At 42.2% G+C, this 284,907-nt stretch overlaps 1 protein-coding gene, 3 long non-coding RNA genes and 1 pseudogene across 8 annotated transcripts; 2 read left to right on the forward strand and 3 right to left on the reverse strand.

Moving 5' to 3' along the window:
* Window positions 1-60,949: 60,949 nt before the first annotated feature.
* On the reverse strand, window positions 60,950-61,046 carry LOC120888746 (U6 spliceosomal RNA; annotated as a pseudogene).
* A 6,776-nt stretch (window positions 61,047-67,822) lies between these two features.
* On the reverse strand, window positions 67,823-80,634 carry LOC120888492 (uncharacterized). The gene is made up of 2 exons (XR_013423453.1): window positions 70,205-80,634; window positions 67,823-69,439 (listed from the first exon to the last, which is right to left on the reverse strand). It is a non-coding gene; the product is annotated as an uncharacterized LOC120888492 (long non-coding RNA).
* Window positions 80,635-80,686: 52 nt separating this feature from the next.
* LOC120888491 (uncharacterized) lies at window positions 80,687-84,306 on the forward strand. The gene is made up of 3 exons (XR_013423452.1): window positions 80,687-81,502; window positions 81,856-82,019; window positions 83,616-84,306. It is a non-coding gene; the product is annotated as an uncharacterized LOC120888491 (long non-coding RNA).
* Window positions 84,307-105,660: 21,354 nt separating this feature from the next.
* LOC120888493 (uncharacterized) lies at window positions 105,661-131,296 on the reverse strand. Its single transcript, XR_013423454.1, has 4 exons — window positions 131,142-131,296; window positions 121,704-121,871; window positions 116,246-116,341; window positions 105,661-114,616 (listed from the first exon to the last, which is right to left on the reverse strand). It is a non-coding gene; the product is annotated as an uncharacterized LOC120888493 (long non-coding RNA).
* Window positions 130,993-208,454, forward strand: Katnal1 (katanin catalytic subunit A1 like 1). 5 transcript variants are annotated; one of them, XM_078016160.1, is made up of 12 exons: window positions 131,352-131,527; window positions 143,657-143,726; window positions 147,755-147,930; window positions 149,602-149,762; window positions 163,209-163,374; window positions 171,723-171,850; window positions 172,459-172,564; window positions 184,035-184,193; window positions 185,139-185,265; window positions 187,645-187,779; window positions 201,121-201,247; window positions 202,511-208,454. In XM_078016160.1, exons 3-12 carry the CDS (start codon window positions 147,769-147,771, stop codon window positions 202,707-202,709), a joined length of 1,470 nt encoding a protein of 489 aa, XP_077872286.1. In that variant the 5' UTR covers window positions 131,352-131,527; window positions 143,657-143,726; window positions 147,755-147,768; the 3' UTR covers window positions 202,710-208,454. The 5 variants fall into 5 exon arrangements, with proteins under 5 accessions (XP_077872284.1, XP_077872286.1, XP_005317125.1 ...); XM_078016158.1 differs by lacking the exons at window positions 131,352-131,527; window positions 143,657-143,726 and adding an exon at window positions 130,993-131,145; XM_005317068.5 differs by lacking the exon at window positions 143,657-143,726 and having other exon boundaries at window positions 131,353-131,527.
* The last annotated feature ends 76,453 nt before the right edge of the window (window positions 208,455-284,907 follow it).

Below are 284,907 nucleotides of genomic sequence, written 5' to 3' on the forward strand. Positions count from 1 at the left end.
TAAAAAGTAAAAGGGCCGGGAGCAGCTCAGTGGCAGAACACCTCTGGGTTCAACTCCCGCTACTACGAAAAGTGAGGAAAGAAAAGGAGCAACAAAGTCACTGATGCCAACACAGAAATCAACCGGGACCTACAATCTTCACGAACTTTTATGCCTCCACAACCCGATAAAGTGTTTGTGGAGAGAATGGGGGAGGGGGAAAGAAGAATGAACAAATGGGTTCCAAGTCTGCTCATGTCCGAGTCTGAGCTGTTACCTTCTTCTTTCTGTTTAAAGCTGTAGACCAAGAGTAAAGCGTGCAATTAAGGGGCTGGGGATGTGGCTCAAGCGGTAGCGCGCTCGCCTGGTATGGTATGCCTGCGACCAGGGTTCGATCCTCAGCACCACATACCAACAAAGATGTTGTGTCCGCCGAGAACTGAAAAATAAATATTAAAAAAAAAAAAAAAGCGTGCAATTAATACCTGGACTTGCTCAGGAGCAAGGGATGCTGCATGAGAGTTGGGCCGGTTCTCCACTCACGCTTTGGAAGTTGTTGGACAATACTTTGGCCAAGGAAGGCAGCCAGAATAGTCATCAGGGAAACAGCCACCACCCCACCCCGACTCCTGGGGGGGTCTCCCTTATGACTCTGTGTGTGTGTGTGTGTGTGTGAGTGGTCCCACTATTCTTTTTTTGTCATTAGTCATACATGACAGTAGAATGCATTTTGACACATTGTACACATATGGTGCATGACTTCTCATTCATCTGGCTGTACATGGTGCTGGGTCACGCTAGTAATCCGACACGTATATAAGGTAATAATGACTGTCTCTTTCTACTATCCTTCCTATCCCCACAGCCCAACCCTTCCCCTCACTCCCCTCTACACAATCCAAAGTTCCTTCATTCTTCCCTACCCGCCTCCCACTATGGATCAGCATCTGCTTATCAGAGAAAACATCCAGCCTTTGTTTTTTGGGGGGATTGGCTTATTTCACTTGGCATGAAATTCTCCAGCTCCATCCATTTACCTGCAAATGCCATAATTTCATTCAAATTTAATGCTGAGTAATATTCCATTGTGTATAAGTACCACATTTTCTTTATCCATTCATCTGCTGAAGGGCATCTGGTTTGATGCTTAGCTACTGTGAACTGAACTGCTATAAACATTGATGTGGCTGTGTCGCTATAGTATTCTGATTTTAAGTCCTCAGGGTATAAACCAAGGAGTGGGATAGCTGGGTCAAATAGTGGGAGGGAATGATTTTTATAGCTTAATATTTCCTTGATTGCTGGGTCCTTCAGAACACCCTCTCAGAAATGCCACCATCCCATTGGGGGAGCACTCCAATAAAAGGATATCTGGAACCATCCCCTCTCGTGAGCACGGGGATTACGCCCAGGGCTTCTTGCATGCTAGGCAGATTCCCTGCCACTGAACTACATCCCTAACCCTTTTTATATTTTTATTTTCAGATGGGTCTTGCTAAGTTGTACAGATTGAACTTGGGATCCTCCTGCCTCAGCCTCCCAAGTAGCTAGGATTACAGGTGTGTGCTGCTGTGCCGGGCTTGGAACCATTTTTTCTAGAGATATGCAACCTGCTGCTAAGTCTACTATGTCATGATTTCACTGCACCTGACATATGGAGTAGCTTCTACTAATTTTCAGCAATACAGAGAAATTTCTAAAATTTATGATTCTACCCAAGGGCTCTGGAGTGTGGTTCTCCGTTGAATTTGACTTCCAGGAAGGAAGGCCAGGTAGGTGAATGATGAAAATTACCACATGCCAATCCTCTTCTTACCTACTCTAGATTCTTTCCCAGGACCCAGTTTTATCTCAGAACAAAATAAAACCCATCAGGCATCAGTTCAGAGGGTTAAGGGAGACAGTCTGAGGAAGATTGTTAAAGGATGAATAATCAAGACATAGTCACGAGAAAGCTGATCAAGTTAATGTAAGAAATATTTGCCCCTGGCTTGAAGAAATTCTTTAACTTAAAAGGGGTATTTTTAAAAGAATTGTATTCATCAAAATGGGGCAGTTACAAGCAAGTAGCATTGTACCGTTTGAAGTATGGTACCATTTACTGTCTATATCAGGGTTTTCACTAACTTAAAACTTTAGATGAGCTGGGCAGGTGGCACAGGCTTGTAATCCCAGTGACTCAGGAAGCTGAGGCAGGAGCATCACAAGTTCAAAACGAGCCCCGTCTACTTAGTGAGGACTTAGCGAGATCCTGCCTCCAGATAATACATTTAAAAAGGGGCTAGGGATGTAGCTCAACGGTAAAATGCTTCTGAGTTCAATCTCCAATAATAAAAAAAAAATTTTTAGACAAATTTTAAGTATGACTTCTAACATATAAAAACAGTAAAGCCAAATAATAACAACAACACAAAGGACCAGGGCAAATGCTCAGCTGACTTTGCTTGAGAGAGGGTTCCCCACGTCTAAACCAGTTTATCCTCTGAACTGTAAATTCTGCCATGAGGTCTCCCCATGTCTCTTTCCTTGCAGGGAGATTCCGTGGAGCTGCTAGATCCTTCCCTCCCACTGCTCAGGACTCAACCGGATTCACACCTTCTCTGTAGCCATATCCAGCACCAGGGGTGCCTTGTGCCACCGAGGACAGTGTGGTGGGAAACGGTCAGAGCCACCTTAGGTTCTGTGCATCCCACAGGCTTTTCCAGAGAGGCCAATGGTTGTGGAAAATTGTCTTTTTCTCTCCTCGGAATTTTTTGTCTTCTAGTTTCCAAAAATCCGCAGACAGGGGTTAGATTCCAGCGCCTTATCTCTAGGCACATGTTTCCAAGCCAAAGTCCTTGTGCAAAGATTCTCCACTTTCTATCAAAACAGTGGGAAGGGAGTCCCAATGCAGTTGGAATTGAGTAGTTCTTTCCAGTTTGTTGGGACGGTCTAGGAACATGTTTCTAAGAAGTCTGGTAGCTCCAGGAGAGTGGGAACTGCTCTGTATCACCTCAGAGGTGCTCCTAAGAACTCCACGGATGAATTCATTTTCTATTCTGTGACGAACTACAAATTCTAACATGTTGGCCCAGCACCGAACAGGATATGAGTAATTTCTAGAAACTTAGGTGAACATTCTCTTACTACCCAGTTGCTTGGAGAGATTTGGTATAATGTTACAAGAAATGGGGATATTTCACTGTAATTATTGAGGAACAAGTAATGAATTCTGAGACCTGGGGAAGGTCATAACATTAATAAGCCCAATGAATATTGTAATTATCACAGTACCTCCAGATGTGGACATCAATATCAGAAATGACTGTCACTTTTCACCAGCTTTTTCTTTTCAGTTGATTTTTTTCCTTGAGTATAGAATACTCGGATTTAAACAATATATATATATTTTTTTCCCTGCAGTGCTAGGGATGAAACCCAGGGCCTTGTGTACACTAGGCAAGGGCTCTACCCCAGCAGAACATGGGGTTTCAGAGTCCAAGTTCTACAGTTCCATTAACACATAAAGGTCATTTCATTAATGTCACTGAATCTTACTTTATAAAAGTCTGAATTTTTATGAAATACAATAGATTACACTGGATTCATCAGGGAATCAAATTTGTTGGACCGAACTAAGTCTCAAATTTCTTTTTTTTTTTAATTTCTTATTTTAAACAAATTTCAGGTGAAAATTTTCTAAATTATTGTGCATAAGGTTCTGCTATTGTAATTTTCTAGTTACCCTATAATTTTACCTTCTTTCAATGATATGAGATTGCATCAAATAGGGATAAGTCTATATATTATCAAAAGAAAGACCACTAATATTTCACAGATACTATACTATGAGTTGGAATAAATATAAACTCAGGGAGGATGACTTTCCAAATAAAATTTGGAGTGTGACCTCCAAATAAATTCCATTTCTCTTTGTAGGTAGATGACATCACCTTCTCCAAATGGAAAGTTGAGAAACTCAACTAGAGAAGTCCAATTACTCGATTGATTAATAGGCAGCCTGCTGGTACTGGACTCATTAATGTAATTATAAATGAGCCAGGTAGCCAGGCTTGGTGGCTTATGCCTAGAATCCTAGCAACTCAGAGGGCTGAGGCAGGAGGATTACAAGTTTGAAGTCAGCCTCAGCAACTTAGCAGGCATCTCAACAACTTAGACCCTATCTCAAAAAATAAGAAGAACTGGAGGTATAGCTCAGTGGGAAAGTACCCCTGGGTTCAATCCCCAGTGCCAAAAAAATAATCAGTCCATGAATAAAAAATGAGGTAGGCACTGTGCTAGGCCCTGGAGACCCAGAGGTAAATAAAACTGACCAACGATCTCCCTCAGGAAGTTCCTTTTAATGGAGAAGAAACGACAGGTAAATAAATACATTAAAAAGATCATTTTAGATGCTGCTAGGGACACCAAGACAACAGGGCAGGTGGCAGAGGGGGGCGGGTCACTGGCCCAGTCTGGAAAGCCTTTCTGAGGACTACCAGAAACTTCCTGAGCCGTTCTGATCCGCTGCTCACTCTGCTTCAGCTGGCTGGTGGTCAGTGACCTCCTGGGGCAGCCACCCTCCAGCCCTTCAAGACCAGCAGTGGCGCCTGCCACAGTCCCGAGGCCTTTCCCTGCGCCAGGATGAGGCCTCTGCCTCCCAGTTTTCCCAGTGCTCTCCCTCCCGCCGCTGGGCTTCTGTTTTCTTCTCACCCTCGAAGGAAAAGCCAGCTCTCAGGATGTGGAGGGCCGGAGCGGGAAGTGGCTGGCAGCCACCACAGGAGCCAAGGCCAGCGGGGCCTCCTCACCTCTGGACGCGGCCTGCAGGACCTCCCTGCTCCTGAGGGCAGAGTGGCTTTTCTCATGGTGCAATATGGTGACGGAGGCCGGGGACGGGGAGGAAGAAAAGGGAACGGACCCTGTTTTCCACTCATTCCCAAGCCTCAAGGAGGTCCACACCAATAAGGACCCCTTTGGTACTAAAGGGGACCCCCAGGTGAGGGGTGATGAGGCTGTGACTGACTAGGAATCAACCCTGTGTTCTCAGTGCCTGGCCAGCTCCTGGTGGCTCGCTCAGTCCTTTGACATGACCTCCTTAATGTGTCTGCTGCCAGTTCTAAGGCTCACCTGTCCTCTGGCCATGTCCTAACTGCAAACATGTAAGTGCAATCATCCCTCAGTATCCTCCAGGACACCACTGCAGATCCCCTGCCCATACCACACTCGGTGGATGTTCGAGCCCCTGATATAAAGTGACACGGAATTTGTCTAGAACCTGCTCACACCCGCCATTGACTTTAACTCATCTCTAGGCAACTGCTAACACCTGATCCGATGCAAATGTTACCTGAGTGGTTGGTGTACTGCGTTGTTTAGAAAATAGCGATGAGGAAAAAAATCGGTCCATGTTCAATGGAAGATGAAATTTGTTTCAAATATTTTCCATCTGGGAATGTGGAACCCGTGGATATGGAGGGCTGACTGTCTGACTTATAATGCACCATGGGAAAATTGTCTTTAAAGAAGGAAGGGGAGGGCTGGGGATGTGGCTCAAGCGGTAGCGCGCTCGCCTGGCATGTGTGCGGCCCGGGTTCGATCCTCAGCACCACATACCAACAAAGATGTTGTGTCCGCCGAGAACTAAAAAATAAATATTAAAAAAAAAATACTCTCCCTCTCTTTAAGGAAAAAAAAAGAAGGAAGGGTAAACAGTAGGGTGCCCTCGCTCTGTGCCACATGCAGTAGGAACAGGCCCCTGGGCCAGGCCGGCCCAGCCCCAACACACTTTCTCCAGAGTGAAGAGGGAGAGGGGACTTGCGGGACATGGAGCAGAGCAGGTTGGTGTCAGGAAGGGTGTCTGTTTGTGCTGGATATCCACATGGGTGTTTGTCACCACAGGGGACAAGAGGCCTCCCTGGCCACACTGACTCAGAGGCCACCTGAGGGACACAGGCCTGGGAAATGACCTGGTGGGTGTGGGATGGAACTGCTCTCCCCCTCCCTGGGGGGTGGCGGAGCAGGGTGTGACACCTCAGATGGAGAAAAGCTGGTCTCCCAAGGCCAGTGGGCAGAGCGGGAGCTGAAGTGGCCCGACTCCACTCTGCTGCGGGCCCTCGTCCTGGGGGAGCCTCTCAGAGCAGTTTTAGCTCCTTCCTCAGCTTTTTATGAGCAAAGGGGACAATAGACACAATTGAGAAATGACTGTGCAGCACCCTGACCCTACGCAGGAAACTGCACATGACCGTGACACTGTATTGTCTCCATCTTTCTCTCTTCTTCTTGTTTTTTTTTTTTTGTTTGTTTGTTCTGCAATTAAAAAAAAATACATTTAATGTTTCTAATTTAACTGTTAAGGATTCAGTCAGTGTCCAGGCACACAGGGTACTCCACGGGACTCCCGCAAACAAACCTAAAACCACCAGCCCGTGCAGACGGACAGGCCGACTCCGCAGACTCCAGGAAACAGTGACTCCCAGTGAGCGTCCTCGCTCTTTAACAATTAAATTTTAAACACGCTCCAGCAAATACGTGTGTTTCCCCCAGGGGGATGTTTTGCTTCAGATTTCCTTTCCGTTGCCTGTGAGCACTTTAAGTCCGCCAGAAACACCAGAGAGAGAGAGAGAGAGAGAGAGAGAGAGAGAGAGAGAGAGAGAGAGAGAGAGAGAGAGAGAGAGAGAGAGAGGGTGCTCAATGCAGAATGTTAACTCCTCCGGGCCAGGTGTACCCACAAAGCCAGGCCTACCTCTCTTCTGGGGGCATCAGAAATTGAAATTGCTTCTTCTTCGTGCTCTGTGAAGAGGCCTGGGCATCCAGAAACAAAACAAAATCAACTCAATCAATGCCTCTAAGAGATAACCAAGTCCAAAGACCTAAAGAAGCACTGAGTCATTGGTCGTAATAAATAATCCAGATGCAGGCTTTGGAGTCTCGCACCTGTCATACTGACTTGTACTTGACCACCTGCTGGTTGGGTGTCTTTTCATCCTCCTGTGCCTCAACTTGCCTATCTGCAAAATGGGCACAATGATCAGAATGACTTCCTAAGGCTTTGCTGGTATGTGTGGGAGTTTAATAAAATCATCTATGGGAAATGTTTGGCATGTTCTTGGTACATGGTAAGAATTCAGTAAAAGAATTAGCTACTTTTTTTATAACAATAGAAAATTATATAATAAATTATTAGCTTATAATAATTACTACTATATTATTAAAAGTTTCATTGTTTTTCCTTCTTCAATTTAGGCATCCACCTAAATGCAAAGGGTAGTCTAGAGGCTTCTTTACTATTTAAACTTCTTTTGTCAGGGGGTACTGAGGATTAAACTTAGGGGCATTTTACCCCTGAGCTACATCCCCAGTCTTTTATTTTATTTTTAAATTTTGAGACAAGGTTTCACGGGCTGGCCTCAAACTTGCAGTCCTCCTGCCTCAGCCTCCCAGCCTCCACCTCACCACCCTGCCTGGCAACTATTTGAACTTTATGGCAGTGGTTGCCAAACTTGTCTGAACACGGGAATCATCTGGGGAAATGAGGCTTGGGTCCCACCCAGGACTTTGATTGAATGCATCTGGAGTGAGATCTGGGCTTTGGAAGCCTCAGAGTTCTCCAGCCGATTCTAATGGACAGATATGTTTCTTTTTAGACGGGGTTCTATACTAAATTGACAATACCATAAATCAAAAGTGCGTGGAGCCCACCTAGCCCACTGAACATCTCAGCTTAGCTGTGATGCACTCTGGAGAGTTTGGGTGGCTTCGTCTCTTGATCCCGGAAGGACTGGGAACTGTGGTAGCTGCTGCTTCCCAATACAGAGAGCACCGAACCACATAGCGCTAGTCTGGGAAAAGATCCAAATTCACGATTCCAAGTATGGATCCAGATGAATGCGAATCAGTTTCATGCCGACATGAAGACAAAAAAAACAAAAAACAAAAACCCATAAGTCGAGCATCATCTGTATAGCTGAGGTTGGACTAAGCTTTGGATGTCATTCTAGCCCTAAGGACAGGACAGGTGTTCGCAGTCACAATCAAAGTCATGCACTCTGGGCCAGCCATCTCCCTCACTTTTGCTGCAGTAGCCATTTGACTCTGCCAACGAGTATTTACTTGTTTTTTATTCATTAAGTTTTGACTGATTTGATCAATTAATTCAGTAAAATATTTGATTCCCTAAAAATCGGAGGGCCACGGTCTCAAAGAAACTGCACTTGCGGAGTACCGTCTCCCATCGCACGGGTATTTTGAATCTTTTAGATGATGTTACTGCAGGAGTACACATTATTTAATTCCATTCCATAAAGTTCCTAAGAAACTGGGTGCTAAAGGAAAACTCCAACAGCTCGAAATGGGTTTGAGTCGTTCGTTTATCAGTTAAAAATTTGATTCCTCCTTGGGCGGGGTTGTGGCTCAGTGACAGAGTGCTTGCCCGGCATAGGTGAGGCACGGGGTTCAATCCTCAGCACCCCATAAAAATAAATAAACCAAATAAAGATATTGTGGCCATGTTTAACTGAAAAAATATTTTAAAAATTCTTTTTGATTCCTCACATTCAGAAAGCCAGAGCTTACATGGAGGAAGAACATGTTGGGGATCGGCTAGGATTTTAAGAATAATTCACCATCTCCATGTCTACACAGTACTTAGTCCCATGAATACACAGCCCTTGGTCCCATCCTGCACATCTGCTCGCCAAGCGGACGTGAAATCAAAAAAGCTGTTGTTGGAAGGAGACCGAGGCTGCCTTGTGCCTGGGATCTCATCTGGGGACTTTGAAAAGGCACATGGGTTGCAGTTCGTTTTGTTCAGCCCTCTCTAAGGGTTCCTGACCTCTTTAAAAAAACTAAGGAGCATGTGGTCCACTTCAGGCCACACAGAGCCATCCAGTGAATCCCAAGCGCGGTAGCCTTCTCGGCTCAGTCGGCTTCCTGCCGACGTCTTCCAGGGAAGGCTTGACATGTTAGACTAGAAAAGCTCCCTGACTCTCAGTCCCCAAGTTCTGTATCTAACCAATGACCTGGGGCGTCACAAGTTCCTTTCCCAAGCTGATGGAGCCAGTCTTTCTGCCACGTATACACAGTGGCACAAACAGAACTATACAACCACTTGTCACCAGCCACTAAGACGTCAAAGTTAACGTGTTGAAAAGCAGGCGATGGTATGTGTTTGGGCTACTTTCCCCACTGCAGAGCAAGTTGCTTCTTAGGGTATGTATTCATAAGGGTCAATACAATCAGTAGACAATGGAGAGCATAAGGAAGATATTTTTAAAAATTTCCTTCTGATAGTTTTGTGGGGGGAAAAAGGAGATTTGGTTGAAGATTGAATTTAAAAAAAAAATGAGTTCAGGATGGTCACAGAGACAAGAAGAGAATCGGGATTGAGGAACTGTCTATCAAGTCAGGCTCTTCCTATGCGTCACCTCCTTTAATCATGATAACAAACCTCTCAAGAGGGGATCCGTTACCACTCATGGATGGAATAATGAGGCTCAGAGAGATTAAGCAGCTTGCCCGAAGTGGCACAGCACTGAGTCATGAAAGTAGAACTTGAATACGAATTAGACTGACTCACACCCCAAGTTCTGTCCATTCCATCTCCAGGTGACCAACTTTCCTGGTTTCCAAGGCCGAGGGATTTCTTGGAATGTCGGACTTCCTGTTTTAAACCACGACAGGGTCAGGGAAACTGGGAGGGTGTCAGTCTGCTTGGTGATCAGAGGTTGGGATCTGGGTTAAAGGCTTAGTCTCTAACCTGTGGCCTTGGCGGTGGTGGGATTTTAAAGGGTGGGGTGTAGTAGAAGGAGTTAGGTCATCGGAGGTGTGCCCTTGGGGGAGATAGGGACACCTGGCCCCTTTCTCTCCCTATTTTTGCTTCTTAGCTTCCACAAGGAGCTTGTCTGCTTTACCACATGCTCCCTGCCATGAGGTCCTGTCTCCCACTGCCCGAAAGGTCAGGTAACCATGAACCGGAACTTGTGAAACCCTGCCACAGAATAAACCTTTCCTTCTTATAAGTTGATTAGGTCAGGTATTTTGTCACAGAGACAGAAAGCTAACGAATACAACAGATTATTGGTCCCTTAGCCAGATTTCAGGCTCTAGGTCTGCCCCAGGTAGGAAGGACAGGCAGGAAGCCTGGATCTCTCACTTATTTCAGGAAATAATATATTGAACCATACTATATTCCCACTGGAGAAAGCAAATTAATGGCACTTCTAGCCAAATTAGTGTATCCTTAGATGATGTAGGTCAAAGGTCAGCAATTTTTTCCAATCAGGAGTCATTTTCAATTTTGTGTGTCACAGGTCACAAACACTCAGCTCCGTCATTGCACTGAGATCAGCCATTGAGAACACAAAAATAAACAGGTGTTTCTGTTCCAAGACACTTCAGGTATCCAAAGGGGAGGCAGATTAGATCTGGCTCCTGGCTAGTTGGCTGAACCCTGATAGAGTAATAAAGAATAGTAATAAAGAATCCCTTGAAGAATTATTTCTGGAAGTTACTATCCTTTAGTTGAAGAGAGACCAGAAGGCACTGGGAACTTTCTTTCTTTTTTTTTTTTTGGTACCAGGGCTTGAACCCAGGGGCACTTAACCACTGAGCCACATCCCCAGCCCTTTTTTATATTTTATTTAGAGACAAAGTCTTGTTGAGTTGCTCAGGGCCTCCTTAAGTTGCTGAGGCTGGCTTTGAACTCGAAATCCTCCTGCCTCAGCCTCGTGAGCTGCTGGGATTACAAACATACACCACCACACCACCATGCCCCGCTGGGAATTTTCTTTTGAATTAACCTATTAATCAATTATTCCTATTATTATTCTCTTTTCTTTGATTGATTGATTGAATGATTGATTGAAGTGTAGACTGTCTTGCTAAACTACCCAGGTGGGCTTCGAACTTGTCATCCTTCTGCCTCAGCCTCCCGAGCAGCTGGGAACACTGGCGTGTGCCACTGTGACTGGCTCCTACTGTTTGCTATTCTTTTGAGACTATGGCGTTTGGCTGTCCTAATCCTAGCCCGAATCACACACTGTGTGTGCGTGTGAAGATGCCGCGTGTGGTTTGCCATCACAGATTTATGTCCCCTGCTTGTCTGTTGGGAGACATTAGATATATTCAGTTGCCCGTGGTTCTTGACCACTTCTTTTATTTCCAAACTCTTCAAAAAATATGTCCCATTGCACTCTACATGAACTTAATGAAGATGTATCTATTGGCTTTAATATGGCATTTTAAAAATTGCAGGCTGGAAGAAGACAACGAAAGCTCTGTGTATGGAAGAGCAAAGGCCACCTTTCCAGTAGAGCAGACTCCACTGTCCCTCTGGTCACCCCTTCATGGACACCTTCCCCATAGGCTGGGCACTCCCTGGGCAGCCCCTGATTGGCGTGCAGGGGGGCAGGGGCCACACACCATCCTGGGTCCCAAACACAAGCCCCAAAGAGGAGAAGTGCCCAAAGCCACGTGTCCTCAAATACAGAAGGAGCAGTGGGCTTGGGGACTTGCAGTAGAGGAAGTGCCTACCTTGGGGACAGCAGCAAGGGGGAGGGCTTGATCCTGGGGAACGAGCAGCCCATGGGTGAGCTCAGGAACAGAGGAGGGGGATCCACCTTTGGGGTGGTCCAGGCGTAACAAAGGGAACACTCACAGTTCCACAGCCAATTTCTCCTGCAGGAAGGTGACCGTGATAGAAATGGTACTTTACGCTCATTCCACAGCGTCCTGAGCAGCAAAGGTAGGAGGTTTGCTGAGCTGAGCCAGAGCTGGCCAGGCAGATGGACAGTAAGGGTCAGGGTCCGAGAAAATGCCACAGGAATCCGCAGGACAACAGGAGGGTCATTCATTCCAGGACCATTGGGAAGAGGTGGGAAGACGACTTTGAGCTTCTGCTTGAAAACTTCTGGCAAAGAGGTTCCTGGCCTCCTTTGACGTTCCCTTGCTTAGTGATCTCTGCCTACCCTCTTCCATGTTTGGCTGGAGAGCACCAAGTTAGAAGGACCATCCTTTCTGGCTTCCTCTGGTTACACATGCACAGCTCTGGGGCCGTATCCACCTTGGACCCTTCTTGATTGACTTTGAGTTCCCCAAATTATAGCTGTTGAGTGAACATGAAAATTGCCCGAATCAGGTGCTCTGAAGGGGCTGGCCTCTGATGAGGGTTTTCCCTCTGCAGGGCACTGCTCAGCCCTGCCTCAGTCTTGAATTACCGGGGACACCTTGGTCACTGGACTGTTGATTGCTGAACTTGGACTTGATGTATCAGAACCGACTCAAACTGCTTATGGCCCTAAAAGAGAATCCTTGAAAGAAGTGACGACAACAATTAAGAATAAACATTCACTTAGATTAATATTTAGATAATACAGGGCACTATAATGGGGGCACTCTGTTGGTTTGGTGATAAAATCAGGATCATCTATTCACCCGAAGACACTTCCTACTGTTTAGTTTATCAGTTTAACGCACTGTGATTTTCCAACCTTATACATGTAAGAGAGACATTAACATTGAAGATTCTAGTGATACCCAGTAGAGGAGACTACAGTAATAAATAATTTAGCTTCTTTATGCTTCAGTTACTTTCATAAATTACTTATGAAACAGCAACAAATACTACGGGTGCCATTAGGAAAGTTGACATTATACATTTCTTATTTAACAATAAAGTCGTTAAAAGAAAACCCTTGTCAGAGGCCAGACCCAACAGGACACCTGGTTCAGACAATTTCCATGTTTACTCAACAGCTACAATTGGGGGAATCCAGAATCAGTCTAGAAGGTCCAAGAATGCCCCGAAATTGTGCAGAATAAGGGGAGGAGCATGTTTGGTTTGACCAAAGGATATCAAAAGGGAATAACATTTGTTGTAGCCAAAGTAAACAACTTTTATTTCTGTTTTCCATAGGCAGGCGTATGAGTAAAACATGGCACATTTTATATTTGTACATTTTGGGAAAACATGTATCGTTAGAGTCATCACAATATAAAACACATCCCCGTATGCCACTGAATGCTTCCTCAGCTGGGGAGTTCTGCATGAGCAAAGAGGGCCACAACTTAGACGAATTTGGGGATGGCCCAGACCAATAGAAGCACACCTGAATCGTCTCCGTCGTAGGAACATTTATTCTATAAGCTGTTTCCAGAGCATGTGGTTCATACAGCATCATAACTTATTAAATAGAACCATCATTGCCAGAAAAGTTTTCTTCAAGCCTTTACTGAGACTCTCCCCCCACCACACTAGAGATGGAAATATCTCCCATTTTTCATAAACTCCAAGATTTCTTCCTCTGTTCAAAAGAAGGGAGTTCTTTTGTGGAGGCAGAATCCCTGCCTCTAGGTGTAAACATAATTAAATGCTCACATTTTCAGAAAGGCCTTTATCAAACATTCAGACAAAGTGAAAGCCCTTTTATGACTTATCAATCCCCTACGCTCTGGTAATAGGGATGCTTGCACTAGGTGCGGTGGCACATGCCTGGGATCCCAATGACACAGGAGACTGAGGCAGGAAGATGGCAAGGTCAAGGCCAGCCTCGTCAACTTAGCAAGGCCTGTCTCAGCATACAAATACAGTGGTCATGTGGCTCAATGGTAAAGTACCCTTGGGCTCATTCTTAGTATTGTAAAAGAAGAAAAAAGTTATATTTGCCAGATAAAATATTTGCAGTAGGCTTTGTAGACCTCCATATTTTGAGAAATCAATATCAGTTGTGGACATTAAGACTGGAATAGGAGAAATCAGTAAAAATAAGAAGTCACTGGTTATGGTAGATGGAGTCTTCAACTGTGCTTTACATAATGTGTGCTCAGTAACTATTTTGTTAGCTATTGCAATTATTTAAAAAAAAATTTTCATTTGTTGATAGACCTTTATTTATTTATATGTAGTGCTAAGAATCGAATCCAGTGCCTCACATGTGCCAGGCAAGTACACTACTCCCGAGTCCCAGCCCCGGGCCCCTGTAATTTTATTATTTGGAAATCTTCACGTTCAATGACAAGTGGAACATACACGCATGTTTATCAACGTGTACACGTTTCTGTGTATAATAGGGATGTATAAACTGAAACACGTCCAACTTTCCTAATTGCCAAAAATAATCTCTGCCTATGAATGAATTCATTGCTGTCCTGCTTTTTTGTTCTGTTCAGAGAGTTGGACGGGAAGCCCCAGCCGAGGTGAGAAGCGGCTCATTTATTTTAGTTAATTATTAACCTTGAAGCCTCCAACTCAATATTCCGATCTTAGCATTGAGGTACTTTGGCCGTCGGTGAAATACCTTGTCAATGAATTTGAATCACCAAACATAGGCACAGTGTCGCCTTTATCGCCAAAGGACAGAGGACTTCAGATACCACCTGGTACCTGCCCTCTTTTCACAGAAGAAGAAACCGGAGGCCAAGGAGGTGAGGGACTGGCCAGACAGTGGGACACACATCACATAAATATAAAGTGAAGACATTGTATCCACTTATAACTAAAAAAATATATATATATTAAAACAAAGCCTTTGATGTATTAAGGGGTATCCTTTCAGCTTTAGTGGGTAACTTGGGGTATATCCCTGTACCTCACTATTTCTTCAGAAATTCTGTACCATTCCGGAATACTAGTCTATTTCTTTTGCTCACTTGTGAGGCCAGTCCACCAGTGGCCTGTAGCACTTCACCTCTCCTGGACATAGCTGTGGCAAAAGCTACTTCCTAATGGGTTCTGTGAGATTGTGTGTTGGATGGTATTAAAAAAAAAAAAAATGAACACTTAAGTTTGCATGCTCGGCTTTTAGACCATTTCCTTCCAACGAGTGGCCTTTGCCTGCCTATTACAATCCCAGCCTGGCTTGTGACTAACTTTATCCAGCAAGTGAGGCGACATGCAGACAGGGCACACAGTTGCTGGAAGATGGCTCTCAGGCAGCCATGTGTCATGACGCTGTTTTGTGCACACGGTCCACGGCAGGCCAAGGCTTTTCAGTTCGTGTGTGTACTGTAAGGCCCACGTTCAGTACCGTAAGGATCATGCAGGGACATGAAATGCGTATATTTGAAGAAGCAACAGCTGGGAATGGACCAAAGATACATCCAAGGAACCTTCCAGAAACCTATAATTATGCCAGTAACCAAAACTTCCTGTAAGAAAGCTCAGTACGGCTCCTTTTTAGAAAGGCAAAACTGCATCACAAGACGTGTTTCTGAGATTTGAACACTGAGGAACCATTCTGTCAGCACCAGCAACGAAACATTCTGGACCACATTTTCCCGAGACGTCAGAGAAGAACTGGACTTGCCTCACAGGTTTAAAAAGGACACTGCATTTCCTTTCTTAAAATTGCCCATGGTGTTGCCCCATCTTTGGTTTCCAAGGACAGACAGATATTTGTGTGCCCGAGTCAAGAAGAACTGCATGTCCTGTGTCTTTCGCACAGCAGTTACATTTTACAAAAGAAGAAGTTTGGTGTTTTTACCTATTTTTCCTGCAGCATTTAAAAAAATTTGCACCAGACTTTTCAACATTAGTGAATTTTCTGTCCTCAAGGCAGTGTCATGAGTCGGTGGGAGGAAAAACATGAAGTGCATGTAAGTCTCCAGAGAGGTCAAGCAATGTGTCCAGAACCACAGGGTGACTCAGAATACCTGCTGGGGCAGTTTCTTAATCAGCTGGAAGGTTGGCTATTTAAACAGCAGGAGATATTTACTCACTTTGGAAGTCTCTGGGGCTGTTTCTAAATGATTGACATCTAGACAAAGGGGGATCTCGCTTAGTTTTCACTCAGGACTGAGTCCATAAAGTGAAAATGAAAATATATTCAGAAGCAGCTTGTAGAAAGTTCCCCTCCTGGTAAATGTATAACTGGTTTCTATTGAGATGGAAAAATCTATTTGGAAGCTACTGAACCTTCTGGAGTTGATTTCAGGTCTGTATCCTCCTGGCTACTCAGTTCTCTGCCCCAACCAGTGTCCCTGGGAGAAAAACTTCCCCCAGGGGCAAGACCCACGGGTAGCCCAGTTAGTATTTCTATGTATGTCTTTTTCAGCAGGTTTTTTTTTTTTCCCCCGGGGGGTGGGGGTGGGGGGGGTAAGGGGGGGTGGGAGATACCGGATATTGAACTCGGGATACTTGACCACTGAGCCACATCCCCAGCCCTATTTTGTATTTTATTTAGAGACTGGGTCTCACTGAGTTGCTTAGCACCTTGCTTTTGCTGAGGCTGGCTTTGAACTCACCATCTCCCGTCTCAGCCTCCTGAGCTGCTGGAATTACAGGCGTGCACAAATGTGCCCGGCTCTTTTTCAGTTTTTACCTAGAAGTTTGTATTGTAGAAAAATGTTAGATAATGAAGGGAGGACAGCAGGCGATTTAGAGCTAGCTCTCTTGTACCTCTGGGCATGTCTGTTGTTCATCAATTCATAGCAACTATTGGTTGGAAACTAAAAGCCTTCCCTCTCTATGTTCAGCCATGTTAAATTCATATTTTCCCTGAACCAATAAAATAATCTTAAATGTTGGCCGGAAGGTCCTGAGGTTCTTCTACTGCTGTCAGCGCACAGATTCTCTTTGGTCTCACTTTCTCCTTTGCTTGAGGAGCAGTTCTAGGTCTTCAGCTATCCCCACCTCTCTCCAGCCAGCTGGATGTCTCTACCTTGAACCTTCTGTGAGATTTCTGACGGTGTTCTTTTGGGTAGTTTAGAAATCTACCCTCTCCAGCAGTCCCCAACTCCAAAACCAAAATAGAGCAACTCATACACATTCCCTAGATGCACAGGAGGTGTGACTCTCGGGCCCCCAGTCAGCCTGTGTCATTCATGTCCTGCGAATTAGTGCCTGGAGTCCTCTCGAGCTTTCTCCTGGCACTTGGTAAGGCAAATGAAATCCCAAGACAGTGGAAAGTTTAGTAATCACAAATTGACCATTTAACTCGGAAGCACCTAATATTCTAATGAAATGACAACATATCTTCCAGGAAGACATTGGCCATGACAATGACTAGAGGAGAAAATCCCTAAAACTCTTGGCCACGTGGTGGACTTATCACTGCTCACTGAGATGTGTGGGTTTCCTCTATCCCAGATAACCACGAAAGCTACTCTCACTGGAAGTAAAAAGGAGAAGTCACGAGGAAAGAGGGGGGCTGAGATTGTGGCTCAGTGGTAGAGCGCTCGCCTAGCATGCACAAGGCACCGGGTTCGATCCTCAGCACCACATAAATGTAAAATAAAGATATTGTATCCACCTAAAATTAAGAAATAAACATTAAAAAAAGAAGAAAGAGGGTTGGGGTTGTAGCTCGGTAGTAGTCCTGTGTGTAAAGTCTACTACTGAGCTAAATCCCTAATTCCCCAACTTCTACATCTTTAGATATGAAAAGTTACAGATACTGGTTCTGGTTACTGAAAAGCATGAGCTTTGGCTTTTTTTTTTTTTTTTTTTTGTGATGCTGGGGATTGAACCCAAGGTTTTGCATATGCTAAGCACATACTGTACCACTGAGCCATATCCCTGACCCAAGCTTGGGCTTTTGATTCCTTCAAGTTCTTGTTCAAAGTAAATGTATCTAAACAATTTTTTTTTTAATTTAAAATTTTTGGTACCGGGGATTGACCCCAGGGGTCCTTTACTACCAAGCTACATCCCCAGTTCTTTCTGTTTTTTATTTTTAGACAGGATCTTGCCTAGTTGCTGAGGGCCTTGTTAAGTTGCTGAGGTTGGCCTTGAACTTGAAATCTTCCTCCCCTACTCTCCCTAATCTCTGGATGATAGACATGCACCACCATACCCAGCTAAACACAAACTTTTGCAACTCAATTTTTAAAATAATTTCATAAAAGCAGGAGAGTGGACAAATCTATACATATATTTACCATAGGAGAAATCTTAGGGGTAATCAGTAAATGAATCCCAGCTTGCTTGTTGAAGATCTTACTGGAGAGGCTTGGTTGGGGATATAAAGATAGCATTGAGGCTGGTCCCAGACCTGATAAAAGATGCAGAGGAGTCTAGCAAAAAAACTCCTTGGTGAAGCTACTTTTTCAGTATGTGAAATTTACATTTGTTTTGTTCCCTTTTACCAATGCCCTAAGAGATCCTTAAATCACCTCCCCTTCTGCTGTGTCCACCTTCAGCCTAGAATGAAGACATCCCAAGTTATGTTGGTCATTCCAGGCTTGTCCATCTCTACATGTCAATTCAGTGGAAGGAAACATCCGTTAACAAAAGCAGATTTCCCCTCAATTCTCTTCACCCAATGACTGCGGTTTGGTAGAGGCTCAGGCTCAAAATTTTCACCCTTACCCCACCTCTTCTCCACCCACCAAAGAGAAAAAGCTATGGCAAGGAATGTAACATTTCTGAGACTATATCCTATCAAGGTGGCCAGATTTCATGGTCTTAAAACTCCTACTGGTTGGGTGGATAATTCTGTCTGTTAATGATAGCATGCAGTGGCTACACATGTACAGACTCAAATTAAGTTCTGACACAGTTGTTTGAACTTGTCCTAAGCATAGTAGCTTGCCCATTGGTAGTGTGATCATCCATGGTCCAATGCATTATAATTCTATTTGTAAACTTACCTGTTGCCTGACTGAAGACTGATATTCTGTCCAGATCAGAATGCTGGCTTTGCATTGCACAGCATAAGGTGAGATCCTTGGTGCTTCAATTTTTTTTTCCCAAAGAATTCCTATTAATCCAGTTCAAGTTCTAATGGGAAGTCATGTAGGCTTGAGAAATGACACAATGCATGCCACTGTAAGCCAAAGATGATAATAGATAGGGATCAAATATTTAAATGCAAAGGAACAGACATAACACATCTTGGACCATTTTCATAGTAGAAATGAAAATTGTATCTCTTTACCTGAATTTTCAGGAATAACTCGCTTTATGGAATATTTGATGTACAAAAACTCCCTCTTTTTTTTTTTTTCATTTCTCTAGAACAAGTATTGGATCCAGAAAAATCCAAAGGGTTCAATAAGGATGCAGTAAAATTTATTTTTTAAAAAATCACATATTTAAAGATAAGATTACATTTTACTAATACATTATTCATAGTACTGCTCAAAATAAGTTATGGAATGTGAATGTAAAGCAGTCAGTTATTTTTATGTTTGGCATAATAGCTAGGGAACTTCAAAAGAAAGGCAATATTATAACAACAAAATAAACAGTAAGGCTGGGTCATGTGGCTTCAACAAACCTTCTTGGACAAGATTCAGTACGTACAGAATATACAAGTTGCCTTTTTAAAAGTTAGCTTATTATGGAAGCTCCTGGATTTTGTAAATGAATGCTTGATGTTGGTTAAGAGTCGGGGATGCTCTGATTCAAAATACAACAGAGGCCTGGGGGGTACTCAGTGGTACAGCACTCATGTTCCATGTGCCAGGCCCTGGGCCTGTCCCGCACTGTAAAAGAGGAAGGGGGAAAAAAAAAAACTCAGAACCTGAAATGCAACAGGACAAACAGCAAGCTCTCAGCTACAGATAAAATCACCATCCAAGTAAAGGCTGTGAAGACTGGAGCTAGGAAACAGGTCCATCCTGAAAGAAATGGAGAAGGAGTCATAGCAAACTAGGTTGAGGCAGATGTCAGGATACAGGTAACAACTGAACAGATAAGAATTCCAAAGAGTTTATTTGGTGGCTCTGCCTTCTCCAATCAGCAGATCCATGTGGGTGGGGATTTTAGTTTTGTCCACTGCTGTATCCATAGCTTCTGGAACAGTGTCTGGCTTCTAGAAGATGCTGCACCCTATTCAATGCGTGAACAAACAGAAGCTGAGTTTCAGAGGACGGGTGCATAACAAGGAAATTAAACTCCAGGATTATCTAAGGAGCACCTAAGCTAGGGTACTATGCAAAGCGTCCACACGAAATGCAGAAGTGACTGTTAAATTCAAAACTCCGCCATGACACAGAGGGCATACTGCTGGGCGGCAGGAGAGGGGGCCCTGGTGGAATCTTCGTGATGATGACAGGGATGGTGTCCGATGATGGGTGGTGAGAAAGGCATCTAGAACCCAAATGCCAAGCTCTGGGCTTGCAATTCCGTTTCCTGAGCTTCCTAGGTTCAGGAACCACTTCACCTTCCTGAAAGCCATTGTTCACTTCAGGGTACTTCTAGTAGGTGCTCAATAAATGTTTCTCAACTGGTGAGTAGGCATTTGGGATCCAAGGAAGGCATCAGATGGAATTGCAGGAGCAGCATGCTGGCCAGGACTGGCCAGGGAATCACCTGGGCCATCCTTCCTCATTTTCCACTTCATTCACTTGAATGACCATGGCCAGTCCAGGACCAGTGCTGAGTTTAATTCCAGAGGACACTCATCCTCCTAAGCCTCACCAGGAGGAGGGAATCAGGATGTTGTGTAGTGGTACGGATCTTCAGGAAATAGCTTCTGATCAGTTGAATCTGCCTAAATGAACTTCTAGAAGTCAAAATTTGATCAAGGATTTCAGGTAACATATGTGCATTAATTAGGTCTAGACCCTAGTGTGAATAAGTCATCTATGACTTCAATATCCTAGTAGAGAGGCTGAGCATTGGTGAAGGGCTATCTGGATCAGAACTTGAAAGCTCACAAGCCTGGGGGAGAATCTTAATAGGGTAAGGGCCAAGGGGTTAGGGGACAGCAGGGAAAGTGCAGTTGGCTGCCTCCACATCTAACACTGCTTCTGTGATCCAGCCATCGCTCCCACCCAGAGTGACCAGATCTTTTTCTATTTCAAAGGGAAAACCAAAGTCCAGCTTTCCATATGAAACATCTCAGTGTTGAAATATCCATAACTAATGCAGAAGTTTAAAGTATACCCAGAGCCCATACAGGTCTGATCGAAAATTTCAGGCCCAAGGAGCTCCAGCAAGCAACCTCTGATTCAGAATATTCAAATTCCAGAGCCTTAGTTACATAAGGAAACTGAGAAATAGTGTAGTGGAAATGGTCGCCCTCAGTCTGTCTGTGCAACCTGTTTAGATAAAGGTACCTCCCTGTCACTACCAAACATGCATTGCATCATTTTAAAGTTTTATATGGCTCATCAGATGTAGCCTGAAGGCCAATTTTTGTTGAGTTGAATTGTTTCTATTAATTTATCTTACCATTGTAGGGTTGCCTCATTCTGGTTTTGGAATCATTCCTTGGCCTTTAAGCTTATCTTGAAAGAAAATGAAGTAAACTCTCTGCGAAAGAAACTTTCATTTTTACCAGACACCCTAAGCGACGCATCTGCTTTATAATTGTATTTGGGGATTTTCTAGGTTGAACTTCTTAGTACTGAAGAGTAGGAGCTGGCGTTTCAGATCAGAAATTGTGTCTACTTGTATGCTTCTCTCTCACATGCTCAGAGATTAAACACATAACATGAGTGATTTACTACCTTCGACATATAAACATTCTAAAATAAATTTAGAATAAGCAATAGGGATTTTGTCATTGCTATTAACAATTTTATCATGTTGCTTTACGGTCGAATGGCTACTGAGCTAGTATTTTTTCTCTCTACAGTCTGAATAATACTCCACTCTTAGATATTGGCACCGCGTTAGGGGGCATTTTAACTATTTTATAGCAGGGTTAAAAAGATCTCTCTCCCTTCATGCCTCTCTCTCTATTTTTTTGCATTTATTTTATGTCATCGAGAGAGGTAGTGTTAACCGACCAAAGCAGAAATCATCATCAGACAAAAATTAAGGCGATGTTGCCAACTGACGGATGCTCCACGCAGCAGAGACGCACAAGCACTGGTGTGAACCGAGTAAAAGGCACTTACAAGGACGGCCCGCAAAGGTTCCCAGTTTCAAGACACAACAAACAAGCCTCCAGGAAGTGAAGCCGGCAGGTCCTAATCTCATTTATTTTCACGTCTAGGTTTTAAAGTCGTAGTTTTCCACTGTAAAAACCCAAGAGCCCCGGAGGGCTGCAGCACTCTGCAGAAGAGAAGCCTCCCCGCTCCCGGAAGTCGGACGGAGCCCGGTTCCCGGAGCTGCGCGGCGGCCCGCGTCGCGGGGAGGCGGCCCCGAGCCGGGCTTTCCGAGCGCCACCGCCGCCGCCGCCACCGTCACCGCCACCGCGGGGGGCGGGGTGGCCGCACCGGTTATTTATTTATTCAGCTGTTTCAGGAGAGCGCCGCGAAACCCCAGGACGCCTCCCGGCAGCAGGGCGCTCCGCTCCGCACCCGCCCGCCTCTCCAGGGCTCCAGAGTGGAGGACGCGCTGCGACGGCCACCCGCGCCACGGGCGCCGAGCCCAGCTCGCTCCACCCCTCCCCCAACGCCCCCTCCCCCACCGCTTCCCTCCCCCCTCCCGCCCCACCTCCTACCTTCCCACTCCCCTCCCCACCTCCTCCCGTCCCCCGCCTCCTCCATCCCCCTCCGCTACCTCCCGCCTCCTCCCTTCCCTCCTTCCCGCCTCCTCTTTCCCTCCTTCCCCACCCCCACTTCTCTTCCTCCCACCTCCCCCCTACTCCACTTCTTCCCTCCTCCTCCCCCCACTTCACTTCTTCCTATTTCCTACCCCACTTCACTTCTTCCCCCCTTTCCCCCCCCCTCCTTTCCACCTCCCTCCCTCTGACCACCCGGTTCCCCACCTTCCCTTCCCACCCCGCTCTCCCCGGCCTTCCCTCCCTCCTCCTGCCCTCCGGGTTGCAGGCAGCTCCCGGGTTCCTGTGTACAGAGAATTGGGGGGATTGGGGTTGCGAGGCTCTGGGTCCAGAATTCCGACCGAAAAGTTAGCCCAAGGCTCCTCCGGCGGGCACTTCCCATCCCGGCGAGGCTGCGCCCCTCCTCCCTGCGGAGGCTCCAGCTCTGGCTCCCCTTCCCGTCTGCGTGCTTCTTCCGAGGGGGACCTGAAACTCCAGCCCCGAACTCTGCCGGCAGCGCCCTTGGCTCGTCTCATTTGGAGGACTCTTCTGCTCTTGAAATTTAGCACAGATAGAAAGGGCAGCAATGCGTTTTATTTTGGATCGGAGAAAGGAGGGCGCAAAAAGGACTGAGAGGGAGAAGTGAGAGAACAGGTTCGCGCTGGTGGGCAGGTGGATGGAAGGTGGTTGGTTCAGAGCAGAAGGTCCCGTTTGGGTGCGCAGTGGTAAGTGGGTGTAAAGATCAGGTATCCTTGATAAAGGTAAAGATAAGTAGCTTGCCCAACCCAGATCCAAGGAGGACAAGTGGGTGGTATTTCTGCCTAAATCCAGCACCCCAGCCAGCTCAGTGGAGAGGGGATGTGATTATGCAGAGCGCAAAATGCTTGTTTTCCCAGGAGGCAGGCCCACAATAAATAGTAGTTTAAGTGGCAAAGAGCAACTTGTTGCATCCAGCCCTTCTAACAGTCCTGTGTTGTCTGCTTTATTCCCATTTTACACATGAGCAGATTGATGTGGGTAGACTGAGGGACTTGACCATGGCCAGCCATACTGAGATCCAAACCTCTGACTTTCTACTCATGCTATAATACAATTTAGTATTTGGGAGGCTGAAGGCAACATGGTTCAGCTTTTACACAGATTGAACTGGCAAAGGGCACATAGGTTGATGTGCATTGGTGAAGCAGACCAGGTACACCCACCTCCAAAAGACCCTTTCTATAACTGAGCTTCTCCTCTTGTCAGCCCAGCCTCTTGGGTCCTACATCAGTAGGTAGGTAGGTGCACAGAATTCTCCCAGACTTGTATTTCACGATGGACATAATCAGCACACCTTTATCCCTCAGGATGTTACAGAGGCCTTTCATTAGCAAGAGTCTTGGAATTCCTATATCCTCTCTGAAGTGGGTACTTGAGGAGTTATTATCTCTGGTTAACCCAAGTCTCTAAATCTCATTAGGGTACTTCCCTGGGCCGAAGGATAATGTCCCTCTGCAGAATTACTCTCCAACAGAATTTTTTAAATCCCCCAATTCTTATACTTCTACAAAGGAAGTTAAGCTTGGAGGTTTAGTGGGATTCTTGCAAAGCACCAAGAAATTTCTGCTGCGCTGTTAAGGACATCCTCGGAAAAACTGGGACTGTTGGTCCCTGTGACATTTTACAAAGCCTTTACTCTGGAGACAAGGGAGATGGATGACCAGGAGGTATAGCGATGGGGACATGTGGGGTCCAACATGAATATGTATTCTTTTTCTGTTTCTCCCCAGCAAATAAAAACCCCATCTGATACTACTTGGTTCCTCAGATATTTTCTTTTCAAAAGGTTTCAAGAGCATATTAAGAATGTTTTTTGCTTCGGTTGCTATTTTTACTACTACCTAACGCGGCGATACACTCATAAGTTGTCATGTCGTCCCTGCTCCCTGCTGCCAAAATGAGAAGATTTGACAACCCCAGACTGCTGAGAGTCGGGAGCGCCATCTCAAATCTAACATCTACACGCGTTCCGTGGTGTGCAGGGAGAATCGGTGTTTTAGAGGCAGTGTGGTGGAATAATACCTCAGGGTGCTGTCCTGTGGTTCATTGATTTCTAAACCTACTACAGCTGCCCCGTTGACAAATAAATCCCCCACAGATGTGCTAGGAAGTTCTCTTCATGGTTGGCCCTTTTCCATTTCTTTAGGTTAAAAGCTGAAGCTGCCAAAGAAGGGCTTACTGCCACTTGACACCCAAGTCTTGTTTTGGTAGGGCCCCAGGGTTGGCAAGGGTAGGAAGTTGTGGCTCCTTAGTTTGACAACAAAGTAAAAAGGGAAGTGGGTTCCAGGGTCACAGGGAAAGGGCTCAATGGTTCTAAAGTACGCTCCACAACAGGATTGGGCCATTTCCTACAGGGTGGCCAACTGTCCCTAGTTGTTTTGTCCCCACAGCCTAGATGATAGAAGGTTGGGCAGAGGTTGCCTCTAAGGAGTTTTCCTTTTCTTGGGGCCTAACATCGGCTTTCCTCGTGCTGGCAAGTGTCTAAGTCGGCTTTTTGTTGCTATAACAGAATACCATGGAGTAGGTAACTTATAAAGAAAAGAAGTCGATTTAGCTCATGGTTCTGGAGGATAGGATCAAGAGCTCAGCTGCGGTACCTCAAGAGAGTCTTCATGCTGTGTCATAACATGGCAGAAGGTGAAAGGACAAGAGAGCATGCGCAAGATGAAGGGAGGGTGGAGGACTTGTTTTCCTAAACACCTGCTGTCTACCTAAGGAACTCACTCCACCATTGTGATATTACTGCGTTCACAGGAACCCAGTCACTTCTCACCAGTCCCCATCTCCCAGCACCACTGCATGGGGATCATGCTTCCATTACATGAATTTGAGGGACGTGGCCAATCCATATCAGGCACAGAGCCCTGGAGCATAGTCAGAGACTCTTCCTGCTGTGCACCATAAAGATTGGAGGATCAGGTGAGGGGAAGCTCAGTACAGTGCTATCCAGTGAAGGTGCATTCACCAGGAAAGATCTGGGACAGCCCACCTCCCTAAACACACCCAGCCCTTGCAGCTTTTTGAAGCTGGTGACTACCTGTTGGTGACTACCTGCAGGCCCTGTTTACTCCCTGGGCCGGTCACCACAGTAACAAGTGCCCCAGGCCTTTCCTGGTGAATGCTCCTTCACTGGAGAGCACTCCTTGTGTCATTCCTAGGGAATCCAGAGTAAGTCCAGGCTTACTGGGACTAGGGGGGTCAATGTAGGTGTTTGCCGTTTGAACTTGAGACTCTGTGCAGCCGATGCCTGCGACCCAGATCTGCTCAGGGCAGGGGATCTTCAGGCCTGGCTGTGGCAGATCCGTGAGGGAGGTACTTGGGGTTTTCATCACCTCCTAAATCATCCCAGAAAGCTTGAGCCACTTACTCCTGCAGGCACAGGCTGCCGCTGGCTCGGTCACAAGAAGATGAACGACGAGTAATAAAATCAAGATGGAGTTCTGTGTAAATCTTTCCAGCTCACAAAGATTGTAGAAAGTTGAAGATGAAAGGGATTCTGAAGACCATCACGTTCTTCCTCCTCATTTTGCAGTTGCAAAAACTGAGGCCTGGGGGGGAGGATTGAGGAACCTGCCACTACACGGTGGCCCCAGGGCTGACTACACCCTCCATCTCTCAACCTCTGAAAACAGCTAAGGAGAAAGCAGTCCTCCAAGCGTCTTTGCCTCCCACTAGAGTTATTGTTTCCAGCTGTTAAAAATTGGCACTTTCAAAAGTAGGTTGCCGGCCACTCACTTCAGGGTCACTGCTTCAGGGAGTGCTGATGTGGATTGGGGTGGGTGGGGCGGGGGGATTGGCAGGTAATAGGAAGCAGAATGACCAGTCTCCTCCCTGGTACCTGGGGATTTCTTCATTCAGTTCTCTGGGTGTGCGTCCTCAGCAAACACACGTGGATGGCTAATGGCTAACTGCACTCAGCTGTGCATTTGCCCTCTGGAGATGGAAAGCTGAAGGAAATACCTTTTTCTAATGTAGTTGACCTTGGGTGGAAAGATGCTCTTGCTTGGTGGAAGCCTTTGGAGAGTCAATAATGTGTCTTTAGGCTCTGCCGTGTTCTCCAGGATCACTGTAAGGGAGTGGTCGTCAATAAAAACCCCACAGATGCTTCTGGCTTTTTCTTAGTTGTGACCTTTTGAAGTTGCAAGTAATCAACTTGAACTGGCTTAAGCCTTCAGGAAATATGAAGATAGAGAGCGGTAGTGTCTCATGAAGCCCCTGGGCAGCGGCTTTAGCATAGCCAGTAATCCAGGCAGAGTGCCTTTGAGACTTTCTTCCTAGCTTCAGGTCTGTCTCTGCGATCGTTTTCCTTCTTCTGGATCCTTTAATAACTACCATGCTTATGTCTCTTCTACTGAAGAGGTTAGCCAAAGGTGACAGTCCCAGTACCAAATTTTTAGGAAAGAGAATTTGGCCCAGCCTGATCTCATCCGACGTGACTGGAATGGGGTGAACCACGGATGACTCAGGGGCCATTCCCCAAAAAGAAGTGTGGACTGCAGTAGACAGACGTTAAAACTGTGCCTGTTGGAGACTTCATTCAAATGAACTATTCATACATGGCCCAAAGAAGAATCTCAAGGAACAATTTAAACACCATGAAGACTTTGCCTAATCTCTTACGCGGCAAGCTGTCTGTCACAGAGCTCTCTCTGTTAGTTACATAGAGTTTCCTTGCAATTCAACCCCAATTCTCTGGGCTTTAAGAAAGTGCCATTGGTCACACATCTGTAATTCCAGAGACTCAGGAGGCTGAGGCAGGAGGATTGCAAGTTCAATGCCAGCCTCGGTCACTAGGCCAGACTCTTGCCTAGGCCAGACTCTTGCCTTTTTATTTTTATTTTGAGATAGATAGACCCTATCTCAAAATAAAAATAAAAAGGGCTGGGAATGTAGCTCAATGGTAAGGTGTTCCTAGGTTCTGTCTCCAGTGTGGAAAAAAATTAAAAAGTCCATTGATACCAACTAAAGAGTGTCTCAATCTTTTCCATGATTATCACGTATATTTCTATGAGGCATGTTAGCTAGACAGACACTGAAAATGAAGTCAGAATGTACTTTTTAAACTTGTTCTGTGTTGATGCACAGGGGTGAGCAGGTATCCACTTATCTATAGTTTTAAACACCCATCCTGCTTCCAAAAAGCAATGGAAGCAACATCTAAAAAAAAAAACAAAAAAAAAAAAACCAGAAAAAGCAGGAGCGTGAACAATTAATACGAAAAGAGAAGTCAAAGGCCAGTTGCAAAAACAGGTGCAGCTGAACAGAGCCACAGGGACTATAATTCCCACCCTGAACTGGTGGCTAAACTTAGCTCTCAACTTTCTGATATTCAAAGCAGACAATATATATAATACTAATTGAATAGCTGTTCTTATTTAGGTAGTGGAGACTCCTGGTGTTCTGAAAACCTTTTCAGGAGCTCCATAGATCAAAACTATTTTTTTTAATAATACTAAGACATGGTTTGCCATTCTGTCATGAGTGTACAGGGGAATCTTCCGGAAGGTATGCATCGTATGACATCAGCACAGATTGAATGTAGAAACAGATGTGAGAATCTAGCTATCTTCTGCTAAGCCAGACAGTCAAGAGACTTGAAAATACAAACAGGGCCACTCTTCTCACTGATTTTTTTTTGCTTTAGGAAAAAAAATTTTCGCAAAATGTTAATTATGTTAATTACATATAATGGATTTGTTATTTTATTTTGGTTATTATTATTATTATTATTATTTGATACTGGGGATTGAACCCAGAGGTGCTTAGCCACCTAGCTATATCCCCAGCCTTTTTGTGTGTGTGGGTGTGTATGTGTGTGTGTGTGTGTGTGTGTGTGTGTGTGTGTGTGTGTATGTGAGAGAGAGAGACAGGGTCTTACTAAGTTGCTTAGGTCCTGCCTCAGTTTCCCAAGTTGTTGGGATTACAGGCCTGTACCATCATATCCAGATAGGTTTGTTATTTTAAATGAATTAGTAAATATTTAAATTTTGTTTTAATTTCTAAACAGTAATTATTGATGGATATATCCCATATAAGTACAATCTTTTGGGGATTCTCAACAATTTTTAAGAAGATAAAAGGGTCGTGAGACTAAAATGTGTGAAAACTGTGGATCAAGAATATTGCTATTATTTAAGCATCTAAGATGGTGCAATAGTTTGGATCTTCTCTGTTTTTTTCAGTAGGGGGATGGGGTTCACTATATGATCTAGGCTGGCCTGGCGCTCACAATTCTCCCACCTCAGCATCCTGAATATCCTAAACTATATGCATGAGCCACCAATCCTAGCTTATGGTTTAGATCTGGATTATGTCCCTTAGGGCTGTGTGGTGACTTCCTCCCCAGCCTGTGGTGTTATTAGGAGGTGGTGGAACCTTTAAGAAGTGGGACCTTGTGGGAGGAAGTTAGATCACTGGGGGCTTGCCCTTGGGTTTCTTTCTTTGTTTCTTGGCAGCCATGAAGTGAGCAGCTTTGACCCACAGCATGTGCCCTGCCATAATGTGTTGCCTTCATCATGGGCCCAATGCAATGGGGCCAAACAAGGATGAATTGAAGCATATAAAACTGTGAACCAAAATAAACCTTTTATCTTATTAAGTTGGTTTATCTCAGGTGTCTGTTATAGTAGTGGAAAGCTGACTAACAGAGGTGGTGCTTCCTTACCCACCCACTCAGTTCCTTTTCAGAAGTCAGTGGTCATGTCTCCATTTGATCCCCTGTAAACCCTGTCATTTTATGAATAGATGAAGTAGCATTTTTTTCACATATACATTTACTTATTCCTCATTTTATCTTTTCAAGAAATATTTACTGGGTCCCTGTTATACAGATTCCAGATATTGTGCTTAGCTCTAGGGATAGAGCTCAGGGCAAAACAAACATGGCGCCCGTCTTCATGGAGCTTGTGATCTAATTTACCAAGGAGTAACTGTGATGACTGGAAAATAACACAGAGTCATTGTAAAAATTATCCAGATGGAAACTGCCTTTGTTTGCATTTAATAAACTACTAATTTTGAAAATTTTTTTTTATTCATTTTGCTGAGTCTGAAGACTTTAGATTAAGGAATTTCCTGGGAAAAGGACATCATGTGCTAGGTATTGGATTTCTTGGTGACTTAAGTCACAGCAGCCCTAGACTATAATTATTGTGTTTATACATAGAGTACATGTTGAAAAAATTCAGTACAGGTAAATAAAAATCGGCATTAGACTATTAATTCGTATTACAAAAGATTTTTCATTTTGGAAATATTTGATTTGTGGAGGGGCGATCAATAACTTTAGTGATTAAAAGAGCAGTTCATTGTACACTTTAAATATGATTCAGATGATCACAACTGACTCACAGCTTTTCAAATATATGCAGAATGCGTTTAGGAAGATAAAAGTGTATTGCATAGTTGCAATAAAAAGAGGGAAAGCAGCTTCTAGGTGTGGCCAGTGTCTGATGTTAGGAGATCTCCCAACCAGTAGGAAAAGTCCTGCATTGACCAAAGAGCAGCACAAAGAAAAGATGAACCCTGAGGCCTAAGTGGTGATTGATTTCTTTGTTTGACAGGGTGGTTGAGCTGGAAGGTCAAGGCAGAACAAACAGAGTTCAGCAAGATATTAGAGAAAAATCTTTTCTTGTGTCCTTGTTGGTTAATGGAGAAATGTTGTATAATTAGACTGACTTGCAACTTGTTGACTAATGACTTCTTAAAAGTTTTGGTTCACTTCAAATTCAATGGAGGTCTCTATTGACTTGCCATGGCTTACTTTCAGCCTCACTCAACACAATATTGTTATAAATGTTATGCTAAAGAAATCTGTGGCCGATGCAAGGATGAAAGAAATAGACTATATGTTAAGATGCAAGAATCAGGCTCCAAAAACCCTTAAAGAGACTAGCTTAAAGTGTCAAACATAATAAGATAGAATTTAATGGGTGATATTCCATAATTAGGCCCCTTTAAAGCTGTGCAAACCAGTTCAGGACTTTTGATATTTTCTCTAATATCTTGGCATATTTAAGTGGAATCAGGACAAGGCTAATACAGTGAAGATTTTGCTATGAGAAGGCCACCACTGGAATTCTAGGATCAAGTTCTGAAGCTTCAAGGTATCGGTAGGTGTCAGGGCAGGGAACAGGAGGTAAGGGGGGAGAAGAAACTATCCACATAAGAAATGTGGCTTATGTGTATATTATGCAAAACAAAAACAAAAACCCCAGCAACACAGTAGATGAAATGCTAAAATGCTACACGAGAGGCCTCAGGTGATATTAATATAAATGTAATGTCCAGAATAAAGGAGGACATGCATGGTCTTGCTCTGCTGGGTGCAAGTCAGGCCTCACTGACTGGGCTGCTGCAGTTGACAGAGACCTGGACCAGCCTGGATGTGAAGAGGAGGCAGGCACTGCGATGGAAAGGGTCTTGCATTCATGCCATGTCCCTGCTCTTAGTCGTGCCCAGTGTGACCCTTGGTCTTCAAGTGTGCATGGCTCCTGACTACCTGGGGACCCTCCCTTCCTCTCTCTCTCCTTCATGGTCTCCACTTCAGCCTCAAACATATTCCTCAAACATCAAGCATCTATCCTGCTTGGGCCTTGGCTTTCCCAGTCCTGTGGTTCAGCCCTGAAGGCCCTCCCACCGTGGTAGAGCTGCTTGTGGAAAAAGCTTTTCCCACACGGTCAGGCTAGAGCCGAGAGCACGTACTCCCGGGAGGAGGGAGCTTTGAGGATCTCACAACATTCCCGAGGCTTGGAAAGGGTGGGCCACTTGGGTGCCTGTGTCACTGGGTGTGTATCCTCAGATGTGAGAAAACCACTTGTCAGGAACATTGTTTGAAACTGATTGACTGATTGATGGACGGTCATGCTAGGGCTGGATCCCTGCTTTTTGCACACGCTGGGCAAGGGCTCACAGAGCTGTACTCTCAGCCCTTGATTTAAATTAGATAGCACTTAAGACTTCTTCCTATTGTAGAATTTTATGAGATTGTCGTAGGTCAGGTTGGTCTTTCTTGTTAAAACGGAGTTTCTTTTTGGACTGTTGAAATTGTGTGAGTGTGTGTGTGTGTGTGTGTGTGTGTGTGTGTGTTTAATGAGAACACAACTCCAGTGTTTGAAATGTGACAATGGGATTCAATTTATTGAAACGATGCCCTTTTTCTGAAACATAGTTTGGAATATGTGAGACTTAGAGAAAGAAGACTTTGGTTTCATGGAAAATCTGTGCCATTCTCTGAGTACATCCTGAGAATGATCAGGCTGTGCCGGATTGTTCTTATTTACATATCAAGTGTGCTTGCCACCCTTGTGAATAATCATCAATGTTGCTCTCTAGGTATCCTTCTAGATAAGACACACCATCTGTCCCAAGAATTATTTTAGCACTTTACAGCTGAGAAACAAAATGAATTATCCCATTTTAAGTACTAATTTAGGTGGTCAGACAGGAATTGCCTTGGTGTGGACAGACAGACAGAAGAGTGACCCTGATAGGCTTTTTCAATGAGGCAAAAGTCTTCTTTTTTTGAAAAGAACACTGAATGTTTAGTACTAACACAGAGTTCAGAGGCCACCGAACACAGAGGCTTATGTAGCTTTATAAGTTAATATGAATAAAACAACAGTGCTTTACGGAGGACTCTTGCTCCTTCAAGAAAAAGGGACGGAAAGTCCTTGTGGAGGGAGTCAGGAAGCTTCCAGCCCACATCTCCTGCCGAGCCTCCAAGCAGGCCAAGAGCGGAGGTACCTCCCCCAAGTGTGTCCTGAGGATTTATGACTATTTCTCTGGCAGTGTGAAGAGATTTTTGCTGTCTAAAAACCCCAGAGGTTGGAATCACAGGGCTAGTGTTCTGTTAACCTAGTAAGTAAGAAAGGAAAGTCTTTCTGGGAATTCTGAATTTAGGAAATCTATTTCAAAACACAAGCAAAAAGCCCAACAGAATTTCAGCATCGAAACCAAACAACAACAGAAAAACAGAATAGGTTATATAAAGGTAGACATGGGGTGAACCTTCTTTCTTTCCTAATTTCAGCCAGATTCTAGAGCATAGTTTCAGGAGAAGGGAAAGAAAGTATATGCTCTCTAATATGCGGATGCTAACAGAGTGGGGCAGGGGTAATAAGAATAGAAGTTCATTGGGATAAAGGGAAGGGAGTGGGATGGGAATAGAAAGACAGTAGAATGAATTGGAATAGTTTTCCTTTTTTTTTTTTTTTAGGCACTGCACCAGTGATTTAGTTTTCCTATGTTCATATATGAACACACGACCAGTGAAACTCCATATCATGTAACTGTAAGAATGGGATCCTAATTAGAATAAATTATACTCCATGTATGTATAATATGTCAAAATGCACTCTACTGTCATGCATATCTAAAAAGAACAACAACAAGAAGAAAGAAAGTTTTATATGAGTTTACAGGAACTTCCTAGGAAATGAGGTTGTAGGGACCTACGTCAGCAAAGGTAGAACTGACCAAAGATTAGGAATTGGGATCCCTCTGTTACTTTGTCCCAGGGTAGAGAACAACTGCTTTTCTTCCCAGAATATTAGTTCCAGGTGGTGGCTTTTGTAGGCGACTCTCCATTTAGGCTGGACTTTGGGTCCTGCCCCAGACTCCAATGCTGCAAACCGAATCCTGTCCTGGTTCCTCTTGTACTCTACCATCAGTAGGGCCAAGACACCGGTCACAACATGGTCAGACCACATTGCAATTGATTGTTTACACGTTCATCCATTTACTGTGCCCATGAGCTGGAAGAACAGGGAAGCATTTTGTCAATTCCCAGCACCTACCATAGCCCGTCCCAAGGTCAGACCCCAACGAAGATTGTTTGAACATTACCATTAAATGAAGTGAAAACATTGAAAAGAAAAGCAAGCTTGCATTAACTTTCTTGTCACCAGAGGCAAAGGTTGCATGTTGGGGGGGCGGGGATGCTGGAGATTGACCGCAGGGGTGCTTTGCCACTGAGGACATCACTAGCCCTTTTTAAAATTTTCTGAAACAGGGTCTCCCCAAGTTGCGTAGGACCAGCTAATTGCTAAGTTGCTAAATGCTAAATTGAGCTGGCCTGGAGCTCTCTTCCTGCCTCAGCCTCCCCAGCTGCTGGAGTTACCAGCACAATCTTGGATTTTCAAGTATTGGGCACGAGAAAATCATCTCCTTTCTTGCATTTTTTTTTTTTTTCCTTTTTGGTGTGGTTGGGGTAGCAAGGGCAGGGTCTGGGTTTTTGCTTCCCCTCTGAGTCTCCCCTACAAGGTCTGGCATCCAGTAGATGATCAATAAACGTTTATTAAATAAATTGACTTCTACTAGCCTGACTTCTGCCTTGCAGGCTTGGGTCATTACTTAATAAAGGGGCCTCTTTCAAAACCCGACAAGTTAGGAAACTGAATTTCCTTAATGGGAAAAGATGACAGGCCTGCAGGCCCCTTTTCCACCACTTTCTGGGAAGGAGAGAAGGCTGAGGATGGGAAGCAGGACGGAACTTTCCAGGGTCCTGCATGGCCCAGGATCCAGCGCTTGAGAGGTGTCAGGGTCCTTCTTGCCATGAAACCCCCATTAAAAGGAGCCGCCAGGTTCAGAGGCCTGCGGGGTTTTCTTCCCCACGTGACCAGGTGTCTCCGGCCGCGCGCCGCGTCCATCGCCGCAGCCACCGCAGGTTTCAAAGGTGAGGCCGCGCGACCGCGTGGCAGGGTCGCCGAGCCCGCCGGCGCAGCTTGCGGCGGGCGGGGACAGTCCCTCCCTCCCCCAGCCTCCTCCTCCTCGCGCCTCCATTTGGTGAACTCACAATAGGTTCCGAGGCCGGGAAAGAGACACCTGCCGGTGGCACGCGGCACTGCGGCTCGCCCAGAGCCTCCTGCACACAGGCCCGGCCGCGCGACAGGCGGGGGGAGGCCAGACGCTGCACGTGGTTCTCCTTTGCAAACCAGCTTCACTCAGTCTGCAAGGGCGAAAGGCGATCTCTGTTTTGAATGTTCTTCTAAAAGATTTTCAGCAGACGCAGGTTCACGGATGGGGAGTCCACATGTCCCCCTTCTTTAGCCTTTGGTGACACCCTCAGCCAGCTTAGTCCCCTACAGGACCGTTCCCAGAGATGCTGAGCCAGGAGAACACAAGCCTGAAATCACCGGTGGCTGGAAGGGAGCAAAGCCTCTTTGATTTCTTTTAAGTACCCTTAGGCCAGCCAGATTGTCTTCCGGCAGACATTTACCCATCCTCTGCTTCAGGTGGCACCCGGACTGGTGCTCATACCAGGTGTACCTGTGCGTGTGTGTGCTTGTCCCGGCATGGGAGAGGGTGTGGACGTAGAAACAGCGATTATGTTAGAAGCCACAGCGAAAGAAGCAAGCACAATGCAGGAGAACACACCGAGGACAATCTGCAGCCGGGACTGTGGGAGCCCAGTGTGTCCAACACAGAAAGTCAATCTTGGAGTTCCAATCCCTGGGCATTCACTGCCACCAAGTACTAGAAGAGGGAACCCTTTGAAGGCTGGAGACGCAAAGTCTTCCTGGAGTTGCTGGTTTGAAGCTGGTTCCTTCAGGATGAGGCAGATTTGAGATCTTAGAAGGAAGGGGGTTGACAGGGCATTACACTGGAGAAAAGAGTGGAAGACAAGGTTTAAAGAGAGATGCTGCAAGTTAGAAGGTGTAGGGCAGGCGTGGCTGCAGGGAGCCATAGCCAGCTCTCTGCGGCTGGGGAGTGAGTGGTCTGGAATTACTGTGTGGGATGGTTAGGGTTTTCCAAGCAGCCTGGGCCTCACCTGGGAACTTTCAAAAATGCAGGGTTCCAGGCCCCCACCAGAATCACAGTCTCTGAGGGTGAACTTTCCCATCAGTCTTTTATTTTTTTGGTACCGGAGACTGAACTCAGGGGTGCTTTACCACCAAGCTACATCCCCAGACCTTTTAATTGTTATTTTGAGACCAAGTCTTGCTAAATTGCTTAGGGGGGGCCTCACTAAGTTGCTGAGGCTGGCCTTGAACTTTTGATCCCTCCCAGTGGCTGGGATTATAGGCTTGCATCTCACACCCAGCTCCCATTGTCTTTAAGGAACCCCTAGGTGATTCTGATGTTCTCTACAACTTGACAGCCTCTGAATTCGAGGATGGAATAGGGTGACAGGCTGGGTGAAAGCAGGGCTGCCCAGATCTATAAAGGAGAATAGTGTGGATCACCAACTGGTGTGGGATGTGGGGAAGGGGAACCAGTTTGTGAGGGATGCTAAATAAATGCTACCATGCTGAGTGCCAAAGGACAAAATTATAATTTAAAGATCTTAATTGGCTTTATTTTCAGCTCTGCACACATGACACATGTGACGGCAGGACTTCCACAGAGAGATTCCTCCAGGTGGCTGGAAGTCAGAGCCCGGAGCACAGGTGACATAGGAATGAGGGTCACCAGGGAGAGAGGACGGTTGAAATGCAGGGAATGCTCAGTTCACTGAGGAAGTTGGTAAGAGAAGGGCAGACCTAAGATGGGAGACCAAAACAAAAAGTCTAGAAACATACAGGAAGAGCTGGGCAGAGACAAAGAAGACTCAGTTCAGGGTCCCTGGGCAGGGAAGAGAGACCTTTCTTTCAGAAAGAACTAGTGGGAGGGAGCTGGCCTGGGGCAGGGTTTTCCAAACCAGCTGTGAACCAACATGGTGGGGAAACCAACATTTAAGAGGATAATAGAAAACGTCAAAGCACATTCACATAGCAAAGTTACAGTTTCCTGAAACTTCTGTTTAAGATATATATTTTAAGGGCTGGGGCAGACACTGGGTCACTCTCGACTTACTTATAAAACAACACCGGCAGCCAGGCACATGGAAATGGAGGAACATTTGACCAAATAGCTGATCAATACCCTTCAAAAAGGTCAAGGTCCTGGAAGTCAAGGGGGGACTGAGGAACTGTCACCAACTGCAAGAGCCCAGGAGACAGGACAGATCAATGTAGTGTAAGATGTTAATGTTGGGAAAAGTGGGTGAGAGAAATATGGAAATTCTGTGTCTTGTTGTCTCCTTTCTGTAGGTCTAAAATTTGTACTAAATAAAAAGTTTTAAAAAATAAGAAAATGCAATTTTGTGTGCACGAATAGCAAGGCGTTCGTGATGCGTGTGATGGGTTGTGGGGAAATGCTTGACATCTGCCTTCCTCGGGGGGAGGGGCACCTGCAGCCACCAGCCCAGGCCAAGCAGGGAGGGGATTCCTGGAGCTGAGGTCCCTGCAGGTTTTGTAGGTTGGATGGGGAAGGGGGGGAGGCTGCTGGGTTGTGGTCAAAGTTGGACTCAGCACAGGGCCTCAAGGTGAGTGGATGCAGGCCTCCATTCTGCTGTTTGATAGAAACTGTGGGTTCCAGAAGGGAGAGGAACTCTGACCCCAAGAAGTCTGGGAGGAGTGCTCCAGGGATGTGGAAGCTCTTAGTGCTGTCCCATTTAACCTAACACAGCCACTTTGGGAAGGTGACTGAAGACATTTTCACTTATCACACAGGGTGACAGGTGTGTGTGTGCTACTGGCATCCAGTGAGTATAAGCCAGGGATGCGTCTGAACATCCGGCCTCAAGTGTTAACAGTGCCAAGGCTGAGAAACCCCAAGTTAGAGATGAAAATCCAAGGTCTGTTTGTGGTCGAGAAAGTTGCCTGGGTGTTTTTCACAAAAGAAAGGGTATTCCATTTCATTTCTTGGCTTGATTTCAAGTGGAGGTAATTATAACCTGCTTACATGAAATTTACGCTTTAATTTTCAGTGGGTATCTTTCTTCATGCTTAAACAAGCTGAGTGGGGCTCTGCTCTTGACAGCAGGGTCTCCTGCTGGGTTGGTTACAGGTCAACAGTGGGTTAAACAGTTGGTCTGCGAAGTGATTGAAACCTTCAAGAATAAAAAGCATGAAGAAACCAGGGACATTGTCCTTATTAATTAGTAGTACTATTCCAGTGCTTATTTGTCCCCTTTCAGAATTCCCGTGGGATTCCTAGATGATTCCTGACCTTCAATCTGAGCAGACATTGCTTTGAATTAATATGTTAGCCTTTAAGAGCAGGGAACTCAAGAGCAGGGAACTCTCGTGGTGCCTGTCCCAGTCCCCGCAGCTCCAGCGTCTGGGAGAGGCCTGGCATTGGCAACGCTGAGCTTCAAAGCAAATCTCCAATCTTCTATTTGTACTTTCTGTTCCCTTATTTAGAACGGAGCGGCACATACTTGTCTGTTGCTTCAAGGCAAGAGCAAATTCTGAAGGTATTAAACAGAGTCTGATTTCAAGCGAATCAGAGTGTGGAACAAGTTAGGGACAAGGCTCTCTGTCTCCCTTCATCTAGAGTGGCAAAATTTAAAATCAGAAGCCAGACAGCAAACGCTTTGAGAAACGGAATGGTTATCATTTTAGAAGCCACACAGATCAGTTTGGGAAACCTGATTTGGCTTTAATTTTTTTAAAAAATACATTTTTAGTTGTAGATGGACACAATACCTTTATTTTATTTATTTTTATGTGGTGCTGAGGATGGAACTCAGTGCTTCACACATGCTAGGCAAGCACTCTACCACTGAGCCACAATTCCAGCCCCCCCCCCTAAATTTTTTTAATGTTATCAAGCTTAGACAGCAATGCAGCAGGCTTAAGAGGAACAGGTTCTTAAAAAAATTTTTTTTTTGGTTGGTTTGTTCATTTTTCCAAGGGTTTCTGTCTTTAGAAAGATAGTATCGATTTCATATTTAGTACCTGGAGTTTTGGCAAAGTATGACTTGGGGGATTTTGATACCTGTCGTATTTCTGTTAGACACATCTTTCTTTAAATAGGTTTAGAATGGAGACTCTCTTGGCATGATTCTTCCTTGAAAATCTATATCATTTCCTAGCACAAGTGCTGCCTTTCGTCAATGGAAAAGATGCTACTGCTTTTAGTTTGATTTTTCACAAGCTGACTCATCTACACCCTCTCACCCAGGTTCTTCAAAACATGTGTTTTGGAGGTGCTACTGGGGTGAGAGGCAGATATTTTAGCCAAGGAGAAGAATCTGCCTTGCAATGCAGACTGGGGAGCCCTAGACAGGCCCCGTACACTGGCTCCCCCTTGGAATAATAATAATAATAATTTTTTAAATAAGTATTGGCTTTTTAGAATGTGTGTCAATCTGAGTCCCAAGCTTTTCTGTGGAATAATCATTCCAACCTTGTCATAGCTTCTAGAGGTCAATGCTACCACTACCTCTATTTTTCAGCTGAGAAAACTGAGGCTCAGAGAGATTGGGTCCTTTACCCAAGGTCATGGGGCAGAAAAGAGAATTGGAATTTGAAATAGGCCATCTGTCTTTAGAGCCCTTGCTTTTACCCATATTCTAAGAAACATGACCCACAAAAATTGAATCATATTCTCATGTGATAATTATATAGTTAGTCTTTTAGGTGTTTCCCCTATTTTCAAACTAGCTACCTCTTTTGCTCAGGAGGCATGTTGGTACCTGGACTTCTGGAATGTGGTTTTCATGGAGACAGGGTTTGCAAACGGCTGAATGCAGTGCATCTGGAACCGAATCTCTCTGGGAGCAAATGTGGTGCCCCAGCCCACCATTTCATTTTATTTTCCTTCTCCCCGAGTTGAATTTAGGTGCTGGGGTGTTGTTGGGGTTTTGGGTTCAGTGCCGCTCTCCTTTTCCTACACTTTCCCTGAATATGACGCAACCCTTTTGAAGTTCAAGTACACTTCCGGCCTTGCATTGCATGAAGCCGTTTTCCTCACGGCTGTGTTTCTGGAAGCTGAGTGCGTGGCATTAATGGCATGTTTATCTTGGAGGGGAGACGTGAGAGACAGTTCCTTCCTTGAATGTGAGATATGCTGCCTCCCCACCTGGATGCTAGCCTCAGCTATGTTACGGAGCCAATGGTAAATTTCAAGAGTAGAGGGGATCGAAAAGCCATTTACCACTGATTTAGATAAAAGCTGATGGGGTAAAGTGCAAACATTCTATCATTTCGGCAGGATGTCAGTACTAGTTTGGACCCCCCAGGGGCTCCCCGCTCACGATCTTACAGTGGGGAGGAGGGATAAGAATGGTCAGCCAAACACCACTTTCAATCATGCCTATTCAGACTGAAATATGGCCTTGTGCATCCAACTGAAAACAGAATGATGTGCAGGTGCCCGGACAATTCTGTGCCTATGAGACGTGGCGACTTTTGGGCATGGCCTGGGAGGCCCTTTGAAATCAGTCCCCACCCTCCTTTCCAGTGCTAGTACCTGCCATTCTCTACCCTGCAGATACACCAGATGGCCTGTTCCCCTCTCTCCAGCTGGGATAAAAGGCAAGGCACAGCCACATTGGAATCCCAGGGATCGGTTTCTGACTTCCTCTGGGCTGTAGTTTTGAGATTTAGTCATCTTGGGATGATAACTGGCTTTTGTGGCCTGAACCTCAAGAGACACAGGAAATTCAGTGTCATTGTTCAAGGTAAAAGACCTGGGGTGCTGCTTTACGCCTCTAAACCCTTCGTCCGGGTGGTTCTCTGGTCCTGGAAAGGAATGGGGTGGTACAGGCTCTGGGTTCCATCTCAAGCACTGGGACTGTGGAGTGGGGCAGGGGCCAGGGGGGATCCATCTCATCCTGGAATGACTTATTTTACTCCGTCTCCTGAATTATATCCAGTCAGAACCCTCTGATTGCCATGCCCACTCCATGCCCAATAACACCCATGGCTTCCCTGGGTTGCAGGGTCTCCCATCCCCTGGGCATCTGGCATTGCTGTCTTTCTCACTAAACTATGTTCATTCATTCTGGCTGATGATAGTGAATCAATATGAATTTGCTGAATGAACGAATATGTCGTTTTGGCAGAGGAGCCGATGTGGGAAACAACTCAAGTCAGAAGATTACTTGGTGAATATTGAAGACCTTGGGCGAGCTGAACCATAAATGCCCCAAATTCACGTCTGAAGCCAGCTGCCCTGTCTTGTGGTCATAGCCACTAGAATAAATTTATTCCAGATTCTCCAAACTCCATTTTTCAATGCTGTGAGCACCTCTTGTCAGTTCTGGCGATATCAGGAGATCTGAGTAGCTGCAAACATCTTTGGTTTAAGTTGCCTGTGATCGCAGCAAAGAAAACACCCCAAGAAGGATCTAGACTCTTATGTGATGTTATGTCAAGATTAGGGCTAGGCTGAGTCTGTGGGGTTAGGTTCTCCCGCAGCTCCTCTGGGCCCCAACCATACTGTCTGCCTGTCTTTTGCAGAGATATAGGAATACTTTTATGAACACAGCCGTGGTGGGGATAATTTTCCCTCTGGAGGCAGCTCTGCCTGAGAGCAGCGGAGACCAGCCTCCTTCAGGTGAGATGAGCTGAGCAGAAATGCTTGTCAGCTCCACAAGGTATCCTCCGCTTCTGCACCCACAGTCCACTATCAACTCCACATGTGTCCCCTGAGGCCCTGGTAGACCTCTGATCTATTAACTTCTTCTAACATATTTACACTAATTAGTGTGTTCAAGGACAGATCCATTTTGCTCTCTGGAGTTAGACCCCTGCAGGTATGAACGAAAATCTCTGGGCAGAGATTAGAAAGTATGAATAGAAATCTCAAGACCAGAGTGTGCAAACCTCCACCTTTCTCTTGGCTGTTTTGACCTGTTCCCCTCCTAAGGGCTCTGCCAGGCCCTAGCTGTGGAGTTTTTATCCCTTAGCTTTGGGGAGAGGGTACTCGTTCCATTTGGGTCCTTATCAAGTGTAAATACCTTAAATTGCCATATAGAGGCACCAGTAGGTCTAGAGTTATCTTCACAGAGAGGTAGGCAGACCTTCCCCCTGGACCCTGCATTCAGCATCAGGGCAGCCCTTCCATCCCCTGTCCCTGTCCCTGCAAGACACACCCCCAGTGCATTTTCTTTTTATACCCCGCTTGTCATTTGTGACCACCTGCCTTGAATTAGAGTTATTTGCGTGTCTGTGCCTTGAGGATTTAAACTTCTGCAGGGACGGGAACAATCCCTTTTTAATTTTTCTCTTCCTCACGGCACTCAGTTCATCTAAGTATTTTACACTTAGGTACCCAGTGTGTGGGCAAATTGAATGGAATGCAACAACTAGGATTCATATTAGTTGAATAAAACATCACCCTACCCCGAAATAGATAGGAACATGAGTAAGTTTCATACTTAAACTGCAGTGGCCTATCAACAGAGAATCCATGATAGGGCTTTACACAACCTAGAATTTTCCAAATAGTCTTGGTTGAAATAGACTGTCTTGTTTTCTTCCTGAGTGTGTATACAAATTTTCTAGTAGGAGTTCTTACTTTAGGACTTGGGAAATAGAATTTTTGTAGCTGTTGGACATTCAGACTGTCAATAATGACCATAACGGTAATCAATAAACACTTATTATGCACCAAGCCTGAAGTTAAGTAAGTGTGCTTTGAGGTTGCATGGCAGCCAATGAGGGGGACGAGGAAAGAGGCTCAGTGGGATCTTCATTTGTGACCTACCATCCATGTTTTTCCTAATGACTTTTCAGCCTGAGACTCTTCCTTGGGAGCTCAGCATAGGTCTGACTTGGTGAAGCAGGAAGCTGGGCACAGATGTATTGGAGAGTTGCAGAAGGAGTCTCTCATGCCCGACTTGCTTTTGGGTTTATGGAAGGACCAGGGCTTTGCTCATTCATGGTGCCGACAGCTGTTACTATGGATACCAACCTGAGATCATCCTAATCACCGACTTAACTTCTTCCAAGGAGGCCTGTGGCTTTTCCAAATAAGGATTTTCCTCCTTTTCTAGCAAACGAAAGGACTCTGTTTACTTATTCAGTACATGCTGTATATAAGTGTGGAATATTTTTTTTTTGTGTGTGTGTGTGATTTCTTGTAATGTACACCGTTCTTTTGTTTATTAAGTCCTAAAGTCAAGATAGGGAATATTTGAGACTTAGTCTCTATTGTTTCTTCTCTTGTGCTTCCTGGGATCTTCATGTCCCTCCCCACCCATAGCATGTCACCTCAGCTCCTGTGTTCATATTCCTTTAGGGACTTCCCAGGACCCTCTGTAAAATCTGTCTACTAATTAAGAGGAGGAAAATTTACAAGTGCCAGCAAGAATGAAAAGTTCATCATCTCAAATCTCTACCATTTTCCCACTGGAGGCAGAGGGAACTGGTTTAGCAGTTGGAGTTTAATCTTGTATCTCCCTTCTTATATGCCACTGTTTTTCTTGCTAGCAAATCAATCAGTGGTCAAAGAGCTGGGTGAGGGTGAGGACGCACTGATGAGAGGAGAGTGCTCATCTTTCCAGGCAGTGGGCATCACAGTAAGAAAATTAAGAGAGATGACACTGAGACAGGGCCACCCTAGGGACAAAGGAAGAATGCACTTCTGGGCCTTGGCTAACGGCTGTCAGCCAACCCCAGGAGATGTGGTGTGTGCCACCCTCAGCCAGAGTCAGCTTTGCATCCTTGTGGTCATGGTGCCCTGCAGATGTTCTCTAGAACAGCCGCAGTGACTTTGGCATAGAGCAAAATGTTTGAAACCATGCGTGAGTACACCTAAAGCCAAGGAACATTCCACCCCTGCGAGTCATTGTAGCAATGAAGAGTTGTTCCCTTCTCTCAGCCAGGGAGCTATGTCTCCCTTCCTAAATGGAAGCCCCAATAAAAGCCTTGTCTGCGTGACCCCACCCCCCACTTTATTTTGTTTCCATTGTCCTCAGGTCAAAAGATCCCAGAGTCCTGAATCAGCATCACAGCCCCAGGGCCTCTCTTTACTTCAAGTCCTAGGACATCAGAAGGAATCCTGCTGTTACATGGGTCATAACTTTTAGGGCAAAGATTGTTTGAGACTACCTGAAACTCCAAAAATGTCTGATAATATTAACACTCCTTAAACATATTTTTTTTTATTGTGGTAAAATACATACACTGTAAAAGTTACCATTTTACCATTTTAAAATGGGCAGTTTAGTGGCATTACATTATTGTGCAACCAATACCTCCATGTCTAGAACTTTTTCAATTTCCCAAACTGATACTCCATATCTGTTTGGAAAAGTGGGTGCTGGGGATCAAACCCAGGTATGCTTTACCACTGAGCTTCATCCTCAACCCTTTTCATTTTTTACTGTGAGCCTGACACTTGAGATAATTCTTGCCTTAGCCTCCTGAATGGCAGAGATTACAGACATGTACCACCATGCCCGGCTCCTTATGTATTGAGACATAATTCCCTTCTGTGTTTTCCCTCCCTGAGTCCCCGGTAACCACCAGTTTGTTTTCCATTTCTTTGATTTTGACCACTCTAGAGGAAGTCATATAAGTGGCTTGTTTCACTAAACATAATGTCCTCAGGGTTTATCCATGTTATACATGGGTCAGTGTTTCCTTCCCTACAGAGGCTGGATACTATTCCATTACACATGCAAACCCCGTGCTGTTAATTCATTCGTTGGTTGATGGATGGCCTCCAGCTTTTGGCTATTGTGTGTAATGCTGCCGTGAGCATGAGTGTTCAAATATCTGCTTGTGATCAATAGAGGAAGTGTCCCCAAAGCTCCATATGTAAAGGCTTTAAGGGCTTGGTTCCCATGGTGACAGTGGGAGGTGTGAGGACCTTGGAGAGAGATACTTAGGTCACTGGGGGAATGCTCTTGGGGAGGGGGATTGTGGGACCCCACTTGTCCTCTCTGCTTTCTGGTTCATGATGTGATCACCCACTCCAACACACGTTCCTGCCATGACCTGCCACCTCCACCAGAGACCCAAACCAATGAGACTGCCTGATCTTTGACTTGAACTTCCTGAACCATGAGCGAAAATTTAGTCCCTAAGTAGCCTGTGTCAGGTGATGGGAAGCTGATTGATACACACTAGGAGTGAGACTGCTAGATCATATGGTCATTCTGTGTCTCAATTTCTGGGGCACCTCCATACTGTCTACCTTAGCTCCTGCACCATTCTGACACTCATGATGCAGGTCTTTTCAAGGTACAAATGTGGAGAAAATGTAAATTTTCTTCTTAGAATTTGCAAAGACTACAGATGCTGGGCACATCAGTGAGTTCCTGCCTTAGGTTCCCCATCTGCAGAGCAAAGATAGCAGTTACTGTCTCTCTCAGGAAACAAGAGACTATGCCAGGTGTTTTTGAGACTGACTGAAAGAAGAAATTAGTTCAAAATATACCCTTATTGTGAGTTTCTGGGCCCAAAGCCTGTGCTGGCCTTCCCTCCAGCAAAACCTTCCCTCCTTCTGATGCACTGGTCTGGTTTGGGGATAGATATGGGGCCCTATTTAGGTGGCTAACATCCGATAGCTGAACTGTTTATCAGATGTGGATATGAAAGCCCTTTTCAGAGAGGCAATGCTGCTTGGATAAAGAACCCTCCTCAGAGTCGGGCCTGGTGGCACATGCCTGTAATCCTAGCAGTTTGGGAGGCTGAGGCAGGAGGATTGTGAGTTCAAAGCCAGCCTCAGCAAAAGCCAGGTGCTACGCAACTGAGGGAGATCCTGTCTCTAAATAAAATATAAAAACAGGCTAGAGATGTGGCTCAGTGGTTAAGTGCCCCCGGATTCAGTCCCTGATACAAAGAAGAAAAAAAAAATCTTCAGAGACACATTGCACCTGCATTGCTGAAACTTGGCATCTTCCTTTTCCTGTGGTGTGATCTACGGGTCTAGTGTCTACTGAACATCTATCAACATCCAAGATTTCACTAAGAACACAGCAGCTGCCTTCTTTCCTTCCATCTTCACCTCCTTGACCCCCAGCCAACTCTTCCTCAGTGTGTCAGAAGCTCTGCCAATTTCATAACATGTTCTCATTTCCTTACTCTTTATTTTCTTCTTCTTCTTCTTTCTTTTTGTACTGGGGATTGAACCTAGGAGCACTCAACCACTGAGTCACATCCCCAGCCCTTTTTATGTTTTATGCCTATTCCAAACCTGGTCTTGCTGAGTTGCTTAGGGCCTAAGTTGCTGAAACTGACTTTGAACTCACCATCCTCCTGCCTCAGCCTCCTGAGCAGGGGTTACAGGCAAGCACCACCATGCCCGACATTTGGAGAGACTTTCTATCACTGGAGTAAACAGTAATAAACAGGGTTCAGTCTGGCTCCTTCACCCCTGTGTGCTGGGCACCTGCCACAACACCCAGCAAGTGGACACTCAGTCAGAGTTTGTAGAATGAATGAAAAAAAAAAATCCTCTGCTGTGACCTTCTTGGTCTGGGCTGAACAAGGGCTCACCTCCTATTTAGAGGACCCACACTGCGGACCCCACAGGAAAAGATACTGCTATGGAGACAGCCCTTTGCAGTTTCAGGCAGGGAAAACTTCTGACTCGCCTCAGCCTTGGGCTAGAGATAACCTGTGTTATTGTTCCTTCTTGTCTTTCTGTAATAATTGAGTCATCACCCCAAACTACCCTTAGAGGCAGAAGAAAGTAAAACACTGCAGGGCTTCATCAGCCTGGGGTGGGGAATATTAAAGTATGGATAGTAAAGGAGAAGCCCTCTTGAAGCAAATCTGCATATATTTGCATACACATGCATGCAAGCACCCTAAACTGCAAGAGATTACAGCTCTTCCACTTGAAAGAGACCGATCTTTCCACTCATTCCCTAAAGTACACTGAAAACAAACAACAACAACAAAAAAAATGAAACTATTAATGTTCTAGAAATCTAAGGGGGAAAAAAATCACAAAGTGCCATTTATATTTTTATGCTTTTAAATGTCATTTTTAGTGTAATTTTTTTTTTTAAATATAAGAAAGAGCATATTTTTGAAGACTTTCCAGGGAGGGAGAAGAAGTGGTCAAAGGTGAAATCAATGCTGAATCTCGTTGGCGAGATGGGACTGTTTTCTCCTTTCCTCTTTGTCCCAGAAGGACTAACATGGCTTGCAGAAACTGGGCCTTGTCTTTTTCCAGGATCCTCGTATATTTTCCAGGGGGAAAATGGACTCTCACTTTAGAAAGCATAAAAGTGTTTTGTTTTACATTCCTTAGAAACCCCCCCCCCACCCCCACGGCCCGCAGGAAGCCTCGCTGAGCAGGGAGTCCAGCGCCCCGGCTGCCAGCCTTGTGTAACCGCCGGGGAATCACGTTGCACCCACGACTTCCACAGGCTTTTACTGCAATAATAAGCTTGATCTTCTTATTCAAATACAAGTAACAACCACAGCCAGCTCCAAGTCACGTTGTCCCGGTCACATGGCGTCCAGACAGAGAGACAGGATGGCGATCATTAACCAATGCTTGTTCCCAGGGACAGAATGCTGGTTTAAAAGACAAGAACTCGGTTTTCATAAAACAATCAGAGCGGCAATGGGAGGTATCTGGGTGGGTGGGGTGTCTTCTTCTTGCCCAGCGCTTTCCAAGGAAAGGAAAAGAGCCAACGAGCCCTCTCTCCTTTCCTCCTTCTCCCGAGAAACTTTGCAGACTTGCTCTGCCGTCGCCGCCAGTTCCAAACCTGGAGGAGCTGCGGGCTGCAGCATCCTTAGCCCCGCCTGGGAGCCGGAGGGAGGGGCAGGGACTTGGCGCCGGGCCCGGGGCTGGGGAAATGGAGGACAGAATTCAGATCCGAATTAAGTAGAAAACAAGTTTGTTCTTCCTTAGAAGCTAAGGCTTCTGAGCCGTGGAGTTGGGGCAGCAGTGAGGGGTGGGGGTGGAGACACCAGGAGCTTGTGGGGACACTTCTGGAGCCTGCATTAAAATAAAAAAAACACACTGAATGAGGCTCCTTTAAGTCTTTCTGCGGTAGGACCAGAAGCTGCAAGGACCCTGCTACCTGAATGTTTCCTTGTTCAGCCGCTTGAATTTAGAAAGAGCTTCTTTCACTTTCTTGAACACGGCTAATGTTACTGCGAGCTTTCAGAAACTGTGAAGATCAAGTGAGTTTGTTTGGTTTTGGTGTAGAAGTGACAATAGTGGGTGTGAATGCAAGTTTGGAATCTTTGTGGGAGGAAAGGGCACAGATAAAGTATAAGTAAAAGGGTTTAGCAGAAACTGGGCAACCCCCCCCCCTTTTTTTTTAAACCTAGATGTTTTATTTCACATTACACACAAAAAGGACTTTCCCCAAAACACTACGCAATACAGTTTCAGCCTTTCCAGAAAATCCCCTGGAGTAGTCTGGAGACTTATATTCTTAATATATGTAGTTCTTTTCAGAAAACACACAGAATTTCCTATTTTTCTAGGTTCACAATATCACTGCAATGTGACTATTTCAGAAATTAGTTAGGGATTTTAGTTTTCTCCCTCCTCACTTTTCCTCCACCCTAGACTCTTCAGTGACCAGTGCCTGTGGTTCCAGCTACTTAGAAGGCTGAGGCAGGAAGATCACTGGTGTTCTGGAGGAGTTCAAGGCCAGCGGCCAGGCAACACAGTGAAGCTCTGCTTCAAAAACAAAACAAAGCAAAGCCTTAGAAAGTGCGAGTCCCAAGTGGATAGACTCAGGTTTTGTAGAGTCTGAAGCAGATATAATTTTGGGGACCTTTCCGAAGAAAGAGAACATAAAATTATGTATATAGAATTAGGTATTAAATTCTCACAAATTTCAGATAAACATAGTATTACTAATTGATAAACACATCTCTGAAGTCTTATATCCTGCATTTTTTGGGTGTGTGTATGTATATATTACACATTAAATGTATATTTGGGGTGTGTGTATATATATGATATTTATGCTTATATATATCACATATTATATATCTATTTCTCTCTATATAGTGTGTGTGATGTGTGGTGAGGCCTGATTGAACCCAGGGCTCTGTGCATGGTAGGCAAATACTCTTCCATTGAGCTACACTCCCAGCCCTAGCATATGTTCTTTCCTGAAAGGAGAGAATGACCAGTAATGCATTTGAAGTGTGCCTACAATTGGATAAGTTTGACGATTGAAAATTTTTGTTTTGGACTAGCTTGGGGCTAGGTCTGCTTCACATCTTGTTTCTCCTTCCCCGGGCCCAGGATACCTCTGAAACTGTAGGACACACTCATCTCCTGACAAGAGGCCTGGAGTCTGCGCCTGCTGAGTTGGCAGGAATAGGCCTGGAGCCTACTCCAGAGCAGCCCACAGCTTTGCTATGTGAAAATGACTCTATCAGCACATCCTCATCCAAACTAAAGGTAGCTATAGCTAGATTCCTCAGGCACGTCCCTAAAATGCTAGGGTTATTCCAAAGTCACCCCCAAAGAGGGGGAAGTGTGGCTGAAGGGAATTCAAAGTAGAAAGAGGCAATGGTCTTGAGCAATTAAGCATCTTACGGTTGCAAAGTTCCTAACAGCTGCTGATCACAGGAATGCAAAGCTGGGGTGGCACTCAGGTTCCAAGGGGGCCCAGGCTCTCACTAGAGGCCTGCATGGTACATCTGAACTCTGGACTAATAATAAGTATATTTCAAAGAGTCATTTTCAAGGACTGGGCATGTAGCTTATGGTAGAGCACTTGTTTAGCATACACAAGGCCCTGGGTTTTATCTCTGGCACACACACACCCCTCCAAAAAAAAAAAAAAAGAAAAAAAGAAAAAGAAAGAAAACACCAAAAAATTGTGGGACCTAGAGAATCCAAAAACACTTGTTTGAGGCAAACTTCTTTGGACAACTCTTGTTATTGTCAACTTAAATTAATAAAAAGCCTCTGCTGGGACTGTAGGGCTCCACCCCAGGAAGGTGCCTTCAGGCAGCGCAGCACTGGGGAGAATTTGGCGGGAGGAAAGGGAGGAGGGACAGGGCACACCAGCCGCTCTCACTCCAGATGCGCTCATTCCAGCCGGGTTTTGGGCACAGCCCTCTGTCCAAGGGCTGGATTAGGCACTCACAGCCTCTGCTTCTCAGGACGCCCCGGGAAGTGGCTCTTAATGATGACCCCCTGCTCTGCCGGACGAGGATCGGGCTCAGAGAGCGTTTCCTGCCTGCACAATGCAAGGGCGTTTCAACGCATGAACTCAAAGCAGGAGCTTCTCACTCCCTGGCTGGTGCCTCCGTGGCAGAACCCTGACCGCAACTTTTTGCAAGGCGAATGCATCGCGCGTCTCGCTTTGAGAATGGGGCCGACTTTGTAGCAGTCTCCGGTTACAGCTCCCCCTCCTTACCTCCTCGGGGGCTGCAGAGCGTGATCTCTTTGCCCGCTAAAATAATCAGGGATTCCCGGATCCGCTTTAAGTCCCACTCCTCCCCCATCCGATGGCTCTGGTCTTCCCTGGCTTTATCTGCCCATGTCCCTGGTCTTTGTAGTGCCACGCTTCACTCTCGGCAGGCTTTCCTTTTGATGGACCCTTAAGTCTGCTACTTGCCTTAGTTTTTATGTCCCAAGCAGAGCAGACTCACCTTGTGAATCTCTTGCTTAGCTTGTCGGGACAGTGTTTTGAATTTGGAAAGGCTTACAACGTGCTGTTAGTGGGGAAAAGGAGGCTGTCCGCCCAGACAGTCCTAAATGCGTTAATTGCTGGATGGAAAAAGCCCAAGTGCAGGCTGCAACACCTCCCCGCCCAGACCAGATAGGCCATCTGATCCTGCTTCCTGACTGCAATCGGGATTCTCTGGGCCCGGCCAGCCTATGGACAAGGGCTAACAAACAGTACTGATCCCTTAGCTCAGGGGTTTGCAGCTCTCTGTTCTGTGTGGACACTGAGGTGGGTGGGGGAGCTGCCTCTGCTTCTGTTCAACAGCCTCCCAGGCTGCTGCCCAGTAATCGGTGCTCCCCAGCCCCACCCTGAACTCCCTCCTGAGTTGTGAAGATTAAAAATATCTTTAGGGCTTGGGAGTACAGTAGAGTGCTTGTCCCAGCATAAACAAAAACAAACAAAAAACAACTTCAGACATTGTCAACTGGTTGAGAGACCATTGCTTGAGCCTTGCGCCTTATAACCAGACTCTGCCACCCTGGGAGTCTAGTACTGTTGATTCTTCTTTTGTATTGGGGATGGAACCAAGAGACACTCTACCACTGAGTTACATCCCTAGTCCTTTTCATTTTTTTTTATTTTGAAACAGGGTCTTGCTAAATTGCTGAGGCTGGTCTGGAACTTTGTGATCCTCCTGCCTCAACCTCCCCCATAGCTAGGATTACAGGCATGCAATACTTCTCCTGTCTAGTTCTGTTGATTCTTCAGAGGGACAGGCCAGAGGCAGAGTGACTTTTGACTCACAGGAAGGCAACCCAATGGTGGGAGTGTTCTAAGGCAGACACAGGGCTCACAGTGCCAGCTTTTTTATTTTTTTGGTTGCATATTGTGAGAGAGAGGTGGTGCCTTTCTGTGTAGAGCATGCTCAGTTCTCCACAATTAGAGTCCATCTGAGGCAGAGGCAGTTGAAAAGTTTAGCTTGGAGGTTGAGAGTTCCACATTCAGAGACCCAAGTTTGAATCCCAGCCTGGCCCCTAATTAGCTGTGTGACTTAGGATAAGTTTACTTTACTCATCAATGCCTCAGTTTATAATATGGAATAATAATATATCTATATCATATAGCTGTTCTGAAAATGAAGTGATAATACATGTATCTGACTTGTAAAACCAGTGTAACTAATTTAAAAAATTTCTGGACAATTTTTTTTTACATGATAAATAGGTTTCCAGAGGATTACAGCTTCTTGCTTTGTGGGTCTAGAAACGGTGTGCTAAATATCAACTTTAGAATTTCCTCCTTGCTTTATTTTATTATTATTTTTTTAAATTTATTTTTTAGTTTTTCGGTGGACACAACATCTTTGTTTGTATGTGGTGCTGAGGATCGAACCCGGGCTGCACGCATGCCAGGTGAGTGCGCTACCGATTGAGCCACATCCCCAGCCCCCTTGCTTTATTATTATTATTTTCTTTTGCAGTCCTGGGGATTGAACCCAGGACCTTGGCATGCTAGGCAGGCCCTATACCACTAAATTACATCTTCAGCTCTCCTCCCTGTATTTTACGAATGCCTTTTTTTTTTTCTTTAATACCAGAGATTGAACCCAGGGACGCTTACCCACTGAGCCACATCCCCAACCCTTTTTATATTTTATTTAGAGGCAGGGTCTCATTGAGTTGCTTACTGAGTTGTTGAGACTGGTTTTAAACTCTCCATCCTCCTGCCTCAGCATTCCTAGCTGATGGGATTATAGGTATGTGCCACCGCACCTGCCCAGAGGCACCAGGATTCCTAACCTTTGGCTCCTTGGCCCCAGACAAGATTGACCTGCTACTACAGAGTGCCTAGATGGTTTACACACATTTTTTACCTGCCTCATGTTCATAGAAGGGCTTACAAAGTATTCGATTATGAATAAGAGATAATTTAAAAAAAATGGAAAGCAGTGAAAAAGTAATGAACACTATTCTTCGGTATGGACTGAGTCATTCATCATTTTCAAAGTTTCTAAAGAGCGAAGGTTAACTGTGTAATATAGAAAAGCTGCCTTGCCTTGGAGTTAACTGTAAGCAGCCAGAGGTAGGGAAAGTAGGGGCTAAACCAAAAAGAAGTGCTCTGTCTTGGAAGCACAGAACAATCCACCAGCTCCATCAGGAGAATGCAGGGCAGGTGTTAGCTTGAAGACTTAGAGATTGGGAGTGATAAAAAAATGTTTGCCCCAAGCCATGGATATTTCCTCTGAATAAGGCCTCTTTGAATGTGCCTGACTTCAAAGTGCGGTTCAGTGGTGGCTATGGAAGGTACTAAGGAGATTTTTACAAGACACGCTGATGTTATCTCTCCCCATGGAATTTTCAACATAGGAAAAAAAAATTTTTGTAGGGGGAAAATATACGTGAGAGTGGGTACACCCTCCAGTGAAGAGCAGCAGCAGTGTCTGGTTTTAGAACACCCCTATTTGGTGGAAATAGATCAGAGGGCTGCAAGCTTAAACCCCTCCTAGGCAACTGGAATGACAAACAATGCACTTAGGAAGAAAGAGCCTTTCAGGATGCAACCTGCTTTTAGGTGGAGGAGGTTTTGAACATGAATAGTCTTGCTGCTGTCTGGCAGCGACGTCGTTATTTCCCCACAAATGGGACTTGCAAGCTCAGCTTTGTAAACACGGCGATCCTGTTAAGAACATCATAGTTCCAACCTAGACTACGTCATTCTGGAATGTTTGGGAGACAAGGAAAGAGTGGCCTCCTCAGTGGGAGCTAATAGCAGCTTAGCAGAGCAGCACAGGAAGGCAGGTTTGACCCTCTGGCTCTTTGCTTCCTTTTCCTCTTCCTTGTTCTGGGCCAGAAAAGTGCAAGGCCTTGGAATTCTACCCAAACCTATTGGCTGATGTGGAAAAATGAATGAGAGGAAGCAGCCAGGCAGCTGGGCCAGGCACCCGTGCAGATGGAGCTGCCAGTTAGAACTGCGCTCCTTGGGAGCAATTTACAAATCCTCGTGGCTACAGATAAACCTTAGAAGGAGCCATGACAGGTCAGCTGAGGATGCAAGATAACTTATTTTAATATCATAGACACTTTTAAAATAAAACTTTTCCTTTTGAAACATTTTTTTGACTTACTGAAAAAAAATATAAAAAGTATACACAGGGCTTTCAAATATCCTTTGTAAACTTTGCTGATGTTTCCATCTTGTATGATCAAAACCAAGGAATCAATGCTGACACAACACTGTTAACTAAACTACAGCTTTATACCCAGTTCTCCAGCTTTCCTGCTGATGTTCCTTTTCTGATTCAGGATTTGACCTGGGATCTTATGTGGCTTTGGGTCATTTCTCTATAGTCTTTTCCAATCTGTGACAGTTCCTTGATCTTTCCTTGTCATTCATGATTTTTGTTGCTGGTGAAGAACACAAGTTCATGATTTTGTGGACTGTCCCTCCATTTGGGTTTGTCTGATGATTTCTGCTGGATTTAAAGCAAGGGTGCCAATAAGGAATGCTCCCTTTCCGGTGTATCTCGTGGAGGGATTTATGAAATCAGTAGCTCTCATTACTGGTGATGTTGACCTTGGTCATGGATTAAGAGGCTGGGTTTCTCCACTGTACAGTTATTATTTTCCTCTTTCCAGTTAATAAATACCTTGAAGGAGATACAGGCAGGCTATGCAAATATTATGTTTCCTCTCAAACTGTTGCCCACTAATTATGGCATCCTCTTGGTGATCTTGCCAACAACAAGTGTTTATGAGTGTTCATCTTATCCTGGGGGTTATGATTTAATTATATTGTCATTATGAAATGATTCCAGCTTCGAACATGGGGAGTGCTTTTGGGTTGGTCCCTGTTGTCTTTTAATGCTGGGTATCCTTTTTTTGAGATCTTTCTTACTTTCCAACACTATAATGTACTCCGGCTCAGTTAGATCAACCTCTGGTTCTTTTGTAAAATTCGCTTATTTACTTATTATCATTTATGGTGCTGGGGATCCAAGCAAGGGTCTTGCTCATGCTAGACAAACGCTCACATTCCCAGCCAGCCCTGGTTCTTTTAATGGAGAATAGGAATTAGAGACCCATATCCTTGCATAAGATGTGCTTATCTATACTGGAATGTCATTGTTTCCATGTCCTTTTGCAGATAGAGCTGGGAAATATAGCAGTCCCCCTTCTCTTTGAGGGTTAATCTCTGAGAACCTGTGGATGCCTGAAACTTTGTATACGTATAGTACCAAACACTATACGTATAGTTTTTTCCTATGCACACATACCTACCTAGGGTAAAGTTTAAATTATAAATGAAGCACACTGAAAGACTTAAAATCAACAACTAATGATAAAATAGAACAATATAACAATGTCCTAGAATAAAATTTATTTGAATGGAGTCTCTTCTCTCTCAAAATATCCTATTGTGCAGGAATATTTTTGGACCTTGATTTTGGGTAACTAAAACTGTAACAGGAGCTGGGGTGGTGGCTCAGCTGTAGAGTGCTTGCCTAGCATGTACAAGGTACTGAGTTCGATCCCTAGCACAACATAAAAATAAATAAATAAAATAAAGGTATTGTGTCCAAATAAAAATTTTTAAAAAGTAAAAAAAAAAAAAAACCTTTAAAAAACAAAACAAAAAACCAACTGTGGACAGCAAAACTGGAAAAGGAGGGACTATTGTAATTCTTCAGATTGTGAGAATTAAATGAGGTAATATACATACACATGTGTATATACATATACATATGTGTGTGTGTGTGTATGAAGTACCCAGAACAGTGCTCAGCATATAGTGTCCAATAAATGACCATTTATTAATAAATAAGGATTATTAATAAGATAATAATTCTTAAAGTCATATTTCTCTAGTTTCCTACATGAGCTTGAGATTTGCTCAAATACCATAAAAAGCACCTTCTGTCTCTTAATTTATCCTGTGAAGGTTTAGATAGAAACCAAAGAACCTGAAGCTGCTCCAGGTGAAGATAGTCCCAAAGTGCGATACAAGGAGGTCCCTGGACTCTCTGCTTCTAGGTCAGTGTTTTTGTAAAGTACGAGCAGATTGTCATGTGTTTCACAAAATGTCATTTATTTTTATCTTAAATGAAATCTTGGGAAAAATGAGCATGATTCTCCTGGATCTAGTGCAAGGTAAGTGTGCATGTCTAACAGCCAGAAAGAGAAAGTTTCCTTCTTATCCAGATCATCACTATCTATAGCGCAACTCAAGTCCAGGTTAAGAGCCTGACTCCAGGGCTGTGGGTGTAGCTCAGCTGTAGAGTGCTTGCCTGGCAGATGGACAAAAAGCCCTGGGTTCTGTTCCCAGTGCCGCAAAAAATACAAAAATAAATGATCCTTTCTCCTATCCATCCTCCTAATTCCAAACACAAGTTACAGGGTCTTACTCAAAGAGGAAGTTTTCATCCCAGGCCCAGGAAGAATGCTTTGGAATTTGAAAATGATTGCAAAGCCAAGCAGGGTGGCACATATCTGTCACCACAGCTACTCCAGAGGCTGAGGAAGGAGGATCCTAAGTTGGAGATCCTGCCTCAAGATAGAAAGGGCTGGAGATATAGCTTAGTAGTAGGACACTTGCTTAGTATGCTCTAGGCCCTAGGTTTAATCAAATTCTAAACCCAGTCTTATTAAATTATCTGAGTAAAAGCACAAGTTAGTGTTTTTTTTTTTTATTCTTTGAATGTATTTTTAAAATTTATTTATTTATTCTAATTCATTACATACGGCAGCAGAATGCATTTCAATTCATAGTACACACATAGAGCACAGGTTTTCATATCTCTGGTTGTACACAAAGTAGAGTCACACCACTTGTGTCTTCATACATGTACTTAGGGTAATGATGTCCATCTCATTCCACCCTCTTTCCTACCCCCTGCCCCCTCCCTTCCCTTTGCCCTATGTAAAGTTCCTCCATTCCTCCCATGCCCACCCCCCTCCCCATTATGGATCAGCATCCTTATATTAGAGAAAACATTCAGCATTTGGTTTTTGGGATTGGCTTACTTCACTTAGCATAATATTCTCCAACTCCATCCATTACCTGTAAGTGCCATGATTTTATTCTCTTTTTGAACTAGCAACTTTGAGCTTAGACCTGAGGCAGCAGGTGGTCATCAGATAAGCGCCTGCTTCTACTATACCTCCTAACTTCAGTTTGAATTTTCTGCCTTGGCATCAACAGAAATTGGGGCTCCCAAATGCTGTAGCTGCCAGTCTGGCCCCACTCTAAGAAAGGAGCCCTGCCTGGAAATGGGCCATTTCTTTAGCTCACATAGGCATGATAGGGGTGTCTTCCTGCTCACTGGGGACTAAGAACCAGACCTAACATCTCCTTTGGGCCCACCCAACCAGGTTGATGGAAGTCACACTCAAGGGAAAGGAAGAGCTACTTGGTGATCAGGAATCTTTCTGTCATTGATGCTGTTCCTACTGCATGTCACCTGAAGGAATAAATTTCAGGCCTTTATGTCTCTAAACCCATCCCTGACACTTCTGACCCCCCTAAAGAAGACATTTCCTTCTGTCTTTTGTCTCTCCTCTCTTTGTGGGGTTTTAGATGCTCAGCTATACTTGGGGGGTAGTTTATTAGAATTGTTGACTCAAAGTAATCTGTTTATTATATGACTCACATAACCAGAATATCCTGGTAGAAATTAGGCTACATCTCAATTAACGATGTGGTTAAGTTTGGTAATGTCAATGGAAAGCATGCTTTATTTGAGGCACATGAGTTGTTCTCCCCTAATTCGTACCTTGAAGTCCTAACCTTGTATTCCTCAGAATGGGACTATATTTGGAGAGAGGGTCCTTAAAGAGGTGATTAAGTTTAAATGAGGTCCTGAGGATAGAACCAATTTGGCATATTTATATCCTTATAAGAAGAGATTTGCCTTGAGGACAGGCATTCGAAGACTCAGAGAATGTGGCCACCTGCAAGCCAAGGAGAGAGGCCTCAGAAGACCTTGACCTTGAACTTCCATCCTCTGTAACTGAGAGAAGATAAATTTGTGTTGTTTAAGCCACCTAGACTCTGGTATATTGGCAGCCCTAGCCAACTGCTAATGCATGGTTTCGTCATAGCTGCCCCCATGATTTTAATTAATTCACAAAGGCTTTAGGGCACCTATTTTTCATAATTATCATGTAAATTGAATGCATTTTTTGTTTTCTTTTTTTAAAGAACAGTTTATTAGAGAGATAATTAGCATATAATACATGGCACATACTTTAAATTTGCAATTTGATCAATTTTGACTTATGTCTACACGCATGAAACCATCGCCCCAATTAGGATAATGAACATGTCTGTCTATCATCTTCATAAGTTTTCTTGTGCTCCTATGTAATTCTTCTGTCCCTTCTTCCATTTTCCAGGCCTCCATTGCATCTATATTCTGTCACTATAAATTAACTTGCCATTTCTAGAGTTTTATGTAAATGGGATCATACAATATACACATCTCTCACCTTATGTGATTTGGAGATTCATCTATATTCCTTTATTAGCAGTTTTCCTTCTTGATAGCTCAGTAGCATTACATCACATGGAGATGCCAGTTTATTCACTTGTGAAAGGACTCCTTAAAAGTTTGTGTATGTGTTTTTGAAGTTATGAATGAATAAGTTGCTATAAAATTCACACACAATTCATTGTCTGGACATATACTTTCCTTTCTTTGGGAAAATACTTAGAAATGGGATGGTTAGATTACTTAATGTGTGTGTTTAACCTTTTAATAAACTAACTTGCACATATGAATGTGCCATAATGAAATCCATGATTCCGTATAATTAAAATGCATCACTGAAAAGAAAGAAAAGGCCAACCTATGCCATTTTGTATTACCAGAGGCAACTTTCCCGGTACATGGTATAGTTGATCATTTTTGGGGGTAGAGAGAGCAGTGAGCATTGCTGTCCATCAAACCTAGGGCCTCAAGCTTGCTGGGCAAGGGCTCTACACTGAGGTACACCTCCAGCCCCTAGTTGACTTTTGAGTTTAGATATTGAAATAGACATGTAGTGGCACATCATTGTGATGTTAATTTGCATTTCCCTAATAATGTTGAATGTCATTGCCATCCATAAGTCTTTTTAAAATGAAGTGTCTTCTCAAAGCTTTCACCTTTTTTTTTAATTAGAATACTTTCTTTCTTTCTTTTTTTTTTTTTAGACTGTCTTCTTACTGAATTTTAAGACTTCATCAGGTATTCTGGATACAAGTCCTTTATCACATACATATTTTGCAAATACTTCCCCCAGTCTGTGCTCCATATTTTCATTCTCTTAATAATGTCTTCCAAAGGGCAGAAGGCTTTAATTATGATAAAGTTCAATTTATCGATATTTTTGGCGAAACTTTATTTTATTTATTTATTTATTTACATGCAATGCTGAGAATCGAACCCAGTGCCTCACACACGATAGGCAAGCGCTCTATCACTGAGGCACAAATGCAGCCCCAATTAATTAATATTTTTTAAAACTAAATTGAATTTTTGAAATATATTCAAGAAATCTTTGCCTAACCCCAGGTCACCAAGATTTTCTCCTATGTTTTCTTTAAAAAGTGTTATAATTTAAATTAGATCTAGAATCCATTTTGAGTTAATTTTTGTTTATTCAAGGTACAAAACACAGTTTATTGTTTTTGTTTTTTGCATATGGATGTTCACTGATTGGTTGAAAAGACAATTCTTTCTCTAGAGAATTGCCTTTATATCTGTGTCATAAATCAGTTGTCCCTATAGGCATGGGTTTATTTATGGATATTTTATTCTGTTCCACCAGTTTTTCTTTTTTTGTCTGGGTGTATGTCAACAGCACACTGTCGCAATTATTGGGGATTTCTTTTTTAATTTATTTTTATTTTTATTCTAATATGCTATATATGACAGCAGAATGCATTACAGAGGTTTCTAATAAGTCTTGGAATAATCCAACTCTGTCCTTCTGAGTTGCTTGGTAGATGGCATAATCATTAACACCTTCTCTTCCACTCAGAGGTCCTTTTGACTGAGCTTAATTCACATCCTCTCTTTGTCTCCATTGTGGCTCTTAGAGATTTGTGTCCTTCTGCTCACTATTTATACAGCCCCTGCTCCTCTCACTCTTAGTTCTTGACTTTTCCCCCTTACTGGCTCCAAAGTTAAGGTCATCAACTAACAACGCCCTGTGGCTGTCACTCTGGCCCAGGTATTGCACTCTCTGCATTTGCACTCATCCTTACCTGGTCCTTCCTAACCCAGACAACAACACTGGTTAAAAAAGATGATCAATTAATTATAGTTACCAAATATCAAGTTCTTCCTGTTATGTTGGCATATGAGATATTCCCCAGAAGCTCCTATGTTAATGCAGGAATATTCAAAGGTGAAGTGATGGGATGGTGAGGACTATAACCTAATCAGTGCATCCTCCTTTGAATGGACTAACTGGGTAGTAACTGTAGGCAGGTGGGATGGGGCTGGAGGAGGTGGGTGTGCCCTGGAAGGATGAATCTTCCCTGTGGCCCCTCCTCATCCATCTGTCTGTTTCCTGGAGGCTGTGAACAGAGTTGAGATCCTCTACCACAACCTTCTACCCTGATGTTCTACCTCCTCTTGGGTCCAGAGCAACGGACTTGGCAGTCCATGGACTAAACCTCTGGAACTGTGAACCTAAGTAAACTTTCCCTCCTAGCTGTCCTTGTCAGGCAATTTGGTCACAGCAGTAAAAAGCTGTCTAATACATTTCCTATGGGCCTTCACATCATTTTTTATTTAACCTGCACAACATCTCTATTGCAGATACTATTTTTGTTCCCATTGTATAAATGAGGAAACTGAGGCAGTGATTTCACTGTTTCCCACAGTTGTTAGGCAGGTTGGAGGTGGATCTGTGATTCAAGCCCAGCTCTGTGGAATTCTGTGGCCCCTCCTGGCCAGAGATAAGGATCCTGCAATGTTCCCAATCCCACTGCTCCTAGCTCATCAAGAATCTCGCTCCATTCATTCCCTCCCCACCACTCCTGTTTCTCACTTCTCTCTGCTTGCTTCTTCCCATCAAGGTGATTATACCCACACATATCTGCAATTCCTGTTAAGAAGCCAAAATTTTCCAAGTCTTTTTCTGCAGCCAGACTTTGATTCTGCAGATTCACATACTGAATAGTATTAAACACCTAAACATCAAAACTTATCCTCTTCCCTCCAAACCTGATCTTCTTCCAGCATCCTCTGTCCCAGTGAATGGTTCCACCAATCACACAGAAACCCAAGCCAGAAACCGGTAATGGAAGGACTCAGATTGTGGTTTCAGAATCCAGTCCTGCCATTTACTAGTCAGGAGAACCTTTGAGTTTCAATTTCCCAACCTGAAAAAGGGGGGATAATGGTGCTACTTCACAGGGACGCTTTTGGGGGTAAAGGATCATAAGCTAGTTGCTAATAATTAGGTAATTATTATTATTATCACCCTTATCATCATCATCTCCTGATTGCCTCCTGTCTTTTTATAGTTCCCACACACCTCCTGCACTCTCATTTAAATTTCTTCAATTCTGTGATTACTTCTGCTAACATGTCAGAACAATCCACAAGGATGCTGAAGAAGGTATTAGAACTTCTGCTTATATTCATTTTTTTTGTTTCATCTTTAAGTTTCTATGTATGTGTGTTTTATAATGTTTAACAGAGTATATTTAATACTTAGAAATAAATACATTCATGTTCCATGACAGCATTTTGATCCGTGGTGGACTGCATGGATGATGGTAGTCACATAAAATTATAATGGAGAAGAAAAATTCTTATCGCATAGCGACCTGATCACTGCGATGACCTTGTAGCCCCATGCATTGCTTACGTGTTGCTGGCCATGTCAGTGTGAGCAAACCTACTGCACAGCCAGTCTTACAAAAAGTACAGCACGTGCAGGTGTGCACAGTACAGGGCTGAGCTGTAGCTCAGTGGTGGAGTGCTTGCCTAACATGTGTGAGGCCCTGGATTCCAGCCCCATTTCCACAAAAACCAAATGAAAGAAATCAAAACAAAACAAAACAAAAAGCCCACAAACACAATTGTGTATGGTATGTAATACTGGATAATGATAATAAATGACTGTTCCTGGTTTATATAATTTTTAGACTATGCTTTTTCTGGTTTTGTTTTGTTTTGGATTCTGGAGGTTGAAGGGTGGGCCTTGATGTTCTACCACTGAACTACACTCCTGTCTTATTATTTAATTAATTAAGTTAAAAAAAACTGGAACGCTTCACAAATTTGTGTGTGCAAGGGGCCAGGCTAATCTTCTTTGTATCCTTCTAATTTTAGTATACTGCTGCTGAAGAGGGCACTCATTACTTTAGAGTATGCTTTCATTTATTAAAAACGGATTGCTGTACCCGGTGTGCCAGGCTCCTCTGGAAGCAGTCTCGTTCCATTTCATGTTTGCTCTCTTCTTGTTGCATTCAATTGTCATGTAGACTGATTGACCTAGACCACCTAGTACACACCATGACATTTGCACAAAGACAAAGTTGACCACTAATGCATTTCTCTCTCATTTTTTCCCCCACTAATAGATTTCTCAGAATGTGTCCCCTCATTAATTGGCGTGTGACGGTATAACTAGGGAGAGTCCATGTTAATTTTAGTGGGGAGGGGTACTGGGGATTGAACCTAGGACTGCTTTACCTCTAAGTCATATCCCCAGTCCTTTTTATTTTTATATTGAGATAGGGTCTCACTAAGTTGCTTAGGGCTTCACTAAGTTACTGAGGTTGACCTTGAACTTGTGATCCTCCTACCTCAGACTCCTGAGCTGCTGGGCTTACAGTTGGGTGCGACTGTGCCAGCTATATTAAAATTTTTTGAGATGGATATATAATAAATATATATATATGGATATGGGTAAGTTGCTATTATTATTATAGTCATTCTCGACTGGGCAAGGTACCCCTGCTTTGTTCATCTCCAGCACTTCATGCTGTTTTGTCATTATTGTCTTTCCATGGACAACCTGGAGGCAGAGACTGTGATTCAATCAGGGTTAAGCTGCAGACAACTGGATTCACTCAAGTCAGTTTCTGGCAGAAACCGGTTTATTATTGGTTGTTGGCTTTCAGCCAACAAACTTTAGTGTGCATCAGAATTACCTATAAGGCTTATGAAAGATAAGGTTTTAGGCCCAACCTCCAGAGTTTCTGATTCAGCAGGTCTGGGGTGGGGCCCAAGAATTGGCAACTTTAAGAAGTTCCCAGATACTGTTGAGACGGCTGGTCTGGAGACGACCCTTGAGAGTCACTGGGTTATAGAATATGGCAAGGGCCAGAGAAGGAAGCCACGAGTTAGGGCTAGTCACACTGCAAACCCTACCTGGACACACAGCTGCTGACCTGCTGCTTCTACTCCATGCTCAGAAACCACACTGCTCTGCCTCTTCCGGAAACCTGCCAAAATCAGGAAGCTGTGTTGATGCTACTCAGTTCCATGAGGTTAGAGATCAACTATACATAGTGCCTTCGTCACCCCTGCTGGAGAAGCTCCAACACCCCTCCACCTCTGTGCCTCCAGGGGGTCAGTGTGGCAGCCACTCACGATACTCAGGCTTCATCATACTCCAGAGCATCATCTTATTAGTATAGTCAACCTGGAAAATTACCTGTGGGAACCTCAGTGCAAACAAGTTTGGAGAATGAGGTCTTTAGTGTTTACTGCACAGGAAATCTCGGCAGAAGGATTTGGAGTGGGTTTGCATGAGGAAAGGGCAGCACTGTCCAGAGACTGTATTTATTTATTTATTTATTTTTTGGATACCAGGAATTGAACTCAGGTACTTAACCACATCCCCATCCTTTTTTAATACTTGTATTTAGAGACAAGATCTCGCTAAGTTGCTTAGGGCCTTGCTAAGTTGCTGAGGCTGGCTTTGAACTTGTGATCCTCCTGTCTCAGCCTCCTGAATCCCGGGGATTACAAGCATGTGCCCGACCAGAGACTGTTTTTCATCTTGGTTCCTAGTATGGTACCTGAGCCCTAGGGCTTGACATATAGTAGGCGCTCAGTAAATAAGACCTCCTTTCTCCTTTTTCCTTTCCTGGTTTGTTTTCCTGGTTTGCTAGTCCCAGTTATTCCCCTGCAATATGCTTAAGTGTCATGGTGGAGGGTTTGCCCTGCTGGTGCAGTCTGCCTGATGTCTGACCTGGTTCTTATTGATGAGGTGCATTTTTTTTCTTTTTGTTGAATCTAGGGTCTTGTATATGCTAGGCAGGTGTTTTTCCACTGAGCTACATTTCCAGCCCTTTTTAAAATTTAATCTTGAGACAGGGTCTCTAAGTTTCCCAGGCTGGCCCACAACTTGACATCCTCCTGCCTCAGTCTCCTGCCTAAGCCTCCTGAGTAGTGAGATGTGCTCTTTGTACCAGGCCCAAATAAGCAGGGGGAGCAGATCTTTTGCAGTAACAGATCCCAAGGATTTGAGATGGTGTTTTTCATCTTAAATGCTTCCTGGAATACTGTGGGATACAAACATTACTTTTTAGGTCATGTGCTTATTTTTAAGTGAGCATCAGGCAGTGGAGATACAGAAGAGAGAGGCAGTGCCTGCCCTCAAGGATCTCACAGTCAAGGGGTAGGCTGACACGTGCACATCTAAAACATGACAACAGAATGTCCATGCTCATTGGACACATACATGGGGCTAAGAGCCCAGAAGGGGATGGCCAAAGTCCAGGCATAAAGATCTTCAAAGATGGTGAATGAATGAAGATCAGGGGTAGATTGCATGGCTGGCAAAGAGATATGCTCAATCAATTTGTAGAATGCTTGCCTCACATGCACAAGGCCCTGGGTTCGATCCCTAGCAGCACACACACACACACACACACACACACACAACACACAACACACACACACACAAAGAGGTATGCTCACTAGGATGTGGGGACCACCTGGATGGAGCCGAGAGACCAGGAAGTGTTGACCCTTACTTTTTGACTCATATGACTAGGCAAAGGATCATGTTTTCAGCCACACTTTCTTTGAACACAGCAACACAATTATGGGCTATTTTTAGTCATTCTAACATCTACTGGATTACTTTTGGCAACAGAGTTCATTTATTGGTCCTGGTCTTCTCTTTTCTTAGAAAAAAAAAATCTATTCTCTAAACAGCACAAAGTCTGAAGAACAGAATAAAGCAGAATAAAAGCAAAAGTCTTTGCCTTTCTTTCCTCCTAATAGAAGGCCATTTGTGGTCTTTTATTTACTGTCAAATAATGTCAGCCTATGAGAGAATGGAGGACCATGAGTATGAGTGCCTGGGAAAGGGCCACCATCCTGCCCCAGGAGAGTGCTCAATGCCTTCTGGCTTAGCCACATCACCAGGCACAAGCCCTTAGCTTATGAAATATTTAATAATATATTTGCATGGGAGAAGGAAATGTGTTGGAAAGGTGGTCTGAAGAGGTATTGCTTCTCTCACGGACTTCTAGACTACAAACCATTCCGGCTAATGAATTTAGGGAAAAGAAGTAGAAAACAAAAACATTGTGTTTTTCTCAGATGCTTGGAGGGAAGCTGTTTTCTTGGTTGGAGAGTTTTTCTTCCAATTAAGATGAATGCAGAGACTAATTATGAAGAACCCAGATAAACTAAGAATCTACTATAATGTCCTTTTAAAAATAAGGAAATCCATGTTGGAAGAAATAGGCTGTAGTTGGGGCTGAGGCTAGTGATCAAGTGTCTTGTGTCATTGACATTGAGATGTCAAGCTGCAGAACACATCGGCTTACTATTGGGCATTCTAGAATGTGTGTGTGTATCTTCTATCAAAGACTGATATCTCCAAGAAGCCCGGGTCAGCAGGTATAACGATTATGCTACAAACGTACCAGCATACTATGAATTGATGCTGTGTAGGTTTTTTTTTCTTCAGACCTACCCTTCTGAATAACGTTCTCATCCTGAAAGCAAACAACTTCTAATATTGGATTCTTGATTCAGGAAGCCTCTCTAAATATGAATGTATCCTTTAAAAATAATGCTCACCAACTCATTTCTGCAGCTGGTGATATTAGCCAATGCAGGATATGAGAAGCATTAGGGAATTAACTAGCCCTGAACACTGAACACTTAGAACCAAGTCTTCAAATCCACACCAAAGCCTGGCTCAGGGGGAGGGAACCTTTTAGATAGACTCCTAACTGAATGTCGGGTTAACCTGCAACCACCCTGAGCGGCCGGGGCAAAGGTGTGTCTCAATGCTTTGTGGTGTACCTGGAACTCCACAGCTGGAGGATTAGAAGTTGTTTGCTCACTCTGTACAAAACAAGAGGTGCAAAGGAAGTTCAACTGCAACTGAAAGATGACTCTTCATTTGTAACCGGCTGGTTATGCTTGAGGAGCCCGGTGTATTTATAGTTGCTCAGAGCCAAATGCAAATGTTCCTCAGCCTCCTTGATCATCCACCGCCACATTCCTGTTTATCCTGCTGTTTGTCACCACGAAATCTAAACAAAAGTAAACTTTGTCTTCCTAAGTTTTTTCCTGGTACTGAAAGAGCCACGCTTGAGCCTACCCGGGTGTTTCCCGTGGCTGGTGCCTGGGGGCTGTAATTGCAGAAGTGTAACCTGGCGGTTATACCACGTGGTGCCAGAAACTGCCAGCTTCCTGCCAGACGACCTCTGGCAGCTGGTGGCTCCGGTGCCCCATCTGCGGTCACTGGTCACCGTCTCTACAGGAGCAGTTCTCTGATATTCCCAGGGCAAAAGAGAGGTGCATGTTGACAGGGTCAAGTCAAAGCTTGGAACCCTGAGTCCTGCCATTGCCCTGTCTCGGGAGTGGCTTGATCAGGTGTTAACTGGCCAGAGTTTGCCCTTGTTTTTTGTTTTTACGAAAAGAACTATTTGAAGGAGGCGCATTTCTTACCTTTAAGTTAGCTCAGAGCACATTTCCTGCTTAAAAAAAAAAAATACAGCCACTGTCTAACCAAGGATGCAGAGTGTTTTGCCCAGGTCATGGTCTGCAAGAACTGTGGATGACATTGCAGTGGTGACCTCAGAGAAAGGCCGGGACTTATGACCTAGCTTCTTGGCTGAGAGGACTTGGGTTGTGCAAGGTCCCTGTGGTTGAGGACATAGATGTTAGAGGTGCTCAGAGTGGGGCTGGGTCCTCTCTCTAGACTCAGTTTCCTCATCTGTAAAGTGGTTTCTCATCATAAGGTGGCTGTGAGGAGCTCATGAGCTAATGGCCCTCGTTAATGATAACTATACTTTGTGCTGCCCTCACCAACCCAGGCCCCTGCCTGAGAGCGTTCCTGTAAGGGAGGTGCTACTGTGCTCCTCCCCGGCTCACAGAAGGAAAGCTGCGGCACCAAAAGACAGAAACTTGTCCAAAGCCCACACAATTCCTGAGTGGCAGACCTGGGATCTGAACCTCTGCCTGACTGTGGAGTTCTCATCCTTGCTCTGGACAAACTGCTTCCTGTAAGACAGACTCAAGGTGGAGTCACGTGGGAAGCAGTCACTAAATATCAGAAAGGGGTGCAGAGCAGTTTGCCCAGGCCGGAAGCCGTGTTCTCACCTCCACTAGCTATGCTGGAAGGCACAGGTCTCCCTTTAAGGGTCCCTTGGTATCTGTGGACTCCATGGGGGTTAGTTTCAGGATCCCCATGGCTATAACAGTGCAGAAATAAATGCTCCAGTCCTCACATAAAATGGTAGAGTACTTGTGCAGAATCTACGCACATCCTCGAGCAGGCTTCGCACATCTCTGGGTTATTCATCCGACCTGATCAAATGTAAATGCTATATAGGTAGATGTGATATTGCATTTTTTAGGGAAGAATGACAAGGAAAAAAAAAAGCCTGTATGTGTTCATTGCAGATTGTTTTCCCTGAGTATTTTAAGCCTGTGGTTGTTTGAAAACGCAGATATGGAATAGGAGAATTTGGAAGTCCTAACTACTTATCAAAGGCTCAGCCTCTTCTCTGTGGTCATAGTAGGTTAGGACAACCAGAGTCTGGGAGGGTGTCAAGCTCAAAGTCAGCATCGGGATGGTCAAGTGGCCACCAGGCTGCGGTTACACTGGGCTAAGCCAGTGTTAGGCTGTGGGGGGAGCTCTTGGAGGGAGTGTGTGAATGGGGTTGTGGTTGTGACAGGGAGGAAGTGCTAGGCCTGTGTGTGTGCGTGTGTGTGTGTGTGTGTGTGTGTGTGTGCGTGTGTGTGTGTGTGTGCAGATGTGAATGGGGGACTTTAGGTGACTCCAGGCTCTGGAATAGAGAGCTGGTATCCTGGTTGGGTCTGTCAGAGACTCAGGAACTTTTGTATTTGGAGACTGAGAAGGAGAATCAGGTCCAAATTTGAGAAGGCAATGTGGGTCCTCCCATCCCTCATGCCCTGTTTTAGAGTCTGGAGATATTTTTAATGACAGACAGAAGCCCCTGGGATGAGGAACCAGGCAGCGTTTGGGTGGTGATGGTTTCTGACATTTGCCCTTGGAAGGTTAGAGATGCCACCATGCAAATTCCCAAGCTTGATTCTTACCCTGTAGGTGCTTTGTTCTAGGACAGGCCAAGGGCTCTTCGGGGGCAGGTGATTCAAGGATGTAGAAAACTCTGCCCTCAAGGAGCTCACATTCATTAAAGAGTCAACACCTGAGCAGGCAATAAAAATCAATGAGAAACCCACTGGGGTCACAGGAACTTTTTGATAGGCATCTGACCCTGGGAGGGAAGAGGTAGAGATGGGTGGGAAGACCTGCAGAAGGCAACAGGAAGGGGACACAATGTCTAGTTTAGGAACCAGAAAGACAAGAGATGTGTCTTGATGGGGTCTAGAACTTCAGGCAGGGAGAGGTAGAAGATACATGTGGGGAGGTTGCTGGGTGTCATGCATAAAGGAGTTTGGGCTCTATTGCTCAGTCAGCAATGAGGTGCCATGTCTGAGTTGCTTTATAAATTGACCCCCTGGATAGCAGTATGGAGGATGGAATTCCTGAGAGAAGGCTGACTCATAGAGGCCTAGTACAGTGAATCTAGACACCATGCTGAGGGCTTGAGCTAGGACTGAGATCCTAGGAAGCCACAAAATTCACTTTTGTGTTGCTATAACAGAATACTGGAAACTAGGTAGTTTATAAAGAAAATAACTTTATTCCTCACTATTCTATAGGCTAAGAAATTACCAGCCTATGGTGAGGGCTTTCACACTGCATCATCCCATGGTGGAAGACAGAAGGGAACAGGAAGGTATACAAGCAAGAAGGCACCAAGGTCACTTTTAGAACAAGCCTACTCTTGTGATAATTAACCCACTCCCGTGATAATTAACCCACTCCCGTGATAATGACATCAGTCAGTTCACGAGGGTGGAGCTATTAGACCCCACCTCCCAACACTGTTGTATTGAGTACTAAGTTTCTTTTTTTTTTAATTCTTTCTTTTTAAAGAGAGAGAGAGAGAGACACAGAGAGAGAGAGAGAGAGAGAGAGAGAGAGAGAGAGAGAGAGAGAGAGAGAAAGAGAGAGAGAATTTTTTTAATATTTATTTTTTAGTTTTCAGTGAACACAACATCTTTGTTGGTATGTGGTGCTGAGGATTGAACCCGGGCCGCACGCATGCCAGGCGAGCGTGCTACTGCTTGAGCCACATCCCCAGCCCCGAGTACTAAGTTTCCAACACATGGACCTTGGGGGACACATTCCCATTAAATACAATAAATGGGACTTGAAGTGCAACTCATTACAGGTTGAGAGATTGGAGGCGAAAAATGGAAAATGCAAGAATGTCTCCCAAATTCCTGGCTCAGGTGGCCAGGTGGATGGTGGTACCATCCACTGAGTTCAAAATAGGAGTGGGGTGCAGAAGGAAAGCGGGCAGGATAACTTTGAATGCCCTTTAGCAAAGTAGGATGGCTATGGTGGACAATTAATTGTGTGTTTCAAAATAGCTAGTAAAGAAGATTTTGCATGTCCCCAACACAAAGAAATGACGCATGTCTGAACAGTTACCCTGATCTGATCACTATTTACTCAGATCACATGGTACCCAGGAATATGTACAATCACTGTGCCTCGATTAAAAATAAAAAATAAATTATGGGATGGAGAGCCGGGTAGCACCAGGAGATGACAAGGGCGGTCTGGAACATGCTGAGTTTGAGGTTGTTGCTGGATATTTAGGTGGAAGGTCCAGGAGGCAATTCCAGAGGCCTTGGCTAATACTACCGGTACCTAGTGTGTTGTTGAGACCATGGAGCAGGATGCGCTCAGTTGAGGTGACAGTGTGGGTGGAGCAGACTCCTGCCACAGGGGGACTCGAGCCTGGGGTGGCATCATCTCCTGACAGCTAGCGCTGACCAGATCCAGTGAGCAGATGCCGTAGCCTTGACCAGCTTTGCAGGATGATCGGCAGCAGGGAGCCTCTTTTCAGGCCTGGAACATTGGGTCCAGTGCTGGTTGTACTATAGGTCTGGGGAGAGAGACGGGCTCGGGGAGGAGGGAACGAGAGTCATTCTCTGCTAGCCACGGGGGTGCTTGAAAATAGAAACATGTAGTCAGACATGGTGGTGTACTCCTCTAGTCTCAGGAATCTGGAGGCTGAGGTAGGAGGATTGCAATTTTGAGGCTAGTCTGAGAAACTTGGTGAGATCCTCAGTAACTTGGTGAGATTCTGTCTCAAAATAAAAAGATAGAATGGATTGTAGATGTAGCTCAGTGGTAAAGCACCCCTGGGTTCAATGTTCAATCTTCAGTACCAAAAAAAAGAAAAAAAGAAACATTTAAAATGTTGAAACATCTTTAGAGACCCTGTTCTTGGGCGGTCCAGGCAGTCCTTCCTAAACTGATAAGGAGTGGAAATCATAGCTATCAGGCCTTTTCAAATTGTGCCTGCTCTCCTCCTCCCTAGGGCCTCCCATGTCATAGGCAGGGGAGGTCCACTTGGTGAAGCCAAAATGCTTCTGATACGCCTTCACCTGGTGGAGAACCAGTGCTAATGGCAGAGAAGGTGTGGGACCCTCCTTTGTATTTCGTTTCCCTAAATGGAGCCATTTTCCATCAGCACTTCCAAGAACCTTCTTCCAGTCTAGGAGCAGCACAATCCCACGACACGGAATTCCTACCCTGTAGTCACATTGCAGTGAAATCATTACACAATCACACTCAGTCATATGCAGATTAGGAAGGCAAGGGATGTCACCTGAAGCTATGAGGGTCTTTGGAGAACACCACGAGCTACTGAAGTATTTACTTCCATTAAATGATCTAAAAACAACTTGACATGCAAAAAGCATGTCTCTGTAACATATGTATGCAATTTTAAATTACCACCAACTGTTCATGAAAAAAAAAATCAAGTTGTCACACCGAGCCTAACTGGGTTATTTCTGTGGTTTTCGGCTAACATTCGTTAGCTACCCTCATTTATTTGTTTTATTGTATCGGTGTTTTCTGGCAGATAGCTGGAGCAGGTGCCAGAGTTTTAAGAAAATGTTTTAAGAGAAAAAACTTACCCATGGAAGCTGAGAGGCCTGGAGGATCTTCATATGAAGTTGGTAACAACGGCAGTTTTTAAATTTTTTACCATGGAGCCTCCAAGTCCAGCTTGTGAGAGCTTATGAAATAAATTCAGGAGCATAGCTTGAGAACTTCTGTCTTGAAGGATCACATTTCTCGCATCTTTCACCAGCAAACACTGGCTGTGTTGATGTGCAGCCGAGCATCACTTAATGATATGTTCCCAGAAATGCATCATTAGGCAATCCCACCACTGTGCCATCACCCCAGGGTGCACTGAACGCGAACCCAGATGGCGTGGTCTACAGCACACCTAGGTTGTATGGCGTGGACTCTTGCTCCCGGGCTACGAACAGCTCTTCACTGCAGGCAACTGGGCTACCTAATGGTAAGTGTGGAGCTAAACATGGAAAGGTACAGTGAAAGTACTGGGCAATGGGAGTTTTTCAATAAAACCTTATGGGACACTATTATATGTGACGTCAATGTCATTCTGCAGCCCATGGCTGTCTACATTCCAGATCCAAGTGGTGGGCGAGCTTTGTGGCCGAGAACGTCTCTGGTGCCTACTGTGTGCTGGAGCCCTGGAAATTTGATCCCTGGCTTCTTTTTACCCCCAAACCTTCTCCCTTCGACCCCCACATCAAGAGGCATTCCTTCTAGGCTCAGCTCGAAGGCCACACTGGTTAGAATCATCATTCCAGGTCCCAGGAGGTCTCTGGAGGCCTCCGCCCTGTGGGCACTAGCCCAGAGCCCCCGGAGAGCTCCAGTTTCTGCTTTAGGGCCAGGAACTCAAAGCCTTCCAAAGGAAAGGTTCTTAGGATACCCCTTTAGTTCTCATTCCCATCCTCTTAGACCCTCCATCTCTTCATATCTGCTGTTTCTGCTATTCGTACTCTCGCTCTTGTATTATTGTCATTTGGGCATTAAACAATATCACACAGTAGTAAGGGTCCAGGTTTCACAGGTTAGAATTCCGTTTCCGTATTTATCTTCATTATTTACCAGCTGTGTGACCATGGCAATTGACTTAACCTCTCTGAATCTCAATTATTCCCTATTTCAAATGGAAATAACATTAGAGTCTATTTAAAGGATTATTCTTATGAATGAGTCTATTTGACAATTGGAAATCTATAAATGAGATATCATTATGATGCTCTTTCCTAGATGACAGAATCTCAGAGGCAGAGGCCTCTTCTCAGGTAGCTCGGAACCCCTCCATAAGAGCTGCAAAGTAAAGCACTGTCAGAAGAATTTAATGCACACGTGACATGAAGAAGACTTTGTAGAACAAGAGGGACAGGAAGTTGGGATAACAATATATCTACAGTCATCAGGAGGCTTAAAAATGTAAAGCCACGGTTCCTGCAAAAGGAATGGGCAGAGTAGAAAACAAAACCCAGAGCAAGATGCAAAGAAGGACCGGCCATTCTGAAGAGGTGGGGACAAGTCACGCAGACTCCTGGCTGGGCTGACCCGTCACAGGCACCTGGTAGAACAGGCAGCCATCTGTCTTTCTTTCCACCCCGTGGATGGTTTGACGAGCCTGCACATTTCATCTTTTCTCCTACTCTCGTGGCCCCTCGGTAGGGGTATAATATGGCAGCAGAGCGGCAGCCTGTCCTTATCTAAGGACTGGAGCTTGCTCCTGGCTCCCACGCTGTTTCCCTGAGCAGAGCCTCTTCCTGCCCGTCCGTCCGTTCCTTCCCCGGCTGCACAGAGCTGGGGATGCTCATCCGGGAGCAGGAAATGAGGACATTCTTGTGTTTTTCTGCAATTAGTCTTCTGAAGGGAAAACACAGCAAAACAAGAAAGCAAGCTGGATGTTTAGAGAGAGCCTCAAGAGTTTAAAGACGTGCTGTTTATGGAGGCCAAAGAAGAAAGGTGGAGGCTGGGCTGGTGACGTAGCTTAGCGGGAAAGCCTCGGCCTCCCATGTGCAAGACCCAGGGTTCCATCTTCAGGACCATAAAGAAAAAAAAAAAAAACAGGGTTTGTGCTGGCAAGCTCGGATTCTGGATGGGGGATGTGTGGGAATTCATCGCAGGCTAGCTTACGTGAATTCTGCACTTCGGAATGACTTGGAAAGTTTATTGAAGATTTCAACCAGAAAAAGCCCCTTGCAAACCGCTGAGTCAACAGCAACCCGTCTTTTGGAGAGAAAACTGTTTTGGGAGAGCCTGGGCCAGCCAGCAGAGGGGACCCAGCCACTCAGGAATCACCCACCCTGGACATCACTGGTGTGCCCAGCCGTGACTGGCTCCTGTCTCCCTTCTCTGTTCTGCCCCTGGGGAAGCGGCGGGCTTGATAAACTTCAAGGTTGTTAAGTTGGAAGGATGCTGAGCTGGTCTTGGGTGACACCACAGAAATCTGCAAATACTACACATCAGGGCTCTTTCCAACTCCTGGAGAATCAGCTGTTAAACATTTACCAGCTGCCACTGTGTGTAAACAAGATCCGAGAGGAACCAGTTAACCTGCTGACTGAATGCGGAGTTCAGCGTGAAGCTGAGCAGGCACTCAGATGAGGGGAATCCTTTTAGGGACCCCTTTGCCAGTGGAAACCGACCATGACTTAGCAGGTGGGCCTCTCGACCCTTACATCCATGAAATTAATAGTTGGGATTTAATTATTTCTTGTCTCTTTTTCTCCCCACTTGGAGGCCTCCTGTTGCAAAGCTTCCAATTGCCAGGTTACATGTGTCCTGTGGGCATGGGAAATCCACAAAAGGGAATTTAGGGTGTTCTTGCAGCTGGTGGCCTCAGAGCCCTGAGGTGAGCATTCACAGAAGGTGGAAAGGTTCCAGAAGTACAAGGCTGAAGTTTGGGGATCTTTATCCCAAAGTTGAACTCCAGCACCTCTCCTTTCCAACCTCATAGCAGTTTTCTTTTGGTAACGTGTCTGTACACGAGGTGTGACTCTGGGTGGAGGAACAAGGAGTCCCTCACAGTAGGCCTTTGTGTATTTGGAGACTGCTCTTTATATATTCCCCAAATTGTAGGCCTCAAGTTCCCCTTGACCAGCTGACCTACTTTTTCAGTGGAAAGACTATGGCTTGGTTTCCTGATGTCCAGTGTCTATCGATTTTGCCCAGGTGCGACCCGGGTGCCAGTTTTGTTAATTCTAGACACGAGGTGGTATAGGGGAAAAAAGAAATGAGTTTGGAATTCAGAAGTTTAGAGTCAGAGACTCAATTTCAAGCCAAAGCTAATCTATGGCGTAGGAGTCAGAAGGTGGTTGGAAGCTTAACTAAGAATCAAAAATGAGCCCCAGGAGTGTTTCTGAGTGATGGGACTAGCTTTATCTCCTGGGGTGATAGTCAGAAGGTGTATACAGGTTGAGCATCGCTCATCTGAAAATCTGAAATCTTAAATGCTCCAAAATCTCAAGACTTTTTGAGTGCCCACAGGATGTCACAAGTGGAAAATTCCACTCCTGATCTCATAAGACAGGCCACAGTAAAATGCAGCCACGTAAAGACTATTGTATACAATGACCCTCCGGGCTGTGTCTCAGGTGCCTATCAGACTGAACACTGAAGACCTGTGCATCTTACTGAATGTAACTTACGCAACAGTTTCGTAAGCACAGGTTCAAGTTCTGGCCCTGTCTTTTCTTTAGCTGTAGGGAGTTCTTCACCTCTTGGGGCCTAGGTTTCTTTATCCATAAAATGGAAATAGCACATATACCTGAGCTGTGGGTTTGCTGTGAATACTGAATATGACCGGGTGGGTGAAAAGTGCTTTTTAAATGATAAAAAAAAAAAAACCCTGTACAAGTGGGTGATTATTATTGTGATTCTTTTTTATCCAGCTGCCTTCTGGAGCAGATTATTGAGCGGGTACAAATCTGTGGGCCCTGCCTTTCGACTTGCCTTGGAGATTAGTGTTTATCTATCTATTTTAAGGAGACTCTAGAGATATCAGAATGCTACAGAAAAGCAAATGGAATATGGATTTGCCAGAGAGAGGAGGGCCGGCTGCAAGGGAACAGCTGGGGAGAGAGCCATCAATCCAGCTCAGCAGCAGGGCCAGGCTGGTGCGGAGAGGGAGTCGCTAAATGCCTGGGAGAGAATCGTGACCAGTAAAAGCAGTGTGAGTTAAAAAAAAAATCTCATCCTGCCAAACAAACTGGGTCACATTCGTGATGGAGTTAGTCACTGAGCAGAGCCGGGAAGGCCGTTTCAGGGCAGAAAGCAAAAGGTTTGGGGAGAGAGCGGTGACTCAGCTGAAGGTAGCAAAGGCCACTTGGGCCTCCTGATCCTTAAGTAAGGACTCTTCATGTGGCTCCTGCTCAGGGTCTTGTGGTATTTGGGGTTTGAACTTGACCTTTACTCTTAAAGGTAATCACCAAGCAACCTTTGCAATGAAATCAAGAGTACAACAACGCTTTTAAAAAGGAAAATCGTAGACAGGAGCCAAGTTAAACTCAGAGAAAGCAGGAAGGCCATTCTGGAGTTCACCCTTGGAATTTGAGTGGGAGGTGGCAGCAGCCTGATCCCAGCCAAGCTCCGGAGTGAATAGGCTGCAAAGTCCTTTCAATTTAGAAGCCTTTAACGTCAGAGCAAATATCCTTTGGCAACAAGATCCTCTAAGATGATTGAATGATGTTGAAATCAAATTTTAAATTGTGAGCCACTAAAATAAAGTTAAAGGAAGGAAAGATTGCACAGGAAGACATAATCTAAAAGAGAAATCTGATGTGCGAAATTTTGGATTTTTATCCTCATTATAAAAATTTTGGTACTTTCTGCTACATGTTTCTGCCAAGAAATGTGATATGTTGGAAAAGAAGAGGAAATGTACTTTATCTAGATGCTGTGACTATAAAAAGCTGTTTTAAATGATAGAAATCAGTTGAGATTCTCTCAATGACTAAGGCTATACAATTAGGATCTTATACTATCCAATTAGGGTGAGAAAAAAAATCTTCAGCAAAAACACATCTGAATTTATCTTAATATAATTTCTTTGTCATACAATGCTTGTCTTTTCTCTGGGCACGTCAGATTTCTTAGGTTGTTAATTCCCTTCTCTAAAAGCTGACCTTGTCAGAGCTAAGCAGGGGATTGGGGAGGGGAAGAGGACGGTGAGAAGCAGGGACATCTTTCCTGCTACCTCTGTCTCTCAAAGAGGGCACCATGAGATGCCAATATCGACCCTTACAGCCATGAAATTAATAGGTGGGACCATGAGTGTGCTGATACCACCATGCTGAATGAAGTCTGCATTGGAGGAGGCTCCTCACCCAGGTCCTCTTCTCTCTTGCAATCTCCTGCCTTAAACCAAGTCTTCCATCTGTCACTCCTTTCCCCACCTCCCCACCCAGGGGTCACAATGTCTAGCTCTACCACTCTGTTAGTGAGAATATGGGGTCAGGCTGGGCCTTTTGCAGCCTGGTGCTGGCTCGAAGGGGTTTCTCACGGCCGACCCTAATCTTCATCTCTAGGTCTTCAGGAAAAGTGGAAGATGCAGCCTGTCCCCCAGTGTCTTGTGGACTGTGGGTTCTAAGGGGACCCAGCTCCCTGGTTTCAGTCTGACAGACTTGGGTTTGACCTTAGCTCCATCACCTATGAGGCGATGGGGTAATCTGACTATACAGATTTCCTGCTCTTGAAAGGTGTTCATAGTAAGCTGTCCATACACACAGGCTAGGATGATGCATATTCTTTTATATTTTTGCCAGTGACTTAACTGGAAACTCTGATGGCAAGTTAGCCAAATCAGCAGGCCACAGCAAATAGGAACTAAGAAGAGGAAACCCATGATCTCCAAGGGCTGTGTTTTTGTCCCAAATCACCTTTCCAAGTACAGAACTGTCAACATGCAATTTTTTTTTGTCCATTTGTAATTGAATTTATTTTTAACTAGTTATATAAAAATTGCACATGTTAATGGAGTCACTTGATGTGATGTTTAAATCAGGTTTAACATCTCTCTTTTCAAACACAATTTCTTTGTAGTAAAAACTTCCAAATTTTTTTCTTCTAGTGTTCCAAAATCTATAGTACACTATTGTTTTCTATAATCTGTTGTGCACACTAGAACTTCTTGCTCCTAACTATAACTATGTACCCATCAATCAACTTTTCCCTATCTCTCCTATACTCCTATACTCCCCAGCCTCTGGTGACCACCATTCTTCTCTCAATTCTATGAGATTGACTTTTTTAGATCCTACATATAAGTGAAATCATTGTCTGTTAGCACCTAGCTTATTTCACTTAACATGATGCTCTCCAGTTCCATACTTGTTGTTGCAAATGACAGGATTTTGTGGGGGTTTTTGCCTGTTTTGTTTTGACAGGGTCTTGCTTGATTGGCAAAGCTGGCCTCAAACTTCTGATTCTCCTGCCTCAGTCTTTTGGGTAGCTGGGATTACAAGTGTGTGCCACTGTTGGGATTTCATTTTTTTTTTTTAATCTTTGAATAGCATTTAGAGATAAAAAAATATGTTTATGTATTGCATTTTCTTTATTCATTCACCCATTGATGGACACTCAGTTGTTTTCGTTTCTTGGCTATTGTGAATAGCGCTGCCATGAACATGGGAGTGCAGATGTTTCTTGGACGTGTTGATTTCATTTCTTTGGATGAGTGCGTTTTTAGTCAGTAGATGGCTCACAGTTTCTGTAAATTGAGTTACAGTCCTTGAACTTGTTCAGAACACCTCTCTCTGGCCTTTATTCTCATTATTATTGGGATTAAAACATCTTTTTCGACGTGTCTGAGATGCTGCTCCTACAAACGCACTCCTCAGGATCTATCCTGAGGGGCTGGGCCCAGGTGGAGAAGGCAGCCGCTTAGAGGCTGTGGGCAGGGGTCGGCGGAGAGCAACATGCAGTTGAATGGCAGCAACTGCAAAATAGACTTAGGGATCTCGAGCCCACGGGGAACTCTATTGGAGTTGGGACAGGACAGGGTCATCTGGGTCAGTGTTCTTTGCTTGTAAGCAAATGACCCAGACTCTATATCAGAAAAGGAATTTTCTGGAAAAGGATGAAATAGTTGTTGGATGTTGAAGAACCATACTCCCTCAGGAAGAAGACCCTTGTCCTCCATTGGAATTTCTCTGTTCCACTCTTTTTCTGTTACATCATTCTCCCAAAGGCTGAAAAGTCTGGAAGCCAGAGTCTGAATGGCTGAGCTGGGTTCGAGGTGCTACCATTTCCCCATGGGAGGACACAGGGAGAAACAGGATTCCTTAGAAAAGGAAGAAGAATTCCAGGAAATCAGGGTGCTTTCACCCTGAGGCATGTTGATAGGCCAAAGCAAGAGCTCTCTGGTATGCAGGCTTTAGAAAGGAGCCGGGAAAACAGAGGAATGATTCCACCATACCCTTTCTTAGAACTGGCCAAATTCTGGGCAGCACTTCCAAGAGGGAGAGGACTACTTGAGGGGGAAGGTGTTCAAAATCAGCAATAAGATGATGAATGTCTGGAAAACATGACTCAGAAGGAACCATAGCAAGAACTGAGGTTGAACCCAAAGGAGAGAGGACCAAGTTGGCATCTAATGGCTGTCCTTAGATATGGTAAGGCCTGGTATGTAGAAGCAAGAAAATTATGTAATTTAATGGTTCTAAAAAGAAGAATTGAAATCAAGAAACAGACTTTAAAGAGAAACAGATTTCTGCCCAAGGATCTAAGAAAACTCCTTCCAAAAAATGAAATGTGTTGACTGTAAGGGAGGGAACTTCTTCCCCCTGGAGAACCTCCAGTGTTCAGTTACCTGTGGCCGTAGGAACACTCCACTCTCGGCAGTTGGGGATGCTGACCTAATGGCGACTGATGGCCAGAGAGCTCTGCCTTTGAGACACATTTGCCATCAGCATTTTTTCATATGTGGAATTCCAGATGTGGACAATGTGAGTGACAACAGAGAGGACAAGGAGGGGCTCCCTGCATACCCCCTGGACCATCATCCAGGCCCCACACAGTATAAGCATACCACGGGCGAACTCTTTGTACCAGAGCGTTGCTTTGCCCAATGGCTACTTTTGGAATGTGTCGCACTGCCCAGCCTCCTTCCTGTCCCTTCCAGTTTACCACTGAACAATGTTCAACAAAAATATGTATGTCGAGCCTCTAGGGCTATACTTATTATTAGAAGGCTAGAGAACACATATTTCAAAACATGTTGCACATAATAGATAATGATTTTTGTCAATTAGAATTTTAAAAAATTAAAAAAGATATCTGAGTTCGAAGGGACTTTTGTCATCTGTGAGTTCACAGTGCTTGATTATACCCAACGGCTTCCTGACCAGTTGGTTTGAGGCCTGCTTTTGATTCCCTTCTGACACTCACAACTTCCTAAAGTGGTCCACACCATTTTGGGGCACTTTTGGTTGCTAAAAATGTTTTTTTTTACTTAAAAGTAAAATCTACTCATTATGGCTGTATCTATCAAAATTAAGAATTCATACCCTTTGACCAGCAATTCTACCTATAACAATTTATTGGACAGAAACAGTCCCCATGGGTTCAAAGACATATGTGCAAAGACGTTCATTGCAGCCAAAGGCTGAGAATAATTTAAATGTTTAACCAGGGGACCGATAATATCTGTACTATGAAATTCCAGGTGGCTGTTAAAAAAATTAAACCATTCTCACACATTGAGAGGGAAAAACCTCAAAAGCATGCCAATTTGTGAGAAAAGAAAATAGTGGCTCAATAAGATGTACAGAATAATTCCATTTAGGTGATAGAAGGATGTACATGACCCTATGTTTAGGTTTTATCCAAAAAGCTGTACAGAACCTCTCTAATCTTTTTTTTCTCTAAAAGGATGCATTAGAGACTGTCTACGATGGGCACCTTAAACCGCCTCTTCCCCAGGTTAGACAAGCCGAGTTCCTTATTGCTTCTTCCTCCCCTGGCCATCTGGTTCCTCACCCCCTGCAGACCCAGATTGTGGGTGGTACCACAGCAGAACTGGGGGTGTTCCTGGGCAAACTGAAGCCCACACACCACAGGAGGAGCAATGTGATGTGAGGGAGAGCGATGCCCACAGAGGCAGCCCTGCACAATGAGGCCCTGTCCCACAAAGCAGTGGGAGTGTAGCATGGGAGCGGGTAGAGGGAATGGGTGGAAAGGAAGGGAGGCTGATCGTTAAGAGGCCAGCTTTGCTAAGCTGCTCCCTGCCTTTGCTGCGTGAGTGTCCCTTACGCACAGACTAGTTTCCTAGAATAGAAGAGTATCAGAATCCCTTCCATGCATGTGTCTATACTTATTAAGGCATTTTACAAACTGGGTGAAATTTGCTACTCACCATAACCCGGGAGGCAGTGAAGCACTATTTTTATTTCAGGAAGAGATGGCTGGAGAGATTACAGGTTGACTTTGGTTTTCTGAGTCCTTACTGGATGAGCCCTTTGCACTATGCAGCCTGCCACTGATTTCACATAAAGACAAGCAAAATGCAACAAAATCAAGCCCCAAAGACCATTTACTACATTTGCTGAAGTCTCATAACTTGGAAACAGGAAAATGTTTTCTGTGGCGATAGATGCAACAGATTGAATGGTTTTCCTTATCAGAAGTCTTTCCAGAGTCCCAAAGGATGTCTTCCCCTCCCCCAACCCTATATTGCCCTAACCCAGCCAGGTGTGATTCCGCTGGCCACAGCTGGGCCTGCCTCCATCAAAGGGTAAGAGACCAGCTAAACTTCCCACTTAGGAGAAACACGGTCCCCTCTAGGGCTTCATGAGAGAAGCCCAGAATATCCCTAGGGCCTGTGACTTGCACCTTGCGGGTCCCCCTCCTGCAGGGGCTGAAAATCCAGAGTGGCAGCTGAGAGGTGGGTAGGCTGAAGCAAAGAGGTCCTCTGGCAGTCGGGGTTAAAGAATTTGGATATCCAGAAGCCTTTAGCAAGCCTGGGCTCTGCATACGTATCACCCAGGCCCTTCCTGTTCCCTGTCCCCTGGCGCATCCCTGGGGCTGCTTGCCGACCTCCAGTAACTTTGTTTTCCCCTTTTATGATGCAGGCCCTGGCTATCTGGGCCTAATTTCATCATGATAAACAAGTTATGACAGCAGAAGAAGAGCACAGAGGAAAATTTCCTTGGAGTCTGGCGCACCAGCAGCCCCCTGGGAATAAGAAAAGGGCTTCTTTTCTTAGCAAAGGAAAAGACATTTGACTAGATAGAGACAGTCTGTCTGTCTGTCTCTCTCCCTCTCCCTCTCAATTGTTCTAAACCGGCAATCACTGAGCTACGGAGAAATGGAGGAGGGAGAGGGAGGTGGAGGAATTTCTGCAGGAAGTGGTTGCTCCAGCCTCTCACAGATCTGGCAGTGGGGAGCGATGTTTAAAATATTTAACAGGCGGCCTGACCAATCAGAGCTGTCACCGCTGGGCCTCGGCAGCCAGCTCCAGGAGGCCCCCTGCTGGGCCATATGTTTCCCCCTTTGGTCGCGGGCGGGTGGGGAGGTGTGGGGCCCGGGGAGGGGCCGGGGCTGTTTACCATCGGGACAGTTTCCATCAGTCTGTGGTGTGGCTGCGGCATTCACGGCAGCTGAATCAGCCCTGCTGGGGGAAAGCCAGTGGCCCGGTCCGCTTCTCAGGGTGCCTCGCACTCCCTGGGTGCGTATTCCCCATCTCGGCGCCGCCAGATTCCTGGGAGCGTCTGCAGATGGCTGTTCTGCAGCAGCCGGCCGTGCCACAATGTCCTGGCGCACAGCTGGGTGGCCTCTTTGCCTGCAGAAGCTCATGTGCAACCCTGACATCTGAAGAACGTGCAGTTTCTGCTTTATCAGGAGGAATTTCCTCTCGCTCTATCACCCTCCTGTTCCGGACGCCGGTGTCAATCTTGCTGGCTGGGCGCAGCAGGAGCGGATGCCTCTCTGCGTCAGGCATCCAGGGCTCTTCCTCTGCAAAACAGGAGGGGCCTGGGTTTCCCGAACCACGAACAGATGTCGACGTGAAGGAGGCTCCCCACCTGCCTAGCCAACGGCCGGCTTCCTTTCTCATCCTTCAGGGCTCTGAGTAACAAGACCTTTAGAAAAGCGTGGCATGCGCGCTGCGCTGCGGTTACCACTTTCTCCCAAGACCAGCTCCACGAACTCCGGAGCGTGAGAAATCAGGCGGCGGTGGCGTGTTCTAAGATAAGAGGCAGAGGTGACAGGGAACCAACGTGCACATCGCTCTGGAGGCCTGGCTTCCCGCAACCGGCTCAGAAGGACAGTGGGGACGGGCTGGGCGCCTGTCTTGATGGAGGAACCCTTAGAAATTCCTCTTGCCTTTCACAGCCTGACACCGGTTCAGTGAGGCTCGAGATGGCAGAGCTTCAGTACGTTTTTTAAAATATATTTATTCCTAATATTTTTACTTCTAATACATATGTCTGGCTTCAAATCAGATACCTTCAGCCCTCATAGAACCATTGCAACCTAGGAGCTTCCTGGCCCAATCATGCTGTGCAGAGTCAACCGCCCTCTGATTTTAGTTGTTCTGCAGAAATTAGCAGTAATCACTCTAAATAATAATTGTAGAGATAATCGGCTGACTTCTTGTTATGGAAATGAGGGGTTAGCTTTCTCCTCCTGTCTCCAGGCCTGCTTGTCTCTCTCTTTCGAGGAGAGTTCTTGTATTTCTTCCTATCTTAGCTGCGAATGTTGATGAAATTTACCATTATTTTATTAGGTGCCACAATAGAAGAAGAATGCTCCCAATTACACCATGATATGATGCTTTTTTATCATAACGACGTCAAGATGTGTTCTGATTTTCAAGACCCTACAGTGCGGAAAACATGGTTTTAAAAATATTTATTATGAGTCAGGACATCACATCTAAGGAAATCATTGGTTAGTATTTGCAAGTATTAATGTTGTTTTGGCATGTAAATATTGTTGACAGTGAACTGTGATTACATTTCTCTGTACATCTTTTGCTCTCTGGAGTTAATAATTGCTTTATCTTCTTATTTTATGTATATATATACTTTATACATATATATGCCTATATATGTATGTATGTATGTGTGTGTGTATATATATACACATTATTTATATATATAAATAATTCATCCCTGAGCTTCCCTTTGTGTGATGAACACACTGGTCATCTCTCTGTGGCCTTTCGCTCCATGTGAGGACATCTTCCTGGAACTATCATCATGCTCCAAACTCAGACAGGCTTCTCTTCAGGCCCACTGTTGTGACCCCAGAGCTTCCCTCTTGGGAATCTTCTTTCCTTGTATCTTGTGTTGGATCCTCTGTTTCTTGGAGCTTGTATCTTCTTTCTTGGCCAATTCTTCCTTTTGTTGGAGCATATCCTCCAGTGGCTTTGGGAGAAAGGGTTCATGGCAGGTAAATATTTGGAGACCTTGCAATAATGTCTCTGCTCTCCCGTTGCACCTGATGGCTTATTCAGGCATAGAACTATACTTTTTTTTTTTTTGAGAATTATTAATATTTATTTCTTAGTTCTCGGCCGATACAACATCTTTGTTGGTATGTGGTGCTGAGGATCGAACCCAGGCCACACGCATGCCAAATGAGCGCGCTACCGCCTGAGCCACATTCCCAGCCCAGAACTATACTTTGAAAAAAAAAAAATATATATATATATATATATATATATATATTTGTGTGTGTGTGTGTGTGTGTGTGTGTGTTAGAGTCTTCCTTGAAATGTCTGGTGATTGCTGCACTCAAGTAATGTGTACGTGGGTGAAGCTTGTCAACTAGGGGTCTCACTGTGGGGTGATTCTGCAGACACTTGAATGTTTCACTAAGGCATCTTGCTAGACCATTCTCTGTAGTCTTTCTGGCCAGTTTCCCCAGCAGTGAATCCTCTAATCTTCTGCCTGTGGAGTTAAAGCCTCATTGTCAGCATTTTGGGAGCAGCAGAGAAGGGGGAAGGGGACTGTGGAATCTCACAATTCAGAGCAAATACTTTTTTAAAAAAATTATTTTAATTTGTTATGTATGACAGCAGAACACATTACAATTCATATTACAAATATAGAGCACAATTTTTCATGTCTCTGGTTGTACACAAAGTAGAGTCACACCACTCGTGTTCAGAGCACAGACTTTTAGTTCTCTGTTTCCAGAGAGTATGGCAAGCAAGTTCTCAGCTGTGCCTAGTGTCCTCCAGTCCAGTCTGCCTCTGATTCAACCTTTCCTCATAGGTGCACACAGGGATGAGAAGAAACAATGTTTCTGGCACAAATGTTCAACACGTTTATTTTCAGCACATCTGTACCCAAGTTCTACAGAGGGGACCAGCTTCTGTTTTTTCTAAGGTTTTGTGGTATAGCCGGTTTGCTTCTTTGGGTTCCCCTTTTGGGAGTTTAGATTTCAGTTTTATATTCTGTGTTAAATTCATCACTTTTCATTCACCAGCTTTTTTATTTCCTTCTGTCGTCTCTGGTCCTGTTCTCTCTTTGTCTACAGTGGTGTACTGGTAAACAGTCCACAAATGACTCTTGGATAAAGTGAGGTACCTGATTTGCAGCAGTCTGACTGCCGAGGTATACGTACTTCTACTGGGACCAATTTCAAGGCATGGAAAGGACATCTCTGGATATGCAGTTGGAAAGAAATGCAAAGTAGCACCTCAGTATGTGAGATTTCTATTAACCCGTGAGCAATGCTGGTTAGTAACCTCTAGAGAAAGCATAGTTATAAAAGTATTAGAAAATTGTAAGTTTTGAGAATTTATTAGCTTTGCTTTTAATGTATGTTAAAAATTGTAAGTATATATCATTTAGTTTTTTTGTTTTGTTGTATACTGGGGATTGAACTCAGGGTCACTCGACCACTGAGCCACATCCCCAGCCCTATTTAGAATTTTATTTAGAGGGGTCTCACTGAGTTGCTTAGCACCTTGCTTTTGCTGAGGCTGGCTTTGAACTCGAGATCCTTCTGTCTCAGCCTCCTGAGAGGCTGGGATTATAGGTGGGCACCACTGAGCCTGGCCTCTTTTAGTTTTTAAAATGACTGTTTCACATCCCGCTAGAAAAATTCCTAAATTCAGCTTGCACAAGTCAATATCTGCTGGGCCTAACCTACCATTGGGTTTATGCCTTTGTAGTGATTTTATTGTCTTTTTAGTGTATTATTAATAAACTTTTTTTTCAATCCACTGCTCTACGGCATGCAATTACTTGGCCTCCTATTGTTAACTGAACAGTAATCCAGCCAAAGTTCACTTGGTCTAATTGCAGTTCTCAAACCATGACGAGGAATGGTGTCAATGATTGGGCATGAGGTCTCACAGGTCAAGGCAGTGACTGCACCAACTCCCAATGTGATCTCAGTTTTGAAAAAGAACATTTACCGTGTCTGTGTTTCTTAGCAACTCTCTGAAGTGGCGCCAAGCAGCTCCTCACTCTATACCTGACAACCAGGAAGAGTTTAACAAAGCCAAGCACCTGCATAGAGCCTTTTATTAGAGGAGCGCACAGCAGTTCACCAACGGTGCCTCACTTAGTCTCGCTGTTCCTCCCAGTGGGAGGAGGAGAGGAATCTCATCAGCCCCATTTTACAGATGGTCAAGAAGAGGCCTGACAGCAGGTCAACACCAGCTCAGGCAAGATCAACAGAGTCTTCTTGTTGCCTGAAAATCCAGCATGCTCTCTCTCCATGGCAACAGAATCTTGTGCACTAAGTTATGTTTCCTGACTCTAGGCAGGTGGACGATTCAGTTTTACTATCTGAAATATCAGGGAGTTCTTTCTTTGCTGGTAACAGGATTGAACCCGTGGGTGCTTAACCACTGAGCTAAGTCCCCAGCCCTTTGTACTTTTAATTTTGAGAGAGTCTTGATAAGTTGCTGAGGACCTCCCTAAGTTGCTGAGGCTGGCTTTGAAATTGTGATCCTCCTGCCTCAGCCTCCAGAGCTGCTAGGATTACTGGTGTGCGCTACAACGCCTGGCTTCAAGTAGTTCTTTTAAATCCTAAATTGGATGATTCTGGTTCTGACCATTGTGAACCCTCCCACACCTTCTGTTGTGATTTGTAGTATTTTATGGTATGTTACCCAGCATCGTTCTGTATGAAGAAGTAGGGGATTGTTGGCAGGTACACAAAGCCATCCTTTGGGTGCAAATTAGGGGTCCAGGTACCATAGTTTGGTTTCTCTGTTGAGCAGATAGCAAAGCATTAATAATGGCCAAAATAGAAAATAGACTTTCCAAATAGTTGCTATGTGCCAGATGTGGAATTTAGTATTTATATGCATCATTGCATTTAAATCTTTATAACAGAATTGTGGCTGGTATTAATATATCCCTATTTTGAAGATGATGAGAGTAAAGGTTAGACTGAGAACACAGCCAGGAAGTGGGTTGGAAGCAAAACACTGTCCCAGCCCAGACCCACATGCTTGTAGGAGCTATTGTCAGCCCTTCTGCTCCATCTTTTGCTAACTCAGCTGGCCTCTTGGCTAAAGGGACTAGTGTGGAGGTGAACCTGGCACCTAAGAGAGTCCTACCCCAGAACTTCCCACTGGACCTCTCAGAAGAGCCCTTTGTTCTGTGGCCACAGAGTCCTGTGACTGTGACTCAGGGAGATAGACTTCCATGTCCACGGCTGTGTGAAGGCCACTTTCTATAGGAAGAGAAGACAAAATCTACACAGAGAGAGAAAAACAGAGATAAGGATGGGGGTTGAGGGTGGAGAATTCTCATAGCATCCGAATCTTTCCTTTAAGTTCCTGCCTCCATTGTCCAGCTAGTTTGAATTCAACTTAAAAAAAATGTTCTTTTTAGTTATACATGACAGTAGAGTGTATTTTGACATATCATATAAACATGGAGTGTACTTCCCATTCTTGTGGTTGTGCATGCGGAGTCCCTCTGGTCGTGTATTCATATGTGCACACAGGAGAGCTATGTCTGATGCATCCCACCGTCTCTTCTATTCCCATTCAACCACCCTTCCCTTCATTCCCTTTTGTCTAATCCAAAGTACTCCAATTCTCCCTCCCCACTTATTGTGTGTTAGCATCCACATATCAGAAAGAACATTCAGCCTTTGTTTTTTTGGGGATTGGCTTATTTCACTTAGAAAGATAGTCTCCAGTTCCATCCATTTACTGGCAAATAGCATAATTTCATTCTTATTTATGGCTGAGTAATATTCCATTGTATAGACGTGCCACTTGAATTCAGCTTTTGTCACTTGGCCACTGGGAGAGTCCCAACCAATACAGGATTTACACACCTGCTATGCTGCTGCTGGTACCACATTTATCAGGACAGGAGAGCCACCACTGGGTCTCTTGGATTCACTCCAACCTGTCTCTCTGAACTCTGTAAGCAGGTCAACTATGCCCACACTACACCCCTTTCTTCCCCTCTAAATATATTCTGTATCTCCTCTGGAAGATTTTTCTTCCTGTCTTGTTACCCGATCCAAGCCTCCTAATGCAGATGCGGTTCGTAGTGATAAGAAGACATCTGAGTTGAGATGCATTATTAGGTCTTCTGATGCCAAGAGGCACACAATTGAACAGTAGGATGACAGTCTCGACCTCAGCTGTGGGTCCCCTTACTGTACAGTTCCATTGGCCAATTTTTGGAGGGGTCATGGGGCAGAAGTGGGGATGGGGACATCATGGCATTGCCAGTTTCATTTTAGCAAACAGGGCTAGTAGGCTTAAAGTTACCCTTACCTTGCTCTTCATGCATTTATTTAACAAGTCTAATAAATAGTCTTCAGTAAACCCTGGGGTTATAAAGCAATCTTACAGTCCAATCCTTAGAAGACTATAAAAGGTCACATTGATTCTTCCTTTCATTGTAATTGATACCTTAGATTACCTTCTAGAATGTAGGGGGCAGTGTGTGGAAGCGGGAACTACCTTGCTAGTGATACTTTTCAAAATGAATTACAAGCTGGAAAGGGCCAAGGGCGGAGAGGAGGTGGCCCTGGCAGTAGAGCTTAATATAGTGTGGCCTTGGGGCAGGTGTAGGGACCCAGAGCAGGCAAAAGGTCCAGCCTTCCCTGCAGGGGCCAGCAGGCCAGGTGCTGCAGAGGGCACGGGGCTCTGTGGAACCCAGGGCCTGGGGTTGCTGTGCTCTGATGTGCTTTGGAACTAAGTAGACAAGAGCCATTCTGAGGCTTTAAACTCCTTGGTGACACAGGCTGTGAGGGATTGCGGTTCCCTTCACCTCTCTGCTTAACTGACTAGCAAATTGCCTTTGGGAAAAGTTGTGCCTTTAGGACAATAGCCAGGGCAAGTCTGGGAGCACGTTAACCAGAATGGCTGTAACATCGCACACAGGGCTAGACACAGAGAAGGAGCCTCTTTGGTATCCACAGTACTTGCACTTAAGCAATATAAATTTATAAGAATCTCTTCTTTCTTGCTTACTTTCTCCCTTTCTTTTCTTCTCGTGGTGCTGGGGACAGAACCCAGGGGGCCTCTTGCATGCTAGGTATGTACTCTACCTCTGAGCTACACCCCAGCCCCAATTTACAAGAATCTGAAAACTGCTGGCTAGGTGGTCTGAAAAGTCTCCAGTAAGCAAAGCATAATGAATGGAAATGGAGTGTACAGGACCCGTTACCTTCAACTTACCGTGTCATCGTTGGGCTCTTCACTTGCTGTTGTTTTATTTAAATGATAACAAAAATGGTCCACCAGAGCGTTTGTGGATTCATTTGCAATCATGTTGTCCTAACTTTATATCTTTAAGATGACTTTTAGCTCCTGAGGCCCCAGGTTTCCTGCAGAGGTGATGGTGGTGGGTGTTCCAGCCAGGTGGTCAGGCCTTTGTGGTCAAAGTGGTCAGCAGCCTCCAAGCTGGTCCTGGACCCTCCATGCCTCCCAGGGAGCACCCCTTTTTGCAGTACCTGCCCTTCCGTATCAGCAGGGGTAGTTGGTGCAGCCAGTACAGCAAAACCACAGTGAAGTTCATTTGCAAGATTAAGTCTTAAAAGACACGGCAGGTATCATGTTCAGTGCTTTCTCTTGGATCTCTCATTCAGGATGCCAGCTGCCACATCACAAGGACAGGCAGACTGTGAGTGGAGAGGCCAAGAGGTAAGGAACTAAGACCTGTAGCCAGACAGTGAGGGCCTAAGCCCACCAATAACCATGCAGGTGCACTTGAGGGTGAAGTCAATCTCATGAGAGACCCCGAGTCAGGACCACCGAGCTAAATCACTCCCAGACTTCTGGCCCTCGGAAACTGTGAGACACCACGCAGGTGTGCCATGGTGATGTACTGTACTGGGGGAAATTTGTTACACAGCAACAGAAATGATTACAGAAAGGAGAGATGGTATCTCTTCCATACCAGCCTTCCTCTCTCAAGAGGAGGCCCCCGTGACTTCTCTGGGGAGAGCTGTGTATGTCCACTATTAGAGGGTTGGGGTGCCAAAGTCTGGCTGGGCACAATTCAGGAGCCACTTGTCAAAAGAAACTAACTTTATTTTTAGAACTACAAACGCCAAACAAAACAGCTCCAGGGAAAAACCCTCAGAGCCCAACTGCCACCACCGGCTTCCACAAGCCTCTCACCCACACCAACCTCACCACCTCCCACAATCCTCCTGCTCTTGAGGCTGATTGGCTGGGTCATGTGGGCGGAACCAAAGAAGTCCCCCAATGAGCAGTTCCATAGTCTGAAGGGCAGGGAAACCGCCCAATGAACATCACCGCAGAGGAGCCAATCAGCTAGATGTTGCTGGGGCCGCTGTGAGCCAATCATCAGCCGGCAGCTGGAAGTTTGCTGGCAGCTGGAAGTTTGCTGGGGCCCCTTTGGCTGTGGCTCTCAACATTGGGGCTACTCTCTTCCTTTGCTAGGCTGGAGCTACCACATTTTGAATTAAATTTAGAAAGTGATTTCCCTTATGCTCTTTGCTACACTCTGATGACCCCTCTTATTTGGAGGTGTGGATGAAGGAGCACACATGGAATTTAGAAGATGATAGTCAGCCATTCTTCTTGTCCCCATTTCATTTTGGTGGAGTAAGGGAAACATCTTTTTTTTTTTTTTTTTTTTTGGAGAGAGAGAGAGAGAGAGAGAGAATTTTAATATTTATTTTTTTAGTTTTTTCGGCAGACACAACATCTTTGTTTGTATGTGGTGCTGAGGATCGAACCCCGGGCCCCACGCATGCCAGGCGAGCGTGCTACCGCTTGAGCCACATCCCCTGCCGGAAACATCTTTTTTTTTTGCACACAAAAGTTTTAGAAACTGGTTTCAAATAAGAAAAAAAAAAACTTCAATTATTTGTTTCTTATTATAAAAACACTAATACAAGTAGAGAAAAAATTTTAAAAGCAAAACCATTAAACACCAATAATGACATCATCCAGATGTAAATACTGTTAACAATTAGAGTATGTCTTCAACCACTTGTACCTATGTATACAGTTATCCTTCGCTATCCATGGGGGATTGGGTCTAGGATCCCTGAAGATACCAAAGTCTGAGGATGCTCAAGTTTCTTATGTAAGAAGTGAAGTATTTGCATATAATAAATGCACATCCCACTGACACTTTCAATTATCTCTAGATTGCTTATGATACCTAATATAATTTAAATACTATGTAAATAGTTATGCCATATTGTTTAGGGAATCATGATTGGAAAAAGATGGTACATATTGTACAGACACAAATTTTCTATGAAAATATCTTTGATCCATGGTTGGTTTAATCTGTGGATGCAGAACTCTCAGGTATGCAAAGCTGATTATATATTTTACACAAGTAGATAACGTAAGTACTATTTTGTGACTTTGTTTTTCATTAGATATATAAACTTGTGTTTAGGTTGTTATGGCATCATGTCATTTACAGTTATATTTTTAAATGGCTGCATATTATTCTATCATATATTGTATCATATGTATTCTATCATTCAGATGTGTTATCATTTATCATACCAATTCCCTTCTGTTGGTTATAAATTTATTTCTAATTTTGCTATTTTAAGTTAAGCTGTAAAGAATATGCTTGTAGCTAAATGGCTACCTCCTTTAGAATAAGTAATAAAAAGAAAATGATTGAATTAAAGGTGCACAGTTTTTCAAGTTTTATTTTCTTTTTTAAGTGACACTTAGTAAATATACTACATACACATTTTAATGCCTTCATACATGTGGCCAAATTACCTTTCACAGAGGTACCAGTCTATACCCAGTGAAATTAATTAGGATGCGTGTTGCCTTATACCCCTGCCAGCACTGTGTAGCTATTATTACTATTAAATCTTTCTGGCCTGCTACTTAAATGGGATACACAGGATTTTTCAACAAGTCTAACTTACGTTCAGAAATTGGTAGCAGCTTGGTAAGCAAGCTCTGGTATAACCTAATACCAGCCAAGTAGGAGGGAAAGCAAGTGATTGACTCCCAGGTCATGCTAAGGAGTTGAGAGGAAGAATGTCAAAAATTATAGATAAGTATTTAGGATGCAAGAAAGAGAGACAAGCATAAAATACTCAGATGCTTTGGTCTATAATTATGCTTTTGGGAATTTGGCCTAAAGAAAAATCTCAGTGAGGGGCTGAAGGTATGGCTCAGGGGTGGAGTGCTTGCCTCATATGCACAGGGACCTGGGTTCTATCCCCAGCACCAAAAGAAAAAGAAAAATCTTAGTGAATGGAGAAAGGGTATAGACTGGAAAAAAAGTTTATATAATGCTGCAGTCTGGGCACAAATAACCGAGCCGCCATGAGGCACTTGTAGGTTCAAACAGGAACTCCTTTATTGCCCAAACTCTCACCCGCACTCTACGCGAGCATGCTTCCCAGGAACTCTCTCACCCTCCACCAGGCTCCGCGAGAACTCAACATTCAACGGGAACTCCGGAACTCCGAGAGAACTCAAAAGTAGCGGCACCCGAGGCAGCAGGAGCCGCCCTATTGCCGGACAGCAGGGGTCTATATACAACTGAATACACAGTCTGTTTCAATCCAGCATCATCCAGTCACAGCAATTATACACAGCATAACTTAATTATCATCATCTTAATGACTCGCTGGCATCACCTCTCAACCACTCCTTCTGGCAAAATGCTAGGTGCCATCCCGACTCGGCTGTGGCTCTCAACAATATAACATTAGTCATATCAGGGAAACATGATAAACAATTCAAAAGAAGAAAAATAGTTTAAGAAATGGGACTATATTAAGTTGATGAATTCTATACAGTTGTTGAATGAATAATTACAAAGTATATGTGGAAATAGAAATGTGTTCATGATATTAAGTTAAACACCCAAAGAAGGACATATAATTCTTGACATTTGAAAACGTGTGCTACAGTATTTCATCATATAATCATCACTACAACATAATTGCCGCATTCTGTTTTTTTTAGTCCAAAACTGGTTTATGACCTTTCATTGCTCACATGTGCTAGGCAGGCACTGTACCACTGAGTCACAACCCCAGCCTCTTTTCCCAACTTTTTTTTTTTTTAATATTTATTTATTTATTTATTTATTTTTAAAGAGAGAGTTGTTAGGTTGGTGGTGGCGACTTGGTGGCGACTTAGTGGCAACTTAGAACAAAGCAGCCCGCACTGGAAAAGAACATCAATCAGATGACGGCAGAAATGCCTGTCAATCATTAGGACACCCCTGGCCAATCCTGGAGTTCAGCCAACTCCCCTGACCAACTCCAAGGGGGCAAGGGACTCTAAGAACACCTTTTCCTGTCCCAAGCCCTTCCCTTCCTGCTGTAAGCCCCATAAAAGTCTAGTCCGGTTGGGCTTCCGCAGGTTTCTCCTCAGACCCTTCCCCTGTCTCCTCTGTGGGTCTGATGGAGTTCTGCCCGGGAGTGATATCTCAATAAAGCCTGTTCAGCGGCCCTTTTAAATCTGCCTCCTTTGGCCATTCCCTGCCCCGACTGATCTGACAAGAGTGAGAGAGAGAATTTTTTAATATATATATTTTAGTTTTCGGCGGACACAACATCTTTGTTTGTATGTGGTGCTGAGGTTCGAACCTGGGCCGCACGCATGCCAGGCTAGTGCTTGAGCCACATCCCCAGCCCTCCCCACATTTTTAAATTGGTGCATTATATTTGTACATAGCAATGGGATTTGTAGTTTACATATTTGAACATAAATGGCCAATATCACTCCCCAGCACTTCCCTGCTCCCTCCCAATCTCCCACCCCTTGATCCCTTTCCTTTATTGATCTCCCTTTGATTTTTATGAGACTGCCCCCATCTTTCTTTCCTCTTTCCACCCTAGCTTCTGCATATGAGAGAAAACATAATGACCTTGACCTTCTAGTCTGACTTATTTTGCTTAGTATTTTATAATTGTTGTGCTTTAGATGTGGTGTCCTCCAAAAGCTCGAGTGTGAGACAATGCAAGAAGATCTGGAGGAGAAAAGACTGGGTTATAGCCTTAAGCTATTTAGTGAATTGATCCCTGATGGGATTAATTGAGTGGTAACTGGAGGCAGGTGGGGCGTGGCTGGAGGAAGTGGTTAATTGGGGGCGTGGCTTTGAGGTATATATTTTGTATCTGGAGAGTGGAGTCTCTTTCTAGGCTTTCTGATCATCATGTGAGCTGCTTCCCTCTACCACACTCTTCCGCCATAATGTTCTGCCTCACCTAGAGCCCTGAGGAATGCGCTAGCCTTCTATTGACTAAGACCTCTGAAACTGTGAGTCCTCAAATAATCTTTTCCTCCTCTACAGTTGTTCTGGTTGGGCCCTTTAGTCACAGAAGAAGAAAAAAAAAACTAAAACAATAATCTTCTCTAGTTTTATTCATTTTCCTGCAAATAATATAATTTCCTTTTTCTTTATGGCTGAAGAAAACTCAACTGTGTACATATACCACATTTTCCTTATCCATTCATGTGTTAATGGACATATAGACTGGTTCCATAGTTTGGCTCTTGTGAATTGTGCTGTAGTAAAAGACTTTAATTCTTCAGGATAAATACTGAACAGTGATATAGCTGGGTCCTATGGTGATTCCATGCCTACTCTTTGGGGAACCTCCATACTGATTTCTATAGTGGTTCTATTAATTTACAATCACACCAACACTGTATAAATGTTCCTTTTACTCTACATCCTATCCAGCTTTTATTATTATTTGTATTCTTGATGACTGCCATTCTTATTGGTGTGAGATGAAATCTGTGTAGTTTTAATTTGCACTTCCCTAATTGCTGATGATGTTGAACATTTTTACATATATTTATTGGCCATTTGTAGTCCTTCTTTCGAGAAGTATCTTTTAATTCATTTGCCCATTTATTAAGTTATTTGTTTTTTTTTAGTGTAAAGTTTTGTGAGTTCTTTATATTGTAGATATTTATCCTCTGTTAGAAGAATAACTAGCAAAGATTTTCTCTCATTCTGTAGGCGCTCTCTGCACATTTCTAATTGTTTCTTTGATGTGCAGAAGCTTTTTAATTGATGCCATTCCATCTATTAACTCTTGGCATTATTTCCTGAGCTTTGGGGTTCCTATTGAGTAAACAGATGCCTGTGCCCATATGCTAGAATATTGGCCCTACATTTTCTTCTAGGAGTTGCATAGTTTCTGGTCTAAATTTCTAGGGTTTTGATCCATTTTGAGTTGATTTTTGTGCAGAATGAGAGATGGGTTCTAGTTTCATCCTTTTACATATGAATAACTAGTTTTCCTAGCATCATTTTCTCTATGTTTTTCGCACTTTTGTCAAGGGTCATGTGACTGTAAACATGTGGGTTTGTCTCTGTGTCTTCTATGCTGTACCATTGGTCCGTGTGTCTGTTTTTATGCCAGTACTGTGAAGTTTTTGTTGCCGTAGCTCTGTGGTATAATTTGAGATCAGATACTGTGATGCCTCCGGCATACCTTTTTTGGCTAGGAATTTGAATAGTCTAATTCTGTTTCTCAGGCCTCTTAAAAAGTAAACAGAGCAGTGATGTGTTCATCATGGCACATGCGCATTTGTCTTCTCCAACACTGTTAGGGAGAACCTGGAATGCTCAGCGCATGCACATTGTCAGTACATTTGAAAAAGCCCAGCAGCGTGTTTAGGAGTTGAGTGGCCCTGAGGATGTCTGTGTCATCAGATAACCAGATAGTGGTGCGGCAGAATCTTTAGACACAGAAGATTAAATTTTTATGTTCATACTTTGCGACCCTGTAGTAGTTTTCTCAAGATTAATATTTTGATTATACTGAACAAATCAATAACAACCAATGTGGTTATTTTTTTCACACTGAGAAAATGTTCTCTAAACTGCCACAAAGAAATAATGTGTGTGATTTGGACTATTCAATTTTAACATATATTCACAAGTATTCGACGCATCCTAATCTTGCATCAGAGACAGTTTAATAATAAATTATATTTTTTAAAAATATATGAATATTTTTAGTTGTAGATGGACATAGTACCTTTATTTATTTTTTATGTGGTGCTGAGGATCGAACTCAGTGCCTCACATGTGCAAGGCAATCGCTCTACCACTGGGCCACAACACCAACCCCAATAAATGATCTTTAATACTGGCACTTTTTTTTTTAAGTTTCAGATAATGGCACACCCCATGTTTTTGCAAAAAAAAAAAAAAATTTGGCATAAAATTCTGTAATGATTATGTGGTGAAATACAGTAAGCCCACATTAAGGAAAACTGGAAGGAAATAGAAAAACTGCCAACAGTTAAGAGAGTGAGAGACGTCCTCTTTTAGTCTGTTTTCTGTTGCTATAACAGAATACCTGATGCCGGTTAATTATAGAAAAGTAGTTTATTTAGCTTACAGTTCTGGTTGAAGGCTAGAAAGTCCAAGGACATAGTGCTGGTATCTTCTCAGCTTTTGGTGAGGATCTCATTGTTCCATGCATGGGGGCAAAGCAGATGGACAAGCAGGTCTGGCACAGAGAGAAAAAAGGATTGAACTTCTGCAATAGCTCACCTATTTGACCAGAGAGACATTAGCCCGTTCTTGAGGTTTCTGCCTCCATGATCCAAACACTTCCCACGGAGGCCCCACCTCCCAATACTGCCACAGAGGAATCAGGCCTCCAGTGAGCTGTGGTGGGGACAAGCTCTATTGAAACAATAGCACATCTTATGTTTGAAAATCCTCTGTAAGGTCATTCATCATGGTACAATTACAGTGAAGAGCAGTATTTTTTTTTTTTTAAGTGGGAAGAGGTTTATGTAGGAAGGCAAATGAATGCACTACCGGGACAGTCACGGAAAATGCTTGGCCAATGCTGGGCATGTTCTTAGCCAGGCAGCTGAACAGTGGCTAGCGCAAGGCCTGGAGGCAGAGAGCTGGGCTGGAAGCCAGGCTCCACTTCATACCAGAAGGATGAGTCCAGACAAGTGACTTAACTTCCTCCAGTTTAGTGTACACAGCTGTGGAAAGGGATGAAGAATGCCTACTTGGGCAGCTGTTGGAAGTGGGAACCAGGCATGCTCAGAGGCAGGGATGTCCTGGATGATCAATGAATACCAATGATTATAAAAAGTGATGCTTCTCTTTTTCTCTCTTCATCTTTTCATAATTATCCATGCTACAATGGAGAGAAGGAAATCCAGCTTAAAAAAAAAAATTTGCACAACGGCTTCAGATCAATGGACATGAGAGCATGAGAACAACTGTAGACCACACAATTCTGTCTGCCAGGAAAGAAAAGAGTAGACAGAAGCTCTTCTCAGCTGGGTGGTTGCATGAGCAGCTCTCTATTGCCTCTCTGTTAAGCAATTTATCTGGGTGTCTTGATTGATAATGACATAGCATAAAAAGTATCACAGAGCTGCAAATAAAATCAGCTATGAAAAGGTAATAGCTAGTAATTTTTTCTCTCTTTTTGAAATAGGAAATTTTACATAATACCTATCCCTGTGTTATTTTTAATAATCTATTATGTGGTCTATTTTTTAAAGCAAAAGCTGAAGTTTAGCTCTTGTCAATCAGTGGTTTGAAGTCAGCCCCAAGAGAGCAAACCACACTGAATTTTGCTATCTGTGACATCTATGACATTTGTCAATTACATTTGAATTTGCAGGGATTTTTTAGTGCCAGGCAAAACTTGTCTACCAGAGAGAAAATGGCTCAACTTAGTGACATTGAGCTGAGACTCTGGGTCCACCTGATGCAGAGTAACCTATGACCCGAGAAAATCTCTCTGTATCTCCTCAAGGCTAAGAAGACAATTTCCCAACTCTGCCTACCCCTTTTATAGGGAAAAAGTATTGATTTGTTTGTACCAATCCCTTTCTGACAGATGTCTTGTTATATTAGGATGCCTTTTCTTTTTCATCTTCAAAAATCTTGTTTTATTTTTGGTACTGAGGGTTTGACCCAGGAGTGCTTTACCATTGATTTATATCCCGGGTCCTTTTTATTTTTAAATTTTGGCTAAGTTTCCCAGTCTGTCCTTGCACTTAGGATCCTCCTGCCTCTGCCTCCAAAGTTGCTGGGATTACAGGTATGTTCCACGGTGCCTGGCTCCTCTTTAAAAATCTTTTAGCGATCAAAGAGACTCAAATAATTGGAGTTATTTCCATATTCAAATGAGGCTTTGCACATCTCTTATGCAGGCAGATGCAATTTCAAAGGAAAATTCTTTGGCTGGGTTTTCAGTGTTATACAGGGATTTGGGGAGTTAATCTTTACCATGTCTGTTGTCAGAGAAAAGGAAAACAGAGCTGCTTGCTCTAACCACCCTTCCCTATGCACATCTATCTCCTTTGAGTCCTGTAATGATAGAGACAGTGGAAACTGCAGCTGGGATCTATCCAGCTCCTCCTGGGAGGCTGGCCTCACCTCAAAACTTCCCAAACAGATGGCCGTAGCTCATAGTTTTAAAGATCCCAAGATACACATTCTGCAGCCTCCCTTGTTGGCCAGTATCAGTGCTCCATCTTCTGTTATCTGAATATTTTTTTCCCATTATGCCAACAATAGTGGACATTTTAAAAGGAACACCCACACATAAGCTTGCCATCCCTAATACATCCCCTGCAACTGTGTTGCTACAGTCCAAGTTTATTGCAGAGAGAGCAGGTATGTAGAAGACACAGGGTATTTTGATGTCAGAAACTCTGGGTTCAATCCCCAGCACAACCACCCCCCTGCACCAAAAGTATTTTGGAGAGATTGAATGCCGATGAGTCTTGTTTCTCTTTCTGTAAGGGTTTGCTTCCCCCAAAGTCATCCTGCCTTTAGAAACTTCCAGTAAAGAAGCAGGCCCTGTCCTGCTGTTCATGTGTGTCTCCAGTCTCCAAAGGACAAACACCCACACGCTGTTCTCACCACCCTTGACTACTCCAGGGTGGGCCTGAAGCTCTGCGGCTTGTTAGGCACTTACTAGGCAACGAGGTGTCACGGTCCCTTTCTAGCAGGTTCCTATAGTGTCAGCGAGTGGCCCTCTTGGATTAAGACTTGGTGAACTACAGCCCAGAGGCCAAACTGGTTGACTCCCTGTTTTTGTGTATAGCCCATGAGCTAAGAGTAGTTCTTAACCTTTTTTAAGTAGGTGAAAAAAAAAATCGAAAGAAAAATGCTATTTTGTGACATGTGAAAAATCACCCGAAATTCAAGCTTAAGTGCCCATAAATAAAGTCTTACTAGAACACAGCCTTGCTCACTTATTTACATCCCATTCATTACTGTCTACAGCTGCCTTCACACCACAACGACAGTATTGGGCAGTTGTGGTGGACACTGTATGGCGGGCAAATCCTAAAAAGTGTTGGCCTCTGGCCTCTCCAGAATGAGGCTGCTACCCACTGCCTCAGAGCCTCCCTGTCACTGTGGAATTTACCTCTTCTCTTCCCCTCAGCGAGGGAGGCAGTCTTCACTGCCAAGGCACAAGGCCCCAAAGGCCATCTCTCCCTCCCCAGTCTGCTCCTTGGGTTGGTGGTGGCAGGGCTAGTTTGACTAAGGTCACAGTTGGGGACAAGGAGGGAGTTGTCTACTCTGGTTCTAGTTGTTTTCAGCAGCCTTTAGAATGGGAGACGATTAGGACTTACGTTTTCAGGCTGTGCGGTGTGATTCTAACTTCTGGAGGACTGAGGCAACAGGACATGGATGAAGGAATCGAGGACAGAGCCTCCCTTTTGGCCATATTTGGAGCCGTGAGTAGGGATGAGAAAGACCAGGAAAGGAGCAGGTTTGAGCGGGGAGAGGGAAGAATTGAGATTCTGCTTTGGATGAACTGAGTTTGTGTTTTATTGAGTGGACAAAGAGAAAACTGGGCGCACGAGTCTGGGATGGAAGTCTGAATTCATGAGTTATCGGCAGATGGATAGAAAGTCTTGGTAGTGAATTAAGTTGGCCAGAGAGAGAGTAAGTACAGACGGGCACAAGAAGCAGCGGAAGGCCCAGAACAAGGCCTTCAACATTAAGAGGTTGGGTCAAGGGAGAAGAACCTGGGAAGGCAGGATTCTGAATGTCTCATTCATTGCTACCCCGCTAGCCTGCATACAGAGCCTGGCATATACGACATGCTCAGTAAATTATTCGTTAACTGTAAAGTGACCTTGAATTCCAATGAACCCGCTCCCACTCTGAACATATTCCAGAGCATTGTGGTATCACACTGACCTACCCTTTCTCCATCTTCTAGGCCTGTCTCCCCGCCCCTTTTCTTTGGCATCCTTGTCTTTTTCTCTAATATATTTTAAAATATTTTTATTAGTACAGAATAGCTACACATAATAGTGGGGTTCAATGTGACATAATCACACATGCATGGAACATAATTTGCTCCATTTCAGCATCCAGGATCGCCAATATATGTTAGACCCATCAGGGCACCCGGCACCCTGTCTTGAGCCTTGCCTGGGCAGCAACTATGGGTGACCCTGGCTGCTGGTCCAGTGAATGAGCCAATACTGACCCTTCTTTTTGTATACATAGGTTTTTTTTTTTTTTTTTTTTTTTTAAATCACATCTCATTCCTCTGAACCTTACCTTGTTAGGAACCACTTCTTCAGTCAGTTAATGCTATTTTGATTTCTATGTCTACCTTCATAGACTAATACCTTACAACTGGGAGTCATCCGTGATCTTAACCAGGAAGTTCTCAGTTACACCACTGGGGCCAAGACAGAGATGTTCCTCCTGGGTCTGCTCTGACATGAGTGACGTCAGGCAGGATGCTTCTAGGTTGAAGCTGAATCATTGATTGGCCACCTATCGGGGATATTATCTGGCTCTTAGTACTTGAACTTAAGAGAGAAAATAGTCTCACTTATTTCCTTGTATCTAGTTGATGAGAAAAAAATCACTTGAGATGGAGTCTCAGGTGATGCTCCCACCTAGAGAGATCGCTTCTCTTGCTCATTCCTCATCTATATAATTGTGTTCAATTCCTACTATGCAAAAATAATTAAATTTAAAAAATTAATTAAATTGGTCTGCCAAGATTTGATCTGCACATACCATTGGGCAAGTACCAATTACTTGCTTGTTGCTAGACTCACTTTGTTTTTTTGTTTTTTTTTTTTTTTTTGGTACCAGGGTTTGCTTAACCACTGAGCAACATCCCCAGTCCCTTTTTCATATTTTATTTAGAGACAGGGTCTCACTGAGTTACCTAAGTGCCTTGCTAAGATGCTGAGGCTGGCTTTGAACTCACGATCCTCCTGCCTCAGGCTCCTGAGCCTCTGGGATTACAGGCAGGCCCAGTGGCTCCCGGCTGTCTAGACTCACTCCTGACACTGGAGACAGTGCACTTGAGTTATGATCTGCTTGGGAGTTAAGTGGAGCAGGACAAGGGAAATCAGAGAGACCTAAGTAGGATCAAGGTTCTACTTAGCCCCAAGCATTAGCTGACACTTGGTGTAGCTTTTCTCATTTAAGGTTCATTACAGCCCAGAGATGTTGGTACGATTATTTGTTTTCCAGTTATGGAAACTGAGGCTCAGACAGTAGAGTCTCTTGTGCCAGGTCTCACAGCTGATAAATAGCACTAATCAACTAAAGAAATAGTTCTTAAAGGTGAGGTTCACTAGGAACAAGCATAATGTTTTAAAAAACAATCTAGATAAAAAGAAGGGTCTATCTTGTCTGATTCACTGGAAAAGCATCACCCAGAGTTGCTTCCAGATAGGCAAGGCTCAAGGTGGGGTGCTGGGTATGCTGATGGGTTTAACATACATGAGAGAAGAAGGCAGGAGAAATGGGAGGGAGAGGCAGGACGGGAAAGAGAGAGGGTGGGCAGTCCTTCACATTGACTGCAGCCCGTGTAAATGTGTGGTTTCCTGAAAAGTACTTGATTATGGAAAAGATGATCTTTTGACTTCTGAGGCTTCAAATATCAGTAGGGAACAAATGACTTCAAAATGCAGAACTCTATCCTCTAAAACCCGTCCCCATCTCCAACTGCCTCCTGGACATTTCCACTTGGACGTCCATCTGAGAGCTCAACTTCAACCTATAAACTCTAGTAATTGTCTTCCCTCCAAAACCCAGGGCTCCTCCTGCTCACCATCCTAGCCTTTTCAGAGATACCTCATTCTTTCAAACTTCTCAACCCTGAATTATCTTTTTAAACTCCTCACTGGGAATTCTGTCTCCAAAATATCTCTTGCCGCCATCTCCTGATTTCCATCTCCACTATCACTTGTGGTTTTGATTACTGTAACAGCAAAATGAAGCTTTCCCCAACTGGCACGGCTGAAACACTGCAGCCAGTTCCTCCAAACTGTGGTCTTCAACTGTGCATATTAGAATCACCCCTAGGGAATTTATAAAGCACTAAGAATTACCTAGCAGCTTGGGTCTTCCCTCTTTCGGTATTTTACAGGCGCCACATCAGGTGTGTTTATATTTCTGAGACCAACGATGTTATAAGGTTCTGGGGATTAGACGTAGTCACCAGGCATTAAGGAGGTGCAACTCTCACATACCCTGTATCTCTTTGGACTGGATGTAGGCAAATCGGCTAGGTTTTCAATAAAAATAACAAAGTAGGTGAAATTTAGAATCCTTGCACTTTCCACTTTCTGAGATCTCCCCTAAAAGTATCTGTTCTGTTTTCCAATGACTTACTCAGTTCAAGGCCATGTTTCAGGGCTGCCAACTTCACTGTTCATGTATTTTCTGGCCAGCTTTCTCAGACTTCATTTCCAGAAGATAGTCCAGAGGTCAGGCGAACCTGGGTCAACTATCCCAGAATGTAATGATGGTGTTTCCTAATTTATGTTTCATATAACTCTAGAACCAGAAGGTGCTCTACCAAAAAGGAGAATTCTATGACCAAGTGATTTTAGTTAATCCCTTGGAGATGTGCTTTAGATGTTAAAAGTTTGGGGAAGGTCTGCATTAAAAACTTTTGTTTAATTATATGTATGCCATTATTTCCCAAACTTATCTGACCATAGACTCCTTTTGTTTTTAAGCACCATATTCCAATAAAACCAAGATCCCTGTGCCCATCAGATGCATCATGACTTTAGAGAGGGTTAGGCCTAAGAAAAATGACCCATGATGATTGTAAGAATCACCAACTGTTGACAAACATTCTGATTTCAGAGACGTGAAAATGCAAAAGGTTGTACGTCTTAGGCTTAATTAAAGTTCGTGATGCAGAACTTCCCTTGGGACTGGGGTTTTGTGAATTCCTGGGGGGAACTGCTGGGCGAGATGGCTCTATTTTAAGGGGGATGTTCTGGGTGTGGTTGGACATGGGTGACACGGCGAGCATGGGCCCCATGGAAGAAAGGCAGGTAGACGGGACATGCCAGGAGAGGAGGGGTTTCCAGCGGCTGCACTGCCATTCCCAGGAAGACTGGTTTGGCAAGGAGGGGACGATGTCTTCACTGCCCACAGCGCATGCTCTGGCTAGCAGAAGAGCGCGAAGACCCTCGCCCTGGAGAGATGACCGTGGAAAGGGAAGACTGCCACCCTGCCTGGCTGTCAAACGCAGGGACAGGGTCTTCTGGCTGGCCCAGGAGAGGGCTCAGGGAGTCCAGAGAGGTTCATGCACTTTGTAGTTGTGTGTCAGGGGAGGGGTGGGGAAGAGGCAGTGGACAGGAAGAGGCATTGAACACCAGCTAGTTTCTCAACTTGCCTAAACTTGAGCATCTTAATACATAAGTAGAATTGCAGTGATAATTTAGGTTGAGCATCTCTAACATGAAAATACAAAATGCCCCCAAATCTGAAACTTTTTGAGTGCTGACATGATGCCACTGGTGGAAAGTTCCATACCAGGAGGTTTTGTTTCATGCACAAAATTATCGAAATATTGTATAGTATTACCTTCAGGCTATGTGTATAAGTATATGCTAGACATAAATGATGTCTAGCCTTTGGTCCCATCCCAGAGAGATCTCATTATGTATATGCAAATATTCTAAAAATATTCAAAATTCAAAATATTTCTGATGCCAAGTATTTTGGATAAGAGAAACTCAATCTTCAATTATCAGATAGTAAGTATACAATAGAAAGCTGACTCTGGTGCTTTAATCAAGCAAAGCTTTCTTTTTCTCCCACTTCCAGGCAATCCAGAGGTAGCATTCTGAAGAGTTGGGGACATCTATGTCCAAGATTGCTTCTTTCCTTCTGCCTTGTGATCCTCTTTGGGAGCTTTTCCTTCACGTCAGTGTCCTCATGGTGATAAGATGGCTGCTTTATTTCCTAACTAACTCTGTATTCCAGGAAGGGTGATAAAAGAAAAGGAAGAGAGAGGAAAGTGAAACCTCTCCCAGAACCTCTTAGCAGACTGGTAAGCATCAGGTCACACAACCTCTCCTACCCCAAGGGACATGTCTAAGCAGAGAAGTGTTAGTGTGAACTTTGCCACCACGAACAGAATTGGGATTCTGTTAGAAAATAAAGAAGGTGGAGGTGGAGACTGGGTAAGTATTCACCAACATTGACCACAACTGCTGTCCTCTCTGGGTTGTGGGAGGTATGAATGTGATAACACACATGAAGGAGCCCAGTTCTGCACCAATTTTTTTTTTTCCAAAATCAGTAGAAGACAGAAAATATTTAATATCAGCACAAAGTTAATGAAATTGAGAAAAAAAATACAAAGGATCAATGCCACACAACATTGGTTCTTTGAAAGAAAACAATATTAATGAACCCTCTAGTCATACTAACAAGAAAAAAGCCCAAATCAATTTTTTTTATAATTGTGTGATTATATTTTCATTTATGTCTCTGCTAATCTGTCTTTTCTTCTTTCTCATGGTCTATTTTTTGAACATTATAACTTTTTTCCTTTCTTCTTTATCTCTCTTTTTACTTCTTGCCCTATGTCTCTCAACTGAAAATGAACTAGAATACTGCTTGTGTGTTATTTTTATTTTACAAAAGTATGTTTATTATTTCATTATAAAGTGATTATAAACTCAATTTTCCCATTAAAGCAGAGCAAATGAAAATGAAACCAAAGCCATGTAAAGTGGTCCATGCCTATAATCACAGCAGCTTGGGAGGCTAAGGCAGGAGGATTGCAAGTTCAAAGCCAGCCTCAGCAATTGAGGCCTATAGACAACTATAAAAGCTTATGAAGTTTTCAAGGTACAATTCTTCTTAGAGAAAACAACTTCTTGGTAAAATTGGCCAGTTCCTCAGGGGAAGGTCACCTCCTAAACAGGACATGTAAAATGTATCTTGATCTCAGTAATGATAGTTTTTTTTAAACTTTTCTCTGCTTAACTAAAATAAGAATTAAGGCCATAATTATTAATAAAAAATTAATTGAAGATCACAAAAATTAAGTATGGCTTAACTTTTTTTTTTTTTTTTAGCTTTTCCAGTTCTATTATTTATTTATTTGTTACTGGATATTGAGCCCAAGGGTGCTTAACCCCGTGCCACATCACAGCCTTTTAAAAATTTTTTCTGTTGAGACCAGATACTCTTCTTTCTGCACCTGCAGCAGCTGATGGTTTGATGGCTTCCCCTTCCTTCAAGGTTGGAAAATGTGTTGTAACTTGTGGTTATTCCACAAGGTGGCATGTGACCAAGCGGGAGCCAGAATCATGACTATGAAACCTTTGGTCTAACGTGCACCGTGGAGGAGAACAGACAGGACATTTTGTAATAGGAAGCCAAGGATAGAAGCCAACTAGTGACTAGGACAACAGAGCAGTAATCAATAGGACATTCTACTCCTGCGGCAGCAAGTCAGTCCTTCCTTGACTACCCAAGTGGATTGTTCTTTGGCCCTCTGTATTCCTAGAGGAGTGAGTTATTTATACCACTTATGGCACCTCTTTAGTTGTTATTCTCAGGTGTTTAATCTGTGTCATCAACCATGCTATAAAGTCCATCAGGACAAGGCTCCCTGTTCACTTCCTTGTCGTCCCCACTCCAAATCCTACCAATAGCTCAGTGCCTTTGAGAGTCAGCCAGGTAACCCTGTGAGGTAGGTCTGGAGCTAATGGAAGGCAGCACCCAGAAATGTGCACCAACCCTGCCTAAAGGCACTCTAGCAAACAAAGGAAAACATTGAGAAATAAGGGTTTCAGAAATGATAAGCAATGGCTACTTACCTGACCAAGGAAGGACAGTAATGCATCTTCTGCCTTCTGTGAGAAGCACACAGCTATGAAGAATTTGAGTCAAAAAATCAAACCCCAATCTCAACAAGCTTCTAGATATAACTAGAAGATTTACAGGACATCAGTGAGACAGGGGAACCCGGCAAGCAATACCACAGAAAGGCAATTAGTAGGATCCAGACTGTGGGAAGCCCTACAGGACAAAATGACCCCCGCCCCCCCGCAATAAGTTGCAAAGAAAACAAGAAATGTAGAAGCCAAGCCTATAGATTAAAAAAAGACTTAAGGGATGTATCAACCAGGTCTGATGGATACCTTCTTTGGTTCCTGATCTGAACCAACTCTAAAAATAATACTTGAGACAATTAGAGAAATTTAAACACTGACCTGCTTAGGGAATTTTTTTTTTAGGTATGATAATAATATTGTACTATATTTTTGAAAGAGTCCCTAACATTGAGAGATGCATATTGAAATATATTAGAGATAAGATCATATTAAAGACTTGCTTAAAAATTATGCAGTATGTGTGGACAGGAATGGGTGGTTAATTCATCACAATGAGCTAAGCCGCCAATGATGGCTGTGGTAGCTGGATGACAGATGCAGATATCAGAGTGTTTTTTTTTTTTTTTTTTTTTTGGTGTGTGTGTAGGTACCAGGGATTGAACTCAGGGGCACTTAACCACTGAGCCACATCCCCAGACTTTTTTGAATTTTATTTAGAGACAGGGTCTCACTGAGTTGCTGAATGCCTCTCTGTTGCTGAGGCTGGCTTTGAACTCCTGATCCTCTGGCCTCAGCCTCCCGAGCTGTTGGGATTACAGGCGTGCACCACTGCACCTGGCTACTGAACATCATAGTCTTAATCTCTCCAATCTTTGGTTATGTATGAAACATTCATTAAAAAAAAAAAACAGACTAAAGTGGGAAGTATCACTGGGCCAGCCAGAGCTCGCCCATGGCAGACAGAGGTGGGTTTACCCAGAAGAGGTGGGTTTACTTCAGAACCTCTCATCAGCACAGGGCTCTCCCCAAGAGCATTTTGTATTCTTAATTCTTCTTAAAGAAGGCTCCCCAACTGCAGAAACTTCAGGCCTCCCAAACCTTGGATCTATTACTAATGGCAGACAACCAATTGACTCCTATTTCAGGTATTCAATCAATGTTTGCATCAGCATGCATTTTAAAAAACACCTTTTTTTTTTTTTAAAGAGAGAGTGAGAGAGAGAATTTTTTTTAACATTTATTTTTTTGTTCTCGGCGGACACAACATCTTTGTTGGTATGTGGTGCTGAGGATCGAACCCGGGCCGCACGCATGTCAGGCGAGCACGCTACCACTTGAGCACATCCCCAGCCCCTAAAAAACACCTTTTAAATGAAGATTTTTTACATTTATACCAAAGTAGACACATTATGCAAATGAGCCTCTTGTACCCTTCTCCCATTTGAAGTGTCAAAATTTTCTTGCCTCTTCCTTCTTTTCCTCTTTTTCTCCAGCCAATAGTTCTATGTTGCCCCATTTTCTTTCAAAACCATAAAATCATTATCAGACCTGATAAAATTAATAATAATTCTTTAATACTCTTTGATATCCACCTAGGTTCAAATACTCCTAATCTCAAAATGGTTCTTTTCTTTTTGTTTTTAGTACTGGGGATTGAACCCAGGGGTGCTCAACCACTGAGCCACACACACACCCAACCCTTTTTTTTTTTTTTTTTTTGTATTTTTATTTAGAGACAGGTCCGTTAATTTGCTGAGGCTGGCTTTGAACTTGTGGTCCTCCTGCCTCAGCCTCCCAAACTGTTGGGATTACAGGCATGCGCCACCACACTTGGCCAAATGGTTGTTTCTTAAGCAAATATCTCCAATTAATGTCCAAAAAAATGAAATAAGAGTCGTTGATGAATTGTCCCCATTTTTGCATTTGATGGTTCCAGTCACACTTTCCTCCTCCATCAGAGGAAGATCCATATAAAAATATTGACTAAGTTTGACCTTTTTGTGAAATTTGCCTGCAAAGTTAAAATAGTTGCATTTACCAATGGCCACTAAAGGTGAATAAATAAGATATAAGCAAGTTAGCTAAAAGAAGAGCTTATCTGAGATATAAAGAAGATAGTGTTTGCATTTGCTTTCTGTTCCGTTTTGCTTAGTGGAAAAGAGCTAGTATTCTGCTTTGGGCTGTGACCTTTACTTCTAGCCCTACTATTCTGTAATGACCCAATGCTTCATGTGTGCATTGCAAACTAGGCAGACTATACTTTGTAGAACAGAATGCATATTCTATGGAGTATGCTAAGAATACTACATTTTATGTTTGCTGGGCATAACAAGGTTAAGAACCTTGGTTGCCACAATAAACTGTTAAGAACTGGGTGGCTTAAAAACAACAGAAATTCATTTTCTCAAGGCTGAAAGTTCAAAATCAAGGTGCTGACAAATTTTGTTTCTGGTTACACCTCTCTTCCTGGCTTGCAGACTGTGCCTTCTTGCTGTGCCTTTATGTGGCTTTTTCTCTCTGTGTGTGCACACATATAATGAGAAAAACTGAGAGCACCCTGGTGTCACATCTTCTTCTTATAAGGACACAGGTCCTACAGGATTAGGACCCCAATCTTATGATTTCATTTAACCTTAACTCCCTCCTTAAAAGCCCTATCTCCAAATACAGGAACACCAACCATTAGAGCTTCAACCTGTGAATTCCAGGGAGACCCAATTCGGTGCATAATGTATGCATGCACATGCACACACACATACACCCTTAGGATAAAGGGCAATGAGGAGAGAGGGGAAATGCTTGTCAGATTTGAAATAAGTGGGTCTTTAGGGATCTTATTAAGCATACTGCCTATGTAGCATACACAGATTAAAATATATATTAGAAATTATCCAGTGGTGAATTGACTTTAAAGTAGGTATTTAGGAACTCGTATTTGAAGAGGAGGGGAGATATATAGCATTAATGCCCATCCTCACCTCCCCTCCTCTGGTTATGTATGTATTTTAAGGACAGTGAATGAGTTGGGGAACGTCAGATGACAGATACTAGACCTGGAAGGAATCTCGATAAACCATCTGGTTCAACGGTTGGAGAGAAGACTAAGTGTTAACTAAGAAGAGGAACACCCAATTTCAAAATAGAGAGGGAGGTGTGTCCTGGGGACTAGTGAGATGCTGGCACTCAGAGAATGGGGTTAGGGGCGGTCATGATTTCAGAGGTAGACAGCAGTGATGTGAAGATGGCAATGGGTGGAGAGCATCCATGTGACCTAGGTCATTTGCAAAAGATGGTTTCAATGAAGAAGTGAAAAAAAATTTACAAAGGGGATGATCCAAGTGCTGTGGGGGTGGGGACTAGTCTTCTTGAACCCTTTGACTTGGATAACTGTGCTAATGGATGTAGATTTATTGTCCAAATGGGGAACAGCAAGAACCTGGACTGTTCCTGGCAAGTTGGAGGTACAGGCATCCTGCCAGTAACCTTCTCTTTTCTTTCTGGAGATTTGTTTAAGGGTTTCCCAGCTGTTTGGGATGTGATGGACATTTGTCCTTTGACTTTCAGAAACTATGTGAGATGTGCCCTCCTCGGGGTTTCCTTGAGGGGAAGTTACAGCAGAGAGCCTGCTAAGCTCTAAAACTATAAAGCAGAAGAGCCTCACCCTGGGACAACACTGATTTCAACATGAAGGCTGGGTCTGATTCTCTTTGTGCTCCAGGATCCAAGAGATAAATTTTATAAAATTAGTTCCTGGAACAAAGGAAGGTTTTTTCCCAACTAGTACAAGCACAACAACTTTCCAAAAAGTGCAGCAAAGTGCTTTCCCAGAGCCCCGAGGTTTAGAAATTTAACAATGTATTCAGAAATTTTTGATTTTTTGAACTCCTATTTTATTAAAAAAAAAAACAAACTCCTGATTTTAGATTAAATCATCCTGGTTGACCAAAAAAGACTTTGGAAATGTGTAGAGAAAAAAAGTTTGCTATTATTCAAGAAATCTCTTATAATTGGCAAGAAATTTGAAGTGACTAAGATTTTATCTCAGTCAAATGAATTATCTTGCTATCGTTTGGTGGGTGCTGGGAAAACACACAAGACTTCTTTGTCAGAGAAGATAGTCTATAATTTACAGTCCGAGCAGTAGACAAATCCCCAGAATGTTTTTAAAATTTATACTGGTTTCCCAGGTATAAAGGTATTGAAAAAAAAAGGTTGAAGAGGGCCAAATTCTTCCTGAACATGAAGTGGGTTGCATTTCAGGTGAGGAATTTTGAGTTTCGGGGACCTGAATCTTTCATAAAGGGCAGTAAGCAGGAGTAGATGGTTATCTCTATCTTCCAAGGACCTAGGCAAATCCATCTTTTGCTCTAGAGGTAGATGTGGTTATTTTTCCAAGGTGTTCACCATAGAATCTTTCTTCAAAAGATAGTCTAGAACAGAGGGCAGACAGTGTGTCTTCTCAAGATGCATAGATATGCAAGAGATCCACACAGAATTGCAACTACCAGTGATAGGAACTCAAACTCTCTCTCTTTCTCTCTCTCTCTCTGGTCCTGTTTTGATCCTCCCTGGTATTGGGGATTCAGGGGGTGTTCTGCCACAGAGCTGCATTTCCAGACTTTTTCATCTTTTTATTAGAGGAAGGTCTTGCTAAATTGCCCAGGCTGGCTTTGAACTTGCAATCCTTCTGCCCTGGCCTCCTGAGTTGCTGGGATTATAGGTGTGTTCCAGCATGCTTAGCTTGAGATTAACTTCTTTAAAAAAAAAATTATTTTTTAGGTGTAGATGGACACAACACAATGCCTTTATTTTTATGCGGTGCTAAGGATCAAACCCGGGTCCCGCCCGTGCTAAGCGAGCTCTCTACTGCTGAGCCACAATCCCAGCCGGAGATTAACTTCTTAATAAGTGAAATTAGAATGTAAAGTAAAATTTTACCATACCTTATTTTTACCTTTACTCCAAACCCTTTATCTAATTCCTCCCTTTTAAAAAATGGTACTTTTTAAGTTAATTTTAAGTGTTTTCTGATGATCTTATCATTATTGATGTCCCTAAACCAAGGAAGCTTCCTCAACTCCACAGGAGCCTTCTCTCTGCTTTATTCATTTCCCTCTTGGGTAACAGGTTTCCTCTGTTGAGATGCATGTCTCTGCCACATGCATCTCCTCCAGACTATGGCCTATCAGGGTCTTTGTCTTCCTACTCTTTACCTTTTAAAGCTTTTCTGTTAATTTGGGATTCACTTAATTTGCCTTTACCTATAAGATTTGTAAAAGAACTTGAATAATTCTACTTCTGAATACCTTGACATATTTCACTGGGTAAAACACAGAAGGGACTTGAGGATACTCAGGGAAACTTGTTTTTCAGATGTGTGTGAATGATCAGATGAATATGGCAACATGAAGTTTGTTTATTTACTTATTTAGTTTTGACAGTGCTGGGGATTGAACTAGGGTCTTGAAAGTCCTAAGCAAGTACTCTGCTATCTTAGGTAAGTACTCTGCTATCCTAGGTAAGTACTCCTAGGAAAGTACTTGAGCTACATCCCCAGCCTAGGAAATATGAAGTTTAAAGAATTAAACAAAGTCTTCTTAATTTTTTACCCAGTAAAAATGAAAACATATGCCCAAAAAGACTCACATGAGAATGTTTACATAATACTTATCCATAATAGTCAAAACCTAGGAACAAGTCAAATGTCTATCAACCCAAGAAAGGATAATCAAAAGCATGGTTTTATGGTCATTCACCACATAATAATGTTTCAGCCAAGGATGGACCACATATATGAAGGTGGCCCCCTAAGGTTAGGTTGCCTAGTGATACTGTAGCTGGTTTGTGTGAGAACCCTCTGTGATGTTCACAGGATGACAAAATCATCTAATGGCATGTTTATCAGAGTATATCCTTGTCATTAAGCAATGCAAGGCTGTGTGTGTGTCATACGAATTTGTTTAGGCAGACACAGTGGAATACAGCTCAGCAATTAAAAAAAAACTGAACTCTGGATATAAACAGCAGCATTGGTGAAACTGAAAAACCTGTGAGCAAAAGAAGTCAGATACACAAAAACATGTGGAACTTACTAGTCTGAGAACTAGCAAAACCAGGCTCAAGTGAACTCAGCACTTTTCTGTGAGTGTGGAGAGGGATTGACTGGAACAGGGCTTAGAACCTTCTGTGTTGATGGAAATGTCCACTACCTTGTTTTTGGCTGGTGGTAAATTGAACATGAAACTCTCAAACTTCATTGAACTGAATACTTGAGATCTGTGCATATGTTAATTGTCCCTCAGTTATATCAATTTTAAAAGCATATTTTTTTCACTGTGAAAATTTGTAGAGAAGACTTAATAAATAGAAATGTATTGTGCATCTTTAAGAAGGAGGCAGAACATAAAGTGTTTCTTGAATATTTTCCAGGACGTAGCACCACTTGAAGGAACATCTCATGGAATAGAAACCCTTTCAGTGATGCGTGGCTCACGTGTTAACCTCAGTGCATTCTCTGTGACTATCATTTTTCTGTTGCTAATTCCTTCCTTCTGCTCATCACAGAGATGGGCTGCTCATGCCAATCCATGGGACAGAGGGATGAGTCAGTTACCCACTATGGTAAATTCTCCTGCCTTCCCATTACCAGATGGGTCTCCTTGATTGAAATCCTCCTCTCTCAGAGGTCATAGGTCCACCTTCATTGTCAAGAGACACAATTTGGTGAGGGGAGCCTACTGCATTTGCTGAACTTTGCCTTTATCAGTCACACAGTTCATTTATTCAGCCATGAATGCTTTCCTTCACTCCTTTACAACTGACACTTAGGTGAAACCCTTTACCTGTCTGTCATTGTCACTGTGCAATTATCTGGAGACCACAAACTGAGTTAAGACACAATTCTTGCCTTAAGGGAGAGAAAGTCATGGTGACACAGCTTTTAAACAAAGCAGAACTGCAGTATTGGAGCAGTGCTAAAGGTCTTGCTATTTTTTCTCTTGCAAACACATGATTCCCTTTTGCTCCTATGGGTTTGCTAAAGGCAAAAATAATAATAGCAACCATTCGACACAAAAGATTTGTTACTGTGTTAGCTTCCTGTCATTGTGACAAAAAAACTGAGGTAAAAAACTTAAAAAGAGGAAAGGTCTACTTTGGCTCATGATTGGTTGGCTCCATTTCTTTTGGACCTGGAGTGAGGCAGAACTCATTGTGGGAGCATGTGATGGAGGAAGCTGCTCACCTCATGGCATCCTTGAAGCAGAGACAGAGATGAAGGAGCTGGAATTTCAAAATTCTCTCCAAATGCATGCCCCCATACCTTACTTCCTCCAAATAGGACCCACCTCCTAGAGGTTCCACTGCCTCCTGATGGTGCCATAGGCTGGGGACCAAGCCTTTAACAGTTTTCAGTCTTTATTTTTCAAGGCCTTTGGAGGATATTTCAGCTCCAAACTTTAACCCAAAGGGTGTCTGTTGCAACATAAATATTCTATATGCAACAAAGTGGTAGGGTGGTGCAGTGCGTATGGGCTCCAGGGTCGGCTGGGGTTTGCTGCACATTTGTGGGTATGGCAGATACTGTGGTTCGGATATGAGGTGTCCTCCCAAAAGCTTGTGTGTTTGAAGATGCAGGAATGGTCAGAGGTGAAATGATTAGTTTATGAGAGCTATAACTTTATCAATAATTTGAACATATTATTGGGTGGCAGCTGAGAGCAGGAGGTTGTGACTGGAGGGATTTGGTCATTGTGGGCATACCTGTAGGGATTATATTTTGTTCCTGGCTCTTCACTCACTCTCTTGGCTTCCTGGCTGCCATGAGCTGAGCATCTTTCCTCTACCATGTCCTTCCACCAAGATGTCTGGGCTCACTTTAGGCCCATAACAACAGAGTCGACTAACCATGGGCTGAACCTCTGAAACCGTGTGCCCAACACAAACTTTCCCTCCTTTAGATTGTTCTGTACAGGTATTTTGGTCACAGCAATGAAAACCAGATAAACACAGCAGGCTAGGGAGGAAACTCAGAAGCTGGTGCTCCAGTGAGGAGGTGACATATAGTGCTCTAAATCCTGATCCTCATGAGTCTAGAGGTTTTTTCTTGTTTGGGGTGAGGAGTGAAGGGAGGTCACCTGGAGTTATTTTGTAGAGAAAGCTCTAATTCAGAAAATGCATCTGATTTCTTATTCGTACTTTAAGTCAAAACATGACATTTTTGCTTGAACTGGCAATTGGGCAGGTGGGGAGGGCAAATTTGGCTATGAGTTGTTCCAGAAACAGCCTGGTATTGACCTTACTGATTACCTTCACAAGCAGGGAGGTGGTGAAGTTCCAGATATTGTTCAAAGACTAGAAATTTCTTAAGGAAAAAAAAATATCATTGTTTATTGGCTTAACAGATTAACATGCAGTAAGACTGACTTTGTGTGTGTGTGTAATATAGAATCCTATGCATTTTTTTTAAAAGGTTTGTTTGTTTATTTATTTGGGTGGTACTAGGGATTGAACCCAGGACCTTGTGCATGCAAGGCAAGCACTCTACCAACTGAGGTGTATTCCCAGCCCCAAGTCCTATGCATTTTAATATGTGTGGAGAATCAGGATACGTAGTGACTCTAACATTCCCAAATCCCCCATGCTATCCCACTTAATTCATACACATCCCACCCCTGACCCCTGGCAACCACTGATCTGTTCTCTGCTGCCATAGTGTTAGCTTTTTGAGAGTGCCGTAGAAATGGAATCATTATTGTACGTAGCCTTTAACAGCTGGATTCTTTCACATCTATAGATGTTTCTTTTGCAGTTCTTCTACTACCTGTCTGCTGTCAACCAATTCTTATTTTTCATTCATCTGAATTAATTTCACCTTTATTCCTGAAGGATATTTTCTTGGAATATAGAATTCTGGGATGAAATTTTGTTTTCTTGCAGCACTTTAACCTCAATGTTCATCTGCCTTTGGGGGCAAGAATGCCTCCAAATGTTTTAGGTGAGAATTCTATTGTCACCATTGTTATTCTATAAATGGTGTGTTTCTTTCACCAATTGCTTTCATGATTTTTGTGTTTGTCTTAATATTTTAGTAATTTGATTAGGATGTGTTTGGGCGTGTATTTCTTTGGGTTTGTCCTGTTTGGGGTTCACTAAACTTCTTCAATGTACAGGTTTGTAGTTTTGGCTAAAATTGGGGAGTTGTCGTCAGTCTTTATTTTTCAAGTATTTTTCTCCACAACACTCCTTTTTCCTGTCCTTCTAGGACTCTGATGATACAAATATTAGACTTTTGGGGAATTGTTTTGTAGGATCCTAAAGTGCTGTTGTTTTTTAATTCTTATTAAAAGATTGGATAATTTCTGTTGCTGTTTTCTAGTTGCTTGACTCTTACCTCTGTCATCTCTCTTTTATTGAGCCCATTTAGTGAATTCTAAAATATGAATTTGATTGTTTTATATTTTATTTATTCATTTATTTAGCTGATGCTTTTTAGAGTGTTTACTCTTACTTCTTAAAGCATTTTTCTACTAGTTGCTTTAAATTCCTTGACAAATAACTTTCACATCTATGTCATCTTGGCATTGACATCTGTGACTGTATTCCTCTTTGTGGGTTAAGATTTTCCTGGTGCATATGCCAAGTAACTTTGAATCACATTAGGGACATTTTGAATATTGTATTATGAGATAATTGATCTTATTTAAAACCTGTAGATAATCTTTGTTTGTTTGCCTATTGCTTAGCAGGCAATTGACTTAGTTGATTTGGATTACAAGTTCTCATCAGCCTTCTGAGATTGTGGTTGAAATGTCAGTTCTGTTTTCGAAGTCTTGGCAGTGCTGTTTAGATTTCTCTTGGACCAGGCTGAGGCCTAGATACTGATTGTGTTAATCAGCTTGTTGTTGAGATAATTAACTTAAAAGGAGGAAAGATATGGCTCAGTCCCTGGTCTCTTGGTCCCATTGCTCTGGGCCTGTGGGGAAGAGGAACATAATTGTGGGAGGGGCTGGACTCCTGAAATCCCTTTTAAGGACACCCTCTCAGTATCTCAGTGATCTAACTTCTGCCACAGGGCCTCACCTCTTGAAGATTCCACCACCTCCCAATATTGCCTCAGACTGGGGACCAAGACTTCAATACACAGGCCTTTGGGGGATATTTACAGTCCAAACCATAACAGTGATATAGCTGTTAATTCAGTTCTTACATTCTTTGTTATGCAGTTCTTGATCAAATCTAAGCATTCATAGCTTGGGGATAAGCCCCAAAGCCTACCAATAACTTTTTTGAGTTTTGTGTTTCCCATGCTGCTTCCCCACCATAATCTCTCCAGAACTTTCCACTTTCCTAAGATTCACCTTCTTGGTTAATCATGCAAAAAGCTGCAGCTTTATGGATCTGCTCTTCTGTGCACTTATTGTGTCTGTGCCCCTGTTTAGGACCACATGGTGGGGGCACATGAAGTAAAAGATGCTCTTGAGACCACTGTCCTCTGGTTGGAGAGGAAGTTTTCCCTTCCTCAGCATTTTCCACCTTGGGGGCCTTCCACGCTGTGGCTGTAACTGTTGGAAGACTCCTTTCTCTCATCTTGAACCTGAACAATGAGACTTACACTGAATAGCTCTCTGTTTACACTGATGCCCACTTCATGCTACCTTGAGTCCTACCAGAGGTAAATGCAGTTAGTTTGGTGGTCCTTTGAATTCTTGTTTTCTTCTCCAATCTACCTGCTCTTTTAGGAGTCCTCACATAGCTGTCCCTTGCATTCTGTCCACATAATATAGTATATCCAATAGGAAAAGCAAAACAGAACCTTGACTTTTGCTAAGCCATTTCTCTAAAATCCCTTTGGTTTGAGAACTGGGGAGTTTCCCGACTACAAGGGTAGAATGGACATATCATACTAAGGGTATATGGTGGCAGTTGTCAATTATATGAGTTTGCATAGTTGTATACGAGTCCTTATGAGATATGGAGAACAGATGCTGTGAGCTGTTACGGGCAATGTGATAGTTACAAGAGAGACCAAGCCCTTGTCACAGACTGAAATGGTAGTCATCTTCTCCTCTTCCTAGCACTACTCACAGGAAGAAAAGCAATTATGGTACTGTGGGCAACGGTCGGCCTGCAGCTCCATCGTTAATGGTCTCCTAGGCACATATGATATTTAAGATATGGAGCAGATAGCCCTGCATCTCTTTCCAGGTCCCGTCTGAAACTTCTTCTTTAATCTGTTTTTTTCGCCAGCCACTTGTTATGGAGTAATGTAACATTAGGATAGAATGAAGATCCAACTCAGAGAAGGGGTGGGTGGAGGGCGTATGTGAAGAAATGAGGCTCTTACATGTTGTAAATATTGTTATCTAGCCTGGAGCCGTCCATGGGGGGAAAGCTGCCATGCAGAAAGCCCTTTATTGATAAAGATAGAGTTGTTCTTGCCAATGTCACCCAGGGGATAAACAGCTTGTCTGCCATAAAATCTCATTAGTCCTGCCAGGTGAATGAAGAAATGTAAAGATTTGTGGCCCCATGCTAACTAAAGGCATTATCTCCAGACCTTTTCAGCAATGTGTTATGGGCCTATTTGAAGATTTCAATTTACCTGTAGTAGGTTTGCTTCTTTCATTCCAATGGCGGAAAATATTCTGCTTGTCTTATTGTTTCGGATTCATTTTCAGAGAACTGAAACTACCATAGGCTTCTCTCCAAAAAAGAAAAAAATAAAAAAGTTAAAACACCAACCACTTGGCCTTTGTCCCCCAGCACACACAGTCTTAAAGGAGATTTCAGTTTATGCAGTGACGGGCCAGTTGGGTGGGTATATAAGCTGAATAACGTGGTTGACATACTCCTGAGTCTATTTGGGGTTGAAAAACATGGTGAGAGTCTAAAAAATGCCTCCTGAGAGCCTCTGAAAAAGACATTATAAAGTACAGTAATGTTTTCCTCTTTTATATATTTGGCTATGTAAAAAACATTAATTCTTTCAACAAATGTTTACTGAGTATGTCTGAAGGCATGGCTGGTGTTAGGAGGCACAGAAGCTGCAGAGAACACCTGCTTTGCTTTGTCAGGGCTTGCAGTCCTAGGTGTGGCCTGAGCCTTTGCAGTCACTGGGTCCGAAAGCCCTGCCAAGCTTCACTTCCCCGGGTCCTCACTTCCCATGTTCAACTGGTTGCCAAATTCTCTGGATCCTATTTCCAAAATTCTGAAACTGACTTAGTTTTCCTCATCTCACGGCTGCTAGGCTCTACAAAGCTATTACTGATTATAATTGTCTGGACTCTAGCAATCTCCTCCTGATCAATCTCCAGTCAAGTCACGGATCTGATCACATCTCTCCTGCTAGAAATTCCTTCGTGGTTCTTCATTTATGTCCAGGTAGGCCCAGATCCTTAGCACTGTATCCTGGCCCTAACTTCCTCCTTCATGACTGTCTTCCCCTGAACCTGTGATGTAGTGGCTCTCTGAGAAGGCCATATATTTGCCCACTCCCGTGCCTTTGTTCTTGATTTTTTTTTTGTTGTTGTTGTTGTTTATAATCCTCTTTTTGTTTCCCTGACAAGTAAATAAAATTTGACCTTCAATACCCAGGTCAAATACTACCTCTTCACTGTGGCTGATTAGTGGTTATAGCTCCCATTTCTAGGATGCAGAATTTTGTTTAGGTATCACCCATTCCAATATATTCATTAAACAATACTTTATTATTGGGCAAGAGCAGAAGATCAGCTGCTGAGAGAACTAAGGTAATCAAGGCACTAGTGCAGTGGAGAGATGAACTTTAGGACAAACCCATGCAATGGCAGATGTAATGGCTGAGACTCCAGAAGGCAAAACTGAGGACTCCCAGGGCGAAGTCACAACTATTTCAGTCTGGCATTGGAAGCTCTCAGCTATGTGGCCTATGCCTGGAATTCCTTCACCAAAGGATTTCACCCAATTTTAAACAGAAAACTACACATTCCAGATGAATGATTCCATTCTTTGCCGTCCCCTTCACATCTCCCTCCCTGCTGCAAAATCTCCTTCTTTTCCCTGCCTATATTTCATTGTCCAAATGCACTTCTTCATCACCTTTAGGTACACAATGAAGCCGGATTCCCTCAGAGTTCCTTCTCCTCTGCATTTTTGTAGCTCTTATGGTCTGAACTACTCACTTTATATGTAATCATGAAGTGTTTTGGATTTTTGTTTAACATTTCATGGGCATATGCTCTGTTTCTCAAGTGGAATACAAACTGCTTGAGGTCAGGGACCACGCTGTGGAATAATTTTTAGATTTTAGGGTGGTATATAATTAAAAAATGATACCTTATACGTGTAACTAAATATCTTGTTGAGACTTTGCACATAAATAAATCCATGAATCTGAAAATAATCTTTTATTAGACCATGTGTCTTGTTTTATAACTTTAAAATATGCTAGCTATTTTTATAGGTGCTAAAGAATCACGAAATGTGGTGGCAATAATAGCAAACATTTATAGACTTCTTACTGTGCTTGCGTACTTTCCCTACTTCTTTTCTGGATAATAACTGCCTAATTCTCCTGACAACCCAAAGGCGCTGGTACTTTGGTTTCTCCCATCCTACAGCCAAGGAAACCAAGGCACAAAGAGGTGAAGTCATTGCCAAGGTCAGGCAGCTGGGCCTGGTGTCCAAGGGCTTAACCACAGAACACACTGCATCTCATTCATATAAGGACATGAAATGTAGGCCCTGTTAAGGAATAAATTACAGAATTGTAATTAGAGGCCAGAGGAGAAACTATAAGACCTTGTCAGGATTTATGTCTCAGAGGTGGTGAGATGGAATGCGTCCTCTGGGTCATGAAGGTGTTGCGTTCTAACAAACTCAGGAAAAAGAAGAGTTCATTATCTATAGGGTCTATTTTTAGATTCTTCTTCTTAAGACATTATAAAGAAAAAGATAAAAGTCTTCAATTAGATTACTCTGTAAATGATACATCTGATCTTGTTATTGTTATTTTTTTTAAATGTTCTACCCAAACTCTGGTGAACTTTGTTGAGTTTTTCATTAAGAAAAAAATCTCTGGGCCAGGGTTGTGGCTCAGTGATAGAGCACTTGCCTAGTATGCACGAGGCACTGGGCTCAATCCCTGGTACCACATAAAAATAAAGAGATAAAGGTATTGTGTACATCTACAACTAAAAAAAAGAAAATCTCTTTTCAAATCTAGAAAATGTTTCATCTCTTTCACTTCAATAGCTGGAAATTCTCTCTACGGGGCTTTAGTTTCTTTAAATATTTTTAGGTTTCCAGATTCTTCTGTCAGCTCTGAAGGAAGTCAATTTTGTCCTACACCTCTGAGAGTAGTCCAGTCCCATCTTTTGCCCAATCACTGCATCACAGTGAAATGTTGCCTAATTACCACTTTTGTGGGATCCCAGAGGTGTAGGGATTTGTCTCCAAGCTATTGCTTTGCACTATAAAATCTCAAATGAGAGACAACCCTCTTTATAATTTAAACCTCTAGGACCTCTAGGTCTTATAATAGGAGTTTACCCCAATCCAAATTATTTGCAGTCTTGTGAAAGAAGTGATCAAATGAGACAGTGAAACTCATCCCAAGAGCACTTCTAAACTATCTCATTTGGGTGATTCCCAGTTCCAAAGGGAACTTCCCCCAAAGTCAAATCCTTTTATTATTTTGTTTCTTCATTTCGGGGATGAGAAGCAAATTAAAAGGTTAATAGATGTGGAAATGCTACTTCATCTCTGGTGGAGACACAAAATCAAACTCTAATATTAGATAGCAATACTTTGAATTTTACTGGGTTTTTTTCTTCTGATAATGGCTTCTTTAGGAAATTTAAGATAAATAGCTGAACCAATCTTTTTACTAGAAACTACTTTTGTGTGGATTAAAAAAAATCACACTTTTATTTATAAGGTAAATTTATGCTTATTTGTGTTAACCCGAAAATGAAACATTATACATGTACAATTTACAAATACATTGGAATTCAAAGGAAGGAATTAATATTAAATGTTGTGTGATTATTTCCTTATTATCAGTAGGGAAGAATTGTAGAATTGGCCACTAGTTGGTTATGTATTATCCTTCAAGATCTTTTTTTTTTTTAAGTATACAATTTTCTATTCACTCTGGCATAGGGAAGGTATGGTGGAATGCTTTCGAGAAGCAGATTTTGGTGGAGGAACAGCAATGGGGAAGAGACTCTCTGATCAGGATGCTCTGCTGTGTTTACTGCCTTATCCACCCTTGCTTCCCTCCAACAGTGGCAGTTTAGAAATGGATCTTGAAATGTCCCCTAAAGGCCTGTGTATTAACAACTTCGTGACCAGCCTGTGGCACTATTAGGAAGTGGTAGAACTTTGGGAGGCAGGCTCTAGTGGAAGTATGTCAGGTCACAGGGGAGCGCCCTTAAAGGGGATATTGGGATCCCAACCCTTTCCTCTTTCTCTCTTTGCTTCCCTGGTGAGGTGAACAGGCCTCCTCTGACATGTGCTCCCATAATAATGTATTGTGCCGCCACAGGCCCAAGGCAATAGGGCATAGCAACCATGAACTGAATCCTGAAACCATAGCCCCAAATAACCTTTCCTCCTTTTAATTTGATTATATCAGATATTTTGTCACAGCCATGGAAAGCTGACTAACACAATAGGCTTGCTGTATATGTGTTGGTGGTTCTTTAGGATGCTTATGGTCTGAGCTCAGTGTTCAGCTCCTGGATTTCTTTCCCAAGAAACCTCAGTTCTTCTTGACTTACATACTTCCATCTTTGTAACAAAGGGATGGGTATTTACAGAACCAGAAGCTGTGTCCTTTTAAAACTGAGATCCCTTTCAGTAGCCATGAAGATGATAAATAGTCTCAGTAGCAGTAGTTTCCAATCTTATCTGCATATTAGAATAGACTTGTAGACTTAAAAAAAAAACTGATGCTCAGTTCCTTCCCTGCCCCAAGATTAAAGTGGTCATTGGTCAGTGTGGGGCTTGGAAACCTGTCTGTCTAAAGCTCCTCAATGAATTCCAGTGGACACAACACTGGGAATCCCTGCTCTGAGATTATGCCAGGAAGAAGAGCCCCCTCCTTCACTGATCTGTAGCTGATTCACCTTGAGATATGGTACCCACAGGGGTGCTTTATAGATGATAATAAGCTGAGAAGTTACTGAACGGTTGTGATGAAAGTTACTGCCAAAGTAAAAAGATTATAATAATTATTACTCTGGTTATTGTTAGAAAGATTGCTAATATCTGACATCTGTGGATTACCACGTGGGTTACAGAGCAGTTCCACAATACCCGCTGTATTGTGCTCTTAAGCACCCTGGGAGGCAGATAGGGGTGGCATTATACAGTTTTTATAAATGAGGAAAGGAAGCCTGGAAAGTTGAATGGTTAGTCCAAGATCACACAGCTGCGTAGCTAGCCACCTGGGGATTAGAACCCATGTTTCTGATTGTTATCCCATTGTAACAAATTGGTACTATGATAAATTAGAAACCCAAACAGTTCTATTTACTTACAAGCTGTGTGACCCATGGGCCATGGTTTAACCTCTCTAAATCTGTTTCCTTGCCTACAAAAGGAATCTAATACTTGTACCTATCTCACAGGACTGCTGTGAGGATAAAATGAGATGAAACACCTCACAGAGTATAAAATTCAGAACAAATATAAACAGTTGCTAGTGTTATTAACTAGAGGGAGAACCCAGTAGTTTGAGGGGTTAGGATATTTATGATGCTGCTATTGTGCTCTTGGGATTTTCAGTGAAGCCCAAAGCTTGAGTTGTTACCTTACAATATCTCATTCTTTTTAATATGATCTGTTTCTGTTTTTAATTTGGTCTATTTGTTAATGTATCAGATCGGGTTGCAGAATTGCCCTCAGCACACTGGGCTTCCTGGGGTCAAAGTAGTATCTGAAGGTGAGACACTGAGTCTGTTTGGGGATTCACTCTGCTCTCCTCTGCTGCATTCCTGAACGTTCTGGCTCACCCTGGCATCTGAAGCAGCTGCAGGACATGTCCTTAACTATCCTCCCATAACCTGCCGCATTACCTCACTTTGGCTCCATGGTGCTATTTTGGAGGGCCTGGATTAGTCATGTGGGGTACTTGATCAAAACCCACTTGAACAGCTCTTCTTTTGCTGCACACCGGGCTTCGCTGTTGGAGAGCAGACCAGGGTTGGGAGAGCAGTGTCTGAGGGATGTCTGAGGTTTCTCACCTAAGAGATGAAAGTTGTGAAACTGTTAAAAGGAGGGATGAAAGAGCTGAGACCTTAAATCTACTGTCAGTGAGACGTTTGATAGTACTTAGTTGTATATATTAAGACAGTTCTTATTTATAAATATAGGTCATTTTATACCTAATTTTTGTTTAGCCCCAGCAAATCCCACTATATTTTTTTCATAATTCTCTCCAACACAATGCTCTACATATAACAGATTTTCAATAACTGCTGTCAGAAACATCTTTGTAACATTCACTCATTTCCTTATTCATGTAAAAAACATTTATGTTAGGCACCATGAGAGGACTGGAGGTACAAAACCAAAGCCCTAGACCCCATTCTCAGGAATATATTGCTTAGTGGGAAAACAGAGAAGTGAACAGGTGGTTAGAATCAGCACAAGCGCTGTGATGGTGGGGGGCGTGGGTTCTATGGGGCACACAGAAAGAGGACTGGGGTGAGGGAATGGCCATACCTGGGCTGATTCTTGCAGGGCACAGAGGAGCTGGGAAGGTGAAAGGCAGAGTGGGGGAAGCTGCGGTGGTCAGGAGAGGAGGTGTGTGGGCACCAACGTCAGGGAGTGTGAGGAGGGCAGTCTGCAGACAGCAAGGAAGAGTGGGCAGGGCCAAGTCACTTGTAGGCTGTGCCTTCTCACATCCAACTAGTTCATGAATTAAATGTGAATGAAATGGAATAGACACTATCAGAGCACAAGATCTGCAACAAGGATAAATGCTAGTTTGTAGGGCTTATGTTTCCTTTATAGACGTATGGTTGAGTGTGGGTGTGTATAAATAAAAAATTAATAAATGTACATATGTCTGTATGTACATTTGAGCATAGGGGTTAATGGTACAAATGGTTTGGGATACTCTTTTGTAGACTCGAACTGCCACTGATAGGTTTTGACCAGAGAAGAGAGATAATCATATTTGTGCTTTAGTACAATTATTCTGCCCACAGTATGTGGGTTGGACCTGAGGCATTGGAATGCAGCAAGCGCTATGGCAGCTATCTTGCACAATGAGAAGCCACCTGTTGGGAATGGCAGGTCGATGAGATAGAAGGAGCATGGGCCCCTGATGATTAAGGAGCTGTCATACCAACTTACACTGCCTATTCAGATTTTTAAATGAAAGAGAAGTAAATCTCTAGACTTGCTAAAGCCTTCAGATCTGTAACCGTGGGGTATCTACTATCCTTCATTGTTATTCCTGTGGGGGGTGGGGGTTAGAATGTAAGATGGTATGTAATAAACCCCACCTCCTGTTATTCGTATTTCTGCATAATCCCCACTTTTTGTGTATGACTTGGACCTGTGTCTACTCTCTAACCAATAGAATTTGCAAACACTGACAATTGCATGAACAGATTATTTAAGATCCTGGCTTCTGTCTTGTTAGTGAGTATTATTCCTTGTGGCTTTGGTAAAGCAAGTTGGCATCTTATAAAATGCCCTCTGCAGAGGCTCCTTTAGCAAAGAACTGAATTCAACCTCTGGCCAAGAGCTAGCATGGAGCAAGTCAAATATCCATCAATAAGAAATGGGATGAGTTTTTGAAGCTACAGGCAAGAATGCTAACAAGTAACATGAAAACTTCTGAAACTCGCTGGTGAAAGTAAGTACACACTCAAATTGGATTACTCTAATACTGTAGTGGTGGTGTGTAAATCACTTTTAACTTCAGTATGAAGGCTGAAAGTCAAAGTTATTAAATATAATAACCTCATGGTAAGCACAAGGCAAAAACTTATGACATATAGACACACACACAAAAAATGCACAGGAAGAAAGTAATAAAGGATCTGCAAGACAATTAGAAAACAATTTTAAAAAATCCTTACCTATCCATAATAACCTTGAACATAAATGGAAATTAATGGATCCTATTATATGGTTACAGAAATTAAAATTAATGTGCTAAATCTACATTCACAATATGGATAAGTCTCAGAAACACAATGTTCAACAACAACAAAAAGGCCATCTTGAGAAGGCATAGTATAGCCGGCTCGGTGGCACATGCTTAGAGGTGAAGGCAGGGGGATTGTGAGTTTAGAGTCAGCCTCAGCAAAAGAGAGGTGCTAAGCAACTCGGTGAAACGCTGTCTCTAAATAAAATAAGAAATAGGGCTGGGGATGTGGCTCAGTGGTTGAGTTCAATCCCCGTTATCACCCCTACCCTCACCCAAAAAAGCACAGTATAATAACATTTATATAAAGCTTAAAAACACACAATATTATTTGATGCTTATAATATAGCAGATATTTTGTGGTTTTGTGGTTGGGTTTGCTAATAATAATAATTTGCTAATATTAATAATAATAACAAAATGCATTCCCCAAATAACATCAAAATCAGAGTGTGGTGGATTTTGTTATGCAACTCTCTGAAATTGTGTGTTTTCTTTTCTTTAGGAGGTAAACCCAGGGCGTCACTTCACTCATGCTAAGCAAGACCTCTACCATGGAGCTACATCTGCAGTCTATGTTTTGTATATTTTAATTGTTAAAAGTCTCAAATGTTTGGGGCTGGGGTTGTGGCTCAGCGGTAGAATGCTTGCCTAGCATATGTGAGGCCTGGGTTCGAGCCTCAGCACCACATAAAAATAAATAAATAAATAAAGGTATATAAAAAAATCTCAAATGCTTATCTGTCACGAAAGTGTAAGTGCTGGCACAGATCAAGAAGGAAGAAACAAGTGTTTCTTCTGAAACTTAATTGTTGTCCTTACTTTATTTCATAGACTTTGTGTGTGTGTGTGTGTGTGTGTGTGTGTGTGTGTGTGTAGGGTAGGTACTAGGGATTGAACTCAGGGGTTCTTTACCATTGAGCTATACTCCTAGTCCTTTTTATATTTTATGTTGAGACATGGTTTCACTAAGTTACTGAATCTGGCTTTGAACTTGGGATCTTTCTGCTTCATCCTGGGATTATAGGAATGCAATTTCAGAGAGTAAGAACAGGGAACAATTTTCTGCAGGGGATGGAGACAAAAGTATTCCTAGAATTCTTTAGCCACTGAGAATTTTTTTGAAATGTAAAATTTGGGGTAAGGTTTGAGGCTGGAGTAAGACAGCCTGGTGAACATAAGGAGAAAATATCAAGGAAAATGAGAATGGGAGAAACAGTTTAATTCAATAGTTAACCACTTGGGAGAGACTCATGTAAGCTGATAATTATGATTTTATAATGTTTACACATATAAATCTCAAAGAAGACCTAAAATGCACCAGAGAAATGAGAAGAAGGAATGGAAAAGGAATTTCCCCCCAAACTCACTCTAAATTCTCTCTCTAGCTGAAGTGAAGCAGGACACAAGAAAAATAAGACAGAATAACAGGGATAGGAGGCCCCCCTGGCATGGCTGGCATCTTCTAGAAGGAGAAGGGGAATCCCAGCTGTACCATTCTTTTCTTCCATTGAGATCTGAAATGTTTTGTGGTTGGGTTTGCTTGGCACAGTGCTTGCTGCCTTCTATGAATAGAAAACCTGATCGCAAGCTGCTTTTCCTCTGACATGCCACCTACACTGTAACATGCATCAGTGGATAAATCAGAAGGTGACATGCTTTTCAGTTCACTGCAAGATACTCTGTATGTCACAAACAAAGTAACTCTTGCCAACGTTTGCCTGAGTAATTCACATTTAGTTATGGGTTCCTCTACTAAATGAAGGACCTAAATGGTTAGGTGAAAGAAGGGTTGCTAGTCTGTTGGTTTCTAGGAGAGTAGAAACTTTCAGCAGTGCTCAATGGAAATACCTTTACTCCAGCTCTCACAGCTGACTGTATTTTTATGCATTGACTTATGTGCCCACAATACTCCAGAGAGTGTTACCATCCACTTAGCAGCCTCAAGTCCTGGGTTTTCTGTTCATAGTTTTAAACTAGCATAAAGAAATGCAAAATCACAGGCAAGGAGAATCCTTAGATTATTGCCAGGAGAGTTTTTTTGGGGAGGGCTTATTTTGGCATATATGAGAAATATTTTGAATTCTTAATGTGGAGCAGTTCTTTTCATTAGGAATATGTGGTTAAAGTGAGGCTGGCTTCTAATTGGAGATGGAAGCCTAAATATAGTACGTTTGGGAGCAAAATAGAGCAAAAGTCTCATTTGGACTGGATAAGGCAGAAATGTAGGAATGAGGTATAAGTTTCTGCATAGCTTTCTCTTGTCTATTATTTCCTCATATTACCTGCAAGAAATGGCAGTGGTCCCTACAGGCCACACTGGGCCTAGAGTTCCACAGTGGCATCTGCTGTAATGGAACTGGGTCTTTGCTCTTCATGAGACTGGAATTCAGAGTGACTCTGTAGGTTAGATCTGGCCCTTGGATACTAGGGCATCTATTAAAGAGGTCTCTATTCCTTTATGGCAGAGTTTCTTAAGCCTTTTGGACTGAATTCACAGTAGAAAACATATTTTACTTCACAATGTGTATTAGGAAAGAAGAATCTGAAGTATTCAACATAGAGAATTTAGTGTAAGGCATTGATTAAACAGATGTTTGGGAATATTTTTAAGGCACAGAATAATAACTGCAAGAAGAGCTACATCCTCTAGGGTTGGGAATCAGAGAGGAGAGGAGGTTAGAGTTAACCAGAAGCCAGAAGCATGGAGGAGAGGCTCCATAGAGCTGGAACTGGACCCTTGAAAAGGGACACTCCCAGGCTGAGCCATTAACTCTGGGACAAAGGGAGAAGGGATACAATGCAGGGGGCACTAAAGGCCATTGCTGGGACAATGCACAGTAAATGCAACAGGAAGAGCAAGCTGTCCTGGCTCCTCCCTGCCTTGTGCTTTCTCCATGCCTCCCCTGGCCAGATAACAAAGTAGAGGTGTGGTTTGCCCAGTCTCAGCCCCACCAACATCAAGCAGAGGAGAGAGTAGTTCTGAAACTAACAGAGAACAGCTCAGCGCTTGCCAGACTATACTTCACCGTAACTATACACGTATACTCTAGATTTTTTTCATAGCATTTTCTGTTTTACTTTATCCTGCGTTACCTTATCACATTTGAAATATTAAAAAGCTGAGAGAGCTCTATCAAAGTGATTTCATGACCTACTAGTGGGCTATGAGCCAGTGAAGAAAGCTCTGCTTTAGGAGGCCTTCAAGGACAATGGAGCTGAGCACTGGCACTGACTTTTCCCAGAGCAACAGTGACTTATGGGAATCTCCTTGCAAGGGACCCTGCTACAAAACTGCAGGGACCCACACCTCCATATGATTCAGGAATATTTTTATTGAGGGTTTGCAAATATTCTGTATACAATAGTGCCCCCTCATCCCTGATTTTGCTTTCCAGTCCCAGTTACCCTGATCAACCATGGTTCCAAAATATTAAATGGAAAATCCCACAAAGTTTCTAATTTTAAACAACTCTTAATACACTGCATTATTATAATTATTGTATTATTAGTTATTGTTGTTATTTTCACACTATGCCTAATTTACAAATGAAACTTTATCGTAGGTACACACACACACACAGTACCCTATGTATAATGGTTTTTCTTATCTGTGGTTTCAGGCATTCATTGGGATCTTTGAACATATCTCCTGCAGATAAGGGGAGACTGCAGTAGTACCAGAAGGACGTACTAGAGGATAAAAGTTAAGGAACCACCTATCAAAATATTTATTGTGTTCTTATTTTATATATGCATATATTATTTACATATGGTATTATAAAGATGCAAAAATGCACATTGCAGAGTTTGAGATATAGTGAGGAGAAAAGGACAAAAACTAACTAGATGAGCTGCACTAGGCAATATGGCCAGTTGTTAAAGGAGTGAAACAGGCAGGAAATATTATGAGTACAGAGCCGGGGGATATGATTATGAGCAGAAATAATCTGGAAAGATTTCATGTAAAAGCCTGAGTTAGTTTTTGTAGAACAGGTAGAATTTAGATAGGGTAAGGGAATGGCTTCTCAAGGGAAGAGAACAACTGAAGCAATAGAACCAGGTAAAGGAGCACAAGGCCTGCTTGCTGGAGCACTGAGATTTGGGGCTCAGAACAAGCAATAGCAATCTGAGCTTCAACCAGATTGAACTGAGGTGAACTTGGAAATGCAGAGGGTGTAGAGACTGAACCTTGGGAGCTGGTAGAGGAGCTGGTGAATAATACACCGAGGGATGGTTGGAAAGCTTTGATGAGAACCAAGGTCACAGACCACCAGTAAGGGTGATCAAAACATCAATTGCTACAGAGGCCAACGCTGAGAACCCAGGAAAAACATCTGACCTTGGACCAGAAGCACTGTCTCTTTAATGAGAGTGGGGCTTTTGACCACATGGCCTGTGTGTATTAATCTCTTGCTACTTTCGGCTTCATTTTTTTAGGTTTGTTCAGTGCATTAAACTATCACTTGAATGGGTCCAAAGTGTCCAGTGAAAAATAATAGTTTCTTGTTGATCCTTATTCTTTTGCAGCTGTTCCTGGCTTGTGAGGAGTTTTATAGCTGTGCTTCATTGGCTCATGGTCTTCCCTTGCGTGACTGCCACCTCCAGCTCACTACAGAGCAGCTGTTTGCTTTCTTTGCTGTCATCTATTCTCAAGTGGCTTGTCCTGCCAAACTGATTCTCTGGAATTCTAGCATCAAAAACTAAGGAGGGTTATGCATTGGGACCTTACCTTTGGAGACTTCTTCATGGCTGCAGACAGCCCTACAACTCTGGCCAGCTGCCTTGCAGAGACAAGTGACTGGTCACAAGGGAAACCAGATGAGGGAGAGATGGATCAGGTGAACCTATCATCCCTACTACAAGAACATGTGTTCAGCTGGTAGCAGATCAGTATCATCTTATCCAGGAGTAAAGGAGAATCTATTTATATGCTCATTACGTATGCAGAGTTGTGATCAAAGTGCTATAGGTGAGAAGTCCAGGTGTCGAGTCTTTCAGGATATCATCATGGCTTAATGCTCAGATTTTGTTCTAGACTTCATGACTTAAATTTTGTCATTTATTCTGCAAAATATAAGCTATAATTACCTAGAATTTGGTTTCTTTCTCCTAGATAATGGATTCCAATTATTATCACCTGCTTTCTTACTTACACTAAATAGAGTAAACCACCTTTATGGGCATAATAAAATGTTTTTTTCATAACAACTTATGAAGATATCCTGGACAGGTCACACATGGAACTGTTTAATATTTATTAACTACCCTGTGGATTGAATCAAATAGAATATGGAGATATACACTGTGATGAATAAATATTTTAATAGCTGGCACCAGAGTTTTTCATGGAGAAGATGCTTTCTTTGCATAGGAAAAAACTGGCAAATATTTTAGTAATTATAGGTAACTTTGAAGGCATCGATTAGGAGATGGAGAAACTAAAAGTACTGTGAAAAGATGAGGGGAGATGGGAACAGAGATTATGAACAGTGGGAAGTTGCAGCTTATACGGAAGACATAGAGTTGGTGGATAAAAATGCCTGGGGGAAGTGAAGGACTCTTAAGAAAAGGGAATTATAATTTTAGTTTTTCTGTGTCCTTCATTTAAAACCCCTCAGCTGCTCCAAACCTTCAGAAGAGTGTGCTATAGAAACAACTAAAAGAAAAGGGGTTGATTTTCACATTATGTGACAGCAGAAATAGAGAGAAAAGAGTTGCAGGTGACATGTGAAATAGTCTAAGTGTTCAGAGACAGCAAGAACTCAAAAATCAGAAATGACCCTGAGATTGTATGGCCCCAGGGAGTGTGCAATCATAACATTCAATCATAAAAAGGACATTGGTCTCTCCACAGAGATGAGTCCATTTCAACAGAATCTCTGGGACAGAATGACCCTAACTAACAACACAGTAGCTTGCCATTTTTGACCATAATTTAAAAGACATTTATTATCAGAAAATGACAAGGCCACAATTCACTCTCCACCCATCTCCATTTTTCCTATGAAATCTCTAGGCTTCATTTTCCTCTATAAAATCTGCATATTGGGCCTAGAATATCTCTATTTTTTTTTAGAGCTCTAACAATAAATGTTTATGTTCCTTTTGAGGTAAATTTGCATACAGCAAAACTATACAAATCTTAAGGTGCCAATCCAAATTCTGACAACTGCAGATAATTCTACAACCCAAACCCTTAGTAAGATATAGAGCTTCTTTTCCATTTCTTTCCTTTTTATTTTGGTGCTATCAAGGATGTAGACCAGGGATTTGGGCATACCGGGCAAGCACTCTACCAAGTGAGCTTCAACCTCATCCTGATACAGAGTTTTATCATTACTAAGGCAAATTCCCTCCTCAGCTAAACCCCTCCTGCCGCAGCCAGCCAACCAACCAATCTGACTTTTACCACGATGAATTAAATAACTAATATTTGATAGCAACTGTTGGACCCCAGGCTTTGCTTTATACTGCTTCATCAGCAATAATGCGTTTCTTTCTCACATGATCTGTAAGGCAGGTATTTCCATTTTACACCCAAGAAGTTTAGATCAGGTGAGTGAAGTGCCCCTGAGCGGCAGCAAGGGAACCAAGAATCAATTTTAGATGCCTATGCTCTTAACCTCACTTTAGACTACCCTGACGATCCCGCAGAGTCCACAAACGATGGCCTAATGTATATCAGCTCCCAAGTCAGTAGAGAGCAATGCCATCTGTAAGTGCTAAAACCTGAACTATTCTAAAGGCCAAGTATGCGTTCCATCATTACCGAATGATTGCTTTCTACCCTGCTCCCCGGAGAATGGCAGAAAGGGGATGCGGGAAAGACTGCAAATTCGATTTGACTGATGAAAAGCGCCAACAGAACAGGCTGAGGTTCCACACATCCCAAGGGCGCAGGGTCTGCGAGGGATGGAACTGGACCAGCGGCCTTTTAACTAGAGAGGAGCCGAGCGCGGCGCTGGTGGGGACGCTAGGTCCTCTGTCGCCACAGGCTCCTCCCCGAAGGCAGCTAGCTGGAGCGCGCCGGGGCCCGCGCACGGGCTCCTCAGTCACCGCCCGCCCAGCTCAGCCAGCCGTCTTCTCCAACGTCACGTTCTCCTTGTTCTCCCAGGGTGCGCGCTCGCGCCGCCTTTCCCCCGCCTCTGGGCGGGCTGTCCAGGCTCCTCCCAGAGCTAACTCGGAGCCGCCCCCCCCACCCCGCGCGACTGTCATGGCAACCGTACGCCGCCGCCGCCGCCGCCGCCTTTTCACGCACGTCGCGAACTAACGGATTCTGCGGCGGCGGCCTGTGCCCCACCCCCACCCCACCTGGACCACATCACCCACGGCCTACGGCTTGCAGCACCTAGGTAATGAATCCGCGAGAGAGCAGGAGAGCAGGTGGTGGGACGCCCGAGTTGACAGCCCAGCCCTATCTCCCGCCGCCCGGGACGCCGGGTAGTGCTCGGCGGGGTGCCTGGGGCGCGGGCCGCCGCGTGGGGAGGGGAGCGGAGCGCGAGCGCGGGGGCTCGCGGGGCATCGTGGGGATTGTAGTTCGGTGGCTCGCCGGGCTCAAGGCGGTGGAGGGTCGATTTTGCCCGGCGAACTACAAAGCCCGGCGGCCCCGACCGCTAGGGAAGACAGATTAACTTAGTGCGGACCTGGACAGGGCGAATCTTTGTCTCTTTGTCTTGAGGGGGCTCTTGGGTGGTCGCGGAACTGGGCTCTATGCGCTGGGAGAGGGAAGTGGAGGTGAGACGTGGGCTTCCCGCCCTGTGGTTTGGCCCGCCCGGGCTGCAGCGCCCAGCCCCACCCCATCGGGCCACCGCCCTGCCTAGGCTCCGGGAGGAGCAGCCGCCCCAGCTGCAGGGCCTCGGGCCTTCCGCGCCTCTCGAGCCTCTGACCCTCCCAGGTTGCTGTCTCTCGGTTCTGAACCGTATGTATGGCACGAATTTGGCGTGAGACCAGAGAGACCGAAATTTAACAGACTTTTCTCCTTTTCCAGATACGTTTATTTGTAGGTATTTAACCATACTTATTTTAAACCCCTCTATTTCTCAAAGGGCAATTATGTTTAAATGATGAGTGTGAACGTGGATAAAAGACAACATTGCTGACATATGGAGTATCTGGTGTTTTACCGTTTTGCAATTCTGCATTTTATCTGTAGAGGTTCAAGGTTGTGAAATGAGTCCTCCCTGGCCCCCTTCCCCACTAGTTTGAACCCTGCCTACACATATTTTGAAGACTAGTTTAGTTTTAAATTACTAGTAACATTTAAAGCACTGCCTTTTTTTTTCTTTCAAAGTAGGGGGGAGTAGTAATTGTTTTCTTTGACTGTTGCAGTGTTTTTCAGAATTCCTAAGGAGCATGTTTTTAAAATGAAAAATGCCATTTTTTTTTTAAATGCTGCAGAATACATCTTAGTTACAAGACTCAAGGACTGGTGGTAAGGAAGCTGACAGATTTAAGAAACCTACCTTGACTGTTTTAAAAAATTTCAAAAGGTAGATAACCTAGATATTGGTATTTTATGGAGTGAGTTGGGAAATTGTTGTTAGTATTGTGAGTTTATTTTTGTGTGTATTTTTTTTTAAGTTTCAAGAAACATAAGATTAGGAACACTACAATTTTTTTTTCTTTCAATTAAAATGCTCACCTCTGTAAATTTCTCTTAAAGGAGCAATTTTATGTACTTGGAGGCAGAAGTAGGTTTCAAACATAAGACTACTAGGGGAAAAAAGGACCTTACATGGTATAGGGATTTGAAGTATTTTGTTCTGTTCACTCAGTTTGTCAATAACCTATTTGCCATATATTATGTCAAGTGGCGAGAATGAAGAGATAAATAGTAGATTGCCAGTGTCAGGCATGAACACTTATGTAATCTCAGTAATGTGGTAGATGCAAGTTGCTATTAATTTAACACTAATAAATTCAGTGGGAATTTATTAGTGTTAAGTTAACATTAACTTTTGTTAAACTGAGTCTGTGTGAGAAGATCTGTGCAGGGTTATTTGCAGGTAGTCCTTATGTATTCCTCATAACAAATGAGTGAAGTAGTTAACTACTGTTATTTAGAGATGAGGAAATGGGCTTAGAGATTTTGCCTAAAGTCTTATTTGATAAAGTGAGCCCAAGTGGGTCTAACTCATGATATACGTCATAATCTCAACCACTGATGGCATTCAATCCCCTAATTAGTAGAAAGATCATGACTCTGTCTAATGAGGTCAGGGGAGGTCTTTGGCATTAAGTGACTTGTCTTGTGTTAAGAAAGTTGGATAAGTTTCATTGGAGAGAGAGGATGAGGAATGTCATTGTAAGCAAATGGCATAATATGAACAAAGGATAGATTTAGGAGTGAGCATTTCGCATTTGGGGAGCCTTCAGTAATTCTATATGACTGGATCCTAGAATCCTTGCAGTGTATTAGGGAAGTCAGATCTTAAAATACTTGGTACCATGATCAGAGTTTAGAACTTTTCTTAACATGGGGCAACCATTGAAGAATTTCCAGCAAAGTAGCAGTTTATTGGGTTTGTATTAGAAAAATAACTTCAGCTGCAGTGTGGAGAATGGACTTAGAGGAAAGGTTAGAGTGGTGGTAGGGAAACCAATTGTAGAAAATTAAAAAGGTCCAGTAGAGAAACGAAAAGAGCCTGAACTAAGCAGTTGGAGTTACAGAAAGATGACTTTGAGAAATAAAATATAAGAAGTAAATTTGATATGACTTAAGGCTTTGAATGTTGGGAGCTAGAATGATTTGGAACCCTAAGTCATACGATGCCTGGGTTTCTGGCTAGAGTGACTGAGAATACTGAAACTTTTGATTGAAATGAGGAGGAACAGGTTTTTGTTGAGATGAAAGATAAAAATAAGTTCAGTTTTGAATGTTTGCTCAGGTTCCTGTGAGACATTTGGGTGGAGATGCTTTTGGGTCAGGAGTTGAGAGAGATCAGTGCTGGATATGGAGGATTGCATACAGATAAAGTCATTCAAGTATTGCAGAAGAGAATGATCAACTCACTGAGAAGGAAGGAGAAGAAATTAAAAAAAGCAAGGAGTTTGAATATGGAACTCTCTGAAAGCACATCATTTAAAGTGGGTGTGTGTGTGTGTGTTTGGAGGAGGGGGTCATGTTGGAGAAGAAGTGGAGAAGAGTGCACAGATGGGACTGAAGAAGTTAGGAGGCAGGAGAGGAGAAACTGGAAGAAAGCTCAGCAAACAACCCAGGGGAGGAAGGAAGGGAGGAAGCAGAGGGATGCAGAGAGCCGGTAAGCACTGGGAAGTGCCAAGAGAATTAGTGGATAGAAATCATTTAAAAAGTTGTGAAGATCAGTAAGCATTTCTTCTTTAAAAATGTTAAACCTGGCTTAGCCTGTTTTATTTCATCTGTAAGCCTTCCCTCCAACTGGGTTATTTTGAAGTTAAACTCAAGTTTATCTTTTTTTTTTTAATTTTTTTTATGGTGTCAATGGACTTTATTCTGTTTATTTACATGCGGTGCTAAGAATCAAACCCGCACCTATCACTGAGCCACAATCCCAGCCCTCAGCTTTTCTTTTTATCCATAATATTTAAATATGTCTCTTCAAAAGTTCAAGATTCTGGCTGGAGTTGTGGCTTAGTGGTAGAGTGCTTGCCTAGGCACATGCGAGGCCCTGGGTTTGATCCTCAGCACCACATTAAAATAAATAAAATAAAGGTATTGTGTCCAACTACAACTAAAAAAAAAATATTAAAAAAAGTTCAAGATTTTTTTTTAAAGTCTTATATCTTTATCCAATGTGACAATTCTTCCTTAATACAAAATTTCCAGTCACTTGGCTATGAGGAGAAGGAGATAGTAGCTAAAAATGGTTCCTGGGCTTGTTTTTCTTTTGGTGGCAGGGAGGATTTATAAGCTAACAGGGAAAGAGCCAAAAAGAGGAAATGTTTGAAGATGAAGGAGGAGGAAAGAGCTGGTAGAGGTCCCTGACAATTTAGGGAGAGATGGCATGAGCAGTGTGAATTGGTCTTGGATTAATTCATTACCTTTAACAATTATCATTTAAGCGGGAGCTGTATTCCTTGGCAGTGTGCTAGAGTTGTTAAAGGAAGTGCACTGAGAAAGGTAAAGTGAGAATGGATTTTGTATTTGTACATTGGATGGTAGATGAAAGTTGAAAGCTATGGTCTCTAAGAGGTGGATAGCAATAAAGGTCAGCTGATGTGGGAAGAGATTAAGGTTTCAGGAGAACAATGGAGATTGGAATAGCCACTGTGGAAGATGAACTGAGTTGGTACAAGCAAGAATTGTTTCCCTGAGCTGAAGTTAGAAATTGGTAGTGTATGATGACGTAAAACATGCCGTCCTATGATTTTTCTCCTTAAATTTTGTTTGTTTTACTAGTGAAGAGCTTAAAATATTGGGGAAACTAGTAACCTAATGTGTAGCTGGAGAGAAGAGAATGCAGGCAAAGAACTGGCATTTGGATCCATTTTTAACCACTATAAATTGTATGCTAGGCATGGTGGCATAATCTCAGCAATGCAGTAGCTTAAGGAAGGAGTACTGCAAGTTTGAGGCTACTCTCAGCAATTTAGAAAGGCCCTGAGCAAGTAACTTATCAAGACCCTGTCTCAAAATATAAAAAAGATGGGATTTAGCTCAGTGGCAAAGCACCTCTCAGTTCAATCCTGGGTCCTCCCCCCCTCCCCGGGGGGGGGGAGATTTGTCCATTTAGCTAATAATTATTGTCTGTTTTTCATAAATTTAACAGTAAAGTTAGAAATGTTCTTATTTACCTTTTGTTCAATACTTTATTTTCTCAATATTTACAATGATGTTTTTTATATGAAGAATGTTTCCCTAAGTATTATTTACTGAATGTGAGGCAGTGGAAGATGTTAAACAGATTTGTTGTCTAGTTCTATCTCATAAAGGGTGTTAATACTTTTTTTTTTTTTGGAAAGATTAAACAGTTTAATGGAGATAAACCATAAGCTACTCCATAACAATGTCTTTCTCTTCCCCATCTTTCCTCCCATCACTAACAGTGTAGCAACTCTGTTCTGTCTGAGAAAAAGGGCATGTTCTATGATTTTACATTTTATGTTAAGCAGGTATATCCACTAGTAGTTACTTTATAAAATAATGATTTGATTTTATAAATAAACTTTTTTTTTCTCCCCAAAATGAAGCTTTCTTAAATGCCTTAACAGTAATGTATTTTTGTCTTCAAAAAAACAGGAAGTTCTACTGGATGGTATGAAATCTCAATAGCTCTAAAATTCTTTGATTCTCTGCCTATAACTCATTTCTAGTCTAAGGTATATTCTAATTTCACTGATATTTGAGCATCAGTTTTTGAATAAAAATGTGCATATTTTAATGCACTCAGCAATATTAAACACTTTTCTCTCCAGTGATAGCTATACTTATAAATGGTAGAACTAGGGAATGTATGTCATAGAATGCCTAATAAACTAATTGTAAGGTCCTTGCTTAGCATCTGGTTGGCCATCTTAAGCGATAGCCACCATTTTAAGAAAAATTTCTATTTCCTCCCCAAGGGCATTCTGGAGAAAGGCTCTCCACTCCCTCTTACCAACTCTACCCTTAACTGCATTAAGACCCGACACCCCCTCCCCCTCGCTCTAATTCCTTCTCCTGCCCCTTAAGAGTCCTGAACCCCAAGCCTGTTTTGCCTCTATCTGTTTTTGGAGAGATGGCCTTTATTTGTCATCTTGACAAATAAACTCTCTGCCTGGTCTCTGTCTCTAGTTCCTTGCTTTCCTTTCATTAACTGTAATAGACATTTGCCAAATAAATTCAAGGCATTGTGAGAGTGGTTAAAAATGGAGTCCTTTTCCAAGGTGGGGTAAATACCCACTGGCTGTCTTTTTTAAGTATGTTTCTTTTGCTAGGACTGGTTTGATGGTGGTGCTAACTGAAAGTAGGGAAGGGGAACAGATGACCTTTGAAGTCCTTTCTAGCTTTGTTTCTGTCCATTAGTAATCATTAAAGCTCCTATTAAGCAGCCTATTGAAAAATGGGCTTTAGTTTGAAATTTTCATTCTTTATAAGTATTTTTATGGTATTTTTTAGTTAACACTTTAATAGTTTTTAATTCTGTCTAGGTATTGTTTTTGTGTTTTATAATTTTATGTTTGGTTACTAAACACTAGTTGTATTTATGTTCCAAGGTATTTTAGAATTCTTACTATAATTTTATGGACATTTGTCAAGTAAATATGCCTTGCATGTTAAGAAACACTTGTCTGTATATTGAACATGGTACTAACCTCTAGCAATACACAAATAAGCTTTGACTCTTTTCTCAAAGGATCCTTGGTCTAGTCAATGCTCAATAAATAATTTAGTTGTGGTGTATGCTTGTGTTTTTAAAGGAGATAGTCTCCCCAAAACAGTTTATTTTATTTCTTTCATAGCTTTCATCACTTAATATATTTTATTTCTTTTCACAGTTTTCAGTAGGGTCAAATAATATAACTTCATTTGCTGTATTTCAGTATGTTCCTTTATTCTTATTTATCCCTCTGTTCCCATGAGTGTCTTTATATTTCAGTATTTTTTTCTGTCCCATGTTTTCCTATTCTTTCTATTTTTCTTGATGACTAAGATGTAGGAAGAGGAAATGAATGAGAAAGGGAATCAGTAAGTTCTGTTTTATTTTCTTTCCTACCTAAGGGAGAATATAGATGAAAGCAGTATTTGACACATATTTTCTGATAATGAATATAGTTGTTGTTATAATATTTCCTTTGTATTTATTATGGTTTAGGCCTGGAATGTCTCCCAAAGGCTCATGTGTTGAAAGTGTGGTCCCCAGTGTAGCAATGTACAGAGATGGGCTTTGGAAGATGATTGGATCATGAGAATTCTGATCTCATCAGTGGATTAATCCATTGATAGCTGAATGGAGTAGTGGAAGGTTATGGAAACACAGGTGATCGGGCAAGTTTGGTGATTGGGCATGCCCTGGTGTTTCTTGTTGGGGCCCCTTCCTTCTTGTCTCTCTCTGTTTCCACCTGCCACGAGGTGAGCTGCCGGGTTTCTGTTCTCGAGACTAAAAGGCTCAGGGGTCACTCTAGTTAAACTGGGCTAACTGGGCTTCACGAAATAACCACACAAGAGATACAAATACCTTTTTCTTTGGGGTCGCTGTGACGGCTCCTCTGACCTTAAGGGTCTGCAGAGAGAGAGAGAGAGAGAGAGAGAGAGAACACACACACACACACACACACACACACACACACACGCGCGCGCTGACCCCTTTTATTGAGGAGAAGCTATTCAAATGAGGCAAGGGGTCAGGTTTCAGGGGGCTGAGTCTGTCTTCATGATGTCCACTGTCAGCAGGTTGACTGACACCTGGGTAGGCCACCCCCAAGGGCACAGTAAGAGGAGGGGACACACACAAGGCACTTCCATGGATGATTCTATCCTAAACAGGGCAATGGGTTATATTACAAAGGAATAGGTGAACATAGCTTCACCCATGGGGCTGTAGGAAGACACACCCATTTCTGTGACTGAGCGCCTCAGCACACAGCCGGGGAGTATAACTCAGTCACCTGTAAGATTGGCCTCCCACAGTGAGCACTTTTCCTTGTCATGTCCTTCCACAGTGATGTTTCTTCCTTGAAACCAGCTGACCATAGACTGACTGAGCCAAGGAAAACATTCCTCCTTTAAGTTGTTTTTCTCAGATATTTGTGACAGTTATGAAAAGCTGACTAATACAGAATTATTATATATTTTTTGAAGTCAGGAATTATGTTAGTAAACTCCACATGTCCTTACATAGTTTTTCACAAATACATAGGTAATTGCATAATGACTTAGGTGCTTACTCAGTGGTGTAGATTGAATGATGAATGGATGAGCAAATAAATATGACAATATATTGATTGCTTAAAAACTATGGGATAAAGTAATATGAAGCAGATGGTTTTAAAAGTTTTATATCATTCAAAAAACTGAGACTAAGAAGGAAATAACTTTTAATTATATAGGAAACATAGCTTATTTCTAAAATCTCTACTAATAAGCCCTTTATTTTTTTTAGCTGTATAACTTTAAAGGAACTGATGTATTTTGGAGGAACTTGAGGTAGTAGAGTATAAAGAGCCAGGAAGGCTCTCACTTAGTCACATCTTGATTCAAATTCAGGATCTATGAGCCTCAGCTGCCTCCTTTATTAAATGGAAGGGTAACTGTTTTTGTTTTATAGTGTAGTGAGGGTTAAATGAGATCATAGCTAGAAAGCCATTTTTATCATTGCCTGCTGTGGAGCAAGTATACAATAACTGTTACTATAATTTTCATATTTGAAAGTTGTTTATGCATTTAAGATAAAATTTACAGTTGAGATCTTTTTAAAAAAATATTTATTTTATAGCTTTAGGTAGACACAATATCTTTATTTTTATGTGGTACTGAAGATCGAACCCATGCCTCATGCTAGGTGAACATTCTACCACTGAGTCAGAACCCCAGGTCTTAAGTTGTGATCTTGAGTCAAAGTGTCAGAGGAAACACATTTTCTACCTTTTGTAATGTGTTAAAGATGCCAATGAATTTAGTACATGGGCAGAAATTACTGTGGTTACTTCTGAGAAATATTTAAGCTCTAGATTTTTTTTGTTCCATGGCCAGCTGTTTCTGTTTATGAAGTATTTAAGCTGTGAGTTCAGGTAAGGGAATAAATGAAAAGGCTTCATTGCTATTGGCATTCTTTTATCTCTGGGTTTGTGATTAAGCTATATTCAGAGCAAGCTATGGTCCTTGAGAGTATTTCCCAACATAAAGAAGGGGGAGGTATTGGGATGTTCAAAGGTAAGTATTTAAAATAAGTACTCACATAGTATGTTAGTTTATTGCTACTGAAACGTAACTTCAAGATGCATTAATTTGAGAAGTTGTGGTTATGTGTTTTCTTAATTGCATAAAATAAACTGGACTTTGCATGAAATAAATTGGACTTTGGTGATTTGTGGAAACATTTTATTTTAAATATGTGAAACCTAGACACATTAGTGGAATTCAGTATTGTATAAAATGCTGAAAATCAAACTTGATTTTTTTGATACACTTAATAACTAGTGTTATTTACTTCACATTACTATAGTTGAGACTGTTTCTAAAATAAGTATCTACTTTCAGGTGTTTATAGTTCATAAAAGGAAAAGGAGCAATATGAGAAATATATGTGTGAGAATGAAAATAATTTAAAGCAGAATTTTTTTCTTTGCCTCCTATGTATTATAACTGAATTAGATCTTGCTCTCATAAAATTAGTTGGGAAAGAAAATATTATTATTTAATTAAATAAGAATTAAATTAATGACATCCCAAGTGGGCTTATATTCTAGATACAAGCCACCTTTTAATTTTTTAGTTATGTGGGTCTTGTAAGGAACTAATTCAAATATGTATGGAGAGAAAGCTTGTGTGTGCACCTTGTGGAGGATGGTAGTTCACAAAGAGAAGGGAGCGGTTGGAGATGGAGCTGAAGAGAGAGGTTGAAACCATGACTTTGTGTGTTATGTTTATATCTGTGTCATGAAAGCGTGACACATAATTAATTTTCTGGGACCAAGTAAAGCAGTGTGCCTTCTTCTTGGTCTGAATATGAACTTGAACTAAGCTCTTTTCAATCTGAAATAGAACTCTCCTTAAAAGTAGTACTTGGATCCTTCCATATAGGGCAACATTACTGGATCATGTCAACAGTAGATATTGTAAGATGTGGAATTCATGTTTTGAATACATGGTAAACTCAAAATAAGAAGTGTTATCAAATATTAGAGATTGCTAATATTTAAGATTTAATTTAACCTGTAAAAAGCCCTAGAAACTCTTCTAGTTTATATTAAAGGGTTTTTTTTTTTTTAAATTCTAAATTTCAAAAGTATGGTTAAAAGCAAAATTACAGTATACTTTGTAGGAGTTTATAATGAATACTGGGATAGTTAATTTTCACACAGTCAAAAAAAACCTTTATCTCCCATCTGTAGAAATGTGCTTCATAAAAGTAAGGAAAAAACCAAGCAAAAAAAAGACATGATACATAAAAAAGGAAAAATGGAAGTGGCAGAGGGGCTTTCCAGAATGAAGGGAGGTGCCAGTCCAATAGCTTTGTAGGTTGGATAAAGGGACTCTCCTCAGAGCAAAGCTCAGATTCGCCTTCAGCCTTGGAAGATACAGTATTTCCCTTTGGTGTAGAGGGTAGACATGCATACTGTTCTCTATCATAGATTCAGGTTTTGTAAACTTAGGGTTCCTTTCCTGTAATTCAGCCTACTGCATATTGGATGTTAACCTGGCCCTGTTTCCTGTGGGAATTTGGGCTTGGAGACATGGGGCAAAAACAAAAAACATACAAATCAAAAACCTAGGAGGTAGGTTGACTTCTGGAAGCTTTATAGTTTTCCTCCTCACAATTTTTGTTGGTTTGTTATAGTTGTACATACTGATGGGATTTGTTGGTATTTATACATATAGTACACAATATAGCCATGTCATTTGGCCAGTATCACTCCTCAGCACTTCCTCCCACCCCTTGGTCTCTTTCCTCTAGTTATCTCCCTTTGATTTCCATAAGATCTGCCCCCCCCCCAATTTTCTTTTCCTTTCTTCTCTGTAACTAGAAGTTTTATAATTTTGACTCTTTACATTTAGGTCAATAATCAATTTTTAGTTCATTTTTGTAAATGATGTGAAGTGAAGGTTGAGGTTCATACTTTTTTTTTTTTTTTAAATCTGGAAATCCAGTTGTTTAAGCATCTTTTTGTTGGAAAAAATTGTCCTTCCTTCATTGAATCACTTTGACATCTTTCTCAAAAATTAATTAGGTTGGAAGTATATAGAATCTAATTTGTTTCATTGATCTATGTGTTTGTGTCAGTCACTCACTGTCTTGATTATGGTAGTTTTATGGCATATTTTGAAATCAGATGGTATAAGTCCTCCTACATTACTCTTGTCTTTCAAAACTGTTTTGCCTACTGTATTTTTTTTTGTTATTTTTATTTCCATGTAAATTTTAGAATCAGCTTTTTTTTTTTCTTTTTTTTTAATGAAAAAGACTGCTGGGGAATTTGGATTGGAATTGCATCGATTTTTATGGGTTGCTTTCAGGGTAATTGACATTATACCCTTTTGAGTGTTTCAATTCGTAGCAACTTGTACACACACATCCATTAATTTAGGCTATCTTTAATTTCTCTTGGTTTTTGGTAATTTTTCTTTTACAGATCTTACACATATTTTGCTAAGCTCATCTCTGAGTATTTAGTACTTTGGAGTGTTTTCACTGTTTTGATTCTGGTTTGCAGTTTTTGTTAGTAGATACAAATACAGTTGTTTGAACATTGACCTTGAATTTTCAAGGTCAATTCATTTACTGGAATTATTTTTAGATTCCTTAGGATTTTCTCCACTAGCAATCATGTTGTCTGTGAATAAAAGTGATTTTACTCTTTTCTGATCTGTATGCTTTTTATTTATTTATTATTATCTATTACATTGGTTAAAACCTCTGGTTCTGATGTTGCATAGAAGAGTGAAAGCAAGGATTCTGGCCTTCTTCTTGATCTTAGGTTGACAGCATTTAGTCTTTCACAATAAATACAAGGCTAGCTGTATTTCATAGATGTCTTTTACTAGGTTGAGGACATTCTCTTATATTCTTAGTTTGCTAATAAGCATGTTTATGAATTGTGTTGAGTTTTATCAAATTCTGCATCTGCTGATGATCATGTAATGTTTTGTTTATGTTTTCATAATATTATTTGACTGATATTAAAATATAAACCATCTTGTATTTTTAGAATAAATCCCATTGGGTCATTATCCTTTTTATATATTACTGGATTGATTAAAATTTAAAGATTTTTTTGTGTCTATGTTCATGAGGATATTGGTTTGCAGTTTTCTTATAATGTTTTTGATTTTGGTGTCAGGATAATGCTGGCTTGAAGATATGTTAAGACTGGTGCAGTGGTACATGAATGCAATTCTAGCTACTCTGGAGGCTGAGGCAGGAGGATCACAAGTTTGAGGCCAGCCTGGGCAAATTAGTGAAACCAATTCTCAAAAGAAAAAATAAAAAGGGCTGGAGTGGTGTAGTGTCCCTGAGTTCCAACCTATCCACCACACATTCTCATGAGTCAAAAGTGTTATTTTCTGGGAGTATTTGTTTATAATTTGTTTATTTTTTTCCTTAAGTACTTTGTAGAATTCACTAGTAGAGCTATTTGGATCTGGAATATATTTTGGGGGAGGAGGAATTAAATTACAAATTCAATTTATTCATTGATATAGGACAAGTAGATTTATATAAGTTAACTCCTTTCAAGTAAGTTTTGGTATGTTGGTATGTTTTGACTATCAAAGAATTTGTGTTTCATTAAGCTATCTTTTGCTTTTTAGTATCTCTAATTATAGTGATAACCTTCTTTCATCTGATATTGGTAGTGTTTTGTTTTTTTTTTTCCTATTTCCTGGCCAGCCTTACTAGAGGCTTTTCATTTTACTGATCTTTCTGAAAAACTTACTTTTTTTTTTTTTTTAAAGAGAGAGTGAGAGAGAGAATTTTTAAATATTTATTTATTTTTTTTAGTTATTGGTGGACACAACATCTTTGTACGTGGTGCTAAGGATCGAACCCGGGCCACACGCACGCTAGGCGAACGCGCTACCGCTTGAGCCACATCCCCAGCCCCTGAAAAACTTACTTTTAATCACATTAGTGTTTTCTGTTGTTTTTCTGTTTTTATTTATTTATTTATTTAATTTTTTTTTTAAAGAGAGAGTGAGAGAGGAGAGAGAGAGAGAGAGAGAGAGAATTTTTAATATTTATTTTTCAGTTCTCGGAGGACACAACATCTTTGTTGGTATGTGGTGCTGAGGTTCGAGCCCAGGTTGCACGCATACCAGGTGAGCGCGCTACCGCTTGAGCCACATCCCCAGCCCTGTTTTTCTGTTTTTATTTCATTGATTTCTTCTCTTAGATTTAATTTCCTTCCCACATGAGATTATAAATGTAGAAACTATAGATAATAATTAGCAAACTGAGTCCATGGGCCAAACCCAGCATGCTGTTTGAATGGCCCATGAACTAGGAATGACTTTTGCATTTTTAAAAATGGCTTAAAAAATCAAAAAGAATATTTTGTGATGTAGAAAATAAATGAATTCAGAGTTCAGTGTCTATTAAGTAAAGTTTTATTGCAATGCAGCCATATTGAGTTACTTAGGTATTGTCTGTGGCTGCTTTTGTACTGGAGTGGCAGAGTTGAGTAATTGTGTCAGAGATGTGACATTCTCAGTGCTTTCACTACTTTTTGGTGCACTGTAATCAGTGTTTCAAGTGCCATATTGTATGCTCTTATGTTTTATCAGTCTATACACCTATAATGTCAAAACAAGAAATGATGAAAAAATAAACTTGGAATGTTATGCTTTTAAGACACAGTGGAGTGTGGATTATTGAATTAGATGACAAAGCATTGTGTTATTACGCAGCTACGCTGTAGCTATGCTAAAGAAATACAGCATAGACTGACATTACTAGATGAAGCACTCGTCATAGTAATCTCAACTCATGAGAAAAAGTCTTGGTTAGGAAATGTAGAAACTTAAAAAGGAATATCTTATTCCAATAGAATTTCATCACAAAATTTAAAAATGAAAATGAGATGGCAGCACCCAGAGTGAATTTCCAAGTGGCTCATTTGTTAATCAAGTAAGGAAGTAATTTACCAATGATGGATTAACTAGATTATATTGGATTGCAGCAGGCACAGAATTGTGTCTGGAGAAAATAAACTTGTTTAAAACTATTAGCCTTTTGGCATGAACAGTTGCTCGAGAGTTCGGGACATCATTAATCAATTAAAAAACAAGGCAAATGATTTTGAGTGGTTTTCCTTGGCTCTTGATGAGTTGGTAGATGTTACCAGTACTGCTCAGTTGTTGTTTATTTAAGAAGTCAATGCTGAGTTTGAAGTTATTGAAGAATTAGTCTTAATGGATGTGTGTGTGGAAAAATGTCTTACAGACACTAATATTTTCAAAAGGTTAAAACACTAATTCCATTTTACCTCAAGTGGAATCTGCTAAGATATGTTAGAACTGATGGTGGTAAAAATTTGGGTAGAACAGAAATAAGCTCAGGTGGAAAATTTTAAAAATTGCCAAAATGTAAGATATTTAAAGTTTAAGGTTATTTTTTGTGTATTTCTTAGGTATTGTATAGAGAATATTTGAGTCTGTTGTGTGATAAACGACCCGTTTTAGCATTTACTCTTGTGGTCTGTCTTAATTGTCAGTTCCATGAATTTTTGTTAGAAAGGGAGTATTCTCACTTACCTCCAGCATTTTGGTGGCTTAACAATAAGGTTTATTGTGAACTTTTAAGCTTAGGGCTGAGATTAAATTTTTTTCTGAATGAGAGGAACTGCTGTCAATTACTATAATGGAACACTGAATGGCTTTAGAAATCAGTGTTTGCTGTGGACTTGATAATGTTTCTTAATGAATTCAACCTAAAATTACAAGACAGAACAGGCTTATTGAAGTTAATACCATGGTAAAGTTATTTCAATGCTAACTAATGTTTGAATTACAAGTAATATCAAGCTGTTTTGTGTATCTTCCATGCTGTCAAAATTTAAAACTAAGAAGTGAGGTCTCCATTCCCACCCAGCGTTATTGTAGATATGTTTACCAGAGCTCAAGCTAGTTTTAGCCGAATTTTTCAGACTCTGATGGAATTGCAAGGAAATTTCCTTATTACAAAATCCATTTGGGTGTGTAGTAGAGGTATTTTTCTGCTTAACCTTTATTGGAAATGCTTAATTTGCAGTGTACTGATACGCTAAAAGGTAAATACCAAGAGAAGAATAAATTCTTTAAATGCCTTCCAAACAATGAACATGCTGAATGGAAATCATATGCTTGTGATTTGATATCAATATGTGGCAGTGCATAAGTGGTACTTTTTGAAAAAAGATATTTTCCAAGATGAAATATGTAAAATCTTATTAAAGATCAGCACTAATAACACAGGAGCATTTGCGAGTAATTTTAATGCTAGGAAACACTAACTTTGAATTCTAAGTGAATTATTAACCCTAGAAAGAGTTCTATGCTTCTTATTAGGAGACCTGTCCTACATAAAGTTGTGCTCTGTTATTAGTATTATAATATTTCAAATTTCATCCTTGAAAATATGGCAATTTTTGTTTTCTTATTTAAGTACTTACATAATGTCTTCTGTTTTGCTTGTGAGTCCTCAAAACCTTGAATATTTACAGTCTAGACCTTTATAGAAAATGTTTGCTGACCCTTTCTTTACATCAAGATTTTTTTTTAATCCTATATGGTTGTATACTTGCACTTATTAGCAGAAATAATGCTAATTAATTTTGTCTCCCAGTGACTTTAGAAGAAAATAATATATGGTGCTGCTTTGTTTCCACTGAACTGATTAATTGCAGCTTAGTCACTATAATGAAACCTTAGTGTGTTGTGTTAATGTTCTAAAGTTGGACAAGAGGTTTTCCATGATTTCTTGTGTTCTGTGGCTAAATCCACTGGAACATTGAAATTTATTACTGCATAAAAGTAGTGTGTTGTTTACTCAAGTATAATTCCCAAGTAAAATAATACTGCCTTCAAGGAACTTATACTTGAATAAGGGGCAAATAGTGTTTTAAAATACAGAAAGCAAGTAACTGCTTTTAAGAATGTACTGGCCAGTTGAAACACTTAGAACTTGTTATGTTTAATTTTGCAGAAGAATTTTTTGAGTCCTTTAAGAATACATAAAATATTCAGAGTCAGGAGAAGTCAAGTTACCCAAACCAAAGTCAGCCATAGAGAAATATTTTGATGTTCTCTACTGGGTAGACTCATTGGTTTACTGTTTCAGGAAATAAGAGAAGTGCAATTTGGATTCTTGCCCAGGATATCATCTTCTGTGTCTTTGGACTTCTATTCTTGTGGTATTGGGGAAGAAAGTATTTTTTCATAGAAGCCATAGATGATTCTAGGAGTCTTTTGGGAAGCCTGGAGAAAAGCCAGAATTACTGGACTCAAGGGCTTTGGTGGAAACCAGAGGTTTAGAAGGTATTCTTCCTACTATCTTATAGAAAAGAAAGATTAATGATGGTTATTTGGACCGCCAAAAGCTATAGAGAAATACAAGATTGTAAGAGATTACAAGTTGAGATGCAGAAAGGGTTCACAGTTAATTCATTGTTTTTTGTTTAGATTTAAGTTGTATGGGCTAATTAAATGCATGATAGCATAGACTGTTTTTCAGATGTGTTCTATATGTGTGACTTGCTGCCTCTTGAATCCAAAAAGTCTCAGTGGAAACCAATTTTCTGTAGTTTTAACTGACATCAGTGGAAACTGTAACATATTCATATATATGTGACATTCATATGTTTATTTCTATGTTGTAAAGAACAAATTGAATAAAGCAAAGCAAAGTCGTTTTTACTATTATTGTAGTTTATGATGATTATAAACGAGCAAGGAATACTAGTGTCCAGTTCATGTGCCTTCAGATAATTCGATAGTGTAAAGCTGTGTAAGTTCTTTCCCTCCTGTTTCCTTGGGTGTTCTTTGTTATCTCCTTTGTACTTCCCAAATTGGAAATTTTGTTCAGTATTATAAGATGATTTCAGGTAACCTCAAAGAATGAAAGATAACTATTTTGTCTTTCAAAGTAGTTTCAAGCAGATATTTTAAAGAATGATAAAATAAAAAAAATTCTTTTGAAAAATTTTTATTGGAACATTATAATAACATAGTATTGGGATTTCTTATTATATATTCACATGTACAAAATATACTTTGGTCAATATTACTTCCCAGTGTCTTCCCATTTCCTTAAAAAACGTTTTAAAGTCAGTGCTAAAAACATTTAAAAAGTCATCACATTTTACGTTTAGGTCTCTGAAATAAGATGAATTTGGCTGAGATTTGTGACAATGCAAAGAAAGGAAGAGAATATGCACTTCTTGGAAATTACGACTCATCAATGGTGTATTACCAGGGGGTGATACAACAGATTCAGAGACATTGCCAGTCAGTCAGAGACCCAGCCATCAAAGGCAAATGGCATCAGGTAAGATCCCGTTAAGGCATTTGATGAATTAGGGTGCAGTGGTTTATTATATTTGAGAGATGAGAGTTGGAAAATTAGTTTGAGATTTTGTAAGTAGTTCTTATTTGTCTGAATACATTTCAATGTACTCTTTCTGATGTCTTATCTAGTTAATAGTTTATCTGTTTTTGATGATGTATTTTATGAGGTATATTTTGAAGATATTTAACTTTAATTTAATCTATTTTTAACTTTTTCAGTTTTCATGGGTGTTGCCCGACTACACATTTTTGAAGTAATGTATTTCTACTTGCCCTTTCTGTTTTCATTTTTACAAGTAGTTTTGACAGTTTGTTAAACTTTTTTTTTCTTGAAAGGCTTCTTAAAAATACAAATGAATCAGTAATCTAATAAAAACATTAATATTATTTGCAGTCTCTTGACTATACAACTTGATTATATAATAAAAACTTGAATTATAAGTTTTCCAATTATTATTAAGACTTAAAATCCTTTTAAAATTAAAAGTACAAAGTCAAGCTTTCTTTGAAGTTTCCATTTCATGTGCTAATGCCTTTCAAGTATGTCTGATGATTTTTTTTCCACTAGTCAAAAATTAATGTTCTGCTAAATTTTGAGGGGAAATTTCGAGGGTAAACTTAAGTGTTACCGGATTATGTTGAATGAGAACACCATGGTTGCTTTAACTTTGGCTGAAAATTTTAGTTCTGTTCTTTGTACTACCCCAGGCAGAATGGTTTGTGTGTGTTAGTGGCCATTTCTGTTCAGATATTTCTGTTGTTTCTTTCCATTAGGTTCTGAAGTTTCATTTCTCTTAGCATAGCATATTATGTAATTGCATATGTTAGCAGTTGAATTTCACCTAGATTAGATTTTTCTTTGGTTCTGTAACTTCTTTATATATTCTTTTCATTATGTTGTTCAAACTAAAGACAAAGGAAAATGTCTTATGTTATGCTTTACAGTAACATGTGCTTTCTAGTTAAAAACAGTAGAATTGTTAAGATGAATTTATAATAATTTTTAATTTTTAACTGTTTATTTTGAAAATCAATGTGGGTTCAGAATTTGAAAACAATAATTTCCACAATAGGTGCTCAGTTACATTTTTTAAATGTAGGGGGAATCTTGAGTTAAAATAAACGAAAGAATTTAGGCTGAAAGAATCAGATTTGAGTAATTTATAATATTACAATGCTTCACACTTTCAGAAACTCATGGCAGGCATATCATACTGATATTGGGCTCAGGAAATTCTGAAAATTTTGGCTGACAAGTTTTTGGATTCTATTTACAAATATACTAAAAGGATTAGCATAACAGATTTTGGGGAATGGTTAACTTGTGACTAATTTACATTGCTTGTTTTAAATTGTATTAATGATCATCATAGTCTAGTACAAAGAAAGTTTCATTATGGTAAATAAATAATTACTTCCCTTATGAAAAGGTATTTTTTTCAAATCAATCTCTGCCTTTCTGTGTATATTACTCTGAATAGTTTTGTTTTTGTTTAAAGTGGTTGTTGTGATATTTTCTAGTGATTCATTTTTGCATACCTTGAATGACAATTTTAAAAACTTGCAATTAATTATTTACAATCTACATAAACTTTAGATAGTTTTCTAGCATAAAGGCTTTCTTTCTTTTTTTTTTAAATTTTATTTTAAGGTCCGGCAGGAATTGTTGGAAGAATATGAACAAGTTAAAAGTATTGTCAGCACTTTAGAAAGTTTTAAAATTGACAAGCCCCCAGATTTCCCTGTGTCTTGTCAAGATGAACCATTTAGAGATCCTGCTGTTTGGCCGCCTCCTGTTCCTGCAGAACACAGGTAAATTTAGACTTCATATCTCTTAAGGAACTTTTAGATAATTGATATTCATAGTGAAGCTTTACTTGAACAAAGTATGAGATAGCATTTTTAGAGGAATATAAATTTAATATTTGCTTATAATTTTTACACCTTATTGTTTTAAAGTTTGTATTTGATAAAAAGCACAAACAAATCCCTTGTTATATATTTTGCTTTTGGAATACTTTACTAAAATGGTAATAATAACAGGTGTCCTAAAATTTGTCAGTTAAAAGAGGTTTCTTTAGGTTGCATAATATTAGCATCAAAATTTAGAAACTTGGATAGTTTTTTTTGTTTGTTGTTGCTTAAAGAGACTCACTACTTCAAATGAAATGGTGGAGAATTGAATTCATCTTGTTGGGCCCACAGACAATCTCCATGTCCTTAGAGTAGAAGGACTTTTACTGTCAAATTTCTCAATGTGTTGTATAAAGCGCTTATCTCCCACCAGTTTTCTCCGAAAACCAGTCTATGTATGATCTATATAAATCTCTTTCTTACTCTTTGTTTTCTTGTCTGGACACAGTGTGTTCGTTCTTTAAGGAATATCCATAATCCCCATCTCTAACTCAGAAATTCATATTTATTCTTCAAGTCTCTGCTCAACTGACTGCTTTCCTCTGCAGTCCTTTTAGTCTGCACAGCATAAAAGTTTGTTCAGAGTAGTTATCATGTTGCATTTATTTTCCTCTTCACATGATTAAGGAACTTTGCAAAGGCAATGATCATGGTTTTATTTACATAAAACAAAAGCCAAGTAACAAATTTCTGTTACTAACACAGGATTTGGCATATGGTAGGAATTCAACCAAGATTGAATGAATAACTCCTTTAATTTTACAAGTGAGGAAACTGAGGCCTGAGATACCCTGACTTGTATGTTAGGTTAGACCAGAATCTTAGTTTACGCCTTTTGACTTTCTGTGGGCTTTATTGTGAAGTGGTATTGTGGCCAGACTGTTGCATCATAGAAAATAAATTTTCCTTTGGTCAGTAGCTATGATGATCTGTTTCACTGATCTCTGGAAGTTTTCTAAAAACATTCAAAGGGACTGTGAAAAGTGGTTAATTTATTTTTTTCAGGATTTTTTCCACTGAGTTAAAGATAATTTTGTGACTCCCATGGTAAAACCACTAGATGAAGATTATTTTTTAAGGACAAGTGTAGATTTTTTTCTTCCAATGTAATCATCAGGTGTTTTGAATTATGGGGATTCTGATCCCTCAAATGGCAAAAACTGTCTCAGGGGTTAGAGAATTGTTACCTTGGAAGTTCCAAAGTGAATACTGGAAAAAAAAATAATGGCATTGTGATCTTTCAGAACTTGAAACAATTTCTGCATGTGTGTATAATAAAATAACTTTTTTCCCCTTAGAAGTCCTTAATTGTGAAATTGATTTCTAGTTTAAAAGTAAAAGCTGACGATAAATCTAAATATAAGAATACATGTTCCGGGCTGGGGATGTGGCTCTAGCAGTAGCACGCTCGCCTGGCATGTGTGCGGCCCGGGTTCAATCCTCAGCACCACATACAAACAAAGATGTTGTGTTCGCCCAAAACTAAAAAATAAATATTAAAAAAAAAAAGAATACATGTTCTGAATTGCTAGAGTACCATGATTCATTTAAAGAAACAGTGCCAACAGATAAAAACTCTGATATTCATGGCTTAAACGGAATAAAAAAATTATGGATAACGTTTCCCATTGATGAATACTAACCCAGAAACTCCTCATTAGAGCAACACTGGAATGATTGCATCCTGTTCTTTGTCTTTCCTTTCCTGCCCATACTCAGATCTGATTTATTTTTGTACTTGGTTTTTAATCCTTTTTTTTTTTGTAGTTGTAGATGGACAGCATGCCTTTATTTTATGTGTTTATTTTTATGTGGTACTGAGGATCAAACCCAGTGTCTTGTTCGTGTGAGGCAAGTGCTCTGCCACTGAGCCCCCAGCCTTAATCCTTTTTCACGAGGAAAGATGAATGGATCAGAATGTATTTCTTCAAATCTCCTTTCTCCAAATTTTAAAAAGCTTATGTGCATGTATGTTTTTCCTCTGTGGATTAGAAAAGCAAATCTAAGACTGTGTTACCTGGGCTTGGGGGGGATCCCATTTTTACATATAACAGTGACAGTAAGAAAACATCTGACAACTCCAGGAGGTTTTACTAGAGTTGGATTATGTTTAGTACTTTGTGTAATACATTGAGTAATAATAATATTTCGAACTTAATGAATAAAATCTTTACACAGCAAAGCAACAATTTTGTCAACAATGTTATAGTGACATAAATGTAAAGCATATGTTAACAAAAAATATACTGGTTTGTGGCTTAGAATGTGAACAAGGGCTGATAAAATAAGCAAATATTAAAATTTAAGTGTAAGGTTTAAAGTTATGGGAGGTTAGAATTGTATAATATTTCTCTCCTTTTACAAACTTTGTTCTTCTTCAGGTCAGGTAAGACATATATAATAAATTTTTTTTTTACCTGGGGAGAGTGAATTATGGGAAAAGAGGGAAAAGACACGTAAGTCTGTGTGATCCAAGTTTGAGTTCTACTTCTGACACCTCCTTGCTTTATAAAAACCTTAGATATTTACCTTCTCTAAACTTTCATTGTGTGTAAAATGAGGATATCCATCTCACGGAATTAAATAAAATACTGTAATGTTTAAGACAGTAATTAGCATGTAATGTTAAATAAAATTAATGATCAATTCTGAAATAAAGAACTATAATTTTTTTTCAGATAAATAATAAGAGAACAACAAAGTTAAAAAATGACAGCCTCACTCATAAAATTCCTCAAGTAATTTTATTTTCTTCCTGCAAATTTTACATAAATACTTAATTTTCTGAAACACTTTGAATAATTCTGGCAGAGAGGATATTTTTAAATGTATAAGCCTCATGAAATTGGTGATCATTTTCAGGAAAGGATAGTTTATAGTTATAGATCATTTACTGTATGTTTTATAAGCATTATTTTATTTAAACTTCCAGTGATCCCATAAAGTAGATATTGTTATTTTGTGAACCTGTATTATCATTGGTAATTTATTAGTGTGAACCCAAGTTTCAGCTGAGAAAATTGAAGCTTATCAAGTTTATTATTTTTCCAAAGTCATCTGAACAAGAAAATGGTAGAGTCAGAATTTGAACCCAGATCTTAACTTGGTATCCACTCTACTCTATGAAGTTTAAAACTCCCCCGCCCTGGTAACTGTGAGAATAGGAAAATATCATTTACTTTCACCTTAATTTTACACAAAGCATTTCAGGTATGCAGCTTATGTGTTTGGCTTTAACCAATAATGTGGTACCCCTGTTTTTGGTTTTATTTTTTTTACTTCATTGACCTCTAACAAAATTTCTCCTCCTTCCTTGTGGCTGCATACCAGGGTTATATTATACTATGGTTTTTTACAAGTGGTTTTGCTGCATTGTGTGTCTGTGTCATGGGTCTGCTGAATTTAATCATGATCGTGTTTTAAATCACCAGCAGCTGCTTGGTGCTTGCAATTTTTAAAAATAGATTCATTGCCTTAAATTTGAAGAAATGGAACTGTAAAAGTAGGTTCATGAAAGGAAGTAATAGCAGTATCAGAATTAAACTCCAAAAGAGAGGAGGCCTCCAGATCGTTCTTAATGTCCTAAGAGTTTATTGCATTAATGAACTGATTTTCATGATATTTTGCATGTAGGTTTATTAAGTACATTCTCTTTAATGAAATGATCTGTCCTAGTGAGACCTAAAACATGAGGCTATGACTTTTCTTTTTTGGAATAGTATTTGAAATAGCATATATTCAATTAATTATCTTTGTTCAGTATAAAAATAAAAATAAATGTGGTAGGTAATTCTTTTTTCCAGCTTTATTGAAATATAATTGACAATAAAAATTGTATATAGTTAAGATGTACAACTTAATGATTTGATATATGTATACTTTGTGAAATAGTCACCACAATTAAGCTAGTTAGCATATTTATCACCTTTTTCTTTTTGTGGTGAGAACACTTAAAGTCTACAAGCTTAGTAAATTCCAAATATATGATACAATATTGTTAATGATAGTTACTTTGCTGTGTGTTAGATCTCTAGAACTTACCTTGTACAACTGAAACTTTGCACTTCTTGACCAACATCGTTCTTGCTGTAGTTTGAATGTGCCCTCAAAGCTCATGTGTTGGAAACTTGATCCCCAGTGCAACAACATTGAGAAATGGGACCTTTAAGATGTGATTAAGTCATGAGGACTTGGCCTAATAAATGTTGTTATCCTGGGAATGGGCTTGTTATAGAAGGCCCCTCCTTGCTCTCTAGTGCTGTCTTGCCCTTTTACTTTCCATCCATGAAATGATGAAGCAGGGAGGCTCTTGTCACATGTGAGCCCCTTAATCTTAGACTTCCCAGCTTTCAGAACTATAAGAAATAAATCTGAATTATCCAAACTCAGGTATTCTGTTATAGCCTCACAAAATTTCCCTTTCCCTTCAGCTTCTGGTAACCACCATTCTACTGTTTCTATGAGTTTTGACTATTTTAGAGTCCATATATAAGTAATCAAGTAGGATTTGTCTTTCTGTAGCTTATTTAGTTTTTCCTTAGCATGTCCTCCAGATTCATCCATGTTATTGCAAATATCAGGATTTCCTTATTTTTAAAAACTGAATGCTATTTCATTCACCTGTTGACAAATATTTAGATTGTTTCTTTGAAGGTATATTCAGAAGTGGGATTGCTATATGGTAGTTTTATTTATTTATTTTTTTAAGAGAGATGAGAGAGAGAGAATTTTAATATTTATTTTTAGTTTTCAGCGGACACAAAATCTTTGTATGTAGTGCTGAGGATCGAACCCGGGCCTCACGCATGCCAGGCAACCGCGCTACCACTTGAGCCACATCCCCAGCCCCAATGGTAGTTTTATTTTTAATGTTTTGAGGAGCCCTCATAGAATTCTCCATAAGGGCTGTTACAATTTACTTTTCCATGTGGTAATTTTTTAAAAAAATTATATATTTTGGGAGAGGTGGGAGTGAGAATAGTGTACAAGCTGAAATTAATCATTTGGCTTATTTTGTATCACTTGACTAAAAGTCAAGTAGACTTCTGATGTATCATCAGTCCCAGGGAAGTTATAGTATGATATGTTTCTGTGTACATTACATATGAGAAGATTGATTTGTTTTCTTTCTTTTTTAAACAAATCAGTGCTATTCTAGAGAATTTCAGCAAAGAGGCAGTTCTTACTGATTTGGTATTAAAGTTGTTGTCTTATGTTTCTTTGGGTACCCAAATAGATTAAGTAACTTGTGGCATTTAAAAACCCAGTCTGCAGTGAAAAGATCAGTTAAGCCCAAAGTCAGGTACTGGTAGAGAGCAAACCACCATCTCATCTGTACAAGTATTTTACCTAGGTTCAGACTTAGTTATTTTCCTGGGATTAGAAGATTGGAGAGCAAGTCTTTGTGTCAATTTAATTATTGGAGGCATCCTGTAAATTCACTTTTCTGTGAACTGTTTTTCCCTTTGTAAAGTGTATATCATAATGAGATTGCTTTGTAAAACTCTTTTGAAGTCTTAGGAAGAAAACTACTGTATCATTGACCTATCCAACATGTATTTCATAAATATCATCATATACTAGACATTGTCTTTGGCCCTGAAGGTGCAGCAAATAAAAAGCCTATAGCCCTTGACCTTGAGAAACTGATAAGAGAAAATAAGCATCTTAGAAAGCTTGATGTCTTATAAGTACTGTGCCAGGAGATACTGTCCACATATAGTGGGAAGAAGAAAGACATGGTTTCTGCCCTTTTTAGCATTTTATCTTGTAGATGGCTGAGAGCCATTGCTGAGGTAGAATGGACTGGATTTGGTCATTAATAAGATATAACGAAGTGGAGAAAAATTGGAAGAGATAATTAAATTTAGACCAAGCTGTTGAACAGGAATTAGAAATGAGAACCAGTCTTTGAGAGAGATTGGGATTGGTAGTATTTAGGAATCGACAGCAACTAAGGCTGAGGTAGAAATTTTAAGGTCAATCTTTTTTTTTCTTTTAGTTGTAGTTGGACACAATACCTTTATTTTTATGTGGTGCTGAGGATCGAACCCAGGATTTTGCACACGCTAGGCAAGTGCTCTACCGCTGAGCCACATCCCCAGCCCTAATGTCAATCTTTATGTGATGGATTAGGTTATTTGTCTAATACTGTTCGTAGGTTGAAGTTGTAGTAATTTTCTTAACATTCTGGAGTCATATTCTAAAATTCTGATTCTAAATTATGGGATGGACTCTGTTTTTGACTTGAGTAGAATATAGGTAACAGGGTTGTCTAACCAGAGTAATAATTAACATTAATTGTTCTTATTCTGCTAATAAACTCTTTCATGGCTTATTTCTTATTTAATTTTCACAACCACCCTGAACAATAGACAATATTGTTAACACTGTATGTTTTAGAAGAAACTAAATGTTTAAAGTCTCAGGTTACTTTATCAAATGCTGCATGTAGGTCAAATAGGATAAGGACAGAGATTGGATTGGATTTAGCAGCAGGAGCTCACTGGTGATCATCTTCAGAGCATAGTTTGGTAGAGTGGTAGAAAATAACAGAGGTGTCTAGAGAGTGGGAAGAGAGGAACTGAAGACAAATTCTTTTAGTGAGTCTTGCTGAAGAGAGAAAGAAATTGAGTGGTAGTTGGGGAAGATAGGAGTCAAGTTTTATTATTTAGAGAGGAGAGGAATAACAGAATTTTTATATGCTGTGGTACAGAGGGGAAAATAGAGGATACGTGGGCAAAATGCACAAATTCAGAAGCAGTCTTTGAGTAGACGAGGTGGATCTAGTGCACATGTAGAGGGAGTGCGAGAGCAGCTGGCTCAGTCACAGCAGGGCAGGCAGTTGGTGCAGAGCGGTGGGCAGATATGGAGGTGACAGCTTGTGCAAATTCTTTTGTGATCATTTCACTGAGGAAGGCAAAAGCAAACAAGACCATCTGAGGGTGAGCACAGAGGGAACAGGGTCTGAATTGTAATTGGAAGTGTCCTAGGGTGAAAGGACATTCAATTTGGCCTTTTTTTTTTTTTAATTTTTAAAGTATTTCTTTTATGTAAGTACACTCTAGGGAGCATTTTTCTTACGTTATAGAACTCAATAGTCACTCATTTGAAATTTATGATTTGGAATTCTAAGTATTTATTACAACGAGTACCTAAAAACTTGGTATTTTTATCTTTTTTTTATGTTACAGAAAAGGCAACTGAAAGATAGAAATTGTAATCATTAGAGATAAACTAAGGAGTGGGAACAAGATAGTGGTAAGTCAGAATGAAGCCATAACACATTATTTTTACATTGTTCTTGGAAAAATCTTTGCCTTGCTGCACTTTAGCCACTGTCATTTCCCCTTTTGTTCCTTTGGCAAATTGCTATACACTGTAGAGTCTACATCTATTTCCTTTCCCCCTTAGTTACTAGAAATCGTGGATCTTCAGTTATTGCAGCACAGGGACTGACTTGAAGATATTGAATAACTTCCTAAATCAATAATGGAATGCCTTTTCTTAGAACTTAACTCCTTTTCACCTTTGTAACATTTAATGTTTACCATCTCTTCTCCTTCTTGGTTTCTGTGGCATTACATTATTTGCTTTCCCCTTTTCTGAATGTGACCTCTGTAATTCCTTCTTTTTTAATTCTTTCTGTGTCCAGTTCAGCCTAACACCCCTGGCATTTCTTACATGGGGGCATCATGGATGAAGAGACAGGTGGGAAGAAGGGCTTTGCCTGCAGGAGCTCATGTTCTAGGAAAGCTGTTTCCTTTGCACAGATCCTGATAATTAACCAGCTATAAGGACTGTCATTCTAGCTCTGCCACTTAGTGTCCGTGAGGATGAGCCTTTCAGCCTCTTCCTCACTTTCCTGCTCTGTCAATTGGGATTAGTTATGACAGTTACCTCACAGGGTTAATGTGAGAATTAAATGATTTAATGCAAGTGAAGTATAAAGAACAGCCTGGCATATAGGATGTGTCAGGAAAGGTTTGTAGGTTTCATTACACACTCCCATCCCATGCTATTGTTCACATTTCACCCAGAGTCTTATCTTGACCACTCTGTTTAAAATATTTACCCTTTCACTCGTCACTCCTCTGTTCCTTATTCTGCATTATGTTTCTGCATAGCACTTACTGCTATCTGATAGTAAATTATATGTGTTTATTGATTGTAAGACATAAAAAGTTGGGGCCTTAGATTTGTCCACTGCTCTATCCCCAGCACCAAGAACAGTGTCTGGCACAGTGTAGGCATTCAGTAACTATTTGTTGAAAGAATGAGTGAATAAAATGCTTATTTAGATTTATCCACATTTTTACCAATTGTTTTGTTTTCCATTCCTTGCACTTTACTTTTTCTGGATTCAGTTTCATCTTTGCCTATTCTTCAGTTTCATATAAATGGAATCCTACAGTACATTTTCTGTGTCTGCTTACTTTCTTTCAGCATTACCTGAAAATTCCATCCATGTTGTTGTATTCATTGCTGTGTAGCATTCTACCACATAAATCTACTAGTTTATGTATTTTATTGAGGATTTTTTTTCAGTTATAATTAAGGCTGCTATGAATATGAGCATTGTGTCCATATAATGAAGACTTAATTCTTCAAGGTATACACTAAGCAGTGAAGCTGCTGAGTCATAAGTATATTAAAGATTAGTTTTATTAAATAGAGTCTTCCAAAGTGGTAATACTGCCAGTTTTCCCATTTTAGTCATTTGGGTAGGGATGTAGTGGCATCTCATCGTGAGCTGCCTTTCTGAAAGGACTACAGATATTAAGCATCTTTTCATCTGTTTTCAGCCTTGTATATATATTTTATTTTGTAAAATGGCTGTTCCAGTCTTTTGTCCATGCTTTCAATATCATATTTTTTTTTACTAATTTACTGATTATTGTTAAGACAATCATTTGTGTGTTACAATTACCTTCCTCAGTATATGGTTCACTTTTTGACATGTTTTCATGGTATCTTTCAATAATTACTTAAGTCTACCTTATCAATATTTTATCTTAATTCTTTTAATAAATCTTTGCCTACCCCAAAATTATGATGATACCCTCCCATGTTTTATTCTAGGACTTTATTTTATTATTTCCTATATTTTAAGTACTGATCTTTTTATCAAGTTAATGTTTCTTATAAGGTGTAAGATGGAGGAGGTTGTAGGAAGATTTTCCCCAAAAATGGGTATTTTAATTAACCCAGAAGCATTTACTGACTAAACCCACCTTTGCCTACTGAACTGCAGTGGTGCCTTCTTTGCAAATCAAGTGACTTCACCAAATTCAATCTTTAGTGATAAATCCTGGTTCTAAAAAGCATTTAAGAAATGTTTAACTGTTTGCTATCGGAAAATTAAAAACAATATCTTGCTGAAGTCTGTTTAGAACATTATTTATTAATTCTTTCAACAAATATTTGAACTCTTGCCAAATGCAAAGCACCCTGCTATACACTACATAAAAGGCTGCATTAGGTTAACTCTTCCCTCATCATCTCAAGCAAATCAATCATATTCAGGAATATAATAAGTACTACAAATTTGTTTCTTATCTTTGTATTACCTATGGGAAGAGTTGTGTTTTCCTTTTTATTTAATTCCAAAGTTACATAGATTAACGTAATAGCAAAGTAAGATTGTTCTTCTTTTCTAAAAGTTAGCTTTAAGTAATGTGAATTAAAGTTCTTGGACAAAAATCATCCTGTTCCAAATTATTTACTCAAATGCCAGGATTCTAACAATGATGGACAAATAGATGTAACCAAGGAGTTTAAAATCATCACCAAACAGAAAGGGGAAGTAGAATGCTCAGTAGCTCTAAGAAGGAAGGAACCTTTGTGTCTTGGAGAAAGTTTTAACAGTAGAGCAGACCCTGTTTCTTAGCATGGTATGGTATGCAAGGCCTCTTGGAAGAGGTCTCTCTTCCTTAGACTTCATGGAATGTCTACCATCAGACAATCTTATTTCTGTTGCCTGATATTTTATGGAGATTTGCCAGGTTCAGATCCAGGAGGTTTAGTTTTTTAGATGTATAATCTGAGCCCTTTTTTGCCTGCGTATACTAAAACTTATAGCAACCCTACAGTTTCATTTCTTAGGTACTCAAATATTTAACTAGTGTTATAATTCATATTTAACATTTTATTAACTTCTGAGTAGAAAAATCACAATTATGTAAGATATAAAGAATCACAAGGTAATACATTATGACGTACCTACCATTAAATTTAAGGTAAAGACCTTTACGGTATGACCTTTGAAGTCATGTGTGCTTCTCCACATCCTGTTCCCTTCCTTCTATTTCAGAGAGGGATATCAACTACTGTTCTGAATTTAGAGTCTTATCTTTCCCTTAACCTCACTTTATATTTTGACTTCGTATGTTGGTATCACCAAGCCGTATCTTATTTTGCTTGGACTCTTATTGTCTGTGTGCTTTGAACTTGTTTTTTCACTCAACATTATGGTTGTGAGATTCATCTGTCATTATTTGAGTAGCTATAATTATGTTTACTTGTCTAGTGTGACTTATTATGAATATGTAATTTACCTATTCTGATAATGGATATTTGGATTATTTTCAGGTGTTTATTACAAGCAGTATTGATAAAAACATGTATAACATTGATGAGAAAAAGGAAATATTGTATTTCAGAGGAAATCAGGCACATGCGCACAAGATATGGTATATTTCTTATTCCTATAGGGAGATCACAAGTAGGAGGAGTGAGCACAGAGTGGACATTTTTGTCTTCATCTATAGATCTAAATAGTTATTAGATCAGTTATTCTCTGTATTTGAAATGCTGTAGGCTATTATAGTGTCAGTCTTTTTGACCATTAGGACAGAAGTCAGTGATGCTGTGTAACCCTAATAAAGTCTCTTTCTAAAGAGATACTTAGCAAAAGAAGCCTTGAGAGTTTTATTGTTTACACAGCCTGGAAGCTGTCACTGAGTCCTTAAAGTGAAGCATGACATTGTGCAGTGATGCGCTAATGGACAAAGATGTACAGAACAGAATCAAGATGTCCTTTGGGAAGTTGTCAGAGTCTGTTACAAATGTAATATCAAACTGCAGTGAGATGGAACTGAAGACTTCCAAAGCACAGGCACACTTCCTGTGAGACATGGGACTTGACACAAATGGAACATCTGGCTACTTGAGCAGATTCATTCAGACCATTTATGAGCCCATCAGAATATTGAGTGGCAGGACAAGGTCAGCAATAGCAAATACTTGGCAGCCTATGTGCCAGCTCTGAAATAATTTGCAATAATTCTACTACATAGCCTTTCTGAGCTAGATGTGTACACAAGATGGTCTATGGTAGAGCTCCTGCATGACTATTAAATAACAAGTTGCAGGGGGGAAAGCATAAGCTAAGGTGGAAGGACTGTCTCAAGATTGACCCTAAGCAGTGAGGCCTAACAGGCAGACCCAGCAGCTGCAGAGCATTGTGCTGTGTGGCTGTAAGGGCTGGCCTTGCTGTTGGTGAGCAGAGAGGCTTTTGGCTGGCTGGCTGTTGAGTCTACAAAGCAGGACCACAAACAGTGACAGATGTTTAAATAGTAGGCATAGCTGCTAACAAAAGAGCAAACTTGACATGTGTCCTGGTTGGTTGAGATTGTTGGTCTCATAATACTGACTTTGGTTGTACTCATGAATATGATTCAGGAAAGATGTTATGCACACACATATATAAATAAAAGCAAAGTTGTACTCCTACTTTCTACCTCTTCTCAATAGAAAAAAAAAATAGGTTAAAAACAAACAACCCCCCCCCCCAAAAAAAAAAAACCAAAACCAAAAAACCCCAGTGGTTGCATTGAAGTACTGGAAATAGAGCAGTTTATCATTATTAGTCTTGAATTCTTTATCAAGTCTAATTGCATTTTTATTTTATTGACCGAATGCTGAAAAGACTTTTAATAATGTCCTAAGAACCAATGATGTAATAATACTTTAAGTTTCAAAGTGCCTTATATCCATTTTAGTATGCATTATTTTCTAGTTCCTTTCCAGTGATTTTTTTTTTACAAGATTGCTTATTTATTTTCATTTCTTATAGGCTGTTTTCTACCTAATGGGTGTTCAATAAATATTTAACTGGACTGAACCCCAGGGAGTAAGATGTCAGGTTATGGTAACCTAATTGTATCTATAAGGGAAACACCGTTTTTCACCATCCATTTTTATCTTTGCAGTTTCAGGTTGTATTATAATTCCAACAGTCTGAATATACTGTATTTAGATTGGCAACACATTGGCCCTTTTTTTGAACTTTTTTGCACCAAAATGTTTTGCACTAAGTTTACCACCTTTACAACTTTTCATCCATTTTTCTATCTTGTTGGATTTGTACAGTTATATACTATGTCAACTTTACTGACACTAGGAATTAAACTCACTGATGAGTTAGGTGAATTAAAAACATGAGGGTGAGAAAGGAATAATAGGTATGGTACAGGGACGAATAAGCAACACATAGAAGGGATCTGAAGTGCTACATGAGCACAGCCATCGAGAGAAACAAGGAAGGAATACTGAAGAGACTAGTCAAGGAAGAAGAACTAAGATTAGACACAAAATGATAAAGGTCCCTCACCCAAGATACAGAGATTACTAAATACTGGATGAGAAACCTCAGATCTTTACTGTGTGAAGGAGACAAGTTTCACATTGTAAGAAACAAAATATGCTATTCTGTGTGCACACACATGGGTTTATCATGATTCTTAATCACATTTGGAGGCAGTATAACTTAAATGATCCTGTGATTTTGGACACTTTAAAGCATGAATAATACTTTTACAAAGAGATTACTTTGTTTATAAGAATATTTCATTGTTAAGTCCTGTCATTTGTAATTTGAGTGAAATGTTGAATTTTTCAGTACAGAAGCAGAGAAAAACATCTTGGTTGTTAAAAAAAAATTTGTAAACTATGCAAATAGTTATTTTGAATTCTTAAAGAATAGCTTTTAATGCTTTTAAAAACGTTACCTATTATTGGTTTAGGATAGCAATGAGTAAAGTAATTGGTCTTCCATTACGCTATTATTTATTACAGGGGGTAGTCTGTGTTGCCCTCTATTGGTGATTAATAGCTACTTTTGGCAAAGTGCTACCTTATGTATCATTTATATGTATGTAATAATTCTATCAAACAATGTGCTTTAAAAAATAAAAATTGAAAACCAGTCTAGTAGTCATGGTCATGAGTTGGAAATACGAGATTTTGGGCTTTCTTGATTTAACAGTTTTATTTACTAAGGTAGTGTTAAAATACTTTTGTCCTTGATTAATTTTTATTTTTACTTTTATTTTTTTTTGTCAGAGCTCCACCTCAAATCAGGCGTCCCAATCGAGAAGTAAGACCTCTGAGGAAAGAAATGGCAGGAGTAGGAGCCCGGGGACCTGTAGGCCGAGCACATCCCATATCAAAGAGTGAGAAACCTACAAGTAGGGACAAGGATTGTAGAGCAAGAGGGAGAGATGACAAGGCAAGACTGTCTCTTTGTAATTCACTCACTTGAAACCCATGACTTTGGTGGTATTACAGTTTTTATTGGCTTTTCAGGGTCCATGGTTTTAAAAGAAGAGTCTGATTCAAAACCTGAGTGATCTTTATATTTTGAAGGCCATGCTGCAATGTAAAAAACCTCAGAGAGCAAACATGGACACCACACAAGTATTTAGTAAAATAGATACTTTGTAGCAGTATTTCAAATCGTTTGGACACTTTAAAAACAGTATTTTAACAAATATTTGGAATGAAAATGAATAATAAATGAAAACATAGTTGTAGGAGAAAGACTTATAAGAAAGTAGATTCACAGAATGAAATGAGGGATATGATTTACTACTGCTAAAAAATAAAAAAATTTATTTATCCAAAATTGTAAAGTGCAATAAGACTTGTTTTCTTTAATGAGAAAACTTCCATTGGACTCAAAATAGACCAGCTTCCTAGGCAATAGGAATGTTGAGACTAACAGAATAAAACTGGTGTTTTCTGGGTATTTCTACTCAAAAGAGAGTCGAAGACATATTTACCTCTCTACCTTATGAAGATACTGAAAATGGATTATATTTTTTGGCTGTTTGTGATTTGTTGAAATAAATTTTCATAAACAGTAGGTGAATCCATCTCAGGTCCTTTTTGGAATTAATGATGATACCAATAAATTATTTCCTGCTAAGAAATTGAGCTGGTTTCCCCCCCATTATTAAAAGCCATACAAATGGATCTTGAAAATATGTATGTTAAGTATCATCTTTGTTTCTTTCTTTCTTTCTCATTTTTGTCAGCTAACCTTAGTTTGCATTTTAGAGAATAAAAGTAGGGATTGAAGTCCAACCCTCACTGTGATATTAGCTTTTAGGTAAACTTTTAGAACAAGATAATGAACTTTGTCTTTAATTTCATGTAGTACAAGAGAAGAACTGTGGCCATGGTTTATTGGATGCTTCTATTGCTAGGCACCATTCAGAGTGATTACATAATAATTCATGCAACAGTTTCAAGACGTAGGTATCTTATTATTGCTATTTTACAGATGAGAAAACTGTGGTATATAGCGCTAAAGTAACTTGCCAGGAGTGAAAAATGAAGCCTAGAAGAATGGAATTTGTAAAGTCACATATCTTTGTATTCCCCCCCTCCCATATTATGTAGTATTCTTACATACCAAACTAGTTGTTAAAATCTGAATTAGATTTGAAAAAAATAATCTAGAATAAGTAAATGTTGATTTTTAAAATGTGTTAATGATGCTGAAGCCGAGAACAAAACAACCAAGCAGCATTTGAATATCCAATACCTTTTTATCTGGAGGTTATAAGATAGTCTTTCATTTATGATGTTTTCAAATAATTTTCTAAATATTAGCTTTTTTTTAAATTGACATTTAGGTACTCAGAATGTCACTGTAAAGTAAGCCATTTATTTAAAAAAGGGAGAGAAACCTTCCACTTGTTCAGAAATAAAGGATTTTCTGAGTCACTAAAAATAAAAGGAACTAAACAAACTCATAGAAACTTCCTTAGAGTTTGAAAGGTGTATTTGTTTGGTTCTGATTATCATAACCCTCAAATATTCATTAGATTACTGCAGTTCCTGAAACTAACTGAATTCTATGATAGGGTTTGAAGCTGTTAGGTAAAACTGATAAATATCCTATTCCATTGAGAGGTAATTTGAAAGTGAATATTGGAAGCATCCTTTATAGTCTCTATCCCTATACCCTACCTTGGTCAGCTTCATTTTAAAATCAGCATAAATAAATAAATAAACTAGAAAATTTAGTTTATTGCCCATAATAAAGACAGTATGAGAAAAAATTTAGTTATGTAAATATATAAAAATTTAGTTGTATCAACATATTTTTGTATTCTAGCTTGTGATCGAAAGGGCATTTATTGTGTTAAGTCATGGTCAGAATTTTGAAAGCTGCTGCTATACTCTTACAACTCACTTTATTGATATTAAAAAAGTGAGGATAAGAGAAATTACATATCTTGCCCAAGGTTCTTTGTGTATTTGAATTTTTAGTGTGGTAGCAAATTTACTTGTCCTTGAGGACTCTCATGCACAAGTACACATTCACATGCAAGTTTGTTATAAATCTGATAGAAAAGTTGTGTAGCACATAATTTATAAACAGTAAACTACCTTATATTTTTATTGTAAATTTCATAGAGCCAGTGGACTCTCACAGAATGCTTTTGCTGATTTGGCCCAATTTTCATATCTGTACCTGACCTGCATTTGCATTTGATGGGGAAATGTACTGCTGAAATGAATGTTGGTGGATAATGTGTTTTTATTAGTAAGATGGTAATTAAACAATAAAAATATGCTGGAATTCACTTATTCATCAGTGACTTGAGCAGCTTTGATAATTTGGATAATTTACACATATGAAAGAATTTTTTTGTGTGCTATTTATAATGTAACAACAATTGAAATGACACACTTTTAGTTTAATTGCATTATTAAAAATTTTCTCTTCACTTCTAAAGTCTAGACAATCAACAGAACAAATCAGCTCTTTTTGTAGCATATGTCCACTGTGACAGATTTCCACATGATGCCACTGAAATGATTCTAGGTGAGAATGGGTAGCCTTCTACCATACAGGATTTCCACCATACAGAGAATAGATAACGCTAAGGTCATTAGAAGAAAGGAATTTTGAGTATTATTTTTTTCTAAAAACATAAAACATTCTAAATTTGTGTAATTTACTTTTTACTAATGGCAGTGTTTCATAACTGGCTCACAAAATTCCTGAAAATTTAATTATTGACTCTCACAAGTCAAAAAGAAACAGTTCCAACATAGCATTGTTATGTAACTTGTAACTGTCCTATAATAGATGTAACCCTCAAGGTCAAGAAATAGAACATTTGGTCCCTCAGAAGTTATGTTCATGATCTCTTCTAATTTCTGCCATTTTTTTCTTTCCCAGAGGCAGCTACTCTTCTGCTTTCTACTGCTATAGATTATCCATGCCTCATTTGAAACTTTATGTACAGTTAAACATTCTTTTGCATCTGGCTTTTTTTTTTTATTTTGCTAAATATATTTGTGAGAGTCTTCTATACTGTTGCAAATACACTAATTTATTTTCATTGTTATACAGTATATGTGTAATTAAATCTATTTCCTTTTTTAGTTGTACTTGGACACAGTACCTTTATTTTATTTATTTATTTTTATGTGGTGCTGAGGATCGAACCCAGGGCCTTGTATGTGCTAGGCGAGTGCCCTACCGCTGAGCCCCAGCCCCAGCCCAATTAAAACTATTTCTTGTCAATGGATATTTGAATTGCTTTTAGTTTGGAACTGTTATGAATAATGCTACCTGAGATCATTATATTCATCTCCTTTGAGGTGCATGCGTGTGTGTGTGTGTGTGTGTGTGTGTGTGTGTGTGTGTGTGTATGTTTCTGGAGAGTATATCCCTAGGAGTGGAATTGTTGGGTTATAGGATTTCTATGAATTAAACTTTAGTGTATAATACGAAGTACTTTGGCAAAGTAGTGATCTAGTTTCCAGACTTATCTGTGGAGAATGATGCTACACATGCTTGCCAGCATTTAATGTTGCCAGTCTTTTTTAGGTGTAATCGTATTACTTGTGATTCTACCAGCATATTTACTGTGTATTGTGCATTTGCCTTATAACTTATGAGATTGAAAACCCTTTTGTATGCTTATTAACCATTTGTATTTTCAGTGACTTGGTCCTAAGAAATATTCTGGCCTTTGGGTAGTAAATCACAGCACAAATTTTTTAAAATATTATGATAGCTAATTTATAACATTATAAATTATAATTAAAACATTATTATAATAAAGTAGTTTTTTGTTTGTTTGTTTGTTTGTTTTTTGTACCAGGGACTGAATTCAGGGGCACTCGACCACTGAGCCACATCCACAGCCCTGTTTTATGTTTTATTTAGAGACAGGGTCTCACAGAGTTGCTTAGCACCTTGCTTTTGATGAGGCTGGCTTTGAACTTGCAATCCTCCTTCCTCAGCCTTCTAAGCCTCGGAGACTACAGGTGTGTGCCGCTGTGCCCGGCTAGTTTTTTTTTTTTTTTTTTTTTTTTAAATCTAAACCCTTTGATTGAACTTATGATCTGTAATTCCAACCTTATTTGTGGAAGTTGGTGCTTTTTTACAAAAACCCACACTTGGTTTTCTTTTCCAGTATGAACATCAGCTTAGTCTTTAAGAGAGGGGATGAGCTCCTGGGTCACAGGAAGGTTCATATTCAAATCTTTTAACCCTTCATTCAAAAGACTACTCAACATATTTTCATACACTGAATGGTTTTGCTGTGTTCAAACTTTGCTCATTGACTCCACTTTCAATCCCACTTACCCATTGAATCCCACTGTTCAGGGCTATTATACTAGGAGTTCATGAGCTCTGTTTCAGTGTGGTATTTCATATATAGTAAGATTAAATGTGGCTCTTAGTAACCATATTGAAATGTTTTCTCCTTTCTTAGGATGGTTCACTCATGCTAGCTTGTCAGTGTACTACAGAAATGGTAGAATAGAGCACAAGACAACCCCCTACTCTGGTCTATTTATAATATAGCAGCCAGGGAATTCCTTTTAAACTGAGGTCAGATTATGTTCCTCTTCGGTACAAAAACTTCCATTGATTTTCAGTCTTAGACTAAAAGCCGAAGTCCATATAATGGGCTATAAAGCCCTACATGGACTGGCATCCATTACCTCTGACCCACTTTCCCCCTCCTCTTTCTCCTTTTTGTTAGTTTCCTTGTTGTTCTTGGAACTGGCCAAGCCTACTTCCACCTTGAGGCATTTATACTTGCTAATTCTGTCCCTAAATGTTTTATTACATATTTTGCTTTTTTACATACTGTGTCCTCTAACTTGCATGTGTGCTTCATGATGGCAGGGTTTCTATGTATTTGTTCATTGATATATTCCCTGTGTCTGGCACATAGTAAGTACTCATAAATATTGTTGGAATAAAACAGATATATTGGTAAGTATGTAGAATCCTCTGGATCTATTATTTCAACCTAAATGTGTTTTGTATTAGTTTTCCAGTGCAGTACATGACACCAGAATTATAAAGCACTGTTTTGATATATCAACCTATTTTACTTTGCAAAATAATCTTAGGGGAGAATGCAGTTTAGCGACCCTGTCCAACTTTTCCTAGGTTTGCTGCTCACATCAGGGTAGGAGTAGCCCAGGTGTGTGCTGCAGGATGCCAGAATGAACAAAATTCACCGATTCTGGAGCTGAATCACCTAGGTTCTAGCTGTGTGTCTTTGGACCATTTACTTATCCTCTCTATTCCTCAGTTTTCTCATCTGTAAAGTAAAAATAATAAAAGTATCTATCCCCTGGGACTTTTAGGAAGAACAAGTTAGTTAATATATGTCAAGAAGTTACAATAGTGCCTGCCACCCAGTAAGTAGTGTATGACTTTAAGCTATCAGTCTGACATGCTGAACAGACTTGAAAGAGAACATGAAGTTACTTTTTTTTTTGCATTTCTTTTTTTTGTTAGTTGTTCAAAACATTACAAAACTCTTGACATATCATATTTCATACATTTGATTCAAGTGGGTTATTAATTCCCATTTTTTCCACGTTTTTACATACTGTCATACTAGTGACTGTTGTATTCTGCTGCCTTTCCTATCCTCTACTATCCCCCCTCCCCTCCCTCCCATCTTCTCTCTCTACCCCATCTACTGTAATTCATTTTTCTCCCTTGTTTTTTTTCCCTTTCCCCTCACTTCCTCTTATATGTAATTCTGCATAACAATGAGGGTCTCCTTCCATTTCCATGCAATTTCCTTTCTCTCTCCCTTATGAAGTTACTTTTTTAAAAAAGGAAATAATGAGATATGCAAGGAATCTTGCACTTGCCTTGGGCCAGTGAGTCCAGGCAACACTGGGCAAGGAGAGACTGTGGCTTTACAGAAAGAATCAAAGGTCAGCTCTTATTCAGCTTAGACATCCTCATGACTTCAGGCCAGTGGTTTTATTACTGATTAGCCAGTAATCATGTCAGGCAACTCACTGCCTAACAAGAGATTTGACTTCTTTGTTGGACAGGACCATTGTTAGAAAAATTCTTTCTTTTGTTGATCTGAAATCTCCTTCTTTGTTACTTGATATGGGTCCTGGTTCTTTTCTTTGGAGTAAGATGAAGCAGGTTAGTTGTAGTTGGTTGCGTTGCTGGATTAGCATTTTCTTCTGCAGCTTAAATGTTCCTAATGTTCTTATCTTTTCCTTGTGGCATATTTTTTAAACCTTTGTCACCCTGGACATCCTTCCCTGGCTATAATTTGTTTGTCAGTATTTTTTAAGATGCAAAGCAAGACTAGCAACAATGCCCTGTGAAGGCTTGTTAAGCTGTAGTTGTATAAATTTCTCTTGTATTCCTTAGTTATTTTATTTCTAGAATAATTTAAAAATAATCGTAGAGTGTTCCATTGATTTTGTTTAAATAACTTTGTAGCATTGGCCTGTTCGTAATATAAAATGTGACTCTGTGCTGAACTTATATTATGTTTGTTTGGTAGAGGTGCCAGAAATTTACTTCTCTTTTTGGGGGTACCAGGGATTGAACTCGGGGGTACTCAACCACTGAGCCACATCCCTAGCCCTATTTTGTATTTTATTTAGAGACAAGGTCTCACCGAGTTGCTTAGTGCCTTCCTAAATTTCTGAGCCTGACTATGAACTTGCGATCCTCTTACCTCAGCCTCCAGAGCCACTGGGATTATAGGCGTATGCCATTGTGCCAGCAATTTCCTTCTTTGGATAGTGTCAGTATTGATATGTCATTGAAATGTGAGGCTCTTTCTTGAAAATTTAATTTAATACTGCTGCCATATTTCCCGGATATATTGTTTATTTTGGGGGTCAGCTCACTAGAATACTGTTTGGTCTTTACCTGGTGGCTAAAATAACAGGAGAATCTGCAAAAGGGAGCTATTTAGTCCCTTCTCAACACTTATTGTTCCTTTTGTTTATCTCAGAAGAAATAGGATCAGAGAAGGTCACCCTGTTCTGTTGTCTTTTCTCAGGAGGTTGACTCACTTTAACCATTTCCACCCTTCATTTTTATATTAGGTGGTAACTTGGGGCTGATGCTATGGGCATGGTATTTGGCTCTGCCTGTCAAAGTAGTTCCCTAGTTGAACTATCTCTGGCAAATTAGTGTTTTATGTAAGTGTCTTCAAAGCTGAGTGCATTTTGGCAATATTCCATAGCTAGAAACCCTAGTATATACTTTTAAAATAAAGCCACCATGTCATTAAATGAAGAATTTGGGGTAAAAGCATATTGCTTTAATGATCTTAGAAATATGATTTGAGGTGGTCATTTTATCATTGTCATTGCAGTGACTTTATGATGGGCCTCAAAAACCCACTGGAAGAAACCCTGAATCATGAGGGGTTACTTATGGTTAAAGGAAAAGGCTTAGTAAGATGCAGTTGCCCAGTCCTGACTATTCCTCGTCTGCAGCCTCTTTCTCAGATTCTTTGGAGAATCTAATAGTTCTGCCCTCTTTAATTCATCTTAGACATGAGAAGATCTGATGGAATGGTATGGGTTTAGGGAGGCAGACAGACTGGAATAAATCTCCACCTTAAAAAAAAAAATCTCCACCTTCATGTTTACTAGTAAACTCAAATTACTTATTCTTATCTATAAAAAAAGGAAAAATAATGTCTACCCTGCAGGTTGCTATATTTAATAATGTATATGGGATTTTCTGCTACATAGTAGTCTCAGTGAATTAATTTTTTGTTTTGTCATGTATTAATATTCTAATTATTCTGTAGTAGTGGTGGAAATCCTCTCCATTTACCAGTTCAGAGAGACTTTTTCTAGTCTGTTTGGATCTAGCAAGGAACATTTTCGTTTTATCTGCAATTATCCCCCTAAGAATGTAGGTTTGAAGATATTTATAATAAATTTGACCAATTAATCTAATTCTGATACTTAGGGAAGAAAGGCATTTGAATAATCAGAAAACACGATTTTAAATTGTAGGAAGATATTTTAAAAATGATTATAGCTGGATATGTTGGCATATGACTGTTACCTCAGTGACACGGGAGGCTGAGACAGGAGGATCGCAAATTTGAGTACAGTCTGGGCAACGTAGTGAGAACCTGTCTCAAAAAATAGAGCTGAGGGTTTAGCTCAGTGGTAGAGTGCCCCTGGTTCAACTCCCACTTAAAAAAAAAAAGTGATTATAATATTTTGAAAACTTAATGATGTTAATTAAAATGATTCTGTTATTGATCAGAACTTTTTTATACCTGTCCCCAGGGAAGAAAAAATATGCAAGATGGTGCAAGTGATGGTGAAATTCCAAAATTTGATGGTGCTGGATATGATAAGGATCTGGTGGAAGCCCTTGAGAGAGACATTGTTTCCAGGAATCCCAGCATTCATTGGTTAGAGTCTTTTAAATTCTTGAATTAAAGTAGAGGAGAAAACAGATCATAGATTGACTTGGTGTTGAGCCTTTTCTTTTTATCCATTAATCTATTGATTATGTTCATTGATAATATGAGTACATAGAATTGATGGGAATTCTGTCAGAATATAACCAAGGAACTGGATGTGTTTGTGCACATCTGTAATCTCAGTGGTTAGCGGGGCTGAGACAGGAGGATTGTGAGTTCAAAGCCAGCCTCAGCCACTTAGTGAGACTAAGCAACTCAGTGAGACTAAGCAACTCAGTGAGACCCTATCTCTAAATAAAATATAAAAAAGGGCTGGGGTTGTGGCTCAGTGGTTTTGTGTGTGTGTTTGTGTGTGTGTGTATAAAACCAAGGATATTTCACATTAATTTGATGTTGGTTTAACTGACAAAGTTCATTAATTCAATAACATGTCTTAATAACTGTAGTGTTTTCACTGATCATTTTATGCAGTGAGGATTAGAACAATGTTCTTAATATTAAAATAATTTCATAAGTAAAAAATACAAAAGAATTAGTTTCAACCATAAATCTTAGCATCCTGGATAAACATCAAAAAATTTGTTGTTCTTACACAGGGATGATATAGCAGATCTCGAAGAAGCAAAGAAATTGCTAAGAGAAGCTGTTGTTCTTCCAATGTGGATGCCTGATTTTTTCAAAGGAATTAGAAGGCCGTGGAAGGTGAGGATCTATTAAAGTAGTTTTGGTATAAGAATGTTGCTTGCATGGTAATGAAAGGCAGCATTGCTGGAGATGTTTATGTATCTCTCACGGTTTGTGAATGTCAGGGGAGGTCTGTGGACATCCAGAACACATGGGTTTGAATTAGGTGCTGTGGCTGTGTGCCAAATATGGGCTTGGAGGGTTGAAGCTTTTGTTTTTTTTCCCCCTCGGGTCTGAGCTAGAGGCCAATTTTAAGAATTTCCAAGATGTTATTTCTGTAAATAAAAAATAAATTAAACAGCAATATCACATAGTCTTATAGAATAAGTGTTGATCAAATGAATACCTTTTTTAAGTTGTTGTGTTTCTCACTAATCATTAGTTTTTCTGATTTTCATTTAATCGAGGCTCAGTATAATTCTCAGACAAAATCAGAAAGTTTGTTTCTTTCTAGCTTACCTGCTACCATAGAGTTAAAGCCTACCCAGGCCCAAATCCCTTAAGTTCACAGTGTCATTCTACATATTAGAAACTCTCCCAAGCTCTCTGGAAACTACCTTCCTGCTTGGAACATTTTTTTTAAACCTTTTTATTTTTTTTTTATGAGGTGCTGAGGATCGAACCCAGGGCCTCGCACATGCTAGGCGAGCGCTCTACCGCTGAGCCAAAACCCCAGCCATAATTTTTTTTTTTTTTTAACTTAGCCATAGACAGAGTCTTCCATTTATTTTGATTAGTAGAATGTAATGAAAGCCTGCTCTTACTTTGCTCTTCTGGCTTAGCTAGAAAGGTCTGTTTGTTTGTTGAATGCTTCATCCTCTTTATTCATGTGCCAGAAAGAGAGGAGGACACATTGTGAATTTACCTGAATAGTCTGAAACACTGATAATGCTTAGACTGCCTCTCATAACTTGAAAGCTTTTAAAGACTATATTTATTATAGATCACTTTTATTTCTAATATGTACTTTATTTTGATTGACAAATAGTGTGTGTTTATGCAATACAGTGTGATATTTCAAACAGTATACAGTGTATAATGATAAAATCAGAGTAATTGGCATATCCATTATCTCAAATATTTGTCATTTCTTTATGTTGGAACATTCAGAATCCTCTTTAGTTAACATACAATTAATTGTTGTCAGCCATAGTTACCCTATTTGCTGTAGAACATTACAGGTTATTCCTCCTATCTGGCTACTTGTTGACCACCTTCTTCCCATCCCTTTCTTTCCCATGCCCTTCCCATCCTCTAATATTGAGACCATTTTTTTTGAGGTTCCACATATAAATGAGAAAGTGTAGTATTTATCCTTTTATGCCTCACTTACTTTACTTAACACAATGTCCTCAAGGATTATTCCTGTTGCCACACATCACAAGGTTTCATTTTTCATAGGTGAATACTATTCTACGACAGACATAACATTGTATTCATTAATTCACAAATGAAAGTCTGGGCTATTTCATATCTTGGCTCTTGTGAATAGTGCTACAATAAACAATGGAATGGGAGTGCAGATATGTTTTTGACTTACTGATTTTATTTCCTTTGGATATGTACACTCAGTACTGGGATTGCAAAATTATATGGTAGTTCTATTTCTAATTTTTTTTCTGTTTTCCATAATCCCTGTATGATTTATGTTCCCACCAACAGTATTTGAGAGTTCTCTTTTGTTCGTATCCTTACCAGCACTTGTTATGTTTTTATCTTTTGGTAGTAGCCATAGGGGTAAGGTGACATCTTATTGTGGTTTTGACTTGAATTTCCCTGGTGATCAGTGATGTTGAGCATTTTCCCATATACTTATTTGCCACTCATTCCTCATTATTGGTTTGTTTAGGTTTCTGTTTCTTCATGATGCAGTCTTGGTAGGTTATATGTGTCTGGGAAGTTACACATTTCTTCTAGGATTTCCAATTTGTTGTTATGAAGTTGTACGTAATAGTCCAGAATAATCTTTGTGTTTCTGTGGTATCAATTTAATAAATCCTTTTTCATTTCTGATTTTATTTATTTACTTGGCTCTTCTTCCTCCCTGTCCTCCCCTCTCCCCTCTCTCTTCTTAGTTAAAGGTTTGTCAATTTTGTTTATCTTTTTAAAAACCCCAAATTTTCTTTTGTTGATCTTTTGTATTATTTTAGTCTCAATTTTATTGTTTCTTTTTTCCTTTTTTTCCCTCCCTCCTTTCCTCCCCTCTCCTCCCCCCTCCACCTCCCTCCCTTCCATCTTTCCTCTCTCCACTTCCTTTCTTCCTTCTATTAGTTATGAGTATGGTTTGCTCTTGCTGTTTCAGTTCCTTGAGTTGTACTATTAAATGGTTTATTTGAAATCTTTTTCCTTTTTTGAAGAAGACATGTATTGCTCAATTTCACTCATAGTATTTCTTTTGCTTTTTCCCATAGGTTTTGGTGTTTTATGCTTCTTTTTTCATTTGTCTTAAGACATTTTAAAATTTCTGTTTTAATTCTTCAGGTTATTCAGTAACATGTTATTTACTTCCCATGTATTTGTACAATTCCCACAGGTCCTTTTGTTGACTTCTAATTTTATTCCATTTTATATGGTCAGAAATGATACATAATAATGATTTTGATTATTAAAAAATTGTTGAGACTTGTTTTGTAACAAGGTTTATCTTGGAAATTTTTTCATGTTTTGATGAGAAAAACATTAGGTGAAATATTCTGTAAATTGGTTCTATGTGGTCTATAGTATAGTTTAACTCAGGTTTCTTTGCTTATTTTCTGTCTGGATGATTGATCTATCCATATAGGTGATGGAGTACCCAACTATTGCATTTGTAGTGAAGGTTAACCTGTCAAGGTTACTGTTGACAGGTAGTGATCTACTCTTGTCATTTATGTAATTTTTTTCTGTTTGTATTTCCTTTTAGATTTAGTAATATTCACTTTTTATATTTCAGTGATCCTCTGTTGGGATGTGGATATTCATAATATTTATTTATATATGTGTATCTGTCTCCTTGAATTTATATATATATATGTGTGTGTATATAAAATCCTCTTACCACTGTGTAATAACCTTCTCTGCCACTTTTTATGTATTTTTTTCTTTCACTGTTTTTAAGGTCATTTTTTTTAAAATTGGAACTTTGTAGATATACATAGTATTGAGTTCATTCTGACAAACTTGTCCATCATGGAGATCAGTTTCAGTGGGTGATCCTCCCATTCTTCTTTCTCTACTAGACTTCCTTTTGCTTGTCTATTAATTTGTATTTGATTGGTTCTTTATTTTATCTTATCCTTCCGTCCTCTTTTACTGTACTTTATTCAAGCTTCCGCAATTGTCTTTTTATGATTTTTTGTGGTATTTTTTTTTTTTAGTTGTAGTTGGACACAATACCTGTATTTTATTTATGTATTTTAATGTGGTGCTGAGGATCGAACCCAGAGCCTCACACAAGCTAGGCGAACGCTCTACCACTGAGCCACAGCCCCTGCCCTTTTTATGATTTTTGATGTAGAGTTTGTTTTATCTGGAATGAGTAGCTACTAGCTTGCTTTTGGTTTTCAGGTGCATATAATATATTTTTCCATCTCTTCACGTTTAGTCTCTGGGTGTCTTTATCAGTGAAGCAAGTTGTTTATAGGCAACATATAGTTGTGTTTTGCTTTTTTTTTTTTTTTAAACCTAGTCTGTCTATATCTGTTTTTTAATTTTTTTTTTTTTGAGTTCTAGCTGGACACAATACCTTTATTTTATTTATGTGGTGCTGAGGATCAAACCCAGGGCCTCACATAGTGAGACAAGTACTCTACTGCTGAGCCCCAGCGCCAGCTCCTAGCTATATCTTTTAACTGGAAAATTTAATTCATTTGCATTCAGAGTTACTGTTAATAGGTAGTGATCTACTCTTGTCATTTTGTTAATTTTTTTCTGTTTGTATATCCTTTGTTTCTTCCTCTCTTATTGACCTTTGTGATTTGATACTTTTCTGTAGTAATAAAATTTCACTATTTTCTGTTTCTCCTTTGTGTATGTATTTATGAAAGTCTTCTGCTTTCATGTGTTTTCATGATGGTAATTATCACCCTTTTGCTTCCAAATGTAGGACTCCCTTAAGCATTTCTTATAAAACCAGAAAAGCTTTACTTCTCCATGATTTCTAAAGAGTAGCTTTGCTGGGTATATTATTCTTGACTGGTAGCTGTTTTTCTTTAGCACTCTGCTGGCTTGCAGGTTTCTGCTGGGAAACTGCTGTTAGTCCAGTGTTGTAGATTTCCTAGCACATCACACTTTTTCTTTTGTTACTATTAGAACTCTGTTTTGACTTCTGCACTTGGTTTTAATGTGCCTTGGAGAGAACCTCTTCCAGGTAAGCCTATGAGCTTTATGGGTTTGAGGTCAGTATCTCCCCCAAGACTTGGGCAGTGTTTGATGATTATTCTGTTTGATGTTTCTGTGGCTTTCTTCATCTCTTTTCCTTCTGGAAACCCCATAGTTCAATATCTGATTGCTTATTAGGAATGTCCCAATTTTGCATAAGCTTTCTTTGCTCTTTTTATTCTTTTTTTAAATTGTTGTTGTTACCTTCTGAGTGGGTTAATCTAAAAGATCTGTCTTCAAGTTAAGAAATTCTTTCTTCTGCTTGATCTAGTCGATTGGATCTCAGTTGTTTCATTTCGTTCTTGATTTCTTCAGTTGCAGGGTTTTTGATTCTTCTCATGTAATATTTTTGTTGAATTTCTTATTCAGATCATGACTGACTTGTTTGTATTCCCTTATTTCTCAATGAACTTTTTAAAGATTATTATTTTGATTTCCTTTTGAAACATTTCACAAGTTTCCTTTTCCTTGATTCCAGTACTGGGGAATTATTGTACTTCTTTGGGGGTGTCATTTTTCTTTACTTTTTTTTTTTTGTGTGTGTGTGTATAGTTTTGTTTTTGTTTTTCTTTTCTACATTGATGTATGAGCCTTGGAAAGTTGCTTTTTCCAATTTTATGGGATGTTTACCTGACCTTCCCTATGGGGGAGAGCGCCGTGGTGGGTGAAGAGGTGCTGGTTGGGTGTGGTGTGTCCGCTGATTCTGAGTGGACACAGTAGTGTCATTTATGTACAGTTTCTTTAGCTGCAATCCTCGTCAGTGATGTCAGTGGTTGTATCAGTGGCCGAGGTTGTGTTTGTGACTCTGTTGGATGTTCATGGGTGCCCAGAGGTGGTGGCTGTGTCGTGGGTTCTCTGGAGGGGTGGGGCCAGTGCCTAGCTGACTGTGAGGCAGGATTTGAGGGTGTATTGGGCCCCCAGCTATATGAGGGTTTCCCCTCTGTGCAAGTCCACTGTTCTCCAGGGGATGGGACACAACTTATAGTTTTGGAAGCTATGTTATGAGCCTTTCTGCTCAGCCTATGGTTAAGCATCTGAGGTCATGGTCTTTGGTCACTTGTGTGAGCATCGTGGGGAGTGACAGTGGAATATCAACACTGAAGATACACGGTGGCTGCTACCCCCAGAGCAGGATGAGCTCCAGCAGTGGATCCAGTTTGAAGATGGAACCCAGCTAGAGCAGCTCAGGTCACAGAGATGGGAATGTATAATGTGGGTTTATTCTCAGCCACCGGAACTCATAGCAATTCTTTAGATTTTAGGGCCTGTTGAGGCTGCAGGATTATTCTGCATAGTCATCTGCTGTGGCCAGGAGAACCGTTGCCAGTCTCTAGCTTACTTTTTTTAGGTAAAGAGAGGTCTGCCTTTGCTCCAGGCCATTTGGCCAGGGAGATGGTGAGGAGAGGCAGTTTTCTTTACAGTGCGTCTTGGGGTTTGCATGCTCCGTGTGAGAATATCGCCACTTTCGTGGCTGCAGTGTGCTCCCTTGTCACTCCAATTGAAATACAGTTGATGAGTGACAGGTAACTCTATTTGGCTGTCTTGTTAACATCCTGCTATAGATTATTTCTGATTTTATTTTGGGAACATATTACCAAAAACTTCCTCTTTACTATAGCTTTTAGAAATATTTAAAAGACAAAAGGTTTTAAGTAGGTATTTACAGTGTATTGTATGTTTATGCTCTTATATTTTAATGAAACATTTAATGATTAAGGACTGATATTATACTTTAAAAGCACACATTTGCTACAATAAAGCTTGTATGTGTCATAAAGTAATACATAATCTGATTGGTTGAGAATCTAATTTTAGCTATGGTATTTGTAAAACTAAAAACAAATGATTGAGTTACATAGCCAATATCGTGTGTCATTTTAGAAAGCTTAAAATTTATTGTTTCCTAGACATAGTTTCTTTTTTTAGGACCAGTTTTATCATCAGTTTATATATTTGAATCACAGTAAAACAAAACAACATTAAAAACAAGCACAGATGTTGGGGGTAGCCAAATAGTGATGCCTATATATGGCTTCTGGTGGTTGTGAGGTCAGTCCTTAATTCCTTCTGAATTTGTGGTCTGCCAGTTGAAGTTTCCAGCTTCTTTGTCACCCTCTCTCTTTGATCTACCCTGTGATTTTCATGATAGGGCAACATTATAGGTTTTTTTTTTTTTTTTCAAATTGCTTAACTATACAAGAATATTAGAGGATTTAGTATTCTATTTATCTAGAATCATAGAGGTTAATAAAATTGAAGTAAAGAAAATGGACATTTTATTATTTAATAAAACTATCATTTTTATTATGTCAAATCATCAATGGAGAGGAGTTTTGCAGTAGAGGATCTATATTTTGACATGAGATCCATTTTACTTCTGGGTAGCTTCCCCAAAGGAGGGCCTACCAACTGACATTTAGGTTACATCCTTAAGAGGATAAAGTTTCCAGGCTGGGGTGATAGTGACATGTGGGACAAGGGGCAAAAGTATCTGACCAAAGGTGAGTGTAATTTGCAACCATTTTTTTAACCTTCAAAAGTTTAACATACCTTGACTTTCATAAATTTTTTTTTCTTAATAGAGGTCTTTAGCTATTTTCTTTTTTTGTACTGGGGCTTGAACTCAGGGGTACTTGACCACTGAGCCACACCCCAACCCTATTTTGTGTTTTATTTAGAGACAGGGTCTCACTGACTTGCTTAGGGTTTCGATATTGCTGATGCTGGCTTTGAACTTGTAATCCTCCTGTCTTAGCCTCCCAAGCTACTGGGATTACAGGTGTGTACCACCGTGCCCGCTTTAGCTATTAACTTTTAAGCTGTTTATTTCACTGTTAAAACTGATAAAGTCAAATCATATTTTATTTCTCCTTGATGTGCTTTTGTAGTATTTATTGTCCAGTGGATTAAGAAAATATCGTAAACATTGATTTGCAATGAATCTTATTCCTGACTAATGAATTCTTGTATTAGAAAAATAAAATTCTAGGATATGGAACTTTGACTTTTAAAAGTTATATTAGACATTTTTAAGAGATTTTTGAGTTATTTAGAAATTTGTTACCCCTAAAAATTAAATAAAAGTTTAAAAAATGGGACAGTAAATAGATTTTAGAAGATGTGAAAGTAGAGACCACAAAAATACATCAAATTTATAAAAGTTTTTAAAATCTAAGTTCTAGAATTTTAGGATTTAAATGAGCATTTGAGATCATCCTATCAAATTTGACACTAGAAAATTAAGGTCCAGATAGGTTGTGATAGCCATGATCTTTTATTTTCTTTTAGAAAATTTAAAATTCAGTGTGTCTGAGCTTATTACATCTATCAGCTTATTACACCTCTCCCTCCCCAGCATACTTTTTCCCATATCAGGTGTGAAGTCATTTCTTTATTTAGCCATCAGATACTTACTAGCTCTGTTATATATAAGGATCTTGGTTGAGAACTTAGAATACAGATGGGATTTTCAAGACATGGTGCCTGGTCTGTGAAACATCCTGGATGGAGCGTTAGGCAGATGCAGGAGGCTTTCAGTTAAAGACAGCGGAGGAGTCTGATGGGTACCGCAGGCCACATGTGCTCTCAGAGCTCAGCAGAGAGCAGACTCGCCATGATTACCAGAGGCTTCATGCCTGAGGCGGTGGGATTTGGAGGACTGCAAGAATTTTATTATGTTGGGGTAGACATTTCATTTGATATTGGAACTTGAGGGGAATAGGATGTAAGCAGCAGAAGGTAGGTGAGAAAATATAAATATGTTATATAGATACGTTGGAGTTTTATAAGAGAGGTAGCAAGAAGGTACAGACATGGCTTACTTTATTACACTTTGATTTATTGTGCTTTGCACATATTGCATTTCTTAAAATAAATTGAAGATTTGTGGCAACCCTCTGTCAAGCAAGTGTAATGGGTCTATTTTCCTAACATGTCAGATGATCATTTGCATTTTTTTAACAAAGTATTTTTATTTAAGTTATGTACATTTTTTAAACATAGTGCTAGTATACACTTACAACTACAATATAATGTAAGCATACCTTGTGTACGCACTGGGACACCAAAAACTGTGTGACTTGATTATTTCAACATTGGTTTTATGGCAGTAGTCTACAACGGAAGCCTGAATGTCTCCAGTATACCTGTATTGATCAAGGGCACAGACCCTGGATCCAGACTGTCTCCGTGCAAATTCCGGCCCCTTTCTACTTTCTTGCTTTGTTATCTTCAGAATTTACTGCATTTCTTCATGCCTCTTTTCCTTGTTTATAGAATCCCAATAAAAGACATCTTACTGGATTTTTTTTTTAAAGAGAGAGAGAAAGTTTTTTTTAATATTTATTTTTTAGTTTTTGGTGGTCACAACATCTTTATTTTATGTGGTGCTGAGGATGGAACCCAGAGCTCTGCACATGCTAGGTGAGCGCGTTACCGCTTAAGCCAAATCCCCAGCCCCTTACTGGATATTTTAAGGATTAAATGAGTTAGAGGCCTTACAATACTGATAGTAGTTAGAACTATGTAAAAGTTAAATAGATAATTAGTGGAGGATTCAAATGGGAAGATAGGTTGAAACCAGATTAATTGTGGGAGTTTGAGTCTTTTCTTGTAGGCATTGGGAAGAATTCTTTGGGCAGGGAAGGTAGCATAGTTACACGGGGAGGGTTTGGGAAGAACAGCCTGCTTCCCAGGAGTAGCAAAAGACAAGAGGCAAAGAGCAGGTTCAGAAGTGGTTAGCAGTAGTTTAGGCTTTTAAACTCAAAGGGCCTCTTAAGATGGTGATTATGAAAATAGAAGTGACAGATGCTAGTTGTATTTAATGGAGGAGAATGATAAGCTTTCAGATGTAATATATACGTGAAGAAGGAGACAGGGCAAAGATAATATCAAGACTTTGCCTCTGGGTAAAGAGTGAGGTGACATAAATGTAGAACTTAAGACATGGGTTTATTATTGTTGATGTTGAAACTTTAACAAGAGCTGAGGTGCTTCTGGGGAAAGAGATAATGAATTCCTTTTGAGTTTGAGAATTTAGTATAGTATTCATGTGGAAATACACCATTAGTGTTGGATATGCAGGGCTGAAGTTTGTTTGTTTTGGTATTGGGATTGAACCTAGCCCTTTTTTTTTATTTTTTAATTTGACACAGGGTCTCACTAAGTTACTTGGGGCTTGCTGAATTGCTGAGGCTGGCTTTGAACTTCTGATCCTCTTGCCTCAGACTCCCAAGGGGATGAAGTTATTGAGAGAGGTGCAGGACAAGGATATTCAGTGCCATTCAAAAATGAATATCTCTAGGATGAAATTTTCTCTACAAAAATAATAGGCCTTCCTTATAAATTTTAAGTCCAAATTATGTCACTTTTTTTTTCCAAGGCAACACTTAAAATGATACTAAGAAGATAAGGACTTGCCCAGAAGGTAGACTGCTGTATTTCTCAGCGGCTCAAATATATACGTATGCCTGAGTCACTCTTATGTTGAGGCTCTATTCATCCACCAGGCCTACCTCAGCACTTTCTAAACTGCACTGTAATTTATTTATCTCTCTCCCCCATTAAATTTAAAATTTTCTTAAAGATTTATGTGTGATTTCTGACTAGGTCAACCATGTATCCTCAGGGCCTAACACTTCATAAGGATTCAGTAAATGTACCTTGGGGAAATACATATTTATTAGTTACCACGTGTCAAGTGATAGGCTAAGTGCAGAGGACCAAAATGATTAAATAACAGCCCACAGGAAATCATGGTCTTCGTGCAGATAAATATTTATTATTACAGATGCAGTGTATTGCGTGCAGTATTTGTTCCACAGGACAGTGTGGTAGTAAACATGCTGCTGTGGCAGCAGAGAGGAGTAACTAGATCTGTGATGGAGAATATCAGGATGGTTTCCAGAGCAGGTACCTCTGAGCCGAGACTTGAAAGACACCAGAGTTCAGTACGCAAATGTGACGAGGAAAGTCCCTAAGGCAGAATGGTTGTCTATCCAAACGTGAAAGGTGTAGGAGGATGTAGTGTGTTTGGGGAATCATATGGCTGAAGCATAGAGTGTTTCTATGGGTCATGTAACAAAAGACTGCTGAGTAGCTGGGGGTAGCTGCCTTTCTTGAAGAGCCCTATGTGTCATGCTAAAGATACTGAGTCATCGAAGAGCTTTATCTGGAGATGACTTGCAAACATAGAAAGATGCTCTTCCAGTAGCAGGAGGATTGATTGGTTGGAGGTGGACATAGCTGAAGAGAGGTAAGGAATATAATGAAGAGGCTGTCACAGTATTCAGAGCCATGGCACTGACTGTTTGGCCTGGATTTGTAAGAAGTTTTGAGAAAAAGTGTGATATAGGGAAAGGGAGAGGGATGAGTTGTATGACTCCCAGATTCCAGGCTCAACTGAAGGCTTATGTGGCCATTTCTGACACCACCTATGCAGAGTTGGGCCAAACTTCACAGGCTGAGAGCAGTTTTCCTCAAAATAAAAAAGACATTTTCTGTGACATGTTGAACCCAACATTTCTTGCCCTCAGTAAGGGACCAATCCTACCTTCCATATTCATCTATAATATATATCTTTTAGTCAAAAAAATTAAGATGCATTTGAGGTAATAAGGTAGCAGTGAAATTTACTAGTCATTCCAACATAATCAAATTAACTAGAATTGTGTCAGCTTAATGTAGTATAAATAAAATAGTATTAATCATAAAAGAGCCACTAAATACATACTAAAAACTAACCTTGAACTGCTTCTTACATTTGAAAACAAATACATTAAGTATTCTACAAAAACAAATCAGTGAATAATGAAAATGCCTTAAGAAAACCAACCCTCTGATGTCTTGAAGATCAGTGAATTTTTACATGGTTATTATTATTTCATCTCCTCAGGAACTTACTCCTGTAATTGTCACCTGTTTCCTATAACTTATCTACTGGCTTTTTCTCCCCACAGTATAGAAACTTACTTCAATCACGCTTCACTTTTTTTCTATCTATAAAATGATACTCCTGCCAAATGTACTGTGACCTTACTGTGACAGCTGTGTTTATGTACTTCGACATGATAATTTATAAAAAAAGTATTTTAATCTGAAAAATCATTTAATTCATCTTTTGAAATTTCAGGGTGTGCTGATGGTTGGACCCCCAGGCACTGGTAAGACTATGCTGGCAAAAGCTGTTGCCACTGAATGTGGCACAACATTTTTCAATGTTTCTTCTTCTACACTGACATCTAAATACAGAGGTGAATCTGAGAAGTTAGTCCGTCTGTTGTTTGAAATGGTGAGTGATGGTGAATTCAGATTTAAAGTACTATTTGTGTGGGCATATGGTGGCCCCACATTCTAGGTCCATTCCCCTAGGAATCTTTTCAAAAAGGGCTTGTGGTTATATTTCAGTAGTTCTGGACATACACCCGCCTTGAGCAATGGGGCGGTGGGTTTTGTGAGGTAGTTGATGTTCTTCAGTGTGTCTTTCTCTCTGAAGAGGGCCATCTAGTGTCTTGCTCAGTGAGAGTAGAAGAGATTCTGGCTGTATATAGGTCAACTGGATAGTGTTTCTGGATATCTAGAAGATTGGTGGAGCAGAAGAATATTTTTATATGTATTTAATATATATATTAAATAGCACAGATCATTTCATCAGAAACTGATGTAGCATTAAAACTTGGTCCTTTTTCAGAAAGGATTTGTAATAATTAAGAATGCATGTGGGTTGGGGATATAGCTCAGTTGGTAGAGTGCTTGTTTTGGGTTCAATCTCCATCACCACACATACACACAAAAAGAATGCATGTTTGAGGATAGAAGTTGATTTATCTTTCAAACTTTTTTCATTATGGATATTACCAAACACAAAAGTAGAATAGTATGGTGAGGGGCTGGGGATATAGCTTTGTTGGTAGAGTGCTTGCTTTGCATGCACAAGATCCTGGGTTCAATCCCCAGCATCACCCAAAAAAAAAAAAAAAAAAAGCTACATGGGGATTCACCATACTATTCTATCATCCAACTTTACCAACCATATAACTTTTTCAGTTTTAGAAAGTTTTACTTATCTAATTGATTTAACTTCTGTTAATAACCAGATTGTGGTGGCTTTGAAGTTGAAAGTTAGGTTTTCAACTTTCATTTGCTTTATTTTAAAAGGAAAAAAAATGATATTTTAAAAATATTCAAATTATTTTATGAGATAGATGAATAATTTCTTTAAAATATTTTTACAAAGGCTAGGTTTTATGCCCCTACCACAATCTTCATTGATGAAATAGACTCTATCTGTAGCCGAAGAGGAACTTCTGATGAGCATGAGGCAAGTCGCAGAGTCAAGTCTGAGCTCCTAATTCAGATGGATGGTAATTGATATTTAATTATGTTTCAAAACTGGTATCTTTACGTTTTTAGCTTTGCATAAAATCATACTTTGGATGTTTTCAGAGAATGGACTAAAAGGAAGTCTGAATTTATTTTTAACTACTTATGTACCCACCCACTTGTTCATCTGTTGGTGAATTAGTACAGGACCTCCGAAGCCTTCAAGGAGTCTCTGTGACAGCAGAGGCTCTAGAGGTGTGACCTAAAGTTCTAGGGGTCCTTGAGACCCCTTGAAAGGCTTTGCAAGGCCTAAACTATTTTAATAGTAATATCAAGACTTTGTCTTTTTACTCTCATTCTCTCACAAGTGTATGGTGGAGTTTTTCAGAGACTATGAGTCCTAGGAGTAGCAGAAAAGGTAGAAACCAGAAGCAGATGTGAAAATCCAGCTGTTCTCTGTTGAGTCAGACATTAAAATGTTTTAAAAAGTCTCTTTTTACTAAACTTATTTTCACAAAATATGTCATTTATGTCAACTATTCATGGATATATTATTAAAATAATCATATTTTGTAAATTTAATTTATAAATGGTGAATATCAGTAACACCAGGTGGTAGCAGTTGGGCTCTGAGGGTTTTTCCTGAGGAGCTGTTTTGTTTGGCCTGTGTGGTTCTAAAAATAAAGTTCGTTTCTTTTGACAAGTGGCTCCTGAATTGTGCCCAGCCAGACTGTGGCATTTGGTGGCCCGTACAGGGAACGAAACCGCGACCTGATATACTCCACACATACAAAAGCTCTTTGGCACTCCCAAGAATTTTTAAGATTGTAAAAGGGTTCTGAGACTGAAAATTTTGAGAGCCACTTTTAGCCAGGAAGCAGACAACCAATGAGAAAATTTGTAATACATGCTGATATGTTCTGTGGTAGAAGTAAGCTCTGAGTGCAGTGAAAACGCAGTAGGAGTCTCACCACCCAGACTAAGGGAGTCATGAAGGGGATAGATGAGTTGGGCTTTGAAGCATTGGTTAGGGTTGTCCAGACAAAGAAAAAAAGGCATTGGGTAGCTTAGAGGTGCTGCTTCCTCTGCTAGTGCGTGGTATGCACCATGAGAAAAGATTAAAAGCTATTAAAAAATATCCAGAGTATTTGTTTCAAATAGTTACCCACTGACCATGAATACTTAATATTTATGGTGTGTTATATGTAGTGTCTTTTCCTCAGTTTGCCATTTTAACTTTTGCTTAAGTATGTGAGAAAGGAGCAGCTGTATTATGTTTTACAGGAAGGGTGTAGGGGAGAGTATTAGTTGTTCAAAATTGGGGAAAAAAAACTGAATACACATTTAATCAGCAAAATTTCATTGAGACGTGTTTGTGACTGTGGTTGATTATCAGTTGGACAGCTTGATTCTTTGGGATAGGACTGAAATAGGAATTTTAGTATTAATTTATTAAGAAAATGCATATTAAACTTGGTGGCTCTAAAACCACTAATTTATTATACCAGGCTAGAAAATCGTATCAGTAAAGTTTGTGAGGTTTTTTATTTTTTTTAAGAATATTTTTAGTTATAGATGGACACAATATCTTTACTTTAATGTATTTATTTTTATGTGGTGCTGAGGTTTGAACCCAGTGCCTCACGTGTGCTAGGCAAGCACTCTGTATAATTCACCCATTATTTCCAGAGTTTCAGTTATGTGATCTAAAATCTTTTAATGTTCTTTTCAATGCCTTATACATAATATAGGGGTTTATTTTGACATAATCAAACGTGCATGGAATATAATTCGCTTCACTTCAGTCCCCAGTACTTCTTTCCTTTCCCTCCTCCCTTCCCCCATTTCCCTTTCTCTACTCTACTTTGACCTGAAATTTTATTTATATTTCTTAAATTTTAACTCTGAAAAGGCAGACTCTTTGTACATACTTGTAGTTGATTTGGTTATAAAAGTAAACAGTATTTAAATTAGACTCAGAACTAAAATAAAATAATTTTTGAGGAAATTTGTGGTTAAAAAAAAGAATGAAGCCGGGTATAGTGGTTAATGCCTGTGATCCCAGTGACTTGGGAGACAAGGCAGGAGTGTCGCAAATTTGAATCTAGTTCAAGACCCTGTCTCGAAAGAAAAAGGTATGAGTATATAGCTAGAGAAAGAAAAAGAAATGGACTAGTATCTGATGTCTTTTCAGAAGAAATATACTTATTTTTTTAGAAAATTTAGTTTTTCTTACTGCATTAGAACCGTGAACAAGATTTTGTGAATTTTTTTACTTCCTTGTTTTGTAGTTATCTGTTGTTGTGTCTCATTTTGTCACCAATTCTGCCACAAGCGCTATGATAGAAATGTTAGTTGAATAAAATAATAAAGGGCTGTAATAAAAACAGTGACAGCCTTTCCTCTCTTAATGTGTCTAGGAGTTGGAGGAGCTTTAGAAAATGATGATCCTTCCAAAATGGTTATGGTATTGGCTGCTACCAATTTCCCATGGGACATTGATGAAGCTTTGCGAAGGAGATTAGAGAAAAGGATATATATACCTCTCCCAACAGGTATGATACCTTCCTTTTATTGTACCTTGAATTCTTCTGTCACTTCTTGTTACCCTTTTCTCTTTATCTCTTTATTCCATTGTCATTCTGCTTAAATAAGTTTGTAGCATCACAAAACCAATTTGTAGTAGATGGAAACAGGCCACACAGTACTCTATTGAAGTACCTTATTTTAGAGAAATTCTTAGAGTCAGAACAGTATTTTTGTTAATAAATTTGGTAGCAATTAAGTTTTTACTTTGAACTTGAAGAGTCTTCAAACTTTAAGTGATTAAAAATGACATTCTCTTGGGGTCTTTTTAAAAATATGCTGCTTTGAAAAACATAATTTCATCCTAATGGATGTTCAAATTTTCATAAGTGATTTTTTTCTTTCTATTTTGGGGTAAAATTTGCATGTAGTAAAATGTACATGTCTTAAGTGAATAATTCAGTAAGTTTTGATAAATGTATCTCCCACTTTAATCAATGCCCCATTGAAGATATAGGACATTTATATTACCCTTGAAAGTTTCTGTGTGCCACTACAAGTTAATTTAAACCTCCATTAGACATTGTGTTAGTTTTTCATAACTGTGACAAAGTACCTTACATAAGCAACCTAAAGGAGGAAAGATTTATTTCACATTCAGAAGTTTCAGTTCATGGTTATCTGGCTCCATGCTTTTAGGCCTGAGGTAAGGCAGAACATTATGGCAGGGAGCTTGAGGTGGTATGAAGCTCTTCAGCTCATGGTGGTTGGGAAGGAAAGCTGGAAGGGGCTGTATTTCTAATTGTTATATTGCTATATTTTTATGTGGTATTTCCCTCCAGGTGTTTTTTTTGTTTTGTTTTAAAGACAGGGTCTTACGAAGTTGCTCAGCAGGCTGGCCTCAAATTCGTGATCATCCTACCTTGGCTTCCCAGAGAGCTAGGATTATAGGAGTTAGGCACCATGCCCAGCTTTCCCGTTTTTAATTGAGTTATTTGTTGTTTTATTAATGCTTTATGTAAGGATCTTCAACAGTCTTGTGGATATTTTCTGTTTTGTAGTTTGCTTTTCACTTATCTTTATGCTGTATTTTTTTATGGTATATTTTGATGAGCAGAAAAAATTTAATTTTGATGAAGTCCTGCTGTCAAATTTTTCTTCTATGGATAGTGCTTTTCATGTCTTAAGAAATTTTTGCTTACCCTAAAGCTGCAGAGTTTCCTGGATTTCCTTTAAGAAACTATATTTAGATATGTGAACCCTCTTGATTTAATTATGTGTATATGAGCTCGAGGGATGGTTAGATGGTGGAGTTGGGTTTATTTTTTCATAGTCTATACAATTATTCTAGCACCACTTGTTGAAAGGACTTTTCTTTTTCCATTAAATTATTTCAGCACTTTTTTTTGAAAATTATTTTACTATGTATGGGTCTTTTTCTGAATATATTTAATGGATAAATAAATATAGGGCTATCTTCAAGTTAACTATTTCTTCTTGAGTAGGTTTTGGTAACTTGTGTCTTTCAAAGAACTGATAAATTTCCACTAAGTTGCCAAATTTATTTGGATTTTAACTAATATATATGTGGATGCTGGCTAAACAGTTTAGGTGAAGCTGTTGATTTGCTGTCTGCAACTCAGTGTCAGTAGGTGGAGGCACTCAGGAACAGATGATGAATATTAAGTGGTTGAAGTAATGACAAACTGTAATCTGTGGGGATGAATAGAAGCCCAGGAGGATAGATCAGAACCCATACTGGGCTCTCTTTTTTTCTAAGATTTCCAACTTTGACAGAGTTTCCTATAAAAGAAGCTGGGTAAATGTATACCTAGCTTGTTGAGTCAAAAAAGCTGAAGGAAGAAATACAGCAGCAGCTAAAAGAGCTGCCCCACTAACAAGGGGAAACCAATACCTATGTGACAATGTGTATCAACTGTGAGAGTTGATTCGTTTCTGCCTTGGACTTGCATGGACTACAGCTAACTCGGAAATATGCAGTGAGGAGAATTGTAGGGAATTGAATGCCAGCTTTTCTGGAGCTGGCATAATACAAATCCACATACTTGACTTTCCTTTTTTAATCTATAGGATCTGTGGTAATGGCTCAGTTTTCATTCTTAATATTGGTTACGTATCTCTAGTCTGTCATTCTTGCTGTCCCTCATTTTTGGATTTTTAGCTCTAATTTTTTTAGTAGTTATTTTAACAATTACAATATGCATGGTTTTGGGTTTTTTTGTTTGTTTTTGGTATTGGGGATTGAACCAGGGATGCTTTACCACTGAGCTATTATTATCCCTGGTCCTTTTATTTTTTAATTTGAGACAGTGTCTCTCTAAGTTGCTGAGGGTCTTGCTAAGTTGCTGAGACTGGCCTCAAACTTGGGAACTTTCTGCTTCATCCTCCCAAATCACTGGGATTATAGATGTGTGCCACCAAGTCTGGCTTGCATAGTTTTATATATTTATTTTATGCTTTTATCTTTTAAATTCTATACCTAAAATAAAAGTGGTTCATATACCACCATTATAGTATTACAGGATTCTGCCTGTCTCTATATTTATCTCTACTAGAGAGCTTTGTTTTCCCCCCTACCTACCTTTTTTGTTTGTTTTTGTTGCTGCCTACCATATTTTTGTGTCAACTTGAAGGACTCCCTGTAGTGTATTTCTGGAAGGCAGGCATACTAGTGATGAACTCCTTAGCTTTTGTTATCTGGGAGAGTCTGTTTCTCTTGGAAGAGCAGTTTTGCCTAGTACCATCTTTTTGGTTGGAAGTCCTCCTCTAATATTTTGAATATATGCCATGCCTTTCTACCCTGTTATGTTTCTTTTACAAAATCTGCTGATAATCATATGGGAACTATTTTATAGGTGAAAAAAACACTTTCAAGGCTTTTCCTTTGACTTTTGATGGTTGATACAATGTATTTGAATGTGAATATATTTGAATGTGAACTTCTAGTTCATTCTCCTTGAAATCCTTTTGAGCTTCTTGAATTTGGCATATATTTTTTTTCATATTTGGTAAGTGTAGGGCCATTGTTTCTTCAAATAAGCACTCTGCCCCTTTCTCACTTTCTATCCTTCTGGAATTCTCATAATATTCATATTGGTCTATCATATTGTCCCATAAGTTCCTTAGGCTTTTTTACTTTTCTTCAAATTTTTTTCTCTTGACTCAGTAATTTCCAGCCACCAGTTTTGAGTTCACTGATTCTTCTTGATCAAATCTGCTGTTGATTCCCTCTAGTGAATTTTTCAATTCAGTTATTATATTCTTCAGTTCTAGAATTTGTTTGGTTCTTTTTAAAGTTTTTCTTTGTTGAATTCTTATTTAGTTCTTGCATTGTTTTCATGATTCATTTAGTTGTTCATCCATATTTTTGTTTAACACCAGGTTTCTTTTAAGATTATTATTTTGAATTCTTTTAAAAAAAGATTTATGAATTACCTTTACCTAAGAGTTGGTTCATTGATACTGTTTTCCTTTGATTGGGCCACATTCTCTGTTTCTTCATATGCCTTTTTATTTTTTGTCCTGATTTGCGCATTTGAGAGAATAGTCATCCTCTTCTAGTATTTGTGGAATAACTTAACAGGGGAAGAGATTCACCAGTCAGCCTACCTTCGATTCTGGAGCCCTCTCAAACCTTTTTGTGGGGATGCTTCCTCTCTGGATTTTTGTAATTTCCCAATGAGAGAGGTTTACTGATTTTTCAGGTAGTTTTGTTCTCTTGCTCCCTCTGGTGTCTGTCTGTGGTATTGTAGGCTCTCTAATGTTGAGACAAGACACCTGTTTTTCATGGCCCCACTGGCCTCTAAGGTCTGCCAGTTCCATCAGTGCCCCAAACCAAGTGAGATAGAAACCAGTCTCTGGAAAGCCCCTTCAACAACCGGAATGTACATCTCACTCTGCTCTTTCTCTCCCAAGGGAGTAGTCATGAAGCTGTGCCGACTTTGGTCTGTGGTATCATAAACTGTTCTCAGGCATCCAAGGTCATGTTTATTTCTTCTCTGTACTTCAAGTCTGATGAAGCAAAAACCAAGTCTTTGGGCAGCACCCTGGAAAGCTGAAATGTTGGGTGTGTGTTCTACCCTTTTCTTTTCCTTCCAACTCTGGAAACTGCAAGTTGGGATTTTCTTCCTAATTACAGGGAGCTGTGTTGGCTCAGTGAAGAGCTGAGTCAGCTGAAATGAAGCAGCCTTTCTCACCCTTTTCCGTGATGTTCTCACTCCCTTAGTCATAGGCTTTGAGCTTACCTGAGATGCTGTGACTTCTTGGTTGGCTTTTGGACTTTTCATATAAGCCTCTGAACCATTTATTGTTGTTAAGTCTTGGTCTTCTTCTCATTGTTGGTTGGGAACAGCATCCAGAGCTTCCTGTTCCACAAACAGGAACAAACTTCATCTATTTAAAAGTCATTGAGTTTAATAGTTATGTGCTGTCATGGCACCATACCACAATGAAGTTGTGGAACATACCTTTCACCCTGAAAAGATTTTGTTGCCCTTTTGCTATCCATCCTTCCCTCTTTCCCCAATACCTTCCTCCCCAGGCAACCACTAGTTTGTATAATTTTGTGGCTCATTATTTTCATCCAGAGTAATAATATTTTGAGTTTCATCCGTATTGTTTGTTATTTTTTCTTGGTAAGTAGTGTTTTTATATTGATAGACCACATTTTTATTTTTTTTTTGGTGTGTATTTGTGTTCAAAATACCTGACAAGATTAAGGAGGAAAAGTTTCTCTTGGCTCATGGTTTTAGAGGTTTAGGCTATGGTCAGCTGGGTTCATTGCTCAGGGTCCAAGGTGAAGCAGAACATCATGGCAGAAGAATGTGGTGGAGAGAGCTAGTCCAGGCATGGCAGCCAGGAAGCAGAAAGAGAGAAGGTGGCTCAGTGAAGATGAACTCTTCTAGAGCACACTCCCAGTGACTCATCTCCTCTAGCCATACCCCACCTGCCTATAGTTATCATCTAGTTAGTTCATTCAAATCAGGGTGAACTGATTAGGTTACTGCTGTCCTAGTGCAGACATTTTCACCTCGAACATTCCTGCATTAACACAGGGGCTTTTGAGGGACACCTCATATGCAAACCATGACATTTATGAATGGATATTTTGGATTGTTTCTAATTCGGGGCTGTTGGGAATAAAGCTGCTATAAGCATTCATTGTCCAGTCTTTGGGCATTTGTTTTCATTTACCTTGAAATTATTATTCAAGAAATGATGGCATGTGATAGTGTATGTTTATAGAAAATGGGTTGGTATTTTCTTTAGATGTTATCTTCTCTGGTTGTTTTTAAGATAGTCTGTCTATCTTCATGTTTCAGCAGGTTGACTCTGATATGTGTCTGGGGTTTTCTTTTTATTATCCTGCATGTACATGTTGGACATTTTGATATTCTTGCACAGGTCACTAGAGCTGTGTTAAAATTTTTTCTAATCTTTTTTTTTATTCAAAATGAATAATTTCTGTTCATCTGTCTTTGTATTTGCTGACCCATTTTTCTGCCATTTCCAATCTGTTTTCATTCCGCCTAGGGAATATTTTATTGTAGATATTCTATTTTGCAAATTTAGTCTATTAAGTTTTAGTTCCATTACTTTGCTGGGATTCTTCATCACTGGCTCATTTATTTTGTTTCTTTTCCTTTAATTCTTTAACATATTCCCTTCAAAAAGTGGGGCTTAATTCCCCTCTCTTTGAATATGGATTGGACTTAATGATCTATTTCAAAGGAATAGAATAAGTGGCTTCTGAAGCTAGATCTAAAAAGAATAATTTCTGCATGGCTCTTCCTCTCTTGAATTATTGGGGGATCTAGCTGCCATGCCATGAGGACATTTTAAACAGCCTGTGGAGAAGCTCCCATGGGAAGTGAAGTCTTCCATCAATAGCTGGCAACATCTTGCCAGTGATGTGGGTGAGCTACCTTTAGGTGACTGTAGTCTTGACTTGTAAATTGACCACAAACTCATGAGGCACCCTTTGTAAAGATTCTATAGAGAAACAGAACCAATGGGACAGTGGTGTGTATTGGGGGTTGGGGTGATTAGTTTTAGGGAATTGGTTCCCACAATTACAGAGGCTGATAAGTCTAAAATCTGCAGAGTGGGCTGGCAGATCAGGAAAAACTGATGTTGTGGTTCAAGCCTGAAGGCCAGCTCTTGACTGAATCCCTGCTTCCTAAGGGAAAGTCAGTGTTTTATTCTGTTTTATTCAGCTGATTGGTTGAGGCTACTAACATTATGGAGGATAGATAGTCTCCCTTACTTAGAGCCCACTAATTTAAATGTTAATCTTGTCTAAAACATCTTCACCAAAATATCCAGAATAAAGTTTGGCAGAATATTTGGGTACCATGGTCCAGTCATGCTGACATAAAATAAGCCATCAACAGACCCCAAGCTAAAACCTAGCTAAGCTGTATCCAAATTCTTGATTCATAGAAACTGTAAGGACAGTAAATTGGTTATGTAGACATAGATAATCTACCTAATATTAACTGCTTTATACTTTTTTGTCAGCTAAGTAGACTTTAGATTATCTGTTTCTCTTGTCTATTTTTAAATTTTTTTTATTATGGGCTATATTTTTTAGCTTCCTTCTTTTTGCTGGTGGTGCTAGGGATTGAACTTAAGGCCCATGCATGTAAGGCAAGCACTCTGCCAAGTGAGCTTTATCCTCATCCCATTTCTTAGCTCCTTAATGTGTCCAGTAATTTTTATTGTGTGCTCTATGTTATAGGGGTCTGGGTTTTATTGTTTTCATTTAAAGGGTGTTCTGGTATTCTGGTAGATACTCAGATTACAGACAGAGCTACAAAAAGTCTTAAAATTCTCTACCGTCTGTTGGCTAATACATGAAAACGTTGCCTCTTATATTTCTCCTCATTTTGTAATTGTTTATCATAGGATGGCAAGTCTAGTACAGGTATTCATGACTGAAAACAGACGCCTCACATAAGATTTTTTTTTTTTACACCAGGATTGAACCCAGGGCCGCATACTGAGCCATATCGCCAGCCTCCCGCCCCTCTTCTCTACCTTTTTTTTTTTTGAGACAGGGTCTTATTAAGTTGCTTAGGGCCTTACTAAATTGCTGAAGCTGAGGCTGGCTTCTTTGAACTTGTGATCCTTCTGCATCAGCCTCATGAGCTGCTGGGATTTTAGGCATGCTCCTCTGTGCCTGGCTCACTTATGAATTTTGAAACTTAATTTTTATAACATATTTGTTGACAGACATCAAGGCCGTATAACATAGTTAGTAGATTTTTAGCTCCCATATTTTGTCTTATAATGTTTTTACACATCTTTTTTTTTTTTTTTTTTTTCGGTGCTGGGGATTGAACCCAGGGCCTTGTGCATGCAAGCACTCTACCAACTGAGCTATATCCCCAGCCCCTAATATCCTTATTACTTAAAAAGAAAACTTTTCTATTTCTTAAAGTAGTTCTTAATTTACTAATTTAGCTCATGAATAATATGCTTATTTAAAGCAGTAACGGAAATCATTAGATTTAGAAAACAAGATGTCCCAGGATACTGTATCTCCTAGAAGTAACTGCTTAATGTGCTTCTCTATTACATTAGTCACATGAATTTTGAAATTTGAGTGGTTTGTTCTCATTTCTGATTTTATGTTTCTTCTCTTTCTCCTCTTTTCCCTTTGTGCATCTTCCTTGTTTTCTAAACAAAATGTATGCATGGTATCTGGTGTATATGAAATGAGTTTTAATTTTAACTGCCATTATATAGTGATCATTAATAAAATACTAATAACCCAGGTATTAGTATTTTATTAGATACTTTAGATACTTCAGGTATCTCAGTATTCCATTGTGGGGGGATAAAAGTTTTATTACCTGAACTATTATTGTATCATTCAAGTTTTGTACTTTGAACTTTAGCTTGATATAGTAAAGAGAAAAAATGTAATTAGAAAAATAGTTGATGACAGTACTTTTCTGAATTTCTGAGGCAAGCTTAAGTTTGTGAGGAAAGGCATACTTTATGGTATAAATGTGGGAATTCAGTTTCCCTTGGAAGTATAAAAGAAAATAAATTTGGCTGACAAGGACTTCCCTCCCCTATGAAACAGCGATACCCATTATAGCTAATCACTTGGCTCATTGTAGGTCTGAAGCTTGACTGCCTGATGACTGTGGAACACGCTTTCTCCTAAAGGTTCCCAAGCAATTATCATCATTAGAACTCTGCCCCTTCTAAATTTTTCTTTCATATGTGTTAATCCATCAACAGGTGTTTATTTGGCTCATCGCTATCTGCAAGACATTTGTTCTGGGTACTGTGGAAATATGAATGTTGTAGAGAACCAACACTGGCCTTCGAAGGCAGGCACGGACTGAGCCTCGCTGCCATGAAGGCAATAGCACGTGGGATGTGGGAGCTCTGCATAGTATTTTTAGAGTGGAGAATGACACTGAGGTGGTAAGGAAAGTATCAGTGTATCAGTTTCTCTTGCTCTTTAATAAACCAATCCAACACTTAGTGATTCAAGACAATACTGTGTTGTGCTCATGTAGAGTGGGGCACAGCAGGGCTGGCTGAGTCCCATGCTGCCTTGCGTCATAGCTGAGACTTGGGATCCCTTGGCTGTGGTTTCATTCACCTGTTCTGGGGCTTCATGGGACTGTCTTTCTGGAGCACTTAACCCCCATGTTGCCTAGGCCCTTCCCTGTGATCAGCAGGTAGTCGGATTCCATCCCTGATGGTTCAGGACTCCAAAGGGGGATGTTCTTTGAGATAAGTTGGAAGCTACATTGCATTTATGACCTAGCCCTAGAGGCTATGCAGTATCACTTCTGAAATATTGTGGGAAGAAGCCCAGCAGGATTCAAGGGGAGGGAACCAGGTAACCTTTGGGTGGGGACTAAGTGGTAAGGCTACGAAGTAGAAGTGAAGCCAGCCTGATATCCTTTGCAGCCATCTTGGTAAATACATTCTGTCTTCCTTGACAGAAGGCAGAATGAGGGGCGTGGGTGGAACTCTAATTTCCTTACCATAAGTCTCTTGTCACTTTCTACCGTACGTTTTATGCATATTCATTTAATTACATTTTGCTTTTAGATTAACCCCCTAAACTACTAAGGTATTATAGTATTTAGATTCTGAGTAATTCTAGCTTCCTGTCATATCAGGGCAAGAGTAATTTTATGTATTTACTTATTTTTACTGCAGGTTCACCCCTATGTGTCCTGTGTTTCTTCAGGTATCTCAGTATTCCATTGTTCATTTTCCACTTACCTTTTTTTCCATTCTGGAGCATACATCTTTCTTCTTCTGTGTCGTCGTTTATGGTGCTCCTATTTACTGGGCTGTTCTCTCTTCCCTTCTACTTGGTGCTAATTTTCAAAACCAACATTAAGACATACCTACCCCAGCAGCCCTTATCACCTTGGATTGTCTTCCTTGTGAACTTCCCTTCTCTTCCTCGTGTGTTTCATTAGTGTTGGTTTCCACAGAAGGGGATTCTGGGTTTTTGCAGTCTCCTTGTAGTCCTGGTTGTTGATTGACTGGTGGTGGCAGCAGGGGTAGGGGAGTGAGCATTTATTGAGTGCTGACTGTGGTCCAGGCTTTACAAAAAAATGTATTAACTCATCTAACCCTCATGAAAGTTTGATGAGGCAGATTCTATTCTGATCTTTATTGTACAGATAAGGAAACTGAGGTACTCAGGTTAAGTTTCCTACCTGAGGCAACAGAACAGGCGTGTGAGCCAGTCTGGCCCTAGAACACACTCTCTCCCCTTCACCGAACTGCCTGTTGTGCTCAAGAGGAACTGTGGATATAAGGAATTGTGTGTGGTGCTTCTAATCTTGTTTGTTAGAATTTAGAATGTGCATTGACCTTGTTACATAGCATTGGCAATTCTTTTTTTTTTTCCAAGTGAAAAAAGAGAAAACTTTTTTTTTTATTAGTTGTTCAAGACAATACAGTGATCTTGACATATCATACATTTGATTCAAATAGGGTATGAATTCTCATTTTTCCACGTGTACAGATTGCAGGATCACATTGGTTATACATCCATGTGTACACATACAGCAATCCTAGAGTCAGTTGTATTCTGCCGCAATGGCAGTTCTTTACACTATTATTAACACATTAATCCCTTGTTAAATCATATTATAAGGTTATTAAATATCACTCAGGTTTACAGAGCTGATAAATCTTAGAATCTTCTAACAAATCACTGATACAGCTGCTATTAAAAGTTAATTACCCCAAAGTCACAATTCTAGAGTAAAAGAGGATGCTTCCTACCATGCTTCAGAATTACCAGGTCGTCTCTCAGGTGTGGGTTTATGTTCCAAAGTTCTTTTGAAATCAGCTTTCTGGAACTTTATTTACGTGTAAGAATACATTATATTAAACTTGGTGATTAGATTCTTAGGATCAAACAGAGTAATTTCCAAATGCAATGGTATTTGAATATTGGAACCAAGAAATTAAATAATATTCGTTCACCACTGTTCACTTGCTACATGTGGAACACTAAATAGTGACACTTTTTTGTTAAAATTAGGAGTTCTTATGTGGGCATCAGGAACACAGCACCTTTGTAGCAGTTGGTATATACTTTTGGAGCCTGAGAAGTTCAAGATCAAGGTGTCAGTAGAGCTGGTTCCATTCTGAGGCCTCCTTCCTTACCTGTCAGATTGCCACCTTCCTCAGATGTTTTCCTGTCGTCTTCTATCAAGTGTGTCTGTGTCCTAATCTCTTCTCATGAAGACACCAGTCATGGGCTCATATAACCTTCATAGCCCTTTAATGGCCCCTTCGTCAAATACAGTGATGTTCTGAAGAACTAAGGTTAGAACTTCAACTTACGAATTTGAGGGAGACAGAATTCAGCCCTTAATATCCATCTTATGATTATAGCACAATTTCTTCATTATGTTATTTGCTTAATGCTGTGTGATTGTTTTCCATTATAGATTATTATAAATGATCTAATATGAACTTTCTTTTACATGTATAGAAATGCCTGAGTTTCTTCAGGCCAGGATGGAGGGTTATGGCTTAGTAGTAAATTGCTAGATCATATTGCCAGCTGCAGCTTTAGTGGATAAATCCAATATGTTTTCCAATGTGGTGGTTCCACTTTACACTCTTACCAGGAGTGTAGGAGAGTTCCTGTTGTTTCATATTTTTCCAACACCTGATAAATTGCCATGCTTTTAAATTTTACCAGTCAGTTGGAGTGCAGTGTTATCTCATTGTGTTTTAAGTTGCATTGCCTTAATTATTTAACAATTTGGCCATCTCTCTCTTTATATAATATGTCTGCTTGGATTTTGTGTCATATCTATTCAGATCTTCTACCTATATTTCTATTGGGTAGTGTGCCTCTTTCTTATTGATTTGTAGAAGTTTTTTAAAACACTCTGGATATAAGTCCCTTGTTACTTATGTATGTCATAAATACACTCTAGGCTGGCTGTCTTCACTATATTTAATACTGTCTTTTGAGGAATAGAAGTAATTTAAATGTGGCCAGTTTATTGGTCTTTTCCTTTCTATTCTGTTTTTGAATGTGTATCTTGAAAACATTAAGAATATTAAGATATTTTTCCAGAATTATCTTCTAAGATTCTGATCATTTCCTAAAAGTAATATGTCAGCACTAATTTTTGTGTACAGTATGAGGTATAATACAATCTTCATTTTTTCCTGTAGATAGTTGTTGTAGCATTGTTAATTGAAAAGCCACTCCTAACCACTGTTGCCTGAACAACCTCTGTCCACAGTATGAGCTCTGATCTGCTTCTAGTCTTCCAATTCTATATCATTAATTATTTTGTCTGTCTCTGAAGAATGTTATACTGGGCTGAGGTTGTGGCTTAGTGGTAGAGTGCTCACCTAGCATGCATGAGGTACTGGGTTTGATCCTCAGCACCACATAAAAATAAAATAAAGATACTGTGTCCATCTAAAACTAAAATCTTTTTTAATAAAGAATGTTACACTGATTTGAATCCTGTTGCTTTGCAGTACATCTTATAAATTGATAGAGCAACTCTTCCTATCTTGCTATTTCTCTTCCAGAGTGTTCTGATAGTTAGTTGTTGGTTCTTTCCAATTCCATAAACATTTTAGTATCTGCCTGTTTGGTTCCACAAACAGACCTTTTAGGATCTTTATTGGAATGCTTTGATTCCGTAAGATCAGTTGAAGAATTGTCAATGTCATGAAAGACAAAATAAACAAAAAATAAACATGGGGGAACTATTTACATGAAAGAGGACTAATGAGACATGGTAACTGAATACAATATATGATGGTTTGTGAATATTACAAAATCCTGGGGCAAATGGTAATATTTTACTTTGAATTGTGTTTTGGATGTTAGTAATATACCAGTGTTAAATTTCCTAATGAGGGTGATAATTATATGTATACCTTTGTTCTTTGGAGATACATGCTAAAGAATTTAAGGTGAAGTATAATCATACTATAGTCAGTTCTTAGTTCAAAAGGGTTGGGGAGAGGTGGACAGTTAATGTTAACAATGGCAAATCCTGATGAAAGGTAGTAGTTTAGAATCTTTTCAAAATAAAAGTTCAAGAAAATTAAATTTTATTTATTATCTTAGGAAATAACATAGAGCTAGATAAGTTCATTATGAATAATACTGTATTAAGCAAATGTGCCACTAAAAGCCATAGTGATATAGCAAACATGATTGGTTATTTAAAAAGTCATCTAGGGGTTGGGGAGTTATCATCTGCTCTGCAAGCACAAGTTCCTGTTTTCGACCTTCGGCACTGAAAAAAAATTTTTTTTTGCATTGACTCAATACACATTTAAGTTGCACAGGAATATCAAATGTCTCTGGGCTGTCTCATTATGTAAAAAAATGTAATAGTGAGCTTATGAAAATTGCTTATTTCTAGTGTTTTTTTTTTAATAAAACTACTGATGAAAGTTCTGGAATTTTTTTCCTGTATCATACTAAAAGGTGAACAGAATAATATATAGGATTTATACTGCATACAGTCTAGTTTTGTAAGTGTAGGCCAAATATATTTTATTAGAAGCATTGCTAGTGCTGAAATACATTGATATTTATGTTGTCATAGGAGATCTCAGATCCTTTGTTCTCATAGCAGGTATCCTCACAGTCGATAAGGAAAATGTAGTTATGTTTCAGTTTTTAGTTATTGCCAAATGTGCACAGGTGACTGATTGCCTGAGTTATATAGTGAATTGGTGATACTGGTGGGCTCACAGTTCTTGATTCTGCTCTGCTTTTGTTTTTTCTTTTTCTAAATTAATATTTAATTTGTTGGGAAAATGATTTGTATCTCTAACAACTAAAAATGTTTTTCCAGCCAAAGGAAGAGCTGAGCTTCTGAAGATCAATCTTCGTGAAGTTGAGTTAGATCCTGATATTCAACTGGAAGATATAGCAGAGAAGATTGAGGGCTATTCTGGTGCTGATATAACTAACGTTTGCAGGTATTTTTTTTTTTTTTTAATGATCTGTGATCCTAGACATTGTTACAGATTTTTCAGGAGAACTTGTCTTAAAGTCAATGTAGTTAGCCATTAACTTAAAAGCAATTACCCATTTCTTTGAAGATTTTTCTTATTTGTGGGAAAAAAATTCTGTATAGCTTTATTGGTTACTGTTAGGTTAATGATTACATAACAGTGTGGTCACTTATGGTTTTGGTCCTTTGATTTTTTTTTTTTTTTAAATTGTATATTCAACTTGATAATAATGACTTCAACGACCCACAGTCAGTTTAGCTCTATGTTGGAGCCTAGCCCAATTAGTATAATGTAATATCATTTAGTTATGGTTGATATTATTAGTCCACATGTGATGAACAAAAAATTTGATCAGTTTAAGCTATAGAACAAATATTAACCCATTTTTAAAATTTTTCTTTCAGTTTAGCAGCAAAATAATTTTTAGACAATTCACATCACTCATTTTTTTATTTCAGCTCTTATTTAACTGTACTTACACTGACTTCAAAGTAGCTTAAGTCTGAACATCTGGTTTTTTTCTGCTAGTGTTTTTCCTGTGTGCATCTAAGTTTAGTGACATATAGTAAGCTCACAATAGTTTTTTATTGTCAGTGTAGTAATGTTTGAAGTTTTGATTGGCTTGGCCTTCCTCTTAGGTGACTGTCAATTATCTGTTTCTCCAAACTTTGTATTTCTTTGTAATTGGTCAAATAGAACTGCAAATAGGATTAGGGGATGCCAGAGTTGATACTGTTTGTTGCCTACAAATACTCCCTTGTAGAAAATTGTATCCACTCAATGTATATATTCATATTGTTATATATTCATATTCCAGAAAGAGGGGTTTCTCATTTTACCCCTTCTAACTAGGCTATAGACAAACTAGTATATATATGGCTTAAATAAATATTGTCCACATGTTCATTTCCAAGTGTGCAATTCAGTATTTCAAAATTTGGCTCCAGTTTCCTAAACTTCTTGGCTATTTTTGAAGTGCAGAATTCAATATTATCTGAGCTCAGCCTAGACTTCTGTGGTTCATTAACTATACATTTTATGCTTTAAGACTTTTGTATACTCTTTTAATCTCTTTTGAAACCTCAGGATGTCTCTGAAGCAGAAAGTTCTAAGTAGCATCATAAAAACATATAAAATAATCTTTTAAATGTTTTCCCACAATTTTGTAACAATTTGAAGTGTCCAAAACACAAAAATTACTGCTGACTGATTTTGGTATGTTTTTAGGGATGCTTCTTTAATGGCCATGAGGCGGCGTATCAATGGCTTAAGTCCAGAGGAGATCCGTGCACTTTCTAAGGAGGAACTTCAGATGCCTGTTACCAAAGGAGACTTTGAGTTGGCTCTTAAGAAAATTGCTAAGTCTGTCTCTGCTGCAGATTTGGAGAAGTATGAGAAATGGATGGTTGAATTTGGATCTGCTTGAGTTTTTGTCAGCTCTTTCATTTTCAGTGTATTTATTTATAAAATGTGAAGAAATTCCTGCAGTTTTTCAAGACAGGTTTGGAATTTTTCATTTGAGAAGTTCTCACTTAGAGGCAAAAAAGAAAACTAAAACCACAAAGTACTAAATGTGGTTTTGAACTAAGAAAAACTTGAATAGAGAATCTGATTGTCTCCCTTGCCTGGCCTTGTGCTGGTATTCCACGTACTCATGCATTGATATTCCGCACCCAAACCAGTATATCAGGGAGGCCAAAGAAAGTAGCAGTGTACTGTTTTAGAAACTTGTTTACAAAAGATTTAGAAGGATGTTCTAAATTTGTCTCTCTTTTTGTTTTTCAATTTATTGCTCTATGACTATGAGGGAGCTATATATATTGGCTTTTAACAACAAAACTGGGTTTGCAAATTCATTGTTATAAGAAAAATGATAGTAAGTTTTGGAGGAAATAAGGAATTTGCTAGTTTCAATCTTTAGATTTCAGTTCCTACTTAACTATTAAGAGTATAACAGTTATAATTTTCACTCCTTCCTTCCCCATTGTTTCCTTTATTAGCTGTTTGATTATTTTTTTTTGAGCACTATCGAGAAATAACCTGTGCTCTGGGTTTTAATCGTTTTGCCAGGTGGTTTCTCTGGTCCATAGCATTTTTTTTGCTAATATATCTTGTATTTCATATTGGAAAAGTGGGAAGGATGTTATGATTACTTTAGGAGTGCTTCTTCATTCTAGACTTCTGAGTTTGTTTTTGCTTTTCTTTCAACATGTTGAACCAGTTACAGCTAATATTTTTCTCAGCTCCAACACAATTTGATTTTTTGTTGAATTCAATTTTAGTACTTAAGAAAATACTTTGATATTTTAAACAAACCCAGTTTGCATGGCTAATGCAAAACAAAATGTTTGTAGTTTTCCACACAGCTTGTTTAACAACACCATCATATGTAATGAATGATGTTTATTTGAAAAGTTTGAAATTCTTCCTTGTCTAGATGAAGAACTGGTACACAAAGTAAGATCAGGTTAGAAATCTGTCTGCTCATTCAGTCCAGCAGGAATTAGATGGTAGATCAGAGCCAGGAAAGGCAATTGACACATATCTAATCACAAGTAGAGTATTCTGAGGGGTTAGGTCTTATAGTTAATTGCATTTATTCTATTTGAATCATTAGACAATCTGTTTTAGTGATCAGGCTTTTTAAAATTGGTATTTGATGACATACTAAATTCTTGATTTTGAATAGCACCTACTGATTTAAACATATATTATATGGCTTGTAGACACAGGGGAAACTCTTAGTGTTTTGCTTAAAAGAGTTAACTCTTTCCCATTAAGAACTCTAAATGCCTCATGTTCTTTTCAGATAACTTAAATCTCCTTTTAAACTTCAGTATTTATCTTATGCAATAAATTTCCCTTTTTCCTCAGAGACACAGTTAAGACTCTAAATCATAAGGCATCATGATTTTATTATAATTGGATTAATTCATCTTGAAAAACTGAAATGAAGTTTCCTTTTATTTATTAACTTTTCTTTTATTTATTTATTTATTTATTTTTGAGATGGGTTTTCCCTGTGTTGCCCAGAGTGGTCTCAAATCTCTGGGGTCAACTGAGCCTCCCACCTCAGCCTCCCAAGAATGTGGGACTAGAGGTATGCCCTGCTGCACCCGGCTCCAGTTGTAAACTTTCAAAATAAAGAAATAATCCCACAAAATTATCTTGTGGACTATTGCCATTCAGTAGTGTATTTTTTCCCCTAAATTTTTAGGGACAATTGTTAAAACATAGTTAAGTAATTAAAAAAACTTCTCTGTCACATTTTAATTGATTTGTAGACCTTTTCTAGGTTTTGTGTTACTTACCTCAGTGTGTATTTAATTGTTTTAATTCTTTAAGGATAATGACATAGCAATTGTGTTTCTTTTATTACCAGTTAAGCAGTATTTGGGACTCAAAACTTCCCAGAAGCTAATCTTGACTTAATTGAGTCATCTGTGCTTGTTTCCCTTGTTTCTCATTTTGCTCTGTCAGTGGATGGTGAAGGCTTTGTATATCGTAAGCCCCTTAAAAGATCACAAAGAGTCCCGCACGTGTTCTGTCCATTTTTTATTGGAGACAGTGTGTTTCCTTCCCTGGAATGAGAAAGAATTGCTTTGGTTTGCTTTTCTATGTTGTAAAAGCAGATGCATTATCAGAAGTATAAATTTTAGTTCCTTTAATTCCTCTGGAAACGTGAGTGTTCAGGGTTCTGTGGCACAATGATGTTAGGACTGCACTGGGTGTAATTCTGCTTTGCAGATATATAATCAGATGGTCCCTTCATGGGCAGACGTGGGTTGCTTGCTTGCTTGCTGTATACAGGGCAATGGGTGGGAGCTCTGACTTGCAAAGCGGGAACAGACAGTGAAGTTCTGACTTGTTGCTTTCTCTAGTTACTCTGTGTAGCTTCTGCTTTCTGCTGAAATAAGAGTTTACCTCATGGGTGGAAAGACACACAAATCTATATTTGAGAAAATAATATAAAAAAGTCCCCCTCACTCTTTTTTTTGCTCTTTAATCAGTTTTACAATTAGAACTGATATCCATTTGTTTCAACAATATAAACCTATTAAAGATCTGATGATTGTAATCTCAGTTTTATCATTTTCTATACTATAATTACATGTGTAATTATGGTAAATGGGTACACGTTACATGTTTACTGTAATCATTTTGCTCCCATAATTCCTTTGATTTTAAAGGGAATTAATGTTGATCAAATATACCAAACAAATTGCTCTTCAGTGGCAGTTGTATCCTCTTAGTCACTCAAGTAGATAGCAGACAGTAGTATCACAGCCTCTCCAGACACAATCTAGGCTCTGACTGCTATCTCCCAAAATACCAAGACACTGTGGAATGGAATCACCCTGCAGGCCGGCTGTATAGAGCTAGGGCTTCATTTGAGCTCCTGAGATTGTGGTTTTTGTGATATGATTTTTGACTTGCAAATATTTCAAAAAATTGGCTGAAGTCTCGATTCAGAAAGTAGGCAAGCACTGATGAATCTAATATGAACAGCCATACAGCTATATCAAGGAAAAATGTGTATATACAGGCCAAATTGACAATATATTTATCATTCTTTCACTTTGCTCTGTGCAGCCCAACTATTGGACAAGAAATGATAGATACTCTTTAGAGAGCATGAGTTCATTTGGCTTCCTTTCTTGGAAGTAAGTTTCTGTGTATACTGAGGAGTCTGAGATGAGAATCACAAAACATTAAAACAGTAACTGTGTCATTGACACAGCTTGAGGTAACAACAACTAGGCAGGTATTTCATGTATGGGTGTCTTTGACTCTTTCAGTATTGTCTAATAAGTTCTTGAGTCTATTTTTGCATCATAGTTAATTTCTACTTTTCCTTTTATCTTATTAATAATAAATCACCTTAGAGAATATCCTATATGTTAGGAATCAGTTAAGGGTATATGCTGGCTTTTTCCAAGAAAAGGTCACTTAACTTGTATGAGGAAAAAAATCATACTATTCTAACTTTTTTTGTGTCTTCATTTTGTTCTTTAACTGTTCTGTGTATTTTTTATGTACCACTTAATTTGTGATGCACATAATATTTATGTGAATCTAAGCATCTGTCACACAGAAAAAAGCAGGAACTATGGTTGGGAGAACATGTTAAAGGGATAAAAATGTTTTGCTCTCATTTCCACTAATAGTATTTGCATAAAGAGCTAAAAACTCTGTAGTAATTATTGTTAAGTTTACTTATTTATGCTTTTAAATTAGGTTTTTCATACTTATTTATTTAATAATTTTGGACATTTACTTTTAATGTTTCTGAATGTGGAAACTGTGAGTATTTAAAAAATCAAATCTGTGTAATAATAGATATGTTTATACACATTCATGTGATTGACAATAATTTGAATTTTTATTAGGTTTTGAGATCTGAACTCTAGCTTTGATATTTCTAAATTTTAGATGGCTTCTTAATAAAACAGGGAAAATGTTAAAGTAATATAGAATTCTTTTTGTTTACTTTTCTCATTTATTGAGAAAATAAAAATAAAACCTGGATATATTGTTTTATCACAAGTAGTGTGTAGCTTTTATATACTTGGCACAACAAATAGGGAATTAGTATAGCAAAGTCTCCCTCTTATCAAAGGGCTTTCATTTGATATGTTCAAAACTATAAAATGCACTTTTACTTCACATTCTCTGAAATGAGTAAATATTGCCCTGGAGAAACCTGAGTCTTTGCATGTGTCATTCCCAGAGTCTACCTCAGGTCACCATACTTGTTAGTTTTAGATATGAATCCAGTTCAGTTCTTCATCTATGCAGATTTGTTTCTTTAAGTACTCTCTTCCCTTGTTCTCTTGCCCTCTTCTTATTAACTTTTTCATTTAAACACAAAATTTTCTTAAAAGCTGTCTTGTCTGTCTTCCTCTTGCAAAGCCATGTGTTCCCAAGTAGGCCTCTGTGGATTGTGTGTTCTTCCCCCTGTTGTCATGGCCACTTCATTATTTGGATGTATGTCATTCTTAGGAGAAGGTTCAAACACAGTGTATATACGTCCTAGTTTCTCATAGCTTTGTAAACAGGAACATTAAAAATTTTGGAACTAACGTTCATGTGTCTAGTCTCTAAGAACCTAAACACTCTTTTTGAAAAACACACAAAAGTGGACAAATGTACATTCGTCAGGAGAAGCTGCAGTGGACTCTGTGGGCGCTTTCCGGAGGCTCGCTGTGTGTTACAGTGGTTTGTAAGTGTCTTGTCAAGATTTTTGTTCCAGTGTTTGTCTCCCAGTATTTGAACCTAGTTTAAAGAAAAAGAGTTTTCTAATTTCCATTTATTAAACATGTTTTTCTTCTCATTTTGTGCTGCTACTTTGCTAGTCTTGAGCTTAGTTGGGCTTGTGTGTAGGTTGTAATCCAGTAATAAATTTCTAGAGTGTTGGTTGTTTGTGTTTTGTTTTTTATGTTCAGTCACTGGGATGCTTCTTGCCACCAGTGGGAACAACAAACCCCTCACTAGTAAGATAGGACTTTTCCCAGATTTTTATTCTTCATAAAATAACATATTGTTAACTTGACATTTTGTACATGCAGTGCATTATACTAATAATTTCAAGGTTGGTACAGGTAAGAATTGTAGTTTTTCAGTTGATTCTGTTTTAATAAATACACTTGTCTTATTTGTGTAGCACCATTGCAAAAAGCATGTTCCATATGGTGTATTTGCCAGATGACTGAATCTTATTTTATGACTTCTGTCACTGTTGTTATTGTTAAAGTCCATAGTTTACTGTAGAGTTCCCTGTATCATACAGTGTTATGGATTTTGACAAAAAACAAAATGTCATTTATCCACCATTGCAGTATCATACAGGCTAGTTTTTTTCCTTCTCTTCATTTTTCTTCCCTTCCCAAACCCTGGCAACCACTGATCTTTTTATTTCTCTGTAGTTTTCCCTTTTCCAGAGTGTCATGTAGCTGGAATCATACAGTATGCAGTCTTTTCAGACTACTTGCTGTGAGTTACGCATAAAGCAAATATGCATTTAAGATTCCTCTATATCTCTTTATAGCTTGATAGCTCATTTCTTTTTAACACTGAATAATATTCCATTGTATAGATGTGCCACAGTTTGTTTATCCATTCACCTACGTTTATAGTTCCAGCAACTCTGAATAAAGTTGGTTTAAACATTCTTGTGCAGATTTTTTGTGTGCGCATAAGTTTTCAACTCATTTGAGTAAATACCTCCAAGTGTGATTCCTGGAACATATGGTAAGAGTATTTTTACTTTTATAAAAACTACCTAACTATCTTCCAAAGTGGCTGTACCATTTTGCATTCTCAGCAACAATGAATGAGAGTTCCTGTTACTCCACATCCTCACCAGCATTTGATGTCATTGATGTTTTGGATTTTGCCATTTTAATAGGTATGCAATAGTATCTCATTGTTGTTTAGATTTGCACTTGCCTAATGATAGATGATGTTGATTATCTCTTAAGGCTTATCAGTATTTTAATTAGTTGTGATTGATACCTTGCTAAAATAGATACAACCTGAGTCATAAACTAAAGCATGTGTTTTTACCTATTCCTTTGTTATCAGAGCATCAATACCAGTGGAGGGATGTTTTTTGCCTCTCACTGGGTTTCAGTGTTTGCTTTTATAACATTTCTACTGGTCTACATCAGGGTGACAGCCTGTCTTCCTCTCCAGCTTCTTTCCAAATGGAAGGAGACTGTGAAACAGTTGCCAGGCTGGGTAGAATCCTGGTAAATTAGTCAGCAGGTGGTGGGTGAGGAGTGGCGAGCAGTTCTGTTCTTTGAGTGTTCGTGCTTTGTGTCATTTCTCTGGTCTGTTTGTGACCTTTTTATCTTTGGTCCTCAGAAGTGTTCCAGGTGGATCAAGTGTGAAGTCAGAAAAGCATAATCACATGAATATACAGTTAGGTAGTATTTGCAGCTAGACACAATTCCATGCCCCTCACTTCTCCTTTTTTCCTCCCATGACGATGGATGAAATTTAGATCTCTTCAAGGGTACAAAGGAAAAGATTTAGGTAAGTGGAACAAAAATAGGAGACACTTGTGAGTGGAGCCTCCCCACTCTCCCTTCATTCCTTTCTGTTTTCCCCAGTGCTGCCTGGGAACGGGACGTGGTTACTAGCCAACATGGCAGAGCATGGGGGTTGGGGAGTTGCCCTGAGAAGCCAGGAATTCAGCTGAAACCTTGAGCAAAAATATGAGCATTGCCTAGCACCTTCCCTTCTCAGCATCAGCTACTTCCTTTCTAACGGACCAGAGAATGTTAGGTGGGCCCTCGACATCCCTGGCTGGCTCCATCATCTCACACTCATCCTGAAGGCTGGTGCCAAGGTGCTACCTTCCCTCCCCTGACTAGATATTTCCACAACCAGCTGCACCTGGCCCTGGCCCACTTGGGATTCCTCTGTCATGCCGTTCCTCCTCCTGCACTCTGAACAGTCAGGAAAGGGAATCAAAGGGATGGCACATGTGGCAAGGTTACTCCTCCCCTCTTTATGATCAGGAAGGCTTTATGGCCAACTCTTCCTTAACTTTTCCTATTATTTTCTTACAATTTGCCATGTAAGTTTTGAGAGGTTCACCAGCATCTTGTAGTGCTTAGAGCTGAATCCAGGAATATGATATAGTCCAGTCCCCTCATTTTTTAGGTAAAGAGCTACACCATGGAGATTTTAAAATATGTGCTCCAGTTCACATTCTGACTCATGCAAACAGGACTTATATCTATTTCTGGTCTTGAAGAATACTTCTGACAAGGCTTAAAGAAAGGAAGTCAAGATGGCAAAATATTAAATTACTTTAAGACTGTACAGCATGGCACAGGTTGAACATCTCTTATTCATAATGCTTGGAGCCAGAAACATTTAGGATTGTGGATTTTTTTAAAAAGTTGAAATGTTTTTGAATATATGATGAAATATCTTGGGGGTGGAACCCAGGAATAAACATGAAATTCACTTGTTTGATGTCTTATACACATAGCCTGAAGGTAATTTTAGTATAATACCTTCAGTGCACCTGATTTTGACTGACCTGTCATGTGAGGTCAGGTGTGGAGTTTCTCTCATGTCAGTGCTCAGATTTTGGAGCATTTTAGGTTTTATGTTTTCAGATTAGGGATCCTCAACCCGTACTGAAACTGTTCAGCCCAGTTGATAATAGTCAAGAACCACAAGATGCTGCATCAAAGGATTGGAACTAACATAACATCTGGTATTATGCTAAATACTTTGTTTCATTAAATTTATACTTTAATCCCAGGGATGTATTTACTATTATTCTTTTTCTGCAGAAGAGGAAATCAAGGCTTGTAGAGTGACTTGCTCTCCTAAGAAGTGCAGGAAGTGTTGAGCCTAGTTTAGTTTGGTTTAGAGCCTTTTCCTTTGCCATGTTTCAAGATTACTCTCCACAAGTTAAACATGTAAAAAAAGCTCTTAGTTCTTAAAACATGTTGCATTCACTCAGTTTTCTGGGGTTCTTAACCATCCTTTTTCTTCCCTTTAATACTATTTTTAGAAAACAGGAGTTTTGTAGAAGGACTCCCATGATGTGTCCTTTTGATCGTTTTTATGTTAATCAAGGGATTTGTGTAATGGGATTTAAATGAATTTGGGGGATATTGTGCCATTTGCTGTATCAGAGCAAAGATATATGCCTGTTGTTTCTCAGGGCAAAGCATACCTTTACCTCATTGTTCTGAGAGTTTCCATGAATTCTATTTAGGATACCAAGTTAAGAGACATAAAGCTATAACTGTTACTTTTGTTGCTCTGAAGGATGACACTGCTCCACTAACTGGATGACAGCTCCTGGGTCCCTTGCTGGATATACGGTTGTCATCACTTGCAAGGCACTACCAAAGCTCTCCTGGAAAGCCGAGTTTAGTTCCGAATGCCCGAAATGTCTTCCAATTAGCACATCTTAAATAATTATTTAAACAAATAACTAATCAGAGTGTGACTGCTGTATTCCATAACATAAATCTTTAACTATAGCGTTAATACTTGTTATGCAATTAGGGATGGACGACTTGCACTTCATTTGGGGTTTATAAAATACCTCCAGCTATTTTTCTAGCATTTTGAAATATATTTTGTAACATTTCTCAAACATACTTTACCAAACACATTTCCTCTAATTTTTAAACCCTTGCGTATTTTAAGGGAAATTTAATCCATATGTTTCTGATTTATTTGCACTTAACTCATCAAAGTTGTTTTTTAAGAACAGTTTGGTTTCCAAGAAGTTTTAGGAACCCTTCTCATGAATTCTGTCAGCCTTTAAAAGCATTTTCCCCAATCAAAACATTTTTTCCCTCAAGATAAATAAATGTGGATAAAATATTTTAGTTCAGTTTATAACACAGTGATCATGTTTCAAAATCTAGGCCCTGAATTCAGGATAATAAATTATTTTGTTTTTGCTATGAGAACTTGCTTCATTTGTTACTCTTCAAAGCTAGTATCAGCAAAAGACTTATAACCTCCGTGTTGTCTTGAAAACACAGCATGTTGACACTGTCTTCCCAAATCCATAGCAGAAGTAAATCAGCCTAACAGCAAACTGAACCAACTAGTCATTGGGGGTCTGTCATGTATGCTGGATTTATGTATATATTCACATACATTCACATGTGACATTAGAATATACTCCTTTAAATTTGTGCAGGCTAACTTTTTGCTTTTTGTATAGGCTATGAGTATCTTTTACCTGAAATGCTTAGGACTAAGATTTTGGAGGTTTATTTGGGGGGGGGGTTGGGAATATTTGCATAGACATTACCAGTTGAGAGTGCCCCCACTTTGAAAATTCCAAATGCTTCAAAATCTGAGACTTTGAGCATTTGATTGGTACTCAAAAAGGTTTTGTATTTTGAGTTTTATGAGGGATGTTTAACCTGTTCTTAAAATTTTAACAAGGCACCTTTGTATTCTGGATTGAATAAACGTGTATTATGACGATCTCATCTCTTTTTAGAATATTTTTTTCACCTAAGATTTCGTTCAACAGGTTTCTGTTGCCTAGCAGTAGATTTTGAAAACTGCTTTTTTGTATAGCTTAATTGAACAGGCTAATGGTATGAAATTGTCTTAGAAAAAGTAAGGTCACTGCAGGGAAGGTAAAAGGAAACATGCTGACAACTAATTGGACAGAATGTCATAAATCATGAGGACTCTGGAAAAGATTTGCAGAAACATAGCAACAAAAGAAAGGCATATGCCTAAGGCACCTAGAAACTGCATTCAGAAATATACCAAGAGAGAGGCGCCATTTTCTTTTCTTCAGTTCTTCGTGGGCAATTGCAAAGTTGCTAATCAAGAGAAATAACCATTAGTCTGTCTTTTAATGGAAATTGTTTCATTTTTCATTTGTACTTTTCAAAGTGAACCAATTTCTTACATATGTTTCATTAGTTCATGACATAAATGACCATTAAAGGAGAAATTTACTGATAGGTAAATTTCTCTTAAGGATTGACACTTAACATCATCTTGTTCAAACCAAAATGCAGAACATCTTGCATTAGGAGAGACTTCTACTTTGCATTTTTCCATAGGATTATTGTTTACCTGGCAAAAGAAATGCAAAATTACTAAAGTTTTAAAAAGCAGTACTTGCAGAAATCAATCCAGTGCCTGCCTTTTTTCCTCTCTCCCAAGAGCTCTTGGCCTAAGAATCAGACATGGCTTTTGATACCCTTTCATTTGGCCTTGGGGCAGGATTGTGCCAGTCCCTGTCACTAACATGGGATAGTGTTCACCAAGCTTTGACAATGCTGCTCCAGGAATAAAAAGTTTGTGAGCTGTATGCTATTACTAACTATGTTGATAGTTTACAGAATATTTGGAATTGACAGTACTTCCATGTAATTTATAGAAACATGAGATATAGAAATTTTGAAGGTTAGAAAACATTGGAAAGTAATTTTATTGTTATACAATCCTTTCTAAAATTATGAATAATATTTGTATTGAGGGTCATTGGATTAAATACCCTTCATTATTATTTTTTACCTTGGGATAACAAGGACAGTGATCTAATTAATTTCACTGCTTAATTTCAGTGACCATTATAGCTGAGAAAGTTACTTGACAAAAGTGTGTAAGTCCGGGTAGAAGAACAAATCGTAGGCTGAAACTATAAGTCATGATTTTAGTGTTGTTTAATCATTTCTTTGTGTTGGAACACTGAAAATCCTCTCTAGTAGTTATTTTGAAATATTCAATTAGCTGTTGTCAACCAGAGTTACCCTACTTGCTGTAGAAGGCTAGACGTTTCCTCCCATCCAGCTCCACCCTAGTGTCCTTAACCATTCCTTCCTGTCCCACATCTTTCCTGGGCTCTGGTGACCACTGCTTTATTCTTTGCTTCTGTAAGATCTACTTTTTAATGAATTTCATTTTTAATCATGCCCACTAATTATGCAGAAGTTTTTATTAAACTTTGGCTGTTAAATTTGTATTTTCCTTGATGTTAGTTAGTTCTTGAGAATTAATTGGAAGGTTGAATTTTATTTTAATAGTTCAAAACCCACTGAACTTCTTCCTTTGGAAGATTTTTAAACAAAAAGAATTGTTTCAAGTTTAAGTTGCACATATTAGAGTTTTTAATACGAGACTATGTTTTTGGCAACAAAATCATGTAACAGTGGAAATATTTCTCAATATTAGTTCTCTCCACATAACAGATTTCTTTCAACCAGTAGTTATTTTCTCATACTAAGAAATTTGTAAACTGAGAGTAAGCAATTCATTTTACATGGTATGTATGTGAGTGCATGTAAATATAGGTACAACTGGAGTTTGGTTTTAAAAAAATGTGCCCTTATCATGTGCAATGCATTTGACATTTTCCAGTCAATTTCGTTTTGTGAAATTGCTGACCTGATGCAGGAAATTGATTTCATTATCACTGACACCTTGTGATTTAAAACACTCCCTCCTGGACTGAGAGCCCTGGATGCAGCCCTGGCCTTCCTAGTGCCTCTGTGCTGATTCCTTGGTGACCCATTTTAGACTGGAAGTGGCCACCTGCACCTGGTCTTCTGGGCTCCCAGGGGCCTGTTGTTCACCATGCTCTTCCTGACGGGTTATTACGAGTATATTTATTGCTTGAACATCGTTCTCAGGTTCCCAGTGTGAAGCACTGGATATTTGCCCTCTTCCTGCCTTCCTCCCTGACCTTTATATGCCGACGTATTCCAGCTGCTCATCCCACTGACTGGTTTTCTGACAGCTCTGTCTAGACATGATAGTCCTTGGATAGGACAAGTTGAATTCCTATTGAATTTTCACTTCTCAATCTTAAAATAACCCTTGGTAACGTATGAACCATGTGAAGGTTGACAGAGCCACAAACTTTTGGTTTTACTTAGCTGTGCTTCCGGCCACAGCATCATTCCTGATTTTTAACTAGACACCTATTTACAATGAAACGTCCTTCAGATCACAGGTTGTGAAAACTCCCCCTCTGGGGCTGAGGTTGTGGCTCCATGGGTGAATGCTCATTTAGTATGTGTGAGGTCCTCGGTTCCATCCCCAGCACCACAAGATACAGGGAAAAAAATCTTTTGGAGTCAGAAACCTGGATTTTAGCCCCAGCTCTACCACTTCCAAGCTGTGGGATTTTGAACAGGTTACTTGTCCTTTCTGTGCCCGTGTTAACCCACGGAGACAATGACAATAAAAATGTCTTTCTCATAGCACTCTTGAGAAGATTAAATGAGGTAGTAAAGACCTTTCAGTTTCTGTCACCCTAATAAACCCTCAACTCAGTGTTAACTGCAGTGGTGGCCCTAGTTGTAGATTTCTGAGATCCTGCTGGATAGGAAGGAGTGTTTCCAGCCTTTGGACTTCTGAGAGCTTGAAATTAGCCATGGGGAGGACATTTATACCATGGAAACCAGCAAGCACTGCAGGTCAGAGCTTTCCCATCCTCCAGCCCTTCTGGAGAGCTTGTTTACCAGCATGTCCCTGGTTAGCAGTTGTCACTCCCTCTAAAGCAAGTGGACATTGTCGTGAATAACACAACTCACCCTTGCCAGTTACAGCATCTAGGATCAGCTCGACTGTAATGAACCCTTTTGACTAATGACTATTTTGGCATCTGCCAAAGTGAGGGGCTAGATTGTACCAGATAACTTATTACAGTCACAGAACTCTTGGGACACCAGGAGTAGACCAGAGGGTTCACTCCCTGTCATTCTAAATACTTTCTGAGCTACCTCTAGGCTATGTCCACACTGCTTTCAGCCTTTTGCCAAAAGTGGGACTCTTCAGTTGTCCAAAAGGTTCTGGACCCCACCAACTGGCGTGGCTTACTAGTGGTGGCAGACTTGTGCACGCAGAAGTGTATTGGCCAAGTTTTTATGAAAGCTAGAAGGTTCCTTTCCCAGCAAAGGTGGGGGAGGCAGGAGGAAGAGGCTTCTTTTAATAAGGGTTCTCACCTGCATTAGTACCTTTCCTGAACCAAAAGCCGAAGGTTGATGGTAGTGCCCAATTAGAACCCTCTTCCTTCATGTAGCACAGTGAGAATCACATTTCTCCCTATTTTCAATAGAAACTAAAAAGCAAACATAATTTCTCAGTAAGAAGTGCCTCAGTAAGGAGGCACTTTAGGGAATTTACAGAAATTACACATCGTCGTCCTTGTTGCAGATATATTTTAGGGAATCTCACAGATGTCTGTGTACCTCACTTAAAAATCACAGGCTAGAGTCACAGTGCATTGACTTTGCACAAGAGAGAAAAAGCATTACTTGATGTCAGGAGAGTTTTAAAGTCTTCCATAAGATAGTTTCTGTGTGATCCAGAGGGCGTGACACAGAGTCTGGAGGGTCTCGCCAGGACATCTTTCCATCATCCAAATTTGAATCTTATAATTTTTTTTATGTAGGTCATTACTAGACTAGAACGTGTAGCAGAGTTGAAGCACAACCCCTGGCCTCAAGGAACTCAGTCCTGGTGAAGAAAGCCATGAGACCATCACAGGGACTCTATGCAGTAAGAGCAGGTAGTGTGCACCAAGAGGTGGTCCAGAAGAGAAGGACCAGGAGCCTTAGCAGGACGTGAGGGCACAGGGTTCTGAAGCCAAGACATTTACAGGTGGCATGGAAGGGGACACCAGTGTAGGCATAGGCACACGTCCCTGCCTTCCTGGCCCTTGTATTAGATCTGTATTTGCCTCTTCCTTGAGTGAGTCCCTTGCAGAGCTGTTACTTTGCTAGATGTCACGCTGGGCAAGGATTGGAGCACCCCCTCTTCATGGCTACCTCCACTGGATTTTTCAGGTGTTCAAGTCCCCTAAGGACCAGGAGGATCTACAATCATACAGGAAGGTCTCTTTTCTTCAGCACGTCCCTGTAAGCATGAACCCAAAGAACACAGAGCAGATACTTTCCAGCCATGCCGGCAGAGCTTAGGTTTGAAGCCAGCTCCTAGGGAGAAAGCCCAGAGCAAAAGCCAAGGCCTTGTCTGTGAACAAGGCCCAATGGATAACAAAACGTCATTGCCTTTCATTGTTGTGTAGCTTAAAGGAACCTTCCTGTGTGGACCCATGGAGTTGCCGGGGAGCTACTTAGCCTGCTTTCTCAAGAGGGAAAGTGGCTGTCCTGCCACCACAGTCCCTGTGTGGTGCACCCACTGCCACAGCCCTGCTCTCAGGGGTCTAACAAGTGCTGTGACTGATGACGCCACGCCACCTTCATGGTATTTTTTCATTGCTGCAAAATTCCCCTCCCTTTTCCCAGGTCCACATGCAGTCTGTTAACCCATATCATAGAATCTTCTCCTCTTACGAATCAAACTTACTTTGAAAATCAAAAGGCGCTTCCTAATTTGCAGTTGTATATTAAATTCACACATTTCAGATTGAAATTCGCACAATCTATTTTGCACTACTCACACTTAATAGTAATTTCTTTGGGCTATTGCCCTCAGGCTCTATGAGAATGAAAAAAATAGAATTGAGCTCTTGATTTTGACTTTGTTCACAGATTGTACATCTAATTAGTTCTCTGGGTTTTCTTTTTCTCTCTTAAAGAAACATACACATTGCCCACCAAGCGAAGACTGATAAGTGAGGGTTCGCCTACAGCCACATTTATCTTAAATGGTCTTGTCAATTCATTTGGAAAATTCATGTGCTGCTTTTTTTTTCCCTCTGCCCTAATTTGCTGCATCAAGTTGATGTGTGCCACTAATAGATATGGTATGCACCTGTGAAATGGTGAGGAAAGTTATGTCTAGATTAGATAATGCTTTAAGATTCATCTCTTCCAGAGCTGGGAGGGACCTATGGATCATTGAATTTAGTATTTCTTAGACTAAACTGGAGAGTCCATTTATTCTATGAGAAGTTTTAAAATATTTTTATTTAGATGAGCAACAACAAAGGGTACAATCTGGCCCATTGGAGAAGACTTCCTGGTGATTTTGTAAGGTCATGTGACTTGGCTCCAGGGATAAGGTCAAAGTCTGCAGACTTAAAAGAATTCAGCAGTTAGTGTGGCCTGGGACTGGGAAGGGGGTGGCAAGGAATAAGTCCAAGGTCCTCTTCAAATTGGATTCCCATTGGAGGTAGCAGTGATTGAGGGTTATTCCTGTAGCAGGCAACTATGTTACACACTTGAATGATTTTGCATCTCTGGTGGCCACAGAACTAGTAGAATTACAAGGCTTCTGCTGCCAGGAGCTTACATTCTGAGGGCATGTATTATTAGTCAAGCTATGCCTCTCATGCTTTGAGCATTTGTCATGTATGTGGAGTCCACCTTCTCAAGGCAGGATTCGAGTAAGGAAATGACCCCAAACTCCAGGTGACTTGCAGTAACAAAGTTATTGTTCACATGTTTGTGTGTCACCTGCTACTCTGCTTGGGCCACAATCCTGCTCTATGCATTATCTAATTTGGTGACAATTGTGATGCCTTCATGATGTCCATGTTCTCACAGCCTAAGAAAAAGAGCAAGAGGACTCAGAAACATTCAGAGCCTCTCAAAACTGCTTTCAGATATGGTAGGTATCACTTCCACTCATGTCCCATTGGCCAAAATTCATTGTCATTAGAACCAGGAAATGTCACTCTCTGCTCAGGGCATCAGATGGTACTGTCCTCTTCCAGAAAAGGAGGCTGAATAATTGGTCATCCTAATGCTCCACCATAAGGGTCCACCTCCTGACATAGCCATGCGCCCCACTCAGTGCCCTGGCCAGCTGTGCTATTCAGTGCAACTTTGTGTTTTAATATTTATGTTTTCCTTTCTGGAAGTTTTAGGATTGGAAAGTCAGAAAGCTGTAGGGCTGGGTGGACATTTGGAGATCTGATCTTGTGCTCTTATGTTTCTAGCAGGGGAACCGAGGTCCAGTGAGGTGATTGGCCTAAGATCATACGGCATGATTTCATTCTAGCACTTTCTTCACATCAATTTGGGGAAATGGTTGGAAAAGAATTGCTCCTTTGTTAATTATGAAAGAAAATGCTTTGTTGTTCCTGAAATCATACCCTTCTGGGAGACAGAGACATAAAACAGAACCTGAGTTCTGGTCAGTTTGAGAATGAAAACCAGCTCAGTGTTTGATCAATTTTCCCCCCAGCACATTCATGTTAGAGGAAATTCATTTAAATTTATTATGTAGTATCAGCACAACACCAGGAGTTATTTCATCCTCTAATAAGTCACAGTTCCTGCCAAGGCAAATTGCATCTCTGTTTTACAAACGGTCTGCACCATGTGCTGATTTGATTTCAAATATAACCTGTATGTAGTATCCAGTATGTTTCCTTTCAACCTTTGTGTGGGGGAACAGTGGATGGATGATTCTTAAGACTGGAGAAATTAACATAGGTGAGAGCTATTCAGTGGGTATTTTGTGAGTGCCTTATGTTTTCATGGTGCTCAGCTGATAAAAATAAAATAAAATAACCAAGCCCAGCATCACCTGCATGAGATACAGATAACCTTCCTTCAGTCATTGACATTCCCAGCATCTGCTCTTCAGATTTCAAATCCTGAAGTCAATGATCAGGGATAAAGTAGATGGAAGATACTGAAAGGGTGCACAAGTAGAGCACTGAGGCCAGGAGACACCAGAAAGAAGAAAAGTAGAAGCTGCTACTGCTGCTTTGGAAGGGGATGGTGATGGGGGAGACAAATGTTGCATAAGAAGCTTCCAGATAAAAAGATGATTTTCATGTGCCCCAGAGAGCCTCTAACTTGGAGCCATAATCCCTTTCTCCGAGAGCAGCTCATGGGCAAGCGCACCTTGATGAGGGACTACATGGATCTTAACGTCATACTTCACATTCGAAGGTCTGTGACATCTGAGACTGACATAATTTAAATATGTGCCTGCAATTTTCAGCTTCTTAGATAACATAGATCCCCAAGGTAGAGGATTTCTTGGAGAGTTGCCCACGCGGTTGAGGATAAGTGGCTCACATGGGTAACGTTACAGGTTAGGAAGAGTGCCCCCACCCTGGATGCACACTGTTTCACCTTGAGCTTGTGGCAGTGAAATGGGAGAGAAAAAGGAAAAGAACACCCGAATGGAGTTCATTGGAAATACCCTTGGTATCTGGAGATTTAAAGCAAAATTAGTTCCACCCAGTTGAAAAGCCCTCCTCCTGGTTTTCTACTTCCTTCCACCTCCTAAAATGTCTCTCTGTGACTCAAGGCCCCAGGTTTTCCAAAGCCTCGTGTTGTCACAACCCCAAGCATACTCATGCCATGTCAAAATCATGTCCCCGTCTGCATGTCGGTCAGAACACCTCTGCGCCTGGCCCCTGGTGAAGGGTGTTAGGCAAGCAATCCCATTAGATCCTGTTATGCATGTTGAAGTTCCAGCACTTCGTGCATCTCCAGAGACTGGAAACGCTTGAAGGAAGATAAGTTACAATCCTTAGAACTGCTTGGCTTAGAAAAGTGGAAGTCACCCCTAACCTCGATCTTACAGATGCCCCTATTCCATCTCCCATATCCCTTCTTTTTCCCTCTTCTCCATTTGGTCTTCCCTCTTTTTTTCCTCTCCTTGGCTGCAATTTCTAATTACTCTGGGTGCACACATAATGGGTACAAGTCCACACATGTGACGTTTCTCAACAAGGGTGATTATCAGAAGCACTTGGGGAGCTTTTAAAATACACATACCTAAACCCCCTTCCTTGAGATCTGATTTGGTAGATTTAAGACTGTCTGAATTTTTGAGAAGCTTCCCAGGGGATCTGAACCAACACCCCCTGTGGTGACTGTCCAATAGGAAGTCTGCTTTTCTCTTGTCCCTCACCTTCATGATGGAGGCACTTACCTTCCATGGGAGTTTCTCAGCACCAGAATCTGCTTCCCAGGGCGTCTTTTATTCCAGAAGATTGAACAAGTATTCTTAGAGTCTATTCCCTCTGCCCAAATTTCTAGCTTGTTCAGCCATCTCCAGAGATTGGAAACACTTGAACAAAGATACGTTACAGTCCTTGGAACTGCTTGGCTTAGAAAGGGTGGAAGTCACCCCTAACCCCAATCTTACAGATGCCCCTAATTCCAAGTCCCATATCTCTTCTTCCTTCCTTCCTTCCTTCCTTCCTTCCTTCCTTCCTTCCTTCCTTCCTGGTACTGGGGATTGAACTGGGGGGCACTAGACCACTGGTCCCTATTTTGTATTTTACCTAGAGACCGGGTCTCACTGAGTTGCTTAGCACCTCACCATTGTTGAGGCTGACTTTGAACTCGAGATCCTCCTGTCTCAGCCTCCTGAGCCGCTGGGATTACAGGCATGTGCCACTGTGCCCGGCTTTCTTTTTTCTTTTAGAATGTCTCTTACCCAATGTGTACTCCAAGGATTTTTGACTATTTAAGGAATGCTGAGGGCCATTGCCAAGTAGGAATGATGCATCGAAATTTCCTTGCCAGCGTACCCCATGTTAAATGGACTTGCCTTAGAATTTCGCTGTTGACATTGCATGTAAGGTGACCTTGCTCAAGGACCAGGGCGGATCCGGGTTTAGAGCTGATCAGGTTTGAGGAAGTATCCTACTCCTTGAGTTTAAGGAGTTCCCGGTTTAAGACAAGTTTAGGGCGTTCCCGGTTTAAGACAATAGGGGTTTTAGGGAAGTTGGAGGTTGAAGATTTTTGCTGCTGGGATTAGGGTGTTCCTGCTGCTTGTTCCCGTTGAGTTCTCGTGAGATTCAAATGGGATTTGGAAAAAAGCCTCGTGGAGTAGGTGAATTGGGCAGGCAGATTTTGGATTTCCTCTGAACGTGTGTGGAGGCCGGTGTGAGATCAGGAATAAAGAATTGCTGTTTGAATCTACAAAGCTGTGAGTGGCTCGTGATTCAGTGCCAAGCTGAGACATTGGCAAAGGAAATCATTTTCCGCTTTATGGTGAGTGTCTTATCATTCCCATTTAACTATCATTCAGCACAATCATGACCATGCATATTCAACTGTATTGTATTTGCATAGTCTTAAATTTTGTTTAATGCTGCCACTGAAGTCTGTTTATGTAATGCCCCAATCCATGCCTGGTTTTGCTCACAAATGAACAAAACAAAGAGGGACCACGGTCTGGTTACATTTCACTCATGTTGGACGTTTGGCACCAGGCAACAAAAACCAACTGTGAGCAACAGGCCTCAATGGGCCAGCACGGCAGAACCTGAGAGGTGGTAGTGTCACTTCAGATTTTAGATTTGAAACCAATGTGGTCTCCCTGGCTTTGTACCAGGATTGTGTGTGTGTGTCCTTGACAGTGGACATAGGATCCTTACCAAGATGTTGGTAACATCTCCAATGATGTCCTTGTGCACAAGGTGGAGAAATGCAACCTGGAGGACGGGGACCTGTATTCTTGGCTGGCTGAGGACTGTGCCAAAGGGTGTGGATTAGTGGCTATTCTGGATTCCAAACAAGGCTCTGTATACATGCTCTAGGGCCTCATGCTCGATCCTGTTCTCTAGGTGTTGTAATCCAGGGTGAAGATGAAGATGTCAAATTTACAGAGGACCCAAACCTGGGAAGGACAGATTATGTTTAAGACTTTTAAACCAACTTTAAAAAGGCTCAGTAGGGATGGGAGGGAGAGCTGAAATGAGCAAAATGAAATGTGAAGAAAGAAAGTGAGGTGAGGGAGAGATGTAGAGGACAGTGTGTATCAGTTGCCTGGTGCATGAGGCAGAGAGACCACATGATAAAAGCCTGCTCCAATATGCCCCTCGAGAGATTCCAGCTTCCCGGAAGTTAGCCGCGAGGGTTCCAGAGTAAGTGTAGACAGATCAGCCTCCAGAGACTCCTGAGGACGCCAGGCACGCCAAAGGTGAGTGAGAGGAAGCCCGGAATCCCAGCGCCCATAAGCAGCACACGATGCACAGCTCTCTGTCCCTCCTTCTGGTCCAGCTCTTATCACAGGGCACACGGGGGTGCACGCCCTGCCTCAGCTCCTCCTCTACACCTCTCCAGGGTGGGGACCGCGCTTTGCTGCTTTTTCTGAGGTCCCAGGGCTTCAGTACCCCCAGTAGCACAGAGTCCCCATAGGCAGGGATTTTGTTGACTGTTTTTTTTTTGTTGTTGTTGTTGACTGTTTATTAGCGGCTGTGTCCGCAGGACTTAGAACAATGCTTGGCATAAGTGGGTCTAGGTCTCAGCACATATTTGTTGAAAGAATGAATGACACATAGAGCTGCTCCATAAATCCTAGCCATTCATTCTCAATACAGTGTGGCATGTCCTATTAATAAGTCACCATTTGGCTATTCTACAGGCTGCAGGCGCTTCCCATCCTTTTTCTTTCTTTAGCTCTTCAGTTTTTAACGTGTTCCCATCTCTGACTATGGTGTGGATTTGAACAGAAAAGCCCAAACAGAACCAAAAAAAGTTTGGTGATCCTTTGTGAAGACACACTGTAGTCATAGCAACGCATCCCCCTTGGGCGGGAAGTTAAGTGCACAGGTTGAAGTCAGACACATCTGGGTTCAGATCCTGACTGGGACAGAGATTTATAGCGTCGGGAAGAATCTCATTTTCTTGAAGCCTTGGTTTTCTCATAAATGTGGACAAACAAGTTACTCCAGAGAGTAGATATGGCGTATATAGAACACAAACTACAGTCTTAATAAATGTCACTATTATTGTGACTCCTGCAAGGCGGTGGCTCAAATAAGAGCTGCAAGCGGAGAGGGCAAAAACTCTCTAGGAAGAATCAAAGAAAAAGAAATTGGAAATTGCTGAAGGCTTGCCTTCTGAGGCTTAATTCTTTTGTATGTCAAAGCACCTGCTCCTATTAGACAAGTAAGCTCCTCAGAGGGGGGAAATAGAGGCCCCGCATTGGCGAGGGAGCGCCAGTCTCCATGGCAACAGCACATTAGATTCTGAGGCAGGCACACCTGGCATTCTCAGGTTGCTCTACCATATGGCACCTCATATATTTCATCAGGAAAAAAAAATTCTTCCTTGACCTCCCTGCTACCACCCAGGAACCCACAGCCCACAAGCCCTCATCCCCGGTCTAATCCACAGCCACCGAAGCGACATAAATCTCTGTCACAGAGATTGGAAACACAGTTCCAGAAGGTATTCAACCAAACAAAGGGCCAGAACAGTGATTCATGCTTCAAAGTGGTGCCCAGAAGAGGGGTACCTGACACCCACATTCGCAATGCACGTTTGATGAGACTGATGTAGGACTGGGTGGTCCCCACACATCCGCTTGTTCTTAAGGCAGCCCATTGATCACCTGCTGGAAGCCGAATCCCAGCCTTGACCATGACTCATCCCCTGACACTATTGGTAAAAGTGGCCCCCCAAATTCGCCCTCCATATAAATGGCCATTAAATGCTCTGCTTTGAACTAGTTTAAAAGGAGAGAGATTTTCTGATAGGATTTTTAAAAAGAAAGAAAGGGTGGGGGGACGCAGACAGCCTACAGTCGCCGTGCTGGGACACCAGCAAAAAGCTGTGGCTGCTTGGAGATGTCCTGCTCTGCCTCAGAAACAGACGTTTAGAAACTTTGTGTTAAAAGAGATGTCAGGAATTGGGGGACAAAAGTCACCACTCCTTGCAGCATATCAAAGTCCTCCTTTTCAATGGGCATCTTATTGGTTTGGTTTCTTCACACCGCATTTCCCGGATCGCCCATTGGAATTATCCACGCTCGCTGCTCCTCCACGCTCGCTTGAGTGCAGCCCTGGTGCCTGTGAGTGTCGTGCTTCATCAAGGGCTTTGAAGGCAATGTCGAAAGAAGCTGCAGTTAAGAAACGTTAGAACCCAGCCATCTAGACATGTTGGCTTACTGGGGTGCTGAGGGCGTTTTGCACCAGTACCCTGGGCGGCCGGCCTACGGGGTGATAAATAATCATAACCAAATGCATCTGCCCGACATGGGAAAGTGTGCTGTGCGCTATGAAGTTTGTACTTCATGTTTTGAAACCCGCTCAGTGTGCAAGGTTCCTGGATCGTTACTTCATTTTAATTCCTGGAAAAGGCATGATGTTGAAAGCAATAAAAAACTTTTTCTCCCATGTCACAGCAGCCTTTTGGCCAGCGCCCTGGCTGTTCCTCTCAGCCACTTCTCCACCCCTCTCGGTGCTGTCAGCCTTGTGGCTCCAAAGGGGTCATCTCTGACCTCTCCTAAAAGTACCAGGTATAATCAAATTTTTGGTTCCAACCTCGATGAAGTAGCCACATTCCTGGTGGCTCCTCGCTTCTACCACTGACCTGACACAAGGAACAAGCACAGAAGGCTGAAGAAAGTTGGAGGAGATGGCGGCCTCCCGGGGTCCCCAGGACCAAAGGAACAAGAGAGGGGTGGCTCTCATATTTCCTATTGCCTCCTCCATATTCCAGACAGAGCTCCAACCAGAAGTGCCATCAAAAGTCTCCAAGAAAACTGGTTCCCTGCTGCTAACACGTGAAGGGTGACCTACAGGGGTGCCCCCAAAAAACTTCTTGCGACACTTCTTTCCCTAAAGAAAAATGGAAAAACCACACCCCCTGGAATTTCCACAGGGTTGAACAGGGAGCAGACCCACCATCCTCCTTCACTGAAAGGGTGGGCTCCATGGCTCCTGTCCTCCAGGAGCTCAGCAGAGACCTGGCTCCCACCTCTGGTGGGCGGGGCCTCTCATTCTTGCACCAGGTGCCAGGTCTGGGCTGAGTGTGGCGTTGATCTTCCTCCACTGCTCTTTCCTGTGGGAGCAGGCAGTGCTCTGATCTCCCTGCCAGGCTCATAATCCTGGAGTCCAGTGGCTAATCCAGCCTTGAACTTACCCAGCATCAAAGCTGCGGGAGGAGGGAGGCAGGCTGATTGGCACTTCCATTACTCTTCCCTTCCCTAGTGTCAGCAGGGCCCTGCAAGGAGCTGAGCTTCTGCCCCAAGCCTGCAGAACGGTGTGAGCTGAGCCCTCCTCTCTTCCTTGCTCCTGGGGTCACTAGGTCCTTGGAGACCGTGGGGCAGTGTGAGTGGATGCCCTACATTTGCTGAGAAGGTATTTATGGGGTTCAGCCATAAATTTATAGGTTCAAGAAACTGAATGAAAACCAAATGGGATACACCCAAATGGCATGCAACTCATGCCCAGGCACATTATCATTAAACTTTTAAAAGTTAAAGACCAGAAAACAAAAAAAAAGTAAAACATAAACAAAAAAAAATTTTTTTTAAGGTGGCTAGAAAGACACAATTCATTACTCACTTACAAGGGAACTCCAATTCTCTTCCCATCTGAAGCCATGAGGCCAGGAGGAGCTGGTGCACCTTTCTCAAGTATTGGAAAAAAAAGAACTGCCAACCACAAATTCTCTATCCCATGCAAATACCTTTCAAGAACGAAGGAGAGCTGGGTGTGGTGGTACATGCCTGTACTTCCAGTGAATTGGGAGCTGGGGCAGAAGGATTGAAAGTTTGAGGCTAGCCTCGACAACCCAAGGAGACGCTGTCTTAAAGAAGAAGAGGAAGAATGTTGGGAAATAAAGATATTATCAGACAAAGAAAAACTAGGAATTTATCTTTAGCAAACCTAACTTTTCAGAATGGCTAAAGGAAATTCTCTCTTTTATACCATGGAAACACAGACTTTTAAAAAGGCAGGAATGGCTAGATTAATATCAGATAAAGTAGACTTCCAGCAGAGAAATTTCCTAGAAACAAGAGGGTCATTTTATAAGTTAGAAGGCTTGAGCCTTAAACTAGGAGATAACAAGAAACCGCTGCGCTGTTGTGATGGCACAAGTCTCCCTCCCTCCTTGGACTTTCAGAACCTTCGAGGGCAGGGACCCCACCTGTTGGCCGGGTTCTCTCTTCCCACCTGTCCCAGGAGATGCTTAGGAAATGCTTTTAACTAAATGTAATGGAAGCAGATTGCAGTTGTGGTCTGGCTCACAGACATGCACCCCTTCTCCCTGGAGTGAGGAGGCCGTTGGCTATTCCTGGCACACAGTACGCTGACAGCTGAGGTGCCCTTGGAGGCAGAGCAGGTGTTGACCGGCTCACTCTTGATGCTTGTGGCAGGGACCAGTTTTCCCATCATGCTGCTGCTTTAGGGTTTGGCTAGAGCCTTCCCTTTGGTATCTGCACCCTATAGTGCAGAATCTGCACCTAAGCTTCCCACAGTCTTTTTTTTTTTTTTTTAAATAGGCCCTCCCAAGAAACCTAGAGGCTGTTATGCAAATGACTGCCCAGCTCTCCTGAGAGCCAGATGCAGATTAGGCCCCACAGTGACCCTACACAAGAAACCCATCTCCATAAATAATTCCAACTTGAAGACACACAGGGTCAACTGTGAACCATTTGATTAAGTGATGGGGGGAATGCAGCGAGGAGTCCTTCTGACGTGCAGATGTAAATCTGAGAGGGGCTGGCCAGGAAGACATGGAAAGCTTTCTAGTTTGTATGATCGTGACACTTGGTGGTCAGAAAGGAAATTGTTTACTTGGGATATCTCACAGTGACATCATGAGATCATCTGGTACATTGCTGATGATTTCTGTGGTCTCATTTTATAGTATTTGTTCAGTGCCCCAAATTGACAGGACGTGATGTGACATTGCACCAAGTTTGCCTTGTGATCCTGGTACTCACAGTGGGGCGAGCTTGGGGCTGAGGCCCAAGCAAGCTGGACTGGTGCTGAATAATGACCTCCCAGGCCAGTAAAGTGCCGAGGTCCTCCCTAACATCTCCTGACCACATCCTTCTAAGGAATGCATCCTGGTTCATCTTTCAATGGTGCCATCTGTACTCAGAGGCCCAGACTTCAAACTTCTATAGTCATTTTACCCCAACAGCTGGCTCCAGACCCTCCTCTTCCTGGCCCATCTCAGCCCATGGCCTCAGGCAGCTGCATCAACTATACACCAGGAGGCCACAGCTGGCCAACCCCGGCCTTTCCAAATGGGGTACTTTGGTTTGACTAAGTGTCCCCCTAAAGGCCCATGGGCTGAAGGCTTGTTCCCTAGTCCATGGTGCCACTAGGAGGTGGGGCCTAGTGAGAGGAAATTAGGTGGTTAGGGGAGCATGCCCTTGAAAGGAGAAGACCTGCCCCCCATTTCTTTCTCTCTTTGAGCCTGCCACAGTTTTCTGTCTTGGTACAGGGCTCAAGGTAAAGGCCAAGACCTCATGGACTGAAGCCTCTGAAACTGTGAGCCAAAATAAACCTTTTCTATTTTTAAGTTGGTTTATCTCAAGGATTTGTTACAGTAATGGGAAGCTGACTAACACACGGAGCCTTGCCTCATTGTTCTCTTGGTCCACATTGGCTTCGGAACTTCATAGCCCTGCTCCTCAGCTCAATATTCACATGTGTTTTCACTTGTCTTCGGTACCTTTTAACATTCTCTTGGCCGTCTGCACGGATCCCGTGAGCTGCTCTTGGTCACTGCATATCCTGGCAATAGCCTCTTTGCCTAGAGCCTCTCCTGGATGAGCCCTTTCCTCTTCTCTTCATTCCCTCCCCTTACTTATCCTCACCCGAGAATATTCATCCTAAGAATCCAGTCTAGCCTTTTCATGACCACAGATGACAGGGACCACCCTCTTCTACCCTGCATACTTTACCATGTGGCCTTTGTTGCTAAGAGCTGGGATCACAGGGTGGCTAAAGGTGGCACTGGAGCCCAGCTGCTGCCCAGCCTCCTGGCCTCACTCTTGCTGTGTGATCTGGGGTAAGTTAGTGAGTCTTGCTGCCTCAGTTTCCTGTTTTATGAAATCACGATCATCATCGTAGCTCCCTTACAGGGTGGTGGAGAAGATTAGGTGAGTCAATCTGTAGAGAGCACTTAGAACAGAGCCCAGCACACGGCAAGAGCCGTGTGTCTACTATTTTGCCAAGTTAATCATGAAGAGGTAAGCCGGCTTTTAAAAGCCCATGTCTGTAACTTTAGGACTGCTGCCATGCCTTGTCATGCTTGGTATGCCATGGCCATCCAGCCAAACAGGAAGTCTAAAATAAAGTCAGCTCGGATGGAAGCAGAGGGAATTTCAGATACATTTCTGTAATTTTTGAGAAGCAATCTATCTCCCTGAGATTGAGATGAGTATTAGGTCCTAAAGCGGATGACTCCTGAAGATTCACTTTTAATGGAAGAAATGCCTTCAAAAAGTGGATGCCATTTCCTCGAATTCTCCATCTCCTTTGTCAACCAAGTGGGGGATCTTAGCTCTGAAACTCTTCTGAACGGCAGTCTGTCTTCTGCAGGCCGCCCCTTATCACGGCACTGGGTTCCTCGGCTCAGGGCTGAGTGATCACAGCGTCTTCTTAGCCGCAGGTGGCCTCTGCTCTCTGGCAAGATGTCTGTGTTCCTGGTGGCGAAGGCCGTAATTCCTTTCGCGACGTTCTTGTGCTTCTAGTTAGTTTTCTTTCTCTAGCAGAAGAGGGAAGGAAGAGGTCATCTCGTGTTACCACGGAGAACAGGTGAACTGCTGGGGAGGCCTGAGAGCCACAGCAGGTGGCCACGTTACCTGGAGGACCCCCGCCACTCATGGTTGCCACACCTGGCTGCCCTCCTGTGCTCCCTGCCAGAGTGGCCTTTGACCATGCTGGCTTAGCAGGACCACACAGCCCTCTTCCTCACCCCATGGTGCCACAAGCCCTCCGTACTGCAGGCTCAGGCTTCGGCTAGGACTGGCAGAAGGACCTGATTCTCTGTCCTGGGATCGTCACGATGGTGGGTGCTAGAACCGGCAGCTGTGCTTCCTGGGGCCTGGGAGGGGCAGGGGATGGGGCATCAAAGGAGGCTTCCTCAGAAAGGTGATGCCAGGGTGGAATTTTAAAATTAGGCAGATGTCTGCCAGTTGGCTCTGTGTGTGTGTGTGTGTGTGTGTGTGTGTGTGTGTGTGTGTGTGTGCGTGCACATGTGTAGGAATGCAGGTAGGGAAAACACCTGGAGCTGAGATGCAGAAGCACAGGGGGCCACAAGCAGAGGAAATGGTGCAATGACAGCTGAGTGGGCAGGGAGTCCCCAGGGACCCGGGGCTGAGGGATGTTCCAAACCTAAAGTACACACCGTTCTGTACTCAAGTCTGACTCTGTCGGGTCAGAGAACAATTTTGCCTGCCAAAGAGCAAGAAGACTCCCTTCATAGACCCCTGGCTATTTCCTCATCTTTTGAGCCCAGAAGGAGATGAGCTAGCATTGCTAGGCAGACACCCTGTGTGCAGAGGACCCTGGAGGATCCTTCAGGGGACAGCCATGGGCTGCAGAACAGACAGATACTCTGGAGAGAGGCATGACCAGGGTCTGCAATTAGATCACACGGACCTGCCCCTAGGATGGGCCAGACTGAACTGATTTTACCCTCCCTCAAGGTGGGACTCCCAAAGAACCTTCTGGACAGGTCCTCCAGCAGTGTATAATTAACTGTTGTAATTAATCAGGTAGCCAGACATTTATATTTAGTTAATTAATTAAGCGTTTATTAAATGCTATCGATATGCCTGTCATTGGTCATCCCAGAGGGGATGCAAAGAAGGGGAAAACTGGTCTCGCCCTTCAGGACCCTGCAGTAGGAGAGATGGGTCCATAAACAAGTGTCACCACCGCCATGTGATAAGTGCCTCGAATCATGTCTTAAAAAGGAGGCCACTCCTGGGACTGGCAAGGGGCAGGGTTGGAAAGGGATAAGAGATACTTCCTGGAAAGATCTGATTATGTTGAATCCTGAAAGTTGGGTAGGAATTAAGCTGGTGGACAGAGCGGGAAGCAATCTTCAGTCGGTTGCAACAGCGCTTTCAAAGGCATAAAGTTAGGAAAACTCATACAGCATCTGGGGAACATCTAGTAGCGGCTCATTAACTCACAACCCGTCAAACCATCTCCCATCTCCAGAGCCCAGGAGGATGAGCCAATCAGTGACAGCAGCACCTCCCAGTTCTCTACAAAGAGTCTGGGCAGCTCCCATCGATCTATGGGCTCAGTGCTCTTGCCAGCCTGGAATTTAAATTTTTGTGCAGTTGGATTATGAGGTGTTTGGAGAAGAATAGCAGGAGATGAGGGAGGGAAGGTAGTTTGGGCCCCGGCTGTGCAGAGCCTTATCTTTCATTCTGGACTCCATCCAGTAGATGATGGAGGTTTGTCGGCAAAATTCATGTTTTAGAAATGAACTGTGCACAGTACAGGGTCCTGTCTTTGCTCTCCGGGCTGCACATGGTGCGTGGCCATCCCTAACAACCTGCATGGAAAAAAGCAACTAGGTTAGAGCACTGGGGCTTGCAAAGGACGTCCTGAAAGCAACCAAGAAGGGGAAATCCATTTTGGCCTCCATCTTCCTTTTGCTCACACTGGGAAGGTAGGGAAAGGGGCTGGAGTTCCAACTGCTGTACTGAGAATTCCATGGGAATTTGGGAATCACCCTCTTTCCACCCCCCTTGGAGGGGCTGAGATGCTACTTGCTTCCTTTTGGATAACTGGGTTCCTGTTCTGTGTTACTTCTATTCTCTTATCTCTGAGCTTATTATGCCAATTTGATTCTTCTTGGTCCATCAATTCCTACCTTTCTCTTTCCTGGGGTACCTTAGTCTGTTTGCACTGCTCTAGAGAAATAACTTAGACTTAGGGGCTTATAAACAACAGAACGTGTTCCTCACGGTTCTAAAGGCTGGGAAGTCCAAGGTGAAGGCAGATTTGACGTCTGGTAAGGGCCCACTTCCTGTTCATAGATGGAAACTTCTGACTGTGTCTCCACCTAGCAGAGGAGGTAAGGGAGTTCACTTGGGACTATTAGGGCACTGATCCAATTCACAAGGGCCCCACCCTTCTGACCTATTTACCCACAAAGGCTCCCACTCCTAATTCCATCACCTTGGGGGTTAAGATTTCATGTCTGTTGAATATTTATACCTTTTAATTACAATATCTAATTCATTTATATTTAAATTAATTATTGATATTATATATATATATATATACATATATATATATATATATATATATATATATATATAAACACCTGACATGAAGGTCAGGGAAGAATTGGGTAAATGATAGGTTTGATGATGGAATATTTCTGGAAAACAAGTTGAATACTCCTGCTGTCAGGCTCAGAGAGAAGGGTGTTGGAATGCTTTTGTTGCAATTGTTCGTTTTCTCATTTATCATTGTACACAGTAATATATTCACCTGATTGTTAACACTTTTTATTTTGCAAATAAAAAATAATGATAACATAAAAAAAGAAAAATATACCCCATAAAATTATCAGAAAAATTCGAGGGTAAGAAGATAAATATAGAGACAGATAGACAAGCATTGACTAGAACAATATCTATTATTCCAGACAAAATATAAAGAATCAGTGTATAAAAAAAGGATTTCATGTCTGAATTTGGGGGAGACACAAATATACAGACCAGAGCGGAGGGTGTGGGCTGTTTGGTTTGATGTTTCCTTTACGTGGTTGTATTCCCCAGAGGTGCGGGTATTTGTTTTAGTAGCTCATTTCCGGGAACACGTCAGCTTCCCCATTTGGTAATGTGTATCAGCAGGAACCTAATATGAGGCCCTAGTGTGTGTCCCTTCTGGGGACTTCAGCAGAGGGACAGGAGTGAGCCCTGGAGTATGGAGTCCCAGGAGCCACTGTGACCCTCTTTGCTGCCTCCCCATCCTAAGGGCCCTGCTATACTCCTTGAGGTGGGAGGCAGCACTGGGAGGAAGGAGGTGCCCAGGATGCATGGCTCCAGTCCTGGGGGGCAGGCCCCACTTGTCATCAGCATCTCTGTCCAGCAGGCACTGACGTTCCCAAGACCTGGAGGTTTCCACCTAGTTCTGTGGCAGACAGCAGGTCCCAACAGTCCCAAGGCAGTGAGAGGGACGGTGAGTGCCAACCTGGAGGCCTCCAGCTTCCTCTGGCTCAGTACCCAGCACCACCCCTACCATGCCTCAGACCCCCTCGTCCCCGACACCTGCAACCAGCGCGGTCTCTCTAGTATTTTCTCCCTGGTGTGAGTTGTGTCTTCCGATGCGCACGGGCTTGCCTCGCACTTCTGCAGTTCCTCCAGAACTGATTTTGGGGGAATGTCCCTGCTCTTGCACACAGTGCTAGCTCTCTCTCCACAAGCCACAGACACAAGCCTCTTGATTTGGTATATTACATGAAAAACAGGTGCTCTAGGTACAAGCCTTCTAAAATGAACTACTGCTTCACTCAGATTCACTTAAGAAACTTTTGCAATATTACAATCTTTGCACTTATTAATCCACCACTGACCTTCAATTCCCTTAATAGGAGCTCCTTCCAGAACAACCTATATAGGTCGTGTTAAGTGCCTCTTGAGAGTTTATAAAAGAACCTCCTTCCTGCACTAAAAGATAAAAATGGGCCCCCAAAGGAGGAAAATTTCAACTCCACAGCACCCCACAAGCTAATAGTCCTAGCTTTATAAACATCTGATTTCAAACATCATAAAAAGTGATGTCATCTTCAGAGAGGTATCCCTTCCAGTGCAGGAAGTGACTTTTGATGACATGGTCTTCCTCTCCCTGTGCCAGTGACATTCTTATGTAACAACCTGGTACCCAGTTATGATGGGAAAGCGCAGCACCCAGGTGGGTTGTGGTTGATTCCAGTCAATAGGTTAATTTTCTGGAGGTGTATTTGATGACTAGCTCAGCTTGGCAGATGCAGGATGTGGCCATATAAAATGCAGTGTTGGAAAGCCACTTGCAGATGGCACTGCCTGTAGCCCCAGCTACTCCAGAGGCAGGAGGATCCCTTGGGCACAGGAGTTCCAGGCCACCTGGGCAGCATAGTGACACTCTATCTCAACAAACCAAGAAGCAAGCAAAAACCCAAAAGTCTAAAATCCAGCATTCTAGAGAAATTATGATAAAACTTGTGGAGACCTACTTTCTTCTCTATGGCATGAAACCCTGGGGTTCCAACAGTGCATCTCCACATTGGGATAAATCCAAGAAACAATTTCTAAGAAAAGTCTGACCCTGCTTTATTTTCTTCTCTAATTCACCATCAGTGGAGATGAAATAATATTTCATCCAGCCAAGAGTATATTATTGATTCTCTAGTCTCATAGGAAATGGACACTTTAGTCTCCTACTGTTAGAGTCAGCAAAGTTTGGACCTTCCTTTTAAGCTGTTGCCCTGAATACCTGTAGGTCAGGCATTTCCACCTCCTGTCATCCTACTTTTCTACATCCCATATGGAATGAATAAAAATGTGAAATGAGGAAAATGATTTTTCAGAAAGAACCGCAGGGCCTGCCAACCTTCCTTCCCTCATAAGTGGTTCCTGGAGGTGAGGGTGTGTGCCCCTCCCCAACATCAGAGTCTGAAGGAGGCATGCCTTAAGGAAGAATATGCAATTTATAATACCATTTATTTTTGCAGAATTAAAAAAAATGACCATTATTTTCTTAATAAAATATTGGTTAATAAAAAACCCCAGAGTATGAAGCTCTATAGCTTCTTCTAACCGATGGAGCGGGAGATGGGTGTTTTGCATCTCACATCCATTCCCCCACGAGTGGAGTGAGATCTGTTTGTTAATCACAAAAGGGAATGCGTTCAAAGGATTATGAGAGAAGGCTCTGTCCCTAATTAAACACCACTTCTGAATGTGGAACCCAGAAAACATGTGGATACCCGTGGAAACATCTTTCCATTTGGGCCACATTCCTACCAAATAAAAAAGGAGAGAAGGCTGGGGTGCACACCCTTCAGAAGGCTCCACTGGAGCCTGTCGAGAAGGATGACAGCAGAAGTTCTCAGGGAGAGGCGTGGAGGACGTCGCAAAGCCAGACACCAAGGGGGACCTGCGAACTAACACCAGTGGGCTCAGCCGGGTGATCCTTGGCCATGGCAGCTAACACATCACATCCTCTTGACCTTCACAAAGTCCTGCACCAGGCGGCGTTGTGTTAACTGTCCACGGAAATCCCACCACCCGAGATCTACAAATCCATCGCATCCTTGACCTCGAAAAAGCATCCATGCAAGAAATGATGGTATCAAATTTCTATTAGGTGAAGGCTCTTACGTGATTGTTTTCTTTCCAATTCATAAAACGGTGGACCTCCCCTTATTAAATAAAATAAAAGCTTTTCACCTTGTCTGTTTCTGATTTTCTCCTAACTCAGCCAAATTTTGCATTCACTCATAAAACCTAGTATTGGCTTAGGATTTTGGACACAACTTTCTCTCCAAATTTGTTACTTTGTAGTTGGCATTGTTTCAAACTTCTGAAAGGGGATTTTACATATATATATATATATATATATGTAAAATATACACACACATACACACATATATACACACACATGCATATATATATAGTGTACAATCTATATATTATATTTTTTTAACTTTTTTTCTTTTTCTATGTCCTTTTGTGGAAGTAGGTGGCATATCACATTAACAGTCCTCTAGAAAAAATTCCATACTCTGGCTTCTATTACAAACTCTTGTCAAAAGTATCATTTAAAAAAAACATGGAATTATAATACATTTTTTTTTCTTTTTGAGACTACTTTCGGTCTGATGCCCAGGCTGGCCTAAGACTCCTGGGCTCCAGCAATCCTCCTGTGCCAGCCTCCTGAGTAGCTGGGATCACAGCACACACCATTGCACCTGGTTTTAACACATTGTTAAGAATTAAATAAAATAGCTGTATATGTTGATTTTTGATACAAAGACACATATAGCCACAGTCTTAAAGCAAATCTAAAAGAAGAGGATAATGGGAGTAATATTTTTAAATAAAATCTATTTTGTCTTTGGGACATTCCTTTCTAAAGGACCACTGACCTTCATTTTTTCAAATTCCTTATTTTCAAACCCTGATCATAAGGAACCAAAGTCATTATGACTGGTGCTGTGGATGGGGTGCTCTGTGCGCCAGGTGCTGCTGCTACTCCTCAACACCCCTGCATGAAAGGAATCACCCGACCTATCTCCTAGAATAAGAAACAGGCTCACAAGGGTTGGAAACCTTGATCAGTGTCATGAGGTTAGTCATTGAACATTTCATAATAAAATGGGTTTTTTTTTCATTTGTTTGTTTTTGGCTGAGGATTCAACCCAGGGCCTGTGCATGCTAGGCAAGTGTTCTACCACTGAGCTAGAGCCCCAGCCCCAAGAAAAGGTTTGAGGTCACTGTGCCAAGTGTAATCTATCAGCCTGGGAGGCCACAGTGGTTAGTGAAATGCTTGTTGGCTCAGTGGGCAAGTGACCTCTGTAGACACGGAGAGGTGTGGGGGGTGTGTGTGTGTGTGTGTGTGTGTGTGTGTGTGTGTGTGTGTGGTGTAGACATCTAAGATAACTTCAGAGCAATTCTTCACCATCTTATTGACCACAATCCTATTCCAAACTGTTTTCCTAAACTTTTGACCCAAACTGCTTAAAAGGCTCTAGGGTCCAGATTCTACTTGTCAGACTTGTGTTTTCTCTCACACGGTCCATTGCACACCTCGTTGCAGTTTCCAACAGAGGAAGCCTGGTTTTTAGGTGGCATTAATGAGTTAAGAGCAGACTTACAAACATTCTTACGAGGCTAGAAGTTGTTTGGTTTTAATTTTTTGGGAACCCTGTGTTTAGCCATCCAAAAACCTAATTGTCTTTTTCAACCCAAATAAGCTATTTCCTTCTTAGATCCAAGAGCTTTCAAGCTTTGAAGATGAAAGGGCAGGCTGGTGCACAGCCCAAGCTTTCCATGGCCTGCGTGTTGCTGGGACAGGCCGCATCCTGAGAGGTTTGTTCTAAGAGGCGCGAGACTCTCCAGCAGCGACCCCTGTCTCCCTGAACTATGCAGGACACTCAACGCTGACTGTCCTGTGGTCCCCTGAGTCAGAAGCCAGCACTTCATGGGGCTGCTTGGGACACAGGCTCTAGCACTGGAGTGCCCCTGAGAAGCTAGACTGTGGCCAGCCTCCGTGACATCCTCAAGAGAAAGGGTGGCATCTGTCTGGAAGATGAGGGACTCCTATTTGTCAATGACAAACCTTGGAAAAAAATGAAAGCCCTCATGTAGAAAAATGTGATCAAAATACAAAATTTAATATATTCATGTTTTATCTTCTCCATGAGAACCAAGAAGTAACCATCCACAAATTTGTCACGCTCAACAGAGCCTCTGGGGAGGTCAACACAGAATATTAAATATCGTTCATTAAAAAATTACATTTCACAACAGTGAATTAGAGGAAAAAACATTAACAAACAAAAGACGCTCTTCTTCCTCCCCGGGTTTACTTTCATGCTCAAACTACACTATTAGTTACAAGAGAGGAAAAAAGACAAAGTTAAAAGCTCTTAAAACTTAGAATATAATGGAATTGTTTCCTCTTGTGAAACACTGTTTTGAGTCTGTTTATTTCAAAGTCAGGTCAGAATGCCACCCGAAGGTTACAAAGTGTCGTGGCTTCTAACACTGCTTCTTAGTTACTAGGCACAAATCTTTAGAAACATTTAGACATATACTTGCGCTTTCAAGAGTTATTGAACAATAATGTAAAATAGTCACTAGGGCCCCACCTGCCAGTGTGGCATTAGACAAGTCCCTGAAGTCACTACTGGTAACCTGTGGTGAGAAAGGAACAAAGGTAACATAGTCATCAGCCTGTCTCCAAAGGACAACCTGCTGAAGTGGCACTGGAGGGCCTGTGGGTTCCACAACCTTGCTCAAGGGATTTTTTTTCCAGGGGCCAAAGGACTTTTCAAATCCATGAGCATGTGCATAGATCCAATGTGGCCAAAGACTGTAAGCAACCGTGGCGTGTCCAAAAGGGCAGGAGACCAGTCCCACCTTTTCGTGTTCGTAAGTGACTAAGTGACTGACCCTTATGGGTAGTGTAGTGAGGCGTGTCCAGGTGGTCCCCATGCAGATTTACCTGATGGTAAAGAGGGAGGTCGCTGGGGTCAGACTCCCCGGGCTGCCGTCTCAGCTTCCCTGCTGGCTCCTGGCTGTAGGAACATGGGGGTACAGTGTGGCTATTATTTGAGTGTGTCCCCCAAGTGTGCATGTGTTGAGATTTAATGGGTATGGAAGGTTTTGAGAGAGTAGTCCAACTATGGTGTTGAAGGTGAGGCCTTTGAGAGGTAAAGTCAACAGGCTGGGGGCCCACGTGATTGTGTACCGGTGGCTTTGTAAGAAGAGAGAGAAGGACCACTGTACATACACATGCTTGCTTCCTAAATGATGCCCTGCACCACCTTTGGACTCTGCCAGAAAGAGGGCCATTGGCAGACACGGCCCCTTGACCTTGGCCCAGATGGTGAGTCGGAATAACTTACCCAGACTGTGGTGTTGCCGTGTTAGCAACAGAAAATGGACCAAGGCACACAGCACCCTCCTGTGAGGGCTAAGATGCCTGGTATCTACCCACTGGGCCCCTTTCTCCAGCTCTCCGCACCCTGGGCACCCCTGCCTGGTGAATTTTCATCAAAGTCCACTTGACAGGCACATCACTTTCTCCCTGGATCAAAAACACCTAATGGCTTCCAAGTGACTACAGGAAAACAGTCACTGCTGTGGTTTTCGACCACACCCATGGTCTGCATGCCTCGCCCACTCCCTCCCCACCATTCTCCAACACACTCTGTTCACCTTCACCTCGAGACTCCTCCAGCTCCTCCTGCAAGGAGGACTCTCCCTCCTTTTCCTGTGTCCCTCCTCAGTGAGCTCCTTGGCCACCTTGAGCACCGTGCCGCACCCCCAGCAGTGCCTGCAGGCCTCGCCCCCTTCACCTAATCCCAGGTTTTGTAGAGGTGGCCTTACCCCTCTATTCCCCCAATACGTTATCTCTCCTCTCTAGACGTTGGCTTTGCATAGGGACAGGGCTGTGCCTACTGTCTCCTGGCGCCTCCAGCATCAATATGTGGCCTTAGACAAGGCTGTGGGTGACAAGATGCATCCTTGAGGTGATGAGAGGACTCAGAGGGACACATCGCATGCAGTTGGTTACACAATCAGAAGTGGGCCAGCTCCGTCCACTGTACTCTGTGAGCAGATCTGAAATGGAAAGGCTCTTTTTATTTTCTCATCTTGGGAAAGATCATTTTGTCAGCAATACCGTCTCTACGAAGGGAGAGTCCTCGCTGGGACTGAGGTGAAATGGCCAAAATTAGCTCAGCAAATAGAGGTCGTCTGGGAATGCCTCACCTTATGAAGTCACCTACTCAGCCAATGTTGATGTGTCCCTGCTGATAACAGGCCTCACCCAAGCTTCTGGAATCCCAGTCCCTGGCTTCCAGGACAGGAAAGAGAGACAGACAATAAATGAGCATTTGTTTTCCTCCCACAGCTGGAAGAGGTACAGGCACATGGGCATGTGACGCTCCAGGTGCCCTTGGGAAAGACACCTGAGGCAGGAGAGGTCAGGGAAAATTTTCTGAGGATGGGCTGCCTAAGTTAAAACTGGAAAGATGAGTAGGAGTTAGTCAAGAGACAAGGAAGTGAAGGCCGTGGCAGCAGGGCTGATAGGAAGGCCAGGAGGTGAGAAGAGTGGTGAGTTCCCAGGACGGGGTGACGCCCTAAGTTCAGGGCACTGCAGGAGGGTGGGGTGTGCAGGGACCCCGTTAGGAAGGGCCTTAGTGCCCTAACCAGGGGCATTTGGTCACGTAGCTCCGAGGTGGAATGAGTTCCTTCCTCTTTTATTTTTTGTAAGAGTCCTTGAAGGATGGATGTTCATTAATGTTTAGTACAATTCACCAGTTAAGCTATGTAGTCAGGGGATTTTACTTTGAGGGTGTTTTAATTACTAAATTCAGCATCTCTCTTTATTATAGGCCTACTCAGATTATATGTGCATTGGGTCCATTTCCCTAGTTTATGTGTTTCTACAATTTTTTTTCCATTTCACCTAGTATATCTGAATTTATTTGGTATATAATTGTTTATAAGATTTTCTTATAACTTTTTACTTCTGAAAGGTTAGCACTAATGCTGCTTTTCAGATCTGATTTTAGAAATTTGAGTCTTCCCCCCACACCCTTGGTCAGTCTGATGAAATGCTTTGCAGTTTTGTTGGCCTATTGGTTTTATTGTGTTTTCTCTATTGTTTTCCTATTCTCAATCTTATTTTCTCTAATCTGTATTAGTTCCTTCTTCTGTTTGATGGGTTTAGTTTGCTCTTCTTTTTCTAGTTTCTTAAGGGAGAATGTTGGGTTATTGATAATTCTTTCTTTTTAAATAATATGTTTTTATAGCTACTAATTTTCCTGTAAGTACAGCTTTAGCTGCATTCTTAGGTTTTATGATGTTGTGTTTTCATTTCCATTTGTCTCAAAGTGTTTTATAATTTATATATATATATATATATATATATATATACATACATATATATAATGGGAATATGATATTTATATATATTCAACAATTTATATATGTATGTGTAGGAATTAGCTCATATGATTGTAGAAGCTGAGAAATTCCACAAAAGGGAGGCTGGGGTTGTGACTCAGTGGTAGAGCACTTGCCTAGCATGTGCGAGGCCCTGGGTTCAATTCTCAGCACCACATAAAATAAAAATAAACAGAATGTGACCAACTACAACTAAAAAATAACAATTAAAAAAAGAAAGAAGTTCCACAAAAGACTATGCAATCTGGAGAATCAGGAAGGCCAATGGCATAATTTAGTTTGAGGCTAAATGCCATAAACCCAGGGATCAGATGATATAACCCTCAGTCTAAGACCAAAAACCCGAGAAACTGGGACTTCGTTGGTGCAAATTCCAGAGACTGACGGTCCAAGAATCTGGAGTTCTGATGTCTAAGGGCACGAGAGGATGTATGTCTCAGCTCTAGAAGAGGAAGTGGATTCCCATCTTTTCTGCCTTTTTCTGACTGGGCCTTCAGTAGGTTGGATAATGCTCACCTACATTGGTGAAGGTGGATCATCTTCACTTAGTCCACTGACTTAATGGTAATCTTCTTGGAAGCAACCTCACAGACCTTTGCAGAAATAATACTTTACTGGCTATCTGGATATCCCTTGACCTAGTCAAATTGATATATAAAATCAACCACCTCAGTCACTTTTCTCTCAAAGCTTTTAAGATTCTGTTTTTGTCTTTTGGTGATTTAATCATGATGTATCTGTTATGGTTTGGATGTGGTGTCTCCTAAAAGTTTACATATGAGACAATGCTAGAAGGTTCAGAGAAAAAAAATCATTGGGTTACAAGAGCCTTAATCCAATTGATGAATTAATCACCTGATGGAATTAATGAGTGGTAACTGAAGGCAGGTTGGGTGCAGGTGGAGGAGGTGGGGCATTGGGGATGGGGCTTTGGGGTATATATTTGTATCTGGCAAATGGAGACCTCTCTCTCTGCTTCCTGACCACCATGTGAGCTGCTTCCGTCTGCCACACTCTTTCACCATGATGTCCAGCCTTACCTTGAGCCCTGAGGAATGGAGCTAGTCTTCTATGGACTAAGAATTCTGAAACCATGGGCCCTCAAATAAACTTTTCCTCCCCTACAGTTGTTCTGGCTGGGTCTTTTAGTCACAGTGGTGAAATGCTGCAGTCTGGCTGGGCACAAAATTACGAGCCACTCAAGCAGGAACAAACTTTATTTCCAAACTCCCGCGAATGCCATGGATGCGGCCTTCTCCAGGGACATACTACACCAACAGGAAATCCCTCCTCCGGAATTCCCTCCTACCGCACTTCCCCAACCAATGGGAACTCTCCGGGAGTCCTGCAAGAGCTCCAAAGTAGCAGGCCGAGGCGGACAGCAGGGGTCTAATCTCCAATTGAATTCAGATCATCTCAATGGCTTGCTGGGGTCACCTTTCAACCAAAAATGCCATGCATCATTCCTACTCAGCTATGGCTCTTAGCAGTGAAATGGCTGACTGAAAGAGTATCCATCATGGATCTCTTTGAGTTCATGCTACCTGGAGTCCCCTGACATTCTTGAATGTAGAGATTAATGTTTTTCATCTACTATGGGGAGGTTTTGGCTTCTATCTCCTTTCATTTTGTGATTTTTATTAAATATATATTGATACACATAATTGTGCCCCACAGATCTCTGGGGCTTTGTTCACTTTTCTCTCTTTTCTTCTTTTGGTTTCTCTGACTGAGTAATCTTAATTGGCTAGTCTTCAAGTTCACTCGTTCTTTTTCCTGCCTGCTCAAATCTGTTGAGCCTCTCTAGTGTAATTTTCATTTCAGTCATTATATTTTTCAACTCCAGAATTTCTGTTTGTTTTTCCCTCCCAGAAATAGCTTTCTCTTTATTCATATTCTCTATTTGGTGAGACATCATTCTCTTACTTTTCTTTAGTTTTTTAGAGATGATTTCCTTCACGTCTTTAACACACTTGAAATAATTGATTTAAAGACTTTGTCTAATAAGTCCAGTGGCTGGGCTTTTTCAGGCAAAATTTCTATTCACCATTTTTCCCCTTAATTCTGGTGTTCAAACCATACTTTCTTTCATTTTTTTTTCTTTGAATGTCTCTTAATTCTTCATTAAAAACAGTATTTTATTGAAAACTCTGGAAATCAATTTTTTATTGAAAACAGTATTTTATTGAAAACTCTGGAAATCAGATTCTGCCCTGTCTCTGAGATTTGTTATTGTGGCTGTTACTGTTTCATTAGGTGACTTTTCTGAATTAATTAAATAAAGCCTATAGTCTTTGTCACATTTAACCATTAAACTCTGCTCAGTTAGCCTAGTGGCCAGTTAATAAACAGAGATTTTCTTGAATGTCCACAACCAATAAATCTCCTAGTCTTTGTCAAGGAACTCTGTGTGTATATCAGAACATTTTTTCAACTTGAATATCCTGCCTTAGTTTTTCACTTCTTGTGTGTGCAGAGCTTCAAGGTCAGCAGAGGTGAGAGCTTAGGGCCTTCTTAAGGTCTTTTCTGAGCATATGCATGATCCTGTATGTGTGCACTGCCTTCTAGATGCCCAGCAGTAAGTCAAAGACAAGATGTTTTGGAGGATCACTATGTCCCTACTGTCTAGAAGACCCTGGGGTTTGGAAAAACTAGAATTAGGGAGATAGATTGGGAGTTTTGTGGTCAGTAGGCAACAGATCATTAATTCTTCAGATTTTTCCACTTAAGCTTTTTGCTTAGGGAATTGTTTGCCTCAACTATTATCCACTGCTTCAGGCAGCCACCAAACACTCAGTCAGAGAGTTAAACAGTTGCCTTCCTTCTTTTCAAGAAACATCCCTGGAGAAAAACCTTTTTCCCTGGGCAAATCAGTCAAACAAATGCAACCTTGCAAATGAAGCCAACTAAGGAAGCACAAGAGAGGTCAAACAGTGGCAATTTTCTGAGAATCAAGCTTTCAAGTAGCCCTAACCCCATTTTTCTCCCTTTTACGGGTAATGGTTTGCTGTCTTTCACTGTGGTGGTTAGTTCTCAAGGCAACCAAAGCTGGAGACAGAGACACAGGAAAGGAGCAAGTTAAGACACTCTTCTGTTCATACCAAGAGCTGGCCATTTTTACTGAAAAAAAAAATCATCCTAATTAGTCAATTAGCCTTTGATTAATTTCCAGAGTTATTAAAAAGTTTATGTTGACATTTTTTGGATGTGTTTTCTTGTTGCTTTTTTTTTTTTGAGAAAAGGAATTTTCAGATTATAAGTGTTAATTGACTCAGCTGTTATTGACCAACTTGGATTATATGTTATCCATCATATTTATGTTTGGAGGATCACTATGGCCCTACTGTCTAGAAGACCCTGGGGTTTGGGAAAACTAGAATTAGGGAGACAGGTTGGGAGTTTTGTGGTCAACAGGCAACAGATCATGAAGCAGTGAGCTGGGGCTATGGGGCTGACCCTAAAAACAACTCGTGTGTTGAATGACTGCAGATTGCCAGGTTCAGTGCTTTATACATGACAATGAAAACTTGTACATTATGGTACCTATTTTAAAGATGATAAAACTATATTTAGAGCCGGGTCCGGTGGTGCACACCTGAAATCCTAGTGGCTCTGGAGACTGAGTCAGGAGAATCAAGAATTCAAAGCCAGCCTCAGCAAAAAGCAAGGCACTAAGCAACTCAGTGAGACCCTGTCCCTAAATAAAATACAAAATGTTGCTGGGAATGTGGCTCAGTTGTTATGTGTCCCTGAGTTCAATCCCCGGTATTCACCCTCCAAAAAGACAAACAAACAACAACAACAACAACAAACCCTGTATTTGGAGAAGTTTAATATTTTCCCCCAATGTCCCATAGCTAAAATGGGGTTAAAAAAAGTTTTTTTAGACTAACTTTAAGATCCATGTTCCATATCACTAGTGTATATTTCTAGAAGAAGGCTTAGTGACTACAGAAAAAAAAAATCCTTCACTCAACAAATACTGGTTGATGACCAATGGTGTGCCAGGTACTGTTCTAAGGGCTAGAGAGATAGTTGCGATGAATAAAATGGAAAAAAAATCCATGTTCTCAGGGAATTTACACTGTAGTTGGTAACGACAAACAGTAAAGATATATGAGCACACTGTATTTAGTTAGAAGAGCTAAAATAGAGCAAGGAAAGAAAGAGGGTATCAGAAGGGTTGGTGGCTGGGGAGATGTTCAAGTCAAGTGACCAGGTAAGGCCCTCCCTATCGAGTGGTGTTGAGTAAGGGCCTGAAGCTGAGGAAGCACTCAAAGGCGTATGCAGGTGAAGAGCATTGCAGGCAGAGGAAACTGCAAGTGCGAAGGCCCTGAGACAGGAACATCAAGGGGTGAGGGTAGGAAGGGAAGCTTAGTAGTATGAGAAGAGGAGATCAGAGGTAATGGGGACCCAGATCACCTGGGCCTTACAGGTCACTGTAAGGACTTCTATGCTGAGGAGTAACTTGAATGAAAGGATTGCTCTGGTGTGTATGTTGAGAATCGGGAGTCAAGGCCAGAACCAGGAGGCAAGGTAGGAAAACTTCCTCACCCAGGAATGAGCAGGTGGGGGTTTGGCCCCAGGTGGTGGTGACAGAGGGGGCGAAGGCGATCAGATTCAGGACGTAGGTTGAAGGTCGAGGTCACAGAACTGACTGGAAGGATGGGGAGGCGTGGGAGGAGGCGGCTGGGGACTGGGGGCAGGCACGGAGTCTGGGAGGGTGCAGTTTGGGTTCAGTACCTTTGTGCAGCTGATAATGGGAAGCTGTATGTGCCAGCCTGTTGCTCAAGGAAGGCCTGGGCATGTGAGTGACAGGAGAGGACCCAGAAGAGACCAGCAGTGGCCTCGTTGTGGAGGGGGACGAGTAGAAATCCCAGACACGAAGGACGGACAAGCACAGCCCTGCACCTCCTCACCTTATCTCCCTCTACAGGGGCCTCAGTCCGTCAGCCGCGTTCCCACCCGTGACCCCACTTAGAAGAAGTCATCTGTCACCACCAACCAGCAGAGGGCGCCGCTGAGCACCACGGTGTGCAGGGCCCAGGCTGGGCTCTCCTGGCATCCTCTCCCGAGAGACGCAGGGCAGAGAATTCTGACATCAATTTTTTAAAAAGATCTCTTAAAAAAAAATTGGACTTTAAAATAAACCAATGTTTGCGATTCAAATAGATCAGCCCTCGTTTTTGGTGAAATGAAATCTCGCGGACCAGGTCTTGCCCAAGGATGTCAGACAAATGAGATTTTGCTGCATGTTGGTTAAACCAAGGTGGGAGGAGTAGGCAGCAGAGAGGAGTGGGACAGACTCATCAAGTCCTCCTGGTCCAGGATAAACGGCCATTCATCACTTGGCACTCTTAGGGGGACAGTGGGCGCAGTCCCCTTGATTCCCTGCTCCTCCCCATCCTCCCTGTCCAGGGGCTTTGCCAGTTTGCAGAGGAAGCTGCAGCCGTCAGCACTTTGGACTCAGTGAGAGCCCTTTGTTCCTCCCCTCTTCCCAGTGACTGGTCGCTGCTGGCCACACGGGAAGCATCTTTCAGTCGGTTGCCACATGCTATGGGCCCATCCCACTGGCACTTGGCTCTGCAGCATCTTCTTGCTGCAATCTGTGGTTACAGATTTTACAAACCTAATAGACGGATGTATCTTTCTATCCCCGAGGAAAGAAAGGAAGGTTTCCACTTGGCGCTGTTTTCCGCCCACGGTGTTTCTGTTGTTGTTCTAGAAATGGAGCAGAAAACTTGCTGTTCCTCCCTGTATTGCCCAACTGCCCGCACCGCTTCCAGTGCTCAGGAAGAAAATCAATTGTTTTCACAGATTTTATTCGGACATTTGGGTCATTATTTGCTGAGATCTTCTCCATTCATTCTTCCCACCAAGCCATAGTGTTGTGATGGGAAAAGAAACCACCGTCCCCATATCTGAAAACCAGCTGCTACTGTCTCCTTTCATTATAAGACAGAAGCTTACTGTGTCGCCAGTGTTAATGAAATAGATGAAATGCACATGTGTCCACGGCAAGCAACCTTGGATGTCTTCACTGCTCCTGAGCTTTACGTACATACCATTCACAGCTCTTGAAGATATTTCCCCCTACATCTTCACAGTGACCAGGCGAGGAAGCGGTTTTAATTCCATTTTATTGATGGGAAACTGAGGCCCCAGAACTTCAATATTTTGATGAAGGCTCTACATAAGCCCAGCCATAAATGCTCTTCACAGTAGTGTCTGTTGCCCCTACCCCCAGATCAATATCACCTCTTATTTTCTGAGTTTGTGCATTTTTTACATCAGTCCCAATTGGAATCATTTTTTTTCTTTTTTGCCCCCCAATTTTTAATTCCGTGTGTGTCAGCTACTAAAGAAATACGATGTGGATGCACGTGACCAGTTACAGAGATGGTTTGCATAGGATGGCAAGGCTTAGAACTCCCTTTAAATGGCTTATTTTTCAAAACTTGGCTCTGATTTAGAGCACATATTTTGTACCCCTTGAGAGTTCTTGATTGTGCAACAAGCAGGTAATTATAAAATTTGGGCTATGGGGGCATGATATATTAACTCCAGCTTCCTTTCAGGTGAAAGGAAGACATGCATGCTGTCCACTAGCAGCAGCTGCCCTTAAATCTCAGCTCCAGCAGACACTCTCCAGAAGAGGATGAGCCGGTAGCAAATATCACTAAGTTCCTTTTGCAGACACCAGGAGCACTTGCTCACTAAGGCTCCAGATTGAATAATTAGGATGGATTTTGATTCCATTCTTAACTTAGTCACTGCTACATTAGAATCTGGAGTGTTCCCCAAAGGCCCATATGTTAAAGGCTTTGTCCTCAGGGGAGTGCTTTTGGGAAGTGGCAGAGCCTTCAGGAGCTGGTAGCTAAGTGGGGGGCCTCAGGCCATTGGGGCCGTGCTCCTGAAGGTGTAGGGAGTCTCAGTTCTTTCTTCCTCTCTCACTATTGCTTCCTAGTCATGAGGGGAGCATTTCTGCTCCCATATGCTTTCCCACCATGTTGTGCCACTGTCAGAGGCACAAAGCAACTGATCTCGGACTGAAACCTCTTAAACTGTGAGCCCAAAGAAACCTTTTCTCTTTATGGATTATCTCAGGTATTTGTTATAGTAACAGAAGGCTGACTAACACAGTCGCTGACTTTCTTGGACAAATCACTGACCCACATTTGGCTCACTCCTTGTAGGGTCTAGAACAGGTGGCTCTATAGGCGAGTGTAAAGAGAGGGAGGTAGGAGAGGGCAAGAAGGCTGTGCAGGGGGCAGTTGGGACCATGCAGGGTGGTCACTGCCTGACACAGTTCCTGTGGTTTATGAAGAACTCCACCAAGAGGCCGGTGGATGGGTTAGACTAGGAGCTGGAGATGCCTTGGGCTCTGTAAGCAGAGAAGGACTTGATTCAGACCTATTCTCCTCCCTGCAGGGTTGAAGTGAGAGTCCCTACATTGGTTTTGGATCAAGCTGCTAAAACAAAGTACCACAGTCTGGGGGGAGGTTCAAGCTACAGAAGTTAATTTTCTCATGGATCTGGAGGGCTGGAAGTCTGATACCAAGGTGCCAGCAGGGTTGGTTTCTTCTGAGACCTCTTTCCTTTGCTTGTGGATGACTGTATTCTCCAGTGGGAACGTCCCTCAATGTGTGTATGTGACCTAATCTCCTCTTCTTGTAAGGATGCTAGTCATATTGGATTAAGGCCCATCCAATGACCTCATTTAATGTTAACAATCATGCTAAGAGCCACAGCCAAGTAGCATGATGCATGGCATTTTTGGTTGAAAGGTGACGCCAGCTAGCCATTGAGATGATATGATTATGTTAAGATCTGCATTCTTATGGATATTAGACCCCTGCTGTCCACCTTGGCCTGCTAAGGGACTCCTGGAGAGTTCCCATTGGTTGGGGAAGTGCAGTAGGAGGGAATTCCGGAGGAGGGACTTCCTGTTGGGGTCCGGGAGAACGCCACATGGGTCGGTGGGCAGTTTTTTTCCCCACCCCCAGGGAGTATAGGGGGCATTGGCGGCAGTTTCAAAAATAAAGTTTGTTCCTGCTTGAGTGGCTCGTGATTTTGTGCCCAGCCAGACTGCGGCAATAAGACCTTGTCTCAGAGCCAGGCTACTGGGGAGGCTGAGACAGGAGGATAGAAAATTCGCAGCCAGCCTGGTCAACTTCGTGAGAACTTTTCTCAAAATAAAATTAAAAAACAAGAAGAAAGCTTTAACTTCAAACACAATCCCATTCTGAGGAACTGGGGGTTTGGGCCTTTAATGTATTAATTTTCAGAGGACACAATTCAGCTCACAATCTCCAGATCAATTTTATCAAACGTGTTGAGCATAAACACCCAGTCAGTCTGCTTACTTACTATTAACTGTATTCTAGTGGACTAATAGGTGTTGCACATTGTAAAACATCCCTATTTATAGAATTTTGAAGGATAAGCAAGACAGAAATAGAAGTTGCATTTTGTCCCCTAACCCCATGGATTATCCCAGTGTCCACTGAGTAGCAGGCACCCTTCCGTGGGGATCACTGCCTTTGTAGTTAGCATCACTGTCTTGCTGATTCTGCCTTTTCCCGGCCTCCTCTGGAACCCACGTGCACTCTGCATTGATGTATTCGTTCCTCAGATGCAGACCTTCAATTAGATCCCAGGGAGGTCTCCTGGCCCCTTCCAGCCTCAGAGCCACTCTCTGTCTTTAAGCAGATTCCTCCGCATCCCGCTCATCCTGAATTGATTCATAGTTTGCCTCAGCAACTGGATTCCCTCTAGTTCTTAGTCCTCAAGGGCATGTGCCAATCAGGACCACTGCCTGCACTTGCCACATGCCACCCTGCATTCCCTCTGTGACACACTTTCCATTCTTCTTTCATGTAATTCCCTCCTCACGGCTATGGTTTGACTCTGTCCCCGCAAAAGCATGTGTTGAAAACTGGGAGGTGGAGCCTAATGGGAGGTGGTTAGGTCGTGAGGCCCAACCCGTGAGAGCAGATTGATGCTGATGGTAGAAGGACTTCAGGCTTCAGATTTGATCTCTTGCTCTCTCTCACCATATGGTGCCTTCCACCAATTATGACAACAAAAAGGCCCTCACCAGACTACAAGAAAAAGACTACAAGAAAAAGAAAGCCTCCATTGTTCTGCTTTCAGAGAAAAGAAGGCAAGACTTATTGAGATTGTATTATTTGCTAGGCAGTGTTCTAGTACTGTCCCTAAGGATCTCCTTTGATCAAACTGACACCGCAAGATAGAAAATATCTGCATTTTCCATGTCTCTGCTCACAGAAGTAACTTTCTCTGGGAGGCATACAGAGAAGCCAGGAGGCCTGACCCAGGGGACCAGGGCTTTACCTAGACCTGGTGATTTTCACCCAGACCTGGTGGTTCCAGGAAATGGCCCATGTTCTAGCATCTTTACTTGACTCTCCTACGTCCATCAAATAGTGTCTTTGACTTATTTCCCTATTAGAGCTTTTTTTTTCTAGTTTAGGTGGGCTGGTAGTGCAAAGGTGGTAATATGTGAACGTGGACTGACATTCTTCTCTGGAGATCTAGGTACATTTTGATATTGGTCTCTTAGGGACTGCTATAGTTTGCCCATGTATTTAAGTCTTGATCCCCAGGATGGCGCTATGGAGAGGTAGTGAGACCTTTGAGAGGTGGGGTCTTGTGGGTGTGTGTCCTCAAAGGAGATTGTGGGATCTCAGCTGTTTCTCTTGCTTCCAGGCCATTAGGTGAGCAGTTTTGCTTTCCCATGGGCTCCCACCATGATGAGCTGCCTCACCACAGGCCAAAGTAATATGATCAAGATCTGTAATCTCCAAAACTATGAATCTAAATAAACCTTCTTTCTTTATTTTGATTACTTCTGGTGTTTTGTTACAGTGATGGAAAGCTGATTAATGCTAGGACTGTGCTTGACACAACCATGAAAGGAGATACTTGGGGGAAGGGAAGGTCAGCCTATGGGTTTTTCTCAGATCAAGTCATACCAGCAGCTGTCTTTGTGGCTCAGGCAACCAGGGTGTTTGTCAAGCTTAAGTCCTGACAGCAGTGGGAGACAAATTATGGGGTATGATGCTCTTAGCCGCCCTTACCTTGGACTATGATGTAAAAACCACCGGCGTGCAGAGCATTAGAATCAGAATGGAGGAATAATAGTAAGCTAGTAAGCTCTGTTTTTTGTTTTTTGTTTTTTTTTTTCCTTTCCCTAGTACTTTGTCTTGTCTGCAGGGGCCCTCTACCACTGAGCTACAAACCAAGTCCTTTTATTTTTTACTTTAAGTTAGAGTCTCACTATACTGTCCCGGCTGTCCTCCAACTTGCAATCTTCTGCCTCAGCCTCCGCGTCACTGGGATCACAGGCTCACACCACCACACCTGGCAGCAAGCGCTGTTTCAGTCTCTCCTTGTGGCTCCGTTGCCCGGCTTAAGGAGGGATTGCAAGCTGTGCGTGCTTGTGGTTTTGACCTCAGTGACCCTCGCTCACTGATGCCTGGGTGGGGTGGTTTGGTTCTTCGTGACTCCTTCTTTAGTTTTTTTGCCCACAGACGTCAGTTTCTTGGGTAAAGTGACTAATGGGGGACTTTCTTGTGTTAAGGGGCTCTTACTATGACTATATGAAATTGCACACTTTGTGACTGGACAGGACCTCAGGCCTTCTGACATCCTGTGCGAATCCGGCCCTCTGGTCTTTCTAAGTCAAGGAAAAATTGTGTCTCCACTCTTTTGAGCCCTATTCAGTATTAAAAACTCAATCAAAATTTCAACTACTATATTTCCCCTTTGTCTGCTGGGGATATGTTCTAAACTCCCAGTGAGTGCTGTGCCTGGAACTATGAAGTAACAGACTCCGTAGAGACGTTCCTTGATTTAGAATGGGGTTAGGTCCTGATAAACCCATCAAAAATGAAAATACTGTAAGTGGTAGGTGCAGGTGGTCCACCTGACTTACCAAACATCTTAACTTAGATTGGCTTGCCTGAAGCTTGCTCAGAACCCTTGACATCAGCCAACAGCTGGACAAAAGATCCAGTTATGATTTAGATATGAGGTGTCCCCCCAAAGTTCATGTGTGAGATAATACAAGAAAGCTTGGGGAGAAATGATGGAGTTGTGAGAGCCTCAACTTAATCAGTGCATTGAGCCACTGAAAGGGATCCACTGGGTGGTCACTGTGGGCAGGTAGGGTGTGGCTGGAGAGGTGGGCCACTGTGGGCGTGCCCTTGTGGTTTATATTTTAATCTGTGGTGAGGGGAACGCTCTCTCTCTCTGTCTCTCTCTCTCTCTCTCTCTCTCTCTCTCTCTCTCTCTCTCTCTCTTTCTCCTTCCTGTTTACCAGGTTCTGAGCCCCTTTCCTCTTCTACCATGATGTTCTCACCTCGGGCCCAGAGCAATGGAACTGGCCGTCACCAAATAAACTTTTCCTCCTCTAAAATTGTTCTTGCCAGGTCTTTTAGTCACGGTGGCAAAAAAGCTAACGACACATCATCGAATACAAAGCGTATTTCATAATGATGTATGAGTATATCATGTAACTCCGTGAATACTGTATGAAAAGTTTTGTACCATCACAAAGTTGAGGAATGGTTAAGTTGAACCACTGTAAGTGGGGACCATCTGTATATACTTTCTTTTTTCTTTTATGTACCTACCTATGACAAAGTTTAATTTATAAGTAAGGCATAGTGACGATTAACAATAACTAATACCAAAATAGAATGATTATAATGATACACTGTAGTAAAGTTACGTGAAAATAGTTGCTCTTGAAAGAATCAAGACAAATATCAGTATTTTAGGACCACAGTTGATCACAGGCAACGGAGATCATAGATAAGAGGGGGACAACCATAGCAAAAGACAGCAGGGGGGTGCCTTTGGTGCCCAGAGCCCCACGGTGGGTTCAGGGATGTGTCCCGTGGGAGGCGCTGTTCTAGAGTGGACAATGGCCTCAGGCTACCTGCACTGAGTCTTTGATGCTCCCCTGATTTCATTTACTCTTTACATTGATAAGAAGGCATTATTCTTCCTGTCTCACAGGTCAGGAGCTGAGGTCAGAGACACGGCAGTGTTAGTGAGAGAGTCAGGATCTGAAGCAGGGCCTGGCTCCAAGCACCTGCTGTCTCCTCAGCCTTTGCGCTCGGGGAAATCGTGACCTTTGATGCAGAGAGAGGCAGCAGAGGGCTGGTCACCCACAACTGCAAGGCCATGGTCTATCAGTCCCACGCCGACCACCTCTTGCCTAGGCAGAGGGCGTTCTTCACAGTTCTTCACACACACCTCTATTCTGGGAGCGGTTGCTTTGTTCTTTCCTGGTTTGGTGCCACATCCATCATCCATCCGAGTCAGTCAACCAGCCCGGTGTGTCTTAGACTCTGACAGGCATGCACGGATTCATCTTCCTGGACTGGATGGTACATTGGTTCATTTTATTTCAAGGAGACAGGAATGAGAGGATACAAAGAGAGATCAGCTAATAAGTTTCATCTTCCATTTTCTCCCCAACTAAATGTGATGCCAAATATCATGCAGATCTTGTTGGCTTAGTGGAGCCCATTGATGATCTGAGCCGTCCCGGGCCTCCTGGGGCTGACTCCTTAGTGATAAGGGCGGACATGTCAGATTTGCTGGAATGTCTCAGCCCCATCTTTGCAAGAAAGTCAGACCTGTTTCAGAGAGAGAGAGAGAGAGAGAGAAGGGACATGCATCTGTGCTGAGACCTTTTCCCCAAGGAAGAAATTGTAGGTCCCTAGTAAATCACCTCATCATGACTTTATCTTAGTCAAAGGAGTGAGTTTCTCTCCAAGTCGTTGATAGATGCTGTCAAAAGAACCAACACGAGTAATTCCTAAAGTGGGGGTAAGTGGGAAATTCATCAATGTCACATTTCTCCTCCCTCGATGCGGAGACGTAGCTCCTCTCTTGGAAAGGACCAGTGATGTGGTTTATTGACATTGCTGGTTTCCCAGAAGAACGAAGAATCATGAGATGGCGTCAGGGTGACTCAGGCCATGTCGGGGAGTCTTTTCCTCAAGGACCTCGCACAGACGTGAAGCTCTTCAGCTGTCTGGTTTTCTCGTTTTACAGAGAAGAAGAATGAGACCAGCAAGGGGATGTGACTAGTCAATGCCACGGTGAGTCGGGGGACCAACACCAGCCTCGAGTCTGTGGCGTGGCTGCCTTTGGCTTCCTGTGGGAAAATGACAATGGCCATGTCCCTTCCCACCCTTTGGGGATTTGTGAGGAAAGCTCCCATGTCCACTAAAAGCAGAGCAGTGCTCTTTAAAAGAAGTATGTTTCCAAAATAAAGAGCTTCTAGAGCTACCGTGGACTGGTGGACAGAGCATTGACTGGGGTCGGAAGAACTTCTCGATTCACCATGAACCATTTCTAGGAGCTTGGGAGAGTCTCCCTGACTCCAGGGACCTCACCATTTTTAAATCTATAAAAAGGTATCAGTGGTTTTCTGACATATTTGATGATGGGACAGCTTCTCAGATTCTACAATGGAAGAAAATCTCAGAGACCTGGTGGATAGTCGGGAGGAACACCACTGAGGCGGGTGAAGACAGAGCCAGGAATCCACACCTTCCCAAATCCCCAACTCCCCGCCACGCTACAGGACTACACCCATCATGAGAGCCTCCAGCACACTGCCACGTTTCCTACCAGGAGATGGCTCTCTTCCCTCACGTCCCAACTGAATTATTTGGAGGGAAAGTTACTTATCTAACTAGCTTGTGGACTTCCTGCCGAAAACTGTCATCTGCATTAAGGAAACCTCTGGACAAAGTGCCCTCTTTGACCTTGCCCCTATGTTTTTGACCACGTGCCACCTCCATCTGTGCAGGAGACCCTCCTTACGTTCTCTGTCCTGAGAATGTGTCCCTACACTAGCATGGGCACCCTGGACGTTCACTCTCCCCAACCAACCAGTGAAACCGTCTTTAAATTAATGGGGCATAATCCTGAGGCCTGATGTTTGTGTCGGCTCCGGCATATGTTAAAATCCTAACCCTCAAGTGTCAGGGGTTTTTAGCCCCGTCTCCTCCTGACCATTGGGAGAAGCGGGAAAGTACGCCCCAACCAGGACGAGCCAAGAAAGGCAAAGGTCGACTGGCCGCCCGCACCTCGCCCTCCCTCGATGGAGGACAATCAGACGTGCCAGGGAGACGAGTCCAAGCAGGATCTCCTTTATTGAGGAGGTACACACAGCTAATATAATGCGCAGGAGCCAATCAGGATGAAGGTTGGGGGTGGAGCGAGTTCACGTGTACACCCATCCCATGGTCTGTAAGGGAAGGCACAGCTGTCCACGAGGGTGGAAGAGCCCTGGACCTATCCTGGAGATGGCCTGTTTTCTCTGTCACCACCCACAGCTCCGCCTCCTGGCTGATCGCCAGGCGCCATCCCAGCCACAGGTGCGGCCCCAAGAGCGGGAAGCGGGCAGCAAGTCATGCCCGACACTCAAGGAGAAGGTATTTGGCTGAAGGTCCCTTGGGAGGTGATGGGGTCATTGCAGCAGAGGCCTGTGAATGGGGTTACTATCCCTGTAGAAGGGAACCCGGGGGAGCCACAGGTTGCCATGTAGACATGGCCAAGTCCAGGAACCAAACTACACGCTCAAAAATGGCAATTGGCTTCAAGAAACTCTTGTCACAAAGTCCCCAGGTTCCTGAGGAACATGCATTTCACCAAGAAGCACAAGGGCCTGTGGAAGAGGCCGGTCCCCGGTGCCATGACTGTGAGGGCAAGTGCTGGGACTGTTAAGGCCTCCTAAAGCCCAAGGAGGTTGAGCCCCTGGCACCAAAGTGTGTCAGCTGCAAGCTCAATCAGCCTGCTGACCTTGCCCACTCCAACCTTGGGACACAAGCTTGGGCCGTCATTGCCAAGTATCTCAGACGTTGCTGTCCAGAGGCCAAGGCCAGGCCAAGGTCAATGCCAAGCCAAGACCCAGACTGCAGCTTTGGCTCCAGCTCCAGCATTAGTTCTGACTCCAGCTCAGGCTCCCTAAGGTGCCCAGGTCCCCAAGGAGACCCCAGAATAAGACCTCTGTGTGCCAGTGTGTGGACAATGTGTGGACAAGACTGACCCCCTGGACTGCCACCTGCGTGGGGCTGGTGTCCTCTGGTGCTGTTGGTACAAATAATCCTGAAGCAGGTCCTGTTTTAAAAAGGGAGACCCTGGAGAGCTAGCTAGTCCCTTCCACCATGTGAGCCCACACAGAGGTGCTGCCTATGAGGAACAGGCCCTCTCCAGACACGGAATCTACTGGTGTGTTGATACTGGACTCTTCATCCTCCAGAACTGCAAGAAAACAAATATTTATTGTTTATAAGCTACCTACTCTATGTTATATCTGCTATCGTGGCTCAAATAGACTAAGATATGCAATACAGGAAAACAAAATAAATTTTAAACAATACCTAAATAAGCATTAAAACCAAATAGACTCACACTTCCAAGATGGTGGACAACGATGGGTTTCTCAGACTAAATCTCACCTTGAGAACGACTAGAGAAACTGGGCAGAGTATTTTAAACACTTTGTTGAGGTATCAGAGAGCTACCAAGGCAGCCAGGACTTGAGCCAAAATCAATAGGAGAAGGAAATCAGAGATGTGAGCCTGACACTTTCACTCTCCACACTGAGAAATTTGCCAATGTCAAAGTGCCTGTGGACAGGCTGAGATGCCGGGTGGGATTTCCAGCCGTCTCTGGAGGCTGTCTAAACCCATATTTCTGTTTAGGGCCTGCAAGGAGCAGCTTCCAGGTAAGCCCTCCAGGACTTCAGGTGTGGCTCAGCAGTTGTCCTCAGGCACAAAGGTGACCCAGGTATGGCCTGGCCTTCGCAAAGACTGAAAGCAGTTTTGAATCAGCTCCTCCAGCCTGGATTAAGTTAATCTCCAGGGCTGGGGGTACAGCTGAGTGACAGAGCACTTGCTTAGCATGCTTAAGGCCCCGAGTTTGCTGGCACCCTCCCCTTCAAAAAAGATAATCTCCCCTTGGCCTAAGTGCCTGCCAAAAGCAAAAGTAAACCCCCAGAGGCAGGCAGATAAGGTCATCTGGAACCTCAGATTATCTCTGTCATTTTTCATCAGAATAGCTAGTATTCAAACCAGACAGACCGTAGGTATAATATCCAGGCCACAGAGGGCCCCGGTGATGTTGCAGGGTTTTCTGCAGCTCTGTGCGTGTGATGTGTCCCTAGGACAAGCAGCTGCTTAGAAACAGGCCTACGTGCTGGGGCTAAATGTGCTCTCCACAGCACAGAGCACATGGGAGCTGAAAGCTACACTTGATCATTTCCACCAGACAACAACCCTGGGGTGTCAATATTATTATTTTCCTCACTTCACAGATGAAAAATTGGGCTAGGGGTTTTGACCTGCATCTCTGTCTGACTGCCCAGCCTGCCTCCCCCCTGAGATGGTCTTATTTGTGAATGTTGTGTTGTGACAGGCTGGAGGCGGAGACTCTGTGCTGTCACATCTGCCTGGCTTAAGGCTTGCCAAAGGAAACACTCCTCCACCAGGCCCTGCATGAAGGCAGACTGTTCCTGAATTTAAGCTGTGGAGAGTCCGTGGCGTCTGCAGCGGCAAGGCACCACACTCTTTGATGGGGACCCAAGTGTCAATGTGAAGACAACTGTTGGTGCTGAGTGACATTTGCCCCGACATGGGACTAAAATCCTCAGCCTCCTGATAGACCCGTATGGAAGATGGAAGGGGAAGGTGGCTCCTCCACACCCCTGGGGACCGTGCCCAGAGTCTAATCCAGGCCTCCTGCTGATTTCCCAGGCTCCCTCCAGGGAGTCCTGTGAAATCCTGAAGCCCAGAGAAAGCTGCTCAGGGGAGCCCCTCAGCTAGGTGGGATGCTCCTCAGAAGCACTTCATTCAGGGCTCCTTGGGGCCCTGGGGTTTTTTGGAGCTAAGGGGTGAGAATGGTGGGGGGCCAGTAAGTGGGCAGACTCGCCTGCCCAGCCTCCTTCTGCAGTGGTCTTTCAAGCTGGTGTTTCCCACATGGAGGCTCCACATCATATTTCGTTGTTTAGTATTTGAGTTAATTTTTCTTTCATCTTAAAAGAATACACTATTTAAAATTAATGAAAGAAAAATCATATGTGAAAGACCCCTAAGTGACAGAATGGAGTTGGGTGTCTCAGAGAATCCCATGTGTCATAAAGTTTTATTGTGCGATAGGTTACTCCTGCACCAAATAAAACTATTATTTTTACTGCATATAATAAAATTTCCCTTTCATTTTCTAAAAAAAAAAATAAAAATAAAATAAAAGAATACACTATTTAAAAAAGAGGTTGAAAGGCGGCCTTTCTAATCTAACTTGTTTGAGACAGGAAAGATTTCCGGCCCAGCAAGGGCAGCATACACACAGAAGGTCACCACCCATGGAGGAGATGGCAGAGCCACAAACCTGGAGTTCCTGACACCTTCCCCTGTAAAGATAGTACAGGGGCCTCCTGACCCGCAGACCATAGGCACCGAGACCCCAGTGGGCCTGAAGTTGATGGTGCTGAGCCATAGATAGACTATGTATATATCTTTTTTCCTATATTATATACCTGTGTCAAAGTGTAATTTATAAATTAGGCTCAATAAGAGATTAACGACGACAGCAACAAAACAGAACAATATATATTAATACACTGTAATAATAGTTATGTGAGTGCTGTCCCCTCCTCTCTCTCTCTCTGTCACACTCTGCTGTCCTGTATTTTGGTGTCTTTTCTTTTTTTGAGAGAGAGAGAGAGAGAATTTTAATATTTATTTCTTAGTTCTCGGCGGACACAACATCTTTGTTGGTATGTGGTGCTGAGGATCGAACCCGGGCCGCACGCATGTCAGGCGAGCGCGCTACCTCCTGAGCCACACCCCCAGCCCCTGTCCTGTATTTTGGGGCTGCTGTTAACTGTGGGTAAGTGAAATGACAGGAAGTGAGACCTCAGATGGGAAGGGACTGCTGTACTGTGTGTGTGGTTGACACTGAGTCTCAAGGACAGACTGGAGCATCCCCTATTGACAGACAGAAGTGGGTGGCAGTTAGGCCCCTGTGGTGGGTATGGCGGCTACCTGTGATTGTTTTAAAGGTGGAGTCGTGGTTTAAATATGAGGTGTCCTTCGGAAGCTCGTGTGTTGATGCGGGATACTCGGAGGTGAAAAGATTGGATTGTGGGAGCTGTGACCTCATCAGTCCCTCCTGGGTGGAATGAATTGACTGGGTGGTAATGGGGGCAGGTGGGGTGTGATTGGAGCAGGTGGGTCCCTGGGGGCATGTCCCTTTTCCTCTGCGTCATGATGTGCTGCCTCACCGTGGGCCCAGAGCAACGGAGCCGACCATCTGCTCATGAGAGCTCTGAAACGGTGAGCCCCAAATATACTTTTCCTCCTCTAAGTGGCTCTTGTCAGGTATTTGGGTCACAGGGACACGAAGCTGACTACCACAAGTGGGCCAGGATGAGGATCTGAGAAGTCCTCTTCTGTTGAAATAGTTGGCCCAGCACCGTCCCTACCAGTTGTGACCCAGAATGGACTTGCCCTTGTGGGCTGCAGGGGTGAGTCCCAGGCTGCAGGGGTGAGTCCCAGGCTGCAGGGGTGAGTCCCAGGCTGCAGGGGTGAGTCCCAGGCTGCAGGGGTGAGTCCCAGGCTGCAGGGGTGAGGTCCCAGGCTGCAGGGGTGAGGTCCCAGGCTGCAGGGGTGAGGTCCCAGGCTGCAGGGGTGAGTCCCAGGCTGCAGGGGTGAGGTCCCAGGCTGCAGGGGTGAGTCCCAGGCTGCAGGGGTGAGGTCCCAGGCTGCAGGGGTGAGTCCCAGGCTGCAGGGGTGAGGTCCCAGGCTGCAGGGGTGAGTCCCAGGCTGCAGGGGTGAGGTCCCAGGCTGCAGGGGTGAGGTCCCAGGCTGCAGGGGTGAGTCCCAGACAAGTGGCCACTGCCTCCCCGCAGCATCTGCCTTTGCTCTTCCCACACCTGGGCCTCCTGGGAGTGGCAGATGAACCCACCGGATGCTGAGCTGAGTATTATGAGTTTCTTTGGACTTACTGAAGTCAGCAGGGTGGCAAAGATCTGGCCATTTTAAGGAGGACTCTCTTTGCCCCCCACCCACTGCGTGCTGCTTCCTGCTCAGGTGGCAGGCTCACATGAGAGCTGATCTGAAACAATCCCAGCCTCTTATGATTTCTAAGTATTTTGTCCCCTCCCAGCTCCCCGCTTACTGACACTTACTGTTAAATTGTCTGGTTCCTTCCTTCCTCCCCTCGCCCCTCCTTCTCTCTATCTCTGTTTCTCTTTCTTTCTCCCGGGGATGGAACCCAGGGCCAATTTACCTCTGACCTACATCCCCAGCCCCTTTTTAAAAATTTAATTTAATTTAATTTTTTTATTGGTTGTTCAAAACATAACTCTTGACATATCATATCCCCAGCCCTTTTTATTTTCTATTTTGAGACAGGATCTTGCTCAGTGGCTGAGACTGACCTTGAACTTGTGATCCTCCTGCCTCAGCCTCCCGGTTTGCTGAGATGACAGGCGTGTGACGCCACATCTGTTCGGTACTTTAAAATCCTTAAAGATTTAATTTCTTTTCCTCTACCCAGACATCACCCTTTCTGAGCCCAGTGGCTTTGTGTGGCAAACGAACGCATGACAATATTGGCGAGGAGCTAGGAGCCCAGCTAGAGGCTGGCAGAGACCTCAGGTAAACAGTGATTGAACTGGCTGCCAGGGAGATGGTGCCGATGCAGGGGAATGGACAGGCTGCAGAGGAATTTGGAGCAAGAACACTTGCTGATGAATGAGACTGGGTGGGGTTGCAGTGAGGGAAACTGACCCTCAGGTTTGCAGCTTTGGAACTGGAGTGTCCTGAGATTTCACTTCTGCAACATTTCTGTGAGCTGCCCAAGGTCACATGGGTGTAAGTGGCAGAGCTGGTTTTTAGATCCAGGTCTTTCCGGCAGTAGAGATGCTGTTCTCCCTGCTACATAAGCCAATTTCCTGGGACTATGGATCTTCCAATGGGAGAATTCTGGGAGGTGCCTGGTGAGCCCCGAGCCTCCTGGGATCAGGTTGTTTGACAGACGACCACTCCCTCCCACCCTCCACTGCGGCTGACAGATATTCCCTGGTCCACACCACCCAGAAATGCACTTCCCAGAATGGCCCATGTGGTCTTTCTGGAAAGTTCATCATAGCTCCTCCTTGATTGCCTGCTTTCTCCCATGCTCCACTGTCCCTTTGCAGACGTTAACTTGGTGGCCAAGCTCAATTAAACCTTCACCTCCCTGGGCAGCGAGGGTGGGAGGCGGTGTGCCCAAGTGCAGCCTACTGACCCTGAGTTGCTTGTGACAACAGCCCACGTGGGCTCTAGGGGCACAGCCTGGTTATCCACAGGAGCTCACAGAGACTGAAAGCATTCACGTAGCTAAACACCTAACCCAGTTTCCTGTTTATAAAACTCAGCATGACCGTCCCCATTCACTGTGATTTTATAGACCGAGCTCTCAGCAAAGCGCATGCAGCTGACCCACGTCCCCTTCATCACGACTCTCTTTCATTGTGACGCACAGAGCCTCTGTTCCCGCCCTGGACGTGCTATAGAGTGTGTCCTCTCTCCAGGTTGTCATGACGATCCTCAATAAGAAGCTGTTTCTGGAGAGGGATCTGGAAGAGAAATGGGGGAAAAAAACACTTATTAAAGTCAGGCTTGTGGCTCAGCGGTAGCGCACTTGCCTGGCATGTGTGAGGCACTGGGTTTGATTCTCAGCACCACGTATAAATAAATAAAATAAAGGTTTATCAACAACTAATATCTATCTATCTATCTATCATCTATCTATCTGCCTATCATCTATCTATCTATCTATCTTTCTATTCAGGTCTCGTGAATCTGAGGATCTTAATGGCATTGATACGTCTCACTATGGCCTCTCGTGAAAAATTGCAATTTCTGTCATCTTCCAGCTAACAGCTAGGAAGTTTGCTGTTACGTAGTTGACAAAGCATTAAGTTCAGAGTCCATTTTATTATGTTAATTATAGCAATAATGATAATAATAATTAGACGTGAAACTTTCAAGTCAGGTCCCCCCCGGCATAATCCCTTATGGAGAAAGGGTGCATTACTCAGATGATAGAGGCACATCTCAGTTTTGGGGAGTGGTTGTGTGATCCAGGTAACAATTTTGTTCTCTGCCTCTCTGTCACCGGCCATCTGCCCTTACAGTGTCTTCTTCCCTGATCTTAACCAGCAACATCTCCTTAATCCTCACAAACAACCCTCAGTAACAGAGGAAAGTCCAGGCTAACACCCCCCTTCACAGGTTACTCATCGATTCCTCTTCAAGAGGGAGGACCCCAGAGGACGAGCTCCCAGGTGAGCATGTCCTCAGAAGAACAGGACCCTGGAACTGTGTTTGGGCCAAAGTGGAAATTGCACACTTGGTGAGGATATTTTTATTTTCTTTCATCACTAAACAAATACACATTCATTTTAATAAATCTAAAAATTCAGAAAATCATCTGAAAAATACAGTGAATATCATCCAAAAATCCTAACACATGGGTTTCATCTTAACACGGTGGAAGAAAGGCCTCGTCTGCCAAAGCCTGGCAACTGATGTGAGTCAGATCAGGATGGGTCCCGTGGCTGCCGAGGGCTGGCCTGGACCGTGTGTCCTATGGGCGTCTGGCTGGTTGGATGCAGAGCCCCAAGGGTCACATCCAAGCTCACCTACCTCCCTCACCTCTGCCTTGTGTCGTGCTGTGTGTTGGGTCCTTGAGGTTCTGAATTTGCACAGCCTTCGGCTCATTAGATCTCAGGAACAAAGCAGAAACTAGAGGCTCTTGCTAGAGAACATCCAATCTTTCATATCACCTGCATGACATTTGCAGAGGCATTGTGGGGATATGTTAGAGTCTGTAAACAAGTCAGGATGGCACCTGGCATTTTGCCAGAGGGAGTGGTTTGAGAAGTAACAAAAGCGAGCCATTAAGTGTGGAGATTCCTTATTGGTTGACTGCTGTATCTAGTTTATGCTAATTAAGATAAGCTGTGTGGGATGTATAAATATCGCTCTGGTCCTACAATAAACGGCTCCTACTCCTACTGTATCAAGGTACACAAGTTGTTGCCCTCCCCACCCCCGTTAGTTTGCTGCAGCTGGACTGTGGCGCTGGACTGTGGCAGAGATAAACGAAGAAGAAACTGTAGATTTTCTTCTTCTTTTTTTCTAAAATATTTTTTTTAGTTGTTGAAGGACCTTTATTTTATTTACTTATTTATATGTGGTGCTGAGAATCAAACCCAGGGCCTCACACGTGCCAGGCAAGTGCTCTACTGCTGAGCCACAACTCCAGCCCCTGTAGCCTTTATCTTAAGGAGTTCACAGACTAGCCTGGAAAACAGGTGTTTGAAGCAATAGTCCAACTGTGGGTTCTTGCCTGTGGATTCAACTAATTATGGATCAAAAAATATTTGAAGCCAGGTGTGGTGGTGCAGTCTGTAACCCAGCAACCTGGGAGGACAAGGCAGAAGGGTCACAAGTTTGAGGCTAGCCTCAGCAATGTAGTGAGACCCTGTCTCAAAGAAAGAAGAAGAAAAAGGAGGAGGAGGAGAAAATTAAAAAATATATATCTGGTGGCATACACCATAATTGCAGCAATTTAGGAGGTTGAGGCGGGAGAATCACAAGTTTGAGGCTGGCCTTAGTAACTTAGACCCTATCTCAAAATAAAAATAAAAAGGGCTAGGGATATAGCTCAGTGATACAGCACCACTGGGTTCAATCCCAAGTACTTCATGCCAAAAAAAAAAAAAAAAAAAAAAGATCAGAAAGTTAAAAAAAAACCAAAAACCAAAATTTGAATTTGCTGTGCTCTGAGCACTGTGTTGAGTCTGCATGACTGAAACTATGCGTAGGCACACCTGCAGCAGCCTCCTGCAGTCACAGACCCTGTCTCTCCAGCACTCCCTCTTGACTTTCCATCTCATATGTATATCGTGGAGCTGAGCCTACAATGGCTGCCCTTGTGCTGGACGTGTATAGACACATTTTTGACATTATTCCCTAAACTACACAGGGTAACAATCATTCATACAGCAGTCACGTTGTGTTAGATATTAGAAGTGTGATTTAAAGTGTAGGGGAGGCTATGGATAGGTTCTATGCAAATGCTATGCATTTCCTATAAGAGACTTGTGGGTTTTGGTATATGCGGGATCCTGGAACCAACCCCTGCAGATACCAAGGGATGGCAGAACTTCATTTTATAGACAGATGGAGCTACAAGGCTACATGATTGTCAAAGTCTGGGTGCAGCAAGTCCCAATTTTTGGATCAATATTAGGAGAGAGACAACCCAGTGATCCTTGTATTTATACATGGGTATCTGTGTAGTCCCTTCCCATGCTGAATCAGGATGTGGTAGAGTTACTGTTCGTGACTTCCAAGCTGAGGTGTGAGGGCCTCAAAGCTTCCACCTTGTTCTCATGGATCATTTGTTTGAGGCAAAGTCAACTGGCACATTTTGTGGACTCTCAAATAGCCACTTGTAGAGGCTTTGATTGAGGAGGCTGAGCTACTGGCCAGCACCAGTTTGTCAGCCTCAGTGAGCCACCTCCTGAGCATATCCTCCAGTCCCAGTCGAGCCGTCAGATGTAACCACAGCCCTGCCTGACACCTGACTGCAACCTTGTGAGAGTCTCAGAGCCAGAGCTCCAGCCAAGTGGCTCCTGAATTTTCTGACCCCCAGAAACTGAGAGATTAAAAATAAAATATGATTGCTCTTTTTAATCCATCTAATTGTAGGGTGATTTGTTATATAGAATTAGACAATGAATACAGTATCTCCTATTGCTCCCCTGGGCAGAAAGTCCACATTGGCTCCATTGATAGAGTACTTGATTTTGTGCCATGCACTAAGCTGGGGATTTATATTCTTAATCTGATTCGATCCTCACAATACTAGGGCAGTGAGCATCATCTGTATATCCACCTAATAGATGAGGAAGTGAGGGTGTGGAGAGGGGAAGGGTGGGCCCAGGATCAGGTAGTTAATAAAGTGGCAAGGCTGACATTTGAACTTAATGCCACCTGATCCTAAAGCCCAAGGTCTTAACCACATGCTTATGATATTTTCTTGTAAATGTGCAAACCAGAAAAGTTAATTGAGATCCTGGCCAGGTGTAACCAGCTGTCTACCTTAGAAATTGACCAAGCAGTTATCAGGGAAGGATTGCTCAGGGAAGCTGCAAGATGGTGGTTATCAAGGATGGGTTTCCAGGTGCAGTGGTGCACACCTAGATTCCCAGCCATCAGTAGCCTGAGGCAGGAGGATTGCAAGTTCAAGGCCAGCCTCAGCAATTTAGTGAGATCCTGTCTCAAAATAAAGTGAGCTGGGGGTGTAGCTCAGTGGTAGAGCACCCATGGGTTTAATCTCAGGCACTGGGGGAAAAAAAAAGAAAAAAAAAAAAGCGAGGATGATTTTGTGATTTTGGGTCCAGGGAACATTTGGCAATACCTGGTGACATTTTTGGTGGCCAAACTACATGCTCCTGGCATCAAGTGAGCAGAGGCCAGGAGTGCCGCTAAACATCCCACGGTGCATAGAACAGCTTCCCCCAGCAAAGAATTAAATGTCCCAAAATGTCCATGGTGCTGCAAGTGGAATTAGCTTGATCTAGGTTTTTGGCACTTAGTTCCTGATTTACTCCTAAAATGTCATTTGCTTTCTGCTTCCCTTTCCTATTCCTGGGGAAGGAATCGTCCTCTGATTATTCCTAAAAGGATAAAGACTTTGTCTCTTCTTCCTCTAGAACGTGCCTCCACCCCCAGTACATTGGCCCAGGGAAGTGCAATGCCACCCCAGACAGCTGTCCCCATCATCCCTACCTCCAGCCCAGCCACCTTCAGTTCATCTCCTCAAGAGGAATTTGGTGCTGGCCACCCAGCAGGTCTTTCAGGCCTCTCCAGGAGGCCACAGGCTTGAACTGGATTCTCCTTTTGCAACAGTCCTACCTCATCTGTGCCAGGAGGCAGTTCTTCGGCAGAAAGTTCTGGAGTGGTCACTGGGCTCTGGCTTAGGTGACCAGGCTATATGGAAAATGGAGTGCATTGTGTTTACCCTTTTGCCACATTAGGAGCTTCAGATGTCAAGAAATCTCCCTAGACCCTTAGGAGGAACCGGGGCTGAGACTTCCTGGCATCAGCCATTTGAAAATACGACCCCTCCCTGAACAGCTCTTCTCTCCCCCGACTGTCATTTCTCTGTGGGGATTGACACTCAGTCCTCTACGTCTTACCACCCCTGGGTAATATCTTACGTGTGAGACAATGCTAGAAGGTTTGGAGGAAAATGACTGCATTATAGTCTTAACCTAATCAGTGAATTAATCCCATATGGGATTAATGAGAGGTAACTGGAGGCAGGTGGGGTGTGGCTGGAGGAAGGGGCTCATTGGGGGCGTGGCTATGGGGTATACATTTTGTCTCTGGACTATGGAGTCTCTCACTCTCTGATCATCCTGTGAGCTGCTTCCCTCTGCCACACTCTTCCGCCATGATGTTCTGCCTCACCCTGAGCCCAGAGGAACGAAGCCGGCCTTCTGTGAACGGGGACTTCTGAAACTGTGAGCCCCTGCAAATAAAGTTATCCTTTCCTACAGTTGTTCTGGTCAGGTTCTTTAGTCTCAGCGGTGACTAAAGCAGATGGTGACAGATAAGGGAAGCCAGGAGTCAAGGGGTCCTGAGCTACGTGGCAGCCTTAGTACTTGGCCTCATGATCAATCTGTGAGACAGAAGCTGCTGCTTTTCTTTGGACCCCAGCTTCACCTGAATAATCTCAGGTCAAGAAGGAATTCGACGTGTTCAGTTTGCCATTTTAGATGCCCTGGGGTCTGAATATAAGTATGGGGAGGGCTGAGATCTTTCAGACAGGCGTCAATGATCTGGCTTTCATTGATACCCACGCTTCCTGAACTGTGCCAGCCCACAGTGGAGTCTTGATAAGAACGTGTTGATATGAACATCGTTAAGAGGCTCTGCAGCTTGAGGAACTCCCTGGCACGCCTCGCTGTAGGATCCTCCATCTTTGAGATAGTGAAGCTCAGGAGAGCTACCCCCTTGACTTCCGGGGTGACTGACTCTCCGTCCTAGATCCAGTGCCTGCCGTCCCCAGTGAGCAAGTGTTGCTTTCTGAAGTCTCCCCATTCTTCCTCATTTCTGTGTCACCAGGGTCAAGAACAGCCCCCAGCACACAGTAGATGTTCGATAAATATTGGGCGATTGAAGGAATGGGTGAGTGATTCAGGCTCTGGTGAGCTCTCCTTAACTCTCTACCTATAGCCAAGAGCCGGCCAGGGAAGGCGACGGGCAGAGCTCTGTACTCTTGTTTTTCAGAATCTGAAACACAAGGCTGGCTCCTGGCTCCCCACCCTCTTGCCTCTTCCCATTGCCAGGCAGGGAATTGCCACTGGTGACAAATGCTGGATGGCGTGGCTGACAAGCCGGTCCCATGTGTGCAAGGCCCTGGCACTGCTGAGCGCCAGGCTTTTGCTCCTGTGCATTTGGAGCCGTGAGTTTGGAGAGAATCCACCACTTAACAGAGTGGAGCTGCCGGAGTGACAAGCCACCTCCTCGCGCCAGGAGAGCCTTCCTGGCCAAAACGTATGGTGCGTGTCCAAGGGCTCTCAAGGTACCCGGAGTTGTGCCAATTTGCAATAATTAAGCAGTAAGATCCAAGCGAATGGGTTTGCTATTGCTGTGTGACAGCCAGATGCCTGGAGTGTGAGCCGAGGCCCAGCACAGAGTCTCTCTGCATCACACTGAAAAGTGTCTTGTTGAAACTATAAAATTGTCAGTGACGCAAAGAGGGAACAATAATGGTAGTGATTTGATGCTAATGTGGCAGCTCACTCCAAGGGCTTCACACATTATCTTCTTCGCCTTGATAACATCTCTGGGAGGTAGGAACTTGGCCTGGCCTCTGTCTTCCATTATCCACCCAGAACCCAGCTGCAGCCAGAGCACACCTGGGCAGGTAGGACCCATCTTTTCCTCTATGCTCTGGAGGCCAGTAGGACTGTGAGTGCCAGAGCCTGAGGTGATACTTTCCCTCCATCACCTGTATCAAGGCTCATAATAGCTCTAGAAAATTGGGTCTTGCTGGACACAGTGGCTTACACCTGTAACTCCCAGGACTCAGTGACTCAGGAGGCTAAGGTATGAGGATCGCAAGTTCAAAGCCAGCCTCAGCAACTTAGTGAGGTCCTAAGCAATTAATAAGACCTGACGCAAAATTAAACACACAAAAGGGGCTGAGGATGTTGCTCAATGGTTAGCACCCCTGGGTTCAATCCCTGGTACCAAAAAAAAAAAAAAAAAAAAAAGTTGGGTTACCTGGATCACAGAGTAGTCAATGCAGAGGAAGGAGCAAAGCCCGGGTCTGCTGGAATCTAAAGCCTGTGCTCTCAACGACCCCAATTCCTTGCCTCATTTTAACAAACAAATGGAGGCCAGCCTGGTCCTGGGTGTTGTATTAGTTGGTATTAGCTGCCAGGGAGCTCCTCAAGCTGCAGGCTGAGCAGAAATGTACTCTCTCACAGTTGTGAAAACTAGAGATCCCCAATCAAGGGGTCTGCAGACCATGCTCTCTCAAAGGCTCCGGGAAGGATCTGTCCCATGCCTCTCTCAGCTCCTGGTGTTTCTGGCCATTCCTCGGCTTGTGTAGCATAAATAACGCTGCCCTCGATTTCTTCCTTTTTTGGGGTGGGGTGGGGTGGGGAGGTACCAGGGATTGAACTCAGGGGCACTCCACTAGTGAGCCACATTCCCCAGCCCTATTTTGTATTTTATTTAGGGACAGAGTCTCACCAAGTTGCTTAGCACCTTGCTTTTGCTAAGGCTGGCTTTGAACTTGCGATCCTCCTGCTTCAGCATCCTGAGCTGCTGGAATGACAGGTGTGTGCCACTTCTTCGAAAATGGCCTCCATTTCTGTATGACATTTTCCCTGGTTTCACAAAGTCCTCTTCTTCGTAGAACATGTGGCACATTGGACTAAGGCCCCACCCCACACTAGGATGACATTATTTTAATTTAGCTAATTATATTTGTGAGGATCATCAAAATCCTCTGTATTTTTCTGTTCTGCCCAGAGTTGGGGACTCAACCAGGGTCTTCCAGTGGTGACTGCACTCTCTCAGTTCTGCATAACCTCCTTGGATTGAATTTAGTGCATCGGCCATCAGCTCTTAGCCTCACAGAGCCCACCCCACCACAAGACAAAATAACAATGAAGAAATCCCTCAAACAAAACGACAACCTCCTGATGGTCAGTCTGCCTTGCCTGGGGCATCTGAACAAAGGGAAGAAAGGGATGACATCAGAGATTTGTCAGGATTGGGAGAGAGGCAGGATGACTTACTGTTGGTGACACAAATTCATCTTATTAAGGAGTAATGAACAGGTTTGCTTGGCAATCAATCACCAGAACTTTCTCCCTGGAGCTAGAAGAAATGGGGAGTGCCAAAGTAAAGCAAGTTGGAAAGAGCTATGGTAGCGGCTTTAGCAGCAGGTTCTGATGGAGGCTGCGCATTCCGACCACCAGAGACCCAGGGTCATGATGGTTCCACCTGCTGGGCCTTCCCCTGGGCCGTGGGCTCAGATGGGCTCACTCACCAGGGTGCTTCTTACTGGATTATCCATTTCTTATTCCTCTTTCCTCTGATGTTGGGGTGATCTAGGGGATTCTGAGAGTCACTTTGATGAGGTTATTTTGGTAGCTCTTCTGTATAAGACTCTTAGCAAAATATAAAAATGGATTTTTATTGCCAAGAAGTCAGTACATCAGATCTCCCTGAACCCTAAGCACCCAGTTCCCAGAGACGGGCCTGGCAGGATTGAAAGCAGGATGTGGGAAACAGCGAGTCCTGGGTGTGGGCAGAGAATATCTGTGACATTGATTACTTGGTAAGAAAAAGTTTTGAGCTTGATGGTTTCCGTCCATATCAAAATGTCCTTGGATCAAAGCAAGTACAAGTATGTCAGACTGTCCTGAGTCTCGGCCCATCTTGGGCTTCCATAGCAGAATATCTGAGACTGGATAAATCATAAAGAAAGGAGATTTATTTCCTAAAGGGTTGGAGGCTGGGAAGTCCAAAGTCCAGGGGCCTGCATCTGGGGAGAGCCTTCTTGCTGCAGCACCCTGTGGCAGGGCCTGGGAGAGCCAGAGAGCCAAAGGGGTCTAACTGGCCTTTCTGATGGACCTGCCTTAGGACAATGACATTGCTACATCTAGACCCCAGCACCCCTGAAGACTTCCGAGCCCAGCCTTCATGTAAGAGAGTCGTAAACGTCTACCTCCTCAGCCGCTGATGCACTGGGATTTTTCAGTTATTCATGATGGAGCACAACGTTTCAATGTAAGATCAACCAGTGTTCCAGCGGGCTTCAGCCCACCAGAAGACCTTTCCAGAGCCTGGATTCCTTCTGGGCGGGCTTTCTCCTAAAGGAGGAAAGCAGAACCCCAACAGGAGGAGTGCCTGTGGCTCTAGGACCCCTGTCCCACCCCAGTTAGGGCCAAGTCAGACCCTAAACCACTGGAGGCTAAATAAGAAAACAGGGCAGAGGGAACGGGTTGGGGACAGATCTTTCAGTAGTGCTCAGGGTGGGGCCGCACGTGGATGCATAAAGAGGGTCCACATTTCCTGTGCTAATGGAGACAGTGTCCTCCACCACAGTGTCCCCACGAGGGACCTGTGCCCTCGACCCTCAGTGGTGGGTAGCCTCTGGATCACAGCTGCTGCTCCCCTTTCAGTAACAGGAGGAGCAACAAGAGCTCAGGGCCGGGGGCGCTCCAGGAAGCTCTGGTCAGTCATCAGAGGGAAGCATCCCAGGACCCCCGCAAAAGGGGCGGAACCAGAGCAAGAGAGACGCGGAGCCCCAAGGCTGTGGCTTGGGGAAGAGGGGCCAGAATTCAAGCTGGCAGGGCAAGGCCTGCGCAGGCGCCAACCTCTGGCTCACATCTGGGCGCCACCAGCGCATTCCCACAAAGCGGAGCTCTGTTCCCGCCGGGCTCGGGGGCCAGCTGTGCGCCCCCTCCCTGCCCACAGCAAATAGTTCCCAGGCCGCTCCCAGCTCGAGGCTGGACGTGCCTGTTCATCAAGGGCTCTGTGGGCCCTGGGGGCTCAGGGCGACCTTTCCTTTCTCCTCCCGTGTGTACGGCCCCTGGCAGGTCGCAGCCCCCACCCCACTCCCGATGTCCGGGGAAAAGGACTTAATGACTCATGAAGACACATGCCTGGCAGTTTCCTTTGTTTCTTTTCAAGTGAGGAACAAGACGCCCATGGAAATGGCCCAGTGGTTTATGAATAGAGAGAGGCCCTGGAAAGTGGCGAGTGGCCTCTCCCAGCTAAGGAGGTGCAGGGATCCCGGCTGTGAGTGGCCTCTCCCAGCTAAGGAGGTGCAGGGATCCCGGCTGTGAGTGGCCTCTCCCAGCTAAGGAGGTGCAGGGATCCCGGCTGTGCCCTCCAGAGCCCGGGTTCCAAGGGAGCCCCAGAAGGTCGCTGTGCTGGGGGCTTTGCAAGCAGGTGGGTTTGGAAGCACTTTTGGGGCTCCTGGTCAAGGGTGGGGTTGGGGGAATTCTGAAGGGACCTCACTGCTTTTTGGCTATGTTTTTCCTCAAGGCCGACTTGGGTTCCGGCTGATGGGGAAACTTGTGGATGACCCTCCAGGGCTCAGCTCGGGTTCCAGAACGGAGTCACCTGTTTCCCTGGCTAGAACAAAAGGCCCTGCTCCTGCTCAGGAGCACTCTCCACCTGGGCCCTCCCCTCCCACCTGCAAGCCCCCCTCCTGCAGGGGGGGTGCACCCTGTGAGAATCGCTCCTTCCTCCCCTGGGAAATGTCCTTTTGGGGCTGAAATGTCCAGGAGCTGCTCTTGGGTTGCCTGGGATACCAAATGGCTTAATAACCTTGATGAGGCTGAGAGAGTATGAAACCATGATCAAAAGGAACATCCGCCCTCTAGACGTCCTCTGAGCCTGACAGAGGATTTCACTTGTGAGCAAATGAGTCATCTCTCAGGCAAGCGGGGCCTCTAAAAGCTGGAGGAAATCAGGGTGTGGAAGAAATCAGGCCAGGCCAGAGATATCAGTCCTGGGGCAAATCAGGGAGCTGGTAAAAAGAGGAACCGTGAGATACCACCACCTGTACTATTTTTCATAAGTTGAAATATCTGCAAAATTGTGAGATTTGGGGTGCACAAGCAAGCCTGCTACCCCAACATGTGGTCTATTTATCTGCACAGCTGACTTCATACAGACCAAAGGGGAAGTACCATTTCACTTCTAGCAATCATAAGCTGTTTTACCTCAGGTGGATCTCCTGACCTCTCTGGTCTGTTTCTTCAGGTAGAATTGAGGGTGTTGGACTGGGTACTCCATGGTTTATCTCCTAGTTCTCCATGTTTTATGACCTTAAGATGATTTTCAAATTGAATACATGAAACAATTTAATATCTAAGTCAGGCACTATGATAGGTACAGGAAATACACAGTGAATGAGACCTTGTCCCTCCGTCAGAGCCCGGTGAGGACAGAAGGCGAGTCTTGGCATGCAATGAGATTAAGGACATTCTGGAATTCCAAGTTGCTTCAGAAGTCTCAGAGAGAGTCCTACAACTTTTATGTGTTGGACACTTAAGCCCCCAATTCATATGCTTATGGTATCTGGAGGGACTGAGTCATGAGGCCTCTGCCCTGATGGATGGATTGACCCCTTCTTGGGTGAATGGCTTAATAGGTTATCACGGGAATGATTACTGTAAATCACTTTATCGTGAGCTCTCTGTGACAAGCTTGCTGTCTCGCCATGTCACGATGCAGAAAGACGCCCTCATCAGATGCTGGTGCCATGCTTTTGGACTCCCTGACTACAGAAATGTGAGCAAAAATAAACTTCTTTTTAAAATAAATGACCCGGCCTCAGATATTCTCTTATAGCAACAGAAAACAGAGGGTGTCCTGCGAATCTAATGAGGTTCAGGTGGGCCACATGGCCCAAGTCTAGAAGGAGAGTCGGGCGGACTCTGGGTGTTCACAGCACCCTAGACAGGGCCATGTGGAGTGCTGGAAGATGAAGGGGAACAAGAAGTGTTTTGGGGTTCTGCAAGTAGCTTCTTGTGAAGAAGGATGAACCAGAATCTGAGGCTAAGTCCAGAGGGACCTGGGGCTCCACCACAAAGTGATACCCTCAGATTTGGAGTCTAAGGTCATCTGTTTTGAAGGAAGAAAGACTCAAGCGTGGAGGCCAGGTACCCAGGGCTGGTCGGCGACAGGAACCACAGATAAAGGCCTGGATGAGGTGGTGGCAGGGAAGGAGGGTGGGGTGGGACACAGCCAGCGTGAAGGGAGGCTGGGGGGAAGGGGAAGGAGTGGGGGTGATTCCCAGGGTTTGGGCAGCGGCTGGACGGCGTCGCCACTGACCTGTGGAGGGGAGCAGAGAGGAGAGGCTGAGGCCTGGAGTGGCCTGCTGCCTAAACAGCTTGGAGCTTGGAGGGAAGGGGCTGGGCAGAGCGCCACAGAGAGCTCAGTGGGTGCTTCTGCCCTGGGAATCCCGCTGGCCCAAAGCCACAGACTTGGGGGCCGACGGCCCTGGGGGGCTGGTGAAGGCGAACCTGCTCCAGGTGTGCAGGAAGGCCCCGGGCTGGCCCCGGGGGCAGCAGTCGGCATGAGCAGGCCCAGCAGGTGCAGGGGGCTCTTCTTGGAGGAGGAAGAGCCAGTTTGAGGACAGAGAAAGCAGGAAGGGCACGCAGTCCCCCTGCGAGGACACTGGCCCAGCAACAAGAGAGCGCTTGACACCACGAGGCGGGAGGGAGCTCTGAGAAGAGGCAGGCAAAGGGGAGGGACAGGCTCCTCTGCCCGGTGGCCTGCCCTCACCGACACCGTCCTTCAGCCTGTGAGCTCCTGATCCTCATTCTCCACGGAGGCTGTACTCAGGAAGGTCACCAAAGATCTCCTGGGTCCTGAGATGCCGGGTGCGGCCTCTCCTGCCTGGGAATCTTGCCTCTCAACTGCTCAGTTACTACTCCCTAGAGAACAGCTTCAGGCCAGGCTGGGGCTTGGGACAGAGGTCAGGGAGGGCCATGGTGGCACCACCCAAAGCTGGTCCCACACCAATATCTCCCTCCTAATTGCACACTCATGCACACTTAATTTTTTTAATTAAAAAAATTTTTTAATTGTAGATGGACACAATATCTTTATTTCTTTTTATGTGGTGCTGAGAATTGAACCCAGAGCCTCATACCTGCAAGGCAAGCGCTCTACCACCGAGCTACAGCCTCAGCCCCAGCACACTCTATTTTTTTTTTTAAACAATTTTAAACCTACAGAAAAGTTGGAAGATCAGCACAATGAATGTGTCCACCATCTGCCTTCACCAATTAACATTTGTCTCTTTTGATCTCTCCTTCTGTAAACGTCCTCCCTCTTCCCATTCACCCTTCTCTCCACAGAAACACTCCAGGAAGTTCAAGAGGATTCCTAATGCCGTTATTGGTAATGCTAACGTTGATAACAAGCAATGACAGCCAAATCTTTCCATGGTAAAGGCATCTTTTACATTGTGTGATTAATGAGAAATTAGTGGAGTGTTACTATCTTAGTCTGTTTTGTGTCACTATTACAAAACGCTTGAGGCTGGATACTTTACAAAAAAAAAGAGGTTTATTTTGGCTAATTGTTTCAGAGCTGTGGAAATTCAAGAGCATGGCACCCACATCTGTCAGACTCCTGATAAGGGCCTCATGGAGGTTCAATTTGCAGTGGAAAAGCAGAGAGAGAAAGTGAGTACATTAGGAGAGCACATGTGTGAGAGAGAGCAAGGGGCGAGGTCAGACCTGCTTTATTAGAACCAGCTGCCCTGGTGAGCAATCCAGTCCTGGGAGACCTAACCCACTCCCATAAGATGGGGGTTAATCCCTTCCAAGGGTGGTGTGCCCAGGTCGCCTCTGAAGATCCCACCACTCTGTAACATGCTGGGGAGCCCCCTCCACCCTAGAGGTGCAAGAACCTTGGGGAACAAACCACATCCAAATCATGGCAGTGACTGTCAGGAGATGTGTTACCCTGTTCCCCACCAACCTTGAATGATAGGCAGCACTGATGCTGTGACCACCAACCAGTAAGTGTGCTTGTCACTTATTAACCATATTTATTATTATTGGTGGCCTTATTGTACCAAATTTGGTCAGGGGGTCCCCCTCAAGCTGGGTCCTGTGTATAGTGTGACCTGTTTCCCTTAATCTGAACCTTTCCTCACCTTCTAGAACAGCAAATATTCTAGGTCACCTGGTGCTTATCTTGTCCCAGCCTGGTCTGGCCACTCCCCTAAGAAGTCCTGACATTCTTTAGTGGGGAATGGCGTTTAGAAAGCACAACGTGGATTTGGTGTGTTTATTGTTATAGGGACGTCATTGCTCCTAGGCCCTTTGATAGTGTTAGAAAATAACCACGATGTGAGTAGCCGAAGGCCCAGCTGTTCATCGCATCATTTTATTTGATTCCCACAACAGCTCTGTAACATAGGGACTTCGGTGATCTCACTTTACACTTCAATAAACCAAGCTGGAAAGTATTAAGGAATCTTCTGGAATCAGGATGCAAGGTGCCTGGCTCCCGAAGCCCCTTCGTAACTGCGGCCTGTATCCCGAGGGACTGGGATGGGGCGGGTCCCACCTTCGTATTGGTTATCACTAATCTTGAAAAGTTACAAAGATCCGTGTTCCCACCGTACAGAAGGGGAGACCCGGGGCTCCCAGAGGGTACGTGATCTGCCTTAGGTTGTCAACAGAGAGAGACAGAGCCTGATCCTGGGTCCTGGCCAGAACCCTAAGGACTGTGTCAGCATGCTGGGGGCCTTGTCTCAGCCAGGAAGGGGGTCACTGAGCCTATTCCCCCTAGGGCTGCTGTGAGGACTGAAATGCCCACATCTGTGTGGGGAGACAGCAACCCTGGGCTGTAGGGTGGGCACTCAGGGTGCCAGGGTTCACAGATGCAGGCTTGAACCTCATCTCTGTTATCTCGACGATGTTGAGTTGATCAGTCACTCACCTCTCCAAGGCTCAGTTGTCTCATTTGAAAAATGGGGTAACGGTCTTTACCTCCTTCCCCGGGTCGCTGGGAGGAGAGGGTAACACAGAGGGAGCGCTTGGCACGGGGCCTGATCCTCTGGACTAGCTTGAATGAATGTCATCTGCCTTCACGGCCACTTCAGGACGGTGCAGGCAGCAGCCAGCCGCAAGGAGAGGAAGATCCGGCGGCACAGAGCTGGTTTGGCAGGGCTCTGCCTCTCCCTAATCAGGTCAGTCCCTTCAGAACCGAGCCAGTGGCTTTTTAAAAAATTAATTACTTCTTAATTAAGTTGAAGAGAGAAAGCAGTTCTGGAGGTCCCTTGCGCCCTGGTGGAACTCGAAGCTGTCAACAGTGGGAGAGACACCTGAGCCCGGAGCCGGGATGGGGCTGAGGGCCACAGGAAAGGCAGGAAGGTCGCCTGTGCCTCGACGGTGCTCTAGTTGTTAGGCTGGAAGTCCTCAACAAATCTCTTCAGTATTTTCTCCAGCTGCCGACTTGACATCTCCTCCTGGAGGTCAACAGGCATCACAGACTTAAACAGAACTCCAATGTTCCTCCACCACACTGCCCACCAGACTTGTCTCAGTGAATGGCCAGCTAATCATGCTCTTCTCTAAGCCCCACAATAGCAGCTGTGCATTAGTATAATGGAATACCTGAAGCAATTAACTCACGCAGAGAAAAAGTTCATTTTGGCTCTTGGCTTCCTGTCCAAGAGAGGCAGCAAAGATCTAGGGAGGGCGGCACATCTTGGCAGAAGCAAACCATGAGTCAGAAACAGAAGGTGGGGAGAGAGGAAGAGGCCAGGGATCCACAATCCCCTTTGAAGCCACGCCCCCAATGGCCTAAAGGCCTCCCACTAGGCCACGCCTCTTGAAGTTCCCACCATCTCTCAGTAGAGCCCCTTTGGGATCCAAAGCTTTAACACATGCACCTTTGGAGGACTCTCATCCAAAATGAGCAGGACCCAACCTCACAGGAATCTGTCTTCAACACCCACATTCCTCATCAGCCATGACAAGAACAGGTTGGTAAGTCCCAGCTGGCTCTTCCTCCAAAAAGCTCCCCAACTTGTCATGTTCTGTTGGGTGCCTAGGACCCCCTCTTTCCCTCCAGAGGCAGGTGGTGGCTGGAGGGCAGCCATCCTGGCAGTTGGCCAGCTGAGGCTGGGTTGCAGAATGAGCTGGCTTCAGCTTCTCCCCGGAATCGGGCAGACTCACTCCCTTAGACCAGAACTCTGATGTGACATAGTCCAGTCACCAGCCCCAGGGACAGAGCCTGCCCTCCCCGGGGACAGGTGAGAGTAAGCTGCGCAGTCATCCATTCCTGTACCTTCTGGTTCCTCCAGCTCCCCCCTGGGCTGTAAGTGGCCTTTCCAGAACATTCTCTCCTTTATTTCTGGGAGCTTGAGCCATGGAGGGTGCTTCCTCCCATGCTGTTCTCAAAGGTGTGAGGGGGTCACGTTCCTCTCTTGCTGGGTCACTGATGCCCACTGGACCTCTGGTTTCGCCTCTCAGTGGTCCTGAAGCCGGCAGAGGTGTGACCTCTGAAGGACAGCGGTCAGGCCCCGTGGCTTGCCAACTTCAAGTCTGTTTCCACGTGGGGCCTTTGCTGGGCCTGGACTGCACCCGAAATGGCTTAAGAGCTCTCCTTCTTGAGCAATATTCCCAACAGTAGGTTCAGTCTGAGCTCTGAGACTTTTTCCCAGAAAGACTGTGCTGCACCCAAACCAGAGTTGCCCCCAGCCCATCCCAGAATCGCCCTAAGTTTTCAGCATCACCCTAAGTTGACCTCCCTTCTCACTTAGTGATTTATTTTGCTCATCTATTCACTAACTTGCTTATGGTAATGGCATGCTTATTCCTCTCCTAGAGCATAGTTCATTAGAATAAGGACTTTGTCTTGTTCCCTGTTCCTGGCAAGAAGTAGGTGCTCAATTAAACATTTGTTAGGGGAGGAGTGGCCGTCAGGGAAAATGCTGCCCGTGGCCGTTCTTCTTCCAAGAGGACTGAATGCTGTCCCAGGAGATGGGTTGGTGTCTTTGTTCAGAAGCTGCTTTAAGGCTTCCCCACCCTCCAAATTAGGAAATTTTTCTGCCTGGCCGGGCTCATCTTTGTTTTCAGCGCGTGGTGGTTTTCCAGCTGAAGCAACAGAGCAATGCAGTTTAGACTGTGCTGGGCTTTGGAGGACACTCACATCTGGGTTTAAATCCAGGTTCTGCAACTTGCTAGCTTGGCAAATCTCAGGAAGTGATTTAACCTCTTAGGGTCTCCATTTCCTTGGCTGTCACATAAGAATCCTACAGATGGTGACAATTCCATAGAATGACGTGAGCAGAGTGCCTGGCACAGGGCCCAGCACCTTGAGGGCCACTGACTTTTTTCTGTTATTGTGGGATCTGCGGGGGTTGGGGGAGGGGGCCAGCAACTGGCTTCCTGGGGTGGTCAGTGGGCCTGTTTGAGATGCCTGCTTCAAAATCCCCTCTGAAGTTGACCTGGTGCCTGTGTCCGTCTCTGCTCCCTGGGAGGAAGTTGAGACCCCACCTGAAGTCCCCTCATGCGCGGCACTGATGGGATCCAGGACCCTTCCCACTAGACTCTTCCGATGGAAGGGATCACAGGGACGAGTATCCCTCAATGCCAGGTTCCTCTGCAGTCCTTGCCTGGTGTCGTCACCAGCCTGCACGAAGCCGGCCTGTATCTTGGCCATTAGCTCCAGTTGTTTCAAGATAAAGAGAAGCCACGGCTGAATCTGCTGCTCTGAACAGGAGCTATTTTTAGATTTCTGGCTTCATAACAACCTTGGAATTTCCTATTTTCTCCCACTTTTTTTTTTTTAAAGCGCACAAGGCAACTTAAAACGCTGAATAAATGACACAGCAGAGAGAGCACAGGACGGTCGGGTGAGCCCAGAACGGGGAGCCAAGGCCCACGTCACTGTAGCCAGGGGATCTGGGGGAGTGAAGGGACCTCTGTGGTCCGGCTCCAGTTGTCTGAAGATACCTTCAGGAATCGGGGCCTCCACGAAGGGGGTCCCCAGCCGGGGATCCTGGCAGCTGGAGGGGGCGAGTGTCGCAGAGAGTGGCTGAACCAGGGCCAGCGCCTCCTGGGTAGGCCCTGGACGCAGGTGGCCGTGGGCGCTGGCTCTCTGGTCCTGCCTGGTGTCAACAGGTGAAGATGAAGGTCGCCATTTAGGGGTGGACTCTCCACGGGAAGGAAATCAGCACTGCCCACAGTCTGGCTGCACAGGCCACACAAGGTCCCCATGAAAGAGCTACAGGTCTGTGTTCCTGCTTCAGGGGCAAGACAAGGGCCAGTTCCTCCCCAGGTGCCAATGTGGCCCCAGAACCACAGGGCCACGCACTTTCACCAGGCCCTCTGGGCTCCCGGCGGGGTCGAAAGAGCAAAAAAATGAAAAGAAGGGAGACCCTCAGCCTGGGCCGCCGGCAGCCGCACGAAGGACTTTGTATATGAGTGGCCCCAACTGCAAACCCACTCGCACCAGGTGGTGGCCTGGAACGGTGGACAGCCACTCATGGGTAACCGGCTGCTTTAGGTGGCCAGGAAGAGAAGTGGGATTGTGAGAAATGTCCTTCTAGTAGCAGAGGAAGTCCCATGGTTGGCCCCGTGGAATGGGAGGAGAAAAAGGTCAAGCCAGGACCCCGCCCATTGCCCCACTATAAGGGGGAAGTGGGGAGGCTGCACCAGGGGCCTAGGAGAGGCCATTGGGTCTTTCCCTAAGTGCAGCCCACGCCAGGGGCAAGGGATATGTGATGCCATTGGCTCCCCTGGGCTATCTGTCCTGCCTTGGGCCTCCCCTTGCTCTGTCCATGGGCCTCCCATCCAAAGACAGCTCCCAAAGAGCAAGAACGGGTGGCATTCTTTGCTGTCATCAATGCCTAGTGTCAGGTCCAAGTCTCAGAGAGTGCTGCAGAGAACCGAGAGCAGACGAACCCGGGTGCTGGGGGAGGACCTTGGCCAGGGCCATTGCCTCGCCATCCTTCCTACCGAGGCCAAGGCTGAGAAAAGATGGATTTACAGGGCTGGGGCTGTGGCTCAGTGGTAGAGCGCTTGCTTAGGACGCGTGAGGCACTGGGTTCGATCCTCAGCACCCCATAAAAATAAATAAAGGTTAACTTCTTGAAAAAAATGAAAAAGATTTACAGTTCATGGGGGGAGCCTGTGCTTAGGCACACTACATTTAAACCTGCCTTCTCTGAAAAATAGGGCTGTGAGGCTTTCCGCTTGAACAGGGAGAAGCTGCCCTCTGCTGGCTGCAGTCGGTAAGGCCGGGAGAACTCTCCCAGGCTCATAGGACTGGACTTGGATTTTTGGGTTTTAAAAGCTTTGATTTTCTTCCTCTTTTTTTTTTTTTTTCTGTTTATTTGTTTCCTAGTGTCCCATCACCCCATACCCGACTCCTGATCCTTCCAGTTCCAACAATTGACCCTGTGAATGCCAGTTGAAAGTCAACAGCCTGTGTTGGATGTAATTTTTATCTTAGAAAAGATCTGTTAACAACTCCAGGAAAGGAAATGAAAACATAATTTTAAATCTCAAAGCTCAAATTCACTACTAGGGCTATGAATTTTTAGAAATGATTATTTATTTCCACACAACAGAGACACTATTATCTTTGGGAGGCATTTTTTTCTCCAACGTAAGTGCAAATGTATTTTTAAAAACTGGTAGTTGGGGGTTGGGGTTGTGGCTCCGTGGTAGACCGCTTGCCTAGCATGTGTGAGACACTGGGTTCGATTCTCAGCACCACATATAGATAAATGAATAAAATAAAGGTCCTCTAACAACTAATAAAAATATTAAAAAAAACCCCTCTGATAGTAGGCAGAAAGGTATATTCCTATTTGTGGGTGTGTTTGGTTGACATCAAGTCTTTGGATTAAAGTCTGCTCTTCCAGTTGGGTCCACCTGGCTGGCATGACAGGAGGTCCTGGAGAATGTTGATTGTGCCTTATGCCAATTGCAGTGTGCCTTATGCCAATTGCAGCCTTCGGATCGACGCTGTATTGTGCTCATGTCAAATAACGAACTCCACCAAGGGTGCCCTGAATGTGTGAAGAGTCGATGTGAATAAAGTCTTAGCTTATCTCTGCAAACTTGCTTCTGCCAATAGAGCCATCTGATCCCTGAGGATAAACCCTGACAATCTGGGGACAGAAACCCTTTCACATCAACCCACCGAGGTGTCGTCAGAGCATCAGTGGGAAGAGTGCGGGCTGTGGAGTCAGCCTCTCTCCAGATCTCAGCTGTGCGTGCCATGAGTCAGCTGGGATTAAGGCCACTTCTTTAGCTTGTGAGAACCTAGTTCCTCTTCTGTGAAATTGAGGTACTGATCAACATCATATGGTGGGAGTGAGAATCAGATGTGGCATTTGGAAAGGCAATGATCAGCTGGGTGAATGGTGAATGGGGATGTTATCACTGGCTGACCACCATCAGTGTATGTCGGAGGTGACCATGGCAGAGGGGATGGGACTTCTGTTGGCTGAAAACCTGGTGTTGTTTCCATATCAGTGTACACCGTTGGGATCCTCAGAGAGATGCTTTCCTTCTGCCTGGGGTGACACCTCACCCTGCTGGGCTACAAGACAGCCTGCTCACATCTCAGGGTGACTGTAGTTTACCCCGTGCCTGTCCCTGCCAAGCACCCAGGCATGAAGGGGGCTGGCTGCTTCTCCTTGAGTCGGTGGTCTCCAAACGATTCTGTCTACTCCTCCATCAGTAAATGTTTCTGAGCATCTATAACCTGATTTTATATATATTCATTCCCCTGTATCTCTGGGTCTTCACCCACAATTCAACCAGCTGTCGATCAAATATTTGGAAAAAATTGTGTCTGTATTGAATATGTAAAGACTTTCCCCTTTTGTCATGATTCCCTAAATAACAGAGTATAACAATGATTTGTATAACATTTACACTGTATCAGGTATTACAAGTCATCTGGAGTGATTTGAGGTAAACAGGAAGATGTTCCTAGGTTCTGTGTGAGCACTAGGAAATTTTGTATAGGGACTTGAGTATTTGAGGATTTTGGTATCCCCAAGAGGACTTGGAAGCCTCCACCCCCCCCCCCACCAGATACTGAAGGAGGACTACACATGCATGCATGAGAACACACATGTGCTCTACTCTCAGTCTGTATATCAAATATTTATGTAACTTTAGGTTTTTATTTTTTAATTTTTTTGGTATCAGGGATTGAACTCACAGGCACTCAACCGCTGAGTCACATCCCCAGCCCTATTTGGTATTTTATTTAGAGACAGGGTCTTACTGAGTTGCTTAGCACCTTGCTGTTGCTGAGGCTGGCTTTGAACTTGTAATCCTCCTGCCTCAGTTTCCCGAGCTGCTGGGACTACAGGCATGTGCCACTACACCCAGCTCTAGGTTTGTATTCTTAAAGAAAATAATTACCAATAAAATTTGTGGTTTTATCTTCCTACATCTCAGCATATTTCCTTGGGCCATACACTTGAGAGATCACATCTCTGCAGGGTCTGGGAAGTGTCAAACTGTCCAGACTTCCAGAGGCTATACTTCCTATCATCTCACTTTGGATACTCAAATGTGAGGATGCTACAGTCACCCATGTAAAGGGGCCTAGTATTGTGTAGAAGCCATGTACATTCTCCTATATACTAACTATCATCATCTCTACATTATTTACAACAATTAATTTAATACAATGCAAATGCTTTGAAACTATGCAACTTAGCAACTCTGTAAGTAGAAAAATGACAAAAGTCTGCATGTGACAGTACAAATGCCATTTTTTTTCCCTGAATAATTGTGATCCAGCGTCTGTTGAATCTTGCATGTTTGGAAGTCGGGGCTCCACCATCTCCACCTGCCTCTCTGTGCTCCCCAGTGCTTTTCCTCGGTTCCTGGGATGTCCATGTCTGGGTGTATGGATGACAGCGGGCTGCCATCACTCACTAGGTTTTTAAGCATTTCTAGGAAATGTCGTTTGACACAGACACCATGCCGGCTCTGGGGAAAAGGGATGGGAAGAGGGCTGCTCAGAGGCACCTAAGGTAAAGGATGGCAGCACCTGGCAAGGACCCTGCGAGGATTTTCACCACTCCTGCAGGCCATATCCCCATCTATCCATGGAGCTGAGTGCCGGTTTCAGTACCTGCATCCCCACAGGGACACTTGTGCATCTCCCAAAGATGCCTGAACATGAGATGCTGTGACCGTCCTCATCAGTGAACATTCAGGAATCTGTGGTCACATAGGTCATGATTCTTGCCCTTAATACATAACATCAATTTCTTGGAAAATCATATGCATTTCTAAACTTTTTGTAATCAGTGTTTTCAAAGTCTTAAGCAATTAAAAATGGCAGAGTTGTGTTCAAGAAGTCAGAGAGGTGCAGAGACGGCACACACTCGTTGGAAGAGGGACTGTGACTAGATCAGAAGAGCAAAGTGCAATTTCACGAAGATGGACCGACAGCATGGAGAAAAAAGGAGAATGAAAGAAAGACGAGGGAAACCGCAGGATGAATCGAACCCATGACCCAGGTGGAGTATCCACCAGCAGCACTGACTTGGAGGCTCCAAGGTAGGAAACGTGGGCTACCGTATGAGCAAAGGTGGACCCTGGGGAGAGCCTCTCACCCATCCAATAAACACAGTGGTACTTCGCTAATAATCAGGAGGGTGTCTACCAAGCTCTCTGCCAATCAGGGGCAGTGAAGATCATCACTACGGCAACTGCTACCTAGAGAAGCTCAGGGTCCAGGAGGGAGGATGTACCCAGAGAAGTCCTGCTTCCTTCCATTAGTTAGGGGGTGGGTTTGAATAATGGACTACAGGCTGAGGGCAGTAACACCTGGGGCTAGGGAAGGCCCTGAGAGCTACGTGGTGGGAGGCTCAGTGGAACTCGGGGGTAGAGGAGTGCATTCTGGGCAGAGGAGCAGCAGGAGCCAGGGGCTGGGTTCAAGGAAGAGCTCGGCTGGTTTCTGGGAGAGCAGGGAGAATGTGAGTCAGAGAGAAGGGAAGCCAGGGAAGCGGGTGGTCAGGAGAGTTCTGACCCTGCTCTGGGGCAACGGAGGGTGAGCCGAGGGTCTCCAGGAGGCCGCAGCAGGGTTATCATGAGGTGACCGTTGACTGGCATGGAGGAACTCCTCTTATGGACAGAGGTTTGTCCCCAGGCACGTGGGGCTAGGAAGCTGTCCTGGATGGACTGGCATGGCCTTGGGTCTCAGCCTCGGCTCACCTGGGTTCTGGAAGTGGCTTCAATGCAGTGTGGCTGCTGCTGGGGCAGCCCCCTTAACTCTTAACACTTAGGAGCTCCCACCTTGTGGTGAGGGAGGAGGGAGAGGTCCCCTCCCTCAGCTTCAGGGCCAGGTACACAGGGTGGAGCCAGGTGAGGTAGAGGAGGAGAAGAGTGTCCGTTTGGGTTTGAATTCTACTCAGCTGCTCACTGATGATATGCCCTTACTGATGATCCAGTCTCCCCGGCCTCAGTTTTCCTGTCTGTAAACTAAAAAGGCCACAGTGTTTGTGTTAGATTCTACTACCGAGGAATTGCAATTTAATACGATGCACACATAAAAAGCTTGACATACAGACAGGTGCACAGTAATTGATAAATGGTAGCTATTACTGACTGATTTTAAGGAATCTCATTCATGATGGCATTTTGGGGAGCAGGGTTGAGCTGGGTCTTGAACCCAGGCTCTTGAGCATGCTGAACATGCCCTCTAATCATTGAGCCACATCCCTAGTCCCCATTGATGGTGTTTGTTTTCCGGTAGTTTTATCCTCCACCCTCTTTCACCTGGCTTTGCCTCTCTGTGTTCCTGGTAGCTGGGGACCACTCCCTTGTAAACTCTGGCTGCTCAACTTTGCTCCCTAGGGAGGACCAGCAAGGCCTCAGCCCCTCCCGGAGTGCTGACCTAGCTTCCAAAGTGTAACTGGCAAAAAACCTAAGAAGTAGTTACTGAGTTGGGTGCAGCATGGAAACTCTGGTGTATTACCAGCCTCTGGCGGGCTGTGGCTTAGGGGTTGGCTGGATTCACAGCATGAAGCCTTGCAGGACAGGATGTTCCAGGAGCTCAGTTGTGGAAGCAGGGTCAGGAGAGTGCAGGTGGGAGGCTGGAATGGAGAGATCATTCCCCTGGGCTGCACCCTTTGTCCAGGTTGGGAAATGTCATCAGTAGCAGGAGCTAGGGTGAAACTCAGGTGATGATGGTGTTTGGGGAGGTCAGGATGAGCTGGCAAACAGACAGGCATCTGTAGAACTTGGAGTTCAACTGATATGTTTTATGGCTTCTTCTGACTCTGCATTTAGTCCAGGGGCAGGAGAGGATGGCCAGAAGGCCAGGCTGAATTCTCTAGGCCCTAGGCACAGGCAAATAAAGAGACATTGATATGGGCAGGAGCCACATGAGATCATTCAAATTGTGACCAATAAAAAGACTTTCTTGTTAACCCCCCGTACTCATGAGAGATGGGCAGATCCCCCGGAGAGCTAGTGCACATCCTGGGCTGGGTGGATTGAAGCATTAAAGGTGGTCGGGTTATAAAAGTGACATGCATTTTAGGGGGTTTGGACTAATTCAGTCTTTAAATCTCCAGACTGCAAGAGGTCATGATTCAAGGCATCTCAAGACTTTTAGCACCCTGTGTGACTCTGGCTGGGA

This window comes from Ictidomys tridecemlineatus, chromosome 6, assembly GCF_052094955.1.
Source record: "Ictidomys tridecemlineatus isolate mIctTri1 chromosome 6, mIctTri1.hap1, whole genome shotgun sequence".
NCBI classification, from domain to species: domain Eukaryota; kingdom Metazoa; phylum Chordata; class Mammalia; order Rodentia; family Sciuridae; genus Ictidomys; species Ictidomys tridecemlineatus.

Coding starts and splice junctions, on each gene's coding strand:
- Katnal1 (XM_078016158.1), top strand. CDS start 147,769: ATGAATTTGGCTGAGATTTGTGACAATGCAAAGAAAGGAAGAGAATAT. Junction 171,851..172,458: donor AGGAATCCCAGCATTCATTG/GTTAGAGTCTTT, acceptor GTTCTTACACAG/GGATGATATAGCAGATCTCG. Junction 187,780..201,120: donor ATATATACCTCTCCCAACAG/GTATGATACCTT, acceptor ATGTTTTTCCAG/CCAAAGGAAGAGCTGAGCTT.